Source organism: Phyllostomus hastatus, unplaced genomic scaffold, assembly GCF_019186645.2.
Source record: "Phyllostomus hastatus isolate PE091 unplaced genomic scaffold, TTU_PhHast_1.1 phas_contig_34, whole genome shotgun sequence".
Lineage (NCBI taxonomy): Eukaryota > Metazoa > Chordata > Mammalia > Chiroptera > Phyllostomidae > Phyllostomus > Phyllostomus hastatus.
In genome coordinates this window covers 60,347,407-60,630,734 of record NW_025333857.1, presented here as the reverse complement: position 1 = coordinate 60,630,734, position 283,328 = coordinate 60,347,407, and the positions used below count along the sequence as shown (strand labels likewise).

General features: G+C 52.2%; 6 protein-coding genes and 1 long non-coding RNA gene across 18 annotated transcripts; 3 read left to right on the top strand and 4 right to left on the bottom strand.

Moving 5' to 3' along the window:
• Positions 1-10,435: 10,435 nt before the first annotated feature.
• LOC123820271 lies at positions 10,436-11,803 on the bottom strand. The gene is made up of 3 exons (XR_006785925.1): positions 11,626-11,803; positions 10,940-11,023; positions 10,436-10,854 (listed from the first exon to the last, which is right to left on the bottom strand). It is a non-coding gene; the product is annotated as an uncharacterized LOC123820271 (long non-coding RNA).
• Positions 11,804-76,912: 65,109 nt separating this feature from the next.
• On the bottom strand, positions 76,913-193,923 carry RGS3 (regulator of G protein signaling 3). 10 transcript variants are annotated; one of them, XM_045840567.1, is made up of 24 exons: positions 193,690-193,858; positions 179,883-179,933; positions 177,314-177,372; positions 175,981-176,075; positions 174,909-174,977; positions 167,371-167,431; positions 165,940-166,030; positions 165,248-165,303; positions 158,421-158,502; positions 157,531-157,636; positions 156,443-156,794; positions 155,554-155,593; positions 150,284-150,480; positions 147,360-147,443; positions 142,038-142,149; positions 135,919-135,962; positions 130,343-130,465; positions 107,444-107,470; positions 90,406-91,347; positions 82,642-82,706; positions 79,786-79,887; positions 79,352-79,413; positions 78,603-78,769; positions 76,913-77,869 (listed from the first exon to the last, which is right to left on the bottom strand). In XM_045840567.1, the coding sequence occupies exons 1-24, from the start codon at positions 193,766-193,768 to the stop codon at positions 77,684-77,686; spliced, it is 3,252 nt and encodes a 1,083-aa protein (XP_045696523.1). In that variant the 5' UTR covers positions 193,769-193,858; the 3' UTR covers positions 76,913-77,683. The 10 variants fall into 10 exon arrangements, with proteins under 10 accessions (XP_045696523.1, XP_045696524.1, XP_045696525.1 ...); XM_045840568.1 differs by lacking the exon at positions 107,444-107,470 and having other exon boundaries at positions 193,690-193,856; XM_045840571.1 differs by lacking the exons at positions 76,913-77,869; positions 78,603-78,769; positions 79,352-79,413; ... (2 more) ...; positions 90,406-91,347; positions 107,444-107,470 and adding an exon at positions 125,192-125,915 and having other exon boundaries at positions 193,690-193,923.
• An 18,511-nt stretch (positions 193,924-212,434) lies between these two features.
• CUNH9orf43 (chromosome unknown C9orf43 homolog) lies at positions 212,435-225,046 on the bottom strand (the record flags this gene model as incomplete). The annotated part of the gene is made up of 14 exons (XM_045840013.1): positions 224,896-225,046; positions 224,643-224,793; positions 222,207-222,285; positions 220,486-220,586; positions 218,836-218,899; positions 217,894-218,066; positions 217,061-217,211; positions 216,596-216,686; positions 216,386-216,411; positions 216,266-216,319; positions 215,969-216,056; positions 213,595-213,671; positions 212,837-212,903; positions 212,435-212,619 (listed from the first exon to the last, which is right to left on the bottom strand). Coding segments are annotated over exons 1-14 (1,458 nt in total), but the record flags the coding sequence as incomplete, so codon positions are not given.
• Positions 225,047-227,080: 2,034 nt separating this feature from the next.
• Positions 227,081-230,045, top strand: POLE3 (DNA polymerase epsilon 3, accessory subunit). Its single transcript, XM_045841013.1, has 4 exons — positions 227,081-227,556; positions 227,664-227,749; positions 228,102-228,220; positions 228,502-230,045. The coding sequence occupies exons 1-4, from the start codon at positions 227,491-227,493 to the stop codon at positions 228,672-228,674; spliced, it is 444 nt and encodes a 147-aa protein (XP_045696969.1). The 5' UTR covers positions 227,081-227,490; the 3' UTR covers positions 228,675-230,045.
• A 3,949-nt stretch (positions 230,046-233,994) lies between these two features.
• Positions 233,995-247,402, top strand: ALAD (aminolevulinate dehydratase). 3 transcript variants are annotated; one of them, XM_045840320.1, is made up of 13 exons: positions 233,995-234,151; positions 235,437-235,557; positions 239,756-239,941; positions 240,906-240,956; positions 241,455-241,551; positions 243,948-244,083; positions 244,189-244,272; positions 244,373-244,461; positions 244,752-244,807; positions 244,894-244,981; positions 245,068-245,154; positions 245,487-245,616; positions 246,485-247,402. In XM_045840320.1, exons 3-13 carry the CDS (start codon positions 239,829-239,831, stop codon positions 246,541-246,543), a joined length of 990 nt encoding a protein of 329 aa, XP_045696276.1. In that variant the 5' UTR covers positions 233,995-234,151; positions 235,437-235,557; positions 239,756-239,828; the 3' UTR covers positions 246,544-247,402. The 3 variants fall into 3 exon arrangements, with proteins under 3 accessions (XP_045696276.1, XP_045696277.1, XP_045696273.1); XM_045840321.1 differs by lacking the exon at positions 235,437-235,557 and having other exon boundaries at positions 233,995-234,155; XM_045840317.1 differs by lacking the exon at positions 235,437-235,557 and having other exon boundaries at positions 233,998-234,151.
• A 7,853-nt stretch (positions 247,403-255,255) lies between these two features.
• On the top strand, positions 255,256-261,371 carry HDHD3 (haloacid dehalogenase like hydrolase domain containing 3). The gene is made up of 3 exons (XM_045840492.1): positions 255,256-255,392; positions 255,785-256,024; positions 259,880-261,371. The coding sequence occupies exon 3, from the start codon at positions 260,048-260,050 to the stop codon at positions 260,801-260,803; it is 756 nt and encodes a 251-aa protein (XP_045696448.1). The 5' UTR covers positions 255,256-255,392; positions 255,785-256,024; positions 259,880-260,047; the 3' UTR covers positions 260,804-261,371.
• Positions 261,372-263,031: 1,660 nt separating this feature from the next.
• On the bottom strand, positions 263,032-279,359 carry BSPRY (B-box and SPRY domain containing). Its single transcript, XM_045840443.1, has 6 exons — positions 279,104-279,359; positions 275,677-275,775; positions 271,348-271,578; positions 270,186-270,211; positions 265,609-265,733; positions 263,032-264,368 (listed from the first exon to the last, which is right to left on the bottom strand). Exons 1-6 carry the CDS (start codon positions 279,308-279,310, stop codon positions 263,842-263,844), a joined length of 1,215 nt encoding a protein of 404 aa, XP_045696399.1. The 5' UTR covers positions 279,311-279,359; the 3' UTR covers positions 263,032-263,841.
• Between the last annotated feature and the right edge of the window lie 3,969 nt (positions 279,360-283,328).

The window sequence follows — 283,328 nt, the reverse complement described above, 5'->3', positions numbered from 1 at the left end:
CTGCCACCCAGGCATGTGCCCTGACTGGGAATCAAACCTGCGACCCTTTGGTTTGCAGTCCAGGGCTCAATCCACTGAGCACACCAGCCAGGGTCAATCTTGCTATGTTTTTAATGGATAGATGAAAAAGACATCTATTATTTAATATATATTTACTTGAGGATTAATTAAGAGCACCTTTATATACATTTATTGGCATATAAATCTATATTTATCTATATTTTTTCTTTTGAGAATTACCTATTCATATAATTGACCCACTTTTATTGGGTTGTTGTCCTTTTCTTATTAGTTTGTAAGCATAGTTAATACTTTATGGCTATAAATCTCTGGTTTGTTATATGGGTTGCAAATATTTTCTCTCAGCACGTCACGTGTCTTTTGTCTTTGCTTATTGTTTATTTTGCCACGCAGAGTTTTAAATTTGGGGTGCAGCCAATCTGTCAATCTTTCCCTTTGCAGCCTCTGGGATTTTTATCGAGTTTTGAAAAGCCTTCCTCACCCCAGAATTATACAAGCATTTCCCTATATGGCACTTTGGTTGTTTTTGTCCTTTACATCTATCCCTTTAATCCATCTGGAATTTACTGTTATTTGTGACACGAGGAAAGATCTGTTTTCATTCCCGAAGAATAGCCAGTTGACCCAACCCAATTACTGAAAATGTATCCTCTCCTCACTGATTGTCAAATTTCCCTTTTATTGTAGACAATGCCCACATATACCTGAGGCTGTTTCAGGGCTCCAGAATCCAGGGGTTCTCTAACATTCTTAGAATGACCTGAGGAGTTTTTAAAAATTCTCATACCTAGGCCACACCCCAGACTAACTAAATTGGAATCTCTAGGAGTATGGCCAAGGTAACAGTAGTTTGTACTCCCCACGTCTGAGAACTAGCGCTCTAATGCAGTAGTTCCCTAACCTTGGCATGCATCATGTCAGCTGGGACCCTGGTTAACCTGCATCACTGAGCCCCACTCTCTTTCAATGGGCCTGACCTCTGTCTTCTCCATGATCACTCTGGGTGGTTCTCACAGACAACGTCTGGGAACCACCGCTCTAATCGGCTCTAGGTCCCCAGAGAACCACAGTTCCACAGGTGACCTGCAGCAACCGAAGGCCCCTGAATCCCAGGATGGGATCCGTTTGCAAAGTTCCCAGTGGCTTGAGGTGGGGCCTGGCCTGAAGGGGCTGCATGGGACTTCTCTTCCCTAGAAGCTCAAGGAAGGTCTCTTGCTGCACCCCCTTGTTAGGGAGCCCCAGACACGTCTGCAGCCTAAGGATGCCAGGCCCTGGCTGGCGGCAGGTGGAGGATCCCGGCAAAGCTAGAACTAGGAACAGCAACCTGTGCGATGACGGATTTTTGCACTGCTTACCATTTCTCCCCATGACCAGAACTAATGATTACCACCCTTCCGATTAATTCCTTCTGAGCTGGATCAATTTGGCCTTGAAGGCTGAGCATTTCTGTGAACTGTTCCGCGATCTCACACACACCAGGGCGCAGAACACAGGGCCACTCGTTTTGTTTCGTCGTTTTGTTTTATTTTGTTTAGTTTTGTTTAAGCATACACACCCCCAAAGCAGTGCTTTTTCATTTTTTTTCTATACAAATCGCCCACTTCAGTCCTGCCCAGCCCACTCTGCTCCTCCCCGGCCTTTCACTGCCTGGCAGAACCCTGGTCCTCTGGCTCAACCTGGGCTGCACACTGGAATCACCCGGGGAGCTTTTCTAACTTCCTGAGCCCAAAGCCTGCCCCAGGCCATTAAACCAGCAGCAGTGGGGGCGGGGCCTGGGATGGAAATTCTAAGGCTCCACGGGTGAGTCAACTGTGCAGGCGGGGGCGGGAACCACTCAGTTCAATGCCAGGCTTCTGTGCTCCGAGTCGGCCCCTAATTGCACCTGCTCCCACCCTAACATACACACATACCACTATTATTTTCTTTTACATAAAAATGTTACCTGGAATTGTTCAGTTTGGTGTAGAAAATATATGCAAAATTTTTAAAGGTACAAAGAGGGAAAATTCTTCCTCCCATCTGGCTGCCCCCCAAGTTCCTGTCCCCATAGGGAAAGGCTTTCATCCTCTGTGCTGAGGGAACTAGCTAAATTGGCCTGGGTTCAAATCCTGATTCTGCCATTGACTTCCCATATGACCTTGGGTTATTCACCTCAGCTTTCCCATCCTCTGTGTGCTTATCTGTAAAGTGGAGATGATAGCACCTACCTCTTGGAGCTATTGAGGAGAATTCAAGGGGTGCTTTGGTTTTCTATTGTAGCCTAGCAAATGACCACAAAACATCAAAGCTGATAAAAGAAAAAAAACCCTGCCATTTTATTTGCTCATGATTCTGTGGGTCGGGAATTCAGATCTGGGTGGTCCTGGTCTAGCAGGTGTCTCCTGGGGTCATTCTTCTGGCTAGTGGCTGGGCTGAACTAGGTCCAAGACAGCTTCACCCATGTGACTGACACACTGGGGCCCCTCTCCAGGGCCTCTTCCCTCACGACTGCCTTGCGCTTCCTCACAGCATGGTCTCTGGTGGTTGGGCATGGAGGGAAAGGGAATATGCTGCCGGCCTCTGAATGTCCAGTCTCAGAAGTTGCACCATCAGCCAAGATTCAAGCGGAGGAGAAACACACACCAGTTCTTGGTGGGCAAGTGGTACGGCCACGTTGCTAAGGAGCCACAGGGGATGGGCTATTGCTGCAGTATCTTCAGAAACACAATCCACCACCAGGAGAGTGAAAGCAAAACGCCCAGCACATGCCAGGTGCCCGACACATGTGAGTTCCTATCCTTTTTCCTAGCACACAGCTCTTTCACCTTTTCCTATAGTTCATTGTTTACATATGTCGTTTAAGTTCTGTCCCCAGTGCCTGGCCAAGGGCCTGGCACAGAACAGATGACCAGTGAATGTTTCTGTGAAATCCCAGAGTTGGCCACGAGGTGCCTGTTCACTCAGCCAATGAGGTGGATTCCTCAAATGCCAGGTCATGAGACTCCGCCTCCCCTGACCTCCACCCTCACTGCCCTCTTACATGCCTGTCACTGTGTCTGGTCTGCTCTGTCTATGGCCTGAAATGTCCTTCTTCTCTCTCATCATCATAGGATCTCCTGTCCAAATTCCCCACGTTTGCCACCGTGAAACAACGTAAATGTCGCCTGTCCCTGAAGCCTTCCTCAGTCTCCTAAGCAGAAAGACAAAGCACACATATTCAAGCACCAACTGTGTCATGGGCACTTTGCAGGCCCTCGGTACGGACGGGATGGGGGGAGGTGAAGGGTGGAGATGAGAAGGGACAGGGAGATCAGCAGGAACAGAGGCAGAAGAGTCAAGAAAGGTGTGACAGGGGCTCCTGCCCCGGAAGATCACAAAATGAGTGGGAAGGGGGTTGGCGACTAGACGGAGCAAGGTCTCAAACGCTCTGTAATGAGCTGGAGCCTCATTCTCCAGGCAGAAGGGAGCCCCTGCAGGCCTTTTCAGGAGAGACGGTTATGCAGGCTCCAGGTGAGCAGAGGGCAAAGACTTGATGGCTCATCGTGTACCGTCTTGGAACTCATGATTCTGAAACTTGGACAGTCGGCGCAAGGCTATCCATGCCAAAGGGCCCTCCCAGGTGGACGGGGAGACTGAGGCCCAGGAGGGGAAGGGGATGGCCCACAGTGGAGGCCACCAGCTAGGGCCACGCAGCTGGGTTCCAGAGGATTTGTCTGCGAGACCAGTCTGACATTGAGAAACATCCTGGCGGCATTGGGGGAGGTGACTGACAGGTCTGATGAAAGCATCCCTATTATTATTGAAATGTATATACAGCCTGCTGACCTCTCAGCACTCACAGCTGTTGTTTCTTCCACCAGAAACCTGAGAGTCTAGCCCCTGGACTGGCAAAGCAAAAATCTGGGGGCACTCTTCAGGAGGCAAAATCTGGGGCCCCCATTTGAAAACTGCCCTCAGCCTCTCATTTCCATGTGACCTGGGCAGGGTAGCTGCTGAACCTGAGCCCTATTCTAGGAGGATGTACCAGGTCACGGACAAGGTGATCCAGTCCGACCCTCACACAACTGAGAAGGCTCTGGTTCCCTCCGACTCTCCATTTAGTCATTCACTCATTGACAGATCATTTTGAAAGCCTGCTATTTGCCAGGCGCTGCCGTGGGTGCTAGGGACATAGCAAAACCACGACAGGCAAAGACCCCGTTCTCCTGTGCCTGATTGTCACACGGAGCAGATGGACTATAGAGGAAATAAACAAAGCAAAATAAAAATAAATGCAGCTTGCGCTAAGTGCCATGAAGGACACAGCAGGACAAGCTGGGCCCTGGGGTAGGCCTTTAGGTTCCACCTGAGGGAGCTGATCCAAGACCCCAAAGGGCGAAGTGACAGAAGGAAGCACACACGGCACGCAGGCGGGCATAGCATGACCACCCTGCGCACTCGCGCTGGTTTTGTCCCCACACACTCCGGTCACTTCCACGTGTTCTAACTCCACCACGTTCAAGCTGTAAGACCTAGGACCAGTTGTCAAGCCCTTCTGTGCCTCTGATTCTTCATCCGTACACTGATGATGATGATGATGATGTTGTTGATGATGATGATGATGATGTTGTTGATGATGATGATGATGATGTTGATGATGATGATGATGATGATGATGTTGATGATGATGATGATGATGTTAATGATGATGACAATGATGATAGGCCCCTCCTCACAGTAAGGACATGTTAGGACATGTGTCTGGTGCTTAAACTTAGCTACTATTATCCCCCCATCCTTGGATGGGGTTGCCATGGGAGGGCTCGGAGCGTCTGCCACGTGGAGCTGGCTGACGTGGGGGCCGATCCTGGTTTGGTTTCTCCCAGAAGCACACCCCAAGGCAAGGACTGGAGCATAAATAGTGCATTTGGGAGATGAAGGAGGTAGTGTTAGGCAGTGGGGGAGTGTGCTATCGAGCCCATTTGCACTGCTGGTAACTGGGGCTTCATCATCATCTGGGGAGCTCCAGAGCCAGTGTAGTCCATGGCCTCACATTCATCCCTCAAGGAAGGGCAGGGAGTGGGGCATTCATTCACCAGCTCTTCATACTGATGGAGGGCTGTGGTGGTTGTACAGGGGAAGCAGGCATTTTCAACAAGCCTATTATCGACCCTGGCAGGCAAAGTGGGCCCTGGCAGCCTCAGGAAGGGGAGCAATGAGGTCTCAGAAGTTGGGACATCTGTGCTGCAGCGTCTGGCCAAGGAGATGTGAATGGGCTCCTCTGGGCCCTCTGCAGAGGTGCCATGTGAGGACAGACGCACTGACAAGCGTGGGGATATCAGGTCTGGAACCTGTGGGACTGAAGAAGAGCAGTGGGAAATAAAACACCATGCTGGTCGCGGGTCACAGGGGCCATGAATGCCAGATGAAGGAACGGGCCTCATTCTGTGGGCATCAGGCAGCCCCGGGCGGCATCTGAGGAAGGGAGTGACGCAGAGCTGGGCTGAAGACACAGTATAATCACCAGGGTGTAGGCTACCCCACCCCCAGTGTCCCCACAAGCTGCTGACCCTGCTCCTACCAGGCTCACCCCACAGCCCAGCACACTCACTGCCTGATTCCCTCAAGAAACAAAGAGTTTAGGACCAGGGCTGAGAGTGCAGTTCTACTTTCCTCCAGTAGAATGGGGACTTACCCCTCCTCTTCTCTTACCTGCTTATAATGTCTCTTCTGCCTCTTTCCAGACATACTGCCCTTCCTCCAGCCCCAGGATCCACCCTTCCCTCCTCCGGATCTTTACCAGGTGCGCTTCCTTCAGAAAGCTCTCTCTCTGTGTACCTCCTCCTCGGTGACCCCCACACTCTGCCCAGACTTCTCCTCCCTCCACTCGCCCCACATCACAGGTCTCGCCTCAGACACCACCCCTTCCCGGAGGTCTTCGCTGTTCCATAGGGGGGAGTTTTTTTTTAACTTTTTTTTTAAGGAAGTTCTATGGACCTAGTCCCATGTTATACAATTCACCCATTTAAAAAGTACAACGCTGCCCTGGTTGGTGTAGCTCAGTGGACTGAGCACAGGCTGTGAACCAAAGGGTCACTAGTTCAATTCCCAGTCAGGGCACATGCCTGGGCTGTGGGCCAGGTCCTCAGTGGAGGCCACGTGAGAAGTAACTACTCATTGCTGTTTCTCTCCCTCTCTTTCTCCCTCCCTTCCCCTCTCTCTCTGAAAATGAATAACATCTTTTAAAAATAGTAATATTATTAAAAATAATTAAAAATAAAAAGTACAATGGCTTTAGTAAATTTACCAGAGTTGTGTTACCATCACCACAATTTAATGTAGGACATTTTTGTTCCCCCCAAAAGAAGCCCATAACTATTACCCATCACCCCCCATTGCCTCCTCCTCCAACCACTAAACTACCTTCTGTCTCTATGGATTTGCCTGATCCGGGCACTTCCCATAAGTGGAATCACACATCCTGGTCTTCTGTGACCAGCTTCTTTCACTTAGCATCCTGTTTTCAAGTTCACACACGTTGTAACGGCACATCATTGCTTTTTATTGCCGAGTAACATTTGGCCTATGGTATGGCTAGAACACGTTTTATTTACCCATTCATCAGTTGATGGACATGTGGGTTGCTTTCATCCACTTCTTGGCTATTATAAATAATGCTTCTATGAACATTGGTGTAAAAGCTCTTGTTTCCAATTCTCTTGGGCATATACCTAGCAGTGAAATTGCTGGGTATATGGCAACTTTATGTTTAACTTTCCAAGGAACTGCCAAACTGTTTTCCACAGTGAGAAAGTGGCTAAATCATTTTACATTCCCACCAGCAGTGGATGAGGAATTGAATTTCACAGCCTCACCAACATTAGTCATTTTCTGATTTTTTGGTTCTAGCTGTCCCAGTGGGTGTGAAGTTGTATCTCATTGGGGTTTTGATTTGCATTCCTCAGAGAATGCAGTGATGTTTAGCATCTTTTCACGTGCTTATTGCCATTTGTATATATTACTTGGGGTAATATCTTCAGATCCCTTGCCCATTTTTTACAATTATTTATCTCTTTGTTGATGAGTTCTAAGAGTTCTTTATATATTTCTGAATACTAGACCATTATCAAATATATGATTTGCAAATATTTCCTCCCATTCTGTGGGTTGTCTTTTCACTTTCCTGATGCTATCCTTTGAAGCACAAAACATTTCATTTTGATTTACTCCAATGTATCTATTTTTCTTTTGTCACTTGTGTTCTCAGTATTATATCTAAGAAACCATTACCTAACCCAAGGTCACAAAAATTCATTCTTCTTTCTTTCTAAACATTTTATAGTTTTAGCTCTTACATTTAGTTCTCTGTGATCCATTTTGAGCATTCCACAGATACTTCTTAAGCAGCTACTTTCTGCCAGCCCCTGGTCTAGGGTTGGGTACACTTCAGTACATCAGTGAGCAAAGCGGACAACCTCCCTGTTCTTGAAGAGCTGACATCCAGTGGAGGAAACAGACAATCATCAAGAAAACAAACAGGACAATTTGATCTGGGGTTCAGCCATGAATAATGAAACTGCCCAGCATACCCAGGAAATGGGGTAGTTTCATGAGCCAGGAGATCTGGACAGGTATTAGGGGCTGTGATGGGGGATGGGGCCATAGGCGGTGGCCAAAGGGCCCTCAAAACTCTTACCTGTTTGCACACAGCAGACTAAGGTCCTAGGGGGTGAGACGAAGTGTCTAGCACTGCACAGCGAAGCAGTGGCCCTGCTCAAACCAGGCTTCCGGTTCCTAGCTTCCGGTTCCTAGGCCTGACTTCTATCCCCTAGCTGGGGTTGGCAGCCAGGCCATCACTGGAGAAACCAGTGCGTTTCCTGCACAGCACGGTCCGTGGTCTGTGCTAGCATGACCCATGCAAAGCAGCAGAAAGTGCTCTGATAGCAGCTGAGCAGTGTCTTAAGCACAAAACCCCTCTCAGATTAGATAATAATCCACGTGATGAGTTTTATGGGCAATCCCCTCAGTGTGAATGGTTCTGCTCTTAAAGAGGCTTTGTCTGCCTTCAGTTTTGATGAGATGATATCTCACTTAATCCATTTCTCTGCTGGGTTCCACAGACACTTCTCCCCTGATCTTTACTGTTTCCTACCATGTGCTTTTGTTCGGGCTTCCCTGGACCAGATTCACCCAAGGGCCTCCATGCAGTTCTAAGAAGAGGAGATAAAATTCAGAGCAACTCAGAGCTCTGCCTGTCTGGGGGCCAGTCTGGCTGCCACTCACCTGAGGTTTCACCATGTGGACTCTCAGGTTGCTGGGCCACAAGAAAGTCCCCGAGCCGGACACATCTTCCCTCTGGCAGGTGTGTGGCTGTTTTGTGGGACTCTCCTGGCCATGGGAAAGAACAAATATCTACCTCTGAGCTGCAGGGCTCTCGGGCCAGGAATCAGCATTTCAGAATGTCAACAGTAACTAGAGTGGGCTCAGTCCAACACCGCAGACAGGGTTCATCTGGGGGGTCACCAAGTAGCTTGACGTGGTTGGGAAGACTCTCCCTGCGGTGGAGACAGCACCGGGAATCAGGACGCCTGGGTCGTGTATCATTGGGTGAGCCATGCCATCCTCTCTGGGTCTCGGTTTTTCTATTAAAAATGGCTGATTCAGCTTGGATGGTCTCCAGGACTCCTGGTCTGTAAGCTGGGTTTGGAACTCATGCGCACTTGGGCAACAATGACAGCTGAGTCCCCACATGCTGATTTCAGAGTGGGGCACAGAGAAGAGATTTGCTTCCCGGGGGAGGTCGCTGTTATCCTCGTAGGCTGAGGTCTGTCATGTCCACCCTGGTTGCCACTGGTCACATGTGGCTTCTTCAAGTTAAATTGTTTAAATTTAAAAAAAGTTGCCCTGGCTGGTGTGGCTCAGTAGGCTGAGTGCTGGCTTGTGAACCAAAGCGTTGCCCGTTCCATTCCCGGTCAGGGCACATGCCTGGGTTGCAGGCCAGGTCCCCAGTGGGGGGCATGTAAGAGGCAACCACACATTGCTGTTTCTCTCCTTCTCTTTCTCCCTCCCTTCCCCTCTGTCTAAAAATAAATAAATAAAATATTTTTTAAAAAGTAATTGACTAAAATTTAAAATACAGTACTTCAGCCCTGGCCAGGTAGGCTCGTTGGTTAGCGCATCATCCTGATTCACCAAAGTTGTGGGATTGAGCCCCGGTCAGGGCACATACAAGAATCAACCGGTGAATGTGTAAACAAGTGGAACAACAAATTGAATTTTCTCTCTCCCCCCCTTCCTCTCTCTCTAAAATCAATAAATAAAGAAATTTAAAACACAGTTCTTCAGCACAGTAGCAATGTTTCAGGTGCTCCCCGGTCACGTGGGGCTAGTGACAACCGTATTGGACAGTGTGAATTAGAAACATTTGCGTTGTCACAGGAGGCTCTAACGTTGGGACAGCACTAGCGTAAACATCATTTTCCCATAAATCATCTCCTTCCATTTCACAACAGTTCAGGGAGAGGGGGGACGGGGACTAGCGCGATCGAGAGACTCAGGCCTGCTCTGCGCTTCCCAGGGGCTGCCTCTGCACGCACACACCGAGTGTGACGCCAGTGTGAGCTCAATGCCGTGTCTAAGAAATTGGCATTATTTTCCTTTTTCTAAATAGGACGACAGTGGCCAAGTGATTTGCCCAGTTACTCAGCTGGTCACTGGCCTCACCGCACTGCAATGTGGCCGCCAGACGGGGTGGGCATGTCTCCCGATGAGGAGACTGTGGCTCAGGGAGGTCACCTGGCAGGGGCCAGGTGTCCCCTCTCCGGAACGGCTCAGGGAGGCCTCTCCCCCTCTACTCAGCCAGGTCCTGGGCTCCACACGGAACACCTTCTGTGTGGGAAGTCACGAATCAAGAGACAATTCATGCTTTTGCGGTGACGAAAATGAAAATTTCCAATTTGCGAGTCAAAAGCATTTCTCTCTTTAGAGATAAGAGCAAATTTGAGACTTTGTTATCAGTGATTAATTCATTACAGCGCAGGCTGCCCACGGTATCTGGCCCCACTGCGTGGTTTAGGAAGCCTGTGTCCCTGGCTGTGGTAACCGGCTGACCCCCAGACTCCATCCTGCCTTATTTCCTTGCCAGCACTGCTCGGTGACTTTTTTGTTTGTTTGTTTGAAGAGATGGCTGCCACAGAGGAAGTGTGTGTGTGTGTGTGTGTGTGTGCGCCTGTCACAGTGTCTGGGGCTATCCCATTAGGTCGGAGAAATGTGGGAACCATTCGCTGAAGCAGCCTTCTAAGTGATGTCTGCATGCAGAGCCCTAGACAGTGGGGGTCAGGGGACCCAAGCCCTGAGGCTGCATTGCCTCTTCCTCCTTGAACCTTCCAGTTTCATAAGAATCTATTGTTGTTAGGAAAGTTGCTAACCAGGGAGGCAAAAATGGGTTTCAGCTTTCACGCCAACTTCAGTTGAAGGGTGATGACCACCTACAGTGCCAGATGGAGGAAATTCTGAGGACACCCGGAGGCCTAGTGATTGATTGATCACTGGGCCCCTGGCAGCCTGGTTGATTACTCATGTCTGCCAGGGGCCCAGGAGTGGCTGCATGCTACAGTCACGAGATAATAGTAATGAGGAATGGCAATGATGACACAAATAATAATCATGGCAATTACAGTAAAACCTTCCCTGTCAGGTCATTGGGAATATAAAGTAAGATCATGGCTGTGAAGGTACTCTGTGACCCGGACAGATGGACTCACGGGGTCTGGGCTCTTGTTTTGATTGTGAGTCATGATTTCCTTGTTCATGCTACTTGGTCCTTTCCCCCAAAATGTTGCCAGTCCTGGAGGCAGCAGCAATGTGGAAGGAGATCTGTGGGCAAAAGCACATTCATTCATTCATTCATTATTCATTCCTGCACATAGTATTCCCAGCTCTGCCCTTTCATTCAGGATACCTTTTGGAGGGTGTCTTAGGATCAGGTACTGGCAGTCCAGGCGTCTCCTCGGAGCTCCAGGAACTGCTGACATTTGGACTTGAGCTTCAGGAAAGGGGAAAGTTTTGTTTGCACCCAGGCTTGTGGCCCCTCAGCGGCTCTAGTGCTGGATAATGACCCCCCTGCCAGGACCACTGAGGGAAGACACCAAGCTCCAGAGCTGAGTGCATGGTTGATTTGGTAGGTGGTCCCAGGAAGCAATGCCAAGGGGTGGGGACAGGACTCAGGGGCAGGAAGAAACCAGTTCAGCGGGGGTTCATGAGTAGGTAACTGCTGTGGGTATAACTGGGGCTCCCTCAGGCCGGGCAACCCTGGCAAGCTTCATGTAAGAAGGCCTCGGGGCTGCCGCACGTGGGACTGAGGGGGCTGGGATAGTGGTCCACCAGCTACCATCCATCGGTGGTTGAGGGCTGCTCCTGGGGCATCCTCTCCCTGACTTTTCTGGCCACCCACCCACGCAGGCCAGGTTTGCTGGTTTGCTCCTGCAACCAGAGAAAGCTCTAGGGCAGAGAGCTGTGGGTGCTTGAGTTAGGACGCCTCGGGTGTGTTACAAACCCAGTGAGTGCTGAGGGGACACAGGCAGGGTACCCACAGAATCTTTCTCCTCTGTAAGAATCACAGAAGTTAAGATCAGCTGCAGCACTTACCGGTCATCTGATCAGCCATCTCACTACCAGGCTGGGGAAAACGAAGCTCAGAGAAGGCAGGAGATACACACAGGCTCACGTAGCAAGTCACCAGCAGCTACAACCCAAATGCTCGCTGCCGTGTCATGGGTGCTGGGCGAAGTGGGAGGGGCTTCACATGATTATCTCCAAGACTTGCCATCACCCCACAAGGCAGATATCACCGTCTGTTTACAGCTAAGAAAACTGGGCTCCGAGAGGTCAAGTATTCGCTGAAGGACACCAAGCATGAGAAGCGGGGACAATCCACACCCAGGTCTGTCTCCATAAGCTGTGATCTTTCCTTTCCCCAGTGTACACAGCCAGCAGGAATCTCCAGGGGTAATTCAGAGCCCAGGGTTCTCCCCGCTGCCCTGCACTGGGGAACCCTGTAGGTCCAGGACCTCAACCTGGCATATTGTTTTCAACTCCCCCAGGAGCTCTGAGCTAGCCCACCTCTGGGCTGGCTACACCTCGTCCTCAGAGGAGGGACCTGGAAAGGAGGTGGGAGTGGGTTGGGAGGGGGCTGGGAGCAGAAACCAAAGCAAAATGGGGATCCACGTGAGCCCGACCCATGAAGGAGCGGCAGAGGGAGCAGGTGATCAGCTGGGAGCCCTGGAGGAAAGGCTCCCAGAACCTGTGCCTCACTGTCTCCACCTGCAGACTGGGGTGACAGTAGCCACAGTTTATGCTTAATGGGCACTTCTTGCACCAGCCACTCTTGTAAGCGCTTCGCATGTATGAAACATGGACCCTCAGACTACGCACAGCGCGTGCTGCTGACAGACATCACCCGCACGTCACCTGCGAGGACGAGCAGGCACAGCAAGGGCCGAGGGGCATTCAGCCCGGAGATTAGAACCCAGGACGCCGATTCCCGCACCGTCATCTTCATCACTCCGGTGCGCACTGAAAGGCCACAAAGCGAGCTCCTCCCCCAACATGTAAACACATAACCCTTGCTTACAGCGTGATTTCTGCAATCACTTATTCTCGGGTAAGTACTACTGTGGTCTCCACAGTTTCCTTTCTTCTCCTTTCTTTATTTCTTTAAGATTTTATTTATTTATTTTTTTAGAGCGGGGAAGGGAGGGAGAAAGAGAGGGAGAGAAGCCCTCAATGCGCTGCCTCGCCTACGCACCCCAACTTGGGACCGAACCAGCAACCCGAGCAAGTGCCCTGACCCAATCAAAGAGGCGACCTTTCGGCTTGCAGGACGCCGCCCAGCCCACTGAGCCACGCCAGACGGAGTTGGTCTCCACAGGTTTTTAAAGAGGAAACAGATCCGAAGGGCCAAGGTCAACAAGAAGTCAGGTGTAAAGCCAGGTGTCAATTCCGGGGGTTGGGGGTGGGGGAGGCAGGACCTGGGCTCCGAGCGCAGGAGAGGCGTCCCGGCAGCGGAGGGAGCTGGGCTGCGGCGCCGCGGGCCTTACCCCCGCCGCCGCGGGCTCCGAGCCTGGTCCCCCCACCCCCATTCCCACTTCTACCCCCGCGCAGCCCGCAGGGCCCGCGCAGCGGCAGCGCTGACTCTGCAGTTTCTCGAACCGCCGCTCGGGGAGCAGGGACCGCTTGGCCCCGCACAGCCCGGAGGTGTCCCCAGTGGCTTCGGCCCGAGGCGGCGAAAGCGAGGGCCGTTGGGAGAGTTTATACGGGAGCCGGGGGCAGGAGAGATAATTGTGGAGGGTCCCTCAGGCCCAAAGAAGCAGGCGGGGCCGGGGCAGAGAGGGGTGGGCAGGGAGCATAGACAGAATTAATAGAAGCCAGGAAGGTGTGACGGTCTGCCTCGTGGGGGCGGCTCCAGAGCCAGCAGTGACCCCCCAAACCCCACCTGTGTCTACGAGAGGCATTTCTCACCCTGCCTACCCCCTCTGACCTCCCCCCACAAAGAACAATAAATGCCCCCAAACTGGGAAGGCAGGTGGGGCGGGGAGGAGAGGAGAGAAAAACCAACAGAAAGCTCTTTGAAAGAGGTTTTCTGCTCCCATCCCACCCGCTCGGGAGAAACGGGACCCCAGGAAGGAGAGACCTTGTCTTCCGGCCTGGCCAGCGGGTGAGTCCTTCCTCTAAAAGGTGATGATGCAGGCCAGGTCCGGTCCCGGTGCCTCCTCCTCACCTCCCCATCCCTCCTCCCATCTTTCTTCCCCCTCCTCCTGCTGCACAGTGTTTACAGAACCTCCAGGAAATCTCTGCCCAGTCTCTGCCTGTGGGGGTCCTCCCCCGCGCCCACAGAAAAGAGCAGACAGGGGCCTGTTTGAAATATGCAAAATCAGATTCCACCAACTGTCCTCAGGTGGCTTTCCAGCGCCCTCCAGGGTCTGGGCTGGCCACCCCCCACCCCACGCTGTCACATGCTCACACTGGCCTTTGGGCCTTCTCTTAACAGGATAAATTTGTTCCCACCCAAGGCCCTTGGCACGTGCCCTGCCCCCAGCCTAGCATGTCCTCACACCTCCATAGGCCTCAGCTCAAATGCCATTTCCAAGGAGAGACCTTCCTGGCCACACGTCACCCTGTTTTATTGTCTTCACAGTAGTTATCATTTACTGACACCTTTGACGTGTTCAGGTACCCACTGTCCACTCGCCGCCCCCTCAGGCTTTCCCAGGGTCCTTTCCCGCTCCGCTCGCAACTGAACCCCCAGCATCTCAACAGGCCGCTGCGTAGTAGGAGCTGGATGCACGTTTGCCAAACAACTGAGAGGCCCTCCCAGTGCCTCTGCGTCTTGTGTCTGTTTGGAGTTGCAGCGTAGGCCCAGATGTGTTATTTTCCCTTGTTAATTACTGCAGACTAATTATAGTAAGAAGTGTAAGTACAGATTGCATTAATGAGGAAACACATAGATGATTTCGTGCACTGGCTGGCAGAACCCTTGAACTAGAGCTGGGCCTCCCCGCAGCCAGCCAGAACTCCGGAGTGGGTCGTGCGGCCTCCTGAGTCAAGAGCTGGAGCCCTGACTGCCCCCCCTTGCACTTACCCCCTTTTCTGGAAAGTCGCTCGCATGCCTGTGTCTGCTTTAACAGGGACACTGATGGGGCTGGTGGGGCCTGGGCCCTTCTAGGGTTAAAATCCTGCTTCTGTGTGTCCTTGAGGAGCTGGGGGGCTGTGGGAGGAACGATGTTGAGCAGATGGCTTCACTTTTCTAAGCCTCAGTTTTCCCATCTGTAAAATGGGGAGAGTGGGAGCTCCCTCCTAGGATCACTGTGGCCCCTAAAATAGACCACCTGTGCCCACGCGGGTGTCAGCCACGTCGACGCCCTTCTCCGCCTCTTCAGCGTGTGGAGAAAAGCCGCACTCCCTGCTCTCCCACTCACCAAGTCCCGTGACCCTTTCCTCCAGAAGCAATGGTGCCAGCTGTCCGTTCATGGCTTCTCCCCCCTCTACTCTGAAAAACCAGGCTGGTTTTGACAAGGTTGGTGGAAAATGTTTTTAATGTGGTTGTGGACCTGGAGTTTTGAAACGGGAGTGTGATCGGTGGGTGTGCCACCTCTCTATGAATGAAGTTCCAGGTGTGCAGCTGTGCACCTGTGAACGTCTCTGCTCATCCTGCACACACACACACACACACACACACACACACTCTCACAATGCCAGTGCTGCCCCACTGGGCAGAGAGACAGCCACACACACCCCCAGGAATGGAAACTGCTGGGAGAACTGGCCTGGTCAGGCTGGAACCACATGAGGAGGAGAAAGAGCCCAACGTCAAGTGTAAAGTGCTGGAGAGGAGGGTGCATCGCTGATTTTCCAGAACCTGCTGCTGAGGTGGATGGTGGGCTCAGATTTTGCGTCCCAATGACCCTGAGACGCCCTCTTGTGGACATCAGCAGTAGCAACAGGTTCCCCAACTTGTTCTGCCTTCTGCCAGGTGGAGTCTTGGTTTTCTTTTCTTTTTTGAAAGTACCCCTTAATTCAGTGCCACTTAAATACACTACCCACAAAGCACCACCTGCTGTTTCCCAAAGCGATGTAATATGAATACCCAGTCTTGTTATTGATCCTACCTTTAAAAAACTGAGCATTTATTTTCCTTTCAAGAATTCATTATGTAAAATTTTGAAAATACCAAAAAGCACAAAAGAAGAAAGTAACACTCAAGAGTAAGCCTTCTAACTATATCGCAGGCAACCGGAGAAAGGAATGAGGTTGCAGTCCCCCTGCCTCACTACATATTTATTTAGAAACAATAGAAGTATTTCAGCAGAAGATTTTGTCGATCTGAGCCCAGGTCTGAGCTTGTGAAAGAGGGTGCGCATCTGGGCTCGGGAGCCGTGTCGGCCCCCCCTGTACATGAAGACTCTTCCCGAGCCCTCTCCCCACACCCCACTGTTTTTCTTCCCACGGAGACTCCAGGGCAGTTGGCTCGGTAAATAGAATGGGTTCTGGAGCGCTGGGGTCATTTATTCATTTGACGGTGTTTATCGACCGTCGGTTTTGGGCCAGACCCTGGGCTGGCCCCCGGAAATACAGACAAGACTAAAATGCCACTTGGAACCCATGGTCCAGACACGACGCAGCTAGGTCATCAGGCAGTCACGGAGCTCTCTGATGGGGGTGGGGCGGGGTCCAGTGGGAGCCTGGAGGCTCGTCCTGGCTTCGCCACTCCCCAGCTGTGTGACTGTGGATGAGTCCCATGCCCTCCCTGAACCTTAGTTTTCACATCTGTAAAATGGGGACGATGGCAGCACCTACCTCATGAAGCTATGATATAGACAGAATGGAGACAAAGCGCGTGTGTAAAACACGCAGCACACAGAGCGGCCCCTTACTCAATGCTACCACTCTCCACGCACGCTAGGTTCTTTCTTCAGACTCTGGAGGGGACACTCGCCTGGGATGCCCTGTCAAAGTCTCAATGTCCAATGGACTTTTGGGAAGATCATGAAATTTTATGTGCAGTCAGAGCTTCAAAGGGTCCTAGAGCTCATGCAGCTGAGCCCCCTTCTTTCAGAGACGAGGCAGTTAGGGGAGAAGGACGGGGATTGACCTGAGTCCCACAGCAGACCTGGAGATACCCTGCGCTTGGTCCCTAAGTGCCCAGACTCCACAGGGAGGAGCCAGCGCTGAACCCATGGCTCTGACTCACACGCTGGCCTGAGCCACTCTCCAGGTCTCAGCACCCTCATCTGTAAAATGGGCGTATCAGCGACTTTCTTCCCGGAACTCATGAGATCCGTACACTAACGGACTCCCCATCCAGTACTTGATCTACTCGTCCTAGAATTGACATGGCTCAGAATTCCAGGAAGGCGGGTCTTCATTCCGCACACCTGGCATCTGGGGTTTATGGGTCAGGTCTTGGCCCAAGTTCTTCCCAAATGCAAGGCCTCTTGGTGGAAGCCTTGGGTGGGAGGAAGCCGGCCCCTACTGCAGGCAGCCGGGGGTAAATCACAGTGAGAGGGAGTTGAGATCGAAGCTCTGCCACCTCCCCCCCCCCACCTCCCCAGGTGAACCTCGCTCAGCATCCCAGCAGCGAGCGTGGCTGGGTCGTGTGTCAGAAAACAGGCTGCCTCTCAGTCTCTGGCAGTCCACGGCCTCTCTCGGCACGCCCAGGATGAACCATCCTGGCTGAAGGCCAAAAACAAAAAGCCAACAATCGCATCAAAGCACCGGATTAAGTAAAAATAAAAACAAGCACACATCAGAATAAGTTGGCGTCAGGTGAGCTATTGCTAGGAGCACCACCCCCTGCGCCTCCGCTTTCCTCTCCAAACATAGCCGAGTGCTCGGGAGCCTCGCAGGGGCCCCTCGTGAGTGGAAAAGAAATCCCTTGAGACGGGCTGCAAACTCCAGCTTCTCCGTTACTCTCTCTGTGTCACAGTGAAAAACCGCCCAGGATGCATGGAGATCTGTAATGATTTTCTGTACACTTGCGTCAACAAAAGAACATACAATTTTCCTTTTCTTCCCAGTACAGCGTTTTATTTTTTATTTTTCAAGTTCAGGGGAAGTGTTCAGCTCATTTAGGAGGGGTTGTTGAAAATGCCTTGAAATCAAAGATACCATATTAAAGAAAAATTTAGAGAAGAAAGAAGCGTGTGGAAGGAACTGGTATTTGTGACAAAGTCGGTTGTTTTATTTCATGATAAGGTTTTTGGTGTTTTTAAGAAGCAAGTGCAAAAGGGAAGGGAGAAGCAGAAAATTCCAGAAAGGCGAGGATGCCAGGCTCTCGTGGTGGGTCAGGAGAACCCTCTTCCGGTTGAGCAGGCCGTCCTGTCCTTCAGTGATGGGTTTACAGGCTGTTCCAGAACAGTGACCTCGGACATCCGGGTCTCCCTGTGCCATGTGGGACCACGGGGACGGCAGGCTTCCGGCTGGCTCTGGGAGTGACCCTGGGCAAGAGGTGTCACCCCCACGAGTCCCCATCTCCTTGTAGCAAAGGGTGGCATTCGGTACTGCAGTGGTGTTTGAGGAGCGCCCAGAATGGCGCCCGAGGGGCACATGGAGCTGTCCCTCCCTGCTTCCCTGCCGTCGACATTCTCTGACAAACGGCATCGTATTTGCTCCCCAAACCACCCGAGGTCCTCAGAGCTAGGTCCGAGTTCCTCCCTTTAGTTCCCTAAAGAGACTCCCTTCTTACTGAAGAGCGTGGTGTTCTGCCGTGGGACAGGGGGTCCTGGGTGCAGGTGCCAGTTCCACTAAGCGATGCTTTCCACCGATGACAGCCTGCAGGTGTTCTACACCTGGGTGCCTCGGTGTCCCTCTCTGCACTCCAGCACCCAGCCTGCTGGCCCGGTCACTGCGTGAGCAGCTTCCCTGAATACTGCAAGCTCCTAGCAGGTTCTGGGCACTAAACATGGTCCCCATATTTCAGGGAACAGCCGGAGGGACATCAGAGCACCCAAGGCATCCACAGAGGAGAGAGACACTGGGTTTAATCCAGAGAGCAACCAGTGTCCCCAGGCACCGAGATGTGGGCCACGATTCCACCAAGTGGCCTTTGCCCAGCAGTCTCACTCATCTTCCCGTGTCCCCGTTTGCCTCTTTCCCACGGGACAGGCACAGCTGCTCTTATCAGCGGGGCTAGGCTTGGGAAAAGGTCACAGGGCGACCAGTGTGGTCAGAGGTGTGACAGCTCTGCAAGACCCCAGCTGGGGTGGCCCTGTGCGGAGCATGGGAGCCCCCAGCTCGCTTCCTCTCGGGCATCAGAGTTCACTACAGCCGCCTCCCAAATCCTAGACTCTCGAAAGCCACGCTTGGCCTAGGAAGGAAAGAAGGAAGGGAGGGAGGGGGAGGGAAGGAAGGAAATCAGAGATCAAGGGGAAAGGGTGTCTGGGAGCCAGGTGCTGTGACTCAGGAGACCATGGCTCCAGCACCAGCCCTGACTGGGCGACCTTGACTATGGCCCCAGCATCCACGTCTGACACTCTCATCTACTCCCTCTGTCTCAGGGGCGCCGAGACACAGGACAGGCCCCCTCCCTGTGTGCTGAGCGATCCCCCTCCCCATCCCCCTGGGAGCTAAATTCAACTCCCAGGCCAACAGAGATCCTTCAGACCCCACCCTGTGCCCAGCTGCCAGCTAAACACAGGAGGGTGGACCGAATGGGACACAGTCGATGTCTCAGAGGACCACAGTCTGCGGGTACGTGGGTGAGGTCCTCAGCGGAGCACTCGGGGCTGTGGCAGTCCAGGGGAGTGGCCCTGGCCCCAGCCCATGGGGGAGCCAGGAGGGTCTCCCGGAATGAATCATGCCTACTCGGTTCTTTGAGGTTAGGTGGGATTCACAAGAAGGAAGCCCTTCTAAGAGAAAGAAGTGCCGTTCGCAGGGTACGCATCCTGGGAGCAGCCTGGTGATCCCCAGGGCTGCACGTGGTCTCGGGGGCTGAAACACGTGTGGGGGGAGCACTCCGACTGACGTGATTCCTGCTAACAGCCTTTGAAGAGAGATCTGTCCACAGCAAAATCCCAGGGAAGGACTCCGATCGGCCCGTTTGGGTTCATCTGCCTTGGAAGGAGGCAGTGGTTTTCAGACCTGGCTCCAGTCTAGATCCACCGGGGCATTCTTAAAAGTCCCACTGCACAAGCCACAGCCCAGACCATTAAACCCTCACGTCCGGGGACACCCTACCTCCTGGAACCACCTGGACTGAGGAAGGGGCTGGTCCCAAAGGAAGGGAAGGGGTTGGGGGCCGCTGTGATGGGGAAGAAAGGCCGGGCGGACCAGACTCCACCCCACCGGGAGACGGGCTGGGGAGCAGCTGTGGGGGTCCGGCGGAGACAACGCGGGAGGCGGGGCGCAGAGCCAAGGAGACCAACAGGACTGGCAGTTCCTGGATGGACACAGTGTGGACCTAGGTTTCCTGGCCGGCCAGCCGGGGCCAGGCCGTCTCTCCCTGCCCTGGGGGTGGCTGGGGTGTCCCATGGAGTGGAACCCTGAGGAAGTAGGTAGCAACCTGGCCCCATCCAGACCTGGCTCTACCCCACCCCAGTGCCAGGCTGCCCCGCTCCTGGCCTCAGGCTCCCGGCCATACATTAGGCTTTTCTGGCACCAACAGCCCACGGCCCTTGCTCGGTCTAGCTGGGCCCAGCCACACCTGGGTGGGCTCAGTACCCAGTTTCTGGAAGGAGGAGACCTGCCCCCTTCTGCTCCAGAGAGTGGCCCCGCTGAGGTATTCAGTGAATGGAAAGGGACGATGGGAAAGAGAAAGAAGAGAGTGAAATAACCAAGCAAATGCTTTGGGAGAAAAAAAATGTAAAAACTGGTGTAATGAGAAGGTACTCTACAGGGTGGGGCAAACATAAGTTTACATTTTGTAAGGAAAATAACACAATAACTAGTAAATAATAACAATGCAGGAATCAACTCTGTGTTTCACACGGTCACAGCGGTCAACCTGCTTTCGCCCCACCCGGTATGTTCCCGTCATTAACAAAAGAGCAGTAACAGGTCAGAACACGCGGGGGTCCTCACGCGGGGTGAAACGCGGATGGAATTAGTGAACCGCCGGGCCCAGGGGAGCGCTGCGCCGAGGGTCGGGCCCCGCAGGCCTGCGTCAGCTTCGAGATCCCTCCGCCTCCGTGGGGGGCGGGGGGCGGGGGGTAGTGCTGTGGCTGGGGCAGTCCTGGGCAGTCTCTCCTGCTCGGCCCAGATCCCTCTGCAGCTGGGGGGTGGCAGCCCGTCGCAGACGGCTGAGCCGACACTATTTGTTATTTAAATGAGCCATCAGGCCTCTCCTCGGAATCCACCTGAAGGGGCATCTCCTGCGAGCTGTAATTAGCCAGAGGGAAGCTGGGCTGCGAAGCCAGTGTTGTTGGCACATTTGCCTTGTTTCCACCTAACAGGACCTAACAAGGTCATCCTGTGTGGAAATCAACAGACACCAATGGCTGCTTCCCGGGGAACTTGCGAGGAAACAATTGCCATGGAGATGGGTTTGTGTATATGAACAGGCGGGAGTCGCCGCCACCGATCCCCCCCCTCCCACCCTCTCTGCATCGTAAACAGTAATCAGCGCTTCCAGCCAGCGCTTCAGGCTTTATTTTTGCATCTTGATAATTCTTGGCGTTCGGATGGCATCGCAGAACCCAGGTGCCCCGTCCAGAGTCTCTCTCTGTGGACAGTGAGCCATGGATTTCGGACTCACTCTGAAAAGCCACAGAACGACTGGCACCACCTGGACCACCTGGGGGGGCCTCCTGCATCTGAATGCGACCTTTGTGTTCCTTTGAGAGACGTTATTCCTTCTGAGAATTAGTGGTGTCTCCCCAGAGTGACATGGGATGTGACCTTCTCTCCAAAGAAGCGAAGTCATTTGTTCCCTCGTGATTTGTTCATTTTTTGACACATCGGCTCAATGTCTACTTACGAATACTGTCACCGAGGCAGGGCGGTATCTGAGCGGGATCCCGCAAGAAGCCAGATTGGCTTACGCTTCCAGCGGGACACTGACAATTCAGGGGGGAGACTTAGAATGAGCAAGAGATTACGACTGAGGTGGGTGTCATGAAAGGTGAGCATCTCAGCGGGACAAGCACATAGGTGGCAGGGTATGCCCAGGGCACCCAGATTCCCAAGGGAAAGTGGCATGTGAGCCAAGCTGCCTGTGGGGAGAAAGGGGGGATGGAAGAGCTTTCGGGGCCCAATGAGCAGCACACGCAAAGGCCCTGTGGTCGGTGTGTCAGCGGACCTGTTACCTCGGCCGAACTATAGACTCCAGGGGCAAAGAGGGAGTTGAAATCCACAGGGGCCAGCGCCTGGAGGGCCTTGTGTACAGGAGCTCTCAGGCTTCGTCCTGAGGACAAGGGGGGACCGTGAAAGCGTGCTGGAGGAAGAGACACCGTCAGACTTGCTTTTCCAGACATCTCTTTCGTTCCAGGATGGTGGATGCGTTCATGGCAGGGAGCAGGTGCAGGGGCCCCCAGCGCTGAGACTGGCTCTTTGCGGAGACTAAATTGCTATTTCAAGCTATTCTGCACTACTTTTGAGTAGAATCAAGGGGATGGATCACACAATGTCAGCTGGGAAAACAGAGAAGCATTACGCAGATTAAGGGATTCTCTGCTGACATATGGCTTGGGCCAAAAGGAAGTGGGTAAGTCAGGAGGACGCCTGGTGTGACAGGCAACCCCCAAATTCAGTGCCAAACACAGTAAGAGTTCAGTTTTGCTCATGCAGCCATCCAACAGGGGTATTTCTGGTTGTAGAGCTCTCCTGGGCGGCTGGCTGTCCTCCAAGTGCTGACGCAGGGACCCACGCCCCTTCTAACTCGTGGCTCCACGGGGTCCTCCGCATCTAGCCCACAGACCATGTGAGAACGTGGAGAATCACGTGAGGGGCTTTTCACGGATCGGGCCTACAAGTGGAGTGTTTCCCTTCTCTCCTCTTTCCACCGGCCAGAGCCCAGCGGCGTGGCAGCACCGAAGGGCATGGAAAAGGCAGGCCGGCTGCGGCAGCCCGGGAGGAAAGGGAGATGGTTTGCAGGAAGCCAGCCTGTTTCTGCCACCGAGGCACTGCCACTGGGAAACCGAGACCCAGAGAAGAAAACGCATCTGCCTGTGGTCACTCATCAGATGGGTGACAGAAAGGAGACCAGAATCCTAGAATCTTAATGCTAAGCTCACACCACTCCCCACCACTGCGCCCACCCGCCCCCCTCGTCAATGTGTGGTGGAGCCACACTGCTCTGAACTGCGAGGAAGAAGAAAACCAACCCAGCCAGCTTCTGGCAGGGCCTGCTGTCTGCATTTGGTAAAAAGGTGACAAATAAATGATCCTCCGTCTTGGAGGGGCTCACTGTCTCCGCAGCAGAGCAAGGCAGGTGTCAGTGCACTTGGAGGAGGAAGGGAATGGAGCCTGGCCCGGCCCTCGAAGGAGGAAGATGTGAACTTGACCCCAGAGGGCGAGGGAGACTCAGCTTTTGTTTCACTTTCATTGCCTTCCCACTTTCTCAGACAGGTGCAGAGCACAAAGGTAATTGTCCGTCTCCTTGCTCCCCAGGGTCACACTGCCCACCTGTGTGGGACTCTTCTCCTAGGCTGGCTTTTTGTTTTTCAAATGTTTCTCCTTCACCCCAGATGCTCACAGCCATCCCCTCCCTGCCCCATCCCCAGACACCCTCACTAATGTCGTTGAGACCTGTTCTTAAATCTGCACGAATCCTGATAGAACACGTCGTGGGGTCTGAGTTGGGATATGCTTTTCATTAACATGGCTCATGCATGCCGCAGACTGATCTCAGTCTGGTTCTTCTTCCCTTCTCCTGCTCAGCCCCCAGGTGTGTTCAGGGCTGTGTAACAGTTGTGCTAACCGTGTACAATATTGCACGGTGAGAAGCCAGCCTATCTTCCTCCTCCGTTTCCCAGAGATGGACAGCTGGGGGCCTCCACGCTCCCGACCCTGACCCTGCAAACTCCGCTGCTGCAGCAGCTTCACAGGGTTCCGCCTGTCCTGTGCAATGTCCCTGAGACAGACGCCCAGCAGGGGCCTCGCCGGGCCGTGGACAGACCTTTGACCTCATATCCACAACGGTGGGCATGTTCCTACAGCCTGATGGCACCTCTGTGAAAGGTGAGGGGACAGCAAAACGTGTCCCCTCCCTGCAGATGCCGCCACACAGACCCCTGGCCAGGCTGCCAGGTAAGGGTTTGTATGGTAAAAAGGGGGTTCGCCTTCCTCCAAGGTCGGTCAGCTCTCAGATGGGGACAAGACTTGACATGGGGACAGCGACTGCCTTTCAGCCCAGTCGGACCCCGCAGCCAAGGGCCACTGACCCACCCTGCTCACATGCCTGAAAACGGCGCCCAACTGCAGGGCGCGAGCAAGGGGTCCCTTTTGCCTGCACCCTTGGCATCGCCCACCTTTCGAAGGGTCGCCATGCTGAGGTTTGGGAGGAGGCTCCCATGTGCCCTTGGACTTTAGGGCAGGCGGGCATCTGTGTCTTCACAGGCTCGTCGGCCATGTGATCTTCTCCCTCTGGGACTCCCTCAGCATACATATCCCGTGACCCTCCGTAGTGAACGTGTTTTTTAAGGATTTTGTTTATTTATTTTTAAAGAGGGGGGAAGGGAGGGCAAAAGAGAGGGAGAAAAACATTGATGTGAGAAAGAAACATCAATCGATTGCCCCTTGTATGCGCCCCGACTGGGGCTGAACCCGCAGCCCAGACGCGTGAACTGATCAGGGACCAAACTGGCCACTTTCGCTTTGTAGAAAGTCGCTGACCATCTGAGCCCACCGGTCCAGGCTGTTTTGAATTTACTGGGGTTTTTCTTTTCTCCCTATTGGTTGGAGGGAGTCCCTTGTATATTATAAATGCTAACCCCTGCCTGTTTTAGAAATAGGGAGCCTTCCCCGGCCTGGCACCTGTTTCCTGGCCCCGCCTGTGCCCTCCTCTGCTGAACACAAGTCCTGGATGTTACTACCCCGGGCAAGTCTCACCGTATCTTGCCTGATTTTTGTGCCTTTTTGGTCTTTGTTAGGAAGTCGTCTACCCCAAATCAGAAACTTATTATCCCCAATTTTCTCCCACTCCCTTCAGAGTTTTAACTTTACATCTTTAACCTGCCTGGAACCCAGCTTTTGGGTGAGGCGAGGCAGAGTTAGCTTTGTATTCCCCTCTCCACAGGCCAGTTGTCCACAGACGGGGGCTCTACCCCTTCCTCTGTCCATAAACTATGAATCAGGTCGCTGCCGCCACTGCCCGCCAGCTCCCCCGTGCCCTCTGCTGCCCCGCGTCATCGCTCTGCCTCTGCCGCGGGTCTGCGAGCCGGCACGACAGCTCCATGCTCTTTAAAAAATGGAAACGGGGAAGGGCAGCCCAGGAAGAGCTGGGCTCGCACACGAGCGAAAACCTGGGACTTTCTGCCCCCACTCCTCACTCCACCTTCCCCAGCTCCTGCCTCCCCTTCAGGTCTCAACGGAAACATGGCCCCCTAGAGAAGTGGTCCCGCACGCACCACCCCCTGCCGCCCTCCCCTCCACGGCCGTGGTAGGAGGCTCCCATCATTCCCTGTCATAGTACCGTACTCATTTCCATATATAACACACACAATTTGTAATTAAAATGAGCTTGCTTATTTATAGTCTGTTTCCCTCACCAGTCAGCAAACTCTTCAAGGACAGAAACTTGGTCGGTCTTGAGTGGCACCCCACAGCACGCCGGGCCCACCGCCACGGCAGTTAGCTTTCTTGAGGGCTCACCGGGGGCGTCAGACCCATGTTCACCGGGGGCCACGTCAGCCTCGAGGTCAGTCGCCTTCAAAGGGCCGGGTGTAATTTCAGCTCCGTAGCAGTTAAGGAGTAATTACATTTATACAGTCCTAACATTCTTTTGGCCCTTGGAAGGCAACCGCGAGGCTGATGTGGCCTCCGGCGAAAATGAGTTTGACACCCTTGGTAGTGTACTTGCTAAGTACATCACCTGTAGTGGTTTGTCTACCACCACCACCCATACCAACTGTATGCAATGGGCACTGTTCTTAGCTACGTTTTTATAGATAGGGCAACTGGGGCACAGAGAGGTTGAACAACTTGCCTCAGACCACACAGCTGCGGAGTAGAGGAGCTTGGCTTTGAACTTTACATCTTTAATCTGCCTGCAGTCTAGCTGTCAGGTGGGGTGAAGCAGATTCAGCTTTATATTTCCCTCTCTAGTAGGCCAGTTGTCCGCAGACTGGGGGTGTATCCGACTCCAGAGGTCATGTTCACATCCACGGGCTAGACCACCTCTCCACACACCACAGAGTGCCGTGGGTCAGTGGAAGAATGAGCAAATGCAGGGGAGAAAGGGAAGGGTGGGCCCGGGGATCACAACCCCACGAGCGAACACACTTGGGCACAGCTTCTTTTTCCAAGTTATTATGCTCCTAATGAGGGTTATTTTTCCCCTAACATGATGATTTTCATAAATTATGGAAAATTCTTTGGCCATTGCTTTTTATGTTATGGCCTGGGGTGGAGCACAGGGGGGTGATGAATGACTTTTTAAATTCCTTCACATTGAATTCTCTAAGACAAGACCACATGTCGAATCTATAATTAATTATTATTCACACTTAATATAGTTAGATAATGTGAACACATACTTTCCATTAATTTATGTGGCTGATTCCTCATCATTTTCCCATAGGTATAGTTCACTGATTTCTCAAGTTATTAAAAATTAAAATTCATATTAGGGAGTTAGAGGAGGCTGCTGTCCCTTTACCTATTTTTAGTCTAAAGTCACAAGCTGGGGGGGTGGTGGGGGGCTGCATTGCAACTGCTTTCTTTGGGTAATTCTAAACTAAAATGGTAGGTGCATTTATTCTTTGACTTGTGAATTCCTCAAATGTTGATTCATGACCACTTTCCTAGCCCTGCCTGGGGGTTCTCTGTCCCCGGTGGGCTTGCCACCTCCTGGGGACAGTGAACAAGCCACCGGCTAGTGAGAGCTTCCCAAGGGGCTGGGGACAGAGGGTGCCCGGTCTTGCCTGGGGTAGGGGGCAGGAGCAGGTGACATCCAAGCTGGCCTGTGGAAGAAGAGAGGAGTCAGACAGATGGAGGAGATAGAGAAAGGCATTCTGGGCCCCGAAGGGGCATGTGAAAAGCTTGGGAGGCAAGGAAAGGCAGAGTGGGCGGGCTCCAGAGGAGGAAGCAGTCTGCTGGGGGGAGGGAGAACCAGGGATGCAAACAAGGGTTGCAAACAGAGGATGCCGGGAGCCGGTTCTGGAGAGGGCTGGGGGTGGGGCACCATAAGCAGGGTGCTGAAGAAGGGAGACTGGTATTTCTGGAAGCCTCAGTATGGGATTCCGAACATGAGCGTTATTGCAGGAACCGAAAGCTCAGAGAAACCAACTCACTCATTTTGAAGGTGAGGAGACTGAGACTCGCCGGCTTTAAAAACAAAAACTTTTCAGGCCAACTGAATTCACCCCTGCCCAGTTATTTGGGGTTCGTGCTTGCCCATTTGGCAGGGGTGTTAACAGTTGGAGACCCAGATACAACTCTTAGAGCAGATTTGCAAGCAGGGGTGACGCCAGGAAGCTCTGCAGGTAGAACTTTTCAGATCGGGGAGCCGCAGGTGCTGTGCTGGTTACAAGACGACCACAGCCACCCTGATTTGCATCTTCTGCATAGCTTTGCATAAAGCATTGACAAGTCCCAGAACCTGTAAAGTAAAACTAATTAGAGCATCTTCTTGCCTTGCTATCCAGACTTCACATCTAGGAGAAGGGGAGGGGGCATCTTTGTCCTCCGATCTGCTCGCTGCAGCACAGCTGTGGGGACTGGGTTGAGATGCCAGGTGAGAAGCTGGGTTCTAATCCCAACACTGCCAGTTACTAGTTGTGTACCCTTGGGCACATCGTCTCACCCTCTGCAACTCGGCAAGTGATAAGGGGCCGCCAATCCTGAGCATGCGGAGGCGTGGGTAGGGTTGTATGCATCAGTGGGCCACGATGCCCAACACTCAGTCAACGCTCAGCAAATACCTAGGCACGTGGACCTGACGCAGGCACAGTGACATTTCCCGCTAAAATTCACTGCCAATTTTTTTGTCCCTTCTAAGCCAATTCTTTGCTGGCAACTCCCAGAATAGGGAAGCATGTCCCTAAAACAAAGGGAGAATCCCGGGCCCCCAGAAAATGACCTTCCGAGAGGAGGTGGCGGCGTCAGAACCTCTGTGCTGAATATAAGGCCCAATTCCATGAGAAAACGGAAGCCCGGAAGAGGGACGTGCGAGTCAGGGGCTGGAACCCAGGTTTCCCTTCCTCCTGCCGCGGTTCCCACAGCTGCCCCGCGTGCGCTTGGCTTTAGGGCCTCTCCCCCCACCCCCTCCGCCCCGTGGACGGTCCTCAGGATTCCAACCCTGGACAGATAGAGCTGGCTGGGGTTTCCGAAGATCAATGCTGCTTCCGATACTCTCCCCGAGGCAAGCTCACGACATATTTTTTCACAAGTAATAATTAGCGACAGAAATATCTGACCTACTTACAACTCCACAAATACACACATCGGCGGCTTCCACATCAGCTCCGAGGCCGGCAGAGGAGCGTGTTTGGGAACAGCTTTTTTTAACCTGGTTAAGTGACAGGTCCTCCGCGGGCCGTTGGGGATGCTCGTTTCTGCCCCCTGGCTGGCGCGGCTGGCAGTGCCCCCTACACCCCACCTCCTCCCCATCCAGGTGGCATTCAGACCCTAATGCCAGTGGCTATTTTGGCATTCTGGTCCCAAGAGGAGAATTGAGTTTCTGTCCTTAGAAAGATAGATTATGTGTAGATCTTTCCAGATTTCTAATACAATTTAGGCAACCTGGGTTTGGTTTTTTTAATGCTAACTAAATAAGGATAGTTTAATGACTGTCCAGTTGTATGATGTGAGTTCTGCCCTTGCGTTTTCTAAACACAGGCCTCGAAGTTTCGGTCCAAGCCTCCTGCTCATCAGCACTGCGCACCTTCACCTCAGCCAAGAGAAGGACCCTCCCTTTCCTTTACCCTCAAGTGCTTTCCTGGATTCTAAAACGTTCTTAACAAAATTGAACTAGACAGATGTGTGTTCTAAGGGCAGGCCACAGGATGCGCTGGCCTTGGTCAAAGGCCAGGGCAGGCTGGTGTGGCTCAGGGATTGAGAGCCAGCCTGCAAATCAAATGGTCGCTGGTTCTATTCCCAGTCAGGGCACAGGCTTGGGTTGCAGGACAGGTCCCCAGTAGGGGGCACATGAGAGGCAACCACACACTGATGTTTCTCTCCCTCTCTTTCTCCCTCCCTTCCCCTCGGTCTAAAAATAAATAAATAAAATCTTTTCCTTTTTTTAAAGGCCAGGACATTCTGGGCCTGGCCAGGTGGCTCAGTTGGTTGGAGTATCACCCTGCACATCAAAAGGTCGCAGGCTCAATTCCCCGTCAGGGCACATTCCAAGAATGCAGGTTCAATCCCCAGGCAGAGTGCATATAAGAAGGCAACAAATCAATGTTTTTTTCTCTCTATCCCTTCCTCCCTCCCTCTCTCTCTCTCTCTCTCTCTCTCTCAAATCAACAAACATATCCTCAGGTGAGGATTTCAAACACACACACACACAGCCAGGGTGCTCTGGAGTTGCCCAGCCGGAGGTCATGGGCCCTTCTGACCTCCCCTCCCAGAAGCCCCGCACCGACCGCTGGGGTTGGGTCTCAGGGTGACATTGGTATAGCGTTGCCTTCTACTGGAGGCATGGCTGCGGTCCGTGATGGTAGTTTCAGCCACACTGACTGAGTGCCCACCCCTGGGCGCTCGGGACAGTCCTGTGTCAGGAAGGGTGCCGGAGTGCCTGAAACGAACTGAGCCCAGGAGCTGTGTGGGGAATTAGTGGGTGAAAGAACACAGCACAGAGTGGGGTGGGGGCCTCATCCGGTGAGTGCTCCTGGGGGAGACGCACCTGAGCCCCATCTTATGAGCCTTCCCCAGGTAGATTGGGGTGGGAAGCAGAAGGCCATTGGTGCCCCCGGGGAGCAGCCTGTGTAAAGGCACGGAGGTCTGTGGGGAGAGCGGAGCATCAGGAAGCCAGGTAAAGTTCAAGGGCAGTGCAGGGAACTCAGGCTGGAAAGGGGGCTGATGAGATTGCAGAGGACTGGGCAAAGCGTGTTAAGGGACTCAGACTCTAACGTGAAGGTGATGGAGGGCAGGTAAACTGCTTTAAGAAGGGAGTCACATCGCCCAGTTGGCATGTTTCAAAGGCCACATCACGGGATCTCGGTGCGGAGAACCATCCGGACAGGAAGAAGCAGGAAGGCTCTTCACTGCTTTTCTACCCTCTCCGCCTGACTCAGGGCCCGGGCCAGCCGGACCGTGCCCCCCAGCCTTCCAACGCTGCACGGAAGCTCGGGAGAGGAGCCCGCGGACAACGGTGCCAGCTTCTGAAAGGACGAGTCCTGTGGGCGGGGACAGAGGGGCGCACGAGAACGTGCCCACGGCAGCGCCCTCTGGCGGATCACGTCTGCCGTCCGACATCGCTCAGAGCAGAGAAGCAGACAGTGGACGCCAGAGTCACGAGGGAACTACAGAAAACTCGCTGCGAGCCGGACATCGGACTGGCACCTGCCAAGAGCAGCGAGCCCTCCCGCTGAAGGACCGGAGGACCGGATCCCCGACCCACTAAACAGAGCGAGCGGGCTGTCTTCTGGCCTCAGCGGAGGATGAGGATGAGGAAGGTGGGAGAAAACCACCTGCAGAACAAGAGAAACGGAGGAGTGAGTAAACCTCCAAACCGACCCACCACGGGTCAGGCCAGTTCAGCCGCGCAGCCCAGGAAGGTGCAGAACCCTCGGAGAAGCGGCGAGAGGAGACGCAGAAGGAAGGGGTGAGAGGAAGAAGGGGGGAGCCAGGGCCCGTGGCAGGACGCAGGCCACACCGGAGGCCGTACACAGCAGAGCTGACGCTGCTGATAACTGAATTGGCGGTCTGGAGGAAGAGTATAGAAGCAGGCAGATGAATAAAAATGACCATTGATAATATGATTGTTTCAGAAAAATGGAGAAGAGACAAACAATGAATGGGAAAAAATGAGGTTCCTGAGCAAGATAATGGGGAAAAAAATGAAACAAACTCCACCGTGAAAGAGGCAGCCCCAGGAAACTCCTCGTAACAGCAGGAAGAACGGTGTGCGCAGGTCGGAAGGGCCCCGGACAGCCTGGGCGAGGGTGTGGCACAGTTTTCCAAGTAGAGAAAGAAGGAAAAGTCCTAGAAGTGTCCAGGGAGAAAAGGCAGTGGTGTGCAGGGGGCAGGGGTAGAGGGATGCAGATCACATAGGATGTCTACACAATTCCAAACGCCCAGTGTCAGGAGCCAGCGTTGACTCAGCTGCCATTGCACTGCAGACCTTATTGTGCATCTTATTTTTTCCCTTCATTTTGCTTTAAGATCTATTCCAAGGTGCTGGCAGGACGTCTGCTTGGTTGCTGCTGTTTCCAGAATGGTGCAAATTTCCTGTACACGTGGTACCATCCCGCTTGCTATTTTGCTCATCCAATGGTTGTATATGTGTGTTTTTTAAGATTTTGTTTATTTTAGAGCAGGGCTGTCCAACTCATTTTCACTGGGGGCCACATCAGCCTTGCAGTTGCCTTCAAAGGGCCAAAGGTAACTTCAACTCCTTAACAGTGAAGCAGTAGTTACATTTATACAGTCCTAAAATTATTTTGGCCCTTTGAAGGCAACCGAGGGACTGATATGGCCCCTGGTGGAAATGAGTTTGACACCTTGGTTTTAGAGAGAGAGGGGAAGGGAGGGAGAAAGAGAGGGAGAGAAACATCAATTGGTTGCCTCTTACACACCCCCAGCTGGGGACCTGGCCTGCAACGCAAGCATGTGGCCTGAGCAGGAACTGAACCAGTGACCTTTCGGTTCATGGGCCGGTGCTCAGGGCACTGAGCCACACCAGCCAGGGCTGGGCATGTTGTTTTCATGTGCCTGTCTTTGGAGTGATCCAGTGTGTCCACCGGGGAACTGCCCGGTCATCTCTTCCACTGGTTCAAGGATTTGGTGGCCATGGTCTGATCAACACCGCCAGCCCTTACTTACATGGGGCTGGGGTGCAGACGCACAGCCTGAAGCTGCCGCCTCCCTTGCGCCCAGCTCCTGTGGAAAGGCCAGCACTCAGCAGGGGTCACACACTCGGAGCCTCATGGCAGCCAGGTGACAGAGATGACAACAGGAAACCCGTGCAAGACAAAACAGCAGGGCGTGGTGGGCCCTGGGCTCAAAAGTGACAGTCACCCGTAGTTCCAAAGTACGTTTCCCAAAGTCAGGGGGATTCAGTCACAAGTTACATGGAGAGTGGACACCAAGAGGAGCCCCCACTATGTCCTGGGCCTCTGCACCCCTGCAGGTAAAGCGATTATGGGGACTTCGAGGGGCTGACTCGTGCTTTCAAAACTGTCTCCATACAACACACCTCCCTTACTTGTGTGGTTTTTAAGAATTAAAAAAAATTTTTAAAAAAAAAGAATTAAAAAAAATTAGACCTGGTTCAGGGGACACGTCCTAGGATCCCGCCTTCTTGGCCACCTTGTTTGCGGGGGATTCACGTGCGTCCCCTCCTCAGAGAGGGCATTCTGGGCCATGCCGCCTGAGACCATGTCCTCGTCCCTCTCTGTCCGTCCCCTCACCCTGCTCTATCTTCCTTCACATCCGCACCCCCGCCTGGTGTGATTTCCCATGTTCTCTGCAGATTCCCCCACTCTCTGCCTCCCCTGCTGCAGCGCAGGCCCCAGCAAGGCAGGGGTTCCCTCTGTGTCCTTCATGGCCCTGTCTGTGCAAGTCACAGGGTCAAATTCATTCTTGGTCAGACACCAGGGAAGAAGCCCTCCTCCTGGCCAGAGTATTAAAAAGCCCAAAGGCTCCTCTTTTGAAGGCAGTGGAGGAAACAGCCAGAACTCTGAGAGATAGACAAGAGTTGAAAGGGGTTTTCCACAAAGTTCCCTCTAGCATCTACTCAAAAGTATCAGGTCGTTGTCATATATTGTCAGCATTAGCTTTTCAGCCCTCCACTAGCAAGAGTTCTCTCACCATTTTAAGAGCTTCAGCAGAGAGCCCTGGCTGGCATGGCTCAGCTGGCTGGAGCATCGTCCCAGAGGCCAAAAGGGACCAATCCCCAGTTGGGGCCCATATGACAAGGTAACCAACTGGTGTTTCTCTCTCTCAAAAAGCAATAGAAAAATGTCCTCGGGGGGTAACACAAACTCCTGCTACAGCTTAGCCGGCTCGGAGAGTGGGGTTCAACCCCGGTCTAGGTCCCTGGACCTACTTCCTCAGGGTTAAGGGAACCTGCCTCCCCTTATAGGAAGGCGATGGACACAGACCACATCCAATCAAAACTTTCACCTTTCGGGGGCATTTAGAGATGAGGGATTCCTGTAGTTTGTAATTTAAAAATACAGTAAACAAGTAATAACTTAGACAAAATAAAGACTGTGGGGAAAAAAATCTCATGTTTTTGTTCTCTGTCCTTGTTCAAACTTTGGTCAGTGGTCCCTTGGGATGGGCGGGGCCCACAGCTCCCCGCCCCCTCCTGTGACCGTCTCTCTAGCCCATCTTTTCCTCCTTCTCCCCTCTCCCCCACCTCCCTTTCTCTCTTCCTTCTCCCTCCTTCCTCCACTCATTGATCTATTGTCGGCGCCAGAGGCAGGTGGGGTCCCCAGGTGCGGAGCTGAGCCCGGTGAAGCCCCTGCCCCAAGGGGCTCACAGAGGAGTGGGGGGCAGGGAGCGGTGAGAGCTCCACGTGGGGGAATGCGCCCCAAAGGCCTGGAGGGGGAGGGTGGAAAGGATTAGGACAGCGATTCTCAACCAGTGCACGGCAAGAATTTTTATAACTCCTCAGTCCGGGGCATGGGCTCCTTTTTCCTTAGGTTGTCAAATGAACAAGGAAAACAGCCAGCATAACAATAGCCATCGGTGTGAATGAATCAAAATTATACCTCTTTTTTGTCATGTTGGCAAAAATATGATCCATTTTTTTTTTGGCGTGCCGCAGAATTTTAGTCATTAGTTTGTGTGTGCCATGAGATGAAAAAGGTTGAAAGTGGCTCACTGAATTGGGGGGCGGGGGGGCAGGGAGAGGTGGGCCATCACGCTGCTCCAAGCCCCACTGATCACCCACAGCACTTGCCAAAACCCAGTGCTCCAGGGTGGACAAAGTCCCTGGGTGGCGACAAATTCCCAGGAGCTTGGTAGATGGGGCCTGGGGGCCTCACCACTGACTGAAACCAGGGAAAAGCCCCAGCCTCCCATGTGTTGCCATCTGGGAAATGGCCACAAGATGGCAGCAAAGGATCAGTGGGGTCACCCACTCAGGCCCTGAGTCCACAGATACCTGAGGAGCCCTAGCAATCTGGCTGTGGCCCCACCTGTGCCAGGCCCTAGGGCAATGCAGTCCCTGCCCTGCCAGGAGAAGGGGGTCAGAGTCAGGGTGTTAGATGTGCATGTGTGCATGGGCATGTGTGTGTGTGTGTATACACTAATGCCTGTAGTACATACATTGTGTGTGTGCATGTGTGTGGGCAAAGGTGTATATATTGCATGCATGTGTGTGCATCTATGTGCATGTGTGGTGGTGTGTGCATGAGTTTTTACATGTGTGGAGGTATGTGTCTGTGTGTGCATATGTACATATGTTTTAGCAAAGAATCCTGCTAAGTCAGTCTAGCAAGGATCCCTCTACCCTTGCTGTGGAAGCCTTTGGCCTGTCAGGCCAGTTTGGCGAGCACCTCCCTACCCTTGATGTCCCTTCTCAGTAATTTTCCATCCACCGACCCCTCGCTCCTTCTTGCTGATAAACCCCCAGCCGTCCTCACTGTATTCAGAATTGAGCTCCATCTCTCTCTCCTACTGCCGCGGTCCTGAATAAAGTCTTCCCTATTTCACGAGTGTCAGAATAATTCTTCCTTAACAGAGCGAGAGCAAAGAGTAGAGTGAGCGAGGGGACACTAGAGGAACCCAAGTCTGCGAGGTGGGGGGGGCAAGCCAGGTGACTCCCAAACTCGTCTTTGTCTGCAGCCTCTCTGAGTCTTTCCTCTCTGTCCCCTGGCTAACCCTGCCCCTCCCACCTGGACGCCTGCAACAGTCCCCACCTGCAGGCCACCCCCACTCTGCAGCCAGAGGCTCCTCCAAAGCCCACACCTGACCAGGTCCTATCCCTCACGGGCCACCAGGCCACAGGCAGTCCAGCTTCCGGCAGGCGATCCCTGAAGCTCGGAGCCTGCAGGTAGCTTCACTTTTCCTCCCTCTGAGCCCCAGCTCGTCCCGTTCCCCCTGCTTCTGCCCTCCCACAGAATGATACCTCTGAATCCTATTCAACTTTGTATGCCCTGCCCACACTCACCTCCTCTGAGAAGACTTCCCTGGCTCTGGGCACCCCGAGCGCCTCGCCTCACAGCCCAGAGCGTTGGTTCTGCTCCTACGGCCAGCCCCGCCTGGCTCCCTGAGGGCAAGGGACCCCCTCAGCGCCCTCCCTGCCTCTGAGTAGTGGGACTTGGATGGTTTGGAAACAGGGCACTGGCCAGGATGGACTCTCCTGGTCCTTCTCGGCTGGGACGGGAGGAGAGGGCAGCCCTGGATTTGTGACCACTGGCACTGGAGCCCTGGATGGCAAAACACCTCAAGTTTGTGCAGAACCGTGTTAAGACTTTCTGGAGCCAAACCTCCTGAGTTCAAGTGCTGGTTCCACCATTTAGCAGCTGCTCGGCCTTGGGCAAGCTCCCCAGTTTCTAGGAGGTTTGTTTCCCCACCTGCAAAGCGGGACTACAGTAAGGTTTGTTGTGAGGCTAAAACACAGGTGTGAAGAAGACGAAGTTCAGCAGCTGGCACCTAGTTACTAGCTCTGCCCTTTACAACGGGGTTCAAATCTAGTGGCATCTCTGTGACTTTGGACAAGTCAGTTAACATCTGGGCCACCAACATGCTGGCCACATGCACACACATATGTACATACATACAGAAACACACAGACACGCTTGTGTGTGCCTTCATTTACTACCTTCCTCCCTCATCACTCACCTGTATGTAAACTCACTGAGGGTGGAAAGGTTACTAGCAAGGTGCCTGGCAGATAATAGGTGCTCAGTAAATATTTTCCAAACAAATAAACAGAGGTGGGATTTCTTCGTTCATAAAATGGGCAGTAATAACCCCTGTCTCACCGGGCTGCCGTTAGGAACAGAGACCAGCATCCCCATTTCCTCCATGGAGTGAGGGTCTGGGACTGTGATCTTAGAAGTGGACACCAGGGGGCAGCACAGGACCAAGTCTCAGGGCCGCACTTAACCCTTGCCAAGGGGAGCTGGAAGGAGGCGGGGATGCGGAGGGGGTGGGCTGGGCACCTTTAAATGCCACCCTCTGTCCCCAGGGAGGCTGCCAGCGAGGTTCTCTCGGGTCAGATTCACCTACATCACTCGTTCCTTCAGCAAGCCTTAACTGGGTCACAGAAAAGTGGACAGACTGTTGCTTTCACAGAGCTCAGAGGGAGCAGGGAGACAGTCTCGGAACAAGCAATTAAAGTAATTACTTTAATTCAAGTAATTAAAGCAAACGAGCGTGTGCTCTAAAGGCAGCATTCAGGATGCACTGAACCACCATGACCCTGAGTTCCAGCCTGAGAGGCCGTGGTGGAGCCAGTTGCCCAGGTGAAGAGGGAAGCAGAGGGTCGGGGAGGGATGCTGGGTGAAGGAAATGACCGGTGCAAAGGCCCTGGGGCGGGAAAAGGCAGAACTATTCATCTTTGAGCAGGAGAAACAGGGCGACTCCCTGAAATCTCACAGTGAGAAGCAGGGCTCCTCCCAGCAAGCTCTGATGGAGCGGCGGCGGCAGCGGCAGAGACAGCAGCTGCGGAGGAATTTTAGTCCTGACACGCACTGACCCGGCTTCCGCAGTCTAGGGCTGATAAGAGATTCCAATTCTGACGTCTAGACTAAGACAATGACCAAATGCCCTGAGCAAATGGGGCCGATAAGAGCCTCTACTGGAGCAAATGAGGAGACCTCCTCTGTGATCATGCCTTCGCGGCCCTCGCCCAGGGCCAGGGGCCCACTGGGGGCTGACAGAGCTGGACGCGGTGGCTCCTAACAGGGCGAGAGCACCGGCTGGCTGTCCGAGACGCTTGGGAGGCCCCCGTTAGACTGACTTTCCTCCGAATGAGCTTCATCGGTCAGATAACGTCGTACTGGAAACAAAACAACTCCTAAGTCCAAGGGGCTTAAAACCACAACACGCATGTCTCACCTGCACGGAGTCCAGCATGAGTGCAGGCAGCACCGCGTCGGCTCAGCGTGGGAGGAGAGCGCAGGGAAAATGGAGCATCTGCAATTAAATGCTTCCACCTGGTGGTCAGAGGGAGACCACCAGTTTCAGGTGGTCGGTGCAACCGGGCTGGCACAGGGGGGCCGGCACAGAGGGGGATCTAGCACGAGCGGCACTAATGTCCAGCTACCCACCGTGGGATGGCCAATCAGAGACGCCGGGAAGCCACAGCGGGGCCGGCCTTCGGTTAGCTGAGCCTTGCGGAAAGGCAGGACACCCTGCCACGGGCTATCGTCTCATTCACTAGGACCCACTGCCCGGTGCCCCGTGGGAAGGCCCACACGGAACCCCCACAGCAGCGATGGGGGCCGGCACCCACACTCGCCCTGTTCCACGGCCGAGGAAGGCGGGGCACGGGACAGCGGAAGCGATTTGTCCAAGGCCTCACGGCCCTCGAAAGCCAGAGGAGAACATCACACCCGGGCAGCTAACCCTGGAAAGGGGGATCACGAAGCAGGAAAAAAGGGGATTTCGTGGAGAACATTTTCCATAATAAGGGAGTCTTTGTGTGGTGGGAAGGAGAGATTTAAGACACTCTCCTCTCACACCATGTAAGTGCTGCCTTTCTATCTCTTAGAGAGATGTCAGTGAGGATCGTTGGTGCCTTTTTTCTTTTCCAATCACTTGCGTTTTTTATTTTTAAAAATTTCTCCTAGCTAGCGTAGCTCAGTGGATTGAGCGCGGGCTGGGAACCAAAGTGTCCTAGGTTCGATTCCCGGCCAGGGTACATTCCTGAGTTGCAGGCCATAACCCCCAGCAACCGCACATTGATGTTTCTCTCTCTCTCTCTCTCTCTCTCTCTCTCTCTCTCTCTCTCTCTCTCTCATTCTCTATCTCCCTCTCTTCCCTCCCTAAAAATAAATATTAAAAAACAAAACAAAACAAAAAAATTTCTAACACAGCGAAGAGTTGAAAAAATACCCCTGACCGAGATCCACCAACTACTAACACCTTGCTGCTGCACCTACCCGCCCCCACGCTTCCCTCGCTTCCGCTGTGCACACGCGCACACGCTCACACGCAAACACTTGGATTTTGCCACACCACTCAGCAGTACGGTGGGACGTCATGGCACTTCACCCCCGAACGCTTCAGTGTGCCATCCCAGGAGCCCGGGCGCTCTCCTGTGGGACCCCACACCAGCACCGCACCGACGACGGTCAGCGTTAAGGAGGCCTCACCGCCCAGCGCGGTGCTCGCTCAGGTTTCCCCAGCGGCCTGGTGAACTCGCTCCGAGGCTGTTTCCACCCCCCAACCCAGGATGCGCTCAAGCATCGTCTGTGGCGTTTGGCTGCTGTGTCTCCCCGACTCAGTTCCTCATGACACTAGATGCTTTGAAGAATCCAGGCCAGATGTCCCTCAGAGCGTCCCCTGGGAGTCCCACGTTAGCCTCGGGCCGAATGTTTCCAGCAAGGGCAGCCCACGCCATTGGCCCGTCTCCCCCTGGCCAAGGGCCAGCTCGACGCCCTGTGAAGAGGGCGGCGGCCAGGCCCCCTCAGCATCAAAGTACGCTCCCCTCTGCAGTGACAAGGGGTCCTTGGCATGACACTTCAAGACTATGACTGTGTTGTTCCCCAAGAACTCTTACCCCATGGTCTTAGCATGCATTGATGATTCTTGCCTGAATCACTTATTATGTCGGAGGTTACACTGTGTTAATTTTCTACTTCTTTAGACAGACAGAGAGAGTTGGCCTGGCTCTTTTGGATACGGTGCCCTCTGAGCCTGGTCCCAGGCTGCCCGGTGCTCCCCAGGTCACACTGACAGCTGGTGGAAGGAGGGTGGCCAGGCTCTGGCAGCCGGCACCAGCCTCACCTCCATCACTAACTAGCCGAGGGGCCCGTGGGTGGCCAAGGGGCCCGTGGGTGGCTGCAGGACCAGCAGCATCGAGTCACCTGGGAGATGACTGGAAACGCAGACTCCTGAATGGGAAGGAATCTCCAGGCCAGCAAGCCCCTGGGGACTCTGTGTGCCTGGGAATGACAGTGAGGCCTGGCCTGAGGGACACCCTGAGCCTTACTGAGCTTCCGCCTTTCCAGGTGAGACCAGGGTCTGTCTCATTGCGCAGGTACGGCTTCTTCAGAAGAGCAGACTCTAATCCGTGCCTGTTTGAGAAAGTGCTGGTGCTGCTGGTGCTGCTGATGATGGCAACTACGATTTCTAAGGAAGGAAGACCTTAGTACACTATCATCCCATTCTTCAGATGGAAAAGCCGAGGCCCAGAGAGGAGAAGCAGCTGGCCCAAGGCCACACAGCATGTCAGAGGCAGACTCGGGACTTGAACGGAGGGCTCCCAATCCCAGTTCAGAGCTCGCTCTCTCCAAAGACCCCCCCAGCAAGGTTACCAAAGAAACCCCCGGGGCTGCGTCCGTGTGCCAGTGATTGCTGACGGAGCCCACCGTGACCTTGGGGCAGCAGTTACCCTCCCTGAGCAGGTGGACACTGGCTGTCTTCCCCCTTCCTAGTACGGTGGTGGCGTCTCCCCTGGAAAACCTCACGGCTCTGAGGCCCACACTCAGGCCAGATGAAAACCATGCTTGTGAGTGCCTTGCCAGAGGAGGGTGGGGACCCCACCCAGGTCTGCCCCACTCGTCGTCCCATTTGTACAGCGTGTCCTGTGCACAGAGGGTGAGCGACCTTGCACACGCCCCTGCCGCAGACCTCAGGCCCCCGATCTACACGGAGCCCCAGGGGCTGGGCTCAATCTCGAATTCCCTTTGGCTCAGGACCAGGTCTGAAGTGCACAACAGAGAGGAAGTCTTGATTGTTTTCTTAAAGCAAACAGATGAAAATGTCTGGCTCCGAGGCAGCTCTGCTCGGAGTCCAGCCCCCCGCTCAGCTCTGACAACCCAGCATCCTCTCAGGCCCGAGGGCTCCTCCGGCGCCCGGCCAGGCGCAGCCCGGCCACATCTGCTTCCACTCAGCATCCCCGGCCAGCCACTCTGCTCAGAACTTGGCCCATGGCTTCACGGGCTCTCAGGGGCCTGGAGGGACCGCTGGGTCCCAGTCACCAGAGAGACAAAAGTCCCAGAGAGGGCAGTGCTTGTAGCTCCCACACGTCTGGCTCTTGCCCCTGCGCCCACGGCCGGGACCCGGCGGCCAGCTGGGGCAGTCGCTGAGTGACTCAGGGGGCAGCTTCTGGGGCGAGCAGATGCTAAGAGAGGTTTGCAGAGGTTTGCTCAGACACAGACCCTGGGGGGCCAGGGGGCAGCAAGGGAGGGTGGGACCCAGAAGTCTGGCCCTGGCCCTGGGCGCTGCATGGGAGGCCGAGGGGCAGCCAGGCCTGGAGGTAGACGAGAGCATCGGCTTCAGCGTTGGACAGACCCGAGTTACAGTTTGTGGTCTGCGGCCGCAGGCACACCTCCTGCCCTCGGCTCCTCTTCTGCGAAATGGGTCAGTAATGTTACCGAGTCACCTCGTCCTTGTGAGGTCTGAATGAGCCAACACAGGCAAAACGTCCTACAACAGTCCCTGCCAAAGGAATTGTAGTTGCTGCTACTGTTAGCGTTAGTATTATTACTACTGGTTGCAGCATCGCTGACGTTGATGTTGGAGAGAAGGAAGAAGGTTCCAGTTCGACATCTCCCTTCTGACACACTGACCCAAATGGCGAGCTGGGCGGGCTTCTGGTCATCAGCCATGGCCACCACACAGAAGGACAGAGCTGGAGGTCCCCTGGGTGAGGAGAATTGGAGCTGGGAGGCAGAGGCCACCCCACCTGACCCAGAAGCCTCAGCCCGCCTCCACCCCGCAGGGGTTCGGGGCCTGCAGGCTCTGACCTTTCCGCTCTGAAATTCCAGAGGTCCTTTCTTCACAGGGAGGTCTGAAAATCTATTTTAAAAATAAAGGGCAACGGAGTGGAAGCCTGACTATCCTCTGGGGGCAGAATGGCCTCATCTTCTCGGCAAGGGCAGTGCGACTTCCCAGCCAGAGTGGGCCATCGGGTCATCAGTCTTTCCGCCTGTCCTGTGATCCTCGCTCCTGAAGTCCAGGACAGCCGCGGGGCCCGGGGCGGGCCGGGAGCTAATTCCCGCAGGCTTCCTGCGTTTCTGGGTCAGGCACCTCCGAGCAGGGGACTGACCGCCCAGGGGCCCCGCGCCGCCCTCCTTTCTCCGAGATCGCATACGCGGAGGCTGATCGGTTGCTGCACAAATGCCTGTAGCCCAGTTAAAAGGTCTACTGTAGAACAGACGCGTCAGTGACGTCATCGGGTAGAATACTATGCAGCCAAGAGAGTGAACGAGTTGCAACGTCACACCCCTGCACGGACGAGCGTCTCAAACAGAGCACGGGCCCAGAGAAGCGAAACACACATAGTAACACGTGCGCGGTGTGATTCTGCGCACAGAAGGCTGAAAAACGGGCAAAAGTAAACCCTGGGGTTTCAGAATGCCTATGTAGATGGCAAAAGTATAGATTAAAGCCAAACAATGACCAGAAAGCAGGAGCATGGCTCGCTCTAGTGGGGAGAGAAAGGCACGCTGGGGGCCCCAGGGGCTGATCCTGTCCTCTGTCTTAACCTGGGTGGTAGTTAAGTGAGTGTTGGCTTTAAAATTATTTGTTAGACTGTACACATATTGTATGCACTTTTCTACATGTATAAAATATTCAGGAATAAAAATTTGTACAAAATAAGGTAGGAAAGAAAGTAATGAGAGCTATCCCGACCAGAAAGTAACCGTGACTGTGGAAATCAGGGAAGCCTTCATGAAAGAGGGGGCCATTTAGCAGATGCATTCCAGGGCTTCCACATTCCAGGCCCTGAGAAGACAAAAGTCATCGAACATGCGCACTCCCTGCTCCTATGGAATTTACACTCCAGGGAGGGAGACAGGCAGGACTCAAATACGCTTTAAAGATTTTATTTATTTATTTTTAGAGAAAGGGGAAGGGAGAGAGAGAGAGAGGGAGAGAACCATCCGTTGGTTGCCTATAGCATGCCCCCAACCAGAGACCTGGCCCACAACCCAGGCGTGTGCCCTGACTGGGAATGGAACCGGCAAACTTTTGGTCTGCAGGCTGTCACTCAATCCACTGAGCCACACACCAGCCAGGGCTCAAGTGAACACGCTTTAGGTTGCAGACCACAATCATGGCCTTAAGCATAAAGCCCAGGGGCACTGAGATCTGGAGAGTGAGGATGGTTGTTCAGGGAGACTCGGAGGGGCAGCAGTGAAGGTCTTCAGGAGGGTCAGGGAGCTGCAGAAAAGTTCACCCGGCCGTGTGCAGAGAACCAGCGAGGGAGCAGCAGCAATGAGTAGCGTGGAGACGTAGGAGAGGACATCTGAACTGGGCTTTGAAGGCTGGATAGGAGTTCACCAGGCAGCAGCTGTCAAATCCTCACGGGATGGGATTCTGTGTCCTGCTCAGCTACACCTCGTGCCTAGTTGTGCTCAGTAAATACATGGAAACGGAAAAGTCAAGAAATAAAGAAGAATTTAGAGGTTATAAAACTGGGGCCACTGGTCTTGGCCTCAGAGAAACAGGGGTGAAGCCGGTGTGAGGCTGGGGTAGGGGGTTTCCTTAACCCCTTGGGCTCTCTCTCATCCTCACTTAGTGGTCCAGTGAAATCACCGACAGAGGGAGGAGGGGGTTGAAAAGGGAAACTCCAAGAGACAAGCCATCTGTTCTTGGAAGCAGCTGACACCCTGGCCTCAGCTGCCGCCACCGCCACCACCGCAAAACTAGCCTTTGCCGCCTCTTCCACACCCCCACCCCAAACCCCAGGGTCTCATGACAGTGACAGCAGCAGAGCCTGGGGACCTTGGAGCCAGACGCAATCAGAGTGAGCGGCCGCAGCTGTGGTGGTTGCAGGAATCTGGTTGTTAGTGGGCAGCTGTGGGAGCCGCGCTGTCTCCCCTGTGTTTACTTGGCTCCATCGAGGGGCTGGAAATTCGATCTCCGTGGGGATCAGGCCCTGTCAGCCCCTGCCCAGAGCTTCTGGCGGAGCCCTGGCCTCTCAGAGCTGCTCAGAGGACACACCGTCCCGTCATCTGGGGAAACAGACCAGATGGGGAGCTTGGAATGCACCGAGCCCTGGCCTCACTGGGCTCAGTGCTTTAAGAATAACATGAGGTGTTTTATTTGTGTAACGGTTGGGGAAACTGAGCCTCAGAGAGGACCAGTGACTCATCTAAAGTTACACAGGCTGGAGCTGGGTTGCAGTCCAGATCTGCCCAGTTCCAAAGCCAGCGCCCCTGATCACCCCGGCCTCCTGCCTGCACAGAGCCGTGCTCACGGGCTGAAACCCAGGAAGCAGCCTGAGGCCAGGAGCGCCCAGAGGACCCTCGTGCATGCAAAAGGCACACTGCAAGTACTCGATACATAGCACATCCTGGATTTGAACTTGACTTTTTAGATCTTTTTCTTTAAGGTTTTATTCATTTAATTTTGGAGAGAGGGGAAGGGAGGGAGAAAGAGAGGGAGAGAAACATCGATATGCGAGAGAAACACCTTTCCGTTGCCTCTCACCTGCCCCACACGGAGAACCTGGCCCGCAACCCCGGCACGTGCCCCGAACTGGGAATCCAACCAGCAACCTTTGGGTCTGCAGGCCGGCGCTCAGTCCACTGAGCCACACCAGCCGGGGCTGAAGTTGACTTTTTTTTTGGCTTTTGACTGGTTTTCAGACTCTTTCTTCCAGCAACATGCTTCGAGTTTCTGGGGAACAGGGATTGTGTAAGCATTGCGAAGTACCAGGAATATGGCTGGTTCTCAGAACTGTTGATTTGAAACCTTACCTTTCTTGTTCTTCTCCATTTCCGTTCAGTTTCCGTGGGTTTCTCTAAGCCTGTTAAACCTGTTTACAATTTCAGGCTGAATCCCTCTCGGAATAAGGGGACCCAAGTGATTGCTTTGTCTGAGAGTCTGACCTTAATCCCTCCTGTCTGATTCCAGCCTGTTGTCTCCCTCCGTCCGGAGCGGGGGAAGCACCTGTTCTCTGCGAGGTCTCGTGCCTGAAGCTGGAAGAAAACCCCCAGCCCCTCCCCCAACCCAGGAATGTCGCTGGGACCTTTCCTGCCGGAAATTTCTGCACCGAATCGGTTTCCTTTTCTTTGATGCAATAATGCTTCCTTGGGCCAGTCATTCACCCACCAGGCCTTTTAGGGGAATATTCCTGAACCTCCCCAGTCTGGAAAATTCCAAGGAACTCCAGTCAGACATCCCAGACCCCTCTTCCCCACGCAACCCCCCCAACCCAGAACGGGAGTCTGGCCCAGACCCCTACTTGTATGGTAGGGGGTAAAGAAGGTCACCTAGCAGGATGTGGCTCAGCAAGGGCCTGACTTACTGTCTCCTGGCCCCAGCCCCTGGACCCCCCCTTTGGGGTTCTCACTCTCCTTGTCTCCTGAGGCCAGGCACCTCTGGCCAGCCTGGAGAGCAGGAGAGTCAGGTTTTTTGCAGAAAGGTTGTCAGGGACACCGTGGTCACCAGGCCTTGAGCCCTTCCCTCTTAGCTTCCTCCGGGCATTTTATGCCTATGTCCTATGTCCCCCTCTGTGACCTCGAATGAAGAATATTCCTTGTGAGGTGACCTCACCAGGACGGCTGGGGCTCTTGGTGAAGAAAAGAAAGTGAATGCAAGCGCACACACACACACAAACACGCACACACGTGTTAGGAGCGACCCAGTGGCCTCTTGGGTCCAAAGGCTTTCTTAGCAACTCTTGGTCCTCGAACCTCCTGACCCAGGCCTGGAAGCACGCCAGCAAGTCCCCACAAGCCTCCCCAAGGCCTGAGGCTGAGTCACAGCACTGAGTCTGAGAGCCAGGAATCAGTTGTGCTCCTGCCCAGGGCAAAAGTCCTTTTCCGGTTTGCCCAGCGACAGGGAGAGCTAGACCTGTTGAGGAACAGCACCCACAGCCGACCCCCTGTAGGCGGCCTGGAGGGGCAGCAGGGCCAGGGCTGTGGGGTCTGAGGGTCTGAGTTCAAACCCCGACTCCGGCGCAGGCTGTGCGGCCTCAGGCAGGCTCGCTTCAGCTCTCTGAGCCCCGTGTCGCCACCCGTGTGACAAGGGGGAGGAACATACTCGCCTGTGGAGCTGGTGTAAGAATTCCATAAGAAAACATACGTGAAACCCACATGTCAGCGCAGGCCCCCAGCCCCTGGAGACAATGGGGCATAGTGACCGTGCCATGAAAACCCCTGACATCTACTGAGAAATTGTGTGGCTGTGTCAGCGGCTTAGGTGGGTCATGTCATTGAGTTTTCACAGTGACCTCCAGGTCACTTACAGAAGTGTGTGTACCTGGCCAAAGCCACCAGGTGGAGAGGGCAGGGCTGGGATTTTCACCCGGGGCACCTGCACTGAAATCCCACTTGTTTAACCACTGGACTGCACGGCCTCTGCAAACCTGCCGTGCGTCCCTGTTCAGTAAACGCCAGCCGTGGTTAGGACTCACTGCACTGCCAGACTGCGAGGGGGCTCCCAGGCTGAAGCCCTCTCCGAGGTTTCAGCGTGAGGGTTTTCTCCTTCTCACGGTCTCTCTGCCCTTGCTCCAGCCTCTCTGAATCAATCCAGTGTGCGTCAGTCCAAAGCCCCACCTTGGTTCCCTGGTGCATCTCAGCAGATCACAAGGAAAGCCCTTTCCCCCCAAAGGATCTGCAGGTGTGCCCCTGATTTCAATGGAGACGGGACGTGGGGGAAAGTCTGCACTGCAGAACACGGCTTTTCTTTGAATCCATATTTGACATCACTGGTTTTAAGCTTCCTTTTCTCCTCAACCCCACATCTCCAAGAATAGTTCCTGGTTCCATTTCCTTCATAAGGCCCCCCCTCCCCCGGGCCCAGCACTCCACCCACGAGGGTCGAGGGTCTCCACTCCTCCTCACCCCACACCTCCTCCCTTGCCCCAACTTCGGTCTGTTAGGGACAAGAATTCTGCTGCTTCCAGATCTCAATCCCAACCCCCACCCATCACACCCAGCGGGGGCCTTCCGTTATCTAGAGGCCTAGACCCGCCCTCGCACCCAGGGATGGGGCCTTGGGCTTCTTCATTCCCTGGCACCAAGGCTGGTGTTTGCTGGACTCAAGTGCTGATAACTGCAGTAGCACACAGAAATTCTTCCTTCCATTAAATAGCAACAAGGTTTTTTCCGATTCTGATCCTAAAATATCAAAAGTCCTTGGAAATGATCTTACCCAGGATTCCTCAGTGCGCCATGGCCAGCCCTCATGGGGAGTGAGTGTCCTGTGCATTGCAGGACACCCAGAATCCCTGGCTTCCCGTCACCAAGTGCCCACAGCACCCCACGCCCACCACTGCAACAACCCAAACCTCACCCCCTCCCTCTCTCTCCCCCCAACTCCCAATCATGCCGGAGCACGCACACACTGGACAGAGAGCCACTCCGCCAAAGGATAGCAGAATAAGACACCCAAAAATATGCCATTTTCAAATATCAATTATATTGAGCTACAGGCACTTGAAAAACAACAAGTGCTGGGAGAGGCTTTCTCTGAACTCCCCTTCTCTGTCTAAGGACAGACCCTCCTAAAGGAACTCAATTGTCATCAGTCCCCTCCCTGGGAAGGTCATCAGCCAAGGGGTACTGACTCTTGTCACGATACGGGAGACTGGAAGTCAATGCCACACGCAGACAGGCTTTGTCACAAACTGCCATATCTCCCATGTAGTCTTCTAAGGGCCCATTCAACTTTCCAAAACATCATTTCCTCTCCCCTAAGAGGCCTATATTTGTGCTTCCTTTTCTCTGTTAAGGTGGTGTTTAAGCCTGAATTCTAAAGCCACCTCTTTGGGTTACGTCCCCTGGGTCGCTGCTGTGTATCCATGAAGTATACATGTCAGTAAACCTCCGTGCGCTTTTCTCTTGTGCATCTGTCCTTCACGACAGGGGTGCCAGCTAAGAACTCAGAAGGGTGGAGGGAAAATATGTTCCTCCCCTTCGTGCCTGCGGGTCTGCGAGACCAAGAGAGGCAGCGGCTGTGCCTGAGGTCCCAGCAGGTGAGGCTGGAACGCAGGACTCCTGCCTCCACAGCAAGCACCTGGCCCAGGAGAACTGCGCCCCCACGGCCCCACTGCGGAGGCTGAGGCCCCAAACACCGGCCTGTTTTCCCCCCACCCAGATCTCTGCAAACCCAGTTCCCTGGCCCTCCCAGGCCAGCCCGGTGCCAGGCAGACAGCAGCGGAAAAAACCTCAGCCCCTCGTATTTTGAGGACTCACAGATTCTGCCTGGTTCCCAGTCAACCAGAAACATCGACGCCAAGTGAGGTTAGCATGCAGCGCTGCCTGGGAAAAGGCTGAGCCAGCCAGACGTTGCCCTGGCCGCTGTCCATGGCCTGGCCAGGGGATTCCTGCTGTCAGCCGCCAGAGATGCAGGATGGGGGACAGACAGGGGGATTTCCAGCATCCAAAACTGCCAGCAAGCCCTGCTTCCCAGCTGTGAGGACCCACCAGGCCCAACACACAGCTTTCATCACACCAGAGACCCAGCACCAGGGAAGGAGAGGCAGGGCCTAGACAGGTCCCACAAAAGGGCGTGACCTTGACCGCACCTCCTGCTGTGTGCAGAGCGCTTCCACTCACCTCTCTGATGAATCCTTAGGGAGAGCCTGCGTAGTAACCCACTGCCTCCCCGTTTCACAGATGACCAGACTGAGGCTCAGGGAGGCAGGGCAGTACTTTGGAGGCGTACACAGCTGCCACTTATTGGCTGTGTGACCGAGGACCTGCGCTCTGACGGCCTTGGACTTCAGTTTCTCCTCCTGGATCATCAAGGGGATCACCTGGTGATGGAGGGTTGTTCTGACCCAAACTCGGCTCACAAGTGTGGCAGTAGCCTGGTGTCCAGTTGCAGTGGCTACTGAAAATAAGCTATTGGAACGAGTAGGTCGAACAACCCACACTGTGAATCTAATCAAAAACACAGCTTGATTTGGGGGGCTTGCTAACTTTTTAAAATGCAGTCAGTGGGGCAATGCTGGCCATTTGTGTTTTCAGTAACGACAGTCCTGAGTCAACGGTGACAATGCCCAGCTCGTGCGGAATTCTGCAGCCCAGCAGTGGCGGCTGGGACCAGCTTCCTCCCCACCAGCACCACCACCACCATTCCTCCTAGTTCAGGCTGCAGCTATAACACAGCTGGGGACAGAGCAACAGCCAGGGAAGGGCACTCAGGGAACTGACGGGAAAGTTCTCAGCGGGGTGGCCCTGCAGTGAGCTGGCCTGGCGTGCTCCGAGCCTGCAGCTGCCCTTCTGGGACAGTTCTGTGGGGTGTCCGAGGCTCCCGGGGGGGGGGGGGGGGCTGGCTGCTCTTGCTCTGCCCTCGTACCCGGAGCCCCCTGGGAGGACGCCTCTCCAGAAAGATCCCTCCCCCCACCCCCGTGAAGACATCTGCCCCTTTCAGAAGACCCCCATTGGGCAGGTGTGGGAAGGGCTGCAGGGCGGCTCTCTGCCCCGACATACACCTCTGGAACCGCCCTCTGCATGGGGGCCGGTCCTCCCACACACAGCCCCGCCCCCCTCTTCCCTAGCAGAGGCCACTTGAGCTTTCTCCAGTCCTCAGTGTCCCCAGCTTCTGGGAGGGGACACACTCAAGCTCTCTGCAGGGGGTTTATTAGAGTGAAAGAGGTGGCAGCCCCCTCAGGCTCCCAACCCTCCAAATGCACCCCCTACCCTCACAGCAAAAGCTTCCTTCAGAGAAATGCCCCCCCCCAACACCTTCTCTCCCTTTCCCTTTTCTCACGGGGCTACAGTCCAGGATGACAGCACTCTCTGCCACCTTCTCGTGAATTCTGCATTCAGTGACCCAGCTAAGCCCACCTGGGCACCACTAGCTACGGTCCAAGCAGGCAGGACGAGCAGCATGGGAACCTGACCCAGGTGTGACGGGCTGGGGGAGAGGGGAGGACTGGCACTTCGGAGAGGAAAGTGGTTTTTTATGTCATGAGTGGTAGAATTTCAAATCAATAAAGGAATACATGTGCGCTGCAGAGAAGTCAAATAAACGCAAAGAAAAATAATGAAAATTACCCATAATTCCATCCCCAGAGACAAATGCTGTAAAGATGCAAAGCCTTGTTTTCTGTCCACAAAGATGGCAAGGTGATTTATAAAGATAATGTGTGTCTTTGTTTTTCCCCATCTCAATTGCCTCTGTCCCCTTTCTGTTGCAGGAGGCAGCCTTGGGGGGTGGCTGGGTTCCTGGTTTGGGGTTCGGGGAAGGAGCTATTTCAGGGCTGAAAGGCAGATCTTCCTCAAGAGAACCTGTCCCTCCATCTTGTGCTCGAATCTGAGCTCTCGGAGGAGTTTGTGTTAAGTATCCTGGGGGGCCTGGGGGAGAGGGGGCTGTGGCTTTCAGGCCAAAAAGAAGGGAAGGGAGGAAGAGGGAAAAGGAGGGGCTCCTAGTCAGGAATGGAGGTGGGGTCTGGAGGGGCCGGGGTGGGGAGACTGAACCCCAGACACCCCCAAGTGCTCACACCTGCCCCAGGAAAGCATCGCTGAGGCTAGGCTGAGGGCAATGCGAAGGCGCCCCCAGCCCCAGCTGGTCTGGACAAGGAGGAGCGGGAAGGCACCCCCAAGGGACCGAGACTGAATTCCCCCTTGGTCCGGGGCCCAGGTCTGAGTCAGATGTATGGTAATTTTTAGAGTAGAGACAAACATGACATTTTTTACATGCCTGAGTTTGTGGTTGTCATCCGTAAACCTGCTACTCTCTCTGATGACTTTTAGACATTCCAGTGTGTTTAGGTTATAGTACACACTACAGCTAGACTTTTGTATCCTGTGCTTTCTCTTTAATAAATCACAAGTGCTCACTTCTATCATTCTACATACTTTCAATTACTTTTTGAGATATAATTCACATGACATAAAATTCACCATTTAAAGGTATACAGTTCAGCCCTGGCTGGTGTGGCTCAGTGGACTGAGTATTGGTCTATGAACCAAAGAATTGTTGATTCGATTCCCAGTCAGGGTAAATGCCTGGGCTGTGGGCCAGGTCCCCAGTAGAAGGTGCATGAAAGGCAACCACACATCGATGTGTCTCTCCCTGTCTTCCTCCCTCCCTTCCCATCTCTAAATATAAATAAATAAAATCCTTTTTTAAAAAGTGTACAGTTCAGTGGTTTTTAGTATACTTTTTTACTATGTTGTACAACCATCACCACTATTGTATTTTGCTCTGTATAGTCACAACTACGTTTTTTGCCCAAACTTTCAGGAAATATACCTTTCATTTTAATTTTTAAATTCAAATTTTTATATTTATATTTAGAAATAAAATCAATGATCATATTCCAGGGTATTATTTTGCAAACAGATATTGTTATTGCTTTCTAATAGTTACTATTTATACATATAAGCATAAATAAAAGAATTTAAAACATTTATATAGACACGGAATTTGGGCTACCCATATATAATGCACAACCTTATTTTCCCCTAAAAAATTTAGGCAAACAGTGTATATTATATACGGCAAAATATGGGTACTTCCAGGACATTTCATCATCCCCAAAAGGAACCGGTACCTATAAACACTTAGTCCCAATTCTCCCTGGCAACGACTGATCTGCCTTCTAGCTCTATGGGTTCGCCATTCTGGCAAGGTGGCATAAATGGAACCATGTCTGGCTTCTTCCATTTGGCGTGTTTTCAAGATTCATACGTGCTGTAGCAGGTAACATCCTTCCTTTTAGGGCTGAATAATATTCCATTGCATGGATATTCCACTGTTGTTTATTCATTCATTAGCTGGTGGACATCTGAGTCATTTCCAGGTTGGGGGGGTTGATATTATGGATAAAGGTGCTATGAGCATTATGTACAGTGTCCTTGTGGACAAATGTCTTCACTTCTCTTGGACGTGCACCCAGGAGGGGCACATGCCCAGCAGGGTCAGGCGGTAACTCTACGTTTTGCTGTTGGAGGCATGGCCAGACTGCCCCCACGGCAGCCGCAGCATTACACACGGCCATCAGCAGTGCCTGAGGGTTACAGTCTCCTTACATCCTCACCGAAGCTGGTTATTTTCCTTTAAAAAAAAAATGTAATTCTAGCCATCCTCGTGAGTGTGAAGTCGCATCCCCTGGGGGTTTTGACTTGTGTTTCCCTAATGACTAATGTTGTTGGGTGTAAGAATGCTTTTAAAGTGTGATTTTAGTGGCCGTGTCAAACTCATCATGGATTGCTATAATATGGTTTTAAATTGGCTATTATTGAATATTTAAGTTGTTTGTGTTTTTCAATTCATTCACACATATAAACAAGCCTTTGTATAGTATAACTATCACTGACTAAACCTCATCCATTTATTCACTCATTCATTCATCCAACCTCTATCTGCAGAGCCAGGTCTGTTCAAGGCATGGTTGCGGGGTGCTGGACCAAACCTGATCCCTGCCTTCCAGGAGCATCCAGGCCCGTGGCCTGGCAGACGACCACGCAGAGTCTGCCGTGAGAGAGGCTGATGAGTGTTCTTCGGGAGAGCACAGAGCGTGCAGGGAGGTGTGTCATTCCGCCTGGGAGGCCAGGCAAAGGCCTGAGGAGGGAAGGTAGCCGGGGCTGCAGGGAGGCAGGGAAGAGCATTCCAGATGGAGGGAACGGCACGCATGGAGCCCCTGAACTGGAAAAGGCTTTGCCTGTTTCAGGAGCTGACAGAAGACCTGAGTGACCAGGTGGACGAGAGGAGAGAGGGAAGTGGGGGTGCGGCGGGGGCGATGGAAGCAGAGGCGGGTGGACTATGCTGGTACACAGCTGGCTTCAGGACGGCTAAATCTGCAGACAACTGTTTTCTTTCCAGTGTGACCTTTTTAAAAGATTTATTTACTTGTTTTTAGAGGGAGGGGAGGGGAGGGTAAAAGAGAGGGAGAGAACTATCAATGTGAGAGAGAGACATTGATTGGATGCCTCTCGTATGTGCCCTGGGGACTGAACCCACAACCCAGGCATGTGCACTGACTGGGAATCGAACCAGCAACCTTTCATTTTGGGGGATGATGTTCAACTAACTGAGCCACGCCAGTCAGGACATCCAATGTGTCATCTTAAAAAAGGGAAGGAGAGGCGATGAGAAGGAAGGAGCTGGGGGAAGATTTCTGAAGATGGCACACTTAAACAAAGGCATTCTTGCCCTATATGTCCTTACGCTAGCCAGGCTGAGTAACGTACCAGTTGCCTAGTCACTTCTGTCGCCTGCCATGTCTGTGCCTAGCCCGAGCAGCTTCCACAAGGTCCTGCACACACTAGACTGATGATCCTTCCTTCCACTCTGGCCAGGGCCCCCTGAGCCAAAGGGGGTGTTGGACCTAAGAGCAGCCAGTCTGGAAGTTGGCTAGTGTCCTGAGAAGTGGCCCAGTATGGGGTGTGTGTGTGTGTGTGTGTGTGTACATGTTTGATCTTTGTCCCTGGTTCCTAGTACAGAGTGGGGACTGGTTGTCCCCACGCTGAGTCCTGGGAAGGGAAAGAGGCTGGAGACTGAATTCAACCACAACAGGCAAGGATTAAGTCCAACATGCCTACACAATGGAACTTCCATAAAAACCCCTGAACAACAGAGTTTGGGGAGCTTCTGGGCTGGCGACTCTATCAGCTTGGTGGGAGGGTGAGGTGCCGGAGACGGCATGGGGGATGGACACTGTGCATCCTAGCCATCCCCTGCCAGGTTCCTCCCATGCATCTCTTCGGAGCTGGGTCCTTTATAATAAATTGGTAATAGCAGTAAGGCATGTTCCTGGGATTTGCAAGTTGTGCTAGCAAATTATGGAGAATCAGGAGGGGGTTATGGGAACCCCCAAATTCATAACTAGTCAGTCAGAAGTATGGGTGATCCCGGGACTTGCAGGTGGCATGTGAGGTGGGGGCTGTCTTGTGGGACCTAGCCCTAAGCCTGTGGGGTCTGCTCCAACTCTGGGGGTTCATGTCACAATCGAATTAATTGTTGGACACCTAGGTGGTGCCAAAGAATCAGATCTGGGTGTCAAGACCTGCTTAACCCACAGCCTGTCCTGGTAGCTGACTTCCAAACCAGTTCGTTCCTTTCTTTGTTTACGTTGAGAAGGCGGGAGAGAGACCCAGAGCTGAGAGATACAGGAAGGGAAGCGAAGAGAAACTACGGGGCTGCAAGAGCCAGGAGCTCACAGGACCATGGGGCAGGACAAACCAAGAGGTGGCAGAGGACACAGGTAGCAGCAGCCCTGGTCTGGCCACAGTGGTGGGCAGAGGAAGAGGCAGAGAGTGCTGGAGAAGCCTCCGTGGGCGCCCCCAGATTGCAGGAGGCTACTGGAGAAGGTAAGTGCCTGGATCCGAACAACTCTCCCGTCTCTGAAGAGTTTTCCAGACTCTGTGAGCTCTGGCTGGGCTGCAGGGGAGACTGTTTTCCTCATTTCCTCCTGGGTCCTGCTTGCTGGAAGTGCCCTGGAAGCATCCAAGCTCCTGACACGCGCCGCACGTTCCAGGCATGTGGGTCCGGACCTGGCTCGGGAACCGCCAGCCTCGTTTGGCAGGGGGAGCTGGGAAGTGGGAGAAAGCTCTGTGCAAAGGCACTCAACACCCTCAGTCTGAGCAGGTGGGGCAGCAAAGAACAGGGGTGCTGGGTGGGCATGATGGAGGTGGGGGGTACAGCCCAGATCCAGGAGACAAGAAGCCCAGTTCTGACTCTGAATCACTATAGGATGTTCAACAAATCCTGCGCCCTCTCTGGACCTCAGTGTCTCCATCTATAAAAGTAGTTGGTTTCTCCACTGAGCTGGTGTAGCTCAGTGGATTGAGCGTGGGCCTGCAAAACAAAGGGTTATGGGTTCAATTCCCAGTCTGGGCACCTGTCTGGGTTGTAGGCCAGGTCCCCCGTAGGGGGCCCGTGAGAGGCAACCACACATTGATGTTCTTCTCCCTCTCTTTCTCCTTCCCTTTCCCTCTAAATAAATAAAATCTTTCAAACAATAAAAAAAGTAGCTGATTGCTGCATCCCATCCCAGAGTGAATATTTGGTGAATACGTGACATGAGAGGCAAAAATTATCTTTAAAAAAATCTGAATCTTAAAAATCCAGTAAGCCAACGAATACTATCATCATTTGTTTAAGAAACACATCAAATGACCCGTGGCTGTGAACAGGGGTGGGGCGTTGGCTGAGCAAGTGGAGGGTGCTGGGTGGAGGGAGGCAAAGGAAGAAAAATTAGGGCAACTGTAATAGCATAATCAATCAGATACAATTTTACAAAATAACAAAATTGACCAACAACAACAAAAAGAAACACATCAAACACGTTAAAATGATCAATACAATTTTATTTTAAAACCCTGAAATGAAAAACTGCACCAGATGGGGATATTCAGAGCACCGGCCCCTGAGGGCTGGGGGGAGGTGGGGTCCAGCCTGCTGGGGAGAGTCTGTGTCCACGCCAAAGGGGCGCCCCACCAAACACCCCTAACACTCCGGAATGTGAGGGGAGCCCACGATTCTAAAAGTGCTCCAGATTTTAAGGTTCCAAGGGTTCTAAAATTTCCAAGGTTTCTAGACTTCTGAAGATCACGAGCACTCTAAAGTTTTGAAGATTTGCAAAGTTCCGGAGGCCTCACCTCCCCAGATTCTAAAAGGCCCCCCAAATCCACGGTGGGCCCCTGTGGGATCTAGCTTCAGAAACAGGAAAGGGGCGGGGCCACTGTCTCTATCTCCTGCTTTCTCCGTGGGCAGAGGCTGCGCTACCCCCCACCCCATGACTGTCCCTGAGGGTCAGGGGAGGGGGCCGAGTTTTCTGAGGTCAGAGTGGTCTTCACAAGAAACCTGAGAGGCCCCTGAGTGGAGTACCTTAGTTCTTCTCATGCCCCTCAGAGACCCTAACACTTCCCTAGGAGAGGACAGTGTTGCCTCGGGCCCTGGCCCCCGAGTCCCACCTCCTCATTTATTCCAAAGCATGCTGCCCTCAGAGAGCTCCCAGCCTAGTTGGGGACAGACAGTCGAGCAGTCAGGATTTAACAGGGCAGTGGCCGGGCCAGCTGTGACCCCTGTGCGGGGCCTGAGCTCCTGCCCTGCCACCGATGCCCACCCCCCAACTGCACCCAGGCAGCCCCCGATGCACTGCAGTCCTGCTGCAGGAGGAAGACTCTCAGAGGTTCCACATGGAGCTGGTGGGCGCCCTGCTTGGCTTCCCAAAGGCTGGGACCTGTTGCTTCATCTGCCCGTTCCGAGCTTGGCCCTTCGCCTTGTGCTCCATGGGGGCATCTCTGGTTCTGCTGCTCTCCCCGAGCTGGCCCTTCCCTCCATCCCTGATCCTCGTGAGTGACCACACCTCCGGGACTCAGGGACAGAAGGAAGCCCTCTTGGGCCAGGCCCCCACCCCAGTTAGCATGCCCTGTCCCAGGGCGGCAGCAGGTGGAGGAGAGAGACTTTGGAACAGGACGTAGGCCCAGAGCCCAAATTTGACTATGTACCCCCCGGCCATGAACTCTGGAAACTCCCACTTCCTCCACATAAAGGGAGGTTTTTATTGCTACCTCTCAACGTTGTAAAGGGATTGGGAGTCAGGCTGCCGGCTCCTTATTTGTGAAGGGAGCTAAGGAGCCTTGGGTGCGCTCCACCCCCATCAGCCCCGCCCCCATCGCACTCAATCCCCCAACCCTGGGGGAGTCTCCCCGGAGCCTCAGCCCAGAGGGGTGGGCTTAGGGGCAGGGGTGGAGAGCCGGAGACTGGGTTTTAACACAAACACTAATTGCGGTCCCTGAACGGCCCTCCCTGGCTCCATTCATGAAAGCGGTATTTTTAGCCCGGGACTGGCCGTTTGTGGTCACGGTGGGGATGGCCAGGCCATGTGTCACGTCTGAGTGTTCAGGGACTCACTCTGCCCAGGAAATGGGGACCAGCTGCGGGGTGGCAGGGCTGCCGCCTCATCTGGGAGGAGGTGGGTGCTCAGCAGGACCAGAAGTTTAACCCTTCTCACCCCTGAGGGGTACCACAGGTGTGGGGATGGGGGTGACAATGAACATGCATGGAGCGTTTGCTAGCCAGACACCACTCTGACTCCAGGCACAGTAACTTATTTCATCCTCACTTCCAGGCAGATACTATTATCATCATCCCCATTTTATAAACGAGGAAACGGGGGCTGGGCCCATTCACTGAGCCCACACAGTGGGTGGAGCAGGGCAATCTGAAACGGGGCAGGCGAGCCCTAGAGTCCATGCTCTTACTGTCGCTTGGAATGGGGACCCTGGGTGGACAGTCGGGGCCTGCGGCTAGGTCCTCCCGCTTCAGGCTCTGGCACCCCGCCTCACCCTTGGCCCAGAGTTCCCTGAGACTAGAGGGAACAACCAGTCCACCCCTCCGGTGCAAGAGAGGAAACCAAGGCCCAGAGAGGAGCCCAGGGTTGTGGATCCCGTCGGCTCCAGTTTCCAGACCAGGTCTCTCCCCAACGAGTGACTCCATCTGGCCCCCGCCCACCTCCTCAGCCCACCTCCTCAGCCCACCCGCCTCCAGCACGGCGCCCCTGCACTCTCCACAGCAAGGAGCCTGGCTGCTGGAAGCACATTTGAGACCTGCTCCTGACCTGCTGTGTGACCCTGCACAAGGCCCCTGGCCCATCTCTGGGAGCCTCCGCGCCTCCCCTGTAAACTGGGAGTGGTGGGGGACAAATGGCTGGGGAGTCACGGTGGGTTTCTTCATCTCGGGCTTTTAAAACCATGATTTAATCCCTCTGGGGGACAAGACACGTGGTGTTCACCTTCCCGGGACTCTTCTGGAAATGGAAGTCTGCGGAATCGTACACATTGTGACCAGCTGTTGGGGAGAGATTTTGGAGCGAATCACGTCATGCCGGCCAGCATCTGCCTAGTCCTCAGACCCCAGCAGAGGAGAGGGCAGCAGAAGTGAGCGAGGAGGCATGGCCTATCCATCCTCTGAGCCAAGTGTCTGGAAAGGAAAGCGGAACACGCATGGCAGAGTTCAAGTCCCACTTAGCCATGTCCCTCCTGATGACCGTGGGTCAGTCTCTGCCCGTCCCCGGGGCTCAGTCTCCGAAAGGCAGAGGGAGGCCAGGGCTCCTGCAGGCCTTTCCTTGACCTGCTTTTCAGGCAAATGACAGGGCAAGCCCCTCCCTCAGGAGCCTGGGACCCTTGTGTCTCCCCGCCCCTGCCCCTCCCCACCACACACACATTCTGCCTGCCTCTCTGCGCAGGGAAGCTCCACAGCCTGGCTTTGGGGCTTGCCCATGACCCGCGAGGGCAGCTCCCCACAGCGGTCTCAGCCCCGGAGTCCCATGGTCTGCAAATTCAGCTCCCACAGGTGACTTCTCTCCCCTCTTCTGCATCCCAGTTGCAAATTTCCTAGCCAGAGAACCTCATTGGCCCAAGTGAGATCAGGCGGCCAGTGAGCTGGGCCCCGTGTCCCCGGCCAGGGGTGGGGTGGCTTGTCCAAGGACAGGATGTGGATGAGGAGGAAATGAGGGCATCTCCAATTCAGAAACAAAACAAATCCACCTGGAATGCAAGTCAGATACATACATGGAAAAGTTTCTCTACACAAACTCCTTGTTTTCCAGAAAGCTATCAAAGGCATATCGAACTGGGATTAAAATTAGAAAGACACAAACTACCCCCTACTCCCAGCCCCCAAAATAAAAGTAAAAAGGTCTCGTCCTTAACTCATCAGAGAATCGTGTCCTTCACTGCACATTAACTCTTGTAACACAAGCGGCTCTAATGCCCACGGGCTGCTGGTCTCCCGCTACAAGGCATCGCCGGCACAGGTGTAGAAAGAACAGCTGGTGTGCTGTGAAGAAGAAATACTTAATATAAAAATAAAAGAAAACGAAACCTTAAAAAGCAAACGCAAGGACAGTGACCATACAGTTCAGGGGTCCCTAAAAGCATCGGGTCCACACCAGCTGGAGCTCGTGGTGACAGCCCTCGGGCATCCAGAATGAGTAGAATCGTGTCCCCTGACCTCCACGTGAGATGGCACAGACGGGGAACACGTCGTGACAGACTTCCGTTTGATACAGAAAGGAAGAAAAAAACGTTTCAGTCTTTCACAGAAGGAACGGCCCTCCTCTGGAAATCGAGTTCTTGTGGAATAATGCAGTTATAAATGATGTATGACTACACACGGTTTACAAGCCAACCCAACCAGAATAATAAATTGCACGATTTTGAAACCAGACTCCGTAACTAGCAGCTAGAGTTGCATCGTGGCAGGACTAAAGTGCTTTAACAATGATTTCATTTGGATTGGGGACCTCGGGGACCCTGCCAAGAGCTCAGCAGCAGATAATTTTCAGGAGCAGCGCTCAGGCCCGACCCACCACCTAACTTTACCTTTCCGCCTCCAGGGGAGACCCTGACGCAGGTTGTGGGGGTGGGGGGAGGGAGTACCTGCAGAACTGTCCGGGGTTCAAACTTAGGCCTGGAGGGAAAAATTCTGGGTCCTTGGGGGCAGTGGGTCCCAAAATCCCTTGGAAGGAAGCTCCTAAAAACTTTCGGACGTGGGGGGAAGGAATCCAAAACATGCATTTTTAAAACACATTCTTTAAGGGGCTCCAGGGCACATGGCCCATGGAAACAGCGTTCCTCCCACTGCACAGGTGGGGAAATCGAGGCCCAGCGAGGACCGGAGCGAGGACTCGGAGTCACACAGCAAGGCAGAAGCCGAGCTGGCCTCCGGCCTGACCGGGCTTCTCTCCACCAAATTCCGCCGCCTGCCCACGGGCTGCCCCCAGGGGCCATTCACATTCCAGGGAACCTCGTAACGGGGAGGGAGACGTCCGCCATGCTTGTTCCGATGTTCTGATGTTCAAGTTCGGGCGCCCGTCGTGACTCCGGGTGCTGCCAGGCTCAGCCGCGGGGCTCCGGCTGCCAGGCCGTGGGAGCCTGGTTTTTCCAGATGGGACTGGGGACAGGATTACGAAAACCAGCGCTTCTTTTTATTTCCCCAAGAAAATAAAGCGGCCGATTTGCTCCAAGAAGATTGGCCAGAGGAAGCAGGGCTCCTAGCCGGGAGGGGGTCCTGGGCCCCTGGCAGCCCCCCCGCCCCAGGGCTGCCTCCTCGTCCTCAAGGTGCTAGACATGAAGCCGGGTCCTCAGACAAAGCACTTTGGGGCTTCGGGTTCAAGAAGGCTCAGAAGACAGAGGGTTATTTTCTTCCTGGGGACAAAGACATTTTTTTCCAGACTCTTCTGTTGCCCTCACCCCAAAGGCGTCTACAAGTGGGAGTGGCGGAGAGGTGATTCTCCGTCAGGTTCCACAGCGCTGGCAGTGGCTCTCAGGGGGAACAATTCTGCTCTCTCCTGAGGGTGCCAGGGTAGCTGGACACATTTTTGGCTGTCACAGCTCAGGGGAGGTGCTACTGGCACCCAGTGGGTAGGAGCCGGGGCTGCCGTTCAACATCCTGCAATGCACAGGATGGCCCCCATAACAAAACCCCAAAGTGTCAGGTCTCTGACCCTGACCTAGGGGCAAGGGGCCCAGGACCTTAGGAGTCTGGCTGTGAGTCCAGGTTTTGCCTCGACATGCTGTGTGAGCTTGGACGAGGCCCTGCTCTCTCTGGGCCACAGACTCCCATCTGCAGGAGGAAGAGGCGGAGGCTCCTCTCAGGGCCCCTCAGGAGCCTGAGACAATGCGCCAACCTTTGGCATCTCAGAAAAGGATGTGGTGGGGAGGGGGAGGTAAACACGCCCCCCATGCCTGAGGGGTAAACAATCAGCTCTTCTGAGCCCTTCCCCCAAAGTGCAATATCTGGGACTCCTGCTCCACCAGGAACGGAAAAACCATTATCTGCAGCTGACATCACTTTGCAAAAATGCAAGAGGGTGGTTGCTGAGCACAGCTCCAGGGAAGGGGGGGTGGAGGAGAAAGGACTCCAGGGAAGGGGCAGGAAGAAAGGGCTTGAAGCTCAGAGCAGTGCCAACCCCCAGCAGCGCCAGGATCCAGCAGCGCCAGGATCCAGCACCTTCACGCGTCTCAGGACAGCCCTGGACTAGCTACTTAACTCGCCTGGACTGCAGTCCACTCATCTGTGCAATGAGAGGCTGGACCTGGAGATCGCTGGGACACCTTCCCACTGGGGGAGGCCAGGACCCTGTGCCTCTTCCAAGCCAAGTCTCAGAGGGCCTCTGGGCTGCAGGTGCACAGAGGGAGGCCCTCCAGGAGCGGGGAGCCCGGGGTGGGGAACTGGGAGGAGAGAAAGGCAGCCACCCACTCAAAATGATATGCAAACTCCCAAAAAGCACATGAACAACTCTCCAGCCACATCGCTAATCATCAGAGAAGCGCCAGGAGGCTCCATTAGGACGGCTGCTATCGAGTCAAACAGAAAATAGCAGCGGTGCTCGCAGCAGCACTATTGACGAGAACCACAGCCTGAAAACGGCCCGAGAGCCTGTTAACAGCTGACCGGATCAGCAAAATGTGGTTGATATGTGCAGTGGAATATCCCTCAGTCTCAAAAAGGAAGGACATTCTGACACACGCTACACCACGGATGAGCCTGGAGGACACTACGCTCAGTGAAACTGTGAGCGGAAATGCAAAGTGACAAATACCCGCTCTGGGGTCATCTTCTTTCCCATCTGTCCATCAGGAGCCTGCCCAGCGCTGATACTCCAGGGAGGCTGAACACCCCGTGGTCCCTTTTCGCGGGTGGGGAAGTAGAGACCTAGAAGGAGAGTGATCTATTCAAGGCCACACGAGTCCACGGCAGAGTCGAAACTAAAAGCCAGATCTCCAAATCCCTGTCACCTCCCCACACCCTCCTCCAGAGGGTCTTGCACCATGCAGATGGGCCAGGGTACCAAGAAGTCCATTTAGCAGATGTGGCTCCCTCTTTAAGGGACTCGTGATAAAACCTCAGCTCCAGTTAGGTGATCAGAGGTCCCCTCTTAACATCCTCCAAGCTCCTTCCTCCAAGTAGTCCCTGCTCTGCTCAAGCACCTTACATGGCTCCCTATCACCCCTTGAACACTTCACCCAGTGTTCAAGGCCCAGTCTACCCCCCAAGGTGGGTCCCCTGCTGTTCCACACACACACACCTTTGCCTTACACTCTGGTCACCACACGGTAATCCCCAGCGGCCTCTCCAAACCTTTGTTGAAGCTGGCCCTACTCCAAGGACACCCTTTCCCATCTCCACCCTTTAAGGCCATCTGAATGTCACCTGCTCCCGGAAGCCTTTCTGCTCCCCAAATTAGACATGGCCTCGCCCTCCTCTAGGCTACTAGAACACTCCCTTGGGTTGGCTCTGGATACCTTGAGTGCCCATCTCTCTCCCCCAGGATATGGGGGGTACCTGGGAGCAGAGTCCAAGCCACACCCACCTCTTGTCATCCTCAGCACCAAGAGTTAAAAAGAGTAAGGCCTGCGTGACCCCCGGTGCCCTGAGCCATCATCAGGACAAACAAACAGACACTGTTCAGTGGCCCTTTGGGACAGAGCTCGAGGTCAGAGGTGGCTGGAGCCTGGGCGCAGCGGCCGGGACACAGGCGGTGCCTCCGCCCCCACGGCTGTTTTTATTTTCCTTCTCCTCAGGCGAAGGCTGCGGGGGCCCTCTGAGCCACAGCTGGTTTTTATTGCATCGAGGCTCAAAAAAAGCCTGAGCATATTTTTAGAGAGAAGGGGAAAAGGAATATTTTTTCCCTGACCCAAGATGAGGGCTTGCTCCAATTCACCATCTGCTCTCCCTTCTGGGTGGAGCTGGCGGGGAAGTCTCTCTGCGGGAGGATCCTCGGGACAACGGCGTATGAGCTCATGGACAGGGAGGGGAAGGCCGCCAGGCCAGTGCCTGCCTGCGCCCCCGACCCACATACAGAAACAATTGCGCACTCACGCCGCAGAGCTTAGATGCATGCCCTGGCCTCAGGCCCATGGGCCGAGGGAAGCCAGGCACTGGGTGGAGGACAGTGGAGGGGTGGGGTGAAACCAGGGGTCCCCACTCTTGCACCTGGAGTCCTGGGGTGTGCAGGTGACAACGATGAAGTTCAAAGAAGCATGTGGCCAGTGTTACTCATAGAACAGAAGCCAGAGCCCCTTTCTCCTCCCCACGGCGACTGGCCTTCAGAGCCAGCAAGCAAAGCAGCAAGGCAGCGACAACAGCAAACCCACAGCTGTCCTGAGACAGCACCCAGAGCTGCCCTCGGGCCTGGGCCACCTGCAGACAGAGCCTCACTTCGTTCTTACACCCATTTCAGCAGAGGGGGAAGGAGGCTCAGAGGGGAGGCAGAGGTGAAGACAGGCCCCCGGGAGCCAGGCAGGCAGCCTTTGGCTTTGGGGATCTGCCAGGAGAGTTAGGGATGGCTTAACAGCTTATAGGGTTTTCGCTCGGTGAGGGGTGTGGCCTTTATCTTGCAGGACTGGGGAGCCCCAGACCCTGCCGCGGATTGGAGCCAGGAGAGGTGATGGAGCAGGACACTGCCTGGCCAGGCACCTTCTTACCCATGTTGCCCCATATCCCCAGGCAGCAAGGGCTGTGAGAGGCTCACCCCCACTTCTTGGAAACTGAGGCAGCCCAGCTCGGCCCAAAGGGAGCTTCTTGGGAGATGAGCTTTCTGGTAGAAAAGCACAGAGTCCAGGTCTCCCCAGTCCTGGGACAGATTTTCCTCCTTCCTGAGCCTCCTCTTGAAACAGGGCTAACAACAGCTGCCTCCCGGGGCGGCTGGGGCACCATGCACGGGTGTGTGAGGTACTTGGCACAGGCCTGGCACAAGGGAGGCCCCCAGTGGGCGTGTGTCCTGTTTCTGTCCCCGGCTGCCCTGGTTAGCACGAGCGACGAGCAGGGCTTCACTGCCCCGGGGCTCCTCCCCTTCTGGCCCCAGCAGAAGCTGCAGGGCAGAAAGTAATAGCACTTCTTGGAAAGCTACCACCAAGCACTCCGTGGAACATGCGGGACATTCGTCATGATGTCACTGGCAGCCACACTGGCTGCCTGGCCTGGAGTGGCCCTCCGTGACCTCTCACCTGTCTCACACTGTCCTGTCCACGCCATGTCTGCCCCAGCACCAGTAAATGCCACAGGCACTTCGTCTCCACGGGGACATCTCACCCGGTCCTTCCCTACTCAAGCCTCCCCTGGCTCCACCCTTAGCCACAAAGTCCTCAGTCTGTACCTGAGTGTTCCAGACCCTTCTCGGTCTGGCTAGCACCCCCTATGCTCTCTTTTGCACCTCTTCGCCTTGTACCCTCATATCTGCTATGGCCAGTAACTCACGACCATGGGCTTTCATTACCTTTGGGAAGAGCTACGTTCAGAACCCAGCACACAGCAAACTGCTAAACCAGCTGTGAGCTAGTCAGCAGAGACACCAGGTTCTGCTTTTGAAGGATCCTCTGCTTGGAATGCCATTGCCCTCCTCTAGCAATCTCTAACCCACACCTCCTCCAGGAAAGCTGCCTTGATACCCACCCCTCCAGACCAATGTAGGTATGTTCTTCTCAAGTAGGGCTCCCTGGTATCCCCAGATTCTCCCGTCATTGCTGCCCTATCTGGGTGGGATAGCGCCATTCCCCACCCTCGGGCCTGGCAAATCTCCCCGGAGGTCCTGTGGATTTCAGCGGGGCTTACATCTGCCCATCAGTCCTCCTTGCTCTCACCCCCTGTCCTCAGCCCCAGTGGCCCACCTGTTCCCTTCCAGAGACACCCCACCCCCCACCTTATCCCAAAGGTCTTGCAACATCAAAACTACTTGGACATTCTGGAGATGGCAGAGAGCAACTCCAGGGCAAGTTGATGTTCAGTCCAACAGTATAATCCTTAGGAATTTGTCAACCATCCCTCGCCCAGATCATTTCTCACTAGCTGGTGTGCGGGGCGGGGGGGCGACCTGACCTCTGGGAGTGTTCTAAAAACCCCTCCCCCTTCTCACATTGCGATGGAGGACTTTGTCTGGCTGGCTCCTTGGAGACTCTGTGCCAACGTGCGAAAGCAGCTGCTGTCAGTTAGTTTAAATAGCCATTGTTCAGGACTGGGTTGTGTCCCTCGAAGTCATATCCTCAGGCCCTAATCCCCAGAACCTCAGAGCGTGATGACATCTGGAGACCGGGCCTCCGAAGGCTACGTTAAAACAAGGTCATGACAGGGTGGGCCCCCATTCAGTACGACTGGTGTCCTCATGAGACTAGGAAACGCAGACACAGGTGCGCACCAAGAGAAGGCGAAACGAAGACACAGGCAAAGGAGGCCACCCGCAGCCCGAGGAGAAAGGACTCAGGAGAAACAACTCTGCCGACACCTTGATCTTGGACTTCCAGCCCCCAGAGCTATGAAAAAAGAAGTTTCTGTTGTTTAAGCCACCGGGTGGTCTGTGGCACTCTGTTGTGGTGGCATCTCTTCCAGTGAGCTGTCATCACCTGAGCCTGGTCCTGTCTCCCCTTTCAGGCTCTGAATTCCCAGGAGGCGCCAGACAGGTCTGACCGGTCCACCCCCTGGAGCCGCCCGCGGACACACCTCACACTTAGAGTTCCGCAGAGCATGCATCGCCTGGGCAGACGCCTTTCAGGAAGAAGCATAATTTGGGTTCATCGGCTCTTTTCATCGTCAAGTGCTGGAGAGGGGGAAACTGACAACACCCCCACTCCATGCTCCTCCCTCACCTGGCCTCCGGTTCCACCCTCAACAGCCCTGAGAGGACGCTCCCTTCCGTTTCACAGAAGGCGCAGGGAAGGCAAGTGACGTGCACACGGTCATTTACAGAATCAAAGCCATCGGGGGGCGGGGGGAGAGACCAAAGCCCACTGGTCCCAGGAGGACCCTCGAGGGAAGAGCTGCGATTGGAAGGTTCTGCACTCTGGAAGGAGACAGAGAAGACGTGGGTTTGAATCCCGATGGTTCCTCCTGTTTGCTGTGTGTGAGCAAGTTGCCGACCTTTCTGAGCTGGGGCCTCAGGTTCCACCTCTGTGCGAGGACCTGACAAACTGAGACAGGACATGCGGTGCGGAGCACGATGTCAGGCCCCCAGAAAGGGTTCAAGAGATGGAGGCAGCGGTGCTGCTCATGAAGACAGGCTTCTGGAATCCTCTGGCTGGCCCAGCCCCTGGCCCCAAAGGAAGTCCAACAAAAGGCTCTCCATAGGAGCTTTTCCTGCTGGTGGGCATGGGGGCCGGGGCCCCTGGGGCCCCTGGGTCTATGCGCTGTCTCTGCCCACCCCCCACCCTCCACGCATTGTTATTGCACTCCTGCTCCCCCGGGCCTCACCGGCCCCAGGGCTGGAGAAGGCTCAATGGCCCATTGTTCTCCCTCCAGGCCCAAACCGGCCAGGCCTGCCAGGAACCAGCGCTAAAAATAGCCGTAGAGCATCGGGGTCCAGCTTCTTATCTCACCCCGGGGGTCAGGAGCTGCCCCACTCTCCTGGGCCAGTGCTCTGGAGGAAGTCCAGCCTGGCCAGCTACCAAGTCACCCTTGGTGGACAGTCCAAACTCACACCCACAAAACATTTCATGAAAAGTTCAAGGCTGGCTGCAGATCTGAGGGCAGAGCCTGGGTGCAGGCTTTCAGACTGGGCCCGCGGTGGGTCGGGAGGAAGGGCCTAGGAGAACAGGCTGTAACTGGCAAAGTGAAGGGAGAGGAGGAAAGGCGTTCCAGGTGGCGTGGACAGCGGAGGCAAAGGGATGAGGGATGCGGCGGACCAGAACAGTCGGGGGCTGTGGGAAGCCTACTTGGTAGCACAAAATGTGAGTCTTCAAGGGGACCTCAGGCTCAGCGGAGCAGGGCCCTGAGTGCCTGGCAAGGCTTTGCTGCCCTTCGAGGCCTCGCCTTGCCTAGGTGGGCCCCCTGACCACCTTCACTTCCAGGGCCTCCTCTAAGGCTCCTGTCTCAGCGGTAGTCACCGCCCCGAGGCAGGAGCTGCAGGTGGCAAGGATGGAAAGACGGGCCTTTAGCATTAGCACTCGCAGCTGGGGCCTCAGGGAGGGGCTTGCTCACCAGAGACACAGCGGGCAGACTCCAGAGGCTCTGCCTGTGGGCTGGGAATGCCATGGTCAGCTTCCAGCCATTCAGGCCTTCAGCTGTCAGCTGTTAAGCACCTGCTCTGGACTGGGTCCTGGGCTGGGTGCCGGCGACCCAGATGGCCACTCAGTTACAGCTCTCAAGGGGCTGGCAGTCCAGGGGAGAAGCAGACAAGTGAAGAGGCAACTCCAGGGTTGAGTCACCTGAGCCCATCCTAGGATAACCCAGGGAAGTGCCCTCCTCTAGACTTGGGACATCTCCAAAGGGTTTTGGGGGACACAGCCTCTGAACAAAGGCTCTGGGGTACAAATGAGCTAGCCGGGGGAGAGGTGCAGGGACAGGGCAGACGAGGTGTGGGGGCGATGAGGCTGCAGAGGTCTTTGCAGGCCAGACCCCATCCTTCTCTGAGTCCCTCATGGATATAAACACAGCTGTCACCCACAGAAAGGCTGGTGGGTGGAAATGTTGGAAAAATGGGAATCAACCAAATTGAGTATATTAAATCCTATCCTTTAAACTCAGAGTCTGGGAATTTGATCACTAATTGTTCTGCTATGAAAGCTTGGTGCCATTTGTACATGGGGGCTTTGATTCATAAGCTGCGTTACCTGCACCCCTCAAATAACACCTCAAAGCCCCTCAGGGGGATGTCCACTCAGGTGGACATGGGTCCCAGCAGGCCCAGCTGGCGCCGGTCCGTGGGTGCTTGCATCCCAGAGTGAAGAGCTTAGCTTGGGCGAAATGCACACCAGAGGTAACCTCCAAGGCCTCTGTGACTCACTCCTTGGTTCCTGGGCTTCGCCCCTCCAACCTCCACACCCTTTGCCCTGTGAGCTCTAGTTCTGCCCGTTGGAGGTAGACAGTCCTTTCTGCATTGACACTGGGCACAGCCCCGTGACTTGTTTTGACCAATGGGATATTAGCAGACAAATTTCAAACCGAGGCTTAAAATACATTGGCATCTGAAAGGAAAATGAACACCAATTCTACCCAATCCTCTCCAGAAAATACAAGGAAACCCTTCCCAATTCATTTCTGGGAAGCAGTATTACCTCGATCCCCAAACCTAACAAAGACAGCACAAAAACCAGGAGATTATAGACCGATGTCCCTCATGTAAATGATGCCAAGATTCTTAATAGGATATCAGCAAATAGAATTCAGAAACATTCAAAATTATACACTATTCCCAAATGTAGTTTCTTCCAGGGGTGCAAGACCGGTGGTTCAACACCCGAAAAATCAATCAGTGTAACGCACCATATTCACAGGCTAACAAGAAAATATGATCATATTAATTGATGCAGAAAGGAATTTAACAAAATTCAATATCCATTCATGATAAAAACTGTCAGAAAGTTTGGAATCAAGAGCAACATCCTATAGGGGAAAAAAAACTTCCTATGTAATGTTTATGTAAATATAAATATATATAAATAAAATAGTTTCTCGATAAAGCAATAAATCTGTAAAGCAACCGGCAGCTAAGATCAGGCTTGTTGATGAAAGGCCGAAGCCCAATAAGGTGAGACAGTGAAACAGTGACACGAAGGCCAGAAAGGGGGACGTGAAGCTGCACCTGTTTGCAGAGGACGCGACTCATTATGCAGAGAAATTCAAGGCATCTACGGAAAACTCCCAGGACGATGAAGTGAGTTCGGCAAGGCCACAATGCACAAAGCCCCGTGTATTTCCCTGTGCTGGCAGTTAACACGTGCAAACTGAAATTAAAAGTAGAATCTCATTTATAACCACCAAAAAGAGAATTGCATACTAAGGTGTAAATCTAACAAAAGAGGACTTGTGTGATGAAAACTACAAAGTGCCTGTGAGCAGAATCGAAGCTCCGAATGAATGGAGAGACAGACAGCGCCGGTGAATGAGATGATTCCGCAGAGTGACACACCAGGTCCCCGAAAACTGAAGTCCAGTGAGTGCAGCTGCTGTCAGGACCTCAGGAGGACTTCTGGTAGATCAGGCAGGAATATCCCAATACAATGCAATTATTTTCCAGACCTCAACAAGACTTTTTGTAAAGTAGGCAAGATTATCTTAAAATTTGCACAGAAAGCCTAAAAAACTACAATAGTTAAACAATTTTTGAAAAAAAAAGCCAATAAAGTAGGAAGAATCACTTTATCTAATTTCAAGACTGTGTGGCTTTGGTGGGGGGATAGAAACATAGATGCACGGAACAGAACAGAGAATCTGGAAACAGACCCACCCAGGGATGGCCAGCGGATTTTCACCGAGGGGCAAAGGCAGCTCAATAAGACTACACCCACTGGGATGCCCAGACTGAAACAGACACTGTAGCAAGTGCGGGTGAAGACACGGAGAGACCAGAACACCCACAGACTGAGTGCCAATGGTGCGGCTGGGCGGTGCCCCGGCAAGAGAAGCACAGAGTTTGCCTGTGACACAGGCATTCCACCCCTCCGTGTGTGCCCGAGAGGACAGGACACAGACGTCCCCACAAAAGCTTGTGCAGGGGTGTCCACAGCAGCATTACTCATAGTGGCCCCAAAGTGGAAATAACTCAAACATTCATCAATTCAACAAAACCGAAAGCGAAGCGTAGTACCAGCACAAGCTACAACACGATGAACCTTGAAAACGCTATGCTGAATGAACGAAGCCACACTCGAGGGACCCCGTATCTTAGGATTCCATGTACACGAACTGTCCACAGTGGGCAAATCTGAGACAGAAAAGCAGGTCAGCGGTTGCCCGAGGCTGGGAAGGTTTGGGTACAGAGAAGAGAGTGACAAGTAATAGGTATGGAGGTTTTTTAGGGGGTGAGGAAAATGTTCTGCAGTCAATGGTGGTGAGTGCTGTACAAGTTTGTAAAGATTCTAAAAACCATTGGGTTGTATACTTTAAACAGGTTACATCTCAATAAAGCTGTTTTGTTTTTTTTTAAAGCAATGCATGAAGGACAGTCTTTTCAACAAATGGTGCTAGAGTTAATTGGACATTTTTATGTAAGAGAAAAATGAATATCAACCTAAACCTCGTAGCTCACGCAAGGATTAATTCAAAAGGTACCATAGATTATAATAACAATTATAAAACTTCTAGGAGAGGCCCTGGCTGGCGTAGCTCAGTGGATTGAGCACGGGCTGCAAACCAAAGTGTCACAGGTTCGATTCCCAGTCAGGGTACATGCCTGGGTTGCAGGCCATGACCCCCAGCAACTGCACATTGATGTTTCTCTCTCTCTCGCTCTCTCTTTCTCCCTCCCTTCCCTCTCTAAAAATAAATAAATAAAATCTTTAAAAAAAAACACCTTCTAGGAGAAAACATAGGATAAATTTTTAGGACCCAAGGCCTGGTAAAAGGTTCTTGGACATAACACCAAAAGCATGATCTGTAAAGTAAAAAATAATACATCGAACTTGATCAAAACTAAAAAGCATTTGCTTTGCAAAACATATTCTAGGAGGATGGAAAGACAGGCTGCAGAGTGAGGGAAATCGTTTGCAAAGCACATGCCTGGCAAAGGGTTCGTATACAGAATATACGGAGAGCTCTCACAGTCAGCTGTGGAAAAGCAAACACTCTCATTGGAAAACAGGCACACGGCATGAAGAGACCTTTCACCAAACAGATGCCCGTGGAAAGATGCCCACTCTCACTAGACATCAGGGAAATGCAAATGAAGACCCAGAGGAGCTCTGCCTCACCCCCAGCCCAACGGCTAAAGTAAACACAGGGCAACTTTAAGTGCTGACAGAGTTGCAGAGAACCTGGACCTCTCATGATAGAGCCCCTGTGGGCAACAGTTCAGCAGTTTCTTAAAAATTAAACCTATTGGTACCATACAGCCCACCAACTGCGCTACTGGACGTGTATCCCGGAGAAATGAAAACTGTGTCCACACAAAAATCGCCACACAATTGTTCACAGCCGCTTTATATGGAACAGCCAAGAATTGGAAACAGGCACGATGTCCCTCTAGGAGTGAACAGCGAACCCACCCGCTGTGCACCCACAGCGCTGAACACCGCCCAGAAACCAGCAGGACTGAGCTGCCATACGCAGAATCCGGGCGGAACCTGAGGACAGGATGACGGGGGAAGACAGACCATCTCGTGAGGTTGCACACTGCACGGTTCCATTTACATAACACTCCTAAAGTGATGCAGTTGTATAGATGGGGTGCAGATCAGTGGTTGCCGGGGCTTAGGGACGGTGGGGGCAGAGGATGGGTGTGACTAGAGAAAAGTGTCGAGGGAGATCTTTGTGGGGAAAGACGGCTGTGTGCGGATTGTGGTCGTGGTTCTGTAATCTGCACGCGCAATAAAGTGACATAGAACTAACCCTCCACTGTCAGATTCTGGTTTTGATATTGAACTCTAATCATGTAGTTTTAACCACTGGGGGAGCTAGGTGAAGGGCATGTGGAACATCGCTGTACTATCTTTGCAATTTCCTGTGAATGTTTCCTGTAATTGTTTCAAAATTAAAAATGAAATAACCCCAAACCACTTTCATGTCAGTGAGAACTTTCCCAGGTAGGTGCCGGCCCTTCTGCCTGCGGGGAAGGGTCACACGGAGCAGATCTGAGCCCCGCCCACAGGGAGGAGCCCAGTCCAGCCCGCCCCTCCCAGATGGGTTGACCCTGGCTGCCCTGTAAGAGAGAATAGGTGATGGCTGTTTTAAGCTGCCGAGCTCTGGAGGACTTGTCTTGCAGCTCGAGTCTGACAGTAGCTAGTTAATACATGCCCCCTTGCCTCGCCTTCTCTCCACAGCCCTGAGGCATGGATGTCTGGTGCTGGTAACTGCGGCAGAGACAGCTAGCGGTCCTCCCATATCTGTTCTACCTTTTTGTAACTCCAGAGGAGTAACATCTCTGAATTTTATCTGATTGTATGGCTATCCGTGTTAAGACTACATTTCTAGCCTCCATTAATTAGTGACCATGAGACTAACTTCTGGTCAATGGGATGTAAGAGAAAGTGTCACGTGACAGTTTCTGGGAACCTTCTCTAAGAAAGAACAGGCATTCTTCACCTTTGACCACCTCTTTCGTAGCCCTGTCATCCTTCCCACAGATTAGAATGCAGAAGTGATGGCTGGAGCTCAAGCAGCTATGTTGGATATGAGGTAGAAACTACATTTTGAGAATAACAAAGCAACAAAAGAGAAGGAATTAGGTGCCCAGTCATCACAGAGATGCCATACAAGCCCTGGGATGCTTATATATGAATTTCCTTTATCTACTGTCAAAAGCTCTATGGAGATATGAACTTCTATTTCATGTTTCCTATCACCCACAACAGACCTCATTATTTACTTTTATAGGGGCTTCTATCTGGGCCATCCTTTTTCATGAGCTCATCCTGTGCAACCAAATGTGCTAAGCCCTGTATGCCTTCCATCCACTAAATTAGTATTTATGAAGCACTTACTATATATCAGGTAATACGATAATGCTCGGGAAATTGTAAGAATTAAGACACCATGGTCCCTGCCCTCAAGGACTTTACAATTGAAAGAAAGAGACAAACAATAATGAAATGGACACCTGTGTATAAGTAATTACAATCTATGACAAGTTCCATGGGGAAAAAAAGCACAAAAGCACTTTATGTGCAGATAGCAGGGACCCTTCTCCAGTAGGGGCTATCAGGGAAGGCTTCCTGGAGGAAATGAGCTCTGGGAACAAGGGGCAGGGGGTATAGCCTAGCTCTCAAGAGCATGGATTCTGAAGCCAGCCAGTCTGGGTTCGAATCTCATCTCCCTCTTGTCCCTGTGTACCCTTGGGCAAGGCCCACACCCTCTGCACCTCAGCTTTCTTGTCTGAGAAACAGAGATGTCGTAAACAAAACACTTACATAACATTCACGATGTGCCAGGCACTGTTCCAGGAACTATACAGGTATTAGCTCTTTTCATTCTCACTATAGCTACCTCAGTTTACCCATCTGCACATGGGTACAGGTACTATTTCTATCCCCATGGGCAGATGGGTAAACTGAGGCCCAGAAAGTGAAGCAACGTGCTGGGAGCCACACAGCCGAGTGGAAGAGCTGGGAGCTGCCCCGAGCAGTCTGACTCCAGAGTCGGTCCTCGGCACGCGACGCCGCAGCGGCTCCTCACACTAGCTCTTCACTCGTGGGGCTGCTGTGTGCGTGCAATAAGGAAACGTTGGACAAGGACACAGCACAGTGCCTGGTAAATAGGAAGTGCTTGTTAGAGGTTAGCGATGACTCTCATCGTCGTTATCGTTGGTAACCAAGGGAAGGGAGAAGGAATGCTCGAGGTGAACAGAAGCGCACATACAAAGGTCCTGAGACAGAAGGGAGCACGGTGCATTTAAGGCGTGGAAGGCAGACCAGAGCTACAGCCTGCCTTTGTCCTTCACAACAGCACTATCAGTGGGAGCTGCTATTACATCCTCTTTATAAATGAGGGCACAGTGGCTCTGAGAGGTTGAGTGACTTGCCCGAGGCCACACAGGAATGAACGCCTGAACCTGGACTCAAACCCGGGTCTATCGGCCTCCAAGGCCCACACTCCTAGTCACATCCTCCCCTGCGGGACAGCAGACAGACGCCTGGGGTCCAGCCAGCAGGGAGAAGCAAGGGCAGCCTGAGGCGCCACTGTCAGCGGCTCAGGGAGAGACCCTTGAATACCTCCCCAGCCCAGCCACCTTTCAGATGGGAGCGCGAGGCCCAGCAATGGGAGGGGCTTGCCACCAATCAGCAGCAGAACCAGTAGCCCTTCCTCCCCAGTCCGGGGACAGTTGCCTTCGCCTTTTCCATCCCCTTCGAGTTTTCATATCTTCCCCAGGGTGTAAACTGAGCCCTGCCCTGCCCCAGGGGCTGCTCTGGCCTGGGCTCAGTGTCACAGGGTGTGTGGCGGAGATGCGGGGGGTGAGGACTGGACCTCCAGGGCAGGAGTGTGTAAATAAGCAGCAGATCCCTCCTCAGCCCCGCTGTCTGTCGAGAGGACGCAGAGGGCAGTGTCCCAAGGGGGGCGAACCGCGGAGGCCGGGGGCAAGCGGTAAATGGACAGCTCCCTCCAAGTCAGTCCCCTGGGGAGGCAGCTAAACTCCGTTTTTAGAGTCCTAATGACTCGTGGTCACACACCACACGCGCACACACTTACACTTGGCCTGGGTCCCAGCCCCTCACACCACACAAAGCACCATCTGCCCCTTCAGGAGGTCCTCAGACAGGGGGGAAAGTTTGATTCTCCTTGTTTCCCAGAAGAAACCAACAGGAAGGGGGAGGGGCCTCATCCAAGGTCACAGGAGGGTTTGGGACAGGTCTAGGGGCAGGCCAGCTGCCTCACAGTGCAGGTGCTATTCGGTGGCTCCTGGGACTGGCAGGTAGGACCCTGCTGAGCCCTGGTGGAGCCACCCTCCTGGGGCCCTGCTCCTGCCATTGAGTCACTGGCCATCTCTTCCCAGGGACTGTCCATCAGGCAGATGGGGAGGCGACTCCCTCCTGCGTAGTCAGCTGGGACTGGGCCTGACCTCACCTCTCCCATGGCTCAGTCACAGCCCAGGCCTCCCTCCTCCGCCCTTACGTGGGGCGCCCCCTCTGCGGCCGGCCCTGTGCGGAGGGTTTGCACATATTTATTGTCTCCCTGAGTCCATGTGAGTCCCATGAGGTGGTTTATTATTCCCATTTCATAGATGAGATGACTGAGGTTCAGAGAGGCGAGGAAACTTAGCACCCAGCTATACTGAGAATGGAGACTTGACTCAGGACCCGATATCTCTGCGCCCCTCAGCGCCCGCCATTCCCGGGCCCTGTGCAGAGAAGCTCTGCCCTCCAGCCAAGGAGAAGCGTGGGGAGGGCCCCCAACGAAGCCTCTGAATCTCAGACTGGCTGGAGGAGATGCTGCTGGAAAGTTAGGGATCCGGGTCCCAGTCCCTGCTCAGTCACGACATGCTTGTCCACTTTCTCCAAACTTTCTCCTCGTTTGTGAAAGGAACACAATCCTCTGACCTTCAGACCCGCTGTGAGGTCTGGCGGAGATAAGGCACGGGGCGCCCTTGGGGTGTGTGACCGCAGCTGCTATTGTGTTGTATCTGAACCTGCCACTGCCCCCCGCCCTCCCAGCCATGCCCTCGCCCCATCCAAGGTGGAACAGGCTCAGTTCAGCCCCACAGCTCTTCCTCATCCCCCCACTACCTCCTCCGACCCTCCAAAGGGGCTCCTCAGTGGCAGAGGGCCCAAGGGTAGACCCTTCCCTCCCGCCTGCACAGCCGGGGAGAGGACAGGCAGAGCCAGATGTTTCCCAGATGTTGCAAACAATAGCAGGGAAGGCTCCTCTGAGGCCCGGCACTGTTGGTTGGTTGAAGGCCGAGAGCTCTGAGGAAGAGGCAGGGGAGGGCCTGGGGCAGGCTGGGGAGGAAAGGCAAACTGGAGCGGCTTGCTGGGATAGGATGTCAGTGGGAGGGACCCAGAAAGGGGAGAGGAAGCAAGGAGTTGGGGGAGCAAGGCCGGGAGGTTAGGGTAGGGAGCTCAGAGGAATCTGGTGAGGGAGAGGGGGACACAGAGGAGTAAAATCCGCCACCATTGCCTTACCCTCACCCCAGGGTCCCCCCTTCCCAGGGAAACAACTTTAGAACTCTCTAGAGGCTCTCAGGTCCCCCCCACACCAGAGCTGTTTCTGGAGATAAGGAGGCCCCTGTTACAGGAGGGAGGCAAGCACTGACCCAAGCAGGGACCTAGGCACCGGGCAGCAGTCTGCACCAGACTGGAGAGGGTCCTGAGGACCATGCCTGCCCCAAGCCAGAGCAAGAGGCCGAGAGCGTGAGGGACCTGACTCGCCTGCAGGGAGTCAGCGAGGCTGGCACGGGCAGGCCAGTGCTGAGCCTCCGCCCACTGGCCGCCGACCAAGCAGCATGCTGTGCCCTCTCCCCTTTCTACCCCTCACACCCTATTTGCCAGCTGACCCCACCGCGCCCAGCTAGGCCAAGATGGGACACAGGCCCGGGGACAGGCTGTTCTCAGTCCCTGGGACAGGCTGGCTTTGGCCACCAGCAAAACTGTTCCTAGAAGAACAGGGACCTGGGTCCCAAGACTCAAGGCTCCCTGTCCGCTCTAGTAAGGGCAGAGCCAGGGCTGGGCAAGCGGAGGAGCTTTGCCACTCCGATCTGACCCTGAATAACAAGGTCACTAACAGCCGCTCGTGCTGAAGGAGCGTGACCCTGTGCCCGATACCAGCTAAAGTTGCAGGAGGAATGACCTTGCTCGGTCATGACAACTCTGGCATAAGCGCCAATGCGCACAATTCACAGACTGAGAAAACTGAGGCAGAGAGGTTATGAGACAGCTTCAAAGGTTTGCAGCTCGTTGTTAGTGATGGAGCCAGGAGCCAAAACCCAGAGCCCAGCTGCAGGCGCCGGGGCCCCTCAGCTCACTGGGTGCTGCCTCCGTCCCTCCACCTCAGTCCTCCCACCTGTGGGATGGGAAGGGGGCTGGCCATGCGGACCTCGCAGCTCTCAGACCCCACAAGGACCAACCAGGGATTGCCAAACCTCACGTGGGGACCAGCCCCAATGACACTGTACAGGTGAGGGGACTGAGGCGGAAGCGGGTGACAGCCGAGCCCAAGGCCCCCCAGGAGCCTGGGGCAGGAGGGTCCAGGCGCCTCTCCGCTCTCTTCTCCAGCAGCTTGGCGTAGTCAAAGCCCCTCTGAGGCCAGGGGACCTGGGTGTGAGTCATGGAAACCAGTCAGTGGGGCCTTCTGAAATGGGAATTCCATCTGCCTGACTTTGTTCTCCTGGACGCTGGTTTCCATGGCGATTTGGGGTGGGAAGGTGGAGGGCCTGGAGTGGGCTGAATCCCTGGAATAAAGAAAGGGGAGTCTCCTTGTGGGCCGAGTGTCTCCTCCAAGCAGCAGACACCCACGTTCTCAATGAGGAGCACATCGCTGCCCCCTATCATCCTTCCTGCCTCGTCGGGGCCCTGGCAGCTCCGAGGCAGGGAAGCCCTCCGCCATTACACAGCCAAGCAGGGCTCAATGGTCAGTCAGGTCCGGGGACTGGAAGAAGACCCAGCCCCACTCCTGGAAGAGTTCACATTCCGGAAAAGGCTGCAACATGTATTGAGCACCTACTATATGCCTGGCCCCAGGTTAGGCCTCCAGAGACCACCATTTCTGATGCTTTCCTTATGGGGGCCCACGGGGGTGACCTCACCCAGGGAGACCAGCGAGGAAAAGCAGAGAGGAGAGTGGCTGCACAGCCCCATGTCCTTTGCATCTCCCAGGCCCCAGGGGGCCAACTTGAACCCAGGACAGCAGGCAGGGAACAGGATCCAAAGAGAGGGGTCCAGCCCCTCCTCCACCAATCAATTCTGTCCAGCTTTAAGTGAGCTCAGCTGAGCTGGTTGCCAGCCCCAGACCATCCATACCTTGGGTGCTGCCCCAAGACCCTGGCAGGTGGTATGTGTGGGCATCAGGGGAAGCTTGGGCGTCAGCTTGGCCTGGGCTGCAGGCTCTCTTCCCCCCTCCAGGAGAGTGGTCCAGGGCCTCCCCTGAACTGTGGCTTTGGTCAAGGCCTTTGCCAGACTGGCATCTCCTGTTAGGCACGGACGGCTTCTCTGTGAACCCTTCTCTCTGTCCCCTGTGAGCCTACGGGTCTGCAGCTGCTGCCCTGACAAAGATCCTGGCCCCATCCACTGCCACCAACCAGAATCTCAGGGTGCGGCAGGGCAGAGAGGTGAAGGAACTCGCTGAAGGTCACATAGCCAGTTGGTGGCCAAGGTCGGATTCCATCCTGTAGCCGGTAGAGAGCAAGAGAGCCAGAGCTTTGCAGGCGGTAGGCTTAGGCTGAACTTTGTCTCTGCCACGTGCCCCCTGTGTGACCTTGGACAAGTCACCCACCTGCCTGTGTTTCCCTCTCCTCATCTGTAAACTGGGGACAACCCCCACCTCCCAGGCTTGCGGAGAGATGGGATGACCAGTGGAACAAGCGTGGCGGAGCGTCTGCCACAGAGGCAGAGGTGGTCAGGGAGCGTATCTAGCCATTGTCTCATGCCTACGGCTCCTGGGTGGGACGCAGATGATGGCTAGAGAGGAGGAGAAGCTGGACCAACAACAGCCCAGCCACCAACCCTTCCAACCCCAGACACCCTGGGAAGCCTCAAAACCAGGAACACACAGAAAGCGTCAAAACCAAGAAATAACACAGGCCCTTTATTTGCTCCAGAACTTGGCTGCTGTGTGTGGTCTGAGGGTGTCATGCTTTCCCAGGGCCCCCAAGGGACCTCCTCACTTGAGGGTGCCGGATTTCTGGGCGAGGCCAGACGGTATGACCTGCCCCTCCAGGCCTCATCGGTCCAGAAGGCCCAGCTGCCTGCCACTGGTGCCCGGGACCAGCAAATCCCCTGAAACTGGAAGATGATGCCTGCCTTTTCTGCAAGGTGGCTTTTCACAAGGCGTTGGTTAAAATATTGCACTTGTAAATTAGGAAAACTGATGAGGCAAAGGTTTCCTATTACAGGAAGACGTGCCAAGCATCCTACTACTGTTTAAATAAATAAAACTTGAGGCGGGGTCGGCGCTGCGAGCCCTAGTGGCCCCCAAGAGAGCCCCAGAGCCCCGGCCACGCCCCTGCCCCACCAGCCAGTTCTGTAAGGAACTTGGTCAATGCGAGGTCTCCGCAGCAAGGAGCAGTGGCTCCGGATCTGGCTCAGCCAGGGCCCCTGACCTGCCGGGGCCCTTGGGCCCCCTCGTACCGGGGCATTGGAGACCCAATGGGGCCAGTCCTTCTCTTCTCCAGTGGCCTAGGCCTCTCTCGGTCCAAGCCTCTCGTCCAAATGTCCATCTGTCTGTCCGGAGACGCGGCCTCTGGGGCTTGGTTGCCTCCTCCGTCGCAGGGGAGAGGGAGGGGTGGGAGGGGGCCCAGCCCTCCTGATGCGAACACTGAGCTCTGCCCTGGCGGCCCCTAAAGCGGGGGACTCATCTTCTTCTGGTTAATGAGGTCCAGGTAGAGGTCAGAGCGGAGGAAGCGTGGGTATGAGTCCTTTTCCATGAGCCCGAAGATGCGCTTCTGTGCCAAGTCAAAGCAGCCCCGCGTGACGCTCTGCAAGTTGTCCTTGGTGTGCTCCCGCGTGTATGAGTCCAGGTTTACCTTTGGGGGCAGAGGTGGCATGGTCAGGGCTGCCTGTAGGGAGCTGACCCCAGGGACCAGGGGTGGGACCTATCTGGCCTCCCGCCTTCAAGTCCCTCTGCTGCACATCTTAAGGTTCAGAGCGGGGGCCCCTGGGTCAGCAGATTCAAGTCCTAGCTCGGTCACTTACTGTGGGGCCCGAAACACCACCTCTGGGGTCAGGCTGCCCGCGCCACACCTAGGTGTGCGGCTCTAAGCAAATCACTGAGTTGGTCTGAATCTCGATTGTCTTCTCTACAGATTAGGGAAAACAGCACAGTCTTCTCAGAGCTGTGCAAGTTAAGCAAGATCCCCCATATTGAGGAGACGGGGATTAAATCAGTAGATCTTCCCTGAACTTTGTACACGGGGCCCACACACACTGGACAGGCGTCGGCTACGTGATCAGGCTCTCCAAAACTGTCCCACATTTTAACAAAGATATTGCAACCTATTTTACAGGTTGTCACGAGGTTAAATGCGAGAGCCCATTCATAAAGGGCTTAGCATCTCGACAGAGGCCATATTTGTTATCAGCGGAACCCAGTTCTTCCTGCGGCCCCAGCGGGCTTCCTCTCCACCCTGGGCACAGGGTCCCTAAGAATCCCGCTGCCCTCTCCCCGCCCTGATCTCCTCCTGGAGGCGCCCAGGTACCCACGACCACTAAGAGGCCATGGGGCATGGGGACAGGGCTGGGGCCAGACGGAGGCCCTACCTCCTTGCACGCCTGGATCGCAATGTATTCGGCGAAGATCTTCTTGGCCTTGGCTGCCATCTTGGACTGTGACTTGACCTTCTTAAAGTCCTCGCACGCCAGCCAGAATTCCAGGTTCTCCTCACTGAACTCAGTGCGAAGGAAGGCCTGGAACACTGCTAACCCATCTGTGAAGGGAGGGCCAGACCCTGGGTGAGAGGCAGGACCAGCCCCTCCTGCCCACAGCACCCCCAGATTCCCTCCCAGGGCTGTTGGGGGCAGATGCCAGGAGCTCCGTAAGAGCCCCTGCTCCCGAGAGCCAGCAGCCCTTGGCTGCTCTCACCCCTGCCAGGGGTGGTCCCACCCTGCCATTGCCTCTTTGTGGGCCTTAGCCAGGTCTGTCCCCATCCGTGCCTCAGTTTCCTCATCTGTAAAACCAGGGTGATCTGCCAGTCCCCTGAAGCCCGGTGAGGACAGAGGGCTTCCTGCCCGGAGAGGCACATTTGACCCAGTGCAGGCTCTCAGTACGTGGAAATGTTTACTGTGATTCGGGGAATATGGGTCTGAGCACACGGGTCCCAGAGGCCTCTGGGCTGGCAGTGCCAGCTCCCATGGACAGGGAGGGGCTGGCAGAAGCTGGCTCCAAGGCCAGACCAAGGGCCTCAGCCCAGGCTCAGCCTCTCCCGACACCAGGGGCACCCCACTGGGCCCAGGAAAGAGAGGGAGGGAGAGAACACAGGGCAGGGGGGGAGACCACGGACCCCACTCACATTTATGAAGCAGCAGCTTCTCCAAGGACTCGCCCCACTTGAGGGCTTCCTCCGAGGTGGGCCTGAGGGGAGAGGGCAGGGCACAGTGAGCACGCCGTGAGGTTCCGAGAAGAGAGGTGGCTGGGTCCCGGCTGCCTCTGTCTCCCACCCTTGGCTCAGGCAGTGGCCGATCTGACTGGGGAGCTCAGGAGGGACCCACCCCCTTTCTTGGGGCCAGCATGGCTTCTAGCCCCCACTGAGCCCCCTGCCTGGCCACCCTCCCCGACAGCTGCTCCCCCCCAGGGCTGCTGCATGCAGGTACCAGGCCCCTCTGTCAGAGCCTCCAACCAACCCGGAGCTGGGTCCGCCAGCAGCACCCCTTCCCCCTTAACCCCAACACCACCCCGCTCCCCAGGAACTACTAAGTGCCTGAGGGGATCCCAGGGAGCACCTACTTGAATGACTTCATCACTTTGTCTGCCTTGCCCGCTGGCTGGGCCCCGGGGGACTCATTCCGCCGCCTGAAGATGCCCAGCTTGTTCTTCATGTCCTTGGCTCTGGAAGCAGAAGCAGACAAGGGGGTCAGTCAGCCCGGCACACTCGGCCCCTGCAGATTCGGGGCGGGGAGGCCGTGGCCTGGGGCGAGGGGCACCTACTCCTTCATCGTGTGCCGTCTCTGTAGGTTCCCGTTGCGCGTGAGGTACATGCCTCGGAGCATCTCCGTAGGGCCCCCCACCTTGGAACCAGGGAAGGTTTGCAGGGAGCACTCCTGGGCTTCTGCTCCCCACCCTCTGTCCTGGGCAGCAGGCGGGCAGCTGTGGGGCAGGATGCAGCCGAGCGTGCTCGCAAGAATCCCAGCCGGACAACTGGACTCCCAGGCATAGGCTGGGCTGGGACTCAGACAGGCGGAGCCAGGAAATGGGAGGGACCAGGACAGCGAGCAGAAAAAAAATCCCTCCTGGCCAACCCTGAGAGGGAGCCCGTGAAAGGGGCATGTGTCTGCAAGGGGCGGCCTCTAGGGCCCGCCCAGGCAGGAAGCCAGACCCAGTTATTTGTGACTGGCCTCCCCCGTTACCATGGCAGCGCCAGGGGAAGGAGGAGAAAACAAGTCAGCAAATCGCTGGGAGGGAAAAGGGGAGGGACGGGAGGCTCAGGCAAGCCAGGGTGGCAGGGCTGGCTATTTTTAGCCAAGAACTATTTTTAGCTTTGCCACTCCCCATCCCCCTGCCGATTTCAGCTTTGGTCAAAGCTGCGGGCAGGAAAGGGGTTAACTGTCCCGTGCTCCTGCTCACTGGCCAGCCCCGCCCCCTCTCATACACCCCCTACCTGGGCACCTCCGGAGAAGAGCTCCCGCCTGCCCCGCCCACAGCCTCAGGCTCTGGCTTTGGAGACTCCCACCCGAGAACTGGCAGAGCATTCCAAATGTCTTAACACCATTTTAAGCTTAAATAACTTCAGAAGTGCAAGTCTTATAAACTTCCAAAATCATCTTTTGAAAGTTTATTTAATTGTTAAGACATTCAGTTTTATAATTTTTCAATCATTAAGTTTTTGTTTAAATTCTGGTATCTGTTCTTCTGATTAAAGATGAAAAACGCTGACGGAAACCAGAAGGTTGAAGTGCATGATCTAAATCACAAAGTTAAATAAGTGCAGAAGAAGTTTAAATAATTCAACTTTCAAATGTGTTTAAGTCTGTAGCATTTATACTTCTGAAGTTACTCAAGCTTCAGATGACACTATGACCTATGAGACACCCTCTGTAATTGAGGGGAGGGGTACCCAGTGGAGGTTATGAGTAAGAATCCGAAGCCAGACAGCCCAGGGTTCGAATCCCAGCTCCAGCAGTTACCAACTGTGTGCCCTTTGTCAAGTTACCTAACCTCTCTGAATGTCAAGTTTTGTTATCTTTTAAAGAGGTATGATGAAGGTACTTCATGTCTGCTGGGGTTGGTTCAAGGCAAAGGGGAAGTGCACGCACAGCTTTACACAGTGCTTGCCCCAGCTCCACCGCTTACTTGCTACATGACCTTAGACAAGTAACTTCTTTCTGTCTCTGTATTTGTAAAATAAGGTAAGTCAGAAGAAAGAAAATGTGAAATAAAAATAATGGTAAAAATGAAATTGGATATGTGTAATACACATAGAACAGTGTCTAGCACAATGAGTATTAGTGACTTGTGTTATTATCTCAGATTCTGAGAGTCCTCAACTAAACTTTTACGAATGTGACCTTCAGGCATTCGAAAGGCACTGCCCGCTCTGCAAGGAGGCTGGAGCTGCTGGGCCGGGGCAGCTCTGGCACCCTGGACGCCAGCCCCTACTGTCCCCCACTGCCCCCCGCTGCCCCCCACTGCTCCACGCTGGCAGCAGCTCTGGCCTGGGCCAGATGGCTGGTGCAAAGGACTACTTTTGCTTGTGCATTTCACCTTCCCTAGAAAGTGTGACTGTTCTTGGCTGCAGAGCGAAGCCTCCATGCAGCTGCCCCAGGAAACCAGAGAGGGCAGGGGAGCAGCGGGAGAGTTTCTAGGGCTGTGGACCCCAGCTAAGGTCAAGGCAAGGGAAGAAGGTTGCAGGAGGCATCTGGGAAGGATCCCTGTTCTCCTCCCCACCGCCGGGCCCAATTTGTGCACAATGGTAGGCACTGCAGGACCGGGAGGGAATGGGGGCGCCCCCTCCACGTGCCACTATGTGTTCCTCTCTGCAGTCTCCGGGGCCTCAGGCCTGGGATACAAGGAAACCCAAGGAGGTTCTCCACTCTCTCTGTTAACAGGCACTTCTAACAAATCCCAAAACAAAAGTATAAGCGGCCCTGAGCTTGGCTCAAAAGACTCTGGGAATACAGGAGACATTATCTGGGCCAGCAGCGCCCCCTCCTGGCAATGCCTGGGACTGTTAGCATTCAAGAGCCAAGAAGAGAAAAGGGAACCATATGAACTACCTGTTCAGCCCTTTCTCAGAAGGCCAAAGAACTTGTCGAGGTCACTAGGCCACTACTTATCTTAAAGGCTGGGCCCGGGCCATGGCAACCCGGCTGGTTGCCTCTGTTTGGTTCGCTGTGACTTCCGGGTGCTGAATCAGCACCTCGCCTCATGCTACATAGATGCTGAGGGCAGTGCCTGACGCTTAGCACCACGGTGACCCCACCCTGGGGCCACAGCTAAGTCCCAGGATCCTGCTGTTCACTGCTGTCTGTCCGGGGCAGGACTGGGTGCCTCCCCTCCTCCCCACGTGTACCCCTGGAGGAGGCAGAGGGGTGCAGAGGGGCTCCCTGAATGCAAGGGTGAGGGCAATGGATCTTTCCAACATACAGGTTTTTGCTCTTTCTCTTCTGGGAGCCTTCATCATTGTCCCCAAGCGTGTCGGGCCCGCTCATCTGTGGAGAAAAGACACACAGGTAGTAGTCTGGGCTTCCAGGGGCTGCCGCCTGAGCAAAGAGAGGCGCAGGGGGTCCAACAGCTCCTGCAAAACAGCCCCCCACGCCTCCCCAAGTTCCCACCCCTCATGAAACAGATGAGGAAGGGCGACCTCGCTCCTAGAGATGGCCTGTCCCTTAGGTGCAGCTGGCTTGGGAGAGCCTCCACCCACAGGGGCTCCTCCCGGTGCGTCTAAGACCCGGCTTGCTGGGAAGAAGTCGGAGACACGGTGGTAACGCAGAGGTATTGCTGCAGGTAGCAGGGCAGGCCGGAGAGAAGCACTTCAGCAGGGGTTCTGCTGTGTGACTCGGGCCACTTGCTGTCCCAATTTCGAAATCAAGATCACAGTGACCATAACTCAGGATTCTGAGGTCTGAAAGATACCTGGGATTGGTCAGAGTGTGTACTGTGAATTATGACACAGGCCTGAGAGCACCCCTCTTGCCTTAGCACTTTCCATGGCTCCCTGGTGCCCTTGGGATAATATTTGAGCTCCATAACTGGCCGTAGAGATTCTACAGTGAGGATGTGGGCAGAAAGGCCCATTTAATGTCTGTTACCACCCCTTCAATTACCTCTGCAGCCTGACCCCTGCTCTAGCAGCCTCCCCCACCTGCCCTCCAGCCAAACAGGATGTCTCCCCCTGCCTTGTCCACCCACCTCGGACCTTGGCACATGCTATTCCTTCCATGGAGGATGCCCTTGTGACTCTCCCACCTCCCTTTCCTCCCGAGACTGGCCTCAGGAAAGACCCCGACCTCAGGAGAGCTGCTTCAATGTCTCCTCAACCTGGGAGACCCCCCCTCACCCCTAGACCAGGGTTGTACACACTTTACCCCCTTTGAGGTCCCTACTACACCCAAAATGGCTTATTCCAAAGCTGTCTCCTCCACTGGATTGTGAGTTCCCAAGAGCAGGCTTCTGCCTGTCTTCACCTCTGTCTGGGTCACGTTCACCAGGCCTAGTACACATTAGGGCCCAGTAAGTATGTGTAGAATGAATGAATGAATGAATGAATGAATGACTAGAGAGGGAAAGCAGACTGGGAAAGATGCATCTTGAGGCTCTTGCTGCTTGGGTCCAGGCCTGCGATTCTATCCTCCAGGCTCCACTTTGGCCCACAAATTCCACCCACTCCACCCCCATCTCCTTGCCTTCGCCTGTGCTGTGCCCACTTCCTGGAACACCCTCTCCTCTTCTCCCCAGGGTCTACCTCCCCCGCGTGCACCACTCCTCCACACCCTCAGACTCCCACTGTCTCTCATGGGGCTTCCTCTGTGTCTCTTGCCTTGCCTGTGCTAACCTGTCCTCCAGGGGAACCGGGGCCCCAATGTGCCACCCAGAGCAGAAGCCTAGGAAATGCTCTGAGACAGCAGCGGGGCTGGAGTGCACAGAGAGGGGTGGGCTTGGACACTGTGTTCCCAGACAAGACAGGAGGCTGCCAGGTGTGGGTCTCAGCTTTGACTCCCCCTGAGTCCTATCCTGGGCCTGTTTCCCCATTTGTAAAATAAAGAGGATGGGCTAAGCTTTAAAGTACTGTGTTAATTCTGGAAAGGAAAGTAATCCAGGGATATCCAGCAGGAGGAGCTACTAGCCTTGGAGAAGCACCTGCCTGTGATGGATGGAAGGACGGATGGATGAATGGATGGATGGACTGATGGACTGACAGAGGGACGAATGAGGCAGAGCATTATTTATAGAGCTTGTATGATAGGCCAGGTCTTGAAATGGGCATTATTCAGATACTATCTCATTAATCTTTGGAGTAAAGTAAACAGAGGCTCAGAGAAGTTAAGTCACTACACTAAGCACACCCAGCGTCTAGCTGATGGCCAGAATCTAGGCCTCTCTGAATTCAAGCCTGGTGTTTCTCCACCAGAGGATGCTGCTACTCAAATGCAAGGACAGAGCACATTCTGAACGTTTTCAGTGAAAGACTCAGGGAAAGTGCTGCCTCCTTCCTGAGAACGCTGCCCCACCAAGGCTGTAAACACGCCTGTGTACGTGCACACGCAGGCACACGCCCATCTGTGATGTGAGGTTCCAGAGCTCAGTGTGCAGCCAGATCTGGGTATAGATCTGACTTTGGAGAAATTTCCCAGCCTCTCGGCTTCAGCTTCTTTAGTCCTAACGTCAGGCACGATGATGACCACACGCCCCACTGTTGGAAGATGCCCTGGGAAAAAGCCCAGGGCCCCATGACCCAACCCTGGCACACAGGGCACCCTCACTAACCAGGGGCTGCCAGAGTTCATTGCCCAGTGAGCGTTACTGCTGTTGCCTATCAAATATACAGGCTGTGTTGCGCTGGCCTGTCTAGGCAATGCCCAGAGCCCCCACCCGTGGGAAAGGGCCCTGGGTGCTGCACTTCCTCCCATTCTAACCTCAGCTTCCGTACTTTATCAGCACCACACAATGGGCCTCGGACCGCTCCCACCAGCCCGCCACCCCCAGCCTCTGCGCTGCTGGGAAATGGGCTCTTCCTTCCACTGCTGGGAGGGGGCATCTTTGCCGGGACCAGCCCATGCCAATCGCCCTGACAGAGCGGCTGGGCAGCTCTGCCCCTGGGAACTGGCCCCCAAAGCAGCCAGGGAAACCCAGGCACAAACAGGGGGTGCTATAGGCCACAAAGAGAAGAAACTGAAAACTGAGATGGAAAGCTGGGGTTCTGATTTGCGGCCCCAGGGTGGCTCCCAAGGCTCCTCCCTACAGGAGCTGCAGCAAGGTATGCCCAGGGCCCAGCGTGGACCCTCCTTCCCATCGGCTGCCGGCCCACCGTCCGGGTGCTGCCCAACCTCCCCGACAGATGGCTCACACACGCAAGCCCAGGACTGCCTCCCTTCACTCCAGGCGGGCATCCCTGGGGCCTGCCCAGCTCCACCAGGCCACCTCCAGGGACTGGGAGGGACTGGGAGCTCACTGCCTCTTGGAATAATAATTACAATTCTTATTGTAGTTAGAAGTGTGATCATAGTAGTGGTGAAGAGTGCAGACTCTGAACTGCCTGGGTTTGAATCCCAGCTCCGTTATTTGTTAGCTAACAGGTCTTAGCCCAGTGGCGTCCCTTCTCTGTGCCTTGGTTTCCTTACTTATTGGACACACCTCACAGGCCCGTTACAAGGACTGATAAAGCCAACACACAGGAAGTGCTCCGCACAGCGCCCCTCTGAGGACGTGCCCAGGAACTACAAGCCATTGTGGTTATGGCTGTTCATTGTTGAGGGCTCATGCCCGGCAGTGAGCGAAAGCGCCGTTACAAACTACCTCATTTTCTCCTCACGGCAGTTCTAAGGGCCATCGGCTGCTATTTCTCCCAGTTTACAGGTGAGGACACTGGGGCCCGCCGCAGTTCAGCTACTTGTGTAGGCGCTCAGAGCTGGCAAGCAGCAGGAGTCGCAGGTCCCGGACCAGCACCCACCCAGGCCCGAGGGCTCCTCTGGCAGCAGGGCCTCACCGGCTTCCCCTTTGGTCCTAGTCTGACTTCTGGGCCGCGTGGCCGGCCTTGCTGCTCTGACCAGCCTGGGCTGGCAGATCCCACGGGGCCTTGTGGACACAGTGGACCGAGACTCTACACTTATTTGTTTAGATGTAGGAAATCATTTTTCTTTAGGCTTTTCTTCAATAGGAGGCTGGAAGGTGGTGTCACATCTTGGAGCTGGAAGGTATCTTGAGGGCCCTTCTCTGACATGTGGCCCAGCTGGGAAGATGGGTGCCGTGGGGCTGGCACCCCCCTGCACCCCAATAACCCCTGCACCAGCCAGGCCCCCGCAGGAGGAGGGGACAGGGACGCATGGCCAGGGAGGGGCCTCCCAGCCTCTGTGTCCTCGCTGCCAAAGAATGACCTGTGACTCTGGGCAGAGTCAGGCCAGGCCGGGGTGGGATTTGATGGGGCATCCCAGGCCCAGGCACAGATGCTCTCAGGGGGGCCCCCCTGGCTCCCAGGAAAAGGGAGGCGCAGGCCTGTGGATCTGCCCTGTGTGGCCTCCCAGGGGCAGCGGCAGGACGAGGCTCTGGCAGCAGAGGGCACTGTGAGACAGCTCAGCTCTGCACAAAGAGCCAGACCCAGGGAGAACTCACGGGGGAAACTGTGGGCTCTCTCTCCTCCTCTCTGGACCTCAGGGGGCCCCTCTGTGAGGTGACCAAGGCCAAGCAGACCTTCTCACAGGTGTGCCTGGTTTGGACACTGGAACTCCCAGGAGACATCACTCAGCACACAGGAAGGCGGATGACAGGGGAGGGGAAGGTCAACACAGGGACGGTCACCTGGTGGCAGACAACCTGTGATCCAGGCAGCCTCAGCTCAGCCACACAGCAGCACAGTGACCAGCCCAAGGCCGCACCAGCTCCGTCTGGCCGCCTGAGGTCTTACAAAATCACAGGATCAGCGTCCTGGACACCGAGCATGGTGCATACTGCAACCTCCTCGAACCCCTAGACAACTCCATGCAGACTCAGGTCTGCCCATTTTACAAGAGAAAACTAAAACTCAAAGAAAGATGTCACCTGGCCAAGGTCTCAGGACCAGGTGGGAAGGGGCGGAGCTGGGACTTGAACTTGGGTCTGTCTGAGTCCCTAGCCTGAAGACTGCACCCCTCACCCCTTCACCTCCAGCCTGGTGCTGCCCGAAAACAGTGGCCTGTCAGCATCCATGGACCCTGGGAAAGCCAGGCCAGGAAGACGGAAGTCCTGGAGAAAGCACTGCCTCCCCAGCCGCCAGCCAGCCTGCGTCCCCCGCCCCTCACCAGCACGAGGGGTGCAGGGTCTGGGGGAGGCTGAGCCAGGGAAGAGTGGACAAGGTAAGGCCAGTGCCCGGCCACACTCACAGGGGGAGTCTGAGGCAAAACATCTCTCCCTCGGCCTCAGGCTCCCCACCGTGAGACAAGGGCAGCTGGCCCACCTGGAAGCAGTCTTGTGGAAGCTGGAAAAGGGAGCTGAGGCGCCTGGTGGATGTCGGGATAGCCACTACTCCTCTTGCTGCTGCTGTCTTCCTCCCCGTCCCCCTCATCATCATCAACATGGCTCCCATTTATAGAACACCCACCAGGTGCTGAGTGCCAGGACCTGCCCTTACCACTTGACCCAAGTTGGGTTATTTCATCTTCTCAGCAACCCCACAAAGGAGATATTATTACCATACCCATTTCACTGATGAGGAAGCTGTGGCTCAGAAAGGTGTAGGGACTTGCCCAAGACCCACTACCAGTGAGGGATGGAGTGAGACCAGGGTGCTTGTCCAGCCTTGACCTTGTTTCCCTACCTCTACTATAAGGGTAGGCTTCTTACTAAAGCAGGCTGGCAAGAGGGAGTAGAATATGAAGGCTCATGAAGGACTCGAGACTTGGTAAGTGGAAGCCACAGAGAAAAGTAGCCACCATGGGGCTGGGGGCAGCCTCCGGGGCTCTGCAGGCTCCGTCAGGCAGGCCCAAGAAAAGCAGCAGCCGGCCAATAGAGGGTGGGGGAGGAAAGAATGCCAGTGGGAGTCCCGGGAACCCGAAGGAGGAAGATGGGACAGGAGAAAACTTGTCCAGGCCTGCTGGACTCCCAGGCGGCAGTATCTGCCCCCAAAATAGAAGCTGAGATCAACTAATTTGGGGAACCAGAAGTGTATGCATGAATGTGTGTGAACTTATTTGAACTTATTTGTATTATAGGTATTTGTATTTGAGCAAGGGGGGAGGGGAGAACTTGGAAGGGTCTGGTGGGGGGATCAGGATTGGGAGGCCTGAGGTAGGTGGTGGGCCCGTGGACCTCGGCCACCCTCCAGAGGAGAGTATCAGGACTCCCTGAGTCAGCTGAGGCCTCACCTCGGTAGGACAGAGGCCTGGACTCCCCTGTGGCTGCTGCACCCAGGAGCGGCCTAAGGCTGTGACACTCAGACTGGGAGGCACTTCACAATCCTTGGGTGGCCTGTTTAAAACTCAGGGTCTGAGCATCTATCTCCCCAGGGACATTGTGACCCCAGAAGTCCGGAATCACCTCTTCCTGCTGATTCTGAAACACGTTAAAGTTTGAGACCCACCTGCGATGACAGAGGGGGAAATTGCGATCCAGTCCCGGTTCCTTTGGGATTCAGTTCCAATTCCTGGACCCAAAGTTTAAGGTCCTGTTTGTTCTGCAGGGCCCAGCCCACCTCCCTAGCCCAGCCACCTTTCTGCAGCCGTCCCCCCAAGTGCCGAGCTGGCTGTACTGCTGGTGGCCTCAAAGCTAAGGTTCCAGAGGCCATGGCCCGCCTCTGGGGGACAGCACGCCGGCACCTGCTAGTCATGTCTGCCCCGGGTTTGGAAGCATGTCCATCAAGCCTGCAACTCAGGAGTCCCCCGCTCTGGCCAATGGCTGGCCTCTGTGGACACTTCTGTCCAGGTCATGTCCCCTTCCACAGAATGCCTGCCTCAGCCTTTCTGTTTGTTCCAAACCTGTTCAAGCGTCAAGGCCGAGCTGAGGGAAGCCGAGACAAGAGAGAGCTGAAGACTTCTCCAGAAGCCTCCCCTGATGGCCTGAGGCCCCGGGATCTCTCCTCCCTGAACTCCCGGGTCTCTGAGGGGCAGCTGCCCTCTGTACACGCTGACCACCCCCACCCGCCTGGGGTTCCCAGCTGTTGTCATAACAACACCTGGCACTGCACTGCCTGTTAGCGCCTCCACGGCATTCACCTCGCGCCTGCACTGATGTCACCAGGCACCAGACCCTCCCGGTTCCTCCGCAGCCACCCTGGGACGTGAGGTCCATTAATCTCTGCTTTTCAGAGAAGGACACTAGGGCTCAGAGGAGCTGAGTGACTCACCCGAGGCCACACAGTAAGTGAAAGACAGAACCGTGACTCAAGATGGTGAGTGAGCTTCAAGGACATGACACAGTCATTTCACTGCGAGGCCACCTTCCCGGCCCGCACAGACAGCTCACCCCTCCCAGGCTGCGACCGGCCTCGCGCATTTCTGGGCCCTGCTGTGGCACAGAGCGCAGGGCCGGGCACACGGCAGGCAATCAACACACACTTATTCCTCCACTTCTAAATATTCGCAGCAGGCAAATAGCACGGCGCTCAAGAGCCCGGCCCCTGGAGCCAGATTCTCATTCCGGTTCTGACCGTTAGAATCCTGGTGCAAGCGAGAGGACCTCTGCATGCCTCAGTTTCCTCATCTGTAGGGAGCAGCAATAGGATCTACTTCGCAGGGCTGTTATGAGAATTAATGAGTTGATGCAAATGGCTTAGAATAATGCCAGCACAGAGCAAATAAGTGTTGTGATTGTGTCGGCTAATGGCTCTCTAACCTTGCTGGGCACAGACGAAGTTGAAATTGTAACTATTTCTCTAGCTCCTATCTTGGGTCTTTAAGATCCAGATACACAGTGTTCTGGGCTAGGTGGCATCTGCTGTACTCGCTGTGGGGATCCCCGGGACGGCGGGGCTGCAAGAACACAGTAGCTGGAGTCCTCAAGTCATGGGTTTAAGTCCAGGTTGTGCCTTCTGGTCTCTCGGGTCTTATTTTCTCCTCTGGCAAGTGGGTATAAGGCTCACTGAAAGGACTCATTGGAAGGCTTCGCAGGAGGGCCCTGGCAGGGGTGGGACAAAGTGACGGCTCTTTCCCTGCAGCTCCTGGACGCAATGCCGCCCCTCTGTCTCATGCACCCCCCACCCCCCGTTACCCTCGGCCTTCTTACCTTCCTGTGCCCCGTGAAAAAGAGGGAGAGGTGGTGCATGGAGCCGCCATTGCGGCCCAGTTCCTTCTTGAGGGTGCGGGGCGAAGGTATGGCCCAGGGGGACGCACTGCCCTCTCCGTCGGAGCAGTTCAAGGTGGTGTCGGAGGAGAAGCAGGGCCCGCGGGGCTCCTGCAGCAGGCTGCCCTCACTGTGCGTGCGGCGCCGCAGCGAGTTCTGCACGCGCAGGGAGAGGCCGCCCTCCGCGCCCTGGCCCGTCTCTATCATGCTGCTGCGCTTGGCCTCGCCGTGCTCTCCGTAGTTGTCGTCACTCGTGTCCTCGTCGTCGTCCTCCTCCCCCTCGTCCCCCTCGTCCCCCTCGTCGGCCTCTTCAGCGTTCTCTTCGTCACCGGAGCTGCCCCCCTCCGCCCCGGCCTGCTGGCTGTAGGTGCTATCCAGGCGGACCTCGGGAATGATGAAGGCTGGCCTGGAGGCCACAGGCGGGTCCCCGGTGGCTGCTGGTGGGTCCCCAGAGCTCGTGGTCTCCTCAGCAAGGGCCTCAGCTGGCAAGGGGGCCTGGCTGGGGGGCAGGCCTTGACATGGCGGAGGGTCCTGAGCAGGGGCTTCCTGGACGGCAGCTGGGTCTTTGCTGAGTAGAGGGTCTTCGCTGGGAGGGTCTTCTTGCTGAGCAGGAAGGTCCTGGCTGGGAGAGAGGGTTGGGGCTTCAGGAGATTCCTGGCTCGGCGGGGAGTCCTGGCAGGAAGGGGGGTCTTTGCTGGACAGCGAATCTTGGCCAGGAGATGGTTCCTGGCCAGAGGAGGAGTCCTCACTGGGTGGAGGGTCTTGTCCTGGAGGAGGCTCCTGGCCGGGAGAGGGGTCCTTGCTGGGTGGGGGGTCCTCAGCACCAGGCCCCTTCCCTTCCTCCGAGGGCATCTCCCTCTTGTCATCTGCCTCCGACTCAAACATCTGGGAAGCAAAGAAGAAACAAGCAAGTTCAGAAGAGGAGGCTACTCGATGCCGGGCACTGAGCACGCACAGGCCGCAACAGAATCAGGCAGCAGCCTGAACCCCACACCCCACAGTCTGAAAGCCCTTTTGGCTTAGCTGTATAAGGGGCCTTGGCCTTAAACACATGGCTGGTCACTGAGGGCAGAAGGGGAGGTAGCAACCATGACCTGGCTCCTCTTGTGTGCCAGGGGTCATGCCAGATTAAACCCCCCAAACAACCTTCCCAACGGCCCCCCAAGGCAAGTGTCGTGGTCCCTCTGTGAGCAGGGAGAAGCCAGGCAGTCTCTGCATTCATGGACTGCAGCCACGCCAGCTCCGAGCCAGAATGGTCTCTAAGTGGGAGAATCCTGGGCCCAGCCAAACGGTATCTTTCACCTGAACCAAAGGCTTTTTAAAAAGCCTAGTAAGGCATTCCAACAAGAACTTGCTCTCAGTGTTTAAGTGGCTTTTGATACTTGATGGAATGAAAAGAGAACTTCAAAATACTGCCGACACCTGGGCTAAGCGGATGACACAGACACGTGGAACCTCACCGAGGGACCACCCAGCCACTTTTAAACTGCTTGGACGCACCTCGGGAGTTCCACGCACAGAAGAGAAAGCCTTTTCTGCCTTGCACACAACCCTCGGAGCCCCCGAAGTCTTTGCCAAGTTCCTACAGATTTCGTTTGCAAAGGGGAAGTCTGAACGGCAGCTGTCCCGCACGTAGACTGGGGCTCTGGGGCTCGGAGAAGGCGGGAGTGTTCACGGTGCCGCAGCCATGCAGGGGAAGCAGGTCTCAGGCTGGGCTCATCTGAGTCAAGGTCTGGGAATGAGCGCTATTGCAGAACAACTGAGAGCCCAGTTGTCGTCCATGGAGAGACCATAACCAGCTAGGACTGATGAAAAACTCAGACATCACCCCTACGCAGAAACAGTACAGATACACGAGAATGTGTGTGTATACACACACACACAGGGGCCCAGAATCTCAGGGGTGCACACACCTAGAACATAGGTTCAGAACCCTTGCTGCGGAGATCCTTCACGTCCATTTGACAGATGAGAAAGCCGAGCCAAGGAGCAGTGGCCTACCCACCCCTGCACAGCCACCCAGAGACGGACAGGCTGTACCAGAAGCTGAGAACCCCCTCTATCCCTCAGGAATCTGTGACAGTGAAACCCCTGCCAGACCTCACACCTGGGAGTAAGTGGCCTGCCATGGCTCTGGGCAGCGGCTGGGGGTTGCACACACACAGCAGGGGTCACCCTGGCTTCTGGGAGCCCCAGAGGGATGTGAAACCACTGTGCGGATAAGAACCACGGCCTGGGAGCGTGGAAGGGAAAGCGCCCCCATCCCCAGCGGAGATGGTGGCTGCAAAGGTAGAACAAGCCTCTGTGGACTCTAGGGTGACCTGGAGGTTCTGGTTCCTAGGCACGGCCAAAGACAGGTGCCCATCACCCCTGTGGACCCCCTGCCCTGGAAATCCTGCCTGTGCCTGGGAGATGACACCACCTGGGAGCCCTGGGACCTCACAGGCTCAGGCTTTGCAACATCAGCAACCCCAACTCCCCTCTCCACGGAGAGGGATGCTGAGGTCCAGAGAGGGGCGGGGCCAAGCCAGACTCACAGGGCGGGGCCAGGTAGGGTCAGTCACCAAATCCTCGGGGCCTCAAGGTCCCTACCAATCCACTGCGACAACCAACATGCCCAAGGAACAACAGGAGAACATACTGTAGAAAGTATACAGCTTTCAGTGGGAGTACGGTGGTCGTGGTCATGGTCACTTTAAAGACACACCTAGAGGGAAATGCTGAGATGGCAGACCTCAACCAGCGGCACAGCTTTCCCAGGGATCCCTAGACACAAACTCAGTCCGACACCCCGAATCAAAGTTGGTGGCCGTGATGACGGGTCCCCCAATCCAGAACTCTCTTCTGGAAACTAGAAGCCGAGCTTCACCACATCGGGCTGCTCCCAGGCAGACAGAGAAGCCCTCGGCTGATCCGACAGGAAGAGTGACAGCCCAGCCTGGACGGTGACCTAGGGACATGCCCACAGGCACCAGTCAGGGCCAGGCTGGGGTGAGAGCCTCAGGCCTAAGCCTAGTTCAGATCTGTCCCCAGAGCAGCCCTGGCCCCGCCCACTGCCCCACCCACCCGGGAGCTTTCTCCACCGAGAAAAACAAACTCAACCAGCAGCCCGAAGTCAGCTCCCTGATGATCCGTGTCTGCTCACCCCAACCTGGAAGGACCATGGATGGAAGGAAGCCGCGACGGGTGCCCTGGGGCCTGCCGCAGAGCGGCCTTGAGAGGGGAGCAGGCCGCATTTCCCCTTTCCTGGGGGGCGGCCCAGGCCCGTCCCCGCGGTGACTGCAGCCTGCCCGGCTGAGCCCGCCCACACCTCGGGAAAGTGCAGCAACAAACCCAAAACCAGAAATGCAAGTCAGCCTGCCTCTGCCAATCTTGCCCTACACCGGGGCCAAACTAAACAAGGCAGGGAAGGGAAGTGCGGCCGTCCCCGAAGGTCCCCTGCCCCGGGGCAGCTAGGGCACCACCAAGGACCGAAGGGCTCTCTGAGTGCCCGGGAGTCTGGTGCTCAGATGCCAGAGGCAGACTTCGGTGTTGAGCCCCGTGGTGTCCCTTTCCAGCTGTGCAACCCTAGTTGAGCCTCCCGACCTCTGGGAGGCACAGGGCCATGACCTCACACTGGACTCACAGGGGTGAGTCCCCACAGGGCCTGGCCCGGGAGAAGCACTTGATGAAATGGCTATTTTCAGTCTAGTCTCACTTGAGGGATGAGGAAACTGAGATGCCGGAGGCTAAGAAAATGACCTAAGAAGTCGGAGGGTGAGGTAGTCATGTCTCCTGGCAGAGGGTCTCTCCCTGCTTCCTTAGACCCTTACACACAACTGTTTGGGACCCCCGGGGGTCTAGAAGGAGGCGGAGCCAAGCTGAGCTCTGCCAAACCTGGGCCCACCCCATACAGGCAGGTACTGGCAAGCAAGGGCCGGAGCTCACCGGTCCTGTCCTGTGCTGCCGGATGGGCCGCCCGGGCAGCTTTGGTCAGGCTGGTGATCCTGAGAGCCCTGGAGGGGGTGCCCCTTGGGGGGAGGGGGCCTCTGGAACAAATACGGGAAACCTCTGCAATCTGGGAGGAGGGCAGTAGAAAGGAGTGGAGACGAAGAGGACAGCATGTCACCAAATAGATGCCAGGCATGGGACTGTCCTGTAAGTGAAGATGACACACGGAAAGTGCTCCAGGAAAAGTGCTCCAGGCAGTATAAGCAGAACAGGGGGTCCGGGGGAGGACTGGGACGTACATGCATTCGTTCGTTCTCTGGGCACTGCGTGAGGCCCTGGGGGACAGCTGAGGACAAGTCAGACACAAGCCTTGCTGTCAGTTGAGCAGAAAGAACAAAACCCTGGACAATTGGTCTTATCGAGCGTGGTGAGCGCTCTGAAGGAGGAAGTGCGGGCTGCAGGGGCCACCCAGTTAGGCAGCTGCTGCAATCGTCTGGGGTGACGAGGATCCAGCCAGAGAGACCAGCCTGCTGGCCCAGGGCCTTGAGTCCAATCTTCGGTGCAGCTGCCCCTCTCCTGCGGGGGGCCTCTCCTCCCATCCATCACTTCCTTGGCTTGGCTGGACAGGGTTAATTCTGTCCACGCCTCGCCTGCCAGAAGCACACAGGAAATGAACCAGGACCTCTAAATGGAGCCGCTGCTTAGGATCTAATCAAATCCTCCCCGCAGTGCAACCCGGGGCTCGGAACAGGCCTAGGAAGGGTGGCGGGTGTGACACCAGAGCTCTTGCTCACACCAGCTCTGTCTGCTAGGCCCCAGATCCCCACCTGCTGTCGCTGCTGGGGGTGGCCGTGGGCTGCCAGAACTGACTTGTTCAGTGTCACACAGCCGCCAAACGTGGAGCCAAGTCTGCTGACCCCAGGGTCAACCTGCAGCTCTCACTCTGAGATGACTCATCACATCCACTACCTATGCCAGGCTCCCCGTGTGCCCTCGAAAACCACTTCCTCATCGAGGTGGGGCAGGGGAGGTGGCGCGGGGAGGTGTGAACTGGGGTTTGCCTCCATCTCAGGGTGTCCCTTGTATAGCTAGGATTTCGCAGAAAGGGCCCTGGACATCAAGCCCGAAAGCCTGGGCTGGAACCCTCGCTCTGTGATTGCTGGCTGTGTGGTGTCAGGTTACCACTTCTGGTTTCTTCGACCATGAAGTGGGGCGAGAATGCCTCTTGCCCCCTGTCCTGGAGAGCTAAGGGGATCAAGTCTGAGAAATGACGGGGAAGTGCTCTGTGAACTGGAAAGTTTTTGGAGAAAGGGAGAGGCGATTAGAATTCTAGGCCCACGTTTGACCTCCAGGTTTGACCTCTGTGTTGGGCTGCTCCTTCACGTCCGGCAGACCCTGGGTCTGGCTCTGGGCTCCTGTCTCAGCTCGGGCTTCCAGGGACCTCAGTTGCCCAGCTGACGCCTAGCTCAGTCCAGCACCTCCAGGCTGGCTTCTTAACACCCCGAGACTGGAGCCTTCACCCTGCCTCAGGCGGCCAGCCACGGATACTGCTTCCGACTTCACACTCGCTGGCTGGGCGACCCCGGGCGCACCCTCCCTGGTCCTCAGTTTCCTGGGCCATGACATGGGATTGGGACAGATCCTCACTGTGCTGTGGAAGGAGGGGCTGAGCGGACGGACCTGCACCCCGTGCTCCACACAGGGCTGGCACGTGAATCACTCCATAGATGGCCATCAGACCACCCAGCAGACCCTCCCTAGATTTCTCCCAGCAGATCTGATGACCCCTCTCCACTCATCACCATCTGTTCCTGGGAACCCGCCCCAGGCCCCCTCTCATCTCAGCCCTGCTTGCTCTCCTGGCACCCACCAAACTCCCCAGACTACAACCGCCATCGGCACCATCTGGCCGCGGACGATGCCCAGTCTCCTCTGCCAGCCCAGACCTGCCCCTGAGTCCAGTCCCATGGGTCAGCGTCCACCGAGCATTCGCGGGATTCACTGCTCCCAAACACTGTTCCTGTCTCTGTGGACTCAGAAGGGAACAAGAAAGACATGATCCCTGCCCCAGTGGGGCTTGCAGGCTAGAGGGGAAGGACCGACATTAACCAAGCTGTCGCCGCAGAAACATGCAATGAGTAAAGACTGTGATCCATCATGCAGAGGACAACTATAAGGTGCCGTGAGCGAGAAGGAAGGGGCGTGTGGGACTGCGGATGGACGCTGAGCCTGCGGTCTGCTCACAGGGCAGGCAGGAGCTCGCTGGGGAGGGACCTGAGGGGCAAAGGCCCCGAGCCCGGAAGGCTGGCGCCCGAGCGGAGCAGACAGGGCTCCCGTGCGGCTGGAGCTGGAGTCCGTCCGGGCATGGAGGCACAGACTTTCCTCTGGGTATCCCTTCAGCGCCCCCAACTCAGCGTGTCCCAGACTGAATGTACGGTCTTCCCTGAGTGCATTCCTCTCTCAGAACCTCTGAACCAACGACGCCAACACCAGCTGCCCAAACCAGGTCCCTGGGTACCATCCTCCTTCCCTTTTCCTAAACTGCTACCTCCTTGGTCAACCACCAAATCCTCCTCCTTGTCCCTCATGGAACCTTAAGAATCACTCCACTGGGGGAGGTCATGCATGTGTGGGAGCAACGAGCATACAGGAACTCTCTGTCCTTTTCCTCCCAATTCCTAAAACTTCTCTAAGACTTAATTTTTAAAACTTTCCACTCCCTCTGTCTCCACTGCTACCACCTCCCTCCAGACCACTGTCATCTTCCACTGGGACTGACGGCCACCTCCCAGCGGCAGCCCAGACCCCTCTGGTCGCTCTCTGAGCCAGGTCAGGGAGACTTCTCAGTGCACATCCCACTCTGTGACTTCCTCTGCTTGACGCATGACCTGGCTCCACCAGTGCCCTCCAGATCAAGCCCAAATTCTGTAGCCCCGGGAGACTCCGGGCTCTGTTCTCCCTCTAGCCTCACAGCTCCCCATCTGCAGTGTTTGATGAATGAATGGATGAATGGATAGATGGATGAATGAATGGTCCAATAAACTTCCTAGGAACATCTAGACTCTTCTTACTCAAAGTGTCACCTGTGAACCAGCAGCAGCACCACCAGGAATACAAGTCGTAAGAAACACAAAATCTTAAGCTTCAAGCCACACCTCTTGCAACAGAATCTGCATTTTACTGAGATCCCAGGTGATACATTTGCATATTCAAGTTTGAAAAGCGCTGATCCAGACTATTGGCTCTCCACAGAGAGGAGCATTTAAAACTGTCTCCGCCTGGGCCCAGTTCCAGGCCTGCTGGATTCCCTAAGAGCAGGGCCTGAGCGCCTTGACTTTTTTCTGACGCTCCAGACAGTCCCGGGGAGCGGCCCTGGTGAACAGACGCGGTGAGTGAGGAAGGCCCAGAAGACAATGACACGCCCAAGGCCACACCACAGCATCAGGACAGAATCCAGACCAGAGTCCAGTTCGGGACCAGTTCCAACCACACCGCTCCCTCCGTGGCGGGAAGCCCGTGAGAAGACCCACGACCTCAGCAGCACCTGGGCCAGGACGGGGAGCCGGCCAGCTGGTGGGAGTCAGCTACCCATTTGCATTCCCTAGAAACAGAGGCCCAGCTGTGGGGGAAGCGAGAGGAAGGAAGAATTGAAGACTGAACATTTCTAAAGGATCCCACAGTAACTCTCGGGTCTCTCAGGGGCTTGTGAGGATGGGCAGTGTACCCATTCCACAGAAAGCAATACCGAAGCTCAGAGGAGAAGCTCACTTGGTTCAGAGACTCTCAAGGCAAAGCCACTACATCGGAAAGAGGAACCCCGAGGCATGGGAGAGAGGGGCCCCCTCTCAGGAGCCCTCCCTCCTCTTGGTGGGGTCACCAGGTGCAGCCATCGGAGCCCGCTGGGATGCCCCCAGCCTCTCCCTTGGCAGGAGGAGGCAGGTCCCGAGGTCTGGGTTTCCAGTACTAAGCCCCGTCACCACCTTGCCAAGCCTCTTCTCTGGGGACTTGCCGTGCCCACCCCGCACCCCACAGCCCCGGAGGCCCCTTCCATACCTCTGGCTCTCGTCTCACCTGAAAGGTATGAGCGCTGAGAGCGGGGCTTCCCCAGCCTCTTCCTGTCCCTGTGGGGACGGGTGCTCCGCTCGGCAGCAGTAACCGGTTCACCTGCGGGCTCCACCACCACTCCCTTTCCCCACCTGGCACCCGCTCTCTCTGCCTCGGAGGAAATTTCCCTGTTAACCCATCTCCTCCAGCCCATTTCCTGCCCATCCCTCCGAGCCCAGCGAAGTGCTCCCCTGGGACGGCCTGGCTACGGGCTCTCGGCTCTCCTGCCAGTGCCTGGCCTGAGCTCCTCGCAGGGCCCTGGGCAGGCCCCGCTTTGACTCACCAGGACTGAGTCTCCGGCTTACTCACCTCCACCTCCACCCCCACCCCCAGAGTTACTCAGCAAATACCTAGCGAGCCCCAGCCATGAGCCAGGGCCTGTGATCTGTGCCGGACATTGGAGCCAAAGGGCGGCAAGACACGCGTTCGTCCCTGAAGGCAAGAGGTCTATGGAAGAGGAGCAGGGAGGAGGCCAGGGCAATCTCCCACCCACCCTCTCCCACCCAAGGGGGCATGAAAGCAAAAAGGGATGGGAAAGGGGACAGCATGGAACATTCAAGGAAGTGCAGGTGGCTCCATGGCGCAGGAGGGGGGACATGTTCAGGAATTCGGACTTTACCCTGAAAGCAGTGCAAACTCGGTGCTGTAGAGATAGGGAAGGCAGAGCTGGCGACGGTGGAAACAGGCGACGGTGAAAACGGCAGAGGAAGAGGGAGTGAGAAACCAGTAACCGAGCAGCTACGGGACCCCAGGCACCGTGACAGTTGCTTTATGTATATACTCTCACTTCCAGCAACCCTACGAGGTCCGCGTCATTGGCCTCATTTTGCAAACAAGGAAACTGGGACTCAGAGAGGCGAAGTAACTTGCGCAAGATCAAAAAGCAAGCAGAGGGGTCAGAACTGAATCCACAGCCTGCCTCGCTCTAGAGCCCCGCTCTTCCTCCTACCCCACGGCCTCATCCCCTGCCCCCTTCACTGCCTTTCCTCCTCCTCTCCCTCCCTCGCTTCCTTCAAAAGCCCTTCCCAAAACACCCACCTGGGCCAGGCTCTGTGCTAGGCATGGTGTGCAGGACCTGATGCAGGGTCCCGCTCTCATCCCGAATCAGGTCCAACTCACGCCGTGTGGGAGGGATGGCACAGAATCCCACACACCTGGCAACCCTCCCCAACTCCCTCCCTCCCGGGGACCACTCACAGGCAGAGCCAGCAGTGTGTGGCTTCTCTGTGATGGCTACACGAGGTGTCAAACAAAAAAGTGCAGCCAAGCTAGCAGGACCCCAGGGAAGGGCACCAACAGCCCTGTGGCCGTGAGGCCAGGGTTTGGAGTCAGGCAGGCCTGGGGTTGAATCCCACTTCCTGTGTGGCTGAGTCATGTGCCGCCTCCCTCACAGTACTGCCAGGGGATGGGCGGCAGGGCCTGGGGCTCAGCACGCTCAGCCCACCATGCCCTTCCTCCCCACTGCCTGGCTCTCCCTCAAGGCGAGCACCAGAGACCAACCCACAATCTATGACTTAACTTCAGCAACAGCTCAGAGAACAGGGAGCATTTCCAGAGCCAGGTTAGTAGAAAGAAGCCTATTTATTGCCAGTGAAGGAGTGGGGCCTGGAGACAGAAAAATCCAGGTTCAAATCCTGGCTCTGCTGCCTCCCGGCTCAGTGCCCTTGGCCAGGCTGCTTTAACCTCTTCAAGGCTCAGTTTCCTCACCTGTAAAACGGTGACTCAAGTCGCAAGTACCTACAGCATAGCGTGGTTAGGAGGCAATCCACATAATGGAGAATGGCTCTTAATAGGTGCTCAATAAACATTCACTATTTCTACCATCATAATTATTACTCTCAGCAGCAGCAGCCTCCTCCCCTGCAAGCCACTCTGGGAGAGGGCACTTTGCCATGTTCTGACCCTTACAACGGCCTGAGGGTAGGCGCGCTATTATCTGCACATTTCAGGGGAGGGGAGGAGAGGAGGCCCGCACCGAAGGCCCTGGGGAGACGCAGCTTCCCCTAGGCTGGGTCCGCCTGGCTTACCGCACAGCCCGGGCCAAGTCACTCCCCTCTCAGGGCTGTACTCTCCAGGAGGGGTCTGTCCAGCTCTGAACCTCAGCCAGCCTGGAGGGGTCAGATCTCAGGACCCAAGGTATGGCCAGGTCTCCCTGTGTGGGTGCATCAAGGGCAGGAAAAGCAGAAAGCACCCCCTTTCCAGAGATTCCCCAGGCCTTGTCTGTCTGCCCCGGTTCCTGAAATATCTCCTCCTTCGGGCCCTGGTGGCACTGGAAAGGGAGCGGGAAAGAGGTTCCTGTGGCCAAAGGTCACCCTGCAAGGCCCTAGGCGTGCTGCTGCCTCCACCACTGCTCCCCTGAAGCAGGCGCCTTCATCTCTGTTGAGGGGTGCCGCGGAGGCTGGACGTGGCTGAGCGCACCGTCTGCTCCAAACGCATTCTCCCATCATCCTCTGGCCACGGGGCCTTCTCCATGTCCCTCACATGAGCCGGACTACATTCCTCTCCTGCTTAGAACTTCTCCCATCCCTCTGGCATCGTCCCAGACCCTTACCTTGCTTGCCTTGCCCCCGCCAGCTGACCCCCTACCGTATCATTGCTCCTTTCTTCCCTCCAGCCAGTCTGCACATTTCAGGGGAGCTGCAGCTGCCCCTTGAACAACGCAGTTTTGAACTGCAAGGGTCCACTTCCATGTGATTTTGTTTCGGTAAAATACTGTACGAGTAGTTTTCTCTTCCTTATGACTTTCTTAATATCATTTTCTTTTCTCTAGCTTACTTTATTGCAAGAATACAGTATATAAATATAAATACAAAATATGTGTTATCAACTATTTATGTTATTTGTAAGGTTTACAGTCAACAGTAGGCTATTAGTAGTGAAGTCTTTGGAGAGTCAGAAGTGACACGTGGATTTCCGACTGGGCGGAGGGTCGGTGCCCGACCCCCCTGCCGTCCTCTCAGGCGCCTCTAAACCTGTGCTTGCCGCACTTCCTGCTGAGGACACCCTGCCTTCCCCTGTCCACCTGGCAAACTCCGACTCGTCCGTTCACACTCAGCTCCCCCACACGTGTATTGCCCCTGATTTCTAACCAAGGTGGCATTGCCTCACAGTGAGAAAGGATGGCCTTTCAAATAAATTGGACATCCACTCAGAGGAAAGGAGTCTTCACCTCAACCTCACCCCATGCACAGGAATCTATTTCAAGTGGATTTGAGAGATCTAAATATAACACAGAACAATTAAACTTCTAGGAAATAACACAGGAGAAAATATCCATAATCTTGTGATAGGCCCAGAAACAGGATTCAAAAACATTCTCCACAAAGACTGAGAAGTTGGACTGCACTGAATTCAGAACTTCTTCCAAAGATACCCTTAAAAGACTAAGAATACCAGCCGCAGAGTGGGAGGAGATATTCTCAGTGTGTCTATCCAACAATAAACCCTACCCAGAATATTTTTAAGCCCCCACGAAGCAGTAAGAAAAAGAGCAGATAATCCAATAGGAAACGGGGAGAAAGACTTGAACAGACACTTTACAAAGAGCTTATCCCACTGGCCAATCAACCCATGAAAAGGTGGAGGACCTCGTTAGTCATGGAAGAAATGCAGACAAAACCACACTCACCATCACCAGGTCTAATACCAGTGAGGTCGGCGAGGACGCGGAGCAGCCGGCACTTACTCGCACAGCGCCAAGAAGGGTGTAGTGGTGTCACACTTCGGAAAATTACATGATGGTATCTACTAAAGTTAATTGTATGCAATTTTGTGACTCACAGTTGCAAACCTTAGGTATTTGCCCAACAGAGAAGTGTACACAGCGCATCAGTAGACACGTGTGAGAGGATTCATAGCAGCGCCGTCAGCATGTGCTCCAACGGGCAACAGCCCAAATACCTGTGGGCAGTGCAATGGATGAACTGGGGTATATCCACACCGTGCATCACCATGCAGCAATGGGAATGAATAAAATAAAGCTTCCTATAATGTAACAGCTTGGACAGATCTCACTATCGAAATGCTGAGTGAAAGGCATCAGCCTGAAAGGAGATACCCATGATCCCATGTGTGCAAAGCTCAGAACCAGGCAGCACAGATCAAAGGGGAAGTCAGGGAAGGCCTTCACTTGGAGGCCACAGTCACTGAAAGGGGCAGGGGGCGGTTTTCCAGGGTACTAGAATGTTCCATTTCCTGACCTAAAAGGTATGTTCACTTTGTGAGCATTCATCACCTTTATACTTGTAATCTTCCTGTCAGTTACACTTCAATTCAAAAGTTTATTGAAAACACAAACACACGAACAAAAGCCTTCATCCCAGTGTCTCCCCTGCCCCCTGGGCTGGGCCTCCTCCCTGAGCCCCTTTCCTGTGTACCTGTCCCTGACAGCACATTCCAACGGACCCTCCCCTGCAAAACACTGCTGTGCCACCCCCCCAGTACTGAATGCCCACTCTGTGCCACAGCCTGTGCCAAGGGCCTCGCTTCGCCCATATCAACTCATCCAGTAACAGCCACTGTGAGGCAGGGCGCTAGTGAGCTCCTGCTCTACATCAACACACAGGACGTATCTCAGGGGCACGCATCCTCACATTTAACCTGATGAGGCTGGGCCATGGGCTGAGGAAAAGGATGCGTGGGGAGGCCCAGTGTCCAATCCAAGGGCACTTGACTGCAAAGTCGGAGGGCATGCCCTAGTCCAGAGCCCACGTGCCTGCACACAACACATCAGAGCGGCCTCTGCTGGGATAAGAAGGCACCCCCAGCTGGGCAGGAATCATGTCTGCACCCCGGGGGGGTGGACAGACCGGGACAGAGACCTGTTCCTGTGATGGACGAGTGTGTGCGAAACCAGATCCGGCCTCACCTCCTGCAGGAAGCTTCAGAGGCTCCCAGGCTGGGTCGGGAGCTTTCCCAGGATTCCCACAGCCCCCTCCCCAAGCCTCCCACCAAAGCTGTGTTGTTACTGTCCATGACATGCCTACCCTGGCATGAGATTAAGGATAAGATTGGGCCTCGTATGTCTCTACCTCCAGTACTTGGCAAAGCACGGTACGCAATAGAGGTTCACCCACGCGGAAGGAAGGAAGCGAAGGAAGGAGGGAGGCGGGCCGACAGGGCAAGTGCAGAGCAGCTCTTGGGACCAGCCCGGAACTTCATGAACTGGGGTCTGAGCGGTGAGGGTTTCCATGTCCTGGATGGACATCCGTTCCAGCCCTTGAGTTGAGGAATGGCACAACCACGCCACCTTTCACCCCATGGTCCTTCCCGCGGCCGCCTCCAGCCTTTGCTCAAGACATCACCAGCCATTCGGCTCCCAGAGGCTCTGCCCAGCTCTTCTCTGCCCCTCCCCAGGGCCCCCCACCCCACTCTCTGCTCTGCCCCAAGTGTCTGAGTTCTGCCCTTTGCCCCGGGCTAACCCCACCAAAAGGTAAGGAGGACACCACAGAGGGTCTTGGCTACATGGGGGAAAGCGTGCCTGGTTCCAAATAACTTATCGTGCCCCCCGGCCTTCCAAGTTGGGAGCTGCTGACAGATCTCTGGCAGCAGCCTGAGCCACAGTGCCAGGTACAAGCAGGCTGGCCGAGGGCAGGACGGAGAAGGGAGAGGCCCTGGGCCATCTGGACTGATGACCTAGGCCCCCTGCCAGAGGAAGGAGGTACCCTGGGACCCCTTCCCTCTCCTCTGTGCCAGGAAGCTTTGATCTCACAAGTGGCCCATGGCCCCAGCAGCCCTCTCCCCAGTCCTACCCAGCCCTACCCCATCCAGATGCCTGGGTGCAGGGGACAGTGGCGGCTCCCGGGGGCTGAGCCCAGCTGGCCCGCAGTGAGTGGCTCCAGCCTCTGTGGGCTGAGCCGTAAGCAGTCTTGTTTATCCCTGGGAGGAATGATGGCTTTCCCTGAGCAGTGACATCTTAGAAACGGCCTGGCTCCACAAACAACAACAAACCTCCCAGCCTCGGCCTGGGCTCCAGCTCGCAGGAAGAGGCTTCTGACCAGAAGCGCCTGATAATAGGTTGGGGGCTGCTTCCTGGCTGAATCCGACCCTGGCCTTGACCAGTGACTCTCGGCACCTGGCAAGAAGAGAGGGTCTGCAGAGGATCAAAGAGTCAGATGGGTGGAAGGGGTCTGGCAATGCTGGGTCCAGTCCCCGGTTGCTCCAACGGGGAAACTGAGCCAGAGTGAAAAAAGCAGAGTTGCCTGGGATCCTCCAGTGAGCAGGAACCAGAGTGTGACTCAGTCTCAGCCCACCACCGGCCAACCAAGGGCTTTCTCTACTGCACACGCCACTCGCTCTTCCAGAGGAGAGCTGGGCTCCAGCCAGTCAGCCCAGAGGTCCTAGAAAAAAACGTGTCAATGGGGAGCCCCCCAAAGGGGCACCAAAACGAAAGCCAGGCACTCTGAGTGATCCAGCTGGTGTAATGGAGAGGGACCTGGGCTGGGCAGCTGGAGAACTGGGTCTCGTCCCCGCTGTGCTGCTGAGTCGAATGTGACCATGGGCAAGTCCTCCCTCTCCTTCCTCATTCCCCAGTCTGTCTGGAAGGCAAACAGACTCCGCCTTCTCCAGGGTCTTGGAGACTAGACGGGGAAAGGCTCTTAAGGAGCCCCAGGAACCCAGCTGGGCACGGGCTCTCCCTCCCTCAGCTGCGTCTGTTCTGGGGGAACCAGGCAGACCACTGGCAGAAGAGCCCCCTAGACCCAGCTCCCTGGCTGGCACTACCTGAAGGGAGCTCAAACTGAGCTCCAAGCCACTGTGGTCTGTGCAGAGGACCGGAAGCATTGCATTCAAACAGGCCGGGGCTGCCCCTTCCACCCTCGAGCCCAGGCCACGGTGTGGACACCATCCTACCCCAGTCTGACCCCTGAGTGGGCTCTCCCTGTGGCCTCAGTCAGGCTGAAGCCAAGATTCTCCCTGCCTCACCTCCTGTCAAATCCACCCCCCACCAACCCCTTGACTCTGTGGAAGCAATCTCGACAGGCAGAAACTAGGGCCCCTCCAAAGGCGCTCCTCACCAGGACCTCATCAAGTCAGGGGTGCCACTCTCTGCCAGGCGGAGCTGGGAGGTGAGCAGAAAGCTGACTTGGACATCAGTGCTTGTCCTCAATGAAAGCATCCTAGCCCTTCCTTCCCATGCCCTGGGTGGGGGGGGGGGACCCCAGGCTAGGCCCCTGGGACCAAGCGGTGAATGAGGCCCAGATCCCACAGAAACAGGACAGGCAGTATCCACCATGGGTACACCACCAATAGACAGACAGACAGGTCCCAACTGGAGTATTCGCTGAAGTTGTGGACAGTTGGGTGGGATTAAGACCCGAGGGAAAAGAAGAGATAGGCTTTCCAGGCAGCAGGAACAGCCTGTGGGCAAAGGCAAGAAAGCTGGGGCGGGGCAATTTCATCAATACCAAATACGTATAATCAGAAGCCGCATCAGTGATTTCTGGTTCAAAGCCCCGGACACAACCTGACATGGAGTCACGTTGCCTCAGCTGCCTCTGTCTCCACCATCCCCCTGACATGCCCGGCTGGCCCGGGGCAAGCCCTGCTGTGGGGCTTGGCTTCCTGATGGGCTCGCCCCGGGCTAAGTCATGCCGTGTGCTCGCACTGGAGAAGAGGGGAGGTGCCTGTTGGCTGGGAGAGAAGGACTCCGGGGGCCCTGGTGGAAACTTTGACTGTGGCCGCAATGCTCTGGCTGCGATCCCGCAGGCATTGGTGGGGTGGGCACGGCAGCTCCTTCCTTCTAGACTTACCCATTCCAGCCACCTCAGGAGGGGAAAGAGATAGCCCCCAGCCATGAGCCTTAGGGCAGCAGAATGAGGAAAGTTCTTGGTGAGTGGCTTGGTGGCTCTGTCCTGAGCTACGTGTCTCAAGTCGGAAGTGCCAGCTTCACAGCGGAATGACATAGCTTGGGTTGGGGTAATGGCACCCACCTATCCTGTCTGCACTCTTCCAGGAGGCAAAAGTCCTCCCTCTTGGTTTTGGCCATAGGCCTGCTGTGTGAACTTGGACACGGCCCCTGCCCAGGCTCTTCCTCAGCCCTGAGGTCCCAGGGCACAAGTGCTATTCCTAGAAACCTCAGAACAAGAGTAGAGCTGTGGGACCTCCGAGCTGAGAATGGGGCCTCTGCCCACTCACAGTGGCTGGCTCTGTGGGGTAAGGGGGTCCCTAACCATCACCCCCTTCCTTGTGGGTCTCAGCTGGAACCAAGGGAGCAGGTGCAGGACATCTCCCGAGGGGCTCAGGAGACAGCGCATCCCTGCTGTGCTTCCAGTGGATGCTCCGGTGGAAGTCTCAGGGATCAGGGGCAACCCCCAGGGACCAGCCCCTGAGACCTCCTTCCCTGACATGTAAGCTGGGACCTGGTGTGCGGGCAGCATCCCTGACAGAATTGCCACCACCACTCGCTGAGCACTCTCTCCCCAGGCAGTGTCCCGACTTCTGGTCACCAAACATTCCTTTCTCCCAGAAAGAAAAGCTGACTGCCCAACCCAAAAGTGGAGAGAAGCACACAGAGGAAGCATGCCCCTACAGGGCCCCTGCCCCCGAAACACACACACACACACACACACACACACACACACACACACACACTCACATAGCTATCTCAGATCAGAACACACGGTTTGGTTGCAACATGCCCATCAATGGCTGCCCTGGGGAAGAAACAATAGGAACGGGGCACAGGGTGACTTGGACAAGATCCCCACCCCCCGCCCACCACACACACACCCTGTCACCGAAGCACCTACCCAGCACACTCCGGCAGGGACTCAGGCGACTGGGGGCTGCCGCTCCTGCCAGCCCGCCCACCCAGGTCTCCGCCCGGCTCCTCCAGCAGGCGGACGGGCGGGCGGGCAGCCGTGTCAGTGGCAGCTCCTGGCGGCCGTGTCAAGCAGCTGCCTTCCCAGACAGAGCTCCTTTGTGTCAGCAGAGCTATTTATGGACTTACCCAAGTTCCCCAGGGGAGCGATACCTGCTGGGAAAAGCAGAACCAAATGACCAGGTTCCACCTCCCACATCTAGGTAGCGTTTTCAAAACCCTTGCATCACTCGGCCCTCCTCCTTCTCCTCCCCCTCCCTCCTTGCCCTCCTCCTCTTCCTCCTCCTCCTTCTCCAGAGCCCTTCCCAAACACACACCCTGTCCAGCCGGCTGCCACCACTCCGGAGAGAGGCTGGATCTTTCTTCCATCAAATAGAAAACTCTGTGATTCCCCAGGACACTTTCGTCCGAGGAATCCGGGATGTCTCGGGGAACAGTCCTCTGCCAGCCCTTCCTTCCACCTGTGAGGGACCCGCTAGCTCCTGGGTTACTGTTCAAACTTGTAAGCCCTGGCTCCCTTACCCTCTGTCCTCAGGGCCCAGACTGGCCCCCAAAGTGCCACTCGGAAGGGAGAGCATCCATCCCACACAGTGGCACCCCCCCCAGAGGATCCGGGGCTGGCTGCACCCCACACACATCCTGAGGGCTTCCCTGCGGGGCCAGCACAAAGCCCCTGGCCAGGGCTCTGGCAGGACTCACAGAGCCAATCACTGAGGCTTCCCTGTCACGCCCCCAACCCCAGGCTGCTCTCAGCCCAGCGGGTGGCTGCAGTTCAACCTGGAGTCCTGCAGCCAACACTGGCTGACTCTGAGAATGCCGCCCCCCAGGGAAGGGGGGAGGGGGGGCAGCGGCTGCTTCAGGCACCTCCCAGCAGCACCATCCAGCGCAGCAGGACAGGCAGGTTTTCATTTAGCACTTTTGTGTACAGAACTCTGGGGAATCAGAGATGGGCAGAGAGCTTGGGGCTTCTTCCCCTCGACCTGATGGTCCGTTACAACAGCTCAGGAGCGAGGACCGTAAGTCAAGGGGACATTCCTAACAGACGGACCGTGGAGGGCAGAGGAAAGAGCACAGGACTAGCAGGCACGGGTCCCCAGTTCTAGTCCCAGCTGCATCACTCTTTGGCTGGGTGTCACTGAGCCAAGTCCCTGCCCACCTCTGACCCTTGGTGTCCTCATCTGTAAACTGGAGCTGATAGCCCTTGACCTGCCCACCTGTGGGATTAATAGAGGATTCATTGATCACATGCCAGGCACTATTCTGAGAGCTTGGCCTTCATTATTTTATCTAATTAGTCAGCACCGGCCCCTTGTCAGGCAGAGACAATTACTACCCTATGAAGAGCCCAAACTACGGAACGGCAGAGGGAATCGCCCACGGTCACTCCATGGTCCCACTCCAAGGCTCGCACCCCCAGCCACTGTGCAGCCCCGCCGCTGCAGGAAGCTGCTTGGCCAGCACAAAGCTGTCCGGTGCTGCGGCTACAGCTGCTGCAGTTGGTGGCCTCATGTCAACAAACACGCCCTGGGCTGTGCCTGGGGCCCAGACTGGGGGCGCCCACCCCACTACCAGGTCCAACCTGAACATGCTTACCACCAGAGGGGCAGGTGCCCCAGGATGTCAGCACAGAAAAAACATGGTGGGAGGAGCCCCATTCTCCTCTCCAGGCCCCCTCCCACCTTGGCCACCCCAGGCTGAAGCGCTGTCCCTTTGCCCCTTGCTCTCCCTATGTTAGTCCCAGCGCCCCTGAATATCTGCCTCCTCCTGTCTCCTGGTCCCGTCTGCCCGACTCTATTCCTGTCTCACTCACACATACAAGCACACGCATGCAGGCTCATGTAAGAAACGTCCTGGGACAGCCCTCATTGTGCTGGGCACTTACAAATCCAGCTAACACTTTGTCGTGTCCCTGAGGGCAGAGCTAAGGCAGTCTCTGAAGGAAGCTTCCAGATTGGGAGGCTGTCATCCCGAAGGCTCCTGGGAAGCGGGACCCACCCTTGTCCTGGGAAACTGAGGAAGTGTGTCTTGGGAGACGGCCAGCTCCAATAGGGCTGACTGGTTCCCAGTGGGGCTGGCCAGTCCCCAGGATGAAGCCTGCGGTGCTTGGGATGAGATTCTTAGGGCGCCGTGCCTGAATATAGGGTCCCTTGACATGTAAGGAGCCCTTGAGCCTCAGCTCAGCCTTTACCTTCGTTCAATCAACAAACAGTTCAGCACGCCAGCTGTTTGGCAGGCTCTGTGCTAGACCCTGGGGACTGGGTGGGCCCTGCGCTCACAGAGCTGACAGTTCAGGGAGGGAGACCGAGTCAGCCACGCAGTCAGACTAAGGAGTCCATAAACCAACAGAGTGCCATGGCAGGCCGAGCAGCTCTGCCATCCAGGCCTCTGGGTCCAGGACAGGTCCGGAGTTCATTCATCAGTGCTCTGGACCGCAAGGACAACCAGGAAAGGGCCTGACAGTCAGTGCCTCGAGGCCCAGGCATCGGCCAGGCCAGGCTGGGAGAGCATCTAGTGTCTGGGGAAGCCCAGGCCGCCTCGGCCCTCTGCCTTCCCCCAGGTCCAGAGACAGATCAGGGGGACAGGCCAGGCTGGGGGGGGTCACTGACAGCCAGGCTGTCTAGGCTGGAGGGCCCTTGGAGAGCCTCCACTCCTCTTCCCTATTTACAGCCAGTGAAATGGAGGCCCGGAGAGGGGAAGTGACTTCACCAAGGACACAGAGCCACGGAGAGGCTGGGTCGGGGCCAGGGATTGTGAACTCCCAGCGCAGTGCTCCTTCCTTTGCCCCCCCAGCCCCATGCTTCCCAGACCTACAAAAATGGTGGTGGGGTTCCCTGGAGGGGGAACTGGGACCTAGGAAGCAGTAGGACCTGGGTGGCCCCCAGGCCACAGAGATTGGCCCGTGGGCACTCAGAGCCTGGGCCCCATTTATCGATCTGCATATTTTATTTACCAAATGCTTAGTTGATACTTACTATGTGTCAGCACTGTTCAAAGCACTTTCTGGTTATTGACTTATTAAATCTTCATAACCCTGTCGGATAAGATGTCTAATGACCCCATTTTATGGATGGGTAAACAGAGCATGGAGAGATTAGGAAGACAGCTCGAGGGCCCACACCAGTAAGTGCACAGCTACGGGTCAGGTCTAATCCACTCTCCAGTGGGCCCTGCATGGCACAGGGCAGCGCATGGAACAGATAAGCCCCCCCCACCCCCCCCACCCCCGGCGGCACTGAGCAGCCGGCTGGCTAGACCGCCCAGTCACACAGGCAAGCTGGCAGCAGCTTCCAGGGCTAGGACCACGAAGGGTCAGCAGGAGCCAGTGTGTGCACACCGCCTGTTGTTTTGGTGGGGGGGAGAGGGTGGGAGGCGGGGCTGCACTCCCAGGCAGAGCTGGAGGCTCCAGAGAGGCCCTCAGGGAAGAGGGCAGCAGCAGGGCACAGCCCAGACCCCTGCACAGAGCGCTCTCCTGCAGCCTGTACTGCAGCAAGGCTTCCACCGTCTCCCCCGCTGCCTCCCCTGCGTTAAACCCGGCACATCCCATCCAGGCTTGCGTCCCCACGATCCCATCCTAAACCCTGCACAGGTGGAAACCTACCCACCTGCCCCCCGCAGACTCTACCTGGGGGAGGCCCAGCCTCGGGAATGCCCTCCTCAGAGAAAGGGGGGCACCTGCCAAAGGCTCTAGTGAGCTTCCCCATCCTGGCTTCTGATCCAAAGTCCACTAGGAATTTGTTCCAGGGTTGGGAGGAGGGTGATGCCGCTGTGACAGAAACTGGGCACAAGCAAGGGAGCGGTGTGGTCTGAGGGATTCCACAGCATATGACAGCCCGAGGCCAGCCCTGCCCCCACCAGCAGCTGCCCAGTCAGTCTTTCACTGCCCCTGGACAACGGAAGGGTCAGGCCCGCGCCTGGGTGTCCAGGGTGGGAGAAGCCCAGCTGTGACACCCTGGCCCCACCTTCTCCAGAGCCCTGCCCCTGCCCCACCTGCTGCAGAAGAGGGTGATGGCCCTGGGCCGCCCCGGGAAGCTGTGGAATCATCTGCATATGCCGCTGAGCCCAAGCTTTAAATCTGCTGACTCTCTTAGGAAGTTCTGGGCGTTTTTTACTCACTGGGTCTCATAGCCCTGGTCTGGGGGTCTACAGATTCCATGCCGAAAGGCCCTCCCCAACGAAGAGTGGGCCAAATAACATTTGTTTGTTCTTTCTGTAGCCACTGGACCCCTACTGGGTGCAGGAGCCTGTGCTCAGAACTACGGACACAGGCCGCCAGGGAAGCAGTCTGCTCTGAGGGTCTGACTGGAAGATGGCACGGCTGCCCCGGCTCTGGTGCTGCAAGCAGGGACCGCCCTGCCAAGTCTGGCCTCTGTGACCTACCACCAGGGCAGGGGACACATTCTCCCACTGCTGGCTAAGGCCATGTCCCTGGCTCTTGCTGGCGGCACTTGCCTTGATCATGGGGCATATGCTGCAGGTGGTGAGGTGGGAGGGACAGAGCAGGTGTCCTCAGGTTCACACTCACAAGGGGTTCTGGTCTGCAGCCTGCAGAGTCCCTTCCCCCTGCCTGGCCTCAGAGTTACATCTCTAAAATGAGGCCACACGGGGTGCCTGGTGGCCCCAGCCCCACTCCTGACCTTCAGTGGTCAGCCCCTGGCCCCTCCAGGCTCTCTCACTGACAGGTTTCAGTCGGCGGTATTTAGAACAAGCACAGGCTTTGGCATGCAAAAACCCTGAGTGTGAATTATCTTGAGCAAGTCACTTCGACAGCTCTGAGCCTCAGTTTGCTCATCTATACGATGGGGCTATAACCATCAGCCTCACTGGGCCCGGCAGGGACTAATAAACGGTGTAGGAGGAGTGCCCGGCACAAGGTCAGTGCTCAATAAATAACAGTATTATTGCTGTGTTGTCATTGTTGTCATCATGTGTAAAAGGACTGCACTGGCCTAGAGAGGGTCCATGTGAAGAGCAAAGCTGGTGCCTGGCATGTACTAACAGCTGACGATCAGGAACATGCATTGAGCAACAGGCCTCCGTCACCACCGCCATCTCACTGAGGGAGATGGAGGGTCGGAAAGGTTGCATGGCGAAAGTGACGGCCCACAGGCAGTATGGCTCTAGCACCTACGATCTTAACCTGGACGCTCTACCCCCAACTCACGTTCCCCAAAAGTCTCCCCCTTTGCCACCTCCCTCTTCTTCAGCAATGTGGGGCTGCAAGGACAATTCCCAACCTCTTCACGGGAACTGTGTCTCCCAGACACAGCAAGAAGAAGCCCGTGTGCAGTAAAAGCGAGGAAACCAAATGTCCCCGCTGGAGAGCTGGCCCTGAGGGCTGTCCACTGGCTGGATTCTGCCTCCAGCCTGGATGCAGACTGCAGTCACCTTAGCAGCCTCAGCCTGACCTTGGGCGCCTGCAGTGGCACAGGATGGCCAAGACCCATGACCATCTCCCCTCCTGGCTCCAGCCCAAGCAGCCATCTGCTGGCCTGAGATTTTAGGCTTTTGGGACTAATCCTCAACCCACTGTGCTTGCCAGCTCCAGGGACAGGCTGTGTCCTGACCACCCAAGTTCCTGGGAAGTATTTGGCACAGAGCGACTGCTCAGATATGTGGAGCCCAGCCCTGTGACCTTGGCTGCTAGATGTGGTTCATCCGTACACTCCCCCAAGTCCATCCTCTGCTTGGACTGTTGGGCCTGTGCCCAGGCCACCAAATCAGAGGCCATAACCTGGGTACTTCTGACAGCATTAGTGCCACCACTAAGGGAGTGAGCCAACACATAAGCAGGCAGAATCAAGAGATGGAGCAGGTGAGGCCAGGTCTTGGCAACATTGTTCAAGATCCTGAACCCATCAATTCTATTTTCTAGCTGAAGCTAAATTGAGTTGGGCTCTCGTCACTTGTAACTGGAAGACTTCTAACGAATACTGTATCATCAGTACTCAGCACAGTGTCTGACATGCAATAGGCACTCTGAAATTACCTGTTCACTCAGTCACTCAATGAACATTCCGCAGTGAGAAGCTGCCAGGTTTGCTCTTGAGGGAGTTATCTTGGCCCCTGTCTAGGGAGGCGATGAAAGGGCCAGAAGGCAGAGAGAGATCCGCAGGAAGACATGCAGTAGCTCCGGGGACAGAGACGAAGCCTGAAGAAGGTGGCCAGGCAGAGGGAAGGGGAGGGTAGGGGAAGATCCCAAACTCGAAACTCACTGGGAAACCTGTGGTGATCCTATCCCCTCTTCGGTCTAGTCTCCCAAGCGGTTTCACTTCCATCATTCTAGCACGCCCACGTTTCCTCCCCCTGGGCTGGGTCTGCGGGCTGGATTTGATAAGCAGGGAGCTAACGTGGCAGCTAAGGACACGGGTTCTGGGGTCAGATGCCTGGGTTGGATCGTGGCCTGCTCCTCCCAACTGCAAGACCTTGTACGAGCTACGTAGGCTCTTCGTTCCTTTGTTTCTTCATCTATAAGATGATAATGGGGTTGGGCAGGTTCCACATTATAGCAGAAGGAAAAGGCACATTTGATAAATATTAGGTACCATTATTACTATTATTATTATGCACAGCAGAAAATCGAGAAAGAAGGAATTGAACACATAGAAAAGAGATAATTCCAAAAATTAATAGAAAATTTCCCTGAGCTAAGGGAAAACTTGAGTCTTTAGACTAAAAGAGCTGAAGTTAGTACCAGGAAAAATTACCAAAAGAAAAGAACAAACAACTAGAAATAATCTAGTGAAATTCCTACATTCCAAAGGTGGGACGGAGCAGTCCTGCTCACTCCCATACGGGAATCTGGGGGCACCGGGCGAGCGCGGCGCTTGCTCCGGCCCTGGATGCTGGGATGCCGCCGTGCTGCCCCCAGGTTTCTGGGGGGCAGGCTGTCAGTCTGGGACCCTCCACTCAGAAGAAGGGCAAATGTTTTCAGACTTACAAAGACTAAGAAAGTATGCTACCCACAGACCCTTTTTGGAAAAAATCCCTGGAGAAAGCTCTCCAGACCAAAATGAGTCCAAATCAAGAAGTCAAGTGTGAGGTGGCGGAAGTATATTAGAGACCGAGAAGCAATGAAACGAGAGACGTTTATTCACTTAACTACTGAGAACATAATCGAGACATTAAATGCAATTTAAATAACTGATTCTTAAAACATACTGGAACTAATGTTTAAACGCAGTAACAATCAGAAACTGAAATGCTAGATGTTTTCAACAATACGGAGGAGGCGTGAATAAAGCCCGCAGAAGCACGGCCGGTCCACGCACTCACTGTGGGGAGTCAGAGGCGAGGACAGACTATCCTAGATCTGGTGTCATTCCTGATCGCAATGCGTCTGTGGAAAAGGAAGGGGAAAGCCACTGGCCGACTCGAGTTAGGATGTGTAACTTCAGAGGAAGTTTTGCAGGGGAATGGAGACAGGCCTTAGGACACTGACAACGATGAAAGCACGTTATGAAGCTATAGTAATTAAGTCTCAACCTGATGCACTATTGGACGGATTAATGAGAGAGACAAGAGCATTCGAAAAACGCACCCGGCTTTGTGTGGAAATTTGGTCTCTAAGTGAGAAAAGGAAAAACAATCCCAAAGATACGTTTGGAAAAATTAGTTAACCATTTAAAGAGAAAAATTAATGAGAGTTCCATCTGATACCAGGCACTCAATTAACCACAGATAAATTGAAAATATGCATGCACTCGAATAATATATAGAAGAATATTCATGATAACCTGGGACTGTGAAAGGCCTTAGAAAGTATAGCCCTCGACCCACCCCTCCGAAAAGACTTGATTATGAAAAGATTTCATTACAAAAATATGTTCATTTCTGAATGATAAAAGCTACTATAAATAAAGTTCAAAGACAAATGGCAAACTGGAAAAGATATTTGTAACCTGCATAACAAGTAAATGGTTAATATTCTAACCATATAAAGGGATCTTGCAAATAAGGCAAAAGCACCAGTAGAACCTTGGGCCACTGATATGAACTGATAAGCCAAAGAAGAAGAAACGTAAATGACTAACATATGTAAAGAGAAGCTCAACTTCTCTAATAACCAACAATTGCAAATTAAAGTGAAACACATGTTTTCACTTCTCATACCAACAAAGAATGAAAGGTGCTGTCACACGAAACGTTAGGTGGGGCGCAGGGAAACAGGCACTCTCATTCACTGGCAATAGGAATGCAAATTGTACATTTACTTAACCGCTCCGTTCCTTTGCTTTCTCATCCGTAAAATGGGGCTAACAGGAATAGTGCTGGGCGGGTGACATGTTTAAACAGAAGGAGAGTATTTGCAGAGCACTTAGGCAGCGTGCGCCGCACTACGTCCTACAGAAAAATGCAGTGAGGCATAAGGCACAGGACATTGTTAAGGACGTTTATCACAGAGTCGCTCTGGTAACAGCAAAGCATTGGAAACGCCCAGTCACACCTCCCCAGGGGAGTGGTTAAATACTTTGTGGTCCACTGGCTACTAAACAGAGAGAGAATGTTAGGTACAGTTGTACAAGATTGATATGCTATATTGGGTTTTAAAAAACTGAATTACAGAAACTTTTGTAGGATATAATATTACTTAGTAAAATAAAATAGTATATGCCTGCATATGTGCACGGAATGGTATTTGGAGAGATCACACCAGACTTGCAGCAGAGCTGTGAGAAGGGGATTTCCTTTATTTATTTTATTCAGTTATGTCTCAGATTTTTCATACAAGTTTTGTACAAGGATATTATCAAAGAACATATACAATGCAAGCCATGGCCAGGCGGTTCCGTGGGCTGAAGCATCGTCCCAGGCACTGAAAGTTTCCGGGTTCGATCCCTGCTCAGGGCATGTAAGGGGAGGCAACTGATCGATGTTTCTCTCTCTTTCTCTCTCTCCCCCTCCCTCTCTCTCTAAAATTAAGAAACATATCCTCAGGTGAGGATTTTTATAAAAAGAACATACATAATGCTAAATAAATAAATATTTGTATTTATAAGTAGATTAAAAATTTTAAATTTCCTGAAGTTTAACAAAAAATGTGCAAGACTTACATGAAAAAAATTTTTCAAAACTTGACTTGGGAAATCTTAAAAGAAGATTTGAATCAATGAGAAGACATAGTCCTACTCCTGGAAAGAAAGAGAGTATCGTACAGATCTCAATAGCCTCCTTTCTGATGCACATTTTTAATAAAAGTATGACCAAACTCTCAATGACATTTTTGGGAGAAGCAGGGAGGAGGTAGGGACGGAATAAAATTATACTAAATTTTACTTAAAAGGACAAATATGTGAAAATAAACATTTTTTAATTTAAAGAAGAGTAATAAAAGGACACTTATGTTAATTTAATGTAAAATACTGAAACAAATAACTGAGAAAAACAAAAAGCATTCTGCCTCATACTACACACCAAAGTAAATTCCACGTAGACTAAAATGTTAAAATTTGAAAAATAAAACCAGGAAGTTCAAGGGAGGAACAATGACTATTATATAATCCTGAGGTGACTAACACAACACCGAAGGGAAAAGTATTATTAAAAATTTATAGATATGATATTAGTCACCAGACAATGCAGTTCACAACCACAGTGAGAAGCTACTTCGCACCTACAGGGTGGCTGTAATTGAGGGAACGGGAAGATAATAAGTGTTAGGGAGGACGTGGAGAAACCGGGGCCCTCGCACACCGACGGCGGACATGCACAATCATGCAGCCACTTTCGAAAACAGTCTAGCAGCTCCTCACACAGTTAAACCGAGTTCTCATTCGACCCCGCAACTCCACTCTTAGGTATACACCTATGAAACGAAAACGTCAGTCCACATGAAGCCTTTCACACAAACGTTCATAGCAGCCTTGTTCCTGAGAGGCAAAAGGTGGAAACAGCCCAAACGTTCATCAGCAGGTGAATGGGTAGACACGGGGCGGTAGACCCACGCTGTGGAATACTGTCGGGCCACAGAAAGGAAGGACACGGGCTATGACACAGATGAGCCTTGAACACATCACGTGAACGGAAAGAAGCCAGGCGCAGAAGACCCAATCCTGGGATTCTGCTGATGTAAAACGTCCACCCCTCTGGAGGCAGGAGTGGATCAGTGGCTGCTGATGGCTGGCGGAGAGGAGAGAACTGGTGGGTGGTAGCTAAGGGTGCGGTTCCCTTCGGAGATAACAAACCCACTGCAGAACCGGCTGTGGCAATGGTCGCACGAGTCTGTAAACATACTAAAAAGCCCCACTGAATTGTATACTTTTAGGAGATGAATTGCATGGTATGTGAATAATAGCTCAATAAAACTGCTACCAAGACAATTTATAATTATGACTCCTTATAAATCAGAAACATCTGTAATTTTAAAATGATAAAAAAAAGCCTAACACAAATATCTTAGTATACAAAGAGCTCCTGTGACTTAATGATGAAACTATAAACAGCCCAATAAAAAATGAGCCAAAAAACACTTGAGCAGGCTACTCACGTAAGAGGTGATGCAAGTGATAAAAAGGCATATAAATAAATATGAAACATTTCTAGTAATCCAAGAAATGAACCTACTAAAAAATGTAACGATGCACAGTGTTGGTGAGGGCATGAGGAAGTGGGCATTCTCTTACCCAGTGTCTCAGCTGGCTTGCAGCTAAGGGGTTCCCACAGAGCAGACACCCTGTGCTCAAAAGGGAAAGTTGGCCAAGCAGGGTGGCTGGGTCAAACTCAAGTGCAGATTATACAGGGTCCGGCAGAAGTGACGCCTGTGCAAGTGTGACTGGTACAGTAATAATATGCATGTAATAATATAGCCTTAATTTGAACATTTCACCTACAATGTCATATGGTGTGCTTGAGTGTGATACTGTTATATTACAGAATTATACTACATGCTTATGATTTTGTAATAAAAATGGGGGCATTATTTGTGCCGGGCCCTGTACAGTGCAATCTTTCTGGAGGGTCATTTGGCAATAGGTATCAGGAACCCCTGTTATGAATATGTATCCTTTGATGTAGAAATTCTACTACCAGGAATTTGCTCTAACAAAATGTTCATTCGTTCAACAAATATTTGTGGAGATTCGATCCTACTCACGGGATGCTGGAGATACCAAGGTATACCTACAAAGGTTGTTTTTTTAACATCAGGTTTTTGTAACAATGAAAAATCAGAAACAACCTAAATGTTAAACTTCTGGAGATTATTTCAATAAAGGCTGCTTCATCTACACAATGAAATACTCTGCAGACACTAAACATGATGTTGCAGAAGAGTATTTATTGACATGGAAACATGCATATACTGCATTGTTAAATGGGGAAAAAGCAAGTTAGAGAACTATGTGCACTAGTAACCCCAAACTGCAAATAAGATATATGTCTGTATAAACAACTGCCTGACGGGACACACCAAAATGTGACCAGTGGTTATCTCTGGCTGTTGGGATTAAGGGTGGACTTCGTTTCCTTCTCCTGGTTCATCTGTATTGAGTGTTTTCTTCATGATAAACGTGGGTAATTTTGCAACAACACCACAAAAACGTTAACCACGCCGGGAACAAACGCCTGCCATGCTCCGTGGGCGGAGGCCGCAAGGAAGGGGCGCAGAGAGTCTGTGCATTCACGCCTGATCCAGTGGTGACAGCCCCCTTCCCTGAGTGCCTTCTGATCCCTTTCGTCCTCACAAACCCCAGGGAGAGAGGTGTCCCGTCTCATTTGACACACGCTAGGTGACCCACCAGTCATCCCACAGCTCATGAGAGGCACAGCGGGGATTAGAACCCTGGCCTACCTGCCTGCCTTGAAGCCCAGGTCCCTGCCTCTACCTTAGCTGCCTCTGCTTGTTCCTGGGGCAGAGCAGAGGAAAGGTCCCAGGCCACTAGACCCTCTGTTCTGCACACCAATTCTACATTAGCCCTTGTCCTCTCTCCCTGCAGACAGTCCAGGGGGCGACAGAAGGATAAATCAGCAAGGATGGGAATACCAGCAAAGGGAAGGTGTGGCACTGAACGGCCAGCTGGCCGAGGTCAGGGCTCAGGGCAGACCAGAGGAGGACTCTCGCCGGCTAGGCGACTCTCAGGAAGGCCGACCACATCCGGCCCCAGGAATTCCCAGGCCCTGTGTTCTCCCAGAGGCAGCGAGAGAAAACCTCGCCGCCTGCGGCCACCCTGCTGAAACAGCAGGAGGAAGACAGCCTGCCGTGTGGGACCTTCTCCCTAGGCTTGGTGGCTGCGGGCCAGTCCTTTCCCCTCTCCCAGCCTCCGGGGCCTCCTCTTCTGCATGAGAGGGGGAGGTGAGGGAGGATGGCTCCAGGACCCACCCCAGATCTAACCTCTCTGAATCTGCAGCACTTCCTCACAAAGGGTCTGGCAGGAAGCGGAAGGGGGTGAGGTCCCACCCAGCTCCCGAAGGGGACCCCTCCTCTTCCCCTCAGCTCCCTCTCACGGCTATTTTTAGAACGGACCACAGGGAGTGCCTCCACTAGTCCTGCCGTGCTCTGACCTCCAGGTGAAACAGCAGCCTCATTCATTCCCCTCCAGCAAGAACATACCAGGCATCTCTAGACAAGCCAGCGATTAGACAACCTCCCCTGGAGCCTTTAGCTGGGCGGTGTCTCACTACTTCCATTATAGCCCAAAGCAGTGACTTACTTCCCCTGACTACACAGCTAACAGAGACGACCAGAGCATCTAAGACGACCCACGTCCCCTCCCCCTTCTCAACCTGGCAAATTCTTCCAAAGTCGCTAACAAGGAGCACTGGCCTAGAAGGTAGGGGGTTGGGTCCTAGTTCCAGCTCCAGGACCAACCACGTGCCCTTGACCAAGTTCTTGCCTCTCCAGGTCTTTGTTTCTATAAATCAGCTTGTTAATCAATTGATCTCTGTGGGCAGGGGGCGGGGGAGCTGGGGGGGTGGTTTCAGCTTCACATTCAAAGAGTCTACGGTTCCACCAAATTTTATATTTATAAAATAAATATTGTACTCAATTTGGGATTTGTGTTGAAGAGAGGTGAAGTAATTTGTCCAAAGTCACCCAGTGAGTTACCAGAAAAATGAGGATTTGAACCAAGATCTTCAGAACCCTGCTCGAGTTTTCTCTGAGGGCCAAGGGCTCAGTGAGAGGGAAGAGAACCATAGGAGTCATCTCATCGGGTCTCCTCTCCCTCAGAGGATGCACAGAAGTCAGCACGGAGTATGATGGAACCCGTGACCCTGAAGTGAACCCGGCCAGGTTGCTTAATAAACCATGTGGGGTTCCAGGCTCCGGGGCTTGCAAAGCTGAGGTACAGCAGAAAAGGCTCAGAGCCAAGAGAGTCAGGAGGCCTGAGTTCTAATCCCAGCTCTGCCACTAACTTGTCCCATGACTCTGGCCAGCTCACTGCCTACTTGTGAGCCTCCATTTCCTCATCCAGATTCTAGAATGTGAGGGGTATGAACCGTGAGACCCAATTCAACAATATCCCCTACAATATCCCCTAAGGACTAGGCAATAACAGAAAAATAAATAAGACACAGCTTCCACGGGCTTCCAAGGAGCCCAGCCTCGCAGGCCAGACACACTGGCCTACCACGCTGTACAAAGAATGAACAAAATACTGCAGAAATGCAGAGGGGGAAGCCATGACTTCTGATGCAAGCCAGAGAAAGATGCCTCAAGGAGGTGCCTTGAAGGCTGGGGATTGTGTCGGCAGAGACAGCAGGGGAAGGCAGGCAACGCCCGACAGAAGAAACAGCCCGAACGCAAGCGTGCATGGGGGGTTTGGAGGAGGGGAAGTAGTCCAGTGCGGCCAGAGTGCACGCACGAAGCCAGGGTGCAGTGCCACCAGGGAGAGCCTCGAGGGCCCGGCTGAGACCTGAGCTTGACTCCGAAGACTGTGGCCTCCCTCACTGGCCTTGAAGCAGGACTGTGGCTGCTCAGCCTCCCTTTCCCCTGTCAGTTTGGATGCTGCTCCCCATGATTGCTAGAAAACAACAGAACCGAGCGATCCAAAGCAGGTGCTCTGGGGCCACACGCCCACTAGCTGTGTGACCTTGGGCAAGTTTCTTAACTTCTCTGGGACATGGTCTTTCTATATCCGCTGGGTAAAGTGAGAGTCAATGTGTGATGGCGATAATGAACCGCGCGAGGCTGAAATGAGGACCGAAGAGACAATGTAGGTCAAAAGCCTGGCGCTGAGCCAGGCTCACAGTGTACCTGCTCGCCAAATTACCTCGTGTTATTATTCTACCCTTAAACCAAAGATCTGGGAATAATTTGGAGGGTGGCGGCCCTACGCAGAGAAAGGCTGGAGGGAAGATAAGGTCAAGACAGGAGAGATGATAAGATTGTGCTGTCTTTGTTAAGAGCTAAAAAAAGAACGGCAAGGTGGCTGAGTCCAAGGGCAAGATGCCGAAGAAGGCAGTCTGTCCACGGCCAGACGAGCAGTAAGGAGGTGGGAGGGGACCTGGAGAGACTGGAAAACAGCTGAACATTTTAGGGAAGAGTCTGCTTCTTTAGAGGGGTATCTGCCATCCAGTCCGGTTGATTCCCACTTACTAAGAGTTAAGATTTGAAGCCAGCCCATTAGCAAAATCTGGGCCCAGAACCTGGAACAGTCTCTCCCACCCCCCTCAGGGCTTGGGTTGAAGGCCTCCTTCCAGACTCAGGCTCAGTGTACCTGGCCTGAACCTGAAGCCATCCCTTTGTGCCTCTGGCCAACGCCCCATTGCTGCCGGACACCCCAAGGCTGTGTCTGCTGGTCCTGTTGAATGCCAGACCCAAAGAGGGCAGGGAGCGGCTCCCCCGTCCCAGTGCCCACCCCCACCCCACCCCCACTCTGTCTCCAGGAGCTCCATCTTTTTTTTCATATCAGACTTTTCAAATTTTGTGTGGAGCTACTGACCCTTTCGGCCACCCCTCAGAAACATGAGCTCTGGAAGTTCATTCTCCACTGAGTGGAGAATGTTGCATCTCACTTATTTGTCCTAAAGCATCCCATCGAGAGCTCAAAGGGCCACAACTCCTGCAGGCGGGATAGCTTCCTCCTGCCTCTTCCTGGAGGAGATGACTGAACTCTCTCACTTTCACCCCTGAAAGGCAGACCTTGGCATTGGAAAGGGCAGTGGATTTGGTTTGAAGGCCTAGACTTGAGGGCTATAGCTTGGCCTCTTACCAACTGTGTGACCTTGGATAAATCACTGAACGTCTCTGAGCTCTAGTCCCTGTCATCCACAAAGCCGGGCTGCTGGGAGGCCTAGGGCGGACAATGCCTGGGGCCCTGGGTCACCATCTCCGAAGCCCATGCTCTCATGGTGGGGAGCCCCCCCCCCACATTGTGAAACTACACCTCCACTTCACAGAACCCCCTGGGTAACGTGTGTAAGAAATGAGGATTTGGGTGGCAGAACTTATGAAAAAAATTAAAGAATTAAAAATACTAGACATACATAAATAAGCATCATTATTTACAACAGGTTCCAGTTCCCAAAGGGCCAAAAGCCCCAGGGCCAGCAGAGCCCCACGTGTGACTGCGTCCAGGAGAGGCCAAAAGTCTCAGAAGACCCAGAGCTTGAGACACAAGAACGCATGAAGACGAGATCGGAGGGTGTACCAGGGAACTGAAAGGACCACTTTGTATTCAAATCACACAGATGGCCTTCTCAACAATAAATGCTTGTGCTCCCATCCTCCCAGCCCCTCGGCCCAGAGACACCCAGTGGAGACAATTGGCCCGTCAGGAAAGAGACCATTGTGTGTGCTTCTCCTTGTGATTTATGCAGAGGGAGGGAGGGAGGGGCTCGGCTGTGTTTCCCGTGATTATGACTCTCAAATGCAGTTTCAATGGCTTGTCCATCTTCCTGGACAGCGGGGGTGGACAAGAGCACAGAAGAGCAGTAGCCGCTGGTCAGGTCTCATCGTCTCGAGCCCATGGAGCCAAATTAAACGTGTCATCGATCTAAGAGGCAGAGCAGCAAGGGCCCTCTGGCTCACCACAGTCACGGCTCCTCGGGGAGCTGACGTCCGCTGCCCCAGCCGCCAGCGGGGCCGCAGACCCTGCCGTGAGCATCTGCCCAAGTCAGCCGCTTGCTGGGGCAGGTGGGGAAAAAGCCCGGTCCCCAGGGCTGGGCGCTGCATTCAGATTCTCCATCTCGCTATGCCCAGAACTCCTGTCCCCCGCACTTGTCTGGTGGACAGAGGTCGGTCACCAGGTCCCAGAGGGACAAGCTTGCTGTCTTCCCAGACAGGCGATTCTCCTTAATGTCATTTTCAAGGGAATCAAATGAAATCAAAGTGCAGCCGCAGTGCTGTCTGTGCAGACCTAGCTGCTCTGCCTCCCAGAGTGAGCCCTGCGGCCGGGTCCCGGCTGACAGACACCACGTCTCACTGGTCCACTCAGGGCTGAGCCGACCCCCCTGCGGGGAGGGGAACCGCCTGGTTCCGGGCAGTACCTTCCACCCCTGTTAGACTGCTCATGCCGTGTGCCTCCTCTTCCCTAAACTGGCGGAGGGTGAGAGGTGGGGAACGAATTCTCCCCTGGGCCACCCTTCTTGGGGTTCGGGTGGCCACAGCAGTGCAGCAAACTCACCAGGCACAAGACCCCTCTCTGAAGATACTTAGGAGGTCTCACAGGACACAGCATAGCATGTCCAGGGTCTGGAGCTTTTCTGGCCCCAGCCACCTCTCCAGCCTCTCTGACCCCCTCTCCCCATGCAAGCGACCCTGACCCTGCACATCCCGCTCACGCATAAGCTATGTCACCCACACCTGTGGCCTTGGGCTTCCCTCGCTCTAGGTCTCAATTAGGAAACAGCGTGAGACCTGCTGGGCCCTGGGCTCCAGTGGGGGGTTGCAGCAGTCAGGGAGCAGGCTAATCACTGCCCCCCGCCCTGCCCTGCCCCTGGGGGTCTTTCTTTAGCCTTGTGGCAGGACACAAGTGCTGAGCCACACCTTGCCCTGGTCCCTGACTTTAGGAGCTCTACTGAAAGTAAACCAAATCAGTTTCCAGAGGGCTGTATTCCAGCTTCCGGTCAGACCATTCAGCACAAGATGGAGGGGCAGCACAGGCAGCCCCTGCTGAGTCTGGGGGGCTGTAAACTTCCCCACTCGGGCCAGAAGAAGCACCCCCTGCCCCCAACTCCCAGAGGCAGTCCCACATCTCGGCGCTGGTCCCTACTCAGGCCCGGCCAGGAGGGGGCTCTGGAAGGAGCCTTCTGCAAGGGGGCTCTGGATGCAGTCTTCACTTGCACCCCCTGAGAGAGCAAGGCACAGCAGGGGAAGTGGGGGGGCAGGAATGAAGAAGCAGGAAATTCTCTCTACTCACTCCAGAGCCTCTGCCACATCCCAGGGACTGGGCGTTCACATCCCCACCTCCCCAGCCACTGTGCAGGGCAGGTAGGCCATCACCACCCTTCACCCAGAGGACTAAAGGGATCCCCTAACCGACCTCCTCACAGCTCCTTGGGCCCCTCCTGAGACTGATCTTCTAGAAATATGCCTGAAACTCTGTGACTCCCTTTCTCAAAAGCCTTCACTGGCTTGCCATTGTGTCTAGAATAAAATCAATAAAACATTAACCACCACAGCCCCGTGTGATCCGGCCCCCACCCTCCTCACTAGGTGCCAGCCACACTGGCCTGGCCCCGTCCCTCCAGAACGCTAAGCTTCCATCTCAGGTGCCCTCTGTGGGCTGCTCCCTATGCCTGGAACAGTCTTTCCAAAGTCCTTGACTGGCTAAATCCTTTCCAGCCTGCAGGTCCCAGCTCAAAAGTTATGATCTCCATCACCCCACCCCACCACACACACACACACACACACACACACACACACACACAAACGGCAATCTAAGTAATATCCTCTCTTAAAGGAATCTGTTCTTTTCCTTCATGGACTATCACAGTTTGTGATCATGTGAGTGTGTGTGTGCACGTGCACATACACACGTGTGTTGATGTCCATTTATTTCATGCAACTCCCCTTTCCAGAGCTGAAATCTTGGTGAGAACAGAGACCTTGTCCATCTCCTTCTCCACGGTGTCCCTAGCTCCTAGCACAGAGCCTGGTGTAAAGCAGATGCCTGTGTCTGTCTGTTGAATGGAGGAATGAATGAGTCCAGATTGGTGACTGGGGGAAGATGTCTTCGGGCTGTGGAGGGTCAGGGCACGATGCCCCACCAGGGCCAACCTCTCCCGACCTCTCCTGCTGCCCCCAAGGCAGGCGCTGGAATCACCAGAAGCCCAGGTGCTATTTTGCCTCTTTCTTCCTTGTAGGGAACAAGTTTCTGAGTCTTCTCCACTCGGGACTCTCTGATGTCAGTCCGCACGTGCCCACAGGGCCTCTCGCACCACTGCGGTCCTTCTGATCCAGTCCACACACACCCGTGGGGCCGCTCCCTTCAGATGATCCTAGGCCCACCATGTTGGTCCTCAGTTTTGGGTCCAGTTGAGGTGAGGTTACTGTGTGGTAGGGGATGCCCAAGAAAGGGTTAAGTTGCCAGAAGCAGAGTCCCGCCCTTGGGTTTGCTCAGCCAATCAGAGTCTGTCCTGGTGAGGTAAAGCTTCTATCCTGGGTAGCATTGGTTGAGTTGGCCGGCCCCATCTCCTGCTGGAGAGAGCCATAAGGGTGGAGTTTCTGTGGAACCAGACAGAACTGGAATTAGCTTGCTGTCTACTCAGGCCTGGGCGGCCAGACTCCAGGACCTGCCCATGCTCCTTTCTAAGGTGCTCAGAAAGACTCTGGCATCTCCGGGGCCCCGTCTAGCTGCCCAGTACAGATGACAAGGTGGCAAGCACTTCAGCATCACATCTGGGAAAAGTCTTACAACCACAGCAGGGCCTCAGTTGCCCTGCCGGGGCCCTGGAATACGGCAGTTCGTACAGGAAGTGACATGGAGCAGTTGTCACGTGTGCTCAGAGCAGCAGCATTCAGCTTCGGTTAGCAAGGCCACTGGATGAATCTTCCTACTTAGACATAACTGTAATAACAATAATAATTCACAGAGCTCTTCTTGCGTGCCACTTTGCAAGCATCTGACATGAGTCTAATTCTCACAAGACCCCTATCCATCCATGTACCTTACTGATGAAAAAGCTGAGTCTCAGAGTGGCTCGGTGCCTTGCCCCAGGTCACAGAGTGGTAAGCGTTTCTATCTCCCATATCACTTGCTATGTTAGTTTTGAAGGATCTGTTGGCGTATCTGTCTCCACCGCTGGACTGTGATCTCCCGAGGAAAGAGCGTGACGGATTCGTCCGTGCATTGCCATCATTGAGCCCCGGGCACGCCCTGAGGACAGGGTAGTACATGCTGTACCGCACCCCATTCTCATCTCTGCTGGCTCGGGCGGGAGCCCACTCTCCTCAGAGGCTCCCTGTGGCCCTGCCCAATGCTGTGCACATGGGGGACAGCACAGAGCAGCCAGGCCCCCACGGGGTGCTCTTAGGACCCATCAGGCACAGCTTTTAATGCTCACATTGCCACTCTGGTGCCCTTGTCACATCTGGTTAATGAAAGGAGCATTCCGTAAGGATAGGAATCAGGTTTTCTTCATCTGTATGACCCCAAAGGACCTAAACTAGTGTCTGACACAGAGCGGGCACCTATTATGTATAACTGATTGAATAACCAAAGTAATACGTATCTGCCTGTCCCTACTAGCTAAGAACCTCAATGGCCACAGGTAAGACCACCTGTAATTTAGTCTAGATGAGATGCGTTGCAGCTGCCCCATGCAGGGAGTTCAGTAAAACTTATCCCAGGCAGAAGAAAGTAGGTTTCCTGCAGCGACAGATAATGAAGCAAGAGAGGGGACAGATAATGAGGAAGAAGGGAGTGGGGAGCCAAAGACAGAGGCTGGGAGAGCAGAGGGAGTGGGCCATTTATTTCTGCAAAGGCGGAGAGCATGCAGGCCAGCTCCGAGCAGCCTCCTGCCTACCGCGGTCAGCTAAGAGTCAGCAAGAAAAAGGCAATGGATTCCTCGGAGAAGGGATGCGGTCCGCCTTCTGTCCGCCTCATTGGGTTCACCCTGCCACAGCTGGGACCCTCCACCCTGCAACCCACAGGTCACAGGCACCCCAATGACAGCACAGCAAGCCTGTGCCTGCCTCTTCCCGCCCCAGGAGGGTAGCAGACTTGGCCCTCAAGACAGCAGGTTTCACAGGCAGTCAGTTATGCAGACGTCTCAGAACAGGGTTTCCTGACAGAGACCGATGACCCCAGGTCCTCAGCTTGCGTGATAATCATAAAGCTTGAAGAGCTGGAAAGAGCCACCAGACCAATGCCCAGAGGGGACCACTGAGGCCACCGCAGGAAGTGGTTGCCAAAGGTCACGCAGCAGGTAGTGGCACAAATGCCTCTCTACCCTCCTTGGAACCCATCTTGCTCCAGTGCCTTTGTCCTTCCCAAAAAGCACTTCCTGTTTGTTCAAGGCATATCAGATTGACTATGTTTTGCAAATTTGGGGGAAAGTTTGCACTCCTGGAAATGTTTGAAGAATTCCCACTCAAAGGTGTCAGCAAACACTGTTGAAAGGAACGGGGTTGGAAAGGAATAGGGCAGCACAGGAGTTTGGGGAGGTGCCTTGCTGACTCCTCTTTCCCCAGAGAAACACTAGAGGTGGCGGGGGGCACCCAGGGATTGGCTTAGGCAGTGGTTTCCGTTGGGCAGCACAAGGCAGAGGATCCAGAAAGAGCAAAGAACAGATGTTAAAAAAGGCCTGCTAATCAGTCCGGACAAGTTGACCGAAAATGGCTCTTTTTGCTTAAAAAGCAAGAAGCTGGTGTCCGAGCTCTGCTTGGCCTCCCCGCTTCTCTCTTCCCTGGAGGACAGCACCCTAGTGGAGAGGCTGTGGCCCAGCCCTAGGCAAGGAGGTTCACAGTCACCTCTGAGGCTGCCCGGACCTGACAGAGCCGAGCGCAGGTGGACGACCTGAGGCTGGCTGGACAGCCACCTGGGCCAAGTCGTTAGGGCTGCTAAAGCTCTCCTGCAGCTCTGGGGGCCTGGAGAAAACCACATCCACCCAACTTCTCTCAGGGAGCGCTCTATAAGTGATTGGAAGGAGTAAGTTGCCAAAAAACTCTCTAAGTGTGCATGCTGGGAGTGCGTAAAGATGGGCAGCGAAACCCCCAAAGATCCTGATGAATAAAAGACGATAACATAACTGCCTTCTAAGGAGGGTGGGCCAAGTGGGGTGTGCAAGCCCGGGGCCGGGCCCGGGTCTCCGGGGAGGAGGCAATTCTGAGACGCTCCCAGCGGTTAGCGTCTCCTTTACCTTTCTCCCCCTGCCCAGCATACAACTTCTCCATTAAATGTTTAAAGAGTTTTAATTTGAAGAGGCGTCCAACAGTTGCCTGCCCAGGATATACGTATCCTGGTGTGGCCCCGAGGCCCAGCCTCAAGTCCTGGGGCCCTTCCAGGACCAGTCAGCCAAGCCCGCAGCCCTGCAGGGACCAGAGCCTGTCTCAGAAACCCGGCCTACCTTTAGTCAACTGACGATGGCGAGGTTCCCCGAGGTACTGAGAGGGCCGTTGCCAACACCCTCCGAGCCCAAGAGCTCTGGAGCTGGAGCAGAAAGAACTCTTTCCCGCACATTGGAAGGAGCTAAGCCCAAGACGGAGAAAGCTGAGGGACACAAGCTCAGCCATGTGACATCCCTGGCACTGCCCCAGTGAAAAGGGAGTGGCCTGGCTTCTGACTGTAACCAACTCAGGATGGAGAGCACAAGGCAGCCCACAGCCTCCGTGGGTCTCTATTCAGTAAGAGAAACTGACAGCAGGAAGCAGCCAGTGTAGCAACAAGCAGCCTTGATGGAGGTGGGGGTGGTGCACTGCCCACAGGTACTAAGCGCCTACTGCATACCAAGCACTGTGCTGTGAACTGTATATGCGCCATCCCATTCAGTTCTCACAACAACGCTTTGAGAGAAAACGACTGTCCCCAGAGAAGGATAGCAAAGCTCCAAATTAGTATAGTGACTTGCCCAAGGTCACTGCCAGTCAGCAGCATAGTGCGACTCCAAAGTCCATGCTCTTCCCACAGCCCTCCCTCAGCAAAGTTATTCTTGCCCCTTGGCTGGAGTGAAACAAAATAACATCAGGTCTGCGATTCTATAATTCTCAGATGCTTACTCCCTTAGGGGGCAGCTGGGGAGCGGCTGTGCACCACAGCCCAGACGCCTCCCTCTTCTCCACTTCCTGCCCTCCGCAGACCCCACTACCCCAGACTCCACTACCCCTCCGTATGCCTGCTGCCGGGGGCATGATGGACTTAAACGCATCAGGAAGGAGCAACAAGGCCAGCAAGATTACAGGCTGCTACTCACTTTCATTTATCATCTTCTCCGCCCATCCAGTGGACCAACCACCTGGGCTCCTGTTGCAGCCAACCAGACCAAATCCCAAACAGCCAACAATTTCAGCTAGTAAAGGGACCTGAGCGGCTCAGAAATGGGGAAATACAACTGTGCCTTGTAGCTGGCATCTGGGGGACAAAGGTCCGGCTCCCATCCCATCCCGTCATAGGCACAGAACCCGCTGAGGGGGCCTGTTCCAGGTCTGCCTCAGATGGCAGTCTCTAATCTTCCCTGATACGCCAGCCAGGCAGCCCCCAGGCCCCAGCAAACCCCACTCAGCTCCAGCGGGCTGTGACCTGCACTGAACTATCAGAACAGCTTCTGCTGCAAACATCCCTCCCAATTACATCTGCCTTGGGCCAGTGTTAAACACCAGTGTGCTGCCCCTGGCACAACCCGCCCAGTAGCACAGGGGGACCGGTCCAAATTAGACCCTGCCATGGGCAAACCAAAGAACAGAGCTGAGAATTGATGGGTCAGGCTCAGTTTGGCTGTGTCGCTCTGCCTGAGCACTACGAAACCCACTCAAAGGACCCAGTACAGTGCCAATGGGGAGAGACATTCAAGCATAGCCCTCCTTGCCAAGAGTTTGTTGTCCAGATCCAAGTCCTGAGCTCAGACTGGTCCCAAGCTCAACTCGGAGGCTCAAGGGCCCAGGCCACTGAGGGGAAGCCAGGCGGCCGGGGCTGCAGCCGCAGGCAAGACCCTTACCTTGCTCTGTGGGGGTGAGACTGCCAGCTGTTGCTGCTTCGCGATGTTCTCCGACAAGCACCAGCACACTCTCTTCTTCTGCTCCTGCGAGTGCGCTTCCAAAGTGAATAAGCACTCTGCCTTCTGACGTCAGGGAAAATAGAGAAAGGGATGGTCAGGGCTGCTCCCTGGTTCTGGGGGCTCCCAAGCCCCAGCCCATCCCTGGGCTCCGGAGGGCGAGGCTGCAGCAGGGAGGGGAGTGCCCACTAAAAGCCACAAATGCACACTAATCCCCGGTGACATCGAGACAGCCAGAGGAGCAGGGAAGCTGGGTCGGGGGCCAGCGGGAGAGCCTTGTGCCTACAGGTTGGGGGAAGGGTAGCCGGTGGTGGTTCTCCGCACAGTGGAGGTCTGTGGAGAGCCTCAGAACAGAAGTGGTGAGGTCACCCCCAGGGCTAGGCAGCACAAAGCCGCAGCTGGGAGAGCACGTGGGGAGCCCAGAGGGCCAAGGTCTCTGCCTTGCTGATGCGCCGTGGAGCCAGCAGCCCCCTCCGCAGCTCCCAGGTCTCCCTCCCCAACCCAGGGCACACTCATCTGATCACCAGGCCACCATTAGAGGGACGGACATACTGACAGAAGCCTTTGGGAAGTCTTTGGCAGGCATAGCCCTGCGGCCCTCCCAGCCCCACTACTGCCTGCACATGAGCGGGGTCTGACCCATGGCCGCTCAGCCCCACTGAGCGCAACAGCCTCTGGCACTGCTGTCATTTAAATCCCACTTTGCTGTTTAACCTTGTTAAGCGTTGCAGCCTTGTCTGCCCAACTAGACCAGGAACTCCTTCTTGGGAGGCCTTTTTCATCCAGACCCAGCACGGTGCTTGGCAAGTAATGGCTCGGTAAGCTCTGGCTCCATGGAGGGACTCCCGGGATGAGGCTGAAGCCAGGCCAGCTTCATGGGGACCCAGGGAGTGGGCTCCGAAGCCGTCAGAATGCGCTGGGCGGGGAGGGGCGGTACAGCATGCCCAGTGCTATCATCCACTGCAGCACACTCTGATCAGGGGATCGGGAGCTCTTTCTGACTCCGCTGGAATTTGATTATAACCGCGCAGGGCTGCGATTAGATGAACTCAGCCAGGGAGCTAGGGGCAGGCACTGGATGGCTTGAAACAGAGAAGACAGTGTTTGCATGCAGTCCTGCCTTGGTTTGCATGGCCTGCCTTGCACAGGCCCGGTCTGAACCCCAGCTTGTCCACTTCCTAGCTGGTGTCCTCAGAAACATCTACAACATGGGAATGATGATACTATCCCCCATGTCTCAGAGCCACTGCGGAGGCAAGCAATGAAGGCCATCTCAGGCCTCAACAAACAGCAGCTAACTGCTGTTTTTACTCAGTACTTCATTCGTTTAATACACATTTACTGAGCACCTGCTGTGTGTCAGGGACTGTACTAGTCCCTGGGGTAGAGGGAGAAATAAGAGACATAGCTCTTGGCCTCAGTTGGGGGGGGGGGAGGGGCAGACAATAAGCCAATAAACCATTAAACAATATAATTGTAAGTTATGAAATGGCCACAAAGGGAGACATTGCTACTTGAGCCTGGTGGCCAGAGAAGGCGTCTCGGCAGTGCTCAGCTGGTCCTGAGCAGTAAGGAGCCAGCAAAGACGATGCTTGAGAGAAACTCTTCTCAGCAGAAGGAACAGCGAATGCAAAGGCTCTTGGGCTGGGTGGCTCTCGGCGTCACCTAACAGCATCTGGGAACATTCTCTACCACGCCACCCAACGCAACCCTAGAGAGGCCTCCCTGCAGGGCGGGGCACCTCCCATGCTAAGTGTGCCCTGGGTACAGCCGTTCCTCTCCTGCCCGAAAGTGCTCAGAAGCCGATCTTCCTAGAAACACTGAGTAGAGAGGGAAGAAAGCCCTGCCCCAGGGCTTCTGGGAATTGGGTGGCTAGGTGAGACACTCCTATCACTTAACAACAGGTTTCCTCCACTTCCCAGAACCCCCAGCCCTCTACGGGGTAGGACACACCCAGCAAAAGACCCCAGGATCCCCCAGAGAGAAGTCAGCTGGGGCAGGACACAAGGAGCAGAGCCTTTGCTCCCAGTCTCGCTGTGCTCCCCCTGCCAGGGGTGGGGTGAGGCAGGGGCTCTGGGCCCCTCCAGCTTGGAAAAGGCCATCACCCCACAAAGCTGGCTGGGTTCTGCCTCTACCTTACTGTTTGGTTTTTGGCAAATGCCTTAATTTCTCTGAGCCCCAAATCCTCTTCTCTTTCAGCTCTAAAGCAGGAAGTCTGCCATAATAACAATTCCTTTTATCAAATTATCAATTTAAAAAAGGCACTTTCCCATCCATGTTCTCAGGAGAAGTTTCTAATCTTAAGGACCTAAGCCCAGGCCTGGCCTGGTGGCTAGCTGTCTTAGATGGTGTGCATTATTAGGACGACCAGCTCAAGACTCCCCCTGGGGTGCTGCCTAGAGCTTTGAGGCTGGCCGGGCCAGGAGAGACAGCACAGAGCCAGCTCCCCCGGGGGCTGAATGCCCATCTGCCTGAGTCTGTCTAAATGGGGCCCCAGTGCCGTCCTGGCTGCCCCTGCAGGGGGACCGTCTCTCCTGGCCCACTGTGTGGCCCAGCCCATCAGTTGCAGGCTGATACACACCCGGCCCTCAGTACCAGGCTCTGGGGCCAAGGGGGCCAGCCACCTGAAGGCATTCTCATTGAACTCATTCAGAGGCAGGGCTCCGAGACTGCAGGGCGGTTAGCCAAGCACAGACCCGCTCTCCAGGTACAGCAGCGGTGGGCCCAGACCTCGCCATGCAAACACGAGCACCCCTAGATCCAACCAGAAACCCAGCTCCTCCTGGCCTCTTTAAAACCCCCATCTTGCCTCACCTCGTTGTCCCGCAAGGAACATTACCTTTATAAAAACTACAACCTCTCCTTGCGCTAGTTTACATTTGTTCGCTTGCTTTGACAAACGTTCTACCAATGACCCCACGACATGGGGAGGAAAGGCACCGGCGCTACGGCTTTTCAGTGAGAAAACAGAGGTTCAGAGCGGTTATACTGGCGGCTCCAGGAGGTCCCAGGAGAGGAGACACTCCAAGTCCAACTCTGTCCCCTCCAGAGCCCGGGATCTTGTCACGTTTGTGTAACTGCATGCGTGCATTACAAAGAACGTGGGATCGTCCTCTTAGCTTTCTTTTTAAAAGATCAATAAGTCATTGGTGAAGTCTGTAATGGAGAGGAGATGATTGTGAGACGCTCTCCCCTCGCTACGGAAGCTGACAAAACAACAATGACCACTCGTTGTTAACCTCATCGTGTGCCAGGCTCGGAGCTGAGTGAGTGCCTTGGACACAGCATCTTATTGAATCTCATTTAATCATCACAACGACCTCGCAAAATAGGTCTCCTCAGCCTCGTTTCAGAGATGAATAAGTGACGTGCCTGGGTCACTCAGGAAACGGCAGAACCGAGATCCAAGTCTAGGTCTTCTTAACCTCGAGGCACAGGCTCAAGTGCATGGAACCAGCACTCATCAGAGAACAGTTCCTGGCCCACGTGCACTCAGACACAGTGCCCCTGGGCTCCGAAGCCAGCAGTGGGCTGCATCTGCCCCATGGATTGGCAGGAGCCGAGGGACACCTGTCCAGGGGAATACAGGCCCCCAGGCCAAGGACTACTTAGGGGAAGCCCACCCGGGACCTGCTGCTGGGGAACAAACAGATAGAGAAGAACAGGGCGACTGGGGGCTCTCTCAATGCAGTGAGAAACTCTCTCCAAATCCTGACTGTTGCCCGGGTGTCTTCTCTGGGTGCCGCCTGCCTGTTAGGCAATGAAGAGAAACCACCTGTTGGAAGTTCCATCCAAGAGGTGAGTTCGGGGTTCTCCGTGCGATCCAAAACCACCGTCAGGCCTGTCCCGGGCCACAGAGCAAGCAGGCATCTGGTCTCCTTCATTACAGGCATGCCTCTCATAAACAGCAGCCCATTAAGAGAAAAGAAAGGCTTCTGACTGCCTGTGAACTTTAATCCCCCAGCCCCTTGGGGTCAGATCACCTGGCACTTAGCTGAAATAAAAGGCCCCAGATCAATATTCCTTCATCAGTCTCTGGGAGGCTGGGAGGTCTCCGTTCCCAGGAAACGAATGAGCAGAAGTGCTTTTCTCTGGGAAAAGCAAACGCAGCTTGGCAGGAAGCTCTCTTGGCATGAAAGAACCTGCGGCTTCACTTTGCACCCTGCCAGAGAGAATCGGAATCCGGAGTAGTAAGGGTGGAGGGGCAAATGCTCTGGCTGCTCCCAGCCCGGCTCACAGCTTCCTAGCTGCTCCTGGGCTCTGCAGAACTGAACACTCGGACTACACCCTCTCACTCTGAAGTACCTCCGCCAGCTACTCCCAGTGCCCGGTGGGATGTGCCGACACAGGGGAGGGTATCCAGTGTCTTCTGGGCTCTTGCTTTGCCATTCCAGGCAGCCAGGGTCCCCAGTTCAGCTCGGACAATGTGCTCAGCCCTCTGCGACTCTCTGCTCTCCCCTGAAGCTAACTTGTCAAATTGTCTTCTCTCCAGAAGTCTGTCCCATCGGACTCTCTCAAAGGCCTGCACTTCCTATCTTAGCCAGGAACTGAAGGAATGCTTTTCAATCACAAATGACACACCCATTCCTTCTCAAAAGGGTGTACTCCTCTAGGGCAGCTAGTGGAGACCGTGCCCCACCCACAGGGTGTGGCCAGTGTAGACTTCCCCACAAGTCAGACAGGTTCCCAGGACTATTGGGTGGGACAGACTTAAGTAGAAGCAGAGGACAACAATGGGTCTAATGAACCCGTGCTTGGGACAGAGAGCTCCCCTGCTCACACTAGCAGACACACAGGTTGGGAACAAAACATTCGCTAAAAATTTAAATGAATTTGATGGGTCAGGAGCTCAGCGTTTTCGTCACCAAGAACCTCTGATTAAACCCCTGGCTTAATGACATTTTATCTCCCAAACCACGTCAAGCGATGAGCTATTTGCCCAATTTTGCTCGGCAAAGGCATGGCACTGCCCATCCAAGCTCCTGATCAGACCGAGATAACCAGGAATACCAATCACACTTCGCAGGCGTCATTCCAGCCCAAAGCACAGACACTTGGCACATCCTTTAGCCCATGTTATCTGGGCCAGGTAAAGATACAATTACCTCCAGGCCATTTTAAATACTGACAAGACCCTTAGGAGGGGTCCTGGTTCTAGAAAAAGAGGAAGGGAGAGGCAGGCCCAGAAGGAGGGCAATCCCAGAGGAACGGCTCCCAAATGAAGAGGGTGATGCACAGCTGTCAGGCCACACCCTCACCGTGACCGGCCCTGCAAGTGCTGGAGACCAGGCGGTCCTGAGCAGGAGGTCACAGAGTCCTCTGCTCTTCCACATGAAGGGAAGAGACACGGGGCTGTTTCTTATTCTGCAGGGCAGGAAACTGCCACAATGAGCCTGCCCAGGGCCACTGCACGAGGGGGGATAGAGGTGGCATCAGAACCCCGGATGAGAACCCATCCCAACATCTCCCCTCAAGCACCAGGTCACAGATGTCTCCTCAAATAAGAGAGAAGGACTCACCTCTGCTAGATACAGCACACAGAATTTCAGGTCTTCGGAAGAACCTTTGGGAATGAAAAGTAAAACTTGCATTAGAATTGGCTACAGAGCCTCAGCAGTTTGCTCGAGCACAGCCAGCTGTCCCACCCAGAGGGCTGTGTATGGGGCTCCCTGGAAAGAGAGAAAGAAGCAGGCACGGGAGACAGGGAAACCTCCGGAGGAAATGCCATGAACCGCTAACCAGGCAGCGGCGCAGCTGCAAGGCCTTTGCCTGCAGGTCCGCCTGACTCAGAGAAGGCTGAGGTCGCACCCCCGTAAGAGGCGGCCTGGTCAGGGAGCTGCCACCCATCCCAGGAGGCCTCTCCCTTCCACACTTTCTGCGATGAGGGACGTGGAGGCAGCACACATTTGGGTTTTCCTTTCAATACTCCAAATGTCTCTGCCATTTTGAAATTCAACAAGGAGCCACTGAGTCACGGAGTGGTCCTTGTTTTCCCGAAAGGAATTCGTGGGCTGTGCAGGAAGGGGTCCCCAGTTGCAGGCTGGGTGGAACACAGAGATGGCCTCCCAGCCCAGGCCCAACCCCCGCTGTGTTTTTTCTGTAGCCATCTGACTGCTGGTCTAGAATCCCAAAGTCAGCCATTTGCCAGTCCCTCTCCACTAGGAGGGCGGCTGAGAGGGACTGTTGGCAGCTCCCCACCCCTCTGGCAGAGGCACTAAGGTGGCATCCCCACTTGAAGGCAGCAGATGACTCAGTCAGAGTGCTTCGGAAGCACAAGGGCTCAGAGATGATCCCCAGTTGTTGGGGGAGGTTTCTGGTGGAGGATCCTTTAGAGCTCGAACTCAAGACGAGAAGAAGGGGTGAGCCAGGAGGTGGGAACGGCAGGTGAAGGCGTGGAGGTGAGAGGCACAACTCGCGCTCAAGGGACAGCCAGTGCGGAGGAGCAGCCTCGCCCTCCTCTAGCACACCCCCCTGCCCGAGAGGCCTGCTCCTCACCGGACAGTTGTCTGGGCACAGGCTGGGGACCCCCAGTGACTTCCCATACTTCAAGCAATAGACCTCACCAGGCGGGCTGTCAGTTTTGAGGGAAGCAACTACACTGCACATCGTATAACAGCAAAAGCTTAAACCGCCAGAACTGGAGAGCACCATGGCCCTGCGTGCCGACCACTGTGCCAAATGCTCTACCTGCATGAGCTCAACCCTCGTGACACCCCCTGTGAGGCAGGGGTTATTGTCACCTATGATTCGTGTGAGAAAGCCAAGGCACAAACGACCTGAGGAACAAGTCCTAGGTAGACAGGGAAAGAAACAAGATTTCCACCCGGGAAGCCTGGATCCGGAGCCCACGCTCCAAACTACTCCACACCCCCCCTCAAATGCCTCTGCCCCCTCCAAGGACCCAGCCCAGTGCTGACCCCTCCACATGTACCCGAATCAAAGCAATTATCAAAGAGATTACAAATCGTGCTGCAAAGTAAAGGTTTGTGCCTTGCAAAGCACAAGGTACAAACAGAGACAGTAGGTCAAGCCTACTCCTAAGAAAAGTAGTGAGTGAAGGCTAGGCCCCCTCAGAGCAAGGCAGTGGGCAGTTGCTGGGCAAAACCACCCCTTGGGCCAGGGACACCAGACGGAGCCAGATAGAGAAAATCCCATGAGTAAACGCAGTTCACTTTGCCCTTGGGATGAATCCGGCATGTTTAAGGACCCCGTCATTTCAAAGCTTCTGCCACTTCTTTGCGTTGCTGAGGGTGGAAATAAAAGGAGTTGGGTTTCTTTTTTTCGTTTAAGAAAACACAGTGGGATGTTTCCTTGACTTTCCAGAAGCCGACCTTAGTGCCAAGAGAGAAGCAAAAAAATCTCAGTAAGAAAATAACAGCAATTTGGGGTTTAGAAGCTGGCAGTGAGAAAAGAGAAGGTTCTACCCAGAAGGGAGGGGAAAGCCAAGAACACAGGAGCGTCAGGGAGATGAGAGGCTGCGGCTGGGGGAACGCAGCGCAGGACTCTTTCCCACGATGAGGCACGGCTGACGACTGTCTCGATAACATTTCTGTGCTGTGGCGTGCCCCCCATGCTCCTGCACGACCCCCACCCTTCACTGACGCCTGCCCCCATCCTGGCCTTGCGCTGGCAGCGCTCTGACGGAGAGACAGAATGGGGGCAGCGCTCAGCATGGCTCCGAGTCTCTGCAGCCAAGGGGGCCAGGGCAGAGGCGCAGCTGTGGAAGAGCAGGCTGTCGGGCGGCCGACCGAGGCGAGGGACCTCAGCCCCACCAGAGACCCTTCTGAAACATTAGATTGAGCTCTGGACTCTCCTGCGTGTGGACATGGGGCCCGTGTAGAGAAAAGGGACAGGCACATTTGGGCTTCTGTGGAACACTCCAACCGCTTTTGCTATTATGAAATGTAACAGGGAGCCATTTGGGTTTTGGGTGGGCCTTGCTTCCCCCCGATGAAACGTCCAGAAAGGATCCCCAGTCATGGGCTGAGCAGGCCTCAGGTGGACTTCCCCACTCAGCTCTGAGCCCTCTGTCATTTTCCCACAGTCCTCTCAGGGCTGAGCCGAGGTCCCAGACTCAGCCGTTCACCAAGGCCTCTCTGCCCTGTAAGACGAGCCAGAGGGCTCTTGTCTCCATTTTCCAACACAGAAAACAACTTACACTAGGCATACAGTAAGAAAGTGAGAGCTGACATGTGAACCCAGGACCAGCTGCCTCCAAAGCCTGTGTTCCAACCACCACGTCATGCTCCTGCCCCCATACCAGTCTACTTTTCTGCCCTTCCCCTGGGCCACGTGCTCCAGGGGTGGAGGACTTTCCCCGCTCTGCTCGCCCCAACGGCCAGCACTGAGGTGGGCCCTGAGGATCCACTCCAGCCTCGGAAAATGGCAACCCACTGCACTGAACTCTGAGCATCCCAGTGGCTGGGACCTCAGCTGCTGAGTTTCCAAAACTGGGCACCTGGGTCAGCAGGGCGGATGGACCGCCCAAGAATCAGCTAGACATTTCCAGGCCATCTTGAGAGACCAGAGCAGGCCAGGAAGACACACCATGGGCGGGATGCTGGCCGCCTGGGAGGCAGAAACACAAAGAGCCACAAAGTCAGTGGGCGGCAGAGGCAGGAAGAGGCCACAATGGGCCCTGGCTGACCGGAGATGTCCCAATTGTTAGCGCCAGCTCTCCGCCTGTTCCCATCACACTGCTGCGCAGCCCGCTGTGGCCTGGGGACAGCCGGACAGGAGGAGGGCAGGCGCGGTTTAAGCAGCCACCCTCCTGAAAGGAGCCCTGGGCAAGGAGGGCACTCCCGGCCCCCAAGCTGGGGCAGTATTTCTGGTCTCCTTCCAGTCGTTCATTCATTCACCCAACAAACATTTCTTGAGCGCCCACGGTGTTCTGGGCCCTGAGACAGACCCTGGAAGACAGGGTCGCGTGAGGAGCTCCTTGGTCCCTGGGTGGGGCAGAGTCTCCCGGGCCAGGAACAACTCTCACCAGTCCCAGCCCCCAGGAAAGGCTGAGCATGTTCCTCGTTTACCATCTCTTTTGCCCCAAATTGAACTCTTCACACATGTTGAAACAAAAAACCTAGCAGCATGAACAATGTTAATCAGAGACCATTCAGCCAGCAGAAACTCCAGCTGAGCCCCAAATGCATCTCTTAAAAGCCTCACTCAGGCCTTTGCTGGCCGCAGTGGGTCTCTGGGGGCACAAGGGAGGCGGGCAGGAAATCGGGCATGGACCGAGGAGAAGGGGTCAGCGGAGTTCTGCAAACCCTAGGACCCACAGGGCTGTCTCAGGGGAGAGGGGTGCTGGGGAGGAGACGAGGGCTCCACCAATGCCTGGAAAGAAATCTAAGCAATGGAATGTGCACCGTGAGTGCTCAATGTTACTGAACCATTTCCTTCGCTCCCCGCTCACGGGCTCCCTGGAGAGCCATATTCACTGTGTTTGCTCACTGACACTGCTGGGGAAGGGCAGGCAATTTGTCTGCACCAAACCACCTGCCCAGCAGGGTCCGTACAGGCATGCGCACACACACATCCCCCTCCCATGCCAACCCCACGGGCTCTAATAGCATGGTTGTCGCTCGTAAGGAGCGCTGGCCTTGGCCACCTGCAGCTTGCCATCTGCAGGGAGAGGATGTGGTCTCCGGCCCGAGGAAGCCATGCCTGCACGAGACTGTAGCTTGCAGGCGCTCAGCATCTGGGAAGTATCTCTGCAACACCTCAAGGCCCCACAGCACCTACCAAGGCCATCCACCACCCAGCGGAGGATGGAGCTCACCCTGCCTCTAACTTCAAAACCTTGGGTCTGGGGCGCTGGGAGGGGAAGATACAACCAATTTCCGGTCAGGCTCTGCTCCCCCGAGGGGTGGAGACTGGACATATGGGCACTGTCTGGTTTCTCACGGCTACCTCAGGGTCTGTCTGGGACATCCGGGCTGGGAGGGAACACACAGGACTGTCCCAAGAAGGCCAGAAGAGGGAAAAATCCGGCTGGAGTCACATAGCATGTCAGCAGCAAAGCTGAGCCCAGACCCCAAACTCCCAGGTGCTACCCTGGGCTCTTCCACTGCCCTTGCCACTCTCATCCCAACCCCTCCCCAAAGCACAGCCAGTCTGAGCCCCCTTCTTTGCCCTCCCTCCTTTTATCAGAGGATGATCACTACCCTCCAATAAGAGTCCAGTTCTGATGTCAAACACCCCAGGTTACCAAGCACTGCCCGATGTACTCCTCACAGCTCAGTGGGTCCCAGACTGTCTGAGCCGGTGATGGGCAGGTGCACAGAGGAAGAGTGTACAGTGTGTGTGTGTGTGTGTGTGTGTGTGTGTGTGTGCGCGCGCGCGTGCGTGTGTACACACATGCATGCCTGTGGTGGGAAGGACTCGACAACGGGCACGTAGGGGAAGCTGGTTAGCAGGAAGGAGGAAAAGGGCAGAGCAGCAGGAAACCAAGGGCAGTAGCTCTCACCTGCCCTCCTCCCACGGGAGCTCCCTGCAACTCCAGGCACGGCTTGTTCTGAGAGCTGCTCCTCACCACTGACCTTGGTCCGGATGGTGGGGGCGGGTGGGGGGGTGCCCCGAGGGAGGGGCCGGCCTCTGAGGGAGGTACCTTGCTTTTCCCCCTCAGTGGGCAGGGGAAAGTCAGAGGCAGAGAAGAAGTTGTAAGTGACTTCCTGTGGGGTGGCGAAAGTGGAGGTTCTCACACTGCCTGGTATCTGAGGGGGAGGCCAGCAGGCGCTGAGCACACAGGTCAGGTCTGCAAACAGGCAGGAAGTTTTCCTGGAGCAAAACCCGTCAAAACAGAATTCTTTTGCTGGGTAATATTTTCCTCCCGGCCCCTGTCACCCATGCTCAAACAGGTCTGTTGTTGTTTTCATAATCTGGGAGAGGAAATCAAGCCCCTTTCGGCGGAGACCTCAGGCGCCAAACCAAACCGCTCAGCAGATACTCCCAGCTGGCTTTCCGTTCCAGAGCGGAGGAGGGCACGATGGAAAGTTTGGGGTAGAGGGCCACTCCATGCTCCCGCGTGCTCCCGCTCCAGCCCCCAGCCACACGCACTCCAGCTTCCTGGGGCTCGGGCCAAAGCACTAAATTAACCGAGTGGAGAAGGGGCAGTGGTCTCTTGTGCCGGATATGTGGTGAGCGTGGCGGCAACGAGCACTTACTGGGCACCTGGTGTGGGTCAAGTACTTTGCATACATGACCTAATTTAATCTTCACAACAGCCTTCTGGGACACTATGGTATCCCACACTCACACATGCGGAGCCAGGCTCCGAGAGGGTAAGTAACTTGCCCGAGGCCATACAGGTAGCCAGGGGCAGGCCTGAGATCTGAACACAGGTCTAGGTCCGAAGCTCTCCCCACCTCACTCCACATCCTCCCTAAACACCTCCAGAACAGAAACCTCCCAGCAAAGGTTGGGGTGTGCAGGCAGGCTTGCCAGCCTACAACGGAATACCAGTGTCAGAGCCCGCAGCCCAGGGGCAGGACCTGACCACACATGCTCAGGTGCCCCCAGACAGCTGACAGCTTAGCACCAGAGGGGCCGGACGCAAACTGAGCACCCAGGCTGCCAGGAGCAGTGAACTCAGAACACTGTGGGTGGGGGCCCAGGACAACCTTGGGCACAACAAGCTTACCTTCCTGCAGCTTCACGCTCTGGAGGTAGAGGGGGTTCCTCAGGACGTTGCAGCGGCCCGGCTCGTCTTCCTTGGTGAAGAGCAGCAGGTCCGAATAGGCAAACAGTGTCACCTGCATCAGGCGAGAGCAAACAGAATGGGCTCTTCAGCTGTCCCAGAGGCCGGGAGCCACAACCTCACCAAAGGTCCAGGAAAGGAGTCCTCGTCATCTTAGGCAGCACCTGGGGCGGACTCAGTGTGGCCTCAGCCAAGGGCAGAGACCTGCCCTGGAGGAAAGAACAACCTTTTGCCCTATAGTTTTCGACAGCTCCTCTCCTCACAGGAGGAAAAACTAAACCACACAAAAAGGACCCTCACCCTCCATGGCAGGTGGCCCCCCTGCAAGCTCTGCACAGCCTGACACCTTGCAGGCGCACATTGCTGGCCAAAAGCCCTGGAATCTCCTTGGCTCGGAGCCACGCTTGAGCTGCAGGATGTCCCACATCTGCTTGTACTGTCCTCTCACCATCTGGCTGAAAGAGCACTGGACTTGGGCTCAGAAGTCCCGAGGCTCTATCCCCCTAAGGAGCCATGAAATCTTGGTTAAGTCTCCCAAGTTTCCTCATCTGTACAACCAGGGAGAGCCCCTGCCCGGCTCTCTCACGGCCCCTTTCACAAGCCCCAGACAAGCATCCTGCAACGTGCGCCACTGTTACCAAACTGTTGCGGTAACTTCAACGGCAGCGATGCGCGACCAGTTTAAGAAGCCCGTTACTTACGCTCCAACACAGGCACGTGCATAACTTTTATCTCTTTTATGCACTCGCTGCTCCAAAAATAAAGGAGAAAGCTATTCTTAGACATTCTAGGTAAACCAACAGGCATGCTCAGCATATTTTTGTGCTGCAAAAATTGACTTGACTCTAATGCCACTAAAGATTACACTGTGCTTTGTAAATTCTGTAGTGGCCTTTAGTCAGGAGCAATAAAATCCAAGTTTAGATTCTCCGAAGAAAACAAAATATGATTAATTATGTGAACTTCCTTTTGAGGTGTCAAAACTGCTACTCCGTCTCTTCCGAAGTGAGAAGAGTCAGCCGGCAGGGGTTGGCAGGCACCCCTGAGGGCCGCGGCGAGTGTGTGTGTGGATCGTCGCTGAAGTTTAAAAAGCCGGTATGTTGACATTTAGGGATCAGGCTGTTGCAGATGACCTAACAAGGCTACCGCTGAGATCGCCCTACAGAAATACTCCCAAGGCTGTATGAATGTGAACCTATATGGATGTTCTCAGCAATACTTTTGCTTAAAAAAAGTACCCACGCAGATGTGGAAGAGCAAAAGGACTCAAATACATGGTGACAGAAGGTGATCGGACTTTGGGTGGTGAGCACACAATGTACAATGTACATAATCTTATAACCAGTGTCACCCCAATAAATTTAATTTTTTTAAATAAAGTACATAAACTAATGAATGGTGGTGGGGATGAAGTAAAAAAAATAGAATAAAATAAACAAGGGCAAAAAAACCATAAATGCCTAAAGTCAAAATAGTGCAATGTGCAAAAATATTGACAGCATAATCCAATTTTGTGAAATGAAACTATAACTCTGCCTATATTTAACATTTTTTAAATGTCCAAGATATCATGCTCTTCACTCTGGGGAATGGATTTTCTTTCATACATATCTGCTTAATTTGAATTATTTTGCAATGATAATCTGTTACTTTTGAAATTTAAAGAAGCATATCAATATTTTCCAAAGGACCCCTTGGCTTCTTGAGCACAGCAGAGACACAGGGGTGTGAGGGAATCTGGCCAGAGAAACAACAGGAGGCGTCGTCCGTGGGCAAGAGGCTCTCAGAGGCTCTGGCTCCTCTGATGGGGCCAAACATGAGGGCTCTGGAACCCTGGGCTGGGAGGGACCCTGGTGATGATGCCATCCAACCCCCTTCCCACCACAGCCCTGGCCCGCACAGCACAACAAGAGCCTCCGTCTGTTGAGCACTTATTTCCTGCTCTGTGGACCCTCACTTGTAAATAACACCATTGCCCTCAGTTATACAGAGGGGGGCCCTGCAGTTCAGAGAGGTTAAGTGACCTGTCTAAGATAACACAGCTGAGGACCGTTGCCCAGGTAGGGCTGACCCCAAAGCGGTCACAGTACAGAGAGGCAGCAATATATTCAATACCTAGAGTTGTCCTATCCCTGAATGTGAAAGCATCCAAGCAGGGACCAGAAAAGAGGAGCAAAGGAGACAAAAAAATAAATAAAGTTAAGGGAGGGGAAGAAAATGAACTGAGAGTTCAGAAGGATTTGAGGGGCTCCTTGTCTGAGGCGAGGTCTTCAAACAGTGAAAAGGGGAAGGCTCTACACTCACCCAACACAGGCAAACCCTCAGTCTCCCCGGCCCACCCTAAGGGAAGCCTGGCGGGCCTCCGTGGGCCCACTGGGAAGCTGGCAGGGGAAGCGCTGGAGAAGTGAGGAGCCTATAAAGTCAAAAAACGGCCCAGGCCCAGAAAGGACCGGGCAGATGCTAAGCGCCCAGGGGCAAGGTGCAAAAAGCCCCAGGCTGCTGCTCTGGCCCTGATTCCCACAGCTGGAAATGTGGTCTAGACAGGAAGTGATTAAAGCATGAACGAAGAATTTCCCCAAAGTCGGGTCATGGAAAGGACAGAGCTGGCACACAGGGCGAATGGCAAGTGTGCCAGGGGAGGCAGGTGGGCCCCGCTGCCACCTCACCAGCATCTCTCCAGTGGGAGCCCCGGCGGCCCACGGTGGAGTGAAGCCCACCTCCATGGCCCTGTTACCTGCTGCCCGCCAAGGGTTTTCTCCACACTTGCTCCAAGGACACATCTGTTTTCCCAAAGGGTCAAGGATTGAGGAGTTGCTGGGTTAGGGAATCCTTGCAACTGGGAGGGTCACCTCTCCCAAGTAGCCCTAACCAAGCTTCCTCCAGGAATCTGGCCTAAGGGCAGGGTTTGCAGAAAAGACCTTGGGGCCTTAGTTAATGGTAAACTCAGTGAGTCAGTCTGTAAAGTGAGGGTGTGTCTGTTTTGGGCCCCGCAGTATTCCTGGAAGCGCTAGCACAGGGCCCAGCCACACTGTAGATGCTGGGTACCTGTGGTTGGAATGTATAAATCAGGCTGCTCCATTATGCTCATTTGACCCCAGGGCACATTAACGAAGTCCGTGACTTCCAGGAGGGGGTGTGATGAGGGCAGTTCATGGTGTGGGCCTGGATCTGCTCACAGACTTCAGCAAACTCACGCTCAGAGCAGAGACTAAGAACCACGGGGGAACGTTCCCGGAATAAAGATCCCTGTTGAGTGTAAGGGAAAACCTTCCACAGTTAGCACTCTCTGTTAACAAAACCTGTGTTTGGAGGGATGGCCTCTGCAGGCGCACTAGCACGTGCTGGAAAACCACCAGCTGGGAGTTACGGGGAAGCGATCAGAAGGAACGTCCCCTGAAGACGAAGCAACGCTGCGGTTCTGCAGACTTACGCAAGCCCCTCTCGTGCTGGTTTATATTTCGGGCCTGAACTGAGATGTTCGTATATGCTTCCCAGCATAGTTTAAGAAACACACATATATTTATTTTTACTTGTCTTCACATCACTTCCTTCGATGTTCAAAGGGGGTCCACTTAGTTCTGAGGCTCCAGAGACCCACGAGCAAAGAGTTCTGGGCCAGACTGTAATCTGGTGTTGGCTTCAGCTTGTGTTTGCAAGTTTGTTTTGAAACAAACAGGCCAGAGGCAGCATGGGATCATGGGAAGCACCGCTGAGCCTGAGTTCCCAGTGCTAATCCTGGCTCCACCCCTGGTGAGCCTAGAGCCCCTCAGGTCCCAGTTAATCTCGCTGGCGCCTCAGTTTCCCCATCTATACAGTGGGGACAGTTGTGCCTCTCCTGGGGGTGTGGAGATCTGGTACATGAAACACACCTGCAGCTCAGAGTGTGCAGACTTGATGGTGAGTGGACAAACGAAAGGGCAAATTTAGACGTGTGCATGTATTTCAGGGTGGCTGCCATTTCTAAGTGCCTTCTCCGGAATCTCGTGAATGTACAGCCCCACCTCACTTTCCCTGTTGGCCACCTGACTTAGCTCCACCACACGCTCATTCACCAAGCACAGTTCCAAGTGACTTCTTATTTCTAACATTCAAATCCCCCTCAATAGATAAAGTTTTACTCCCATCAAGGCAACTCAGAAGACAGGCCAAGGTCCTTAAGAAAGTTCCCCAGGAAGAGGTCTGGAGCTGGAGTGAGCAATACCGGGGAGGTAGCAATAATGAGCATGCAGTCTCCCCAGGGAGCTCCTTTGAAAGAGATGATGCTCATTGGAACATATGAGTTCTGGTCTGCTTGTTCAAAAAAACAAAACAGAAGCAGCCTCCTGCTCTAGCCACAATTACACATAAGGTCCCAGAAGATCCGCTGCCCCAAATACACACACACACTGCTCAGATGAGACACAACTGAGGAAGAAGAAGTCATGAGTGAGCCAGCAGCAGAGCAGCAGCTGGGTATTATGCTTCCCACCTTCAGGTTTCCTGATACTTCCACACCATCCCAAGCTGTCCCTCGACCCAGCCAGCCAGAGTGCCAGTGCTGAGTCAGGGCCCGATCTGCAGCAAGCCCCTTACCCTCTCTTCAGGGCCCTCAGGGCCTTGAAGATCCCAGGGCTCCAGCTTCTGTGCCCAAGTAGGTTTACACTCACGGGACTGAGCTGGAACCTGGCCAGCTCTGGGGATTGGGGAATTGGGGAATTTGGGGTCAGATTTCCTGGGTCAGACATCAGCAGGGGCCAGCTCCCCCAAAGAGGCATGATCTCCACACCCTTTAGCGGGCTAAGCTAAAGCCCAGGAGAAATCACAGACTTATCCCCTTAGAGGAGGACCTGGGTTAATACAGACCCACAAAACCTGCATAACTGATGCTCCTCTAAAAATTCTCTTTGGCTAACGGCTTTCATCTTCTCACCTACCAAGTCATTCATCACAGCTGGGAGGAACGGCCACCTCTTCTGCTCCTTAGAGGACGTTAGAACAAACAATGGGATGTCTTTAGGGGCTGGAAAAACTTTCTGACCATCAAAGATGGACTAAATAGCTTTGAGAGGTAGTGAGTTCCATGTTGTTGGAAATGTACAAGAACAAGCGGGGTCCCCATGTGGTAAGGAGGGCATGGAGGGGGATGGAAGCCTTTCCAGGTTTTCTCTACCCTGAGATCGTACAATTCAAAGACCAGCAGGAAGAGGGAAGAGTTGGGGGCCCGGAGGATGGCCCAGGAAGCCCACCAGGACAGCCCACCTGGGAACGCGTGTGCACCAGCCTTACCTCGGCAGCCTTGTTCCTCCCCTCGTACAGCAGCAGCTCCTCTGACAGCAGCAGGGTCCGGGCAGGGTTACAGAGATCTAACGGCTGAAATCAAAGTGGGGAGTTCAAAGAGGCCTGATGGAGGTGACTGGGGGTGGCGGGGAGAGACGGCTCGACAAAGCCTGACACAGAAAAGTCTGCCAGCCTTCCTCTCACCCCAAAAACCCACACACCCCCTCATACACAGATGGAAACAGAAAGACAGACGCTCTGGTCCTGGGCGGAACTGTTACTGCCACCTTCACCACCAGCCCTCACCGCGAGAGCTATACGCTCCGGCAGGAAGTCCAACCACGTGCTGCAGCCCTCCCCGCCCCCCGCTCCTCCACCACACTGGGCTCCTGGGACTTCCCAGGCCCATACCCCACGTCCTGTTCGTGCCTCATGGGATGGTCCCTGCTGTTAGGTCCAGGCTCTCAGGACATGTCTGGAGAAGGCTCAGGATACCAAACTCAGCCAGATTGGATCACTTGAGAGCACCTTCAAAGCCAGACCTTACATTCATGACACTCTGAAGGTAACTGACTCCTTCTCAGACCTCAGTTCCCAGGGACCAATTCTTACCCAAACTTCTTATGCTACCCCACCGCCCTGCCCCATACCTGCCCACCCCAGAGGAAGCTCCCTAAGCTCTGGACTCCCCAGCAGGGCTTATCCTCATGAATGCGTATTTATGACACAGCTTCCAGGCACCTGACACCAAGCAAGGTGCTGGAGGAGAGAGACAGAAACAAATGTAACAACCCACAACAACCTGGATGGGCCTTACAAATAATGGGAAACAAAGGAAGTAGGGCTCAAAGAATACATGTGGTATGGTTTCATTAAAAAACATTCAAAAGCCCTGGCTGGTGTAGCTCAGTGGATTGAGCGCGGGCTGCAAACCAAAGCATCACAGGGTTCGATTCCCAATCAGGGCACATGCCTGGGTTGCAGGCCACGGCCCCCAGCAACTGCACATTGATGTTTCTCTCTCTCTCTTTCTCCCTCCCTTCCCTCTCTAAAAAATGAATAAATAAAATCTTTTTTAAAAATTAAATTAAATTAAATTTAAAAAAAAACAACAACAACAATAAGCCCTGCCCTGCCCTGACCAGTGTGGCTCAATTGGTTAGGGATCGCCCTGCAAAGCGAAAGGTTGCCAGTTGATTCCTGGTCAGGCACATGCCAGGGTTGCAGGTTCTGTCCCTGGGTGGGGCGTCCCCAGATAGGGCACTCGAGGTGCAACCAATCAATGTTTCTCCCTCCCATCAACATTTCTCTCCCTCTCACTCTCCTTCCCTTCCCCTCTCTCTAAAAATAAATAAATAAGACCTTTAAAAAACATTCAGAAAGAGGCCAAACCAAATATATTATTTAGGAAAGCCCACATAGATGGTGAAACTAAAGAAAAGAAAGGAAGTGACTGTCATAACGTCAGGCTGGTGGGCACATCCGCCGGGGAGGACATTCCGATCAAGAAGTGATAGACACCCGGGCTCCGGAGCGGCGGCGAGGGCCTGCTCCTCAACCGTAGTGCGCATCCACTTACAGTTGCTTGTCAAACCGCACAGGTAAGTGTTGTGCCATTTTTTTTTTGGTTTACATATTTTACAATTAAAAATTCTTTACAACTTTTTCAAAACTCATTTTGTTTTTGTAAAAATGTAAAAACAAAAAACAAAAAATAACCCCTGTAAGTGCCAACCAAGACTGTGGGGCTACCTCCCAAGAAAGAGAAGAGACCGAGAGAAAGGCAAAGGGGGAGAGCACTACTGCAGGAGTCGTCCGGGGGAGGCAGGCCACCTGCCGGAGGAGCAGGGCGCCCTAGAACGTGTGTCCAAGCGCCACTAGACAGTGCCAGGCCTGGAGTCGGGTGCCAGAGGACAAGAGAAGGAAGCAATCGTTAGAGATGAAGCCCAGGGGACACTGTCACCTCTGCGCTGCTGACGAGAGGCTAAACGAATCAAATCTTTATAGACAGCAATTTGTCAATATGTATAAAGAGCCTTTAAAATGTTTATGACCTATGACTCAGTCATTTTGCTTCTAGGAATCTCTTCCAAGGAAAATAATCAGAGAGGCAATTCATGCACAGGGATTCTCATGGCAGAGTTACTTACAACCGCAAAAGAAGTTAGACACACGAGTGTCTGAATAGAGAAATGGTTAAATAAACGTGGTACATGCACATAATAGAAGAGGACGCAACCACCACAAAACACAGACTCAAAGAGTATTTAATGATGTGATAAATGTTCATGCAATTTTCCCTTAAAAAGAGCAACAGTATATAAACATACAAGACTTGTTTGGGTTTTGGGGTTTTTTTTTTTAAATGTGTATATGCACACAGAAAAGATACGTAAATGCTCACACTGGCTCTATCTGCATGGTGAAATAAAGAAAGGTTTGGAAAAGGGGAGGGGAAAGCAGGAGAAGGGAGACCTGAGTGAATCTCAGGCCACCAGTTACTACTGACCAGGGAGGTTTGCTTAGACCAAGGAGACCAGACAAGAGGCCAGACTTCAGGCCTCTGCCTCGGTCATTGCCACGCAACGAACCACTGGAGGAGCCAGGAAGCAGAAGCCTCAGCGCACAGACCCTGTGACCATACAACAAGCAACTGCAGAGTGTCCGGCCTGTCCCCAGAGAAAGGGGAGGCTGGAGGGAAGCGGGAAAGAACCCTTTTGTTGCTGAGCTCCCAGCCCCTGCTCTCCCGTTCCCCCTCCTGGAGACCTGTGCTCCGTCAGTATAACCCCCAGAATCCTGAGCACCTGAAGCTATTTGTCTTTCCCTAAAGGGAGCCCCCAGTCCTGGAATGAGGCCCTGAGTCCTGGGTGAAGGATCCTCCTCCTCTTTCTCATCTCCTCCAGAGCGGGTCCTTGGGGCCAGCCCCAGCTCACCTGGACAAAGACAGGGAACACCAGGACCTTGGGAGCCAGGGTGACATAGGTGCCATAGCTTGAGTGTGGGGTGTGTGGCCTCATGCCCGAGCAGTTCTGGTAGTTCGCGTGGCCCTTCATGGTCTGCACCGTCTTCATCAGCCGAGACTTCTTCCCCAGGCCTGTGTAGGACTTCCCTTTGCTGGGACTCCCTGATTCTGGAGAACAGAGACAGGAGACCGTGAAGCACTTCCATTCCCCCTGCAAAGGTAATCCCTCCTAGAAAAAGGAACAGTCTCAGTCAACAGCCATTTGCTGGGAGCATCTGCTATACGCCAGGCCCTATGCGAGGTGCTCAGACTATAGGGAGGCCTCGGAAGGGCCTTGAACCTCAGGGAAGTCCCTCATACTCTTCGAGAGATAAGGACACATAAATAAGCAACTGCACAGCTAGGATGGTGCTGGGAACCGCTGACTCTGATGGAGGGTGCAGACTCCATCTGGTGATCCAGGGTCTGAATCGAACCCATCGGCTTGGCTGCATACTTACAAAAATCAGGAAATCTCTCCCATTTGATAAACCAGAAGGCCTGCTGTCACTGGGCCCCACAGTCCCACCCAGAACAATCACCTGGGGCAGAGCCGTGACCGTCTAGGTGCCACAGCACGTGCTCTCTGCTCTTCACCATCCCCACCACTCCCTGCACACACCCAGCGCCGCTCACCCACGCCGTGGCCTCCCATGTCCCATAAACGAAGGGCCTGGAGATCCAGTCTCTGCAGTGGCAGCAGAGACAGTGGGCTTTCCCAGGGTGCATCAGGGTCTGACCTTCATTGGCCAAGGGAGCTTGGGCAGCTGGGCTCACTTAAGTCAGTGCAGGGTGAGGCGCAGCACCTGCTTCTCCAGCTGTCATGGAAGAGCGCCAGCAAGAAGCCAGATGGCTGTGCCCACACTCCACTCCTCTGCTTGCTAGCTTGGTGACCTTTGGCAGCTCGCTTCCCCCTCAGACTCTTGCCTGCCTCAACTGGAAGAGTACCAAGCCCACTGGGCTGCCGGGAGGACTAAATGAGATGTTCCAAGGAAAGCCCCTAGAACAGCGCCTGAGACCTGTAAGAGTACAGTTAAAGTTGGCTGCTAACTTAGGACGGTGCTCATGGTTGGAATTCCTCCACGTGGAGAGCAAATTAATCCGGTGCTCCAGGGACTCTGGGAAGCCTAGGCCTTATCACAGCTGTGATGTCCTCCCGGCTTCACCACTAACTCACACACTATTCCAATCAGAAAAAGGAGAGCAAGAGCCCGTGGGAGACACCCGCCCCCGGGAGAGAGCGCAGAAGGCCCTTAAAGAGGGGACGCTGCTGGACACACACCCTCACACTGAACAGGGGTGGCATACAGGACTTGATCACGTCCCGTCCAATGGGCAGAGTAGCTAAAAAGTTGAGGATTCTTGGATGCAAGCAGGTAGGAGGCACACTCTGGAGTGGTCAGGCTCCACGGACCCCCAGCCCCTCCAAGGGTTCCTGCCACCAGGAGGGCAGCTGGCCAGCCTTCCCTGACCTGCATGTCCCTGGGCCAAGGACTCCACCTGCTCCCCCGCAGTCCTGGAAGCCAGGGAGTAAACAGGTGTCCCGACCCCAGATACGTCTCGGGGAAGCTCCCCACCAACGTGAGGCCCACGACCTTAGAGGAAAAACTCAGCTCAGAAGGTTTCACACTTGCTTCCTACGCCCACCTCACACCTCGTCTCACCAAGCGACATGAGAAAAACAAGTCGACACCCCCCATCCCACAAGTGACCACCTATCCCAGCCTCTCTTGGGGCAGCACTCAAATCATAATCACTGAAACCACTTCCTGCCTTTTCAGGAGGCACTGAGAGAAAAGAAGAGAGCACCGGAGTCCAGGACGGGGCTGGGAGTGTAGCAGGGTAGAGAGAATCTTGCACAAATGCAGCCACACGTCTTGTCTGAGCTGGCCCTGACATCAGCCCGGCCGCTTTGCTGGAAGAACCCATCCCTTACCAGACCTACCAGGGGATCACTTTGTATGTTATACAAAAGTCTAACACCTGAAACTAAAACAATATGGAATGTCAACTGTACCTGAAAATTTTAAAAAATTGTGAAAAAGAACCCATCCTGTACTCTGAGTCGGACAGGACACCCGCGCTGAGCGCTGCTTCCCCAGAGCCTGGCTGTGCAGCCCCGAGCGGGTTCCTTCGCCCTCTCGGCCAGCGGTGCCTCTGCTGTGCTGCCCGTCCCAGGGCCAGTGTGGGGGCACACACACGGGAGGCAGGAGGGGAGGGCCCGGTGAACGGTGCCAGAATGTGAGCGCACAAGTGGTCACTACACACCCTGAGCCACAAATAATCCACCCATCAGGGCCACCATTAGGGCAGGACTGCCGGGCCTCAACCAAGCTGTGACTGGGGTCACAGGGCAGCCTGGAGCTGGGCAGCCTAATCTCACACAGGCGGGCCTGGCCCGGAGGAGGACAGACCGCACAGGACTGAGAAGCAGGGAGTGAGGCAAAACAGAACAAAGTTAGAGAAAGGTGCCTTTGCTGATGCCAAAATCTGGGTGCTGCACCCCCCAGTCTCAGACATTTAAAAGAATGCCTTCCTGCCCTGGCCGGGTGGTCCAGCTAGCTGGAGCATCGTCCTGTACACCAAAGGGCTGCAGGTTCGATTCCCAGTCTGGGCATGTATGGAAGGCAACCAATCGATGTTTCTCTCCCATCAATGTTTCTCTCTCTCTCTCAAATCAATAAACATATCTTCAGGTAAGGATTTGAAATTCATTTTTAAAAAATAAAGTGAAATGAAAATAAAAAGAGGGCATCTCCTCTCTCCGCTCCTCTAGCTGCCCAGGGCTGTCCCAGCACCTTTGCCCGGGGCTGGAGAGCCGTGAATGGGCCATTTGACACACACCTCTGCCTTCCGGTGGGGAAGCTCTGCGCAGCTCTGTTTTGTAGACAAGGGTGCTGAGGCCCGGGTGGCTGAGTGACCTGCCCAAGGTCATTTGGCCAGTAAATGGTAGGTGGCAGGAGCAACCCAGCTCGTACGGCTGTCGCACCCTGGAGCCCCATCTCCACATGCCCCTGGGGAACGTGTGGCAAGTGGGCCTAGCTCTCCAGAGCTGGTTTTCTGAAGTCTCTTTTTAGAAATCAATCCAGACTGCAACCCACATGAGCTCTGTGAAGGCGAACTACTTGACTCCCCTCCCGCTGCCTCTTACGGTCTCTGCTCCAACCCCCTTTGTCCCCTCTTTTTGCTCCAACCCCCTTTGTCCCCTCTTTTTGCTCCAACACCTGCTTCACTGACCAAACACAGTCATTATGCAGCTTTGCTCTGGCTTCTGAGCCAGCCCTGGCTGTCATCCCGCCCCAGCAGTGGCAAATCTGAGGCTGGCCGTCTTCACAGAGCAGGGGACAATGCCGAGGGTACCCGAGGCCCAGGGAATGTGCCGAACACAGGCAGGCGGGCACCCCGGGCCCCAGAGGGCCCCAGACACCATTCACCTCGGGATGGCTCAATCCTCCCTCCCGAAAGGAGGCCAGGCAGCCCAGCCAGAGGAGGGGACAGAAGCCGGTGCCCTGGAGACGGCCTTAGCCTCTGGAGGCCCCTGCGTGTGTTTGAAGGAAGCTTTGTGCCCTGGATTCCACCCCTTCCTCTGAGCCCCAGGGCCTGGAGCTAGGAAGACTTGATCCCTGGTAAAGAGCAAAGATGTTCTTGGATATGAAAAGGGTTTTTATGATGAAGGAAGGCCAAGTTCTTCACACAATGCACTCAGAAAGTTACTGTCATTATTAACATCATCATCATTGCCTTACTAAGCTGTGTGTCCCTCTCCCCACAGCGTAGGTGGCGCTGCCCTTCTCAGGTCACTAAGCAGTGTGTTCTCAGAGGGGAACTAAAACGTGGACGCAGGGCAGGAAGACAGCAGGGAGACTCAGAGGCATCTCTCAGGCCGAGAGGGGTCCGATTCCCAACCACTAGCCGCCCCCCGCCCCAGGAGACACGCCCGTCCAGCTCCCTTATTCCATGGCCAGTCTGCGAACCCTTAAAGGCAACCAGAGTCACTGTCCCTCCGTCGGCTGAGTAACAGAGACCCCACAGCGTACCTGCTCGCTGCCACACATCTAGCACTGCACAAGGAAATGAGCCAGCCCAGGCACTGCCCTTAATGAAGTCACCATTCAGCAGTGGCATCTCCACTGTGACCTAATGTACCAATTAAAAGCTTTTAAAGCTCAATGTGGAATCACTCTCAGAGTCCTCTCCAGAAGGAATGCAGATTCATTTTGGACAGAACAGGCCCGAAGGCCCCACCCTGGAGAGGATGGAGCTGTCTTCCATCAGCAGCACCGAGCCTGATGGGAGCCCTTTCCCCCGAAAAGACACAGGCATTCCTCCAGACCCCTGCTCTGAGCAAGCATCACCTTCACACTACTGACAGGGGTGGCAAGGACACAAGCGCAAGTGGCTGGGAGAAGGCCACTCCCGAGGAAGGAGGTCAAAGGGCATTCTGCAGGCACTAGAGGAAGGGCTCTAGCATATCCCAGGTAGGCACCATGAACCGCCTAGCAAGGGGGGTCTCCAGCAGGCACATAGGGGGTCTGAAGGAATGCCCAGCCAGCTCCAGCATCAAGACTGATATCTCAGGCTTCCTAAGAGAGGGATTTGGTTTTGAGCCAAGCTTCTCTCTCTGGCTCTTAAAAAATAGGGCCAGGGTTTGAAGGCCAAAGAAGGAGAATCACTCAAACAGCAGAGACGCCTGTGCATTTCAAAGACGACTACTCTCTGTGGAGCATGTCCTGGTAGACAGGCTGCTACCCACAACCACTGTCTTTAACCCTCCCACAGCCCTCTGAGGCGGGAACTGTCAGCCCCATTTTACAGATAAAGAGACTGAGGCTTAGTGAGGGGACAAGAGTCGCTCAAGACCTCCCAGCTCCAAACTCCACGCCTCCTTCCACGCAGACCGTGCCACCTGTAATACCCAGCGTATACTGGCTGCTTGGTAAAACTGGATGACTCGCAGTTGAACGGCTGCATCCTAAACGCCATCTCTTAGATGCTCTGCAAGACCCCCTCTCTTCCTCCGGAGGCAGGCTCTGAGGCAGGAGGACACGGGGGTCTGGTGAGGGGGGAAACAGACAGTCTGTGTCAACACGCAGGGGCACCTTGACTCTGTTGAGGAGGCCCCCAGCCTCGGGGGAGGACCTCGCAGCTGACCTCACTGTCTCTCGGGGGCTCTGAGGGCACGGCAGCAGAGGCCCGACTCACCTTCGGGGATGGCGTCCTCCTGGTACACAGGCCGCAGCAGCTGCAAGGCAAAGACAGGAGACCCGCCTCAGCCCCAGGAACGGGGTGGGACAACCCGGCAGGCCGCTGGTGCCCGCTCGGGGATGGAAAGGGAGCACTCGGGGCTCAAGGGGACACAGAGGTCCTACTACCAAGCTGAGAGGGGGCTTGGAAGGAACCCAGAACCCAGAATCCTCCAGAATATTAGAGTGGGACAAGGCTACAGCTGTTAATGAGTCTAATCCGTGGCCAAGTCCCCAACTTCCTTGAGGGCAGCTTGCTCCAAAGAGTGTTCCATGAACACTGGCACTGCGGCATGCCGACCGCCCTGCCACAAAGGGTGCACCAGCGGGGGAGTCTGGAAAGTGCCGAGTTAAATGAGGTCGAACTACCATGTCCACATCAGGACGCCCTCAGAGCCTCAAATAGGCTAATATGCTCCAGATATTTCTCAAACCTATTTGACCTCAGAACACTATTTTCCCCGGAGCATCTCAAGGCATTAATGTCTAGGGGCATGCACTCTACCATCATCCCACCATGCCACCATGCAGTGTCTGCTTTTATACCTCTGGTGACAGGGGACTCGCCACCTACCACGCACAGCAGCCCCTTCCATTGGGGAAAAGTGCAGACCGGCACAAAGCTCTCCTTTCTTTTGGGGTGCAGCCTTCTACTTTGTGACACCCCTGGTTCTGGACCTGCTCTCTCTGCCCAGGACAGCCCTGCAGCAGCGGGGTTAGCACACACCCCACCTCCTTGCTCAGCACTCCCAGCCCCTTGCAGGCTCCTCCCCACACAATTCCGAGTCCTTTCCTGGCCTCACACAGGGACCCATGCCCTTCACCTTCCCCGAACCAGCTGTCCATACCTGGCTCCCAGGGTTCAGCGGGGCCAGGATGATGTAGTTGGGGTCGGTGGGGGCAGTGGCACGGGACAGTGCAGGCAGGGTGTGCTGGCCCCCGCGCTTGGCCACCTCGGTGTAGCGCTCCCAGCCTCCGAGCAGCAGCCCGTCTGAGCTGTCACATACCAGGTGGCAGCTGTGGCGCTGCTCAGGCCGTGCCTGGGCCCCATGAGTGCAGTTCTTCTCCCGCTTGTTTGGGGGTGACAAGAGGTCGTGCGCTGACTTGCAGGACGCCCGCCGCAGGACCCCACCATCGGGTCCTGGCTTGACTTGGGGGACCATGCGCCAAACGAGCAGGATGATCTCACTGGGGCAGCTCCTGGGAGGGGCATGAATCACAGAGAGAAGTTGAGTCTGGGGGGCACCATAATCGGCCAGGGTGGGGGCCTGCAGGGGCAAGGGTGGGGGAAGGAGAGAAGCCCCTAATGTCAGGGCAGGAAGGAAAAGAGACCATGCAAAGCACAGACAGCACAGCGGCCCCTTAGGACAGGTCTAATTGACCGACAGCAGCCAAGAAGGATGCTGAGGCCAAGGTCATATTAAGCAAGTAGCAAACTCAATTAGTGACGTCTGTTGTGGGCAAAGTATCAGCAAGGAGGAGCAAGTATATACCACCTACGGGCGACCTCTCAGCCAGTCATTCTAGAAGCAAACCTGCAATGGGCCATGAGGGGTCTACCCCAGCAGGTCAAAATGTAGAAGACCCAAACATTTTAAAGAACAACTTTTTAAATTGTGCAACTGACCCATTTGCAACATCTACACACCCTTTAAAAACAGTGGGCTGAGCTGTGAGGTAGCAGAAATAATTAGCTGAAGTAGAAAGCCACCCCCTGGAGCTGCCTCAGGAACCACAGGGCTGGTTTGAGAGCTTCTTCCCTGTGGTTCGCTGAGAGCCTGAACCTTCCATTTGCAGGCTCAGAACCTGATTCCCTGAGGGGCAAAGTGAATTGCTAACAGCTGGGCAAAGCCGGGCTGGGTGAGGCCACAGGTCAGGGGAGGGGAGGTGTGCCGTCAGCCTGGGCGCCTGGGGCCGCCCGCCCTGCCCCTCTCACCGGATCTCGTGGGCCAGCTCCACGCATTTCCAATGCTCCACGGGCCTCTCGTTCAGCTGCAGCACCGTGTCCAGCTGCTGCAGCCCTGCTCTCTCTGCCGGGCCCCCTTCAGGGACAAAGACAAGACACTCAAGGGCACCTCCAACCCACACCCCCCTCAGAGGACCCGGGGTCCTCTGCTTCCCCAGCAAACTAGGACGAGGACTGCCCCTCTGTGTTTCTTCATCCAGGAAGTGAGGGGCAGACACTGGTGGCTCCCAGGGACCTTAAAGGAACACATTCTTCACCTGTTCACACTTCCAGCAAGCCCCCCGCCCCCCGGACCTCCCCAGACCTCCCACCCCACTGGGAACCCTTCCTGCAGCCAGGCTCTCACTGCACTCACTCACTCCTTCTGCAAGGTTCACTGAGCGCCAGCCTCAGTGCCCGTCGCCCAGGTCACCCAGCCCTGGATCCTCCTCCGAGGATGCTCATTGTGACCAGGAGAAACCTTTTCTTTGTGAAAAACAGGGAGGGAATGCCTATGTGTAAGTGCTAATCAAGCAGCTTGGAATAGGATAAAATACCCATTCCAAACAGAGTTCAGAAATGACTCATTTTCCCATGCAGCCATTATTGAACATACAGATTTAGTTCCTGTTTGAAATGCTTGGGAAACAAAATACAAAAATGTATTTTCGTTTTGATAAAAACAAAAAAAAAGGAGAGTGGGTATATTTTCATAAACTTCGGTTTTATCTGTGGTCACTTAAAAATATTATTCTTCTCGTTCCGAAAAACCAGAACACACTTTGCTCCCCTTCGGGGCCCCCCGACAGTTCTCAGGTCTCGTCTGCAGCGCCCACACGCAGGGCGGCGCCAGTGGGGTTGGCATCGCCCGAGACACTCACCGGAATCCACGGCCTGGACTCGGACCGGAGAGTCACAGCAGATGGTGAAGCCAAAGCCGTCCTTCCCCCTCGGGATGGTGATCTAGGACACAGCCCGGCCCAGTTACTCCCAGACACCCATCGGAGGCCGGGAAGCCCACAGGCCCCACCCCAAAGCCACCCTCCTCTCCAAGGGAACTGGAGCCAAAAAGGAGGCCAGCCGCCCCCCACCATCCCTGTCTCAGCCTGGGCATCTTGGCCACTGGGTTGTGGGCCAAGCGGGACAGCTGGGAGCTCCGGAGGCAAACCCAGGCCGAAGCGGGAGGCCAGGTGGAAAGAGCCTTGGATGGGCAAACCTCGCCTTCCTCAGCCCTAGCTGACATGTGGCCCTCTTCCGAAGGGCCCTCTGCACCTGCACATGTCCACCTGGCCTGTGACCCACTGCCCGTTTGGTCCCTTCCTCCTTTCCCCCAGGGCTCACGGAGCACTGCCCTGGGGCTGGCCCTGTGCTGGGGGCTCAGAAACAAAGCCCGCCTGGTTGCTGGCCTCCCAGAGGACAGGCGTGGGAAGACAGGGGCATGTACATTCACAACCCCAAGTCAAAGGCCATGGGGCAAGTGCTGGGGTTCTCAGGGCAGTCCATCACCAGAACCTCAAGGTATCTAGTGAGGGCTCTCGTTGAGGGGCAGGTGAGGACATAGGCCTCCCTGCTGAACCTGAACTTGCCACTGCCCTCGCTTGTGCCTGCTGAGACCATGTGTAACCCCTACTTTCAGAAGCCCCCTGAAAGGGCCACGCCATCTGGATGGTCTTCACAACACAGTTATTGAGTTCCTGGTGCACACCAGGCTCTGCTGCAGTAGGGGAGGAAGCAGGAGGCCTTGGTCTCTGGCTGGCAGAGAGGCACGAGTGTACACAGATCTCTCCAAAACAAAGCAGGACATGACACGCATTATAGCAAAACACACGGAGACTGTGTTGGGAACGGTCCTCTGTGTTTGGTTTTGTGCACCGCAGAAACCCGGCGAGTGCTCAGTTAATGAGGACAGCCCAGCCGCATCCCACTGGCAGTGGGAAGCTGTGGGGGTGTGGTGCAGTCTGCGGCTCGGTTCAGTACCGTCTCACTGCGTTCCCCTCTGTGCATCCCCAATAAGGCACCGGGCAGCACGCACAAGGCCTGGCTGGCCTGGCTCGCCCGAAAAGCAATTCCAAGCTGCGGGAGCAGGTGTATGAAAGCAACAGACCTGAGGGAGCAAGAGTCAGAAAAGGGGTTCAGTGGGGTCCCAGGAGACTCCCTGAAAGTGGATGTGGAGTGGGCCCTGGGGAGGCACAGGGAGTGTCCCAGGCAGGCTGGGAAAGAAGCCAGCTCAGCAAGGCTGGAAAAGGTCAAGGGCAGCCCTCTTGTCAGGGGATTGTATCTCTTCCTCGAGAGGTTGTCCCTTCAAGGCTAGGTGCCTGGCATTCACCTGCCAGCTGTCCGAAAGGCCAGGCGTGAGGAAGGGGAGGGCCAGGGCCCCAGGGTGACCAAGGCCCTTGGAAGCTGCCAGGAGGCCTCTGAGCCTCCGCTTCCCACCAGCCCTGGGCCTGGATTCAAAGCAAGTTTGTAAAACAGGAAATCTGACAGACAAGGGGACGGGGGAGGGGGCAGGAAAATACCCTGTTCCCATAAGAATTCTGGGAAAACACACAGCTAAGACAGGAAGAGAAAAAAATGGAAAGAAAGAAAGAACAACAAACCCTGGAGTGAGTGCGGAAGCACAGGCCGGGGCCGAGGGAAGCTGTCAGGAGCCCGGGGCCGCTCCACACGACCAGCAGCGGTTTAGGGCCCTGGGGACTCACCCGCGACCCAAGCAGAAGCTGGGATTCCGAAGTCCGGCCAGCACTCCCTCAGTCCTGCCCCACAAGAGCCACAGCCCCTCGGGCCTCGGTGCAGGCTCTGGAAACAGGACCTAGCACCCACGGGCTCAGAGCTAACAGTTTGAGGACTGGCCTCAGAGATGAACCATGTGATCCAGCAAAACAGCCTCCCATACGCACATCTTGGTCCCCTTGTCCAGGGGGCACAGTGGGCAGGAGCCCCTTCTGCCTTCCTGGGCACCAGCCTAAGAAGAACCAGCCAGGACAACAGTCCAAACCAGCTCCCCAGCTGGGGGTGGGGAAGGTGGGGAAGAGGAGAGGTGGGGAAGAGGAGAGGTGGGGAAGAGGAGAGAGCAAAGGGGTGGGACCAAGTGAGGAAAACAGAGTTACTCTCTGGCCGTCAGTCCTGCACACGGGCCGGTGAGAAGAAAGGGCCCCGAGAGCCCGACTACCAATGAGTGGAAGGCAAGGCTAGTTTATCTGGTGCGCCCGTGTGGAAGAGAGACAAACTGGCGCCTGAAGGGAGCGAGTGGCGCTCCGGGCTCCCAGCTCTCAGCCCTCCTCTGGGACCTCAGACCACAGCAGGGTCAGGAGGTGAGGGGAGCACCGCTGCCCTGACTCCAGGACCTTGGTGGCTCCTGGCAGAGGCTGCCCTTCCTGGGGGTGGTCCTTGCTTTTTCCTGTCCCGGGCAGGAACTGCCACTGCTCCCGAATCTCACCCAGGCCAACACCTCCCTTCTGCTCTCCTGCCTGGTTTCTGGTCTCTTCTGTGTCTAGACTTCCATCTCCAGTGGCCGCTATTTATCGCACGCCTCCTGTAGGTGCATACCAGCTGCTATGCCAGGCACTGCGCACACAGCATCCCACTTCTTCTCCCAGCATCACCCCTGGACATCGTCATCATCCCTTTCCAGTGGCAGGGAGACTGGGGCTCAGGGGGGAAGAGCGACGCGCTCCAGAGCCAGAGCTGAAGAAGGGCAGGGCTGGATTTGAGCCCAGGTCTGGCAAAAAGCTGATGCTCTCAACACGGCACGGGTTACTAGTGTTGTCTTGAACTTGAGCTCCAGAGCCCCAGGCCCAGCCCACACTCATGCTGGCACCATTCTGACTGCAATGGGCCCCAGTCTGCTGGCCCATAGTCCCAAGTGACCTCGGACTCCTTGACCTCCCGTCCAGGGCCCACTCAGCCTCACCACGCCGCCACCCAGATGCTCGTGTGGCTGGCGCTGCTCTGCCTGGCTCCAGGAGGACGGGAGGGCAGGGTGGGGTCATGCAGGGCTGGGCTGTGCAAGGCGGGAGGACTGAAGGGAGAACATGTGGGTCCCCTGGCTGGGAGGCCACCGTGCAGGAGGCCCCTCCTGGCATGTCCTTCAGACCCAAGGCTGCCTGTCCGAAGGAGCCAAGAACCACCCTCCAGCCTGGTCACTAAAACACACAGTGGGACTTTTCTATATGTATTCAACCAGAACCATCCCTTAGCTCCTTTCCAGCTGAGACAGCCCCCAAATCTGGGCAGCCCTTGCCTTCATCCTCACTGACCTCGTGGCTTTTTACAAGAAAAAACATCCAACCAAGTTCCAGAAGAGGCTCAGTGGGATCGTCACCCCCACTCCGCCCTACATCCTGAGACTGGGGGCCGAGAGGCCAGACCCTCCAGTGAGATTGGGCTCCAGGGCCAGAGGACTCTGGGTCTGCCTCAAGGTGTCCCTGGGGAGGAAAAGCCGGTGTGCATATCCATGGGTGACCACGTTCATGGAAAACTATACGTGCGTACATATACACAGAAAACATCCTGTCTCACCTGCAAGCACACACCGACACAGGCAGAAACACTCACACAACCACACACACACAATGCAGAACAGGCACTGCTGGGCCATGGGAAGCAGGGAAAGTTAGCAAAGATACAAAGTTAGCAAAAAAAAAAACACAAAACCCAGCTGCTCAGCAACCTCACCATTTCTATTCTCGGGCTTGGGATGCTTTTTTAACCCACGCTCCCACAACATAAAAATAACAGAAAATCGATAAATAATCCCACGAGGGACACCACCCGGCCAGTGGTTAGGACCACGCGGAGCGGGGCCTCATCTGGCCCTGGAGCGGGGCAGCGGTTCCAGCCCCTGCCTCTGTCCTCCCCCTGAATGAGAATGAACCTGTGGAGCGCAGGAGGGGACAAGGAAGGCCTTGTGGGGAGAGAAGTCCTGCTAGGGCAAGCCCCCAATCCTGACCCCCCCAAGGACACGACACCCCAGGCAGCCTCCCGAAGGGCCAAGCACCCACCTGGCGGTAGCGGCGCTCCGAGCACACCTTGCAGAGCCCATGGAAGCGGTTCATGGCTGCAGGTCCTGCCTCGGCGGCTGCCCCATGAAAACCCAGCTCTCCCCCCCAGCAGTGGGAGCCCACACTGCGCCCCGTCAGCCTGGCATGACCGCCCTGGGAAGCCCGCCCCGCAGAAGAATGGCAGGAAATCACCTCTCACCTCCCCAAGCCCTGTCTGTGCTGTGTGCCTCTGCACGATAAGCCCGAAGGCTTCCTGAAACCTCAGAATGACAAGGAAGAGGGAGAGTTTTATATTAAAATTCCTGTCAACTCGTTAGCATTCCCCGGGCCCAGCGGGAAGAGGGCGCCTTTGTTCTGGCTGCATTCTCCGCCATGGGCCACTTTGTGATTGCAGTGTTCTCACAAACACCCCTGGCCGCAGGAGAACCCAGGCAGAAAGCACGGCCCACTCTATAACAACGGTGCCTCCCCCTGCAAATCCCAGGCTCGCTGCAGCAGATCCAGGGGATCAACCCAGCCAAGAGTCGCAGCACGCCTTGGACGGCTGCACCCTCAGACGCCGCCTCACAACAGGGAACGTGAAACATTGGGAGTCTGGGGACCTGCCTGCCACTCAGCAGCTACTCAAAAGCCAGTTTCCTCACCAGGCGATCCAGCCTCCTCACTTTACCCAAGAAGAAGCCGGGGCCTAGAGTGGTCCAGGTCACACAGCCAGGTGGGATGGAGCTGGGATCAGAACCCTGTTCTTGTTCCCTGTCTTGTAGAGCAGTACCTGGTGAGCCCAGCCCCCCTTACACCCACCTGAGGGCCTGTGGGAAACCGCCCACCCACCCACACGCCCTTATCCTTGATGCCACAGTGTCCCTTCATCCAGCCCAGCTTTGTGGGGACAGTGGGTAGGTCACCAGGTTTCTGGGCCTCCATCTCCCCATCGGCATGATGAGCGAGTTGAACAGGTGATTTCTGGGGGCTCTGCCCCGGCTCCAACAAAGCCTCCAACCGGCACGCCCACTGGGCTGAGTGCTGCAGACAGCTCTGAGCGTGCGGGCCCGGGAGCATCACTCGTGCCTCCGAACAACGCCCCCTGGGCTTGGGGCCCATGTGCATACGACGCAGGACTTTCCTAAGCCACCTGGAAACCTGCAGGGCTGATACCCCTGCAGTTCTCACCAGTCACCGGTGAGGCTTCCTGCTCACTGTCCTCTGTGCTCAGCAAGTACAAAGGGAGCGAGAAAGGTCATCACAGCTCCTCCACTGAGGCTAGAAGATGGTTTTAAACTCCTAGCAAAGCCACAGGAAACAGTAACTTTCAAGTTACTCTAATACTGTGCTATCCAGTACTGCAGCAACCAGACAACACATGCAAGGTAAACGTCAATTAATTAAAATTAAATAAACATCGGGACCTTGGTCATACTAGACACACTTCAAGTGTTCAATAGCCACAGGTGGCCAGTGGCTACCATGTCAGACAGCGTCGCTCTAGACTGTATGCAGGGACATTCTAGAGGGCAGGACCTTTGACCCGTTCACGGCTACATCCCGGCATCCAGCACAGGCCTGGCCCATGCGGACGTTCAATACCGAATTAATAAGTGAATGAACCGAGTAAATGAAAGGGAAAGTGTTTTATAGATTATAATGTAAGTATATATAAAATATTAATGTATAAAATAACCACCGTCTTATCTTCCCAAAGAAGCCTCATGCAGGAGGTGTGCGACGCCGTGCATGCAGGAGGCGGCCAGGCTTGCCCTGGCTGGGCGGCGCAGCTGGAGCGCTGTCCCGACGCCCCGGCACCAGAGGGCTGCAGACGCAATTCCCAGCCAGGGCAGATTCCTAAGTTGCAGGTTCAGTTACCAGTCGGGGTGCATATGGGAGGCAACCGACTGATGTTTCTCTCTCACATCAATGTTTCTCTCTCCCTTCCTCTCTCTAAAATCAATAAACATATCCTTGGATGAGGATTTTTTAAAAAATGTTCAGATCTTGCCCCACATCCTGCCTTCACATATGCTGGCTGTGTGGCCATGGAGAGGGAACTAACATCGCTGAACCTTACACCACCACCCCCGTGAGCCAGGAATTAACAAGCACTCAGAGCAGGCAGTGAAGATTAAATTCGGTAACAACCGCCCCTGGCACAAGGGGGCTACTCGGTCCTGGGAGTTAGCTTCTCCCTGTCTTAGCTGCTGGAGAGCACTATGGATCGGCTGCCATGTCCTGCAAAGAGAATGAATGTTGGGGAATTCTCCAGTCCCTATGTGAAGATTCCTCCCTAAATCCAAGTCCTGATGGAGCGAGAACCATCGGTCTCGGGGTGAGACTCTCAGCTGCTCCCTGACGCTGAGCGGGCCCAACCGGAGAGGACAATCCGGCCTCAGTGCCGGAGAAAGCGAGGGGTCTGAGGGGACCTGCAGGAAAGAAGGAGTCGGCTCCGAGAGAGGGAAAGTCAAGAAGCCCCAGACTCCTCCACTTCCGGGGCCAGGGCCTGACTCCCTGCTCCTGCCCCGAGCGTGAGTAACCAGAGAAAAGCTTAAGAAAGAATCCCCTAACATGGAACAGCTTGCTGAGTTGTTTCTAAACCCCAAGTGAACCTGAGCCTCAGACACCGAATGCTGCCACGTTTAGGGACTGAGCAGGAGCGGGTGAGAGCCTGGAGCCGCGCTCACGTCCCATGAGTCCTGCCCAAGCCTGCCCCCACCTACCTTAAGTTTCTCCCCGTCCTCAGCGTCCCCGCCTCCTGGCATTCTCAGCAGTGGGTCTGGAAGGCAACAGAACAGCATCAGAACATTCCTGCTGGCATATAAGGGTTAGTTCCACAGACCACCTAGGGTACCAGGCCAGGGTGCCAGGCTGGTGTGGCTGCGCAGGTCACTCCTGGCCTCCAGGACGTGGGGTGACCCGGGCCCGGGTCAGGCAGGGGCTCAGGAGCCAGGACTTTGTATGGGAAGGACAGAACAGCGGAAACGCAAAATCCGAGTCTTGAACCTCAGGACTCACGGCCAGGCCCATGTGCCCTGTCCACAGAGATGGGTTGCCCTGGGTTAGCAGGGCAGCCGGGGGGATTCTGAGACCACTGACCCCGGGAAAGGGCATGTAGGAAGCTCCTGAAGCCATCCCTCCATGACCTAAGGATGGGGCTGAACCACGTGGGGTCAGGCCTATAGCCCTCCCCAAGTCCAACCAGACAAATAAAGGTACATGAGCAAGAGGCTCCTGCCCCCTGCATTCTAGCAGGTACTCGTGAGAAGCCCCTGGACCCATGGTCTGATCATAGCTGGGGTGACAGCTGCCACAGAACACAGGCGCTGGAGCTACTATTCAGGAAGGGAAGAAGGGGGGGAAGCCACGGTCAGGGGGCACATCTGGGCAGAAGCTGAAGGAGGTGTGCACATACCTCTGAGGGGCCTCAGTCGCCGCCTGGCCACCTTCAGGTGCTTGGTCCGGCCCAGGTCCTCCCCCAGAAGGTAGTACCAGCCGCTGATCTCCTGCCACAGGGGAAGACATGACATGCTTGGGGGTGTCAGAGGGCACAGGTCAGGTGGCCACCAATCCCCCTCATAAAGCAGCTACTGGCAATCCTCCCCCAGGAGCGGCATCTCCGCAGAGATGGACACTCCAGCCTCCCTGCTCCCAAAGGACCTGCCGTGCTGCACCTGCAGGAAGCCTGCCCTGATGCTATGCACAGGGCTGGTCCTCCCGTCTGCGGAATTCCCACAGCCTCTTGTCCCTGGAGAACAGTTTACTTGCACACCTGCCTCCCCACTAGGCTGTGCACAAGCTCCTTGATGTGTCAACCAGTGTGCCTGGTATACAGTGGAGCCCAATAAATGTGGACAGAACAGAGGGGAGGGAAGGACGGAGTGAGGGAGACGGCAGAAAGAAGGCATCCTGAGGCTCCTGAGAAGTCTCCAAGGTGGAACATCTTCTCCCAACAGCGAATGAAGTCCAGGTTGCAGTGAAGACATTTGAGACCCACATATAGGATAAAGGGTCCTCAGCCACCAACCCTAGACTTCACTTCCAGGACACAAAGCTCGGTGACACCTGGCAACTTCACGTGGCAGGCCACCAGGACATTTCCAGGGATGTACAAAAGGAGTATGTCCCTCCCCTGGTCGAAAGCCTCCAGGTTAGGGGTGCACGGCAGAGTAGAGATGGCTAAGGGACTGGCTACTGGGGAGGTGTCACTAGACCCCAGAGCATCCCCTCCCCCAGCCAGAAGGACAGCTTCATAGAGGATGCTCATTCCACTCCTGGGCACCTGCTAGGCCCAGAACACAGGACCTGGTAGAAGACAGCAAGATGACCCCTGGAGCTCACCACCAGCCTGGAAACCAAAGGGTCGCCGGTTCGATTCCCATGCCTGGGTTGCAGACCAGATCCCCAGTGAGGGAGTGTGAGAGGCAACCACACATTGATGTTTCTCTCCCTCTCTTTCTCTCTCCCTTCCCCTCTCTCTAAAAATAAATAAATAAAACCTTTAAAAAAAGAAAGATGACCCCTGAAGCAGGCCAAAAGCAGCACGTGGTGCTCCTCCTCCAGGGAGGTGCCGGGAGTGCTCTGAGCTCCGAGGGAGCTGCCAGTGTCCTCAGGGGCAGACACCAGACCCAGAGCCTCCTAACAACTGCTCTCTAATGCAAGCAAAGCAAGAAGGGACCCAAGCCCTTGGTCCCATAGAGGACAAATACAGTATTGTCCTTCAGTCCACAGGGCACCCGTCTCAGTGGGGCACCATCTCAAAAACAGAAGCCCGCCCAAGGGTTTCCAGAAAAACCAACACTGGCCCAGGTGGGACAACCCTGCTAGAAGCTTCCCTGGGACTCACCTTGTCCGGAGTCAGGAGAGACTTCACCCCAAAGCTCATACAGCCGATGAGTCCAGTCTGTCTGGGGGAAAACAGAGGCTCGAGTCAGCACTTTTTTGCTGGGCTGTATCGGGAAGTCGCTTATCAAAGGTAACCCAGGCTTGCCAAATGCTCTGCAGTTTACATCATCTCATTCTGGAGAAAAGTTATTTCTCCATTTCACAGATGAAAAAACCGAGGCTCAGAGTTGGTCCCCTTCCCAAGGTCACTGGGCTAATCAGTAGCAGGGTCCCATGGGAAACCCAGGTGTCCCAGGTCATGGAACAGCACTCCTTCCATCGACCACAGAAGCTCAGAGCCCCCTCACAGGCTTTAACTGTTCTGCTGCCAGTAGATCCAAAGAGCTGGTCCCCACAGGGAATCTCAGCTCCCACATTAGCTGACGATGCTCAACAGAAGACAAAAGTTATGGGACCTCAAGCTCAGGAAGCTCTGTCTCAGGTCCAGACAGGACCCGGGCATTCCTTGGACAGTTTCAGATCAAGATCCAAACCAACAAAAAGTCACCGAGACCAACCTGACCTGGTGGCCAGCTGGACAAGTAACCATGAACCTGAGTCAGGCCTCAAGGGATGTCACTGTGGTGACAGCCCGAGTTCAATCAGGTCGTTCTTGGCTGAGAGTAATTCAAAGTTTCTTAAAGACTGTCCACCACTGAGTCCCAACAGTCAGGGACTGATTGATATATTTGGCAGCTTTCAGTAGTGATGGCATAGATTAATACAAATGAAATGCAAAAAATAATCTTGCTACTATGAGAGAAAAGGGAATTTACAAGTCTGTAGTTTATGAGAAAGATGCCCACAAAAATATTCACGATGGCTGTATCTGGTAGGCGGGACTGAGGGGGTTTCATTTTCTTTGGGTTTTCAGTGTTTTCACATTCTCACAGGGACAAACAGTACTTCTGTAATTAGAAAAAAAGGAGTATAAATGTATTGGAAAGCACTGTTCTACCGCATCGTTCTCTATCCTAACACTAGAGTTTTTCATTCTTCTCTTCTCCTCTCTCCTAGCACATCCTCAACTCAGACCCCCTCGGAGGCTGCTTTAGTATTAATCAAAAAGCAACATGGGTATTTAGACCGGAGCGTAACCCCGATGGTTGACTCCAATGTCTGAAAGACCCACATACATCTAGCGTGTTCTGCGGAAGGCACAAGGGCAGAGCCAAAGCTGGAATGAGCTCCTGGATGGGCAGTGAGCTCCCTGGAGATGGGCCTTTCTGGAACCTGGTGTGAGGGGGGCTGCACGAGGCTGGTGGCTGCAGCCAGGGGTGCACCACAGAACCCCCTGAAGAGCCTGTGCAAGTCCTATGCTTCAGAGCCTGCTCCCAGAGCCCCAGACCCGGCAGGCTCCAGGGACGCGAGTCTGGAGAAAGCGCCTGTGGGTGCCTGCCCCAGTAAAGGACCCGGGGTCTAGAAGGCCTCCATAAATACATATTGCTTGGATTCTCCAGAAAAGGTGGCAGCTCACCACCCAACAAAGCAAAACAAAGCTGGCTTCTTGAGGATAACCAAGCCAAGTGAGGGGCAGTGACGCAGAATGCTGAGGCCTGATCCTCACACCAGTGAGTCTGCCTTCCAAATGCATGTTCTGTCCCTGGCCGGGTCCCACCAGCTACTCTCCCTGCTCTTGCTCCCTGCTCTTGCTCCCTGCCCCCATTTCTCACAGCCAGGGTTCTACCTGCTCCCCCTGCCCACCATACAAGGCCATATTAATAATCCACCCGAAGAGGACCACATGATCACCCCAGTAAAGTGACCCTTCCATATCCCCCTCCCCAATCCGCTACCAAAAACAAACGCTCCTCCCTCCTGGCAAGTGGCCGAGTCAGCACTAACAGGGAGAGGCAGCTGCAGGGACCATCATTCAGGCAGACACTGATCTGAGCTGTCATTCCAGAAGAGCCCTCATCAAGGCTTTGCCAAAGTCCTCATCACTGATTTAATCTTGTTTGTCAACACATGCAAGAGCAAGCCAGCTGGTATCTGGTGCCCACGCTGCCTTGCTATATACACTTTTCTCTGCACTGGGTATGGCTGTAACTTTCTGAGTCTCCAGGTCCAGTGTTTTAGCTGCAATAAAGGCCGTCTCTCCCTGCTCTTTGGTAAGTTCCATTTTCATTCCCCAGTGCTTAGAGAACACTAAATGGTGAACAGACTCCTGTGAGCTTTGCTTCCTGCTAAGGGGCCTCCAGTGATTTTATAATAATGTAGGCAGAGTACATTGTTACAATTAATGTCCATAAGCAGGACCCTTTCTCTAAGTGTTCTTCAACTGGGCACTTCTGAAGCCTGCTTTTGAAAAATCTTTGCAGGAAAAAAAGACTTCTTTTATGTGCAACCTGAGCGTACAGCAATATACCGGTCAGCTTATAAAATCAGGAATTAGCACGCAGTCTGGAGACGGCCTGAAGTTTTGCTAGACACAAGGCCCAGGGACCAAGCCTTGGTTACTCCTGAAGGCCTTGGTTACCCTGAGCTCAGGGTTCGGTGCGTTCAGTGACGGCTTGACAAATGGATGAATCCATCATGCCTACGGTTGGCAGGCACTGGGCAAGGAGCCGCCGCATTAAGGAAACAAGACAAACACGCAGGAGTTTAAATAGCAATACAGGGGATGTCACTAGACGGGGCGAGATTGACAGATGAGCACTGCAGGCAACAAATGGTGAAAGCTCGAGGAGGCGAGCAGTGGTTTGGAGCTGAGATGCTCGAAGAAGACCTAAAGAGTTACACCAGAGAGAATGAGAGGAAGCGCATCTCAGGCAGAGGGAATAGTCCATACAAAGGCTCAGAGGTAAGGCTTCATGAAACACTCACGGGGAACAGCACTTGGCTCAGTTAACTTTCGAGAATGATAAGGTAGGAGACACACTGCGAAACAGAAGGCATTCTTCTGAGGGAATACACTTTAATTCTCTCTCTCTCAGCCACCTTAAACTATTACTGTTGCAGGGGTACTCCATTTAGTCTCAATTTATTTTTAATTTGATGGGTTAAATGGAACACATTTTTCCCTTCATTTTTTTTTCTTTCCTTAGGCTCAGTCACCATCTCTGGTTACAAGCTTTCTAAAGTTGCAGCACTGTGCCTGGCACCAAGGTCCCGTTTAGGAAAGGAGGTTAAAGGACAGAGTACACTCAGAGGGCCCGGGACCAGGCGGGACAGAGCCAACAGACTCTCTGTGAGTTCAGGTACTACCAGCATAAAGAGTATGTTCTTCGAGCTGATGTGCATTGCTGTTGTTTGGCTTGGTGCATAACATTAAAATCCTCAGCTTGTCCTCTGGCCAGGAGTTCTGAGGATGCTACGGCCACGTGCTTCGGTTTGGCTTGGCCGTGTCATCAAACGCAACTTTGAAACAGCTCAGTTCCTCAGTCAATGACATTTGAGAATTACTGTTAATTTTTAAACATGATAATGTCATTTTGGTTTTTCAAAGCCATCTTTTATAGATATATAGAGATGAGATGACAGGGTATCCGGGATTTGCTTTAACATTATCCACTGGAAGAGGGGAGGGTGGGTGGGGACGTACACGAAACAGCACTGGCCATATATTGATAGTTGACAAAGCCACACTGTGAAGATGAGGGTTTATTATACAATATTTTCCACCCTTCCACATGTTTGAAAGTGCCTATAATTTCTTAGAAACTCACAGAACCTGAAAGTGGAAAGCTAACACCTCTAAGGTGTTAGAGGTCGGTGCATTTTACAGATGAGGAAACCGAGGCCCAGAGCGGGGAGGGGACTTGCTGTGAGCTCACGGCAAGTCTGAGCAAGGCCCAAGTCCACTGTGAGCCCAGTTCTCCTCAGCTCCCGCGTGACCCCCGTGAGGAGCTGGTGCAGCCGGCCTTTCCCCGGAGTTTCTTCGCAGGTCGTCTTGTTTCCCTAAACAGGTCACAGCCATCACTGGGAGGGTCATGAGAATTTGTGAAGCAGGTGCTTCCCTTTGATATCCTATCAGCTGCAAAATGTACCTGTCACATGTCCAGCTGGATGGCATATAAAACCACATTACCCATCTCATGAGAAGTGGTCTGAGGCCTAGGGAGCACATGTTCCGACCCAGGAAAAGTATGGCTTGGGAGCCATTTTTCACCGGTGTGAGGCCATCATGCGTACTGTAGCGTGGCGACCAGCGCATGAGTTCGGTGCCAGAACACCTGGATTTGCTCCCTGTTTGCACCACACCCTCGCTGTGCTGTCTTGGGCAAACTACTTAACCTGCCCATGCCTCGGTTTCCTCACCTGTACGAGAGCAACAATAATACCTACCTTGTAAGGTGTTATGAGGACTAAATTAGATAATGCATGGAATATGCTGAATGTCCACCATCAGCGGACATTACAAGGTGCTTAATACATATCAGCTGTTAAATATCCTCAGGCCAGTTCCTGAGCCTTCACCTTCCTCCTCTCCGAGGAAGGGACAATGACAACCCCTACCTCTCAGGGCTGTTATGAGAGCTAGATGAGGTAGAGCATGCAAAGTGCTTGGCACAGAGAAGAGTTCAATAAATGTTTGTTTCCTTCCTCCAGTAATTGTCTTTCATGTTGATAAATTAAATGTCCATCCTTCAAAGAAGCACAATCCGATTTGAGAGCAGGGGGCAGGGCAGGAGTTTCCTGCACCCGCTCGTCCGCCTCCTCCAGCTCAGAGGCTCCCGAGTCGGATGATGGATCAGTGCTGCGCCTCCCACCGGCTGAGCCATCCCGTGCTGCTGGCAGCTTTGCTCGGTGGGGCCCTCGGTTCTGCAAGGAGGCCTGCCTGAGCCTGCTCCATCCCTCGAGCTTTGGGTTGGGACTGTGACCACAAGTTCGCCTATGTTTTGTTAATAAGGAATCTCACTTTCCCAAAATAGGCAACAAGTGGAGACACTCACTGCCTCTGTCACGCTGCTTCGGGGTGCTGACTCACTCAGGGCTGCACTGTCCTTTCCAAAAACTGAACTGCGTCGCTGCCTTTTCCAGCGGCTCTCTGGGCTTGCTCTGGTCTCCCCAGTGGGGAGGGGGGTCACAGTAGGGGGAGCCACAGCTCCCAGTTTGGTGTCTGCCTCCAGCACCTGCTCCACTCCTTGCCTCCACCCAGGGGGCGGGCCAGATGTTTCTCTGACACCCTCCCTCAGCTCCTTCAGGGCTTTCCCTTCAAGACCCTTTCCCTGGTCCTTGGCCCTCACCTTCCTCCTGGGCAACCTCACCTGCTCAGAATCTTGCCTGCCACGTTGGTGGTCACGGCTCTCTCACCCCCTCCATGGGCACAGACTTCTGTCCTCTGAGCTCCGGGTCAGCAAAGGCAGCCCCCTCGGGGCTCTGCCCCGGCTGCTGTCCAGGCACCTCCATCTCACCCTGTCCAGGGCTGGTTCCCTTCTCCTGCAGGACACTCTGGCTTTGCTGGGGACACCGCCCGATGCCCAGGAGTCACCCTTGACTTCTCCCACTGTCCTCACACTCAAAACACCACAAAGTACTATTGCTTTATCTCCTGTGCCCTGGGTCTCTTTCCCCAAATCATGTCTCTTACAGGTCTCCCTGAGAATCAGCTAGTTCCTCCCCAACCTTCCCAAGACCTACCAGAGTGACACATTCGTCACTCCCTTGCTCAACACCCTCCAGGATATCCCCATCGCCGGATTCCCAAACACCGAGCTGGCTGCGCGAGGTTCACCCTGAGAACTCGTGTACATGCAGATTCCTAGGCCCTGCCCACGAAGGTTCAGCTACGGCACCTGAGAATCTGTGTTCCTCACAGGCATCCCAGGCAATCTGGGTGCATATCCAGAATTGAAGCACTGGCCCGTAGGAGAAAACCTGCATCATCATCATCATCATCATCATCATCATCATCATCAGACTGGGATTGGGCCAACTTCTTCATCTGATCTCTAGCCAGGTCCTGCTTTGTGCTTGACTCACCAGTGAGCTTGCAGATCCCTCCACTCTCCTGCCCTGCCCTGCCCCCTCCCCTCTGGTTCTTCCTTCTGTCCTTGGACTTGAGTGTTGGGACACATACGGGGTCTAACTGCCTGGGTTCTCACCCTGACTCTACAGTTCAGCAGCTGTATGACCTTGGGCAAGTTACTTCCTTCTTAGCTCCAGTCTCCTCTTCTGAAAACTTAACACAAAAACACACTCCTTTTAGAGTTGTTTTCAGAATTAAATGAGAGGATGCACTGTTAACCCCGGCTTGTGCTCCACACCCAGCAAATGGTTGCTCCCATTATCCAGGTGATGTCGCCCTCCTGGCCCACACTCCCGGCTCACTCCATCAGTGATCCTCCGGAGAGCAGGATGGAGGTGTCTGATTGGCCCCATGTGTCCCCAGCACCTACTACAGTGTTGCACACTGGTGCCAAGGAAATGACACCTCAGTGACTGAGGCCTACAGTACCATACACGCCATTCCATGATAAAAAGTAGATACTCTATTAAAAGACAAATCTTTCATTATGAAAGTTAAATAAGGCTCAACTTTAAAAAGCATACTAGCTAAAAAAATTTAGCGTACTAAAAAGCATTCAACCTAAAAACATCTTCTGGGTCTAAGCAGGGGAGTTGAGCCGATTTTCACTCACCTGGGCCCATTTTTGCTCACCATTTGCTTCTCCAATTGTTGACATGTTACTAGCCAGAGAGCCTCCCAGAGTCCTCAGGAGGCACCAGGTAAACGAGCTCCTGCTGCTCACAGTCGGCCATGGCCACCAGGCACGTGCTCCCAGCCCTTTCCTCGCAGCGGCTCCACACCCCCACCTGCTCTACACTGAACGCTATTACTAGGGACCCCAGCTGGCCTCCTGTGTCCTGAGCTGCCTGCAAGATCAGCCTTCTGGAGTCCCCTACACACAACCTCTGCACCTCCTACACTGACCTCCTCACGGCAGCCCGAGCCCACCACGCACCATCCTGCCTCCTTGCCTTTGCTCATGCTGTGCCCCGCCTGGACTACCCTTTCCAACCTCCGCTCCTTGTCTTATTCAGGACCTCTGCACCAAGTTCAAAACCCCCCTTTCTGCATGAAGCCTTCCTTGATCACCTCGGCCCACAATGAACTCTCCCTCTTCCCACATTTACTGTTCTATTACTCATTTCATTCTTTTAGTCACTGAGCCAATATTCACTGAACTTCTGTGTGCCGGCCATTGGTACGGTAGTGACTAAGAGAGAAACGGGCCCATTTTTCACAGAGCTTCAACTCCTGTGGACTGAGCCTGTGGTGCCATTATTGCAATTTGTCTCCACCCGGTGCCTGGTGTCCCTTCCAGAAAGCAGGTCCCTTGAGGGCAGAATGCAGGCTGGCTGGCATCCCTGGTGGCCAACACAGCATTTTGCTGATTCCAAGAGCACAGAGACGCTCTTTCATAACATGAGAGCTTCGCCACTCACTGCTGCTCATTCACCCGCTGACTGAGCCCCTGCTGTCCCCCAGCCACCTGGCTGCCACCCCCAGGTCCAGAGCAGGATCTGTCCTCCAGCCCCAACAGTTCCCCTCACCTGGAGTCACCTGCCCGGTTCCACACAGTGAGCAGGAGGCGCTTCTGGTCATCTTCCTCTTGGACAGGACTGTAAAGCAGACCAGACAGTCAGAGTGCGCACAGGGCTGAGCCCCAGGCCAGACCCGTGGAGTCGGACATAACTGGGAAATCTGGACATGACCTACACACCCAACCACATGGAGCTGGTTAAAGAAGCTGAAGCACAGATAGTATGGGAGGTGAGGATTAACATGCATAGGAGAGTTTATATTATGTTGTTAAGGACAAAAGGGAGGTTACCACACAATATTACAGAACAATTCCATTTTTATAAACACACACACACACACAGACATACACACCCACACAGATTCAAAGATCTGAAAAGAAATAAACCAAGACATATCAGTGAGTAGTAGGGCTGGGGGAATTTTCTCTTTTCTCCTTTTTGCTTCTCTGTAATTTTTATTTTTCTACAAGAAGCAAAATGACCCAGTGAGGTTTGAAAAATAACAAAATGTTATTAATTTGCACTGATAGGGAAATTTAAAATGTCCATTCCCTTCCCACTGGCCCCAGAGTGGGTCAGGGATGGAGGAAAGAAATAGTAATAATAACAACAGCAACAACAACAACACACTCAGTATTACTGTCTCGTTTACACCTCGGCTCTCTCAGATTGGAACCATTATTAGCCCCATTTTACAAATAAGGAAGCCAGGGCTCAGAGAGGTTGGCGAGTTTTAAATGGAGGGAGGGAGGCAAAATGTCCCTAACTTGGAAAATTCCTTCTGCTAAAGAAGAAAGCTGGGCCCGAGGCACAGTGGGAAACTGCCCGCCGCTCAGGGGCTGCCAGCCTCGGGCTGGGCATTGGAGGTGTGAGAACCAGCCAAGGGAGACCTTATCACCGTGGACCTCACGGCCGGGCCAGGTGCCAGGGATGCAAGGACACAGTGAATGAGAAAACAAAGACATCCTTTAGAAGTCACTGTTTTTCTGCTGAGATCTAGTTCTAGATTTGGCAAGCAGAGCTTTTCCAGATAAACACTCCCTTCCTTCTCCTGGCGAGGGCCCGGCTGCCAGACTCTTACAAGAAAAAGTGCTCTTGGAAGACTGGGTCCCTGCAGCCTGGAACGGTCTGGGTCTTCTGATGGCATCGTCGGTGATCTTCGGGGATCAAAGAAATCTTGAGTTGGAGAAAGGTAAGCGTTAGATGATTACCTGTGGCTATGGAGCCACCTAGGCCCAGAGGCTGACTCTGCACATCTCCAGTCGAAAGCTTCCCCCGTGTCCTCCACACCAGCCTCTGCAGAGGACAGGGCGGAGTCCTCAGTCAGATGCTGGGAAGAATGAGGAGCCTGGGCCGCAGGCGTGGGAATCAGACACCAGCACAGGGCCTCGCAGTGGGAGGTACCAGAAAGGCAGCCATGGCCCCAGCCAGAGATGGGGCCCAACTTGACCATCTCTGGTCCTCCTCCAAGCAGAGGGATCACCCCCAAAGCACAAGCCTCCTCTCTTCTGAGTTCCCAGCAGCTGTGAGTGCTCCCTCCACAAGAGGTTCCAGGTTACTCTGCCACGGCCCCCATCCCATGCTCTCACCCTCGTGCTTCATCCCCTGCCTCAGGCTCCCACCCCGCTCCAGACCAAGTCCTTGTGCACAGGGACCTCTGACCGGCCTGGGGGCTTCCAGAAGGGTGCAGAGAAGTACATCCATCCCTGCCCCTGGCATCAAGGCTGCCAAACTATGGGAGGCGCCTGGCCTTTGGCTCTGGCTAGGAGCAGCTCCCCCACCCCATGGGGCCTCTGTCTTCCCTGCGAGGGCCCCACTCAGACGGAGCCACCAGCCCTCAGAGACACTCCCTCCACTCTGTCACTCAAACCTGGCCACGCTGCCTCTCGTCTCAGGGAGGAGAGGGGTGAAGATGTTGCTTTTCATGAGAGGGCCTGGGGTCATCCGTGGATTCCTACCATCCACATGCTCACAGTGCTCACCTATGCAGATGGCCATGATCACCTGGAAGATTCCCACTCTTGTGGGAAGCCCTAGGGACCAAGCCAGGCTGAGGGAAGGGGTCTATCCTAGCTCAGGGCCTCACCCCCTGGGCAAAATAAAGGCCTACTGACCAAACGATGAGGAGGTCACTGTTACCTCAAGTGGCCCCAGGCCCACAGAGGTACTGGGACCTTGGGACTCAGTCCAGTAAGGTGCCTCTCACCTCCCCCCACCTCCACCCCTACCCACCCCCACCTCCACCCCTACCCACCCCCCCACCTCCACCCCCTACCCACCCCCCACCTCCACCCCTACCCACCCCCCCCACCTCCACCCCTACCCACCCCCACCTCCACCCCCTACCCACCCCCCACCTCCACCCCTACCCACCCCCACCTCCACCCCTACCCACCCCCACCTCCATTACATACCTTCACGTAGGGATCACAGGTGCCAAGCTTTTTGCTCATCAGGCCTTTGCCTTCCATGACTAAACAGGGAATTAAAGTGTCGGGGTCAGTGAGTGGGAAAGATTGTTACTGGGCCCTTAACCCGCACGACCACCATTGGAAACTAGTCCCTCTCCGGTCCAGTCCCCTCCCGCCCTCTCGCACATTCAGGCAGCACCTCACTGAGGCGCTAGGGGATGCACTCAGTCCCAATTCTTGCAGCTGGAACAGAACGTACAATTTATTGAGTCCAACCCTCACTTATGTGGAAGACGAGGCTATGAGGGAGGCCCAGAGACAGTAAGAAACTTGTCCGAAGTCCCAGAGCAGTGGGATGACAGGTCCACGTCTCTCGGCTCCGCAGGCCGGTGTTCCCTCCGCCACGCAAGACCATCTGCTGGAAACGGGGGGCTGGGCTGGAGAGCTTGCCCCGCACAGCGGCGTGTGCTGTGGCCGACAGAGAGTACAGCACACCAGGTAAAATGTGGCTCCCGAGGCAGAGGGCCGGAGCGTGGATCCCAGCCCAACCACGTGCTAGCCACGTGAGCCAGAACAAGAAGTCTCTCCTCTCTAGGAATGAACTTGCCATTTTTTAAATGGGTTTGTGATAGTAATATCTGCTTCACAGCGCAGCTGTGCTGATTAAATGAGATCGTGTATCCAACGTGGTCAATAGAATGCCCAGCAAATAGGAAACTACTCAACACATGTGTGTTAAAGAAAAGACTAAGGAAGGCAGGCAAGGGGTAGGTGGGGGCTCAGGCCTGCTCACGAAAGCAGGTGCGGCCCATTTGCCTGAGGTCTGCAGAAATCGGCAGATGGGACAGAAGCTGAGCCTCTTTTCTATTTTCCATTTTCCTCTGTGTTCAGCTTTGATGAAGCCCTGGGGCTTGGCTCAGATGAAAGTCCCGTAGTCTGGGGCATGAGGCCTGGGAAGCCAAAGGAGGAGGGGGGTGGGCAGGCTGGACGGGATGAAGGCCTGAGACTGGGGAGAAGCCAAAGCAAACTGTGCAGGACAAATGGAGTGGTGGAGGCCAACACGCCTTTTGCAAAAACTGTTTGCACAGCTGGAGTCAGGCTCTGGCGGGCAAAGAACCCCGCTCTGCTGGTCCTTGGGAACTTCACCTTGGGTCTCCCCAAGGCCAAGACCCCAGGCGCCTGCTAGTCTATGCTGCCTGGTATCCTAGTGACTGTCCCCTGGAGGGTGTGGTCCCTAAGGGCAGGATCCAGGCCAGATGAGCCCTGGCTCTCCCTGGCTCTCAGGGGATGCACTCCCATGCCGGACAGATCAAGGTGACACAGTGTTGTCAGGGCTGTGATGAGGACAGAGGAGGAAGCAACAATGTCAGCCCAGGCAGACTGGTTGGGGGTGATTCCTGGGAGGGAAAACATGAGGGTAAATGAGCCTTCTTCCTGAGTCTTAATGATGATGAAGGCAGGCATAGGTCTTGCAAAATCAAAGAATGAGTTGTTTTTCAAAAGGAGTTCAAAAAGGAGGCAGGCTAGGCTGTTCCAGGCAGCAGGAACAGAAGGTGCAAAGGCACAGAAGCATTGGCAAGCATGATGCGTTCGAGAGGGTTGCATGTCACTGAACAGAACAGGAGGTGGATGGTGCCTCTAGCAGCAAGAGTCAGGGAAGCTGGAGAGACAGGCAGGGCCTGCTGGGCCAAACAGAAGAGCCCAGGCAGAGGGGACCGTACCAGCATCTTGATAACTCACTTGTGCGCTGGATGGAAGGACGAACCAGTGGGTAAACGGACAGGTAAAGTGTACAGTCCTTTGGGTGGCACAGAGGACCGTCATCACCTGGCCCTGGCGCACTCCTCTACCTCAGCCCACGTGCCCCAGTCACGTTAAACAGTTCTTCAGATGAATCATGTTCTCTGTGGCCCCTTTGTACTTGCCACCCCTCCTCCTGCATGGAATGCCTGGCCTTCCTGCTCCCGTCTGCCTGGCTCGGGCCTGCTCCTCCTTCAGCATAAAGTGTGGGCATCACCCCCTTTGCCAGGTCTTCCCTGGCATCCTATCAGTACCGCCTAGATAGGGAGAGGCGCTTCCCTTTGGTGTCCCCGCCCCCTAGCCCACAGCAAATGCTCAATTGTTATTTTTGGAATGCACGGTTTCCTACCTTATTTAACAAACACTGAAACAAAGCTTGCATGGTAGGTACTGCCCCAGGTGTTGTATTAATCCTAACTCCTTTAATCCTCATCACAGCCAATAAGATGGGGACTGCTATTACCACCACCTGACATACGAGAAAACTGAGCTTGCTGAAAGTCGCTCAGCAGTAAAGCAGCAGAGAGGGAGGACCAGGGAGCACTTCCGGGAGAAAAGCCCCCTGTGTGGACTCCATCACATCAAGGGTAGGATCAGGGGAGGGTCTCTAGAAAGAGTGCCAAGTGAATGCCTACTTTTTTTCAATGGACGCATGGAAGGACACTGTACAAAGATGAGAAAAGAAGCCTTGGCCCAGGGTAACACCACCTCCAGGCAGGAGGCCGAGGGGCCCACCCCTTCCCTCGTGGGCCTGGCATGCAGCCATACTCACTGTGGAGCAGTAGAATCCGGTCCTGGGCATCAATCGACAGTTTCAGCTGACCTAAGGAAATAACAACAGAAAAATAACTCTCATCTCCTTGTTGGGGGAAAAGTGGAGTCACGGTGATGGGCATGCTCTTTCGTTCATATGAAGCTCTTCAAAGATTCACACGTTCTCTGGGTAGGAAGGGAGCTCAGAAGCCGCCTAGTACAGCCTCCTCACCGAGTCAGGGGTCCCTTCCGCAATACTCCGGCAGTGGTGCTCTGGCTTAGACTTATACCCCTCTGGGGATGGGAAGCTCATTACTTTACAAGGTAGCCCAAAACAAAACATCAGGTCATCCTCACAGACACCCAGCGGCCCTCCAGCATGGACAGAGGAGAGGACCACACTCCTCTTCCTCAATAGCATGTTGAAAATCTTCTCTCAGTGAAAAAGACTCTTCCTGGAACCTCAAGAACTTGCGGAACTCAATCCACCCAGTGGATACGCACTGGGGAGGCAAAGAGCGCTGGCAGGACCTCCCAGCCTGCAGCAGCCCTAGGCATCAACTGGAAAACCCTTGCATCTGCTCCACCCATGACAACCCTGTCTAGCAATCATCTGCTTCTGCTTGATCACCTCCAGTGATGAGAAGCTCACGTCCTGAAATGAGAGCCCTTTCCCTTTTGAGATAGCTCTGATTGTTCAATGCTCCATCTTTATTGAGCCAAGAGTGGCCTCTCAGTAACGTTCATTGACTGGACCTCGCTCTGCAGTGTGGGATCCCTCCTTTAGACCAAAGTTTAAAATCCTTCCACCGTTCCTCATGGCACAGTGAGACACCCCTCATCACTCCGCTGTTCATCTCTGGGCATGTCCCGTGGAACTGGGGTGGTGACTGGGGCTTGTGCTTTGAGGCTGGCTGGAGGAAGGCCAGGCAGGGTTTGGAGAAGAGAAAGGAGGGAAGCTCCATGTCTTCCACCCCTGCAGCAGTCCACCAACCTCTGTGAGCTAGCAACCACTCGCTCCTCGCTCTTCGGAGTATTTAAGCTACGAGCCCTGCCAATCCAGACTCCGACAAACCCTGGTTCCTATCTCCACCGATCAGAAATCCCTGCTGCTCTCTTACCCAGGACGCTGATCTCAGAAGCCCATGAGGCCTGTTCTATCTAGTTCCAGTGCCAACTGATCTCCTCTTTCAGAGCCACAATGTCCACGGCTGCGACAAGGAGCTAATTACAGGGGTTGTCACACTCTCTGAGCTGTGCAGGGATCAGATAACACTGGAGGGTGAGGAGGTCCTTGGATGAAAGGCGCCAGGAGAATCCATGGTATTATTAGCTCAAGGACTGGGCAATCACCACTTTGGGACTGCCTAACACAAAGAAACCTCCTATAAAAACTGTGCCTGATCCTGTGTGGGGCAGGAGAGGGAGGCTGGAAACAAACAAGGCCGAGCATTCACTGGTTGGATCTCAGCTACCCAAAAGCTTCTATGTTTATAACACAAAACGTTTTTTTTTTTTTCTGAAATCTTCCAGCACAACGGGTCACTAATTCCATACGACAAAAATGTGCCAGCACCTGCACCAAGCCCTGAGCGAGGAAGGGCAGATCTGAACAGCCCGGTGCCTGCTCCTGGGAGCTCACAACGCAGGGGATGGACAGGGGCACAGGCAGGGCCACGGGTGGAACCGAACAGGAGGGTGGGCCTGGGGTGAAGGCCGACTCAAAACTCAGGTGAGTCTGCCTCTGCCCGCACAGCTCCCCTCCAGGCCCTGCCAAGCAGGTCTCTTCAGGGACAGCCAGGGAGCCCTACACCCCGTCACAGCAGAGAAACCAAACCCAGAAGCCCAGGCTCAGTGCAGGCCACAGTGCAGGACAGCCCCAACACAGGACACACCCTGCCCCGGCCCATCCTAGGGCTCGTAGATCAGGGCGAGATGGAGAATATGACCTTCCCTTCAGCCATGCCTGTCCTCTCTGCCTCCCCCCTCACCCATTCCATCAAATGTCTGAGGCCCCTGAGGTCATCTTGCCCATCCTCCTCATTTGGTAGCTGAACAGTCATGACCAGTGACGGGAGGTGACTGGCCTTGGGCCCAGAGTGACCAGAGTAGGCAGAGCCAGAACTTGGACTAGAATTCTGCCGCAGCTCCAGCACCGTTTCTTGGGCACCAGCCCTTCTTCCAGGATACTCACAGCCATCTAATGGCACCACTGCACCTGCCAATGCGACCCTGTGGTTCAGGGGCAGAGAGAGCCATTGGGCATGGGACCACGTGCCACAGCTTTGCTCGAGACAGCAAGAGAAAGCCAAAGAGAGGGCAGGCTCCAAGAAATGTCCCCAAGTCTAGAAAAATAAGTCACTAGAAGGGGCCTTCAGCTGATCTAGGCACCAGCTAATTAAGCCCCTCACAAGCCCTCCAAATTTCTAGTGCTGGCAACACCTCCGCTTTCTTGCCAGGCCAAGGGTGTGGCCTATGAGCGTGCCCAGGAATGTTCAGGCTAAAAGGCCAGAAGTCATCCTCATCAGCATGCTCAGGGGCCCTGGGAAGAGCACACCCCCAATTCTCACAGCACTGCAATTGGGCACTAACTCCATCTGCCAAGGGTGGCAGTGACGGGAACCCAGAGAGGCTGTAGGAATGGACCAGAGCCCTGCGGTGGTGCAGAGGCGGAGGAAGAACAGGCAGGGCCCCAGATAGCAGGAAAAATACTGGATGAGAGTGAGCTTCAAAAGGTGCTGAGAAGGCAATGAACCCAAATTCTGCTGGGCACAGCACCTGGGGAGTCCAGACTCACTGAACACTGAGGGAAGGAGGGTACAGAAGCCGGCAAAGGAAATTCAATGCTGCAGACGGCCCTCACAGTAGAAGACCTGAAGAAGATGAATTTTGACTCTCAGGACACAGTCAGGAAGAGGCACACTCTAGAACAGGTCCTAGAGAGAGGCCCTGCCACCCCAGGGTGTGCAGAGGGACTTGTCTGGCTAGCATAAAGTCATCTCAAAACCCTATTCACCCCAAACACAATTCCCATTTAAGAATTGTCATGTAGTGCCCTGGCTGGTGTGGCTCAGTGGACTGAGCTCAGGCCTGCAAACCAAAGGGTCGCAGGTTGGATTCCCAGTTTAGAGCACATGCCTGGGTTGTGGGCCAGGTTCCCAGTAAGGGGTGCTCGAGAGGCAACCACACATTGATGTTTCCCTCTCTTTCTCCCTCCCTTCCTGTCTCTAAAAATAAATAAAATATTTTTTAAAAAACTGTCCTGTGTTGAAAGCCACAGGAAGGGGGATAATTTGGGGGGATAATTTCAGGATGAATGTACAAAGGAGGCTGGGTCCATGTGGAACTGGCCAGCCCTTCCCTCCCTGCATTTGTGGAGACAAGTCTCCACCTGGAGCTGTGTTTGCAGGAAGGAGGGAGGGAGCCTAGCCAGCTGCCAGGCACCCCTCTCTCCGTGGGCCTGGCCAACCCAACAGCAGCCTGATGAAGGAAGGCTCAGAAAGGGCCATGCGTGTATATTTATCGACTGCACATCCTGCCCTCTGAAGGAGAGACGGTAGGTCAGTAGGTCGGCTGCGGCGGTGTGGGGCACTGGGAGCCACGTGGCTTCTGGGACGTATCCCTGGAGAATTTCAAGTGTCTGTTGTTTTGAAGAGCGGGAATCTTGAGTTCCACTAGAGGAGCAGCCCTGGCTTTTGATGGTGCCCGCCGGCAGAAAGGGGCCTGTAGAGCCAAAGCGAGCAGGTGGCTGCTGTGGTGGGCTAGAAATCACGATGGGTCAGTTCAACCACTTGCATCTGACTCTCTGCTTCCTTCGAGACCTGATAGTACTGTGGCTTCCCCAGCTGTTGCTCCTTTCGGGGACAGATTGCTCCGACCAGCCCAGGCCAGCTAGCATCTTGACCGCAACCCCCATGAGCGATCCTGAGCAAAATCCACCCAGCTAAGCGGTCCCCAAATTCCTGAATCACAGAAACAGTGAGATAATAAATGTATGGGGTTTTTAAAGCCAGTAGACAGTGGGATGATTTGTTAGGAAGCAACAGATAACTAATGTAAACCCACGTTGCCTCCACGGTTGGGCAATGTCATGCTGATCTCAATTCTGAGGCAATTTTTCAATTTTAGAATTTGTTAAGAAAAGACAGTTTTAGAAGACTTCCTGTTTTGGGTTTTCTTAATAATGAAGAATTTTGATGTATAACCCATGACAACGGACAACAGTGTGGTGACGGCCAGAGGGAAGAGGGAGTGGGGGCTGGAAGGAGGGGACAAAGAGAGAAAAATGGGAACATCTGCAATGGGGTTGGAAATAAAAAATTTTTAAGCAACAATAAAATAATAAAGAATTTTGATAGATTCAAACCATACTATTTGTTACCACTACAACTGCAAAATCTGAAATTGTTCTGTATTCACCCAAGGATGGCCCAGCACATTCATGAAAATGCTTCACCTGTAGAACAAAAGGTGTTCTTCCTTTTTCTTTTTAAAGAACAGTGGGGGTTTTTTTAAAGATTTTACTTATTTCTTTTTAGAGAGAAGGGAAGGAAGGGAGAAACAGAAGGAAAGAAACATCAATGTGTGAGAGATACGTCCATCCGATCAGCTGCCTCTCACATGCCCTGAACTGGGGACCTGGCCAACAACCCAGGCATGTGCCCTGCCTGGGAATAGAACTGGCGACCTTTTGGTTTGCAGGCTGGCACTCAATGCACTGAGCCACATCAGCCAGAGCCAAAGTTTTCTTTTATATAGATTTGTGTACAATACTATAATTATAAAAATTCACATTACTCTGCCTTTCACAATTTTCCTTAGATTTTAATTTTTAATCCCATATATAAAGTCATATCATTTTAATTCCAAATTGTCAGTTTTACCACATTTTATAAATTACTCAGCATCCTTATTACTTTTATTACAGACTTTTTTCCAGTCTAATGTTATTTTATAATGAGCATCTGTTATGTACTTGTAGATAGATTTAAGTCAATAATTCCTTCGTTAATGTTTCATATTTGTGGCATTTTTTTCACTGTCAAATAAAGTTTCCCAGAGGAACAAGTTTAATATGGAAAACACAAGAGAGGAAGCATAAGACTTCTGGTCAAGATGGCAGGTATAAGCAGACATGGCTCACCTCTGCACAAACACATCAAAATTACAACTAAAATATAGAACAGCCATCACTCAGAACTGTCAGAAAACAAGTCGAATGGAAGTCTGACACCTACGGAATTAAAGAAACCACATCCACCCAGGCTGGTAGGAGGGTCACAAAACCGAAAGGGCTGTGGTCCCACACCCACGTGTGGTGGATAAAAATTCAGGAGGGATATCTCAGGAGTGAGGAGTCCTGCCCCACACCAGACCCCAAAGCCCAGGGTTCCAGTGCCAGGAAGATAAGTCCCCACAACCTGTGGCTGCAAAAACCAGTGGGGATTGAGTCAGTGGAAGAAACTGCTGGAACCACAAGCAGTTCCTCTTAAAGAACCCACACACAGATTCACCTCCTTGGACTCACTCCCTCTGACCTCCAGCACCGGGGTAGCAGCTTGAAAGGCACCAGTGGTGTACAGGGAGGGACTGAAGTGTCTGGCATCAAGGGGAGCAGAGGCCATTGTTCCTTTACTAAACCCTCCCTCCAAAGAGCCAGTGAACTGGTGCCATATTTGAGGCTCCATCAACCTGGCTAACCCTGTTTGACTTGCCTTGGAGATCCCCGGAGACTCTTCCCACCCAACTTACTGGCCCACCCAAGCTGCTTTTCCATATCAACGGCTGATCTTGGCTCATGCTTCATAATTACCTAAATCCTCTCAAACAAGCAACAGCTGGCTTCAGTGAGCCCCAGGCCAAGCACTAGTAGCAGCCAGCCTAGATTCTCAGCTTGGCTTCTCCTGGGAATCTCCAAGCCCAGCACAAGTAGCAGCAATCTCAGATTGCTTTATAGCTCAAGCCGGGTTCCCAAGGAAAAACACAGGTGGATGCTGACCTTGGCCTGAACCACCTGGGAAACCCCAGGGCCAGCACACCCAGTGGACGGCTACAGACCATATCAGAGCACCACCACCCTGCGCCTACACAGCTCATCCTCCACGGAGGGTGGAGGTTGGTGGTCAGTAGTCATAGCTAGTCCATGCAGCTTACTGGCCTGGGAAAATTCCTCCCATTGACTGCTAACAACAACCAAGGCTCATGTACAAGAGGAAGGTACACCCAGAAAGGGTGTACCTCAAGTACCCAGCTTGGGTGATAGGGAAGGCTGTGCTACTGGACCCTACAGGACACCTACTACATTAAAGCACACTACCATGACAGAGTCAAAGCAGCTCTACCTAATACACAGAAACAAACAGAGGGAGGCTTCCAAAATGAAGAGAAAGAAAAACATGACCCAAATGAAAGAACAAGTCAAAACTCCAGAAAAAGAGTTAAACAAAATGGAGATAAGTGATCTATCAGATGCAGAGTTCAAAACACTGGTTATAAGGATGATCAAAGAACTTAGTGAGGACCTCAATAGCATAAAAAAGATCCAGTCAGAAATGAAAGATACACTAATGGAAAAAAATAACAATTTACAGGGAAATAACAGTAAAGTGGACAAAGCTGAGAATCAAATCAATGATATGGAACATAAGGAAGCAAAAAACAACCAATCAGAACAAGAAAAAAGAATCCAAAAAATGAGGGTAGTGTAAGCAGACTCTGGAACAACTTCAAGAGGTCCAACATTTGCATAATAGGGGTGCCAGTGTTGGGAGCCATCCTGCCTAGTTTCAGGGACTGTAGCCTTTTGTCCCACAACTAGAGCTGAATGAAAAGGCTTTGGGGACATGAGTCACTAAGGAGACAGAACATTTCCTCCTGGCAGGAGAGCAGCCCCTGCCTCACTCACTTCCCCTGCTTGGCTTGGGCAGATGACTGGTTAGCCAGTGACGAGTAAGACCCCAAGGGAGGGGCAACCTAAGACAGGCACAATCGCAATGGGCCATCAGGGAAGGACTTAGAAGTCTTCAGAGAAGGAGCAGAAAGAACCTCACCTCTTGGCTTCATCATAATCTGAGTCCTCAGTCTTTCTGTAAAGTCTCCTAGTCTCTTGGCTGCTTTGCTCTCCCGGCCTGACTCAGCCTGGGAACTATGCCAGAGGCAGCTACAACCTTGTACTGGAACAGTCAGCTCCCAGGGGTGAAAGTGGCCAGAGTAAGAATATACATTGTATCCTTTGAAGCTTGCTCTGCTTTGTTTTGTATAGCTCTGTTGATATAAACTGGATGTTTAAGTTCAAGGCATAAGGAGTAAACTCTTTATCTCATGAAACTCATCTTAAAGACCCTCTGGCATCAGCATGACTAACAGACCCTGACCTATGGCAAAAATCTGTGTTCCTTCAATTGTCATCTATAGATAATACCTGTTTTTGTAAGACTATAACCTTTTGACATTGATTGATGAACTATCCATGTATACACCTACACGTACTATTCCCAATAAAAGCTGTTTGGGAGAAGAGCTCAGGGCATTCTCCACTAGAGGGGATCACCACCCGCTTTTGTGCCAGAACAACAAGATTATGTCTGGGATCATTTATTTCTCACCCATGGAGGACGGGAGGAGCTCTGCTGGATGGAGTTCCTCCCACATGCCAAAAGGAGAAGAGAAAGAGCAAGAAATTGGAAATCTAATAGAAAATATAGAGAGAAAACTTCCCTAATTTGGTGAAGGAAATAGACATGCAAGTCCAGGAAGCGCAGAGAGTCCAAACAAGATGGATGCAAAGAGGCCCACTCCAAGATACATCATAATTATAATGCCAAAGGTAAAAGGTAAAGAAAGAATCTGAAAAGCAGCAAGAGAAGTTAGTTACCTACAGGGGAGTTCCCATAAGACTGTCAGCTGATTTCTCAAAAGAAACTTTGCAGGGTGGGAGGCTTTGGCAAGAAATATTCAGTCATGAAAATCAGGGACCTACAGCCAAGATTGCTCTACCCAGCAGAGTTATCATTTAAAATCAGAGGGCAGATAAAGAGATTCCCAGACAAGAAAAAAGAAAGGAGTTTATCATCACCAAACCATTATTATATGAAATATTAAAGGGACTTATCTGAGAAAAAGAAGATCAAAACTATGAAGAATAAAATGGCAACAAATACAAATCTATCAACAATTGAATCTAAAAAACAAACTAAGCAAACAAGAACAGAGACAAAATCTTGGATACAGATAGTGTTTTGATGGTTGCCAGATGGGAGGGGATGGGGGAAATGGGTAAAGAGGTGAGGGGATAAGAAGTACAAACAGGTAATTGCAGAATACCCATGGGGATGTAAGGTACAGTATAGGAAATGACATAGCTAAAGATCTTATACCATGACCCATGGACATGAACAATGGTGGGGGGGTTGCCTAAGGGAGTGGGTGTGCTAGGTAGAGGGGAGCAAAGGGGGGGATCAGAACGACTGTAAAAGCACAATCAATAAAATATAATTTTTAAAAAGAGAGGAAGCATGCAGCAATGAGCAAAGCATGAATTTTGGAGGTAGACCTGGTTTGAATCCGGTCCCACTACTGATGATTCTTAATCATTACATCTTCATTTTCTCATCTGTACAATGAAAAGAATAATAATAATACAATTCTAATAAGTTTGTTGTAAAGCTGAAAATTAGTATATATGAAGCACCTGGCAAATAGAAGGCACTCCCACTGAAATGATGGAAGGAAGAAAGGAAAGGAGGAAGAAGAGACAAAGAGAAAAACATCTCAGAAATACTAGAAAACATATGAAGGGTAATTCTATTTTTGGAATGACAGATCCACTGAGGACATCTGGAAAAACTAGACAAAATATTTAAGAGCAGCTTCCTGGACATGCAACAAGATAGGTAAGAACAACAAAGCAAGATCTGGGGGGACGGTGGTCTGTGGAATTAAGCTGAATGATTTCCTGAACTAATTTTCTCCTGAGAGTGTTTTTGAATTCCAGAGAGGTGACTAAAAGGCTGGGATACTGATCGGTTTCTCTCTGCCTCTTGGGACTCGGGGAATGGCAAGGAGTCGGAGATTGGCACCTGCACAGGGGCAGGTCCTTCTGAGCCCCACCCTTTCAAATGGAACCCTGAAGGGCTGCTCCTTAGGAAGGGAGTTAACCATGATGAGACCCAGTTTCTCAAGGGGCTGCAGCTCAACCTCAAACAATCTCAATCCTTAACATTCAATTAAGATTATTCCAGATTGCTAGTGAGCTCAAGCACCTGACAGAAGTAAATAAAGATCTTTTTGAAGGGAGACAGCATCCCAGGTCTGCAGTAAGAAGAAAAATACCAACTCTGTATCTACCATTTACAATAGACACAGCATACCAAAAAATGCAAAGAAACAGAAAGACTGAAAGAAATAGGATGGAAAAAGATCTGCTGAGCAATTATGAACCCAAAGAAGGCTGGGTGGCCATGTCAATGTCAGTAAAGGTAGAACTGATCTCCACCGGAAGTAAAAAAAGAAGATTTCAGAACCATAAAAGACTTCATAATAATAAAAGCCTCAATTCACCAGAAAGATAAGATTTCTAAATGTGTGTGCTCTTAATATTTCTCCAAAATATATAAAGGAAAACTGACAGAACTGCAATGAAAAACAGACAAATTTACAAATATAATAAGAATTTTAACATGCTTCTCTTGGTGACTGATAGAACAAATGGGGGGAAATCAGCAAGGAAATAGAATATTTGAACAACATAACTAGCAAACTTGACCTCAATATGACTTCTGCAAAGAACCCTGCACCCAGCCACTGCAGATCCCTTCAAGTGCACATGACTATGTGAATATGAGTGTGAAAATTAAAAAATATTTTGAACTGAATGATAAAAAGAAAAAAGCTACATATCAAACATGAGACTTCTGGATAAGGGACTTGTATCTAGAATATATAAAGAACTCTTAAAACTCAACAATAAGAAGATAAATAGTCCAATTTAAAAATGGGCAAAGGATCTCAATAAACTTTTCTCCAAAGAAGATATACAAATAACCAATAAGCACGTGAAAACTGTTCAATATCACTGATCATCAGGGAATGCAAATCAAAATCACAAGGAGATACCACTTCACACCCACAGGATGGCTGGAATCAAAGTCAGATAATAGTAAGTGCTGGTGAAATTGTGGAGAACTCAAAACCCTCACACGCTGCTGATGGGAATGTAAAATGGCACATTTTCTCAAACAGTTAAACTTCATATTACTATTTGATCTAGAAATTCTACTTCTTGGCATGTACCCAAGAGAATTGAAAACATTTGTCCACACAAAATCTTTTCCACGAATGTTCATAGCAGAGCATTATTCACAACAGCCAAAAGACAGAAACAATCCAAGTGTTCATCAATGGATAAACGAAATGTGGTTTATCCATAGAATGGAATGTTATTCAAACATAAAAAATGAATAAACTGCTGACACAGGCTACAACATGACTGAACATTAAAAACATTACACCAAGTGAAAGAAGCCAGTCCCAAAAAACCCACACATGATTCCATTAGCATGGATTCCAAGTGTCCAGAACAGGCACATATATAGACGCAGAATGGAGATTAGTAATTGGCTAGGGCTGGCCGAGAGGGGGACTGGATACAAGGGGTAATAAGCTGAACAGTACAGTGTTTCCTTTTGAAAAGATAAAAACGTTCTAAACTTGACTGTGGTAATGGCTACACAACTCTGTCACTATACCAAAACCATTTCATTGTACACTTTAAATTAAGTTAATTGTACACGTGTAAGCTATATCTCTATAAAGCTATTGGGGTTTTAGCACTTATGTACACCTATGATGACTTCTTCAAATTACATTATTTCTCATAAGTAAAAATCCCTCTGGAGTAGATGGGTTCTAACCCCAGTTTATAAGTACCTCCCTCCACCACCACCAAAGCCATGTCACCTCCTTAGAAGGCAGTGTATGGCCACCTAATGTTACTTGAACATGCCCCTTTTTGGGGGACAAGAGTTTGTACTCATGTGTGTCTATACTCACAATATATATATATATAAACCACAACTTACACCCTCAAGTACTCTCCCTGAAAAGAATTGTGGTCCAAACAATTCGTCTCTGTAGTGCCAGAGAGGCTGGAGATTTAGCTCCCTCTAAATGTCTATGCTCAGGAGACGCACAGCTAGGCGGTACCCTCATCTGGTTCTTCCAGGGCAAAGCCCGTTGCTGAAGGCCAGGAGCTACCTCCACGCCAGATAAAGACCAATGAGCTGAAGAAAACTCAGCAAAGACCTTCCTGCTAAGGGAGTCTATGTTGGTGACCAGAACTGACTCCGAATCCATAGCTTCCAAACCTGGCTGATCACCAAAATACTCCTGTGGCTTCTTAAGTTATCGATTCTCAGGCTTTGCCCTAGACCTATTAAACAGAGATTTCTGGGAGAAGATCCTAGGAACCTGCGTTGTGTGTGTGTGTGTGTGTGTGTTTTAAGATTTTATTTATTTATTTTTAGAGATGGGAGGGGAGGGAGAAAGAGGGAGAGAAACATCAATGTGTGGTTGCCTCTCAAGTGCCCCCTACTGGGGACCTGGCCCAAAACCCAGGCATGTGCCCCAACTGGGAATCAAACCTGCGACCCTTCGGTTTGCAGGCCGGAGCTCAATCCGCTGAGCCACACCAGCCAGAGCTGTGTTGTTTTTGTTGTTGTCTTTTAAAACAGGCTCCCCAGGTATGGTACTTCTGATAGCTGGCCAGATCAGGAGCCACTATAAGAATCTTCATTCATGAGCAGACAAACAAAGATCACTCGACATATAAAGAAAGTCAAGCCGCCTGGGAAAACATGGCTTTTGTCGAGGAAACAGAGTTAAATCAGGAAACAGGAGAGAACTTCTCCAGTGTCAGTCAGTGTCCTTGGAGAGATCTGAGAGGAGACTGCACACAGAAGAGCAGGAGGCTCCCCACCCCACCAAGTTCCTGCCTGCCCGCTGCGCGCAGGATCAAGCAGCAGCCTTTGCTGATCCTCATCCCACCGGGCCCTGAGGAATTGGCTGGGTAGGGCACCCCTCCTGCTGGGCTAGACCCTCTCCAACTGCCTCGATCCGGTGGGAGCTTAATTCAATAGAAGCTTGCGGACTGATGCAAGTAAATAGTCACATCATACCAGTAAGGAGAGGAAATGAGTTGTAGAACTGTATTTACAATATGATCTCAATTTTGTTAAAATTAGACACAACATTCCCCATGCACACACAGAAATAAGTCTGGAAGGATGTAACTCAAACTGTTAACAATGGTCTTTTCTAGGGAGTCAGATTACAGGTGATTTCTTTTCACTAAGGTTTCAATAATGAATACATCTCACCATGATAATACAGAAGAAAAAACAATGGAACATGTTTTAATCAGGACACAGCTATGGTAAGAGAGCCTCGCAGCCCTCTGACACTCTTTTGACCACTCCAGCGCCACCAACTCTGATCATTCTGGACCCCTCTTCCGTCTGGTACAGGCCCACATCCCAGAGGTGTTAACAGCGATTGCCTCCAAGTGTCGGAAGAACTAAGTGAAATAATGCAGGTAACGTATCTGGCACAAGGCATGACACATGGTAAGTGCTCAGCAAATGGTGGCTACTAAGTTGTTCTCGTTATCCCCTACCAGCTGGACCAGTGAAGAAGTCCAGCATGCCAGACCACAGGCCACTTCCAGGGGCCAAGACATGCTTTTCCATCCCCTCCTCTGCCCCTAGAGCAAAACGCAGGTCGAGCAGAGCAGAGGACTGACACAGGCAGCCTGAGACCAGGAGAACCCAGGAAGGGCCTGACTCCTCCGGGACTCTGTCTTTGAATTCTGAGCAAAGTCCAGTCCTGTGGCCATAACTGCCCCAACCCTCTTAAAGAAAATAGTATAAGAGTTGAAAAAAATTATACCGGACAGATTGACTCAGAAAGCTTGAACTCCGGTACCAACTCTGACACTGGCTCACTAAGAGACCTTCTTCTCTCTGGATCTCAAGACTTCACAGAGGAAATACAACAGACCCCACCCCTCCACACAGGTAGCCCCCCCCCCCCCACACACACACAGGTAGTTGCAGAGCCAGTGAGAAAACCAAAGGAAAGTTGTGAAGGGCTGCGTTCTAGGACAGGACTGGTGTCTTTACTATATAGCTGCTTGGAAGGCTAGGTTTGTCTAGGCCATGGGGCAGCTGCTGCTCAGCTTTGTGTGTTGTGGGGGGAGGGGTGCGGGGGGAGCTGGGGAGCAGGAGCCTACTGCCTTTCTGGCTCAAGTCCTCGGGACAGCACTGTGAACCTCGGGAGAGCCTGGTCGCTCCTGGAGGAGACGATTCTCCCGCCTCTGCTGTGGGTCAGCCCTCCACCAGAGCAGTCACCCTGTAGCTTCCCAGGTGAGCCCACAAGGAGCCAGCGCCACCTGGGCTGACCTGGCAGCTGCCCTGTCTTTGTGCCAAAGGAAAGGAAATGTAGTAACAAGGCCTTGATTAAACCCTGAGCTGCTTGCTAATGGGAAACTCATCTGAAAGATTAACTGGGGCGGGATTATTCCAGCCAAGTGAGGCAGAACCAAATGCACTTGGCACCAGTGGCCAGGCAGCAGGTGGTGCCCAGCAGCTTGCTCAGCCTGAGCTCAGCCTGAGCCTGTTCCTGGGGCAACCCGAGGGGAAAGGGGCCAGAGAAGCTGCCCCAAACGTTAGGATCGGCTGCTCCCAGCCTCACCTAGCACCATGTGGGCACCCTGTCTGGGCCCTGAGAACAGGGTGCAGCAGCTCTGGCAGCTAGCCGCAGCGGGCACTTACCAAAGGTGGTGAGGTAGAAGGACAAGCCGGGATGGACGCGCCGGCTCGCGAGGGAGACGCGGTGCCGGCAGTGCTCCATGGTCTCCCCGCTGTGAACCGGTTGGAGAGCCTGTAACCCGAGGCGTCTGTGTTGCTCCTCGGTAACCGAGGCAGCAGGTTGTGGTTCAGAGGCGGGAGCCGGAGGCCGGCTTAAGCGTGCGTTTGAACGGGCTGGCGCGCCAGGCCCTGATTGGCCCGTGCGGGTTTGAATGGAGAAGTTTCCACCTGACCGAGCAGACGCCGGTCCCGAGGCAGCAAAGCGCTGGCGCCCCAAATGCGAGTGCAGCCACCGAGGCCTGGGTGGCAGTTGCCCCCAGAAGCCTGCAGGACGGGCAGCCACACCAGGGCTCCCAGTTCTAGGACCGCTCCAGGCTGAAGGGCCACCCCCAGGAGAGGCGTGGCCCCTGGGCTACCCACCCGACCACACTTGGCCTGCTCGTCCAGTTCCCCCAGGCCAGCAATCAGCCAGGTTTATAACATGCTTTGAAGCTCAGACCTGTAATCACTGGGTCTGAGCAAGGGCAAAGGAGCACCCTCCTGGCCCAGGGGGCTTTGAAAAAGTGTCCTCCACACTTGGATGGGCCCACCCACCAGGCTGCAGCCCCATCCCAAACCCTGCCCTCTCCATCTCCCTCTCCAGCCTCCTCTTGGATGAGCACAGTCTGGCGCAGGTCCAGACGGAGCAGCCTGCTCCAGACAGCCTTATGGTCCCCCATGAGCAGCCTGGTGCCGGGGGACGGCAAGACAGGCTCCCAGCATCTGCAGGGACAGAAATGAACAGCACACAGCGTGAGTAAATGCTTTCACTCTCCAGAGCCTGGTGAAAGGAGGCAGAGCTGGAAGGAAGGCCAGCTCCCACACCGCTTTGTCGGAAACATTTGTGGAACGCCTCCTGGGAGCAGTTCTACGCTGAGACACCTCCTCTGCAGATCTCTGACTGTGGCCACCGGAGGAGGGAAAGCGGCCGGTCTTACGAAAGTCTAAAAGTGGGAAGTGTCAGAAGCTTCCAAATGGTATCTGTGGCTCACTGGTCCACTCAGGCCAGGGTTGGGGGATATGAGAGAGAACGTGGGGAGAAAGGTTATACATATTGAGTACCAGGTGCCAGGGCCTAAGCTGGGCGATTTATACATGTCTTCTTATTTCATCTTCACAGTAAAGCTTCACAGCATTAGCCCCAGTTTACTAGGAATATATCTGAACCTCGGGCAGCAAGAGTGGGTAGCTTGTTCAAAGTTGGCAGAGCTGGAGCTTGAACCCAGGTCCGCCTGCCCCCAAGACCGTCCTCCTTCTGTTCTGCCTTGGCCTTCGTACCTGTCCCATGGCCAACAGCAAGTGAAGGGAGCGGACCTGCTTTCTTGATGCAGGTAAGGACACTAGATGTCACAGGGCCAGCTGGCCACCGCAGGGAGCAGACACTGGAGAAGGAGCCCTGAAATCAGCAAACTAGTGGTCAAGTGCAAATGAGTCGCATACAGCCCAGTGAGCGGTTTGAATCCTGGCACTTTGCGAGGATTCACCCTGCCCTGGTCTTTCCCCGAGCCCCACACCATAAGCACTGCCCTTAGCAGGGCCAGGCCAACTCCTTTGGCCCCAACCCAGTGGCAGATGGACTTCCTGCACTCTAGACTGAGTGTGCCTGATCCTCCTCCTAGCTGGGGAAGTGCGAGTCCAGGCATCCTTTCTGCACAGGGAGGTATCCTGGATCTACCGCTCCGTCCAGCCAGGGACAATGGCCATCCTTAGGCTCAAGCCATGGGATGCAGACAGGACACTGAGGCTGGAGGTGCTACAGACCGGCAGGAGCAAACTGGGAGCACAGTTAGGCATGGCCTGAGGATGCCCCCTGAGAGGCAGCGTTCTCTCTCAGTAGGGATTAGGAGGTCCACAGGGAAAGGAAGACTGGTGTGCCCAAGGTGACAGTGTCTCCCTTCACAGCTCTGCCAGGGACCACTGTACAGCCCACACCAGGGAAGACCACCTTGGACTCAGGAAGCTGAGAGCAACCTGCAGATGTACCCTCAGGAAGGGGGGCCCAGCAGGAGAGCTGGGCAGAGTTGCACTGTCTGTAGATGGCCTAGGGAAGAAAAGACTGAGGACCACACTGGGCGCTTCACCCCCACTCGGGACAAAGGTCCCACTGCCTTGCAAGTTCCCTCCCAACTCGTTCTGCCTCATTCAGCAACTAACCTATTTAGTGGGAAGACCCCAATGCCACTCTGATCCTGATCTGACCTCTGTGGTGGCACCACCTTCACCAGCTTTACCACCACCATTAAAGCCCCTTGCTTAGTAGAACACTGAAAGCTTCCTTCTCTTAAAGGGGCAGGTCACTCTTTTCTCAGAACAAAAGTCAGTGGGAGCCTGGTAGTGCCATTGCAGGAGAGACTAGTCCTATTGACTCATACTACTGTCCACAGGGGACATCCAGAAAGGGGCACAGCTATGGCCCTGCTTTCCCCAAGAGGGCAGAGGAGCTTGAGGACCCAGCCTGGCTTTCTGACGTATCATGAACACTGCAGTACCCCCTGACCATGAGCCTCAGTATCTCCTTTACACCTCACAGCCCTCACACATACATAAGCGTATGACACACACACAGTACAAACACTCACTGCACACACTCTGCACACACACCCCATAACACTTTCCATATACAAACACAATACACCATATACATAAACACACCTTATACATACACGAATACCATATACACACAAATAAACACATACCACACACTACACATGTATCTGTGCACATACACAAGCACATAGACACATAACATACCACACAGGCAAACACAAAAAAAAGCACACTTAAACTGCACCCCATCGATACACCACCTTCACATACAAAGATTGATTATAGGCATTTTTAAGTCTGCCTCTGTATCTAGAAGAATAATGACTAATTGGGTTTCAAGGGAGGGGACAAATGGGATTTATTTGGGCAACTTAGCTATTAAGGAATCTTAGTGCCATTAAGATATCATCTGGCCCAGCGACCAAACAAATTTTGAAAAACAGCAATAGCCCTGGCTGGCGTGGCGCAGCTGGTTGGAGCGCCGCCCTGCAGACTGGGAGGTCACAAAGTGGGCCTGCGTGGAACCGCAGCCAGTCGGTGTTTCTCTCTCACACGGGTGTTCCCCTCTTTCTTGTTCTCTTCCCTCCCTCTCCCTTTCTCCCCTTCCTCTCTCCCTAAAAGCAGTAAAAAAAGAGAAATAATAACAAAGGGAACTAGGACCACCGGATGTGAAATAGCATTATAATAACGTGGTGCCGAAAAGAGGACAAACAGATTAATGGGGCAGGATAGAAAGTTCAAGAAGGAAAATGATTTTAAACTAAAGCTTTGTTTCAGAAAGTTAGAAGAGGAGGAGGAACAAACTAATTCATATGAAAATCTTAAAAGGAAGTAATAAAGTTAAAAGTTGAGTTTGTGTGTGTGTGTGTGTGATTGTGTGTGTGTGTGTGTGTGTGTGTGTGTGTGAAAACAGACTTCAACAAGGAAACCAAAGCTTGGTTCTTACACACACACACACACACACATACACACACACAATAAAATAGAGCTCTGGCCAAACAAAGAAAACTACAAATAAACAAGTTTAGGAAAGAAAAAGCTACCCAAGATAACAAGGTAATTCTTTAAATTATAAGATAAAACCATTGCAACTTTATTTATAAATTTGAAAATCTGGAGTGGGGGGAATGGAGGATTTTCTAGAAAGAATTAATTATTAAAATTGATTCAAGAGCTTGAAATTTTTAATAGCTCACTAACCATAGAAAAAATACAAAGGAAATCAAAACGCTACCTGACAAAATGATGGAAGACCCAGGTATTTTAGGGACCAATTCTATAAGACCTTCAAGAAACAAATAATGCCAGTGTAATTTAAACTGCTTTATAACTAGAAAAAAAAACTGAAAAAAAATTGTCAGTGCTAGGCATGTCTAGGCAAAGACAAAACCCAGATAAGGTTAGCAACAGAAAACTACAGACCAAAGGTCAGAGATAACAATAAGAGTAGAAATTAACGAAACAGAAAACAGGCACAGAGAAGATCTGTGAAAATGTAACCAAACTGGGCCCACATTCTCCCCATCTTGATACATCTCTTTTCTTTTAAGAAAAGCCAGAATTCTCTAGTTTTTACTGCAATATCTCCCAATTTTTAAATATTAGCTAGCCATTCAAAAAAGTAAAAAATATAATGTAGGCCAAATAAATTATATCTCTGCCCTATGAAAAGCTTGAAATCTCTGTTAGATCAAATCTGACTTATGAATATAAACACAAAAAGTTTCAGTGAAATATCAGCACATCAAAACCAGCGGCCCATTCATGATCAAGGGTATTTACTCCAGGAGGGCAGAGATGGTTCAGTTTTCATGAACGCAGTGCAGAGGCGGACAGACTGTGCTACAGGCCGAACCTGACTCACTGCCTGTTTGGGGCAGCAAGTGAACTAGGAATGGATTTCATCTTTTTAAATGGCTGAAAAAAATCAAAAATATTAAAAGCTTTTCTATGGCCACAAAAATATGATTTTTAATTTAAAAAAATGAATGTAAAATACTTATAAAATATATGGCAAATATATATACGTAAGTCATACAAATCAGTAAGAAAAATATAAATGCACCCACATGAATAATCATTGTGCAAGAGAGGAAAATAACTGACTAATGCGTAAATTACTAGTAAATGAAAAAAGAACAAAGGAAAAAATATCTGGCCCCACTGTTTGCCTGCAGGAAATTCAAGCATTTGAATTTGTAGATGAGGCAACTAAGATTCAGAGTTCTTAAATGGATCACATCACTAATGTAGTAAATGAACCATGGAAAAATAAGAGTCCAGCCAAAAAACCACTGAAGAATTTCACCAATTCTCTTGCTCAGAGTTATCTAGGCTACAGACTAGTAGGACTGGGACCTCCATGGCTACTGATACATTAACATTCATTTCAACAAATGTTCACTAAACTAAGCACCTACGTTGTGCTGAGCCTCAGTCTGAGCACCGGGGATACAGAAGCAAACCAGATGGAGCTTCCAGGCTGGTGAGACACTGGATGAGTGTTCCCACAGAGGAAACACGGGCACCTGGGGGAACACAGAGTACCATCTCCGCTGGTCCGGGGAGCTGAGCAGACCCAGGTGATACAGGACGTCAGAGAGGACTTCTCCAAGCACGACCTGAAGGGACTATTTAGCCAACCAATGGAGTTCATGAAGGTAGGGTTATAGGCAGAAAGAACAAACATGGACAGGTCAGAAAATGAGAGAAGCACTGTACGTTTTAGGAACAGAGCCACGGGAAGCAGTGGCAGAGAACCTAGAGTGTGAGAGAGGAAGTAAAATGCAAGAAGGGAAACATCACTCGGGGCTCCATGTGTGTGTGTGTGTGTGTGTGTGTGTGTGTCTACAAGGAGCTTAGGTTCACCCTCAGATCACAAGGCAGCCACTGGAAGATTTTAAGCAAGATCCCAAAAGGTTTTAATTTATGTTTTAGAAAGATCACTCTGGCTAATGTATGAAACAAATGGATTGGGATGGAGGAAGGGCGGCACAAGGGTTGGAATCAGAAAATGCTGTCAGGTGATGTCTTTTCCAGTAATTCAGACAAAAGATAACATTGGCTAACTGAGTGTAGTAGCCGTAGGGATGAAAAGAGGTAGGATCAACAGGACTCAGGGCTGGATCGAAATATGAAATACGAGGAATACTTGGCTTGAGAGATTAAATGTTCAGAAGTGCCCTTCCCAGAAATGGTGGACATGGGAGAAAGGGCTGGACTCGGGGGAGACTTGACGGCTCAACCACGAGCCTGCTCAGGCTGAATCACCTGGGTGCTGGGTCAGTGAAGCTGTCATGTGAACTGTTGGATATACTGAACAGAAGTGCAGGAAAGAATACGTGGGCTAAAAATATAGACTTAGGAATTCCCAGTCGAGCCATGGGCATGGGTACGAGAGCCCAGGGAGAATGTTTAATGTGAGAAAAAGGCTCAGGAAAGAGCCAAGGAGAATTCCATCTGAAAAGACAGGCAGGGGAAGCAAGGCTAGCGAGGGACAAGGAATGCCAGGGAGTATATTAAGGAGATTATGATGTCAAATACTATTGAGAGGTCAAATAGCTTAATAACTGAAAAGTGTCCATTGGCTTCAGCACCAAGGCAGTCATTGTTGACCTCCCATCCCAGAATAAAATGCTGGAAGGCAACAGCTCCACATGGATGAGAAGGTACCAAATTTACTCTAAAAGGAAAAATACCCTGGGCTCAAAGCCAGAGAATATTCTCGGGTCAGGTTTTTTTCTTGTCCTAAATTTAACCAGCTGGAATGCTTTGTTCAGTGGTATTTTATTCACCCTTGAAATTCAGGAATTGCCTTTTAAAAGTATGTCTGCAATTCATCTTCAAGCTAGAACACAGTGCCTTTTGGTTTGTGCTTCTCTGCAGAAGCAGATGCTGGCTGCTGTAACTGCCTCTCGGAAACTTTCATTTGCCTGAGATGCAGAAGCCTTTGGTGACCTAAATACACAAACAGGGTCCAAGGGAACCAAATGAAAAAGTTCAAGATTTCAAGTGAGAGCTGGGAGGTGTTGTTTTAAAGCAGGAGAGAGGGCCACAGGAATGTGCAGCAGTAAGTTGAGACCGAAGATAAAATCCAAAGACTTGACACGAGCCAGAAAGGAAAAGCAGAGTCCCCGTCCCCTCTGCAATGGCTCACTGCCCTTGCAGCCTCTCTAGGAAGCGCCCCTTTCCTGCCCTGAGAAGAGGTGACTCGGGTCGGCATAGTCAAAGGCTCCAGAGGCCCACAAGAAGTTTCCCAAACCTCAAGGATAATAGACACTTCTGCTTGCAGCTAAGATGGAGTAACATCTTGGGACTGGATCTGATTCAAAGAGTGTATTTTTCCCCACCCCTAAAAAAAAAAACACAAAAACCCTGGACAAAATATATGGAAAGATATTGCACATTAAGCAGCAAAGGTCAGTGGTTCCTGAGAAACAGAAAATCATCAAGGTAAGCCCTAGGATTACCCCAGCTTGTTACTGCCTGGAGGGACCCTCTGAAAGGGAGAAGGGGCCCAGGCCAACTCAAGCCCCGGAGCGGAGGAGTTCAGGAGGCAGCCAGGATTCACAGGACGGAGCCTCAGAGAGGAAAGGGCCGCCCGAAGAGAGAGCTTCCGGGACCCGCAGAACGTCTCCCCTCCCATCTCTAGCTAAGAGCTGGTGAGCTGATGGCTGTGAGGAAAGGATGTTGAGGCTGGAGAAAGAACTACCCAAAAAGATAAAAAGGAACAGTCTTTGAAGCTCCTGTAGGACGACGAATGGTTCTTCTTTTCTTCAGCTGAAGCAGAAAGGCTTCTAACTCATGGGGCACTGGGTAGGTGCTGAGAAAGGTTTTTGCCTCAGTTTGGGGGAATAATTAGCTCTAGACTAAACGATGCTCTAGTCCCGTCTAAAAAAGCTTCAATGTAAGACCCAAAAGGATCAAAAAGTTTATAAGTAAATTAATTGCATTCCAGAACAAGCTCAATAATATTTATAGGAATACAAACATATCCAACACCCAACAAAATAATATCACAATGTGTGGTATCCAATAAAAAGTTCCCAGGCATGTAAAGAAGCAGGAAAATGTGACCCATTAGGGGAAAAATCAATAGAAACCAATTCAGAAGTGACACAGACGATAGAATTAGCATGTAACACATTAAAATAGTCATTACAACTGTATCTGGTATGTTTAAGAAGCACTTTAAGGCCCTGGCTGGTGTAGCTCAGTGGATTGAGCGTGGGCTGCGAACCAGGATGTCGTGGGTTTGGTTCCCAGTCAGGCCACATCCCTGGGTTGCAGGCCACGGCCCCCAGTAGCCACACATTGATGTTTCTCTCTCTCTTTCTCCCTCCCTTCCCTCTCTAAAAATAAATAAATAAAATCTTAAAAAAAAAGCACTTTGAGAGCATGTTAAACAGAGACATGAAGATATTAAAAAGGCAGAATCAAACACCTAGAAATGAAAAAAAATATAATGTATGGGTTAGGATAACAGCAGTTTAGACAGTGCAGGAAAGAATGAAGGATAAGTACACTTGAAGACAGACACAGCAATAGAAACTATCCAAAATAAAACACAAAGAGAAAGGCAAAAACAAAAGCAAACAAAAAAAGAGAGCATCCATCAGCTGCAGGACAACTTCCAGCAGCCTGACAAACACGTCATTGGAATCCCTAAAAGAGGTAGAAGACAGAAAATATATTTGAAAAAAATGGGTAAAAATTTCTCAAATTCAATGAAAACTATAAACCCACAAATCCAAGAAGCTCAATGAACCCCAAGCAGAAGAAACAAAGAAACTTGTACCAAGCACATCATGATTAAATTGCTTAAAATCAGTGATAAAGAGAAAATCATGAAAGTGGCCAGAAACAAACAAACAAACAAACAAACAAACAAAGAAACCCAAACCCACATCCCACACAGAGGAACCCAGATAAGACTGACATTGGACTTCTCATCAGAAGTGCACACCAGAAGACAGTGAAGCAACATCCTTAAAGTATTAAAAGCAAAGAAAACTGCCAACCTAAAATTCTTTACCCAGCAAAAATATCTTTCAAAAATGAAGGCAAAAATCAAGATTTTCTCAGACTTACAAAAGATGACTGAGTTCATCACTGACAAACTGCACTGGAGGAAATGTTCAAGCCTTTCAGGCAGGAGGAAAATGATACCCTATGGAAGTCTTGATCGACACAAAAGAATTAAGAGAACACCAGAAACGGTAACTATGTGGGAACATACAAAGGAGGGTTTTTTATTATTATTTAAATCCCTTCCAAAGAACAATATAGCTAGGATAAGGAGCCATTAACTGAAACCCCCCAGAGCTCCCTGCATCCTGGAATAACCGGTTACATATTGCCTTGTCTCGGTTCTGATGAGATAATTGCAAGAAGCAAACTCCAGGGAAGCAATTAGCGAGTGAGCATTTGTAGTCACGTGGGAATGTTGATTTTACTTATGGAATGAACTACAGATATGTTTAGTATAAAATGCAACAACCACAGCTGAGCTCTGCGGCTCAGCCGGTTTGCACTGCAGCTTGAATACAAGGCTCATGTGGAGCGAGACCAATCTCTGGATCGGAGTCCTGTGGTGACAAAGTGCCCTTCCAGTGGACAGACCATATAGGAGCAGAGGTCATGCCATCCAGAGATCCCAGCAATTCTCCAGGGAAACTTCATCAGGAATATATCCGGGCTGGTTTCACTGGACTGTAACTGGGAGAAGTGGCATGTATTCTCTTTGCTTCCAGATTCTCATCCATCACTCTGGACCCCTTTTTCTGCCCCATCACTGGACTAAAACTGTTCAAAGGTCACTGCTGATTTTCTAATTATGAAAATTACCTACTCTTCTCAGTCTTCATCCACCTTACCTTAGTTTTCCTCCTACCTCTCTGATAATTCCTTAATTTTATGACTCTTCTCGATGTCTACAGGGAGTATTTTACCCAGTCGTGCATCTTCTCCTTTTTCAGTATTCTGCCCTCTGAGATCTCAACCACTCTTCTTGCTACTCTTACCTGTCCTGATGCTGACTCTCGGGTCTCTCTCCAACCCCAGGGCCCAGGGCCACCTTTGCTTTCACACACTCACCAACAAACTTGATCCTCTCTGCACCCACCTCTGACTGTCCACATGGTCTCTAGCCCTGATTGTCTGCTTCCATATCTTTCTACCCAATTAGACTGCGGGCAACTCTCATGCAGTGACTGAGATATGTCTTCTTGGTAGCTGCCTATTGCCCAGCCTAGTGTCTGGCACACATTTTAAAATGTCAAATCTTGCTAGGAAATTCTGATCTAAAATAGATTGTGAATAGCTAAAATTACCCTCAAATAAGCCATTAATCACCCATAAAATGCACATGGTATTATAAATCAAAATAGGAACAGCAAACTCACCTTCCCCATCTCGCACTCCCTCTGGAACGTACTCTCACTGAGTGGCAGAGCTAGAACAGCCCCCACCAGTTGCATTATATTCTCTCTGTCACTCCCTCCCACCTGTGCTTCATTTTTGTATTGAATTTCCATAAGTGAAAAGCATATATAACAATAACTTCATTGTAAAGTTTTGATGTTCAGGAATTCCAACTACATCAAAAGTTGACCATTCTTTCTTTCTATTTTTTTTTAAGATTTTATTTATTTATTTTTAGATAGAGGGGAAGGGAGGGAGAGAAACTGCAGTGTTTGGTTGCCTGTTGCAGGCCCCCTACTGGGGACCTGGCCGGAAACCCAGGCATGTGCCCTAACTGGGAATCAAACCAGCAACCCTTTGGTTCACAGGCCGATGCTCTATCCACTGAGCCACACTAGCCAGGGCAATCTTTCTTTAAACTGATTTTCGCTTTGACTTCACAATTTCTGATAATGACAGCACCTAAGTGAATCAGGCTGAAAAGTCTTTGACTCCTCCCTCTCCCGCTCTTTCCACTTTCCAGGTATTGTTCATTCTTCTTTTGTACAATGTCCCTTTGTTCCCATTCTTATTGCCACCTACCTAATCCAGGCCCTGATCACTTTTCATCTTTGATAACTGACCTCACTGGTCTTGCTGATCTCTCTCTAGCTCAAATTTCACTGCCATTAGATTAACATTTTCTAAATGTTAGTCCACTCTCTCTAGCCTGACATTCAAGGCCCTAAACAATCTAGTCATAAGCTGTCTCCGGTCCCAGCTTTTGCCCATCCCAGACGGGAACACTACACTCCTTGCCTATCCCCCAAACTTTTCCCACCCACGACGTCACTTCCCTCCAGCTAAAGGCCACTTCCACAAACACCTCCACATGCCAAAACCTAACTCAGGCTCAGGTAGCACCCAAATGCCCCTCCTTCTTCTCATCACTACAGCTAGCTCCTACTTTGTACCACTCAGCTCATACGGCTACATTATACGTATCCTACAGAAAGGAGATATGTCATACGTTTTTTATTCATTCGCTCATTCAGTATATTTTACTGAGCATTTACAATGTTCCAGGCACTTAAATAGGGACTAAAGATGTGCAGTGAAGACAGATGCCACTCACAGAAACTCACAGTCTGGCAAGAGAGGTGACAGCAAACAAGCGGTGAACCCCGTAGAGGCTATGAGAGGAGAAATGGAAGAGGGGAGACAGAACCCGAGAGTGGTCAGAAAAAAGAGGCCTCTAGACATTGAAGGGTGTCATTTTCATAATGTAATATCGCCACCTAGTGGTCACAAACAACTTTACTGCTTGATCCTGGAAAATTTCTAGCTATATTCCTGAAAATTGAGTCTCCACCGTCTCCCCAGAACTTTTTTCTCCTCTGTCAAGATAACAAAGAGGTTGATTCTCTAACATATAATAGGTACCCTATATATTATATGGTACCCTATAGGTACCATAGAAGGGCAAGTTAATTTCATACACTGGTACCTTCTGGCAACTAACAGAAAATTTAGAAATTCTTTCCCAGATCCCTGTGCACTCTGAAGGGCCTCTAATCATTTCAATAAAGCCCAGAAGTATTTCTGTCCTTAATTTGGTGAAAAATTCCTTTAAGTGCATTTGGATAAGCTCCATTCTTTAAAGATTACTGCTCCCATGGATGAAACCCTGACTCTCTCCTACCTAAGGAGGATTTCTGTAATCCAAAAACAAGGAAGAAAGGAGCCTGCTCCCCCAGATGTCAGGACCAATACCAAAACAAAAGGAGGCTGGCAGGGAGAAGAGCAAGGACACACAGAATATCTGAAGATGCTTTCATTGCCTCTGCTTCTACACGCAGGTCGAACTGGGCCAGATGTCGTCGGGAAGTATGCTCAGAAAACTGTGGGGATCCAAACAAAGTGGGCTACCCCTAGTAAAAATCACACACACAAAAGTCGAAAAGAACGAAAAAATCCAGACTACTTCCTGAGGAACAGAAGGCTGCCAGGACAACATGCCAACAGGTTAAGTCTTAAGTCCCCTTGTCTGCTTAAGTACAGAAAGAGGAACTCCGTGTGATTCTGGCTGGAGCCACCCAGCTATTCGGCCTTAATTGTCCTGATTCCTTTGGCCCAGAGCGTGGGGAAATGGCAGGCAGCAAGGTACCTCCTCGCTCAGACCACTGGGAGGCTGAAGCAAAGGGTTAATGAGGGCTCCTCCCCCTCAGTCAGTCAGTCAGTCTCTCCGTGGCCTCCTCCTTTCTTCCTGAGTAAGTCTGTCAACTCTGTGTTAAAGAGGGGGAGTCAGAGAGACATTGGGGTACAATGGATGAGAAGATCAATGGCCGGGTTCTAAATCCAAGCCCCTTCCTTGGCCGGGAAGCTGGCCCCAGGGCAGGGATTGCAGGAATTTCTTTATCTGAGTTCTGTATCTGAGGTACAGAACCCAGCCCCACCCCCCCACCCCCATCCCTCTCCCTCTCAAGGATCAGCCGCCTTTAAAGGCTGTGCTGGTAAAAGGAAACTGGTCTCTGGGAAGTCAGCTCAAGTTTTGCTAGCCTGTATTTATGTTTGATACCTTTATTCTCACTTTGGGTAAATAAATAATTTAACATTGTTTCATAACAATATATAATCTTTTGGTCAAATATATATGACAACCTTCCCAGGGTTTAAATGTTGAGACTTTTTCTTGACCTGAAATTGGCTTTGGGTCATTCCAATGGGTCCCTGGAGCGTGTCAGGGATTTGTTCTTTCTCCTTATGAAGAAGTTTTGAACCAAGTAGGCCTACTTGATATGCTTAAAGTATATAGAAAGTTTTGTCAAATAAACAATAACTATGTTCTATTTGTATACACGTATTTTTTATTAAAATGGGTGTTCTAGAGATTATATTAAAATCTCCAAGAGTCTACAAAGTTCCGATATACTTTCATTTACAATTCTAATTGTTATCTTAAAATGTTGTTACAGGAAAGCAAATTCCTTTGTAAATTGTATCAAATCTATAACCATGTCATTTAAGGTTTTTTGGGGTTTTTGTTTTGTTTTGTTTTTTGTCATTTAGAGACAGCCCATGCTTTACCCTGACACATTTACAAATGTTGCATCTTCAGAGAGATCCACGGAAAGGACCTGGCTTATTCTACATTACATATTTCTGAGAGTAAGTTTTCAGATCGCATTTTTTAACTGAATGAAGATTACTAGAACTCTATGGAATATCTGGATTTGTAGACATACTGGCAAATAATGAGGGTGAACAAAAATTGATTACGGGACAGAATGAAGACAATCGTAATTTTTGTAACTTTCTGTTGAAAATATTGCTAATTTTTAATGTTCTTTCCAGAGATAAGCAAACTTGTTCTTTTTTTTAAAGAAATTTGGTAAATTATATTTTCACAAGCAGTATTGAGGCATTTATATTTTTCTCCCTACCTGATCCCTCTGGAATTTGGAAACACTTAATGAGTGAGTATTATTATTCCTATGTTGAAATGGTTATTTGCATGAATCCAATAGGACACATAAAGCTAGTTTCCAATGTGGTTTTATTAACCGCGACTGTGACTGGCATGTCGTGTCTGAGAGAGACACGCCTAGACTCTGGATGTCAGCAAAGCCTTAAGGAATGAAGATTGGCTTTGAAGCTGATAAAATCCCCTTGGAGAAATGACCTGGTATCTTGCTTATTCATAAGGTTCATGGCAGTCTTTCCAGGTAAGGAGCCAAGGTTGCTTTCCTGGGAGATGGCAAGAGAGAACCTCCAGACATTTTGGGGGGACCTCGAGAACTTGAGGAACTGGGTGGCTTGGCTTCTACATCTACCCCGTTGGGCTAATTAAAGCTCAATTCAGAAATTCCTTATAAGCTTCCAGCAAACCACACCTAAGAATTCCTATATTATCAATTGCTGTTCCTGTTACTTTTACACAAATAATTGGGCCAAATTGAAACCGACTTAAGGCAGTAAATGAATTAGTCTTGATTTGGCTTTTTGATAAAAATTGAGGGTGATTTTAGGGGGGAGAAATTATGTTTCAATAGACTCTATGATACACAGTTATGGACATTAAACTCTAGTTCAGTTAATTGTCTTCAAAGTTTTATTTTTCACTTATGCACAGACAAGACTGGAGCAAGGATGACAGACCAGGTGCAGGTCACCAGGGCAGAAAGCCTCGGGTGCCTAGCAACGAGCATAGAAGAAAAAGAATAAAAGGGGGCACACTGGCAGAGAGGGAAATGGAATGGTGACTCGGATGATGAGTGAGGGGGACCAGGGGCTCCTCTAGACACAGCCTGACCAACCATCATTTCCCCACAGGAGCCTCAGATACAACTGACAGTGGGGAACAAGCTGCTTGACTTTTAGGAGCCACGGGAGCCAAGTACTCTGTGTCAAACACCAAATCGACTAAAAAATAATAAAAACCCCACAACGGTCTTGGTCATAGCGGTTAGTGAGACGATGCAGCAACCAGCCTCCCTCCAGCCTTTAGAGGCCAACTCGGAGACCTGGAATCATCACACAGCTTCCTCTATTTACCTGAATGTCCCATCCCTCTACTGGGATGGGGCTTGCTCTGCAAACTGCCCGCTCAAGTAACCTTTCTCCTGAAAGGCAGAGCTTCACCTGCAGATCCCACTGGAACATGGACTCCAACTCCAGATGCTTTTAACCTGCCTGGGGGACCCCAGAAGAGAACTATTCCTTCCTGAGATCTACAAGCAGGTAAAAAAAAAATTGTTTGGACAAATGGGACTCCAGGGTGAGTAATCGATGTTCACCTGGATGGCCCGAGACCGTCCTGGAGAAATCCCAGATGGTGATGACTATGGCGTCAGAGGTACTCTGTTACACTCGTTGGGGAGTAGCCGCACATCAGCATGTACTTCGAAATCTCTCCAAGACTTAAATCACTGTAGCCAACCAAACCGCCACCTCACTTGCTAATATTCAGAAATCTCTGGACTTTCCAGCTAAAGTTGTCTTAGACAATGGAATTGCCTTAGACTACAAACCAGCAGGACAGGGAGGAGTGTGCATGGCCACCAAGCCCTCTTGTTGCACTTCCATGGACTCAGCTCTGGTGGAAACGAGCATCACCCAAGTCAGGCAACAGGCTTCAGCAAACCTTGGTGCATCACACCCCTCTCTTTGAGGGAACTGGAGATTGGTTTGTGAGTCTATTTTTCATGGATAACACAAGGACTCGGGAGCATATTAGTAGGAATTTTATATTTAAGTTTAACCATTCTTTTCTTTATAATGCTTGCCTTTATTGTTTCAAAGTTCTTTATGGCTTATTTTGCCCATGATGGAAAAATTACATCTGCTCAACAGGTACCTCTAATAATATATATCTGCTTTTGCACTGGCTGGTGTGGCTCAGTGGATTGAGCACCGGCCTGTGAGTCACAGGTCACTGGTTCAATTCCCAGTCAGGGCACATGCCCGGGTTGCAAGCCAGTTCCCAGTTAGGGGCGTTCAAGAGGCAACTGATTGATGTTCTTCTTTCTCCTACTCTTCCCCTTTCTCTAAAAATTAATTTTAAAAATACATATTTTTTTAAAATCAATAAGCCCTGGCTGGTGTAGCTCAGTGGATTGAGCATGGGCTGCGAACCAAAGCATCACAGGTTCAATTCCCAGTCAGGGCACATGCCTGGGTTGCAGGCCACAGCCCCCAGCAACCGCACATTGATGTTTCTCTCTCTCTCTCTCTCTCTCTCTCTCTTTCTCCCTCCCTTCCCTCTATAAAAATAAAAATAAATAAAATCTTAAAAAAATAAAAATAAAAATCAATAAAAATAAATAACATTATATATAATATATTATATATACATATATAGAAAATATAAAGCATATAAAAGCAAGTATATACATACACATACACATATAATATACATTATAAAGTTATAAGATTTTGCTTTACAACAGGCTCAGGATTTTCATTCCCCCAGAAGACTCAAACGACATCAATAGCTCTATAGATATGGAGGAAGAATTGACAGTGGAGAAATGTAACCATGATTGAAATAAACATAGTATACTAATCAGATGGTAATTATAGATCAGGCTGCACTAAAAAACTCATAGGAGATTCATGCATTTAAAGTTTCCTTGGAAGTGTTTTGCAGACGTCAGCAGTCGCAGCCCCTGCTTAGCCAAGGCACGACCCTGACCACAGAAGATGAGGCAAGCATCAGCAACTCCATCGGAACCAGCAGAGACACTCCTGCACATCCGGTGCCCCGACATCAGCAGCGAGACTGCAGGTGGAGCGATGACACCACACGCTGACACACACAGAAGACAACACTGAAACCACCCCAGAGCGGAGCTGAGAAACTGCATGTCACCAGAAGTTCCCTAGTTCCCCTCTTTCCACAATCCCACTATCTAAACTAGCCAGGAGGCCTGAGATGCTCAGATGGGCTTTGAGACAAGAGTCCTCCATCTTCCAGGGGGCTGCCCCGGAATAAAACCACTTCCCTTTACATCAGCACCTGCCTCTGGAAGCCCCAGGCGGCAGACCTGCGTTTGGTTATAATATTTACCTATTGAGTTGGCCAGGGAGACAACCAAAATAGTGAGGGTAAAGCATCTTGAAAACTGTAATGTTGGATGTGTGTTACATTTCCCTAAATTCTGTTGGTGATTATCCAAATTTGAGGGGTTGGTATAATAAAGGTGAAACAAGTTTTAGCCTGCGAATGTTTTACCCCCCTTTGAAAATAGAAGCGAAGGCTAGGGTTCAGACGGCAAATACCTTCTCACTCCAAATATGTCATGATTCAAAAGGTAACTCTGTACTCATCAGCAGGACTTAAACAAATGGGCCAATGTCTGAGACTTGCTTTACAAAGTAGCTTAATGAGTTACCAGACAGACCTTCTCTTCTGAGTCTTCCGATAAAAGGAACAAATGAAAGCTACGCCCTGCGCATCCTCGGCCCCACTCCTGACCACTGGAAATCGTGTTTGCTTGGGTGCACGTGTCTGAGTGTAGGCTAAGGAAAAGGGGAAAAAGTTGTAAATTTTTAAATTCCCATTGCAGTTATTCTGCAATGTAATATTCATTTGAAAAATATTGTTTTCTTTAAAACAAACCAAACAATGCCTCTTGGATTCCTCTCACCATGAAGATTCAGCTAAGGGTAGTTCAGTCTAGTAACACAAATGATGTCCCATCATTTTATTCGGCTTGGGAATGGGAAGGAATGGGTGGGCAGCAACTTAAGTTTTATAATTTGGTCTGCATTTGAGACAATGCTAAGAAGGAGTCGAACATTTAACCTGCCTTTCTTGCATGAACTGTACTTAGGGTAACCAAATAACTGATGAGGGACAGGTTTCTCCTTAAAGATCTCAGGCCCAGCCCAGAGTCCCACCTCTGACTTAACAGTATTATAAGGAGCTTCACGGACTGCTCTCCAGTGGAAATAGTGAAAAAAACTTTTTTTTTTTTTTACTTTTTTAAGTCTCTAGAAATGACCCTAAGGGCATCCAGCAAATGAAGAAACATTTGTTCGAGAAACTCTACAAAAGCTCAGTGAGGACTACAAGAATCTATGGTAGCCCCCCCCCCCTTTCCCAACTTCAGTGAGACAGGAACTCCATGCCAGGCTGTTGCAACCCCAAAACACAGTGCTCCCTCACCCCCAGCTCCAAGTCAGAGGGCTGTCTTCTCAGACGGGACAGGATGTCATCGTTTTTCATCTTGTCACCAGTTTACCTGGCTGCTGAGGCTAAGTTCCCGTGAGAAGCCTGGGGCCTTCTTCTCCCCAGCCCCGACTTGTGGAGGGAAACTGGCCCTCAACCGTAGAGCCACTGCGAATGCTGGGTCTCCGACTGCCCTTGCCGGGGCTCACGGGGCATAGGGTCCAGAGCTTTTATTGGGTACGTAAGAATTTCATTATATTATCCTCTTTACTTTTACGTAACTTTGAAATTTTTCATATTAAAAAGTTTAAGGACAAAAACATTTTTAAAAATCCAAAAATCAAGTTCAAGCCTTCCTGAGTCTTTATGAGCATCAGGGAAATCTTCCTGCAGATTGAGTAGTTTAGGAACTGCAGCTTGCAGCCTCTTTCCAGTTATTATGAGTCCTGTACCACATCCAGAGGAATATTACACATAACACAACACATATTATTGAATAATTACGTGGATGCCACCCTGGAAAGAAGCCATTTCCTGAGGATGGGAGGAAAAGTTAGGAACACTGTAGGGGTTCCTTCAGGTGAAATTCATCTTCCTACAATGGGAAACCTTTCAGAGCTTCAGAGAGGAGATAAAAGCGACCCAGAAAAGAGATGCCAAGAAATCTCTCCCCCACCCCCATCTCCCAGAAACAGAGAATGACTCTTTTGATTAAGCAGCAGCTATGTTTAATCACACATTATTCGGGTCCTAATGGAAAAGACACAACTGCAGTTTAAACGGGTGGGGCTCTTCCTCCCTCGCTTATTTTAGAGGCAAGTAGAGGTGAATGAAGAAAACAGAATCCAGAGCTCAGGCCTTAGTAAAGGCTGCAGGGAGAAGTCCCCTGTCCTTTTAGCCCTTATGTTCAAGGTCGTTGTCCTCAGATTTCTAAGCACCCTGCTGTGCATAAGGCTCTTCAGCCACGACTTCTGCCTCTGCCTCCAGAGACTCTTCTCTCTGCTCCCCAGGGCCTTGGTTCTCCTCATCCTCATCCTCATCCTCATCCTCATCCTCATCCTCATCCTCATCATCAGTGGACTGAAGAATCCTCAGGAGCTTGAGCTCAGGGTTCCAACTCAGTCTAGATGAGCTTGCTGAAAAGTCGTTTGAGGTCCTCTTTTGCTCTTCTGGCACAGCCCCTACCTCAGTACTGATGTCCTCGTCAGTGGATTCTGTACTGGATGACTCCGAATCTAAAAGAAGACCCAGCCATCACCTGTGCCTGTCGCCTTCTCACAGCTAGCTGTGACAAGTGTGGGACAGAAAAGGAAGGGCTGGGGTGTCTTCAGGACCCTCCAGAGGGATGAGGACCATGTCATCCAGGGAGGTGAACCACCTAGTCAACACAGAGTTAGCTCTCCCTGCCTGTCCTCAGCCCCTTTCTAAGGTCCTTCCACCCCAGCGACTTACTCTGCTCGCTGGGGGAGGAGTCCAGGTAGTTCTCGGCACGGTCCCTCTGTGGTCGCTCCGTGGAATCCTGTGGGATCCATTGGAGTTAGGGTAAGGAAACTCGACATTTTATCTAAATTATGCTTTTCTCGGAGAAATGAACATCTAAGACAGGGCAAAACCCCACCACCTGAGACTGAAGAGAGAAGGGGCTTGTATCACACAGTCTCTGCCCTCCAGGCCGTCCCGATGAAGCCAGGGCCCACTTGCCCCCGTTCCCAGCTGCCAGCTGAGGACGGACTGCCTCCAACCGTGGCTGCCAGCAACTCCTCCTAGTCCCGTACACACGCGCTGCTCCTTCCATCGAGAGAGAGAGTGGATTTACTCTCCTCTTGAACCTGGGCTAGATCTCTTGAACCTGGGCTAGATTTGGCGGGGGGGTGTCTTAGGCGGTGTCTAACAAAATGTGGCATAAGTGACACTGTTCCAGTTCTAGGTCCATCCCTTAAGCAAGTGCCTGCATGAGATTACTAGGCTGTCAAAAGCCCAAACTAGCCCCATGTGGGGAACTCATGGAAGAGAACCAAGGCACCTGGGCCAACAGCCCAGCCCAACCTCCAGCTGAATGTGGCTGCATGAGTGACATCAAACCAGACCAGGCAATCCACAGAGTCATGAGAAATAACCAACCGCTGTGGTTTCAGCTTCCGGGCGGTTGGCTGGGCAGCACCAGATAACTGAAACAGGGCCCTCGCAGGGGGGCCCTCACGCACGCTCACCTGTTGCAAGGTGGGACCATTTTCCTTCATCTGCTGCTGCTGCTCATCACTTTCCTGACCCAGTAGAGTTTTGTGACCTAGGGACCACAAAGTCAACTCAGTTCTCTTCTTATATGTACTCAATCCTATGTTGGGGCTTCTAACTGATCCCCTAGTCTACCTGTGACTCCCTATCCAGGACAAGGCAGGAGTGTAGAGGCAGCTAAAAGGGAGTTAGGCTTTCTGAGTTCTATTTGTGATTCTGTTCACCTGGAACTGTGCCCACATCTACTACAGAATTAGAGACTAAGGTGCAGTGTGTGTTGCAAGAGCCAGGATTCCTCCAAGAAACCTAAGCAGCAGCTACCTGCACAGCATAACAGCAAAGGAAGCCCGAGTCTACCTTTTTCGTTTGTGAATGCTCCTCTGCCCTTCTTGCCCCACACCTAATGTACCCACATTGGTTTCTGAAAACGAAACCCCTCCCCCCAAAAAGCTCTAGTTCAAGAATTGTAAACCCTGGCTGGCATAGCTCAGTGGATTGAGTGCGGGCTGGGAACCAAAGTGTCCCAGGTTCGATTCCCAGCCAGGGTACATTCCTGGGTTGCAGGCCATAACCCCCAGCAACCGCACATTGATGTTTCTCTCTCTCTCTCTCTCTCTCTCTCTCTCTCTCTCTCTCTCTCCCTCCCTAAAAATAAATAAATAAAATCTTTAAAAAAATTGTTTACCTCAGCTTTATCCCCATCTAGTCCTGAAATGTACTCATTCTTTCCATTCTTAGCCTCCCTTTCTCTAAATGAACACCTTCCAAGCCGCCACCAGGGGTATGCTAAAAGGCAAAGCCTGTCAAAGAACTCCCTTGCTCCTAACTTCTGTTGGCTCTCTGCTGGAACTGGTTCCCACATGAGTTGCACACTGAAACACTGGAGAGTTCTAAATACACTGAGGCCTGGGTGCCAACACCAAAAATTCTGATTTAATAGATCTGGGGTGCGGCCCAGGAATTAGGGTTTTAAAAGCTCCTCAGTTGATTTCAGTGTGCGGTCAAGGCGGAGCACCACTGACCTGGAGGACAGAGGTGAAACATCTTGGCAGGCTATACAAGCCCCTCCCCTCCTCTCTCCTGTAAGCATTCAACCCCGCAGCCGCGGTGGACAGCTCCGAGTCCCTGAGCAGCCATGCTGCGCCAGGATGCCCAAGCACAGGTTATTCCCACTTCCAGGACTTCTCTGCCCTCTCGGGAAAACTCTCACGCATACTCAAATTCCAATGCAAAAATCGTCTCTTTCATAAGGCCTTTCTCAGCTCAATGGCAACAGCCCACCGCTTAAGCACATGATTCAAAGGGGCACCCCATTCACCCAAGCAAAACTGCTCCTATTGGAGGTATCAGAGACAGTAAAGGCGCCCGAGTGGAATTCAGGGGTGTGGATCACCCTGGATGGGGTGCTACCCTTGGACAAGTCACCTCCTGCCCTGGGCCACAGCCCTGGTTCGGTCTACCTCCCGTGGGAAGGTGAGGAGTCTTCTTAGATCTTCAAGTCAGAGGACACCGTTGGTATCAGAGAGCTCAGTGGGATGAGAAAGAAACCAAGAGAGCGGGTCTCTTCCCGGGAAACACCTCCCGCCACCCTCCAGCCTCCCCAGTGCCCCGGGGCTGGAGAGTGAGTTCTGACGGTTAAGCAGTCATTTTCACATTATGGTCAGCAGTGTCCGGTCTAAGTAGGGCAGAAGGTTTTTAGGGGGATTCTTTCTCCCTCCTCTCCTCCCATTCTGCACCCCAGCTGAGAAATGTCAGTAGGACAGGGGTAAGCATACCCTTCAGCTCAGACACGATAAGAACTCCCCCCAAAAGTGAGACACTCATCTCCAGCATGAACACTAGAGGGAAAGGACCACCTGTCAAGAATTTGCTACCCACCTCCTAGGTGGGGCTCCATTATGTGTGGCTCTCAGCCTCGGGCTGCAGAGATTAACTTGTGGCAGAGGAGGCAGTGGGGGAGGAGCAGACTCTGCTTCCTTAGGGGCTCCAGTGAAGGGCCCCAGACTTCCCCCACCTCATCAACCAATGGGCGCTCAGGGGTCTTCCCCTCAGTAACACCAGCTTGTTCATCACCCTCAAACTGCTCTGCCTGTTCTAAAGTTGGGCCTGAGGGAAAACGGCTCTGATTCATGCTCGTGGTCCTCTCTCAAATCCCATGTGAAGCAGACATCAGGCCCCGCTTGCTCGCCTAGTAAATGTTTGATGGGAGGATGGCAGCCAAGCCAAAGCATCCCAAGGAGAATTCTGAATACCTGGTAAGACAGGTTCCCACATGACAACTGTGTTCAGCTTTTCCTGCCCTCGGCTCTATCCTGGGCCACTGTCACTCTGAACCCACACTCTCCTTACCATAACATGGGTCACAAACCATGGCACCTAAATGTTTATGCGAAGTGCTGTGGCTCCCTGGGTCACTCTTGGATTTCTCTTTAGCCTCCTGAAACCAGCACGAGGGAGAACGGAGTTAGGACTTTTGGGAAGTGAAGAAAACTTTTCGAAAAGAGTCTAAAAGAAGGCGTCCAAACAGGAACATCATGTCTATAGCCAGACAGAGCGCAGCGGGGGGGGTCCCACCTCTCACACACCCCTACCCGCTCCAGGGGCACCCACGTCTCCAGGCCCAGCAAGGCCTAGGGGCCGCTCTACCTGTTTCTTAGTAGGCGTCTTCAAAGCCCTCTGTCGCTGCCTCTCCTGGGGCCACTGCTGCTTCCTATCACCTGGCAACCAGAAAAGCAGCTGGACCCTCTTCTCCCTGACAGCTGCCACCCTCCCCCTGGGCTGCTTGCTGTGCCCTGTTCCACAGTGGTGACTCTCCCCGGTCAGGACCAAGCCAGAGCAGGCTTGGGGGAGGTGGTGGTGGCTGCTTCCTGAAATCGTAGTTTCCTGAGTTCCACCTATCTGTGTGACTATGGCCACAGACATAACTGAATTTGGACCGAGATCAAGTGTGAGCATTGTGGGCTGATGGAATGGTACCTGCAGATCTGGCAGCACCAGAAAACCTATTTTCTTCCTTCAGGTTATAATATAATCTCCTTATATGTTCAGGATATCTCAGTGCTGGTCTCTGGAGAAAGAGAAAGAAAGCAAAACTCTACTACAGGTCTTGCCCTTTCCCAAATGTGTTTCCCAAATGCATTTATCCCCCTCGCCAACACGCACTGTTGAGGACCTGGTGTGTGCAGCACTGAGCCACGAGCCTGGACAGGGGAACAGGTAGGAGACGACGAAGTGCGGGTGGGAGAGAGAGAACACTGCTCCCCTCAGCCCCTTCCCATACTCCTGCTTTCACCTGCGTACAGCCCAGCCCTTCTGTGGGGCTTCAGTCCAGAGTGGACGGATAGAAGAGAAAGAAGGAATAGAAAGTCAACTGTTTGTGCCTTGAAGATAGATGAATTTGGGTTTGCAGAGACATCTTGCTCAAGGCTCCCTAACTCTTACCTGCAGGGTGAGGCGGTGTACAGATAAAAACATCTTCGCAGAAATGGCACTGTCAGGTCGGCTGGTTTCCAGGGGAGGTTTCTTTTTCATCATGGCCAGCTGCGTCTTCATCTCCAGACAAGGCGAGGTTCTCTCTTCATCTGACAAAAGACTGAAGGGGACAGAGACAGCCAGACACTCAGCGACAGCTCCTCCTGGAGAGTGTGGCTGACAAGAAATACGAAAAGGGGTGCAAATTTGAAGAACTGTCCACTCTGGGCCCAAGAGGCCCGTACCAACAGGTGCTCACTCACTAACAGCCTGCAGGTGGACTTACAGCTGGGTGGATTAAATGTTTGCTATCTGTAAGGCTGGTGTGCGTTATACCAGCGAATCCTTACAACACCCTGAGGACAGGTATTATTGTCCCCATTTTGCAAACAAGGAAAAGGAAGCTTAAAGAAGCTAAATGTATTACCTAAATTCACGAAGCCAGTAAGTTTTGATACAAAGTATGAAGGTTGTGTCACTCCAAAGCACAAATCCATTCTGCCTCCCACTTACCCGTAACTCATGGATAAAAAGAGGAAAGGGATTGCGTGTACCTCCTAGTGGAGATTTAAATGACGAATATGTGTAATGGGCTTCTTTAGCACGGGGCCCGGCAGAAGGAAAGTACTTGATAAATGGCAGTGATTATCAGCACCACTGCGTTTTGTTAAGTCTAAGAACTCAGCGAACAAGAAGGGTGATGGTTTTGTCCCCCGACTCAAGAAGAGCCCACTGCTTTGACCCTTCTCAGCGACAAGAAAAGCAGGGGCCCTGGCTCTCCCACAGGCTTACATGATGCTTACTCATTTAGTAGATACCGAGGTAATATGTCAGACTGGTTCCAGAAAGGTGGGAATTCTGAATTTAGTTGCTCAAAAAAATGTACTGGGGATGGGGGAGGCACAATTATCCCTTGAGCTTGCAATTGTGCTTCTAAGTTCTGCTTTCCAGAGAGAACCAGAGACGACTTGTCTTTCTGGAAGAGAAACAGTGGGAAGAGGTCCCTGACGCACTCTCTTCAGCACCACTTCCCACCCGCCTTCCAGCCTCCCAACCCAGCCCTGGCACCTGCACCCCTGGCTTCCAGACCTAGTCCGGCAGCAGCCCTCCCCACTCTGCACTGTGAGGGCCACCATGCTCTCTCTCTGGCTCCCCGACCCTACTGCTGAATTCCGATCACAACAGGGATTAGTTGTTTTGTTTGTTTTCCCCCCAAAAGGTTATTCACTTGTTCACTGAACTGAACAGATACGTATTGGAAAACCACGTGTCAGGCACAGGGCTAGGGCTGGGATTCAGCAATGAACAAAAAATGGACCAAGACACTATTCTCACGGACGTGGCAACCTTCCGGCTCTACGACTCTTCAAGGCTACATTTGTCCAACAAATGGTAGTATTAGACATAAAAGCCCAGGCCCATTACAACTCTTAGTCCACTGAAATTCTATTTCCACCACACTGGGAATTAGTTTTTAACTGACCCAAAATTTCCCCTGAACACCCAACAGTTCCTCCTAACATCTCTTCAAAGCGATGCTCTTCGCCTTCCTACAGGAAGGAGGTAGGGAAAAAGAGTCTCTGAACACAAATGGTTTGGTAATCATTTCTTAAGAGAGGTTTTCTTTTGCAAATTTTGTTCATCTAAAGAGAGACCAGGGGAAGGGGGAACATAGCTCACAGGAAAACAAAAAACAAACTCTATAGAGTAATGTCATAAAGCTTTGGCCAAAGCATCAAACTCACCACTGTAGGTGTCTTTCTTTTCTTCCTCCTATCCTGGCTGGGAACAATCTGCTTCTCTGCTGGACTTGAAATAAGAACAACCACAACTTATTTCCACGCATCTTAAACAAAAATACCAAGAACATTTGTGAATGATGACTATGAAGATTTCTATCCTCTATTCAATACTCAAGCATGGCTAGCTGGCAGTCCAGTTGTACCTGCTGCCCAGAAGCTGCTAAAATAAGACCCCCACCCTCACATCTAAATTAGGTTCCCCACGATTCTCTCATACAACCCAGTTATTTACTTTAATATCATTTATCCAGATTAGCAATTATATACGCAGGTCTGGTGATGTCTGTAATGCCTGAATCCCCACCACCGAAGACTGCAGAGGGACAGGGACCAAATCTATTTGGTTCTCCACCGAATTCTCAGTATTTTGCATGAGAAGGTGCTCAACTATTTTTGCTCTGTTGTCTTCCTCCTCCTTTTTGCCCGGAACATGGCTATGATGGCTAGAGCCCTAGCAGTCGCTTAGACCTTAAAATCCCTTGTGAAGCACCCTAGAAGACAGAAGCCCTGGATAAGGATGATGATCCAGAGAGCTAGCAGGAACTCTGGTTTCTGATTACCACATGGACCTGACTTACTAGCCCTGGCCCACCTACATCCAGGCTTCTTTTATATGAAAGGAAGTGAGACCTTAGGATTTTTTAAATTTGTTTATTTACACCATACACACACATATACACACATACACTACACACACATACATGTACATATACACACATAAAGAATGCATATATAAAGAAGCACTAACAGGTTATCTTTTAAAAAAGAAAATAAAATTTAAAAAATCCTTAAATCTCATCATCTAAACAGTCACTTAACAAGAAATTGAAAGTCTCTGCAGTCACAAAAGAAAAACCACTTTTGACCTAACCAGTGTGACTCGGTTGGATGGGCGTCGCCCCAAAAGCAAAAGGTCCCTGGTTGGATTCTCAGTCAGAGCACACGTCTGGGTTGTGGGTTTGGTCCCCAGTCAGGGCACATGCGAGAGGCAACAGTTTCTCTTTCACATCGATGTTTCTCGTCCTCTCTTTTCTCCCTCCCTTCTCCTCTCTCTATAAATAAATAAATAAAATCTTTTTGTGAAAAAAGAAAGAAAACTACTTTATTCCAAAAATTGTTTGGGCCTTTGCCAAGTGATCTTGGTAACATTCAGCTTGTACCCAAGCTCCGTGTGCTGTTTGCTTTGTGCCACTGTGCTACCAGGTCTTGAGGTTGAGACCAAAGGCTCATGTGCTTCACCAAAAACTTTCTCACTAGTTGCCGATGGCTAATGAGAAAAACTAATAGTCAGAAAGCATTTGTTTCTTAATCAGACCTCACAAATACATTGGGCCCTGTCTTGTACACTATTTACTGCCACATAGAATTTCATACAGAGAAGTCCCAGGACATGAATCTCAAAGTGCATTAAAATAGAATTCCAGTGTAGCAAGTGGCAGATGCAAGAGACTATGACCTCCTCTGGTGGTGTCCTTCCTGCTACTTGCAGTGAGGTGTCTGCAGAGGAGACCATAAAAGGAGGCCTGCAGAGGACAGCAGGGCTTCGTAGAAGGTAAGAGTTGAAGACCTCTTAGTTCTGGACGTGACACTCACCCAACACGGTCCTCTGGTTCTTTGGGGATCCAGACTACAACCATATTTCCAACGTCTTGAGGGCAAGGAAGTGGTGTCTCATTCAAATTTAGCACTGGAAGCTAGGAGAAAAATATAAAGCCTATGTATCGTTTGAAGGTACCAGTTCCTGATAGCACTCAGTACCAAACCAAGGACTCAATTATGATGGGAACCAGAAGGGTACGGTGGCTCACAAGATAACAAAAAGACATTTTCCTATCCCCAAACACCTTCATAACATTCCCCTAAGAAACCAGGTATCAGTACAGGTACTGTACGAGTAAGCATTTATTAAGCGAATAGCCTCCCCGCTTCCTGTGACGTTATGGTGGCATTCAGCAACTCCCAACCCCACCCCACACAAGGGTACCTTGGAGCTCACCTAAGGGAACACTAATTCCGGCCACTCCACTCCAAAAACTCAGATCCTCTGGAGATATTACAATATAATTTAGGAGTAGGGGGGCATTGACAGAGACAAAAGCAAGTTTTCTACTTTTTTTAGCCTATCTATAATTATAGGCATCTACATAAAAGTGAAAGTCTTAACTCTCTTCATATTTAGCTTTTTAAAATACTAGCACACCAATTGCCCCAGGAAACCTTATAGATTATCTAATCTATATCCCTAGTAGGAAAGGGGTGGCTAAGAACAAGGTCGTCCCCATGAAAAGGAACTGACAGGCTCAGGGGAACAGGTGGGACTTCTTTGCACGGTAAATCTGTTCCTGCTTCTGAATTTAGAACCATGTGCATGTATTATCTACTCAAATAATTAATTTAAAACTCATTTAACCTAACCCTCTTGTTCCGAAGTGGTCGAAGAGGTGAGTGCTTTGCTCATTCATCCATTCAAACCTATCTACCCTCTCTTAGTTCCCCACACTCCCCACAATGTGACACTGAAAAGTGACGTATCACATGAAAAAATAAAAAGCATCAACAGGACTGCCAAGAATAGCAAATCTCTCTTATCGTAGATGAATATATCAATGGACAGGTTTTCCTCCCTAAACTCTAATTTAGTTCTGCTCCTAACTAGCTATGTGCTTTAGCACATCTCTTCCCATCTGGGCCTCAGTTTCTTCAACTGTAAAACATATGAGACAGACCATAGTGATGTTCTTCAAACTATAATCGCAACTTATTTATAGGTCATCGAATCAAACTGAGTGGATTGTGGCCTACGTTGTTTAAAAATGAAATAGAATAAAATAAAACAGAAAAGAAAACCTCAGAGTGCATCCCCCTTAGTTAGGGTGAGGATTGTTCCATGACATTTTTCTTGTGCAACGTAATTCTAACTGCAGGTTACAGCTAAAAATGTTGGAAAGTCATCAGAGTAGATGACCTTAGGGCCCAATTTAGGTCTGCCATTCCAGCATTCTAATTTCCCTGTATTGTGAGATGACAGTGTTTACTTAGTAGCAGAACATGTTCTAAGTAGGGTAGAGACAAAATGCTCACATATGCCAAACTGTCACAGATCAACCCCACTTGTGTCTGGGATTTCTGGAAATAGTACAGCATGTAAAGACATTAGCACAGAGCCTGGCATATAGTAAGGGCCCAATGTTAGGTAGTTATCATTATCATCATCATGACCATCATCGTTCAGATTGAAGCCATCCCAAAAAGCAATGCTAAACAAAGGCAAGTGTTTTATTTCCATTAGTAAAGAGAAGATGCAGAGGAAGTACCTTTTTCAATCTGTGACTTACTTTGAAAGATCTATCAGTACAGTTGATCAAATCTTTGCCGGGTAACTTCTTTCGAGGCCTAAAAAATGAGTTTCTGAACATGAGACTGAGATACAAAAGACTTCTCAGAATGATAAAATGAGTGCTATGAGGAAAAGCCTCTGCTTATAGAAAGCCATGGACTGAATACTTACCGAATGAATGTAGGGTCTTGCCATCTCACTGAGCTTTGTTCATTTTTTGTGGAACAGCTCCCAAACAGACACTGCACGTTGCAAACACTGCACGACTATTTGTTGGATCAAACTGAATGCACAGCCTATGCCTCATTCTCTCCCCAGCTATAGACGGTTACATGACCATCAATAAAGGTTCATTAAGTACCTTTGATGGAGATGTCCAAAAACATATTAAATAAACAAGATGTGGCATGCACAGACAAAGGAATATTTTAAAAAGGAATGAAATTCTGATACATGCTACAACACAGGAGAACACTGAAAACATCACATTAGATGAAATAAACAAGACACAAAAGGATAAATACTATAGGATTCCACTTATATGAGGTACCTACAACTGGCAAATTCATAGACAGGAAATATAATAGAGATTATCAGGAGCTGGAGGGAGGAGGGAATGAGGAGCTATTGTTTAATGAGTACAGAGTTCCTGTTTGAAATGATGAAAAAGTTCCAGCAATGGATAATGGTGATGGTTGCACAACATTGTGAATGTACTTAATGCTACTGAACTGTGCACTTAAAAATTGTAAAGTGGTAGATTTCATGTTGTGTATACTTACCACAATAAAAAAAAAGAATACTGCCCTCTTATATTTTCTAACCACTTGCTATTTTATTTTTTTAAATGTTAAATGTATAAATGAATAAATATTGAAAAGAGATATAAGATAAAGGCCCTCTCCTTAGCCTGACTTACAAAGTCCTACATGATGCAGGCCCCTGCTTTTTACTCCAGCTCCCTGTCTTACCTCTGACCACTCCCCTCCCTATTCCTGCTGTATGTTCTAAACACACTGAACTTTTTTCCTGATGCCTAAAGAATTTCTTTTTGCCTTCTGAGTTTTGTATGTGCTATTTCTGGAGTCTAGAACTCTCTTCCTGTCCTCCTCCCACCGACACCCCCCACTTCACTCAGCTGCTCTAATTTCAGGTCTAGGCAAGACACCACCTACACAGAAGGCAGCGCCCTGGGTTAGGGATCCTTCCCACGAGCGTCCACACACCTAGGGGGCGCTCTTCTTGCTGCATTCATCACAATGAATGAGTCTTTGCCTCCCCAGCTAGACTGAAAGCCCCTTGAGGGTAAAGACTCTAACTTGTTCACCACTGTATCCCCAGTGCCCAGGAAAGCAGCCCCCACTGAGATATACCTGTGAATTCAAGGAGTGACTGAACAAATGATGCCGTGGTCTTGGCCTTCACAGGCCCCACCTGGGAAAAGCCGCTGTTTTTCAGGGTTTGAGTCCTAGAGAACCGAAAAGGAGTCCTATCCTTTCCTACACTATCTTTACCCTAAGAAAAATCACCAAGGGCCGCTTAAATGGAATAGGAGACAAGAAATCACTGCAAGAGTCACTACTAGTGCTTTGATTCCAGGCAACAGGGTCTTCAAATGTTAAAGGTCTGAGATTTCCACAGATACCTTTACTTTAACTTCACATATCAGCAAGCACTAACCAAGTACCTAAACTTCGTAGGATACTCAAAAGGAAAAGCCATTGCTTCTTCCTTCAGGAGCCTATAGTTTCATACTTAAAAATAAAAGATAAGAAAGACAGCATGTGTAGACAGTTTCTGATGACCCACAGAAGTTAATGAGATCGTCCCTGATATGGGCTGAATTGCATCCCCCAAAATTCATTTGTTGATGCCCTAACCCCCAGTACCTCATATTTTCATTGTATTTGGAGACAGACTCTTTAGAGAGGTAACTAAGGTACCATGAGGTCACATCGGTGAGCCCTCATCCAATAGGGCTGGTGTGCTCATAAAAAGAGGAGATAGGACACAGACACACACAGAGGGAAGACCATGTTAAGACATAGGGAGAACACAGCCACCTGCAAGCCAAGGAGCAAAGGCTCAGAAGAAAGCAGTTCTGCCAACACCCTAATCTTGAACTTCTAGCCTCCAGAATTTTTGAGAAGATAAATTTCTGTTGTTTAAGCCACTCAGTCTGTGGCACACTGTATGTATGGCACCCTAGCAAACTAATACAATCCCCATTTTAACCAACTCCTAGAACACAAATAAGAATGCTTTCTTTTAGTTTCCCTCTGCCTATTTACCACTTCCTTCACTGAACTAGTATTTTAACTCAGCTTTCCCAAAGCCTTCTACAAGGGTAAAGAAAGTCAACCCAGAATTTTGCAATAGCAGGCACTTAAAGGAAGATGCCATGATAATTTACCTGCCTTGAAATCTGGAGTCAACCTTTGAACCCCGAGACAGTAAAGAGTGAGGCTTGGTGAAGGCAAATCCTGGTGAACGACGATGAGGACGTCTCTTGGCCGGCAAGCAGGAATCGGAGATGTTTACAACGGTGACCACTGGGAGTTTGTCTGAGAAAACAGACCAGAAGAAAACATGTAACATAACAAAAGGGAGACAAACAGAAATAGTTCAAAGATCTTGTAAGGAAAGAGACAGGCTGGCGAATTCACCATCAACATCCAGAGGAATTTCGCAGGGTGAGCCCAAGATTCGAGGGTGGCCCCTCTCAATCCGGCGGATGGTCGCCCAGCATTGTGGATGCTGACAAACAGCCATATCACAGGTGGTTTCATCCCACTGGCTCTCATCTGGCAAGTCCATAGGTATAAATGGTTCAGGACAAAAGCCGACCTTGCAGCTTTCTAGCCCTTTGGAGAAACAACCACATAATTAGGGAGTATTACACACTAGCCGGATCTTAATTTGGACTCAAAGCATAAAATATTTCCATTGAACGCTTATAGGTAAATCGTAGTCACAGGATAATTAAGAACTGGGTAACAAGCAAATTAAGAAAACATCACAGTGTGAAGTGAAGTGGCAAGAGTTTGGGAGCAAACTCACTTCAGAAGGTCTCCTAATTTGCCAGTAAGATTGGTTAATCTGAACTTCAATTTCCTCATCTACAAAATGAGGATAAGCCTATTTCACAGGGTCATTACAAAAATTAGTTAACGGACATTAAAAGGCCCGGCATATAGTGCAGAATAAATATCAGCATCCTTTCCTTTTCCCCTTTATTAATCACTAGGGAGAACATAGCACCATCTCCAAAAAGTCTTGTCAAAAAACAATGAACGTAGTTACAGAAGTACTTTAGATGGCTCAAAACTTTGGAAGAAATGTTGCCTTTTTCAATATGCTCCAAGTCTCATACAGGCACTGAGATATGCACTGGAAATTAATGGATTTGCTCAAACAGCTAATCTAGCAGACTTGAAGCCATTTGGCTTTTCATTTACTGTGTGGTCCTAGGCAAGTGACTTCACCTCTCTTAGCCTGTTTCCTCATATGAAAGAGAGGAAGGGAAATCCCTAAACAGGATTGGAGCAGCATTAAATGAAAAAAAAATGTACTTTTGTGTGTGGTAATGTAATAGGTATTCGATAAATGTTATCATCTTTCTCTCTCTAGAAATGTTTTATGCAGTCGCTACCACCTGATTCATAATAACTTTGTAAGGATAGTGTCCATTTCTACTTTCTTTTATTCAACATATTTATTGACTACCAAATACGTGAGGGAAACTGTTATAAGCATGGAGAACAGTAACAAGGAAACATGTGCCTGTTCTAAAGGACTTTTAATTCAGACCAAAGATAGCAAAATATTGGCCTAGGATTGCACCTGTCCTATGACTTGTTTTGCTTAGGCTGTACTTTGAGCCATTATTTTTAATGGAAATAGTCCATAATGTCCAGATTTCTGGCTCCTTTCAGAGATCAAAATATCTGACAACGTGAGTGCCCAGTTCCAACGGGACAGCAGCTGACTGACGCTGAGCGTCTGCTGACGTCTTTAAACCAGGTCTGTTTTATCCAAGTGGAGTTTTCCCACCAGATCCTACAGTTTCTAACTGAAGCCGTTTCAGTTGCCATTTATCCTCAGATCGCTGCTGCTTTCTCTCATAATAGGGAAGTATTTCTCTTACTCATTATCAAAAACAGGAAAACAAAAAGGTGATGAGACACGTTTCATGGGAAAAAACCCAGCAGTCCTCAATGGGAGTGAAGACAATGTCTACCTACATAATATGAAAATGATACAACTTAAAAAGCCATTGTACAGCTATCTATGGTAATGCCTTTGACCGGGAAGGATGTTCTATGAACGATTCTAAAAACTGAAAAAGAAAGAAAGAAATTCTAAGAGGGTTTGTTTTTGAATGAGAAAGTGGTGTATTATTCTCACAACCTGCCTGTCGCCCTTTCATTACCTCAGCAGACCGAGTTGAGCCCTGACGTCTAGTCATGCCCATCTCTATGTTGCCAGCACTGGTGCTCTGCTGGCAAATTAATTTGCGTTGTAAAATTCTAGGTAACATTATCCCTTAATACTATTATTACCGAGTTTGGAGGGGTGTAATTATTAAGAATAAACATCAGCTCCGGTAAGAGTTCAAAAAAAGATTCCCTGCTTCGTTCTGGTAAAAGAGAATGAGAACCCCAGCGGGGGCGCGATTCTATGGAATCCACGCTCAGCCACGCTGCTGGGAGCTGCAGCCCAGTGGTTAAACGACGTTCCTCAAGGGGCGGTGAAGAGGCCTATGGGCCCCTCCCACCAGACCCCGCCTCTCCCCCAAAGGAGCCCCGCCCCACCATCTCAGTCCCCCTCTTCCTCCCCACCCCCACCAGGCAACGCGCTGGGATGCGCCGTCGCCCAGCAGCAGCGCACAGCACTATGGGGAGGAAACGGAAGCCCCAGTGAGCCTAACTTATTCTGGGGGAGAATCGCCAGACGTGGTGGTGGCGTGAGGAAGACAAATGAGCTTGGGAAGGGACATCGGGTGTCGGTGGGGCCGGACAGAACTCCAGGCGTACCGAAACCATAGCGGCGAGGAACGTTCGGCTGCCCCGGCAACTTGAGGCGGAGGCGGGGCCAGTGGATTAGGGAGGCTACACCGCGCGGGGCAGTATGGGACACAGTGGGTAACGTGGGTTGGGACGGAAGCCTCGTTGGGTCAGACCGTGGCGACGCGGGAAGTCCAGACGCTGTAGCTGTCTGAAGAGGAGGCCTGAGGCGGTGGTGCGGCCCTGGTGGCGGCAATGGCGGAGAGGCCAGAGGACCTAAACCTGCCCAACGCTGTCATCACTAGGATCATCAAGGAGGCGGTGAGCAGCTAGGCTGACAGATGGACCAGGGCGGACGAGCGGGCAGGGGCGGGAAGCGGGACGCGGGACGTGGGCCGGCAGCTTTGCTAACTCCGCTCTTCTCACAGCTCCCGGACGGTGTCAACATCTCCAAGGAGGCCCGGAGCGCCATCTCCCGTGCCGCCAGCGTCTTCGTGCTGTATGCCACATCCTGGTGAGGCGGCGGGCACGGCTATCCAGAGCTTAACTGGGTCTGTGGCGTGAGGGAGGTGCAGAGAGACCCCTGGGTCGGAGCCCACCAACTCCAGTAACTCCGTCCTACCTCCTGGAGGGAGGTTCAGAGTCCTCCCCCGGTTTTTGCAAGTTCTGAAGGAAATGGAACAAAATAACTTTGCTTGAACCCTTTTGTACGGGGGTGGGGGGCGGGAGTTACCAGGTCACAGCACTCCGTGCATCTAAGACGTGAGCTTAACCATTGCACCTTTGGGTGCTCCTTTTTCCACCCACGCCATAGGCGGCAGGAGAGGATCTGACAGCCCTTAATCTTTCTTCTTTTTTTCTTTCAGTGCCAACAACTTCGCAATGAAAGGGAAACGCAAGACGCTGAATGCCAGCGATGTGCTCTCGGCCATGGAGGAAATGGAGTTCCAGCGGTTTGTTACGCCGTTAAAAGAAGCTCTGGAAGGTAAGGAGCTTTTTATTTTCTCAGCCAAGGAGGTGTTCATCCTGTGTGACCTGCTCACCTGGTCCTAAAGGCCCCAAGTCTTTCTCAGCTTGGGTCCCTTTAAGCCCAAGGAGCAAGTATTGGATGTGACTCAGAAACAGTGCAGTTAGCGCCGTCTGAGGTCTGTTTTGTAATACCGGGCAGGTTATTTTTCCTCCTGGGCCACAGGTATACTGTGAAGTTAGCTGCTGCTGTCGGCTTGGTTCAGCCCTGCCTCCTAACCACCTCCTTCCTCCTTACAGCCTATAGGAGGGAGCAGAAAGGCAAGAAGGAAGCTTCTGAGCAAAAGAAGAAGGACAAAGACAGGAAAACAGACTCAGAAGAGCAAGACAAGAGTAGGGATGAGGACAATGATGAAGACGAGGAACGGTTGGAAGAAGAAGAACAGAACGAGGAGGAGGAAGTGGACAACTGAGGAGGGTGAGGAGACTGTGGCTTCTGGAAGGCACCACTGGGAAACGTGGTGACGTGTGCGCGAAGCTGTTTCCTAGTGGGCAGAGCAGCCCTAGGCAGAAGAACCTGAGAAGATGGAAATGCAAACTGGCTAGAAATATCAAAACCAGCGCTTCCCAAACTCAGAGCCTCTGAGTAGCAGAATCCTGCTTTGCTTAATCAGTCTGAAGGTTATGACTTTTTGGCAAGAGGGATTCCGAACTGATAATCAACTTGACCTTGTTTACTTACCTGTGTGATTAGGCAGTTTTTGATTCCCAGTTCCCTTCCACCTCCACCAAAAATAATAATTTCCATGCCACCTGCTGTGTTCTGAATCACAGGAGGCAGTCAAGGCTCAGGGAAAACCTGGGGCTCCGATCATGGACAGCCTATTTGTACAGTGTTTGGCAATGCTAGCTTATTACACGCGGTGGAAATGGCATAGTTTCAAGAAACGACGAAAAGGCTGTGGGAGAACAATGAAATCTGTGGTTTCTTCACTCGACAGTGACATTATTTCATTTTGGTTTGTACCAACCCGCTTGGCTTGGGACCCTTCTAGATTGCCTGTAGGCATTTGACCTGTTGTGGGGGTGCTGCACTCTCGGCAAATAAGCTTTTAAATCCTCGGTATAGACGGGCATCAGTCAAACAAGTGTGCCAATGTCTTCCACGTACAAAAGAGATGGTATGGTCTTGGATGCACCTCACTCCCTGCCACTGTGCAGCTTTAGAGTCTGTTGTCACCTCCTGGAAGGTATAAAATACCAGGCTTTCTCTTCCTGTAGTCTATTTCCCAGACTTGTGACTGTGGCTTTTCATTCTTCCAATTCATGACAAGCTCCAAACTTTATTTCTTCTAGACACAACTTTCTCCTCCTGTGCTTCCCACTTGCTGCCTCTCCTCTGCTCCCATCCCCATCCTCTCCTCCTTTTCTCACTCTGCCAGTGCAGGAACTTTGATAACCTACTTAACATCAAAAAGTGCAGGTTCCTCTGCTTTCTTAGTTCTAATCTCATGTCTTTTAAAAATGATTTTGTAAACTTCTGTGAACCTTAAGGGAAATCGGATGGTGCTCAGGAATTTAATCCCCCCACCCGACCCCACCGCAATCATCCCCTTTAACTGCTTCTAAAGTACCTCTGTTGACCTTTCTTAGGGTTTTTTTTTCCCTTTCTTTTATTTAGTGCTCCAAGCACTTATTTGTTTGTCTCTAAGGCAGTTGACAGGTAGTGAAGTGTAGTTTGACACTGTTAATTAAATTAATACAGTAAAAAATTTGTTGATAATGAGTGAAGAATGTTGAGAAAATTATAGTGCTTTGTACAAATAAAGAACATTGTTGTTACAGGTGATGACTCCTGTTTCATCCTGCTTGCTTGTGGTATGCTTTTGGGGCACATCTGATCATGCCCTACATAGTTTTGGGGCTATGGGCCCAGCCCCATCTTTGTAGAAATGGGATCCTGCAACACCTTGGGTGACCAGCAGGTGCTGCTGGTTCACAGGCAAGGGAGCTGCTCTTCAGCCACCACAAGAGCTTTCCATGGTTCTGCTGGACACCCCATATTCCAGATGCTTAACAACTGCAAACATTGTTGAGTTCCTGCTCTGTGTCTGGCACTGTGTTCCCTAATCTGCATAGCTTTCTCAAATCATGACTTTATAAGTAACATTGCACAAAGATACAACTCCAACAGTCATTTAGACTAGTGAGTTTTTTCCCCTTCTCCCGAGCAGAAATACAGCTTCTGGACCCTGAGTGGTGTGGCTCAGTGGGTTGGGCATCATCCTGTAAAGTGAAAGGTCTCCAGTTCCGTTCCTGGTCAGGGCACATGCCTGGATTGCAGGGCTGGTCCCCAGTTGGGGCACATGTGAGACAACCAATTGATGTTTTTCTTCCTCCTTTCCCCTCCCTCTAAAAATAGACAAATAATATCTTCTTTGAAAAATATTGTTTCTGAATTCCCATAAGCATCACTTGGCTAAGCCCCCAAGTCCCATCTGGACTCCTGTGGCTTCCTTTGAGCCCAGTTTCCTGCCTCATCTCCGCTTCCCCTAGCTTTCCCTTTGTACTGCTTGCCAAGTGGATCTTCCTAGAACATTGCTGTTACAGACCCTCGCTGTTTCCTATCAAATCAAATCCACTGTTAATTCAATCCTGCTTAAAGAGGGCTCACCATACCATCTATTCTAATCTGCTACCACTCCAACATAAGGCTCTAGTCAAGAAGGAACCCTTAAAAGAACTCCCACATGGCTTTAGTACTTACCCAGGCTTACCTAAGGAAAGTCATGTTTCCCAACAATGGGGACTATGACTCAAGAGTACAGAAGTTAAGAACTGGGCAGCATATTTGAGGTCATCCATCAGTTTTTCTCACCTCTCTCATTCCTGTAGTGGTATCTGGGTTTTGAAGATTCCTTACTAGGCTAAGGTCGTGTTTCTCATCTTTTTTTAACCACAGCCCTTCATACCTAGAGATTCTGATCTGGATTTGGAGGATAAAACGGTTACATTCTCACTCATGCAAAATTGCTTTTGCAGCCTAACCTATTTTTACTGATGGGACACTGAGGCTCATCAGAGAGAAGTGGCTTGCTCAAGATCTTACCATTAACTTATGAAAGTGAGATCCTGTTAAAGTGGCCCACGGCCTTTTTTTTTTTTTAACTTTTTACTTTGGAACTTTTTTTACTTTTTATTTTATACTTACAGAAAAGTTGCAGAGTACAGACAGTTCCCATATAACTGTCACCCAACTTCCCTTCATGTTAACATCTTATGGTACATTTGTCAAAACTAATAAAAAAAACTATCAGTTAATTTGCCCAAACTATCTGTATTTTCATCAGTCTTTCCACTAACTTCCTTTTTCTGTTCAGGATCCAAAGCAAAATACCACATTGCACTTGGTGAACCAATTTTCCTTTTTAATTGAGATGGAGTTCACAGAACATAAAATTAACCTTTTAAAAATTAGCAATTCAGTGGCATTTAGCATAATGCAATGTGTACAACCACTTCTGTCTAGTTCCAAAACATTTTCATGACCCCAAAATCAGACTCCATACTGGTCAAGCAGTTACTCCCCATGTTTCCCACCCCCACCCCCTGGCAACCACCAATCTCCATTTCTTTTACACTCCTCACAGCATTTAGCACAATGCCATGCACCTATCTGAGAGGCACAATAGTTTAGTGGGGTTATGAGGATTTTTTTGGCGGGGGATTGGGGGGTTAGGGTTTCATTATACATGCTAAAATGTGTATATGTGTTTAGAGATTGATAAATTTTCACAAACTAAACACATCCATATAATTCACAATCAGATCAATAAACAACATGACCATCACCCTAAAAACCCCTTTGGTCTCCCAGTCATTCTCCCCAGTGGTAATCGCTCTCCTGACTTCCAACAGCACAGATTAATTTTGCCATAGTTTGTATTGCATATCAATGAAACTATACAATATGTACTCTTGTGTCTGACTACTTTTGTTCTATTTTATGCTTATTCATATTGTTGCATTCGTAATACTTTTTTATGAATCAGAGTGAAAGATTAAGGTAAAGTTAGGGGGTGTGGCTGAGAACAGGTCTTCCAGTTAAGAGTGAAACATGGGAAAAATAGATTACATCAAACAATAACATTTTAAAATTCTCCACTCTGGGCTTTTATTGGTAGATGGTCCTAATTATTTTTTAGTTGGGAAAGAGGTATTATCAAAGAAATGTTGGGTGGGAGATCTAAATTGAGGGATGCGGGGATGAATTACCCCTATGAGTTGAAGTAGCATGTTTAGCAGGCATTGCAGAGTAAACCCAATGTGAGGTGGGACAAATTGTGTAATCTCCCTGGTGATTGTTTTCCCAATCTATAAAATTAGGTAAGTGAATATAAAGTGCATGGTACTGCCCCTGACTCTTTAATGCACAAAATCATTAATTCCTGTCAGCTAGGTTCAAATGAATCAGGAGGCTTTGCTAAAATTAAAAATAGCAAAGTTTCATTCAAGTGTCCAGGTTTGAAAACTTGAAACTAAGCAATACCCAGAGTATCCTGAAGGAGAAAGAAGTTTAAGAGTTTTTATAGTAAAAAGTACATTTTTGAGAAGAGTTAGCCCTGCATTCTTAGCCTTTGCTCTGATCTGAGGTGGTAATCTTTCAGGTGTCCAGTGGTCTGGGTCATTAACTGGGTTGGACAGATGGTTATCTTTGGAGTTCATGTACATCCAGGCATGGATGCACAACTGAAAAGTTTAAATTCCCAGGCTAGTTAAAGCAAGAATAGAGTCGTTTCCTTATGCCTCAACCTACTTGATTTTAATAATTTGGCAGCTTCACCATAGTGATTCCATTTTATTTCTCCACTCTTCTCCTCATTCCTTTCTACCACCTTCCTTATCTGAATACAGATCAGAACTCTAGTAGCTGGGAATTAAGCGGTGTCGTATTTCCTTAGCATTAAGCCTCTCTACCTCTTTAACTTGGAATATAAAGAAGGTATAAAACAGGTTTGGGTTACAGATTTTGAGAAGCAAAAGCTTATAATAAGGGTAGTACAATCAACTGGCTTCCTCCACAGTTCAAAGTTAACTTTTCAATAATCCTTGATTCACCTGTATAAAAGCATTCCTTTGTCAGGGTAGTGACCCCGACCCCCACTTCACTTTCCCAATCCTACCAATTGACCCAAGCCCCAAAAGCCTCACTAGATTCCCCCTACCTCTTCTCGTACTCTGTCCCAAACTGCCCGCCCCCCCCCCAACATCTGCGGTCAGGTGTACTCACTAGACAGGTCTAATGCCTACAGTGTCCATGTCTTTCAAATCACATCTCCCAACCACGGCACAGAGTAGACCCTCAGCAATTACAATGGAATACATTTTCTCTTAAAAGTTGGAAGGCAGCCTGGTGCTGAGCTCAACAACTTCAAAATGCTCAGTCCGTAAAAATGAACTTAGCAATTGTGTTAGGCATTACAGTGTTGTTTTAATGTCCTGGCATCCTATTATTCTTTCAACAAGTAATTAACTAGCACCAAGAATGCTCTAAATCGGGGAGGGAGAGGACTGTAAAGTGACCTACGGCGCCGGAACCGAAGCAGGTTCACTCCAAGGGACCCGAGGTTCCTCTCTAGTACGCTCAGGCCTTTCCCAGCCAGTGCGCTGGCCCGGAGCCGGGAGGGGCGGGCTCTCAAGCTCTTCAGCGCACCCGATTGGCCAGGCCCTGAGCCTCCTGTGCCCTTGGGAGAGTCAGGGGCTGGAGCGGATCAGCCCACCGGCAAAGAGTTCCCCGGGGGTGTTGGGGCGGAGTGTGAGGAGGAGCGTAGCTTCCGGGAAGCAGCTCCGCCCCAGTGTGTTGGGGACTCTAGAGAGTGCGTGGTAGCTGTGTGATAGCTGTGTGATAGCCGTGGCGGTGGCAAGAGCGTAGACTCGCAGCTCTTGGGAGGTAGGTAAGGGGGGCCGGACTCTGGGAGGTGGCGTACTGGGAGGCGGGGGCTGTGGCCCCAAGAGTCCCGCGTCAAGCACTGGCAGTGCAGCCAGGGACCGTCCTGTGGGGAAGGTATTTTTGCTCTGAGAGGTAGACTGTCGTGCTGCAGCCGGGTTGGGGTCTCCGCGGAGCCGCAGCCCTGGAGGGCCGCTGTCCGGGCCCCGCATCTCCTCTCCGGGGTTTACTCCCTTGGACACCGCAGGAGCGGTGCTGCTGGAGCGGGCTCTGGTACAGAGCCCGAGGTACCATCGCTGATGAGGGAGGGAAGTGGAAGTAACAGCCGTTTTGTGCCACCTTTGTACGGTACATGCACTGGACTATTCAGCCCATTGAGGGCGGTTCAAGTCCTCGTTTACCAGATGAGGAAACTGAAGTCACACAGCTGGAAAGTGACAACTAGGATATGAATCCGTGTGTGCAGACTCCAAAATCTACACAGCCGTCATGCTGCCCGCTGCAGCCAGGTTTAGAGCCGCCAGGCTGCGCCTCTCCCCCATCGGCTTCACCCAGAGCACTGAAAACTGGGCTGCGGGAGACCTGGATTCTAGCCCTAGAACTGCCACTGACCCCCGGCGTGATCTTGGGCCTGCGTCTGTCCTTTGAGTCCAGTTTCACCATCATTTCAATGATGTAACCTGGCAAATTCTCCACATAGCTCCTCATAGCTGAGCCCAGAGGAAACCGGGCTCTTCAAAGCTCCAGGTCAAGGCCCAGGTCTCCTTCTTGTTTTTAATTCCTGTAAGTAGCCCTGGGACAGGCCCAGAGTGGATATTCAGGAAATGTGAGCTGCATAAACAAATCTGTCCCTTTTCAGAACTGCCTAACAGCTGCTGTTTTGGGCCCCTCTGGGGCTTTGGACTTTTCAGCCCTGACCACCTTCTACCTAGGCAACCCTCCTGACTGCCTCCTCCCCAGCTCGCGGAGCCTGCCAGAACAAGCCGCAGGTCCCACCCTCTGTGCCAAGACCACAGCCTCTGGAATCCTCAGCTGCGCACAACATGGGGGGTTCAGACCCTGCAGCTCTTTCTCAGCCCGTCCTAGTGGCTCCTCTGAGGGCCCGACCTAGCTTGCTCCCAGGTTGGGGAACTTGCCTTCTAAGGAAGGCGATACCTTCACAATCAGTCTGAAAAGCTGTTTATCCCTCAATGTTCCCTCTTCCATGAAGCCTTCCTTGACTCCCACAGCAACTGGGCCATCCCTCTATTGTAGCATCTGTGTGGTGATTATTTCTCCTCCCTCACAGAAGCTGCTCCAAGGCAGGGACCTCCCCCTGGCCCCCCCACCTCGGATGTCTTGGAAGACCCTGTAGCCCACACAGATTTGAGTGAAAGTTCTCCCTTCTGGGTGTGGTGCAGGAGGCAAAGGTACGAGGGCATGCCAGGAGATCTAGTTCCAGCTCAGTTCTATTTCTAATAGAAAAGTAGCTACATGTTTACTGTGTGGCTGGCACATACCTCTCCTCTATCTCTAATCTCTGCCAGTTTGATAGTTTAGCTCCCATTTCATATATTACAAAGTGAAGAATCTGAAAAGCCAGCAACCTCTCAGAGTCATGCATAGAGCACAGACCAGACCTGGGGCTCTTTGACCTTGCAATGCAGTTTTTTTCTGCGCCACCACCACCGTCTACTGCCTTCCAGCTAAGCTAACGTGTTCTAATGTGGCTGAGCATGGTGCTGGGTCCCATGGTGACTTGCTGTTGACTTCAGTGAGGTGTCACAGGATTTAAGCTGTGGCTTGCAGGCTCGCTTGATTTGGAGAAGTGCCCTCCTCCCAAGTGTATGAACATTTCCCAATCTTTTAGGGACTTTTTGCAAAGCCCAGGCACAGCTTCAGCTCTGCAAACAGAGATGTGGCTCTGTTGCCCAGAGTTGTTTTTCAACCCCAGAGATACTGATTCAGCACCAGTTGCGACAGAGCAACCATGGGTTGTGTAGGTAATGGAGCTGGACCCGAAGGCAGGAGACCCCACTGTCAAACCCAGCCTGTGCCCGACTCGCCGTGCAGTGTCAGACAAGCCCTGTTGCCTCTGTGCACCCGGTTTTCCACGGCCACATGTAAGAGTTAAACAGGATCAGTGATTGTCAACTTCACTGTTTTAGTTACTGACACCCATTTCTCACATCAAATCTCTGAACCCTAAACTTTAAAGAGAAAAAAAGAACAGCTTAAATGGAGGCTTCCCCCTCACCACTCTCACCCTCCTCCCTTGTCCCCCACCCCCAAGCTCCAGTCTCCTTGGGGTGAAATGTGGGCGGCAGAGCTCCTAGGCAGCCCTGCCCTGTTGTTTCTGATAAACAGAAGGCATTTGCTGTGTGTGCCCCCCCCGCCCCCTCCCCCACCTTCTAAAGTATAAGCAAGGTTAGGAATCCAGTGGAATGCAGCTTTGGATTCCAGAAGCTGGAGCCTGTTTACAAAGTTTGCTATCTCAGAAGCAGATCAGAGACAGGCGGAGATCCAGCTTCAGAATCTGACATTGAGCAAGTCGCTTAACCTCTCTGAACCTCCACTCCCTTATCACCAAAAGTTAGAATGATTCTCTGCAATTAAATGAGATAATGTATACTGTGTATAGAAAATACCTATACCATCACATAACATAGGCTCCGTATATCCGTCTCTTATTTCCTCCATCTGTCCAGCCACCAAAGCAAAGATAGTGAGGCAGAGAGGTGCCTCCTGAATCAAGTGTGTACCAGCCCTAGTGGATAAAACCCTGCACTCTTTGTCTAGAACAGATTCAAATTCTGGCTCACTTACTAACTGGCTGTGTACCCTTGGGCAAGTGACTTAAGCTCTCTGAGCTAGGCGAATCCATGGCAGACTTCAGAGCAAAATCTTGCACAAAAGGGGTACTCAGGACTTTGTAACTACTGAATGATTGTTCTTTTTGGGGTTGGAAAAACTTTGGGGAGGCCCGGCTTGCTCCTGTGTCAGATGATGTGACCGGCTCAAGGGTGGGGTAGCAGGGTGCGTCTGTGTGTGGCTCCTGATAACCCTGACCCTGACAGGCTGGAGGGTCAGATAAAATGGGGCCTGGGAGACTGTGGGGAGAGAAGGCATCTTCAGTGTACTAAAGGACTGCCCAGGCCCAGGGAGTGTATAACGTTGGATAAGCCCCTGCCTTGAGGTTCCGCCCACGCAAGAAGAGATGGGTGGCTCTTGGCTCTTTTTTTCTCCCCTACTTGGCTACTGAGTGTTCCCCCAGGCACCTTGTCTGAAGGCAGGATGGGGGTACATGGACCACCAATCTGTGCTGTCTAGAAGCTGGCAAGTTTACTGAATAGGATAGAATTTATTACAGAGTAATTCACTTACAGGAAGATTGGGTCATGGCAGAAGAGATGAGCCAGCAGCATGCGCAGATCAGCCTCCACTGCGAGACAGCACTGTGATAAACGTTTCGTAGTATAGCTGAGCTACTAATGGTTGACAAGGCAAAGGGACGAAGAATGCAGTGAGCCAGGAACCATAGCTCCTGGTAGTCTTGTGATGGATAATTGCTTAGAATTAATGCCAACACCTAGTTTGATATTAATTTCGGTTGCTGTGCTATTCTGGCCATTTACTCATAGGAATCTATATGGTTACACTAGGTAAGCTTACAGGACACGGCTAATCATTAACTTGGGGCTTTGGTGCTGGCTGAGACTAGATAGGTCAGAGTTCTTGGCATGGAAAAACAAAAGCAGGGATACAAAGATGGAGTCCGTTTTGTTCACATGAACATGTGTACACACCTCCAAAAGGAAGTGTCTGAAATGGAGCTCTCCACCTCCTCTCCAAGCTCTGCTCCCCACTGCCCTCCCAGTCAGACAAGCTCGGAATGTCCGCCCCAAGAGACGGCCCCTTGACTGCCTTATGATGGCCCTTCCTTCTCTGCCCCTCTGACCCATAGCCTCTGTGCTCCTCTGCTTCCAGTCCGCTGTGCTTGGCCGGTAAGAATTTTCTTCTTACCGCCAGGCTCGGACCAGGCTACTCCCTGCCCCCTGGTCAGAAACCTCCCCTGCCCTGGATCTGGCCCCCTCTCGCCCCCTCCCTTCTATACACACACGGCTCAATGGCCTCCTAGGTTCTGAGAACAGTCCATAGGCCCCCCACCCCCTCCTTCCCCACCTTTACTCCCCTCTTCCCCTCCTGAGGGAATGTTCTCCCCTTGCCCTCTGACTAGCTGAACCCACTCATCCTGCAAAACCAAGTTCAAGTCCTCATCTTTCAGCAAGCTTCTTCTGGCCTCCAAACTCACATTGAAACTCATAGTTCTTTCAAGGTGGGCTCCACCTCTCCAAGACGCACTCAGTTAGCCCGCCTCCCAGGACTGGAGTGCCAACTCAATGAGAAATCATATATGCAAGTGCCCAGCATGGCCTGGCACATAGTAGGTGCTCAAGAAAAAAATGATTATGCCTCAGGCATTAATTATTTAGTATTCTGTGTAATTAAATATTTACTATGTGGCAGAGTGAATGGAGAAGGCAAAAAATGAATTCACTGTGGACCCTGCCCTGCAAAAGCTCTGTCTGTTGGAACAAGATAAGATAGACCCACAGGGACCTGTTGTGTAAGAGAGAGTGTGATCTGGGCAGGATAAGAAACTTCAGTGGGAGAGGGAAGAAGGAGTGCCTTGCGGAGAACCCAGTAAGGTTTGGGGCTGAAGCTGTGGAGAGAGCACAAGCCTTCTAGATCAAGGGCACAGGGTGAGCAGAGCCAGAAGCTGGCCAAGTGTGGCTTGTGCGTGGGGAGCAGCCGGAGGCTCTGGGGCTGGAAGAGATGCTATCAGTGGCCACTCTATAGGGCGTGTGTGTGTGTGTGTGTGTCTGTCAGGCATGAACTATTTAATCCTCTTAATATGACCTGCCCGACCAGAAGTCCATGTACCAAGGAGTTAACTGTGCTTTTCTCTAGAGATAGAATTACAAGAGATTTTTTTTCTCTTTTGGCTTATCTAAAATTTCTGCCAAGCACATGGACATTTTTCATGGAATAAACAAAGTATAAATGTTGGCTAGATCAGTGCTTCTCATACTAGCTTCCAATTCAGCTGAGATTGATCCTTTGATAACACAAAATAAAAATGAATTACTAGAAAAAAATGTTATTTAGAAAGAAAAAGAGCGCTGGCTGTTGTGGTTCAGTGGATTGAGTGCTGTCCTGCGAACCAAAGGGTCACTGGTTCAATTCCCAGTCAGGGCACATGCCTGGGTTGTGGGCCAGGTCCCCAGTAGGGGGCACTCAAGAGGCAACCACATATTGATGTTTCTCTACCTCTCTCCCTCCCTCCCCCTCTCTAAAAATAAATAAATAAATAAAATCTTTAAAAAAGAAAAAGAGAGGCCATAAAAATAGCCCAGATTTTATAGTATCAGGTTCAGATTGCTATGGAAGTTTAAGTCCTACTTTTATTTCTTTACTTATCGTATAGACCAGCAGGGATTGGTGAACCACACTCAGAGGAACATGGGTTGGAGAGCAGGAGAGGCAGGAACCCGGGAGAGCCTGCCTGGCTCTTTCCTCCCTGGGTACAGGGGCCATACCTCATGCTCTTCCCATTCCCCTACACAGCTGAGCGTCCAGCAGATATCCCGGGAGCCCTCCCTTCCCACCAGCTGGCTGCCCTGTGCCCTCCCTGCTCACCATGCAGCCCCAGTCTGTTCTGCACAGCGGCTACTTCCACCCACTGCTTCGGACCTGGCAGACAGCCGCCGCCACCCTCGGTGCCTCCAACCTCATCTACCCCATCTTTGTCACGTGAGTCCCCAGAATGAGCCGAGTCACTGACCCGCAGGGTGTGTGCGTGAGTAGGTGGGTGTGTGTGTGAGCCGAGCAGGCATCTGTTGGGGGCGGTAAAGTGAGCTGCCAGCTTGGAGCTCACAGTACTGGAAGTCACCTGCTGGGTTAAGGACATCTGTCTCAGGAACAAGACAAACCTTGGCAAGAACCCAATCTTCCCATTTGGAAAAAAAGAATAACCCTCACCTGCCGTCCTGAGCTTTTGAATAAGACAGAAGCTGGGAAGGTAGTCTGTACACTGTAAAGTGCACATGTACATGTAACAGGTGGCAGTCAGGATTATTAAAAATAGCGACAGCTGACATTTATTGAGTACTTGCTGTGTACCAGGTACTGTAAGCATCTACATCTGTTATCTTTCATTCCTGACAGCATCTGTCTGAGGAAGGTGTGGATACTGCCCCCTAGATTATCATCTCCCTGAGGGCAGGGAATCTTGTCCGTTTTCTTCACTGTTATACTGCCAGAGCCCAGAACAGTACCTGGCATATAATAAGTGCTCAATAAGTATTTGTGGTATGAATGAATGAATGAATGAATCCACCCAGGGTATAGATGAAGGGCTGGAGGCTCAAAGGGGTGGTACAACTTGGCCAAGGTCACCCAGTCAGTAACGGACTGTGATAGCAAGCGAGGACCTTCTGACTTCAGAGCCCAAGGTCTTAACCACTTGACTGCTTCCTAGGATTACTTATCTGTTAGTATAGTTGCTCCTGTTGTCACTGTCATTCTTGTTGTTCCTATTATTATTTCAGGCCCTGGGCTTGGCCAGGCAGGGGAACCAGACTCTGGACCCTATCCCCCTCCCACCATCTACATTTCCATGTTCCTTCCCAGCTCCCCACCCATCCCCCTCAGTCACGCCCTCCCCCACTGGCCCTCCCCACAGCTCCCAGTCCATAGCCCACCCCCACTCTTGCAGGGATGTTCCTGATGATGTACAGCCTATCGCCAGCCTTCCAGGAGTGGCCAGGTAGGAGCCATGGGTGGGGAGGGCAGGGGCTGATGGAGGGAGAGATTTTACAGGTGGAGGTACCAGGAAGCAGAGGCAGACCCAGGAGGTAGAAGATCCAGAGAGTCTGACTTCAGCTCAGTAGCAAGAAGGATCTTGTCAGGGTCACAGTTGTTCCCCAACAGAAGAGGCAGCCTCGTGCAGTGATGGGCTGCCCTTCACCAGAGGCACCATAGCAGAGTCTGGAGTCTGGGAGAGGAGAGCTTAGCTTCAGATGGGAGTTCAAAGAAAGAGCCTTGGAGGGTCCTCCCACGGCTGAATGCCATAGCTCTGCCACTTGGGGCCTCGGCATTCCCATCTGCTTGGTGGGAACATTTCTGCCCCTCCCTGTACTGCGGGGCGTGAGCCCTCCTGGTACCAGGTGCACTGTGGCTCTGAACAGAGGCACAGCGTGGCAGGGTGGGGAGGACCGGTTCCCAGGACCTGCCTCACTTCAGCCCCTCCCCCACCCACACGCAGGTACGGTGTGAACCGGCTAGAAGAGATGCTGCGGCCCCTGATAGAAGAGGGCCTGCGCTGCGTCCTGGTCTTTGGCGTCCCCAGCAGAGTTCCCAAGGTGAGGAATCAGAGGAGCAGTCCGAGGGGAGGGGAAGGGGAGGCTGGGTGAGGGTGAGCCGAGCTTCCACACTGACCACCCCTGCATTCCCGCCTTGTGCCGGCCCTGGGGCCGCAGGTGCATGGACATGGCCCCCGTTATTAAGACAGCACCCATGGAGGGTCAAGAAGCTAAGCATGGCTATGACGCCCTGACTGGGCGAGTCAAGTCTCCTCTGCGAAATGGGGACAACCCTCACTGTGCCTTCTTGTCCGGGACTCTGCTAGTGGTACAAGGAGAGGGATGGAGCTGCAGTCTGTGAGGGCCATTGTGCCCTTTATTTTTTTAAGTCTATTTTATGGATTATACTGTTACAATTGTCCCAATTTTTTCCCCTGAATCTCCCCTCCACCCTGCACCCCCCAACCCTCCAACCTTCACCCCCCTTAGTCATGTCCATGGGTTGTACATATAAGTAAGTTCTTCGGCTTCTCTGTTTCCTATACTCTTCTTAACCTTTCCTTGTCTATTTCATGCCTGTCAATTATGCTTCTTATTCCCTGTACCTTCCCACTTTCATTCTTCCCCCCATCCCCGCCAAAAACCCTCCATGTGATCTCCATTTCTCTGATTCTGTTCTGTTCCGGTTGTTTGCTTAGTTTGTTTTTGTTTTGGTTTTAGGTTCAGTTGTTGATAATTGTGAGTTTGTTGTCATTTTACTGTTCATAGTTTTGATCTTCTTTTTCTTAGATAACTCCCTTGAACATTTCGTATAATAAGGGCTTGTTGATGATAAACTCCTTTAACTTGACCTTGTCTGAGAAGCACTTTATCTGCCCTTCCATTCTAAATGATAACTTTGCTGGATAGAATCATCTTGGATGTAGGTCCTTGCCTTTCATGACTTTGAATACTTCTTTCCAGCCCCTTCTTGCCTATAGAGAAATGATCTGATAGTTTTCTGGGCACTCCTTTGTAGGTAACTCTCTCCTTTCCTCTTGCTGCTTTTAAGATTCTTTCTTTATCTTTAATCTTGGGATAACTTAATGATGATGTGCCTTGGTGTGTTTCTCTTTGGGTCCAATTTCTTTCTTTTTTTTAAAGATTTTATTTATTTGTTTGTTTGTTTGTTTGTTTGATTTTTAGAGAGAGGAAGGGAGGGAGAAAGAGAGGAAGAGAAATATCAATGTGTAGTTGCCTCTCACGCACCCCCTCCTGGGGACCTGGCCTGCAACCCAGGCATGTGCCCTGACTGGGAATCGAACCGGTGACCCTTTGGTTTGCAAGCCAGCACTCAGGCCACTGAGCCATACCAGCCAGGGCCTGGGTCCAATTTCTTTGGAACTCACTGAGCTTCCTGGAGTTGCTAGAAGTCTGCTTCCTTTGCCAGATTGGGGAAGTTCTCCTTTATTATTATTTTAAATAAATTTTCAACTTCTTGCTTTTCCTCTTTTCCTTCTGGCACCCCTATGATTTGGGTATTGGAACACTTATAGTTGTCCCAGAGGTTCCTAAGCCTTTCTGCAATATTTTTCAGTTCTTGTTTCTTCATTCTGTTCCGGTTGGATGTTTATTTCTTCCTTCTGCTCCAGATTGTTGAGTTGGGTCCTGATTTCCTTCCTGTCACTGTTGGTTCCCTCAATATTTTGCTTTATTTCACTTTGGGTAGCCTTCATTTGTTCCTTCATTTTGCAACCATCTATGAGCATCCTGACTACCAGTGTTTTCAACTCTGCATCAGATAGGCTGTCTATCTCCTCATCACTTAGTTCTTCTTCTGGAGTTTTGATCTGCTCTTTCATTTAGGCCATATTACTTTGTCTCAGTGCACCTGTTATGTTGTAGGGGGTGGGGCCTTAGGTATTCTCCTCGGGGGAGGCAACCCTCTTTGCTGCGTTGTGGTGCTGTCTGTGGGGGAGCAATCAGAGAGGGAACAATGCGTCTCGTTTACTTTGCTCTAGCCCCACTTTCCAACAAACAAACTCTGTCGTGTGAGACTGGGAGTTTCTCCTGCTGTGGCAACCCCGTGGTAGTTTATAGCTAGCTTGAGTCTTTAGCTTCCCGTTCAGCCAGCTCTGCCTCGCTCACGCAGTCCGCTGCCTTGCCCACAGGGTATGCTGCCTCGCCCGCTGGGTCCTCCGCCTTGCCACGGGTCCTCTCTGCCTGCTGGCTGCCCGTCTGGGTCTCTCCTACCGATCTGGAGAATGTTTCTTTAACTCCTTGGTTGTCGGAGTTCCATGCAGTTTGATTTTCTGGCACTTCTGGTGGTTTATTGTATTTAGATTGGTTGTTATCTTCCTTTTGGTTGTTCGAGGAAGCGAAGGGTTTCTACCTACGCCTCCATCTTGGCCAGAACTCCTTGTGCCTGTTGAAGGCTTCCTGTGACAGGTGCGCTGCTCCGTCCTTCCTGCCTCTAGGACGAGCGGGGCTCTGCAGCCGACTCCGAGGACTCCCCAGCTGTGGAGGCGATCCGTCTGCTGCGCAAGACCTTCCCCGGCCTCCTGGTGGCCTGTGACATATGCCTGTGTCCCTACACCTCCCACGGTCACTGCGGTGAGTTTCCCTCTGCACCGGCTCCGCTGCCACTGCCCACTTCCCCCCACAGTGGGGTGGGCCAGGGTCTAAGATGCCCCTCAGACCCGGCTGTCTGACCCGCAGGGCTTCTGAACAAGAATGGGATTTTCCAGGCCGAGGAGAGTCGCCAGCGGCTGGCAGAGGTGGCTCTGGCCTATGCCAAGGCAGGTGAGTGAGCCACCAGCAGGGATGAGGACCTCTGGGTCAGGGAGGTGACAGAGTAGACAGGAGGGTCCCGGAGTTCTGAAGTCCACCCTCTGTCCCTCAGGATGTCATGTGGTAGCCCCGTCGGACATGATGGATGGACGCGTGGAAGCCATTAAGAAGGCTTTGCTGGCACATGGACTTGGCAACAGGGTAGGGGCAGGGAGTGTGGGAGGGGTGAGGGGAGGTGAAGCGACAGTCTGTGGCCGGACCAGCCCTGCCCCCACATCTGCCAAGAATCCTAGAACTGGAGACAGCACTGGACAAGGCCTTTGGGATCTGTCTCAACCTCTGCATCTGAGACAGGCAAGCCAAGGCCCGGAGCTCCGGCGGGACTAGAACACAGGCACTCCACTTCTTAGGCTGGGTCCCTTTCCCGCCACGTGACCCTGGAACGTCTGGAAAGGACTAACTGAGCCTCAGCCCCCGTTGTCTCCCCACAGGTGTCAGTGATGAGCTATAGTGCCAAATTTGCTTCCTGTTTCTATGGACCTTTCCGGTGAGTGGGGGCGGGCGGGGGTCTGCTGCTAAACCCTGACCCTTTAGCCCAAAGCTGGAGCCCACCCTGATGCCTCTGCTTCCCAGGGACGCGGCTCAGTCAAGCCCAGCTTTTGGAGACCGCCGCTGCTACCAGCTGCCTCCTGGAGCCCGAGGCCTGGCCCTCCGAGCAGTGGTGAGTGACCAGAGCTTAAGCCCCAGCCAACCTGTCCCCTCTTCCCTCTCCTCCGGGCACTGCCCACACCGTACCTCATCCCTCAGGACCGGGATGTGCGGGAAGGAGCTGACCTGGTCATGGTGAAGCCGGGAATGCCCTACCTGGACATCGTGCGGGAGGTGAAGGACAAGGTGAGCATCGAGCAGTGACAGGGGGCCTCAGGGAGACGAGAGAATGTGTCCGCGGGCTCTGGGACCTTCGACTGAAGGACTGCAGGATCTCAGAGTTGGAAGCAGTCTGCCCCTGCACAGGGACCCTCCCCTCGGACCCTCCCCTCTCTGCCCCTACCCAGGAAGCACCAGTGGGAGGAAGGCTTTGAACAGCTCTGCTGTAACAGTTTAAGAATGGGCCAGGCGGCCAGCGGGGCATGGGGTTCAAGATGGTCAAGAGTTGGACAGGGAACAAGGGACACTCCCAAGGGCACACCCACCATGCGCTTCTACCTACTGCTGCTTCTCTGCAGCACCCTGAGCTCCCTCTCGCCGTGTACCACGTGTCTGGAGAGTTTGCTATGCTGTGGCACGGAGCCCAGGCTGGGGCGTTTGATCTCAAGGCTGCTGTCCTGGAGGCCATGACCGCCTTCCGCAGAGCAGGTAAGCGGACAGGGTGGAGTTTTTGACTTGTACCACACGGACTGGTAGGCCCTTTGCCTAGAGAGAGAGGTGAAGTGGTATAACAGCCTGGAAATGCCAGTCGTCTAACAGACACTGGCCAAGCGGAAGAGACGTGCAACTAGAACAGAACGTGGGACAGTTATTTTTTGCTTGTGAGACCTCGGCCTAGACATTCTCTGGACCTCAGTGCCCTGTCTATAATAGAGAAAAGATCCTGGTGCATGGTTCTCACGTGGATTAAATGAGATGATATGTGTAAATGTCATATGCTTATCGCTCCATAAATGAGAGCTGGTTTTGTTGGCATGGCACAGTGTGGGAAGGGAAGTTACAGCTTATCTATTTCCTCATTGTGCATTTTTAAAAGAGTTTATTTATTTTTAGAGCAAGGGGAAGAGAGGGAGGAAGAGAGTCAAAGGAACATCAATATGTGGTTGCCTCTCACATGCCCCCCACTGGGGGACCTGGCCCATAACCCAGGCATGTGCCCTGACTGGGAATCGAACTGGCGACCCTTTGGTTCACAGGCCAGCACTCAGTCCACTGAGTTACACCAGCCAGGGCCCACTGTGTATTTTATACATTGGCAAACTGAGGCCCAGAAAGCAAAAATGACTGGTCCACAGTCACACAATGTACAGTTCTAGAATTGACCAGAACGGGACTCAGTCTCATGTTGTGTCACCCACTGACTGTGCCTCAGTCTCATGTTGTGTCACCCGCTGATAGTAGCCTTCTCCCCCCACTGGCCCTCATCTCCCAGGTGGTCAGGGTCTAAGTTGTTCCACTACAAAAGAGGCAGCTGATGCCCAGCCCCTCCCCTGCTCTCTGTTTCTCTCCCACAAAGGTGCCGACATCATCATCACCTACTACACACCTCAGCTACTGCAGTGGCTGAAGGAGTGATGGAGAGAGTGTGAGAGACCCAAGAACTAGGACTGCACAAAGGTCCCGGGGCCTTGGAGAAGTGAAAACCAAAGTAAATGCTGCTTTTAGAACTGTGCCCTGTGCCCGATTCCTGCTCACATGCTGGCAGGTGCCCAGCAGTGCCAGGTGACTTCTGCCTGCGTGCCAATCTCACCACTCAGAGCCACATCTCCCTGGGCTGTCCCAAGCTTCTCCACCCTCCTCAGGGCCAGCTCTGAAGCCACCTCTGCCGCCGTAGCTCCTTCCTCTGGAGTGGCTTTAGCTAGGAAGCTCCCAGGAGTCACGGGCACAGGTTTGCGATGCCCAGGAGAGGGGTTTGGAGCATTAGGGGAAGAGGAAGGCAGTTGGATCGTTGGTCCTCAGAAGCTCTGGAAAACCCAAGGCCTCTGGCAGCATTGCTGGGCACAGGGACTGAGGCCTAGATTGACCTGTCCGGGTTCAGAGTTGAGATTTGCTGTGATTCCACTGGAAGGCGATTCTCCCAGGCCAGGGGTTGCCAGGCTGCCTGAGATCTGCTCTACCCTGAGCCATAAACCCAGAAAAGAGTTACTCTGCTGAGCAGAAACATTGCCTGGGAATTACAATGCAGAAGCAAAGAGAGAGCTCCTGAGTGTTGGAGATGGCCACCGCTGAACAAGCTTTTTATTAAAGAGATATTTTTGAGAGCGTGCATGCGCCGTGCCCAGGCACGGTGTTCTGGGTACTGAGAATTGAGCCGGACAGACCTCAGCTTGTCTCTCTGCGTGGAAGCTATACAAGGAGAATGGGAGAGACAGACGACAACAAGAAAGCAGACAAATAAAGCAGTCACAGACTCTAATAAATGCTTTGAAGGAAATAAAGGGTCTCAGATGGAGAATGACAAATGGTGGGGGGAAGGGTCCTTACGGCACCAGAAGCCACAAGGATGACACCAAGTATGCAAAGATCCTGCAGTGAGAGGCGCTGGGCAGCACTGCTGGGAGCAGACAGCAGGGTGCGGGGTGCAGGGAGGGACGGGCAACAGCGCTGGAGGTTGGTTAGAAAGGCAGATCCCGCACCCTTTAGAAAGCTTGGGTTGTATCTTCCATCGGGTACAAAGACAACTAAAGGATCTTAACCAGTTACACAAGGTCCCGTTTCCCATGCACGCTGTGCTGCTACAGGGGAAATGGAAGGGTGTGGGAAAGCCTGGTTGGAAGGCTACTGCAGACCCCAGGGGGCAATGGTGGTGGCCTGGACCACGGTGGTGACAGTGGAGTTAGGAGGAAGCCTATGAATTCGGGAGACATTTTAGAGAAAGAATTAGCGGATATTGCTGGTGCTTTAAATCGGGAGTATGGGAGTGGTAGGGGGAGCTTGTCAAGGACGAGGCATTGGGGGGAAATAAGGATGCCTTCATGGGTTTCTGGCTGGAGCAACTGGGTGGGTGGTTTCAGTTTTCTTCTGAGTCAGGACATAAGTTTTCCCTTAGAGAAAGTCAGGGCCCAGCCAAGGAGGGACTCGTTTGCAAGTCCACCTGCCTGCCGGCAAAGTGACAGGGACCCCCAGCTCCAGGCCCGTAGTAAGCTCAATTTGGACTGTGAAGTCAAACAACCCATCTTAAAAATCTGGAATGATAGACTCTCAGCAGCTTCTGTGGTCAGACCAGTCTGACTCTTGGTAGTCTCCAGAGCTGTGGCCGACTTCATTGAAGACATGATCTTGGCCTGTGGGGAGGTGGCCAGCCAAAATCAGGGCTTGAAGAGGCACTGAGCTGGGCCTCCCAGGGGGCCTGAGCCGGATCTACCACCTAGGGGCCTGACACTGTCATCGGGTGTGATGGCTCAGTGTCTCAGGCCTCACACCAGACCGTAACCTTTGACCATCTTAAGCTTCTTGGCTTCCTGTCTCCTGGCCCCTGACCTGTGAGCTCATTTCAAGTTAAAATGGTTAGTGTGAAAAAGGCTCTTCAAGACCATCCCAGACTCATCACTGCCAATCAAATACAGGGCCTGGCTCTGTTCTAGGCACAGAAAGATAGTAGACAGACACCGCCCTTTCAGAACAGATGATCCACAGGAAGCAAACCTCTTTTTGTGTGCAAACCCCTCTCCCCCAACACACGCACGCACGCACGCACGCACACATGAGAGGCAACACTAAGTGGAATGAGTCTGCCTGAAAGCCAGGAGGCGTGTGTGTCACCAGTGATGTAGTGCAGGTGCTATGAAGGCCGTCACCAGAACCTGGCCAGGTTTGAAGGATCAGAAAATGCTTCCCTGAGGGGCTGGTATTTAAGCTAGACCGGAAGGATGAGCCACCAAGCTAACGTGTTTGGGGAAGAGCATTCCAGGCAGAGGGAATCCTGGGGCTAGAAAGAGCTGGCAAACAAGGCTGGTGTGGCTGAATCACCGGGAAGAATGGAGAAACCTCCTCCCAATAAATGGTAGCAAAATTAAGGATCTAACACGACACTATTCCTAGCTCCGGTAGTGGGGCGGACCAAGGGCCTAAGTTGCCTTCAGGCATTCTAGTCTAGGTGAGTGGCGCTCTCCTGAGTCAGGACTTGTCGCCTGGGGTGCCAGCCTTGAACCCCCTCCAGCCACCCTGTGTTCTGTCTACAAAGGCAGTAAGTAATGTTCAGGCCAGCAGCTGGAGGGGTTTGGGTGGCCCTGGGGGAGTCTGGTTCCTCCACAGTCCCATCTGGTGCGGACCCTGCTCTTGCTAGCAGTGACTGTATCCTTGGGTGGAGAACTCAGCTTCCACAGTTCTCATGGCCATTATTCTCGGGCTTCCGGGCGTCACAGCTGATCAGTGAGAGTCAAGGGGCCTCTCTTCACAAGACATTCTCCTATTTCTCGCTCAGATGAGCCAGTTTGAACCAAAGCTTGTCTGTTTCTGACAGGACCTTCCTGTCAGTCACAACCAATAGCCAGCCATCCTCTCTTTTTGCTTTTCCGAGATCCCTAAAATGACATCCTCACTGGTCAAATGGTTAAGGGTCCCACAAAGCATCAGCCATGTTAACCAGCCAGTTAATTACTAATTTTCCAATTAAAAAAAAAAGAACCCTGCTGCTCCATACCCCATGCAGACTGCAAACTCGACATATTAGGGCCTGTGACGCAGAACCCTGTAGTCTGTACTCTTCTGAGTTCTCTTGGTTGCAAGTGACAGAAAACTAAATTCAGTAGCAAAGGAGGAAATGATTGGTGTTCATGAACGGATTGTAATAAGTCAGGAGTGGCTACCTGCAGGGTCAGAGGCTCTCACAGAGACCTCCATCCCTTCCTAGCTTGGCTTTATTCTCAGATGGTTTTTGCCACTTGACAGTAACATGATACTTAGATGTCCTTTTGACTTAGAATTCCGGAGAAGGATATTTTCAGTCCCATCATTCACATAGCAAATCTCTGGAGGATCGATTGGCCCTGTGATGGTCTGATGGACGGCGTCGGCTCAGTCACTGTAAACAAGGACATGGGGGACGTGACCCCAGGTCTCCCTCCTCACACAGGAGGCTGGCGAAGTCTCGGCACTTTTGTACCAGTGGTCCCCTTTGCCCAGAAACAGTCCCCCCCAAAAGCTGTATGGCTGTCTCCTTTTCTTGTTAAAATCTTGGCTTAAGTGTCACTTCCTCAAGGCAACCTCTCCTGACACCCAAATTAAAATCATTCCCCAGATGCTCTACTAAGTTCAGTGGATATAGCAAAAGCCAAAGTAACAACAGCTTCAGATGGAAGATCTCCGAGCAGTCCAGAGCTGTGTCAGCTACGTGGTACAGGAGGTCGTGGCCCCCGCCTCATCTGTCGTCATCAACACATCTCCCCCTCTGTCTCATGATCAAAGGCGGTGGGTCCAGCTCCCACCAAGAGGTCCTCTTCAGCCGTCAGGAAGAGAAGGGCAGGTGGAGGGCACGGCCCTTCTTAATAAGGGTGCAACCCAAAAGTTACACAGTCACTTCTGTGCACATGCCCTTGTCTGAACTTAGTCATATGGCCACGCCTACTAATGTGCGTGAGTCTGGAAAATAGAGTCCAGTGGGGCAGCCAGGCGCTCAGCTAAAATTCAGGGGTCTGATCGCTAAGGAGGATGAAGAGAATGGATATTGGGGCAGATGACCATCCCCATCACATGGAGATTCTTGTAACCACAGAAACAGCGGTCAGAATAGCAAAGTAAAGAGGTGCTTAGAGATGGCAGACAGACCCAGAGCAGGGACTTGTTGAAATGCACACAAGCCAGGGACAGAGTGATGCTGGGATTCAGGTCTCCTAACTCCAAGTCCAGTGCTTGAAACTGGAGAAGGCATTGCTAAGGGGTGGGGTGAGGGGTTGATTTGAGAGGGACTTTGGCTTTCTGTGTGTTATCTTAGCTTCAACTTTATTTTTATATCATGTACGATATATATCTACCAAGGATTTGTGTAAATAAATGAAAACTTGGCTAATACATATATGAAAAGGCATTATCTTCATTAGTCAACAGAGAAACTCAAATTAAAACCACAGTGAGATAGTACCGTACATCGTCAGGATGCCTAAAACTGTTGAGAATGTGGACCCATTGGAACTCTCGGATATTTCTGGTACAACCACTTCGGAAAAGTGGCACCACCTGCTAAAGCTGAGCACGTCCTTGTTGCCTAGTGATTTCACATCTAGGGATTTACCCAACAGAGATGTGTACATATATTCACTAAAAGACGTATCTGACCTGGCTGGCATAGCTCAGTGGATTGAGCGCAAGCTGCGAACCAAAGCATCACAGGTTCGATTTCCAGTCAGGGCACATGCCTGGGTTGCAGGCCATGGTCCCCAACAACTGCACATTGATGTTTCTCTCTCTCTCTCTTTCTCCCTCCCTTCCCTCTTTAAAAATAAATAAATAAAATCTTTAAAAAAAAGGCGTATCTGAGAATGTTCATAATAACATTTTCTAATATTTGTCGTAACCAAAAACCGGAGATAAGCCAAATGTCATCTACAGTTAAATGCAGTATATTCATATAATGGAACATTACAGGTATGAGAATGAATGACCTACACACAGCAACATGAATGAATGAATCTTACAAATAAAATTGGAGCAAAGAAGACAAAAGAGTGCATGCTATATTATTCCATTTTCATACAGTTCAAAAACAAGTAAATATGCAATTAAGTCAGGATAGCCCTGACCAGGTATCTCAGTGGTTTAGAGCGTCATCTCGCTACACCAAGGCTGCAGGTTCCATCCCTGGTCAGGGCACATGCAAGAATCAACCAATGAATGCATAACTAAGTGGAACAACAAATCAATGTCTGTCGGTCTGTCTCTCTCAAAATCAGTTAAAAAAAAAAGTCAGGACAGTGGTTAGCCTTTGGGGGTGGAGGGGTAAGCAACTGGAAGAAGACAGAAACTCCAGAGTTCTGGAGCTGTTCTTTTTCTCGGGTTGGGTGCTGGTTGCACACGTATGTTCACTATGGGACAATCTGAGGACACTTACACATCTTTGCACCTTTCTGTATGTATGATACATTTTTAATAAAAGTTAACTTGAAGAAATAAGTAGATGAAAACGTGAAAGCACAAAGAGAGACGTGTCTGGTGCACCCCGCCTGGGTTTACTTAGTACGACACAACTTTCAGGGTGAGGACCTCAGGAGAGAGCCCTCCTGTACTTGTTTCCTCGAAGAGAATAACCAGCATCTCAAGTAGTGGCATAACAAGGACCTCCAGGGACTGTCGCCCGGCCGGGACTCACAGGACAGATCAAGGTACGAAAACTCTGAGGACTTAGGGAGGACACTACATCTAGCAAGTGCACTCATTTTTGTTTTTTTTTTTACGACTTTTAAAAAATGTATTCATTTTTTAAGAGAGAAGGGAAGGGAGGGAGAAAGAGGAGAGAAACCAACGTGAGAGGGAAACACTGGTCGATGGCCTCTCGCGTGCCCACACACAGGAACCCGTCCCACAGCCCAGGCCTGTGCCCTGACCAGGAGTCAAACTGGCGACCTTTCAGTTGGCGGGATGATGCCCAGCTTACTGAGCCACACCAGTCAGGGCAAGTGTCCTCGTTTTTACACTGGCAACAAATCAGAAGCTTGTTTCAGAATAGCAAGGACCTGTCGTTGGCTTTACTGTAACACACGAGTCTCCCTTTTCTCTGCTGAAAAAGTTAACTCAGGAGAAAGGCAGAACCTAAAGGACAATAAAATAAACAGGATTTCAGGGCCATAATTCCAAGGGCACATTCACGTGGATTATGATGGAAATGCCTCCCTTACGTAATGGGTGTCCTGGGTTGAAATAGGTAACCGAACAAAACCCTTGGTGGCTCAGGTGACTCAGTTATCTCAACAGAAGAGAGTCATCTACTTCTCAGAGAGCTTTTCCATGTGCTCTCATTTGATCCTGATGGAAACACGCCCTTCACCCAGGTTCCATGGGCAAAGTTAATTATCTTGGAAATTAACTTTTAAGCTAACCTGAATTTCAGTTGGAAGTTACTTGGTCCTTTCCCTCCAGTTTGCATAGTGTGAGGATGAGGCCCAGAGAGGAAAAGAATTTAATGGCTGCCTCACAGACAGTCAGGTGGCAGTGCGGGGAGCAGGACCTAAGCAGCTGGGTCCTGGCCTGGTGGCTCCATTGGTTGGAGCATCATCCCGTGCACCGAAATGTCCCCGGTTCAATCCCTGCTCAGGTCATGTACCTGGAAAGCATCTGATCGACATCCTTCTCTCTCTCTCTCTCTCTCTCTCTCTCAAATCAATGACCATATCCTTGGGTGAAGATAAAAACAAAAAATTTTTTAAAAACCCTAAGGGGTTGGGTTTCAGGTGACCGTGAAAAGTGGCCAATCTCAGACATTGTTAGATTCTGTGAAATCCCATCACCCTTCCCACTCCCACTTCTGCGAATCACGCTTAGGACACAGAAGTTTCGCTGGTGAGTCTCTGGAGTCCGTCAGGCCCTCCCTTGGGGCCCAAGGTCTGTGAGTCTGCACTTTGTACTTTCTCCCAGGCCAGAGCCCAGGGAGGGTGAGGCAGTTCTGAGTAAAGTGAACAACAGACTTACCTTGGAATACAGGAGGAAGTTTTGTGAAAGAAGGAAAGAAAAGTCAGGAAAAGGAGAGAGAAAGAAAGAGGGAAAGGGAAGGGAAGGAAAAGGAAAGGACAGAAAAAAAGAGAGTGGTGGGGGGGGAGAAAGGAAGACTATTATATGCATGTTTGTGTGCTCCCAGAAAAATGTCTGATAGCATAAAACCAAAATTGCCAATGAGTAGGGAGCAACGGGGCCCTCCCCCCATCCCCCCAGCCCCCAAGGCCACTTCTCTTCCTCAGCAAGCAGGTTGGGGCCCCAGTACCTTCTGTACTTGCCAGTTCCTTACATGTCCTTTAATCTTCACCTGGCTGCCATCAGATCTTAGCTCCTCTTCTAACCATCTCATTCAAGACCCACTGTGCCCCCCCCAGCACCCCTCACTGTTCAGGAGACCATTGTTGTCGCTGCCTCCACAGCACTCATGGCTATCTGAAATCTTGCATATTTACTTGATTTTTGTCTCCCCCACCCATGATCCATAAAGACAGGAACTCTGTCTTGTTTCCCACTACATCCTCAGCGAAGGACAGGGTCAGACCTGGAGCAGGGGCTCGATGAGTACTTAGTGAGCTTTTCCCACCTCATTCACTCACTCATTTTTAAGAAGAATTTTTATTTATTTATAGACAGGGGAAGGAAGGACAAAAAGAGAGAAACATCAATGTGTGGTTGCCTCTCACATGCCCCCTACTGGGGGCCTGGCCGGCAACCCAGGCGTGTGCCCTGACTGGGAATCCCACCCGCGACCGTTTGGTTAGCTGGACGGCGCTCAATCCAATGAGTCACACCAGCCAGGGCAACCTTTCACTTTTTATTTTGTACAGTTCGTATTTTTAAACATTTTTGAAATGAGCATGAGTAGTGTTTTGTTTTGTTTTTTTCTTTCCTGAAAACGAGAAGAAAAGCAGCTAGGTTACTGCACAGGACTCTATCCTCAGCAAATTGTCTTGAGTTAGACAAGTTTCCAGCTCCCTCCCGGTACTACTTGGGGACTCAGACCAGGCCGAGTCCGGCCTTGGCCAAGCCCACAGGGCACTCAGCAAGCCTTGCGGGGATGCAGATCCCCTCCTCAGCCCTGATTGGTGTGGCTCAGTTGGTTGACGGTCGTTCTACAAAGTGAAAGGTCGCCAGTTGATTCCAGGCCAGGGCACATGCTTAGGTTGGGGCGCGTGGGAGAAGCAACCTATCATGTTTCTCTCCATTTCTTTCTCCCTCCCTTCCCCTCTCTCTAAAAATAAATAAAAAAAATCTTAAAAAAAAAAAACCCGCCTCCCAAGTCAGCCACAGCTCCTCCCCAAAGCGTCTGGGCCCAAGGGAAGTGGAGGGGCTTGGGGAGGGAAAGGGGCCGCGGAGAGAGCGCAAACAAGGCGAAATGGAAGAGACTGCGGAGGGAGGGGCGTGCAGAGGGGCGGAGAGAGTGCTAGGTGACAGTGAGACGCAGGGTGGGGGGCGGGGGGAGATGGGGACCCGAGAAGGTGTGGGGGTCTTTCGCAGGGCGGAGAGGGGACCGAGGGGCACAGTGAGGGAGGGTGACAGAGGGTGCCGGGTAGGAGGAGGTAAAGGTGAAGGTGCCAGGGTGCGCGGAGAGAATGGGACAGGAGGGAGGTAGAAAGGGGAGGAGGGGGCGGGACTGGACGGAGGGCAGGAGGCGGGGCGAAGCCGGCAGCGGGCGGGAGCGCAGTAGAGGAGAGTCGGGCGCCGGGCGGAGCTTCGGCCCGCCTCTGCCCGGCTGGTGGCCGGCTGCGGCTTCCTTCCTTAGCGGCTTCCTCGCGAGGCAGGTGAGTCCTGGGCCTCGGGGACATGCTCGGAGCGCGCTGGAACGGAGATTGGTTTGTTCCTAAGAACACCCCTCTCTAGGTCACGCCGCAGACGGCAGCCGTAGAGGTTCTGCTGTAACGGCAGACATAGGTGGACTTCGCCGCCACCGAGCCCTAGAGAGAGGGGGAGCGAGGGGGAAACCAGTGTCCCCACCTCCGCTTCTAGAAATAGAAAATGCTGTGGCTCGGGAGCCAGAGCCTTTTGTTCTCATCTGAGCCTTGCCAGGGGCTCCCTGCGTGACTTTGGGCGAGTTCCGCCTCTCGCTGGGCCTGCATTTCCCCACCCGCAAAGTGAGAGGGGTCTTTCCGTGGGTCTAAGTTTCAAGCTGACTTAAATTCACTTTCTTGATCAGCTTCCTTTAAGACATATCCCAGATTCACCAGGCGCGTCCCTTCTGCAAACATAGCTGCACTCTGACCGCTGGAAACCTGTATCAACTTTGGGGGAAGAAGCAGCATCTAGCCTGTGGACAGCAAGCTGAAGAATTTGTTTCCTGTGCATTGAAGCGCTAATCTTTTCACCGCTGTCCACCCAGACGGATGTTATTACCTCATTAAAGACGAAGCTGGGGCGCAGAGAGGCTTAGAGACAGGTAGGACCAGGCTGCTCTGTTCTGCCTTTTGTCCTATGCAGTACAGGTTTGCCAAAAAGAAATTTTTTTTAACATTCTGAGGATTCCTAATATAATAATATTTTTTAAATTGTATTTTATTGATTATTGCTATTACAGTTTTCCTGATTTTTCCCCCTTTGGCCCACTTCACCCAGCACACTCCACTCCCTTACACAATTCCCCCCACCATCACACATGTCCATGGGTCATGCATATAAGTTCTTTGGCTACTCCATTTCCTATACTGCACCTTACATCCCCAAGGCTATTCCGTAACTACCTATTTGTACTTCTTAATCCCCTCACCTCTTCACCCATTCCCCCACAGCCCCTCCCATGTGGCAACCGTCAAAGCACTCTGTACACAGAATTCTGTCTCTGTTCACCTTGTTTGCTTAGTTTGTTTTTTAGATTCAGTTGTTGATAGATATGTTGTTTTGTTGTTGTTTTGCCATTTTAGTGTTCAAAGTTTTTATCTTTTTCTTAAATAAGTCCCTTTAATATTTCATATAATAATGGTTTGGTGATGATGAACTCCTTTGGTTTTTTCTGGGAAGCTCTTTATCTGCCCTTCTATTCTAAATGATAGCTTTGCTGGGTAGAGCAATCTTGGCTGTAGGTCCCTGCTTTTCATGACTTTGGATGCTTCTTGCCAAACCCTTCTAGCCTCAAAATCTCTTTTGTGAAGTCAGCTGACAGTCTTATGGGAACTCCCCTGTAGGTAACTAACTTATCTTGCTGCTTTTCAGATTTTCTCTTTATCCTTAACCTTTGTCATTTTAATTTTGATGTGTCTTGGAGTGGGCCTCCTTGCTTCCATCTTGTTTGGATTCTCTGTGCTTCCTGGACTTGCATGTCTATTTCCTTCACCAAATTAGGGAAGCTTTCTTTCATTATTTTTTCAAATAGATTTCCAATTTCTTTTTCTTTCTCTTCTTTTGCCACCCCTGTGATGCGAGTGTTGAACATCTTGAAGTTGTCTCAGAGGCTGCTTATACTACCCTCATTTTCTTTGGATTCCTTTTTCTTCTTGTTGTCCTGATTGGTTTTTTGCTTCCTTATGTTCCATATCATTGATTTGATTCTCAGCTTTGTCCACTCTACTGCTATTTCCCTGTAAATTGTTCTTTTTTCCATTAGTGCATCTTTCATTTCTGACTGGATCTTTTTTATGCTATTGAGGTCCTCACCAAGTTCTTTAGGCATCCTTATAGCCAGTGTTTTGAACTCTGCATCTGATAGATTGCTTAGCTCCATTTTGTTACTAGAGTTTTGATCTGTTCTTTTAATTGGGCCATGTTTCTTTGTCTCCTCATTTTGGTAGCCTCCCTGTGTTTGTTTCTATGTATTAGGTAGAGCTGCTTTGACTCTATGTCATGGTAGTATGCTTTAATGTAGTAGGTCTCCTGTAGGGTCCAGTGGCACAGCCTCCCCTTTCACTCAAGCTGGGTAGTTGAAGTGCTACCTTCATGTGGGCTGAGTACATTCTCCTCTTGTAGTTAAGCCTTGGTTACTGTTGGCAGATCATTGGGAGGGATTTACCCAGGCCAGTCAGCTGCAAGGATTGGCTGTGACCACTTACCACCAACCCCCACCCTCTATGGAGAATTAACCATGCAGGGGCAGGGTGGTGGTGCTCCAGTGTGGTCTGTATCTGTCCACTGGGTGCTCTGGCCTTGAGGTTTCCCAGATGGTGCAGGCCAAAGTCAGCCCCCACCTGTGTTTTGCCTGGAGCCACCATGCCTGAGTTATAGAACAATCTGAGATGGCTGCTGCTTGTGCTGGATTTGGAGATTTCCAGAAGCCAAGCTGTTTGTTAACCTAGGCTGGCTTCTTGTGCAGGGCCAGGGGCTCACGGAGGCCAGCTGTTGCTTATTTGAGAGGATTTAGGAAGCTGTGAAGAAGGAGCCAAGACCAGCCATTCATATGGAAAAGCAGCTTGGGTGGGCTCCTAAATTGGGAGGGGTGGAATCTCTGGGGATTTCTAAAACAGGTCAAACAGCCCTGGCTGGCGTAGCTCAGTGGATTGAGCGCGGGCTGGGAACCAAAGTGCCCCAGGTTCGATTCCCAGCCAGGGTACATGCCTGGGTTGCAGGCCATAACCCCCAGCAACCGCACATTGAAGTTTCTCTGTCTCTATCTCCCCCCCTTCCCTCTCTAAAAATAAATAAATAAAATCTTAAAAAATATATATATATAAAAAATAAAACAGGTCAAACAGAGTTAGCCAGGTTGATGGATTCTTAGACATGGCACCAGCTTGCTGGCTCTGTGGGGGTAGGGTTTAGCAAAGGGACAATGGCGTCCTCTTGTCTTGTGCCAGACACTTCAGTTCTTCCCTGTGTGCCACTGGTACCTTTCAAGCTGCTACCCTGGTGCTGGAGCTCAGAGGGAGTGAGTCTGAGTAGGTGAGTCCATGTGTGGGTCCTTTAAGAAGAACTGTGTGTGACTCCAGCAGTTTCTTCCACTGACTCAATCCCCGCTGGTTTTTGCAGCCAGAAGTTGTGGGGACTAAATTTCCTGGCACTGGAACCCTGGGCTTTGGGGCCTGGTGTGGGGCTGGGACTCCTTGCTCCCAAGGATATCCCTCCCGAATTTTTTAAAAAGATTTTATTCATCTATTTTTAGAGAAAGGGGAAGGGAGGGGGAGAAAGAGAGGGAGAGACACATCAGTGTGTGGTTGCCTCTCACATGACCTGGCCCACAACCCAGGCATGTGCCGTAACTGGGACTCAAACCAGAAACCCTTTGGCTTGCAGGCCGGCACTCAGTCTACAGAGCCACACCGGTTAGAGCTCCCGCCTGAATTTTTATCCACCACACGTGGGCGAGGGACCAGCCCATTCCACGTCTGCGCCCCTCCTACCAGTCTGGATGGATGTGGTTTCTTGAATTTCCATAGTTGTCAGGCTTCCATTCAACTTGATTTCTGATGGTTCTGAGTGATGGTTGTTTTATATTTTAGTTGTAATTTTGATGTGGTTGTGTGAAGAGGGGAGCCGAGTCTGCTTATGTCCCCATCTTGACTGGAAGTATATCCTAATTTTCTAGAATTTTTTTTTTTATTCAAATATGTCCAAGCAGTAGAAGGGAACACTGGCTAGAGAGTCTAGTCCTGGTTATGCTGCTGACTCAATGAGATCTCAGTTAAGTATCTCTCCCTCTCTGGATCAGTCTTCCCTGCTGAACAGCCAGGGTTTGGTCACATGGTCTGCAAGGACCCTTCTGCCTTTAGCATTGCTAACAATAGGAATGGCAATCATTATCGTTTCTGTACCTTGACCTACAAAGCCCTGCCTGAGCTGACTCCTACCTACCCCAAGCACCAGACTCCTTGCCCTGCCCATGACCTTTGCACTTGTTCTTTCCAGTGCCAGGGGCACTTAACCACCTCATTTTCCTACACAGTCATTCTTCAGATCCCTACTGAAAGTCCACATGCCTAGGAGGTCCTCTGACAAAGACGAGATGAGGTCCTCGGATTGATAACCTCGTGGTTCATGCTGAATTCATTAAGCTTAAGTGTTTGTGTAGTTCTTTGTCTAACATCTGTGTCCCCTATTATTGAATGCCTATAAAAGCCATGAGGGCTGAAACTCTGCCCTATGCCCAGAGTCTAGTACATAATCAGTGCTCAGAAGTGTGTTGTGCAGTAAACAGATAATCACACTTAGTCCAGCAATCTTGTGAGGTTGGGCCCTTGTGCTCTTATGCATGAGGAGACGGCTTCAGAGACAGACACTGCCAGGGTCACACAGTGAGTGGGCAGCACTAGAATTTGTACCCAGTCTGCGTGACTCTAAAGCCTGAACTTCCACTTGCATCTCATTCCAGGATCTTCGGCTGGGAAGACTGTACCCAAGTGCCAGCGATCCTGGCCCATTAGGCCTGGAAAGAGACAACCATTAGATCGAGGAGATGTGTCTTGTCCAGCCTGGTTTCCCCTTGGCCCTGGGAAACTAAGGTGGACCTGGGAGGAACTTGGTCCCCTCCTGTAGACCCATGGCTCACCGGCGAAAGATACAGCTGTTGACATGGGACGTGAAGGACACGCTGCTCAGGCTCCGCCGGCCTGTAGGAGAGGAATACGCCGCCAGGGCCCAGGCCCACGGGCTGGAGGTGGAAGCCACAGCCCTGGAACGAGCCTTCAGGCAGGTGTTCAAGGCTCACAGCCGCAGCTTCCCCAACTATGGCCTGAGCCACGGCCTCACTGTCCGCCAGTGGTGGTGGGATGTGGTCCTGCAGACCTTCCGTCTAGCGGGTGTTCGGGATGCCCAGGCTGTGGGCCCCATTGCTGCCCAGCTGTACAAGGACTTCCGCAGCCCCTGCTCCTGGCAGCTGTTGGAGGGGGCGGAGGCCACCCTGAGGGAATGCCGGAAACGAGGCCTGAGGCTGGCAGTGATCTCCAACTTCGACCAGCGACTAGAGGACATCTTGGTGGGTCTTGGTCTGCAGGAACATTTCGACTTTGTGCTGACCTCTTGGGCTGCTGGCTGGCAAAAGCCGGACCCCCGCATTTTCCATGAGGCCTTGCGGCTTGCTCAGGTGGAACCAGCGGTGGCAGCCCATATTGGGGATAGTTACCACAATGATTATGAGGGGGCACGGGCTGTAGGCATGCACAGCTTTCTAGTGGTTGGCCCGGGGTCTCTGGATCCTGTGGTCAAAGATTCTGTGCCCCAAGAACATATCCTCCCCTCACTGCCCCATCTGCTGCCTGCCCTTGACCGCCTGGAGGGCTCATCCACAGGGCAGTGAGGCTGGTGAGGGAAGTGGCTGGGCCCGACAGACCCTGGAGACAGGGAGCCCTTTACTCTCTCCCTGCAGCCTCCCTAGTGCATTCTGACTCTAATGCAGTCAGTGTCTTATTTTATGGAGAAAAGGTAATGGACTTTTTGGCCAGCCCAATACTTTCAAGCTTTGTTTTAGCAGCAGGGCTATTTTGTTGTGGGAGATCTTAAGTGGAACCCCAATGTGCAAACCAGGAAAAGAACGAGAAACTGCTAGCGTTGAGGCACAGGTCCTAGGGCCCCTCATTCAGGCCCTGAGGCTTCTACAAGTCCCTGTACCTCAACCTACAAAGCCCTTCCTCCACTGACTCCTGCCTACCCCAAGCACCAGACTCCTTGCCCTGCCTCAGGACCTTTGCACTTGTTCTTTCCAGTGCCAGGGGCACTTAACCACCTCATTTTCCTACACAGTCATTCTTCAGATCCCTCCTGAAAGTTCACACAGCCAGGAGGTCCTCTGACAAAGACCAGATGAGGTTCTCAGATTGATAACCTCGTGGTTCATGCTGAATTCATTAAACTTAAGTGTTTGTGTACTTCTTTGTCTAACACCTGTATCCCTTATTATTGAATGCCTATAAATGCCATGAGGGCTGAAACCCTGCCCTATTCCCCCACCCCTCAAAGCCTGAGGTCAGAGGAGGTTCAGCTGTGCTTAAGGATATGCTCTCTAGGACCATGGACACTAAACAGATTTTCAACACGGACTGCCACAATTACAGTCATGAGAAGAAACGTGATTCTCCCCCACCCCCACCACGTCTTAGGTACTCTGCTGCTCCTTTATATGCATATAGAGTCCTCAGACCTGCCTAGTGGGCACAGGTAGTATGAACTCCACTTTACAAGGGATTCAGAGGTTGCACAGTCTGCCAGTATGGGAGGGAGCCAGGGTTCCAATTCAGGCATGCCTGACTCCAAAGCCCACTGGTGAGGCCATGAGGTTGCAAGTAGAAAGGGATCCATGTTACAAGATACAGTGCAGTGGAGATTCTGGGAGAATAGGGAAGGCGTCCTAAAGGATTTCAGTCTCAAAAGGACACCCCAGTCATAGGGGTTAGCGTGGGGGTAGGAAAGCACCAGGAATGGGGACCAGAGCCCAAGGAGGCAGGAGTGTGACTGTGGAGAGAATTACAGAGACTGAAGAAGTCTCTGGGTATTTTAAGTTCCAGGTCTCTTCCTGCCTTTCCCCTCTTCAGCCACCCCTGTGCCCTAGCCAGTGCCACACACAAGGGACACCACAGGCAAAAAGCAGACAGGCACATGCACGTTATGTTCTGGTACTGACAGCCAGGAAAGGCTCTGGAGAGGACCCTGAACTGGGGCTGGCATTTTTTTAAAAAAACAATTTTATTTTCAGAGAGGAGGGGAGGAGAGAAACATCAATGCGTGGTTGCCTTTCGCACACCCCAAGTGCAGACCTGGTCTGCAACCCAGGCATGTGCCCTGACTGGAATCGAACCAGCAACCTTTTGGTTCACAGGCCAGTACTCAACCCACTGAGCAGCACCAGCCAGGGCTGGGTTGGCATTTTGATGGACAGAAGGATAAGGTATCCCTAGCAGCAGCCTGTGGACTGGGGCCTGAAGGCTGCTGTGGGTAGTTGGATTGGTGGTTTGGGGAGCATGGGGTAAGGGACTTTGGGTGCCATCTGGAAGAATTGGGCTTTGACTGTGGTTTAGGGACAGGGAGGCTCTTCTCAGACAACTTCTTGAGTGTCAGGCAGTGAGGACAGGGTCATGAGCTGTGGTCTTAGAGCCACAAGGGCCTCAGAAGTCACTGCAACCAAAAATGAGTTGCCAGTACGTTTGCGGACTGGGTTGGATCCACCCACTGTTGCAAGTAAATTACTGAGCACACTTTCAGAGTGGGGCGGGCTCTGGCCCCACCTTGGAGCCCAGGAGCCTGAAGTTGTAGGTAAGATGGCCTTCCAACTGTTCTCCAATGAAACAAAAATGTGAGGACCACTGCTCTAATGTAACCTTAGTGACCAGGAAGGGACTTGCCTTTGGCCCCAGCATGTGGGGCGCAGAGCAGACTCCGGCCCTGAAGGATGTGCGTGCAGAGCCCAGCCACCTGCTGGCATCTAGGAGTGCCCGTGAGGATGAGGGGGACATCGACCTCTCAGTAAACACACTCGAGGATTCAAGCCGGCCCTTGTGGGGCTTGCCCAATGACCAACAAAAAACTTGGAAGTAATTTTCCAATCTTTTGAAACCTTTAATAACATACACGTGCTCTAAGGCCGGCCCTCTAACTCCCTCAGCTCTTTCTGGCCGAGGTTCCCACCCCAGGTCTCCACATGATGTCAGAAGGGGCCATCAGGTGCCACACTCATCAGCTGCCGCTGGGGGGGAAGCTGGTCCCTGTTGGCGCAGAGGACACAGGCTGGAGCTCAACCACCAGCTCCAAGGAAGAGCTGCTGATGGGTGTGTTCAGGCAGGTTACCTGCAGACAGGACTTTCTCGGTCTTCTGAGGGGCCAGGTAGGACTCGGGGGAGGACACAGCCCCCCAGGCTAGAGTCTTCTGACCGGAGCAGCCTGACAGGAGCTCCAGGTCCCTTCCAGGCTGTCCTTGTGTGCTAGAAAAATATTTTCTGTAGGCGCCAGGTCGTGAAAGGGACGGGGAAGCACTGAGCTGAGGGGAGGAAAGGACTTCGGGCACAGGCTATTCTGCCAGAGAACCACTTCTACGTGCACCCATCCGCTCACCCACTCCCCGGCCAAATGCGTGCTGCACACTCAGCAGGCACCGTGCTGGGGGGCAGAGATGCAGCGGTGCACAAGACAGCCTCAGAGGGTCCCTTTAGGGGGCTGAGCCCAGGGAGCCACAGGTTCCCCACAGATAGCAGCATTTCATGGTTGCACCCAGATCTGAAATGGATGCCGACCCCTCCAAAAGCTGCCCAGTGGCCAACAGGTAACGTCTGGAGAAAGGATACTGGGTCGAAACGTGGCCTGCGAGGGTGAGTGGGGAGGCACACCTGGCCTCCCCAGTGCCCAAGGTCAGTGGACAATGGAAATGGTCTGGTCAGCCACAGCAAAGACCGGGAAGAGGGGCCCAGGGAAGGACGCGCGGTGGGTGTGGAGCACCGTGCCCGAGGCTGGGTCGTAGAACAGCAGCTCCTGGGCCTGCAAGTCCAGTAGCATGCCCAGCTGTGCCGGGCACCGTAGAAGCCCCAGGGGCTCGTGCTGCCCATCATGCGAGAAACAGAACTCTTGGTCGTAGCGGGAGAAGACCCAGGAGAAGGCGTTGTGGCCCAGACGAGAGTCACTGCCAGAACCCTTGCGGGGCAGCTGGCCTAAGGCCACGCCTACCTTATAGGCGCAACTGTTCTGCACGTTCACCACCCAGGCGTGCAGCCCAGCCTGGAAGGAGGTGACGGCCAGGGCATTGGGCCAGTGGTCAAAGCGCTCTGGGCCATCGGCACAGGCCTTGGACTTCTTGGCGTTGAAGGTTAGGGTCCTTCCACCATCCGACAACTGCAGGAAGGGGCTAACAGTTCTCTCGTCGATGCGCACATCCTCTGTGCCTGCCAGAAAGAATTCTCTGAGTTGCCCGAGGTCCACCCTCGGCCCTACCCTGGTCCTGCCAGGCAGCGAAGGGCTTCCTTATCGCTCACTGGCAGTGTGACTTCATACAAGCCATTTACTCTTTAGAGCCTCAGTCTCCCCAGTTTAAAATGGGGATCAAAATAGGACTTACCATAGGGTGGATGAAGAACACCTAGCAACATCATGTAGCCATAAACTGTAGCCATGGTAACAGGCACTATTATTGTCTAAGACCCTCATCTGTAAGCACCGATAGAAGTAAGGCCCAGAGGAGAGGCAAGTTGCCCGAGGTCACGCATCACGTTGGTGACAGGGACCAAATTAAAACCCAGCATGTTGTCCCCACACCCAGCCTCTGGCCCTGGTCACATTGCATTCAAACTGGGCAAATGTGCAGCCTCCAGATCAGGCTTGTCCTGGGGACACAGGCGCCGGGGGCGACGAGGCATCGGGTGTGCAGTTTCCACCACTAACTAATAGGACTACTGGCAAATTGGGGAGTATTATCAGATGATACCTGATTGTAGAGAATTCCAGCAGCATGTACTAACATTTTAAGGATAATAGGACAGGAGGTAGGGAGGGTTAGAACTGAGAAAAAAAAAAATCAATCCACTCATTAACCTAATTCGGTGAATCACACAAATACCACAACTGGGAGGATGGGAACTTCTACTGAGTTTGGGGGAGCCTACTTTGAGAACCCCCACACCAAGCGGGAATTTGTGGAGGCAGGACGTGTCATGTCCACCTCTGTGGCCCCCGCATGCAGCACAAGGTCAGGCCCATGGTCAGCCTGAATCAGCGTTTGTTATGTGAACAAGAGAGGCGACTCCAGGCAACTCAATTCTTGTTCCAGGTGCTCCCCAGTTGGCCTTCAGTTATATCTTCTTAAAGAGAAGCTAGGTTGCCAGTAAAGAATACTGAGCAGTCCCAGTAGGGCAGGACATAAAGAGGACATGATTTACAAGAACAAGTTTTATCCTAGGCCTGACTACACGGCAGGCTGGTCTGGAAACAGGAAGGACCTGGTCCCGGTGCCCCGGGCCTTTCCAGTACCTGGGTCCCACTGACAAGCCTGCACCCAGCATCACTGGCTGTTTAAGCTACCATCCCAGATGCACCCGTCCCCAGGCTGGCCCCACAGCAAACCCCAGATAGACAGACAGACAGAAGCCCAGTTGCTTCAGCTGGTGCTGGGCTGTAGCAACTCCTAACCTGAGAGGGAGCCGAGAGCCGCTGTCGCCCAGAGCTGGGTCAGAAGAGGGCTCCACGCACATGTCTCATCGAAGCTTAACTTTTTCGACTCCTGGGGATCCAAAACGCCCTCTGCTTCCTCGGTTCTTGAACAGAAAGGAAGAAAGGAAAAAAAAATTCAGAAACGTTCTGGAAATGTCTCTAGACGCATACATGGCGACTGGGGCTGGGGAATGGGGACAGAAGTCAATCCTCTTCCCACGAGGCTGACACCAAGATTGGAAGCCAGGCCCCAGAGAGGAGCTGCCCTAAGGAGGGCTGGGGCCAAAGGGAAGGTGGGCATTTCCCCAGTGCACCGCCCCCTCGCCCCACAAAGAGGCCTTGACGATTTCTTCACAAGGCAGACGATTTACAGGGCGTTAACTGCTTGGTGTCAGTGTCACAACTTGCTCTGCGGATGCAGCTACTCGCCGTGGATCTAGTACATTAGCAGCAGAGCTGGGACTAGGACTTGGGCCTCTCGCACCTCTAAATGGCAGTCTTTCCTCTCCACCACCCTGCCCAGAGAGAAAATGTCACCTTCCTCCAAAACCGAATGCAGCGGTAAGGCTGCCCTTGGTTCCATCAGCAGGTGCGGTCAACTCCTCTGCTCTTAAAATGCAAACACCCCGGAGGGGATCACGGATCACGCAGCTAGGGATGCTCAGTTATTTCCCCAGCTGTCAATTATTCACAGCCCTCTGCTCCCAGTAACTGCCTCACCTCAGCTCACAGTGGGGGCTGACTGGGTTTGGCTGGAGAGGGATTTGGTTAACAAAAAGGGCTGCCATTTATTTGAGCAGCCAATCTCTAGGCTTGCTGTTTTCTATGGAATCTCAGATCGTCTGGTCTGGTATAACTGGGCGGTAGTTGTGTACCCATTTGACAGGAGAGAACAGGGCCTCAGAGAAGGCATTCAGCTGAAAAGAGGAGCCGGATTCAAGTCCTGCCTCCAGGCAAAAAGAGAACCCAGGCGGGAGTCCAGGCACCATTCAACAAAATACATCCCTTTACCTGTGGTGAAATCTCAAAGGGATATAGAGCAAAGTGGGGATTTGCCACAGAGCTTTGCAGAGTCTTTTCAACTGGGTTCTGAGAAAGAACTTCCCACCGACTCTAATCCTGAAGATGGCTTTGAGATGGGGCAGCCGTTCTGAGAGTGTACCCTCTTTTCCCCAATCTCATGGCTCTGCCATTAATGAAGGGGGGGGCGCCGGGGAGAGTGGGCCATGTCTCGTGGATGCCAGCTCTCTGCAAGACGGTCACTCGCTGGCTGGGGAGGAAGGAGGTGAACAGAGCCCGAGAACAGCCGAGAACAGGCTATAGTAACAAAGGCTCTTTGTGGTCAGGACAACAGAGGGTCTGTTGCCATCTTCTCAAAGCGGTGAGGCTGGGTCTTCAGGGGCCCCGGCCATCGGGGAGGGAGGGATGAGGAGGAGCCAGTGTCGGCATTGCTAAGCCATCATCCCAGGGCAAATCTGAGGCCGCTCATAGACACCAGAATCTAGAAAACCAGCCAGTCCAGGTACCTCATGGCACGGAAGAGAAAGCTCGTGACTCCAAAGGAGAGAGAGAACTGGGGTTCGGACACAGCAGCGCCCTGGCTGGGATCAGAAGGCCTGGGCTGTGCGGCAGGACCTGCAGCGGCGACAGGCCAGAGCTGAGCCCAGCCAGGGACATGGACACAAAATTGGAGCCTTTAAATAAAGGCACTTCTCAGACAAGTGGGTTTCCAGCTAGAAGGGGCTTGGCAACTTTTGAACACAGTCCTTTGAGAGCATCCAACCTCTAAAGGCACAAGGAACTCCAAACAAATCTCAACCTCTACGAATAGGTCTGTCAACAGCAGTGTGGACTTGGCAATTCTCAGACAGCGCTGTGTGTGCCGTAGGGCTAAACGACTACAGGCTGTTGCTGCTGCTGAGGTCCTCACTGTGAAAGAAGGAAGTCACGGACATGGAACGGCAGAAGGCGAAGGAAACTCGCGACGGTGTCCCGTGGGAATTAGAAGCTGTGATACAAACTCGTGAAGAAAGAAAACCACACTCACACTCCCCAGCTCAGTCTGCTGTCCATGGACTTCCAAGGCCTGGAAGCCACGTCACACTGGGAGTAATGCGCATCTGCCCAGATCTCAGTTTTCAAATGCTACCCCCCACTAACAGGAACCGAGACTCTCTGGAGAAGTACAGGGTTCCAGGGCTGAGGCAGGACAAGAACAAGCTGAGCCTCGGACATTGTATCTTGTGCCGGAACACAAGCAAGAGCTCGAAGAATAATGAGGACTTGTAAAAAAAAATCCCGGGATCCAGCTTGAAGGGGCTAGAACCGGCCCAATCTAGGGCAGTTTGAAGATAAAGTTAATACTAGTAGCAGTAGTAGCAGATTATAATGCACTGAATAAAAAAGAATCCAGGAGTCTACACTGATTCTATGTGAGTGAACAAACAAGCAAATAAATAATTCAGGAAGGAATTTAGCGCCAATGAAGACTAGAACTATTGCATGGAGGTTGAAGGTAAACAGGCTATTTATACAAAAAGTACCTCCTCACATTCCTTATTAATTACAAAAGGGAAGATAGAACTTTATAATGAAGAAACCTGGTAAGTACCACTTTATCCAAGTGATCAAAATCAACATCCCTGATAAAGGGACAGAGGGATATCCCATGCCCCTGCTCGGACAGACTGAGGACACATCACTTACGAGGTATTCCTGCCAAAAATGCATGACCTGAACCTAACCATGAGGTACTATCAGATGAACTCAAGGTGAGGAGTATTTTATACAACAACTGTCTGAGACTCATTGAAAATGTTTTTTTTTTTATGGTGCAATTGGCAACACTTGAATGTGAACTATACATTAGATAATAGTATTATATCAACATTAAATTTCTGAACTTGATAATTATGCTGTGGTTATGTGAGAGAATGTCTTCGTTCTTAGGAGAGAACTGCTAAAAAATTTAGGAATAGAAGATCATGTTTTCTGCAACTTACTTTCAAATAGGTCAGAAAAAAGTTTTATACATATATACTTAATAAACAGGAACCCTGGCTGGCGTAGCTCAGTGGATTGAACACAGGCTGTGAACCAAAGTGTTGCAGGTTTGATTCCCAGTCAGGGTACATGCCTGGGTTGCAGGCCATGACCCCCAGCAACCGCACATTGATGTCTCTCTCTCTCTCTCTCTCTCTCTCTCTCTCTTTCTCCCTCCATTCTCTCTCTAAAAATAAATAAATTAAATCTTTAAAAAAATAAACAGGAAAAAAAAGAGACAGCAAGAAAGAGCAAATCTAGCAAAATATTAACAGCCAGTACTTCCAGGTGAAGGTCATTATACTATTTTTACAACTTTATAAGTTTAAAATATTTCAAAACAAAAAATCGAAAATCAAAATTTTTTTTCAAAAATCACACCAGCTTGATATTGAAGACAGATGGACTGTGTTAGAGGGCGAGGATGAAGCTAAGGGGGAAAAGGAGGCCTGGCCGAAGTGGGGCAGGATCGCAGGAGGGGAATAAGTAGGAACAAGCTAAACCCGCTTGAAAAGGAGACAGTGAAATGAATGGGGGTGCGTCCATGCCGTGGAATACCTCACAGACTCCTCAAGAAGGGAGGTGAGTCTGCATGTATTGACATGGAAAGATTCCAAGAGAGCCCAATACGTTACAGAACAGCAAGAAGAAAATGATCCCATCTGTGTTTAAAAAATATATTTTTTAAGGAGGAAAAAAACCACCCCACATATTCTCCTATGATTATATGTAGGAAAGTCCCAAGGACAAACAACTAACTGTTAAAACTGATCACCTCTAGGGAATGGGATTGGGAAGGGGTGATTCATTTTTAATTTAATCGTTTTATACTGGTGGAAATTTTTTGGTCTCTCATACACATGTATTGCTAGTGAAACCTACATGCAAAAACAGATCAGAAGAACAGGCTGTGCTCCCCAAGGACAGCTATGAAATCTTGCACAAGAAGATTAAGAATTTAATTTCTTTGCCTGGCAAATTACATCCTTTTAGCTACTTCCTTGGGCTCTTGGTTCTCAGCCTTTTGGGACCCAGGTAGAGCCTGGTGAAATTCTTTTCTTATTGCATAATGAAAATGCAAATTTTGAGGGTTTCAAAGATTCTTTCATTAGAGAAAGTGAGAGTGAGAAGAGAGTCCCTGAGACAGGTGTCAGATGTGGGTCCCAGCCCCAGCTCTGGCCCTTGGGCAAGTCCCTTCCCCTCTGTGAGTCTCAGCATTCTCATCAGGAGAAGGTGGTAAAACCCTCCAACAGCGTGACAGTACAGTTTTTAATCATGTTAGGTTAGGCTGTGGTAAGCCCGATGGGTAAGTGATTATTTCACTGCCCTTACACATGGGTCTAAAGCAGTTCTCCAAGCTAGAGCCAGGAGGGCCCCTGTCCGGCGAGCCTGGCTCCAGAGAAACCCCTCCACCACACACCCTGGGCAGTGGAGTCTGAATGCAATGGACTGCTTAGAGGCCCCAAGGCCATGGTTTCCATGTCTGCCCAAGTGAATTATGGGGCCATACTCACCTCTCAAAAATCTCCTGCTCCTTCTGCTGTGAGACAAGAAAACAAGAGTCAGGCTTGGCATCAGAACCCAGCAGGCAGTCAAGACTTAAATATATTCAACTGGCATGGAGGGCTCCACAGGGGCAGAAACTCTAGAATAAAAAGTTCTACTCCTTTAAGACGCAGCACAAAGCTACCTGGGTTCTTCCTTGCATATCCCCCCACCCCGCACTCAGAACACATCACTCTGTCGCTGGGCCCCGTGTTGTCCTGAATTTCCCTCAGCTACACTTCAGGACAAACACGCATTTACCCAACATTTTATCCCCCACAAGACAGTCAGCAAGCAGACAGCTGGGGCCCTTTCTGAATCTCCTGCTGTGACTGTCCCAGTGTTGGGACGGAATGAGCTCGGCACGTGGCAGCTGTGTGACTGAACGGATACATGATCTAGGGCGGCCCTGGGAACTGTCCTACTTGAACTGCAAGAGGACAGAGAGCTCGGCTGCTCTACATTCTCATTTCTCTGCTTGGCGTGTCTATGCAGACATCACGTTGCCCCTTAAGACAGCAGGCATCTGCACATCTGCCTAAAATACTTTGAAAGGATATGTGCCAAAATATGAATCCTGGCCATTTCCAGTTGGTAGGATTAAAGTTGGTCTGTCTGTCTTTATATTGGACCCCTTGTCAGCCCTTCAAGTACAGAGTTCTCTCTCCACCCTCGTACTTCCTTTAACATAGTGGCGACTCTTATCTTTCAGGCATCAGCTTCTAAGTCACTCGCCCAGGAAGCCTTCCCTGACCCCCTCAAGTTTGGCTTGTGGGGTCCCTAGCTCCCAGGAATGTCATCTACCACAGCACCTGTCACTCCCTATCCTAATCATCAGTTTATGCATCTGTCTCCTCCACAAGGCTGAGGGTCCCTGACAGCTGTATCCTGCAACTCCACCCCACAGCACAATGCTTAGCGCATAGCAGGCACTCAGTAAATGTTTGCTCATTATTGAAAGAATAAGTACCAGGTACAGAAAAAAAATCCATAATAATTTTATCCCCCTGTCTCATCCCTGCCCCAAATTATCCTTATCCACCCACCTCCTACCAATAAACATTCTCAATGTTTTTGGACTTTTCAGAGAGACTGGCCAGTCGGTAGCGCCCTTACCCTGGCCTGACTTACAATCAGCTGGAGGTCATCCATCTGGGTGAGCATGTCCACCAGGCTGGTGCGGATGATGTCGAGCTTCTGCAGAGCCTCGGCCCAGTGCACTCGCTGCGTCAGGATGCTCTGGTGGGCCCGCTCCTCTTCACCGTGAACCTGTTCCAGCAGCCGCTGCTCCTCAGTCTCACACAGGCTCCTGACCAGCCCCAGGCGCTGGATGACCAGTTCTCGCGCTGCGCTGGCCATGCTCTGACGAGGGATGAAAAACAGAGTCGGATCCTGGCCTAGCCCCAGTCAAGGTCAGGAGGGCTTGGGCTTGGCCAAAAGAAGTGTGGGGACTGATGAGCAGCGTCTACCATACACACTGTGGTGGCAGTAACAGCGCTCAAGCCATTCCCGCCCTGAGTCCCCAGATACGGTTTAGGAGAAGGAAATGTAAAATCCAGACACTCAGCCCATATCTCAGGGCACGGGGCTCCCAGAATGGAAGAGCTGGGCGGGGCCTAGAGAATAACTAGAATCATCTGCTTATTTCAGAGACGGGAATACCAGGACCAAGAGACCAAGGTCACAGGTCACAGAACTACAGAACAGAGAGGGACTAAAAAGTCATTCCCGTTGACAGGATCTGTACCAACAGCAGTCCAGCTGATATTTTTGACCACATCTGGGAACAAAAACCTCATTATTTCCTAATATGTCTGTTCCAGCTGCTTCCATGGTAGAATTCTTCCTGCCACACGGGAGGCCTGAAGTCAGTCCTCAGGCAGTGGAGTTACCGAGTGCCCCCTAGCAACTAGCACCATGTCTGGCACACAGTAGGCACTCCAATATTTACTGAATGACTGATGGGAAGTTTTTCCCCCACTTAGTCAAAAATCTCTTGGTAGCACTCACATGCCCAGTCAGGGACAGAGCTGGGACTAGAACCCAGTTCTCCTGACTCTCAATTCAAGCCTATCCCCCCACACCAATGCCACCAGGTAATCTATCCTACCCAAAGGCGTCTGTTGCATGAAGCACCTGCCCTCTTGCCAGATAAGTAAGAGAGCAACAGTGATGCCAGAGAGTTAGGGATAGCCAACAGCTTCCTGTGCCCTGGCTCTGAAGACCTGCTTTGTGCAGTACAGGTGACAATTATCCCTGTTTAACAGAAGAAACTGAGACCCGTCATTTGCCCGATAGGGAAGAAGGAGTGGCGAGGCGCACGGCCCAGTGAACTCAGGAGTTCAGACTCCACTTCAGTGCTCTCTTGAGGCAACAAAACTAAGGGGCTGGGCAATGAGGCTTGAGAGGCAGTGCCAAAGTTTAAATCTTAGCTGTTCCACTGGTTACATGTGGAACTTTGAGCATGTTCCTTATTGTCCCTGTGCCTCAGCTTCCTAATCTGTCAGCTGAGGAGAATAATAGCATCTACCTCACAAGGCCACTGTGAGGATTACATGCGCTAGTACATGTCAACAGAACAAAGCTGGCACATGAGTGACCAGTAACATCAGCCATTGCTCTTCCCGGTCCCACTCCGATGCCCACAGCAGCGAGTCTCTGCGGCCGTGTTTATACTGTGTGGTCGAGGTCAAGAACAAACCCTGACCCGAGAGGCATCAGATATTCCCTGACTAGAAGAGGCCAGTCAATTTCAACATGGTTCTCGAGTCATTCCTAGAAATGAATAGCACAGAAAAAAAAAAAAACAAATAGACTCCCCTTTCCAAAGATACGACAGAGTAAATTAAAAACCCCGGAGAACAAACACAGAAATGCTGGAAAAATAGCTCAAAGCATCCTTTTAAAAGTGAAGTTGCTCTGGCAGCTAAGTAAAGGAAATCCCCCAGAGTCCAAAAGTAGAAAGGAAACTAGAAACCAGTTAAAATATGAATAGTCGGTCCTTTGAAGACTAACATGATAGACACACCTGGGACGCCTGTGATCAGCACTCAACACGACAACAGAGAAAATGGATAATTTTTCCAGAAAGAATTGACTCAAACCAAAGGGGAAAAGAAAACCAGGAAAAATCCTATAGTTACGATGAAAAATGAATCGGTAAAAAATCTACCAACAAATAAACCACCACACCCAGACAGTTTTACAGAGGGTGTCACCAACATTTAGGGCACAGATAATCCCAAACTTATACAAGCTCCCTCAGCGAGACAGAGCATTCTGTGTCCCAGCTCACTGAATAAGGCTTATATAACCTCAGTACCAAAATCTGATAAGGACCACACAAGAAATGAAACTCATACATAGCTAATCTCACGCCTGAGTATACATGCAAAAATGCTTTTTAAGAGCCCTAAACTAAGATCAGCAACCCAAACCCAGAAACCGTGTATAACAATGACACAAGGGGAAGGAGGAGAAGGGCATGGCTATAACAGGGTGACACAAGGGATCCTCATGATGGACTGTTCTGTATCTCGATTGTGGTGGAAGTCACGTGAATCTATACACGTGATAAAGTTGCACAGAATGAAATACACACGCGCAAATGAGTGCATGTAAAACCGGTAAAATCTGAGTGAGGTGAGCTGGATCAGTGTCAATTTCCAGGTTTTGATATAAAATACCATAGTTAGGAACGCCGTCACCATTGTATGTGAATCTGCATTTACTGTATGTGAATCTACACTTATCTCAAAATTAAAAGTTTAAAAAAAGTACATTATGATCGAGTCCAGTTGGTTTTCCCCAGGAATTCCAGGATGGTTTAGCATTAGAGACTCTATGAATGTACTACCATATTAACAGACTGGTGGAGAACAAAACACGTCTGTAAACTGACAAGGGGCATCATTAAGAACCTGCAGGAAAGGTGATATAAATCATGGAAAACGGGAGCAGTCAGAGGAGAACTCCCACAAGCCCTCCCATCACCAACCCATTTCCCTGCGCCTCTGCTCGCTCCGCCTGCTCCGTTTCTGTGGATGAGCTGCCCACGCTTTTACTTACGAGCAACCCGTCCACTGGTTTCCTGGATCCCACCCCCTTTGCTGTACCTGAACTTCCTTTCTCTTGCGTCATTAATTTTCCCGTTTCTACTGGAAAACTCCCATCAGCTTACACACATGAAGTAACTTCTCCCGTCTTAAAAAACAAAATAAACACCCTCTGGATCCCTTATCTCTCTGCACCATCCTCCCATTTCTCAGCGCCCTGCTATAGCAACATTCACGAGTTGCCTGTGCGCAATATCCCAAATTGCTCTTCTCCTATTCTCTCGGAACCCCACTCCAACCAGGCCTTCACCCCGCCACCCTACACAGTTCCTCCTGTCAGGACCCCTAATGCTGTGCATGTTACTAACCCCCACGGTCCATTCTCATGTACTACTATGGGGGAGGGAGAGAGGAAACATGTGGAAAGAAGTCATAGCCCCTGTCCTTGAAAGGCATTCTTGGGCCCTGACTACTGTGGCTTGATGGCTTGGGTGTCATCCTGCAAGCCGAAGGGTCACTGGTCCTATTGCAGACCTGTCCCCAGTTGGGGGTGTTTGAGAGCCAACCAATCGATGTTTTTCTCTCACATCGATGTTTCTCTCCCTCTCTTTCTCCCTCCCTTCCCATCTCTCCAAAAATAAATTAATTAAATTTAAAAAAAGGAAAAGAAAAGCATTGTTTAGAGATGGAGCCATGGTAATCAGTCAGCTGAATAAAGGATCGGGGACGGGTGCAGTAGCAGCAGGAGCACTGGCCAGAGAGTCAGAAGATCCAGGTCATAGAACTGACTCCGGCAGGAGGCCATGGGACCTTGGTCAAGTCAGTTAACCATCTGTAAACAGGGATGTTGCTGCCACCTACTGCATAGGACTGTTATAAAGAATACTCCCTGGCTGGCGTAGCTCAGTGGATTGAGCGCAGGCTGGGAACCAAAATGTTCCAGGTTCTATTCCCAGCCAGGGTACATGCCTGGGTTGCAGGCCATAACCCCCAGCAACCGCACATTGATGTTTCTCTCTCTCTATCTCTCTCTTTCCTCTCTAAAAATAAGTAAATAAAATCTTTAAAAAAAAAAAGAATACTCAACGTAAAAGTCCCTAGGTTATTTTATAATTCTGGGGCTGAGCACAAAATAATTAGATGGTAGAAGAAATCTACCTTTCATGATCCCTTAGCCCCCAAAGGCACTTTCTAGCAGCCTTTGCACCCCGCGTGATACTCTCCCCAGGTGGTAAAACCGAGGCTCAGAGAGAAAAACCATCCTTCCAGGCATCTGGCTTTGTGTTAGCAGCACAATGAGTTTGTGAGGCTGGGAAAGGCCCCTAGACTGGGTCAAGCCCCTAACACTGGGGTCTTTTCCTAGGACAAGACCCAGGGGAGAGGGAAAAGGGGAAGAATTACCTACCACTGCTCTCTGGCTCTTCCCCGGCAGGACCTCAGCCACATACTTGGTGATGCCAGCACTTTGTAGCTGCAGCCTCTCACACTGGTCCACGATCTTGTTCTGCAACACAAACAACACCCGTGGCATCTTGACCCATGATGATCTACTCACTCCATTCTGCTGATTTTTTTCCTTTACCCCCTTCCGCCACCCACTCCCAAGGTGATACCCTTGACCTCATCACTACTGAAAGCTATACCGCCTCCAAAATCTTCGTTTCAAAAATCCCATACCCTGCCTACCCCCCGCCCCTTCCTTCTAGATCACTAACTCTAGAATTGGCAGCCCAGTTGGAGAGGCCAGTACATGAGTCTTAGCTCTTTTCACTGCTCATCACCCCCATAGGGTGGCCTCGATTCTATCTATCCTGAAAATCCACGGCCCATTTTATAATCACTTTCCTGCACACACTCTGTCTTCCTTTGTACTCAGCTACCTGACCCTCCGTACACGCACCCAAGCAGAAGAGCATGGCTTCTCACACTGTTCCTCCACAAGTACCCACCGCCACCATTCATTAAATAGCACCATCAATCATCAACCTCATTATCCAGAAAGAAAAAAAAAAGTTACTCTCTAACCTCCCATCTAATCCACCAGTGAGTTCTACCAGCCCCATTCCAAAGTGTCTGTCTTTCCTCTGGCTACTGCTGGTCACCTCCACTCCAGCCATTCTACCCAGATCACCATTATCTTTCACAGGAACCACTGTCAGAGCCTCCAAACTGGGCTTTCATTCTTGAACCCCACAGTTAGACACTGCCACATATTGTAAGGAAATCAGATCAGGTCACTATCCCTGCTCAAAACTCTCCGATGACTTCCCATTACACCCACAGCAAGGTGAGATCAAGCTTCTTACCTTAGCCAACAAGGCCCTAGCTGATGTGACTCTGCCTATCTCCCCAGTGTTACCTCCTTCCACCCTCCACACTGGCCTCCTTTCTGTTCCATAAACACAATGACTTTGTCCTGACCTCAGTGCCTTTGTGCCTGTTGCTCCTCCTATCTCCAGCAGTCTCCTCCCAAACATCTCCGTGCCTTGCCCCTCCCCCCTCCGTTCACATACCATTCCTTCACAAGTCTTCCTCATCCACCTCCACACCCCATTCTCTTACTCTGCCCGTTTTTCTCTCCCTTGTACTATCATTCCTGACTGTATATTATGTGTTTATCTTTTTTGTATCTTTTCCCCCTACCACTAGAACATAAGCACCCTGACTTGATTTATTCTCTATGTCCCACTACCTAGAAGACAGTTCCTATACATAGAAGGCCCTGAATAAGTAAATATTGCATATTTGTTGAATGAATAAAACCCATTTCCTTGACCACAAGAAGTTCAGCGGTTTACAGCCCCAAATCTGCGAGCATCGCCCATGCGAGCAGGGGAGAGTTTTAGAAATTTAGCTGAGGCCCGCAGAGAAGTGACTTACCCAAGGAGATGCGGCCAGGCCCCTGCTTTCCCCCTCCATGTCTCCACATAACAGTGGGAGCCCTTCCAAGCAGCAGCCCCTCCACTATTTCCCCAAAGAGCATGGCCCAAGTTCCACCTTCCAGAAGGCAGCTCAGCTATCTCTGGGAAGCCCTTGCATATCTCCACCCCCCAAAGTAGGAATGAGCACTACACTTCGCCAGTCCAAATACAAGGCTAGAAAATTGAGTTGACTGGGAGGAAGCTGGGATCAGCACACACCACAGGACAGAAGGAACTATACTGGCTTTTTAAAAGGTTATAGGGACAGGAATCCAGAAGGTAAATGAAAAGTTGTTTGAACTGGTGCTGTATTTGCTCATTTCACGAATAATCTTGCCCTGGAGCGAAATGTGTTTGCTGGCTGGAGGAGTAGGGGAAGAGTGTACAAAAGCCCCAATCTAATCAAAACTGGAAGAAAAAAGGGCAAGAAACACCTCTCTCCAGGCAAAGAAGGTGAGCACACCCAGGGCCTCAGGAGCATTCAGGGAGGGAGTCCCAGGACCAGTGCATTCCAAAACAAGCATCAGGCCGGCCTCCCTGCCCCAGCCTTCACCCCACCCACCACTCCAGTTCAGCCCTGGTGGCAACTTTTAAAAAAAGTTTACACTAAATTCTCACTCCCATTAACATCACTTCCTCCCTCCAACCACTGAAGCAAAGAAATGGTTTCCTCTGGTCTAGGCGACGACTGCCCTGGTCCAGCCCCGAACAGCAGAAACCCGGGAGGAGCTCCTGTCCTGTCCTGGGCCTCAGTGTCCTCATCTATAAAATGTAGGCAGGACCACTCCTTCAAAGGGGCTTGGTCTGGATGGAATGACATGATGAATATTTAAGTGCTTTGGAACTTGCAAAGTTTCTGTGCATAATGGAAGTTTATTAAACTACATTATCCAAGTTCATTTTCATAATCTCTGTTGTGGATCATGGTGACGAGTAGGGCCAACCAGGAGCTTTCGGGTGTCACTCAATAACTGAATCCCTCCTGGCCCCAGGACCCGGTCAGAGGTGTTCATTACAGTCCAGTCCGAGGAGGCAAGTTTCCAGCCAGAGCCCTCAGCTTCCACAGCTGGGCAGAACTCCAGGGAGAGGCTGGAAGAATCAAGCCTTTTAATCAAATTGCAAGGAAATCCCCAGTGGCCACAGGTAGGGTGGAAAGAGGGAGGAAGCCCGAGGGTGACTTGACTCTCCAATCTCTGCAGTTCAGGGAGGGGTGGTGACAGAAAGGGGACCAGCCTGGAGTCCAGTGGAGGTCGGAGGGGGAAAGAAACCCTAGGTAAAGGGTTCCAGCAGGAACCTCCTGATTCCTGCCCGCCCTCTCCGTTCACTCAGGTGAAACCAGATTGAAGTACAGTCAAGGCCAATCCTGAAAGGGAAAAGAATCACCTCACCAGGAACCCTGACCAGTGAAGGGGCGGAGAGGTTTTGAGCCACGGGGCTGAGGAGTGTGCAAGGGCTGGGTTTTGCCAGAGATCAGCTTCCACCAGGACGGTGGGAGTTGGAGCAGCTGGGCCCTTTATTACCCAAGGCCAGGCCGGGTTCCTGGCCTCTTCAGCAGGGCAACGGAGAAGCTGGGCAGCTGGATCCACCACTGTGTGATCCTATTATCTTATTTCTATCACACTATAACTCTAATAAATGCGCGCTATTATTGCCCCCAAACTACAGATGGGGGCACTGAGTCTCACAGGATTATGTGGTTCACAAGGAGGACGGACGGAGGTGACATTCGTACTCAGGTCTCCAGGGGCCACACCCTTTAACCGCCTCGTTCTACAGCCAGTAGTACCACTGCGGAGCCTGGGCTCCTGGCCCGGCCCCCGGGTCCCAGCCGGATCTCGCCCAGAGCGCCTCCCGCGCTGGGCGCGCCCTCCCTCCGGAGCCCCCCGCCTTCCGGCACCCAGGGCGGCTCACCCGCAGCTCTTCTGCGCTCTCCTCCGCCCGGCGGATGCGGTGTCCCTGGCAGCGGCCGCCCAGCTCCGTACAGACGGCGCACACCGGTCGTCCCTCGGAAAAGCAGAACCACTTCAGAGCCTGGCCGTGCTCCGGGCAGAGAGGTCCCGGCTCAGCTGCCGGTCCCGGCTCGGGTCCCGGTCCCGGTCCCGCGCTCTCCGCAGACATGGCCGAGCGACCGCCCGGCGCCAAGCTCTCCACCTGTCGCAGGTGCCCGCTGGGCGGGGCCTCCTGACCCCGCCTCCCGGCCCCCACCCGCGGCCACCGAGCTTCCTCCCGCCCAGTTCTCGCGGCTCGTTGGGTACCCGCCCCACACCCTCGACCGGACCCTGGCCCACATCCCTCCTGCTTCAGCAGTTGTTTTTTGTTTGTTTGTTTGTTTTTGATTTGCTGAATTAAGTCGCGTTGTATCGGGCTTGTTTTACAACAAACACAAAACAGCAAATATTAATGTGACTGTAGGAAAGTTAATTCAGCATTTATAAGTACCAGGCTTTTGCTAAGCGCTTTATAAGTGTTCTATCACGTAATACAATCAGCCTTTTTTTTTTTTTTGAGGGGCATCTTTAGACAAGTACTAGCTTAAAGCTAGTTCCTGGTAACAGACTGTCGAAGCTTACCACCCATGTGGCTGCCCACTGGTGAGTACCTACCCTCCAAGGCCTCAGCAGTGAAGTGGGGATAAGGAGGGTACCTACCTCTAGGAGTTGTGATGGGGACTGAAGGAGTTAAAACACTTAAAACAGTATCTGGAGCACAGGCAGAGGCTGCAACTGCTAAGCATCTATTAGGGCAAGGAAAGTCTGATGATCCCCGTTTTGATGGAGGTTAAGGAACTTGCCAGGGGTCACAGTCACTAATTGGTAGCATTGAGACTGGAAATCGGGCTGTCTGACTTGTGGTTAATATGAGTAATGATTTTTAATTGCACGTTAATGCCCAATGAGGAACATCCGTGTTAGGCCGATTTCTCCAAAGTATTTACATTAAAATTTTCTTAATTTGAAAAAATTTTTAAACTAGTAGTGAAAAAGATTAATGCATGTTTATTAAAAAAACTAGACTATGCAAATAAGCATGTGGAAGAAGAACCCATCCCCGAGTGCCTGAGCCGTCTTGGGGCTTTCTTTCTTCGGAGCTGATATATCAGTCTAAGCCCTAATTGAACACTCTGCCGGGGCTCCAGTCCACTCCTCCTGGGCACACAAGAAGAACGCTGCTCCCCAACCCCCAAACTGCATTTTAGCAGGTCTTGGCAGAGGGCTGAGGGGAGAACTCAGGCAAAGGGAGAAGGAGCCAGGCCTTGGGGATTAGTGGGTATTCTCAGTTCAGCAGAATTGGACACCATGAGAGCAAAATCGGAAAGAGAAACATCACTGTGTCTTCCAGCATGTAGGCGCTCAGGCACCTACCCGCCTCTACCTTGAGGTACCTTTAAGCACCTGGGCTACTACACAAATGGAAGAGAGCTGGTCCCTTCTCTCAGCCCCTATGGAGTCAGTCCCTGAGGTCAGCAAGGGCAGCTGCCAGCCTCAGCACTACGCCTCTTACAGCGACCGGACCTCGGTTGGATGATCTAGTCCAGCTGTGCCTAGTTTCCTCGGCTCTCAAATGGGGGTGATAAAAGTATCTATCTCTGATGGCTATTTCAAGAATCAAATGAGATCTTGTCTGCAAAGAACTGTTAGCTTGGGTGTATGGCATGCACTTCAGGGCTAATAAGGGCTTTATTATAGGTGAGAGGGTCAATACATCTACTTGGAGCAGGTTTTCAGAATGTAAATTGTGTGAGGACTGGGTGCAGGTTTCCTGGCATCCATCCCAATGGGAGGGTGACGACCTCAGAACAGCATTTGCCCTCTTCTAGAGGTGGGGAAGGAAATGGGCCACTATCATTAGCGATTGTGGTTAGAATTTCTTTGTTCTAAGGGCTGGGGGTGGGGAGGCCTAGTAACCCTTATGGTACGAACAGAGAAAACAGAAGGTGATTCTGTGTGAAGGGAAAAGAGACTGCAGAGGGCAGGGAGAGGAAGAAGAGATTGAGGTTCTTGGGGAAGGTAGGGCCTCTGCACTGGGTGTGGCCCTGGAGCAGTCCGAGGCCTCGGGAGGCCTAGGGTCAGGAAAGCAGCCAAATCACCAGAAGCTCTTTCAGGCAGAGGGACTGGAAAGTGAAAGGGACTTATGTGGGACTAGATTTACTTTCACGGAATCAGAATCATCAGTTCCACCCTTCAGGGGCTGAGGCAGACTGGAACCGGAAAGTCAGCCCCTTCCCTTAGTTTGCATCAGGCCCTGCCCAACACCTGTCCTCACGTGAGGCCTCGGAACACTCATAAACTCCTAAGTGGTGACTCTCAGGCTTTATCAGGCCCCAGAGACACCTGGGGTGGGCAGGGAGAGGGGTTGTGAAAAATGCAGACTTTCCAGTGAGATTCTCATTCATTCGCCAAGTCTGGGGTGGAGCCAGGAATCTGCATTTGTAGCAATCACACTGCAACTAGGGTACAAATGAGACCTCTGACGAATGACACTCCTACAAACACCGCCAGTGGCCGCCATTAGTCGGTGGCAAAATCAATTCAAGGGGTAGAGACCAGCATTTTAAAAATAAGAAAAGAAAGAAGAAATAGAAAACATTGTTCATAGTAAGGGTTTTCTGCTTGTTTGCTGTTAAATATAGTACATGTACTATATACATGTATTACATACTTGTACTGAGTATGAGTAGTGGGGTTGAATGTGTTTCTTCCTGAGAGTCATGGTCAAAAAAGTTTGAAAGCTGCTGCTCTAAGGTAACCTCTGGAGCCTTGGTGGGAGTAAAGGCTGTACTTGAACTTTAGGGCTTGCCTAGGTAGGACACCCTGAGCTGGGCATGGAGAAGAATGGACACCTTTGTTACATTTTCATCATTCAGCAGGTTTATTGAGTGCCTGCCTATGTCCTGGGTCGTATTTAAGACAATGAGAATACAACCATAAAGAAGAACAAAGTCTACTCTCCGGGACAAATACCGTAAATGGAAATGTAGTATGTTGGTGGGTGATAAGGGCTAGGAAGAGGACTCAGGCAGAATAGGAAGGGGAGCTGGATGGAGGTGCAGATCTAGAAAGGCCAATCTGGGAGGTCTCTCGGAGGAGTGGTCCTGGGCCTGTGCCCTGGATAAACACGGCAAGTACACCTGGAGAATATTTGGGAAGGAGTTTCCCACACAGAGGGGCCAGCCACGGCAAAATGTCTTTTTATGCCATGACCTCAGCTCCCCTGTCGCCAAAGAACTGTGCGCAATTTACATTCTGAAAAAGGTGCTCCAGGTATATCTAACACACCCTCACACAGGATAAAATATTCATTAGCCCCATGCCGTGTATGACCTACAGTAGGAATGTACTCATTTTTTATAAAATTGGACTCATCTATAAATTCTGCTCTGTAACCTGCCATTTCACTTACTCATTTATGACATTTGGTTTGGGACTTTTTTTTTTTGTTTTAACTTTTTGGTATTGAGCACTTGGGAAGGTCTATGGGAAAGAACTGTTCTCCCCTGACCTTTACCGTCCCTCAGACCTGTTCTCCAACCTCAGGCCCAGCCCTTGTCTGCCTGCCCGGCAGGGGCCCCGGTGTATCCTCCTGCCTCCTTCCTCTTCACACCCTGATCCAACCAGCATCTCTGGTGTCAAGGCTGGAAGTCATCTGACGGGGGTTTGCACGGTTTCCAGGAGTGGCCAAAAGGCTGCCAATGCTGTGGCTTCTTTTCTCCCGTGATGTCTTCACAGCACAACCAACAGAAACTGTCACCTTTTAGAAGAACTTGGCAGCCTGCCAGTGCAGACCACATGGGTCCCCTGTGAAATCCAGACCCTGAGGGAGAGAGAGTCCCTTCTGCTCTGGCCAGGCCAGACCAGACCAGACTGTATGAGACCAGACCTCATCTCCAGAGGGCTGTCAGGACCAGTTCACTTCAGAGATGGACAGTATCAAACTGGGCAAGTCCAGGAGAGAAAAATCAGTCTGGGCAATAAAGAGCCATGAACTAGGATTATATTTATAAAAGGCAGATTTGGAGGCACTGATAGTGTTAGGCCAAAGGGATGAAAGGTGAGGGGGAAAAAGGAGGTACATGAAATTATGCTGCTGTCCTAGTTGGTGTGGCTCAGTGGGTTAGGCACCAGCCTACGAACCAAAG

Bases quoted from the DNA above. Each gene is read 5' to 3' on its own strand.
- RGS3 (XM_045840567.1), bottom strand. From the start codon at position 193,768: ATGGAGCACTGCCGGCACCGCGTCTCCCTCGCGAGCCGGCGCGTCCAT. The intron at 155,594-156,442 runs GTATGGACAGCT...TTTGCCTTGCAG, and splicing joins CGCTGAACCCTGGGAGCCAG to CTGCTGCGGCCTGTGTACCA. The intron at 130,466-135,918 runs GTGAGTCCTTCT...CCCTGACGTCAG, and splicing joins GTGTGCTGTATCTAGCAGAG to AAGGCAGAGTGCTTATTCAC.
- POLE3 (XM_045841013.1), top strand. From the start codon at position 227,491: ATGGCGGAGAGGCCAGAGGACCTAAACCTGCCCAACGCTGTCATCACT. The intron at 227,750-228,101 runs GTGAGGCGGCGG...TTTTTCTTTCAG, and splicing joins GTGCTGTATGCCACATCCTG to TGCCAACAACTTCGCAATGA. The intron at 228,221-228,501 runs GTAAGGAGCTTT...TCCTCCTTACAG, and splicing joins GTTAAAAGAAGCTCTGGAAG to CCTATAGGAGGGAGCAGAAA.
- ALAD (XM_045840320.1), top strand. From the start codon at position 239,829: ATGCAGCCCCAGTCTGTTCTGCACAGCGGCTACTTCCACCCACTGCTT. The intron at 244,982-245,067 runs GTGAGTGACCAG...CTCATCCCTCAG, and splicing joins GCCTGGCCCTCCGAGCAGTG to GACCGGGATGTGCGGGAAGG. The intron at 245,155-245,486 runs GTGAGCATCGAG...GCTTCTCTGCAG, and splicing joins TGCGGGAGGTGAAGGACAAG to CACCCTGAGCTCCCTCTCGC.
- HDHD3 (XM_045840492.1), top strand. From the start codon at position 260,048: ATGGCTCACCGGCGAAAGATACAGCTGTTGACATGGGACGTGAAGGAC.
- BSPRY (XM_045840443.1), bottom strand. From the start codon at position 279,310: ATGTCTGCGGAGAGCGCGGGACCGGGACCGGGACCCGAGCCGGGACCG. The intron at 271,579-275,676 runs GTAGGTAATTCT...ATCCCTCGTCAG, and splicing joins GGAAGAGCCAGAGAGCAGTG to AGCATGGCCAGCGCAGCGCG. The intron at 270,212-271,347 runs GTAAGTCAGGCC...CTTGTCTCACAG, and splicing joins TGGATGACCTCCAGCTGATT to CAGAAGGAGCAGGAGATTTT.